The sequence below is a fragment of the Pezoporus occidentalis genome, unplaced genomic scaffold (assembly GCF_034315485.1).
Source record: "Pezoporus occidentalis ecotype Australia unplaced genomic scaffold, CSIRO_AGI_Poc_V1 ctg297, whole genome shotgun sequence".
Lineage (NCBI taxonomy): Eukaryota > Metazoa > Chordata > Aves > Psittaciformes > Psittacidae > Pezoporus > Pezoporus occidentalis.
This window is the reverse complement of record NW_026914907.1, coordinates 40,785-328,071: the sequence shown is the minus strand read 5'-3', so window position 1 is coordinate 328,071 and position 287,287 is coordinate 40,785. Positions and strand designations below refer to the sequence as shown.

General features: G+C 43.5%; 8 protein-coding genes and 2 long non-coding RNA genes across 53 annotated transcripts in view; 4 read left to right on the top strand and 6 right to left on the bottom strand.

Moving 5' to 3' along the window:
• MAPK8IP3 (mitogen-activated protein kinase 8 interacting protein 3) overlaps window positions 1-61,718 on the bottom strand; it is a 78,585-nt gene extending 16,867 nt beyond the window's left edge. For 2 of the 32 annotated variants that reach the window (XM_062626703.1, XM_062626719.1), the window contains exons 1-19: window positions 61,322-61,718; window positions 44,946-45,066; window positions 44,094-44,164; window positions 43,272-43,363; window positions 38,325-38,348; window positions 34,095-34,239; window positions 28,581-28,830; window positions 25,864-25,966; window positions 23,405-23,523; window positions 19,045-19,056; window positions 17,693-17,710; window positions 15,307-15,364; window positions 14,207-14,359; window positions 12,593-12,674; window positions 10,747-10,898; window positions 10,097-10,153; window positions 9,450-9,620; window positions 8,572-8,698; window positions 7,398-7,493 (exon numbers count right to left, since the gene is read on the bottom strand). In XM_062626703.1, coding sequence (XP_062482687.1) covers window positions 7,398-7,493; window positions 8,572-8,698; window positions 9,450-9,620; window positions 10,097-10,153; window positions 10,747-10,898; window positions 12,593-12,674; window positions 14,207-14,359; window positions 15,307-15,364; window positions 17,693-17,710; window positions 19,045-19,056; window positions 23,405-23,523; window positions 25,864-25,966; window positions 28,581-28,830; window positions 34,095-34,239; window positions 38,325-38,348; window positions 43,272-43,363; window positions 44,094-44,164; window positions 44,946-45,066; window positions 61,322-61,639 — 2,169 coding nt within the window. In that variant the 5' untranslated portion in view covers window positions 61,640-61,718. Of the gene's footprint in view, window positions 1-7,397; window positions 7,494-8,571; window positions 8,699-9,449; window positions 9,621-10,096; window positions 10,154-10,746; window positions 10,899-12,592; window positions 12,675-14,206; window positions 14,360-15,306; window positions 15,365-17,692; window positions 17,711-19,044; window positions 19,057-23,404; window positions 23,524-25,863; window positions 25,967-28,580; window positions 28,831-31,270; window positions 31,399-34,094; window positions 34,240-38,324; window positions 38,349-43,271; window positions 43,364-44,093; window positions 44,165-44,945; window positions 45,067-61,321 lie in introns of those variants that run through there. The other 30 variants (XM_062626709.1, XM_062626725.1, XM_062626690.1 and 27 more) reach the window with 29 other exon arrangements.
• An 11,454-nt stretch (window positions 61,719-73,172) lies between these two features.
• On the top strand, window positions 73,173-82,187 carry LOC134167756 (major facilitator superfamily domain-containing protein 1-like). Its single transcript, XM_062626761.1, is given in 10 exon segments — window positions 73,173-73,508; window positions 73,625-73,631; window positions 75,566-75,701; window positions 76,161-76,319; window positions 76,535-76,653; window positions 77,525-77,625; window positions 79,645-79,756; window positions 80,380-80,514; window positions 81,066-81,203; window positions 81,361-82,187. Coding segments are annotated over 10 exon segments (1,134 nt in total). The 5' UTR covers window positions 73,173-73,398; the 3' UTR covers window positions 81,478-82,187.
• Window positions 82,188-83,272: 1,085 nt separating this feature from the next.
• Window positions 83,273-92,434, bottom strand: JPT2 (Jupiter microtubule associated homolog 2). Its single transcript, XM_062626689.1, has 5 exons — window positions 92,276-92,434; window positions 88,458-88,606; window positions 87,826-87,968; window positions 86,378-86,423; window positions 83,273-85,674 (listed from the first exon to the last, which is right to left on the bottom strand). Exons 1-5 carry the CDS (start codon window positions 92,317-92,319, stop codon window positions 85,490-85,492), a joined length of 567 nt encoding a protein of 188 aa, XP_062482673.1. The 5' UTR covers window positions 92,320-92,434; the 3' UTR covers window positions 83,273-85,489.
• A 2,034-nt stretch (window positions 92,435-94,468) lies between these two features.
• CRAMP1 (cramped chromatin regulator homolog 1) lies at window positions 94,469-145,166 on the bottom strand. 5 transcript variants are annotated; one of them, XM_062626687.1, is made up of 21 exons: window positions 144,903-145,166; window positions 142,592-142,938; window positions 129,188-129,381; window positions 127,504-127,657; window positions 125,271-125,354; window positions 123,646-123,694; window positions 121,069-121,154; window positions 120,213-120,336; window positions 119,061-119,142; window positions 117,345-118,610; window positions 114,416-114,593; window positions 109,387-109,577; window positions 108,697-108,771; window positions 106,601-106,682; window positions 105,791-105,895; window positions 104,664-104,839; window positions 104,008-104,088; window positions 102,437-102,671; window positions 101,975-102,139; window positions 101,205-101,350; window positions 94,469-98,999 (listed from the first exon to the last, which is right to left on the bottom strand). In XM_062626687.1, the coding sequence occupies exons 2-21, from the start codon at window positions 142,935-142,937 to the stop codon at window positions 98,844-98,846; spliced, it is 3,975 nt and encodes a 1,324-aa protein (XP_062482671.1). In that variant the 5' UTR covers window position 142,938; window positions 144,903-145,166; the 3' UTR covers window positions 94,469-98,843. The 5 variants fall into 5 exon arrangements, with proteins under 5 accessions (XP_062482671.1, XP_062482668.1, XP_062482667.1 ...); XM_062626684.1 differs by lacking the exon at window positions 144,903-145,166 and adding an exon at window positions 143,375-143,536 and having other exon boundaries at window positions 129,188-129,378; XM_062626683.1 differs by lacking the exon at window positions 144,903-145,166 and adding an exon at window positions 143,375-143,535.
• Window positions 142,412-143,993, top strand: LOC134167745 (uncharacterized). The gene is made up of 2 exons (XR_009966273.1): window positions 142,412-142,536; window positions 143,749-143,993. It is a non-coding gene; the product is annotated as an uncharacterized LOC134167745 (long non-coding RNA).
• A 6,505-nt stretch (window positions 145,167-151,671) lies between the features above and the next one.
• Window positions 151,672-229,590, top strand: IFT140 (intraflagellar transport 140). 3 transcript variants are annotated; one of them, XM_062626677.1, is made up of 31 exons: window positions 151,672-151,747; window positions 154,414-154,589; window positions 155,824-156,045; window positions 160,688-160,809; window positions 161,417-161,559; window positions 165,480-165,655; window positions 166,782-166,873; window positions 168,109-168,215; window positions 168,987-169,132; window positions 171,659-171,862; window positions 172,230-172,302; window positions 173,131-173,222; window positions 174,101-174,228; window positions 175,887-176,004; window positions 176,445-176,572; window positions 178,812-178,959; window positions 180,520-180,651; window positions 181,801-181,833; window positions 182,421-182,617; window positions 220,751-220,928; window positions 223,545-223,735; window positions 224,443-224,538; window positions 224,889-225,021; window positions 225,232-225,375; window positions 225,749-225,877; window positions 226,209-226,391; window positions 227,328-227,534; window positions 227,753-227,965; window positions 228,044-228,210; window positions 228,553-228,694; window positions 229,249-229,590. In XM_062626677.1, exons 2-31 carry the CDS (start codon window positions 154,443-154,445, stop codon window positions 229,450-229,452), a joined length of 4,395 nt encoding a protein of 1,464 aa, XP_062482661.1. In that variant the 5' UTR covers window positions 151,672-151,747; window positions 154,414-154,442; the 3' UTR covers window positions 229,453-229,590. The 3 variants fall into 3 exon arrangements, with proteins under 3 accessions (XP_062482661.1, XP_062482660.1, XP_062482659.1); XM_062626676.1 differs by having other exon boundaries at window positions 151,675-151,751; XM_062626675.1 differs by lacking the exon at window positions 181,801-181,833 and having other exon boundaries at window positions 151,702-152,140.
• TMEM204 (transmembrane protein 204) lies at window positions 182,908-211,780 on the bottom strand. Its single transcript, XM_062626682.1, has 3 exons — window positions 210,820-211,780; window positions 197,858-198,013; window positions 182,908-185,043 (listed from the first exon to the last, which is right to left on the bottom strand). The coding sequence occupies exons 1-3, from the start codon at window positions 211,097-211,099 to the stop codon at window positions 184,799-184,801; spliced, it is 681 nt and encodes a 226-aa protein (XP_062482666.1). The 5' UTR covers window positions 211,100-211,780; the 3' UTR covers window positions 182,908-184,798.
• Window positions 229,591-229,658: 68 nt separating the features above from the next.
• On the bottom strand, window positions 229,659-249,538 carry TELO2 (telomere maintenance 2). Of its 4 annotated transcripts, none has more exons than XM_062626679.1 (20): window positions 249,236-249,538; window positions 248,545-248,822; window positions 247,783-247,851; window positions 247,001-247,148; window positions 246,533-246,635; window positions 245,682-245,750; window positions 244,642-244,783; window positions 243,337-243,473; window positions 242,665-242,753; window positions 241,954-242,064; window positions 240,061-240,146; window positions 239,687-239,778; window positions 238,555-238,675; window positions 237,734-237,801; window positions 237,018-237,188; window positions 236,221-236,312; window positions 235,362-235,461; window positions 234,932-234,996; window positions 234,190-234,305; window positions 229,659-231,157 (listed from the first exon to the last, which is right to left on the bottom strand). In XM_062626679.1, exons 1-20 carry the CDS (start codon window positions 249,520-249,522, stop codon window positions 231,054-231,056), a joined length of 2,448 nt encoding a protein of 815 aa, XP_062482663.1. In that variant the 5' UTR covers window positions 249,523-249,538; the 3' UTR covers window positions 229,659-231,053. The 4 variants fall into 4 exon arrangements, with proteins under 4 accessions (XP_062482663.1, XP_062482662.1, XP_062482664.1 ...); XM_062626678.1 differs by having other exon boundaries at window positions 237,734-237,805; window positions 238,559-238,675; XM_062626680.1 differs by having other exon boundaries at window positions 237,734-237,805; window positions 238,559-238,675; window positions 241,954-242,061.
• A 130-nt stretch (window positions 249,539-249,668) lies between these two features.
• RNPS1 (RNA binding protein with serine rich domain 1) lies at window positions 249,669-259,433 on the bottom strand. 3 transcript variants are annotated; one of them, XM_062626748.1, is made up of 8 exons: window positions 259,301-259,432; window positions 256,132-256,323; window positions 255,621-255,776; window positions 255,140-255,331; window positions 253,820-253,922; window positions 252,901-253,054; window positions 252,236-252,377; window positions 249,669-250,754 (listed from the first exon to the last, which is right to left on the bottom strand). In XM_062626748.1, the coding sequence occupies exons 2-8, from the start codon at window positions 256,200-256,202 to the stop codon at window positions 250,649-250,651; spliced, it is 924 nt and encodes a 307-aa protein (XP_062482732.1). In that variant the 5' UTR covers window positions 256,203-256,323; window positions 259,301-259,432; the 3' UTR covers window positions 249,669-250,648. The 3 variants fall into 3 exon arrangements, with proteins under 3 accessions (XP_062482732.1, XP_062482730.1, XP_062482733.1); XM_062626746.1 differs by lacking the exon at window positions 259,301-259,432 and adding an exon at window positions 258,551-259,037; XM_062626749.1 differs by lacking the exon at window positions 256,132-256,323 and having other exon boundaries at window positions 259,301-259,433.
• Window positions 259,105-277,585, top strand: LOC134167754 (uncharacterized). 2 transcript variants are annotated; one of them, XR_009966278.1, is made up of 4 exons: window positions 259,105-259,404; window positions 269,788-269,895; window positions 271,456-275,096; window positions 276,735-277,585. It is a non-coding gene; the product is annotated as an uncharacterized LOC134167754 (long non-coding RNA). The 2 variants fall into 2 exon arrangements; XR_009966277.1 differs by lacking the exon at window positions 259,105-259,404 and having other exon boundaries at window positions 269,598-269,895.
• Window positions 277,586-287,287: the final 9,702 nt, after the last annotated feature.

Genomic DNA, 287,287 nt, shown 5'->3' with positions numbered 1-287,287 from the left:
TCTGTAAACCAGCAAAAGTCATGTCCTGGGTTTAGCAGTAGCAGTCAATTTTTTCTCCTTCTTAGTAGTTGGTGCAGTGTTGTGTTTTGACTTTCAGCCTGGGAATAGAGCTGATAACACCAATGTTTTTAGTTGTTGCTAAGCCATGCTTACTCTGACCAAGGACTTTTTGAGTCTCATGGTCTGCCAGGGAGGAGGGGAAATTGGGAGGAAGCAGAGACAGGACACCTGACCCAAGCTGCCCAAAGAGGTATTCCATACCACAGCACGTCATGCCCAGGGAGGTAACTGAGAGTTACCTGGAAGGGCACGGGGCACTCTTTTGGGGTTGGACACGTTTCGGCAGGTGGTATCCTATTCTCTTCCCTTGTTATTTCCCTTATTATTATTATTGGTGGTAGCAGCAGTGGTTTGTGTTATACGTTAGTTACTGGACTGTTCTTATCTCAACCCACAGGAGTTACATTCTTTCGATTCTCCTCCCTATCCCTCCGGGAGCAGAGGTGGGGGGAGTTGGGGGAAAAGAAAGAAAGAGGGAGGAAGGGAGGGAGTGAGTAAACAAGCTGTGTGGCTGGATTTAAACCACAATTCCTTCTGGCACCCAACATGGGGCACAAAGGGTTGAGATAACCGGATCTTGAGATCAACAGATCTGACCAGAGAGCGTCTAATCGTATTTGTGATAAGCATTCATTGGTTTAGATTAATAGTCACTCCTCACAATGCTGATTTACTGGCTCTCAAAGTTGTTCCTCTTGATCTCACAGTTTCAGTATATTGTACCTTACTTAAAGCCGGTACTTGCTGTGTTAGTGTTTTTCAAGTGTGGGGCTTGGGCTAAGGTTCTTGTCTCATTGTACTTTATGGTAATGACTTGTAATACAATAGAATCATTGATCATGAAACTAATCTGGCTTATGTTCCCAGTGTGGTCACCACCGTTATACTTTGGGAGTTATATAATAAAAGTGCTTAGCAATTACACAACTTTTTTCTCCTTCTCGGGTGGTCAACCTGTGAAGGAGACGTTCTTTTACCCTCTCAGTCCCCCTCCCCAGACCATTTACAGCATCATTTTAGAGTTTTGAAATTTTTGAATGGCCTTTTAATACCCTTGAGATCTATTTGCAGCTGAGATCACTTCCTAGAGAAGGGGGAATTGACAAAGCAATTGCAAGAGAGAAAAAGCCCCTCAGTCTTTGGAGGTGGCTCTTGGCAGCTGTGAAAGAAAAGTTTCCATACAAGGACAATGTTATGAATTGTTTGGCCAAACAGACTACTTTAGACAAAGGCATCCAGTCTCTGAGGGAATTGGCCATCGTAGAGATGATCTATCACATCAAGCTGAATAATGGGGATATACCCATAGACCCAGATGAAGTCGAATGTACATGACCCATGTGGCAAAAACTTACACGGAATGCACCACCATCATATGCCCATTCATTGGCAACAGTAACCTGGAATGACATAGCACCACTAACAGTGGATGAAATGATTCATAAACTCCGAGAGTTCGAAGACAATCTCACCCCTTCCATCATCTCAGCTGTGGAAAAACTGTCCCAGGATCTCAAACAACCGCGAGACGATCTATCTGATTTATCCAGCTCCTCACATGTACCAACATATGTCTCAGCTATTAACAAAAGGCATCGTATTGTTCGAGAGAGAAGATACAGCAGGTATACACCACAGGCCACCCTATGGTTTTACCTGCAGGATCACTGAGAAGACATGACAAAATGGGATGGAAAACCTACTTCAGCTTTGGAGGAACAGGTGCGTGAATTGAAGAGGGGAGCAAGGGCCAAGACTGATCATCCCATGAGAGCTGCGGCTTCAGCCTCTGGTGAGCAGGTGCTCAGATGGAGTGGAAGAGCTGATTTTACTCCAGCTCCTGTGATAACGAAGAATAATCCCTTTCAACAAGACTTAAGTGTCCAACATTGTGATGACCATTAGAGGGGCCCTGCCTTCAGCCAGGGGGAGGTAGGGGACAATCGGATTTACTGGACTGTGTGGATCAGATGGCCTGGCACATCAGTCCCACAGAAGTATAAGCCTCTAGTAGATACCCATGCACAGTGTACCCTGATGCCATCAAGCTGTCAAGGGGTGGAACCCATCTGTATTTCTGGAGTGACAGGAGGATCCCAAGAATTGACTGTATTGGAGGCTGAAATTAGCCTGACTGGGAGGAAATGGCAAAAGCACCCCACTGTGACTGGTCCAGAGGCTCCATGAATCCTTGGCATAGACTACCTCAGAAGAGGGTACTTCAAAGACCCAAAAGGGTACCAATGGGCTTTTGGTATTGCTGCTTTGGAGACTAAGGAAATTGAGCAGCTGTCCACCTTCCCTGGTCTCTCAGAAGATCATTCTGTTGTGGGGTTGCTGAAAGTCGAAGAACAACAAGTGCCAATTCGACGACAACAGTGCACCGGTGGCAATATCGCACCAACCGAGACTCCCTGATTCCCATCTAGATAGGCTGATCCGTAGACTAGAGAGCCAAGCAGTGATCAGCAGGACCCACTCACCCTTTAATAGCCCCATATGGCCAGTGCAAAAGTCTAACAGAGAGTGGAGACTAACAGCAGACTATCGTGGTCTGAATGAAGTTACACCACCACTGAGTGCTGCCGTACCGAACATGCTAGAACTTCAGTATGAATCAGAGTCAAAGGCAGCCAAGTGGTATGCCATGATTGATATTGCCAATGCATTTTTCTCAATTTCTTTGGCAGCAGAGTATAGGCTACAGCTCGCTTTTACTTGGAGGGGTGTCCAGTGCACTTGGAACAGACTGCCCCAGGGGTGGAAACACAGCCCTACCATCTGCCATAGACTGATCCAGACTGCACTGGAACAGGGAAAAGCTCCAGAACACCTGCAATACATTAATGACATTACAGTGTGGGGCGATACAGCAGAAGAAGTCTTTGAGAAAGGGAGGAAAATAATCCAAATCCTGCTGAAAGCCGGTCTTGCCATAAAACAGAGTAAGGTCAAGGGACCTGCACAGGAGATTCAATTTTGGGGAATAAAATGGCAAGATGGACATCACCAGATACCCACAGATCTGACCAGCAAGATAACAGCAATGTCTCCACCAACTAATAAGAAAGAAACACAAGCTTTCTTGGGTGCTGTGGGGTTCTGGATGGAGAATGCACATCCCAAATTACAGTTCAATTGTAAGCCCTCTCTATCATGTGACCTGGAAGAATGATTTTAAATGGGGCCCTGAGCAACAACAAGCCTTTGAGCAAATTAAACGCGAGACAGTTCACGCAGTAGCCCTTGGACCAGTCTTGACCGGGCCAGATGTAAAAAATGTACTGTACACTGCAGCTGGGGAGAACGGTCCTACCTGGAGCCTCTGGCAGAAAACTCCAGCAAAGACTCAAGGTCAACCGCTCAGCTTTTGGAGTCAGGGATATAAAGGATCTGAGGCCAGCTATACCCCAACTGAGAAAGAGATACTGGCAGCCTGTGAAGGGGTTCCAGCTGCTTTGGAAGTGATTGGCACTGAAACACAGCTCCTCCTGGCAACCCAGCTGCCTGTGATCGGATGGATGTTCAAAGGCAGGGTCTCCTCTAAACATCATACAACTGATGCTACATGGAGTAAATGGGCTGCACTAATTACACAACAAGCTCGAACAAGAAATCCCAGTCATCCAGGCATTCTAGAAGTCATCATGGACTGGGCAGAGGGCAAAGATTTCAGAATGACACCAGAGGAGGAGGTGGTGCATGCTGAAGAGGCCCCACCATATAATAAACTGTCAGAAAGTGACAAACAGTATGTCTTGTTTACTAATGGGTCCTGCCGTATTATGGGAAAGCACTGAAGATTGAAGGCAGGTGCATGGAGTCCTCGATGACAAGTTGCAGAAACTGCTGAAGGAGAGGGTCAATCAAGTCAGTTTGACAAGGTGAAAGCCATCCAGCTGGCCTTGGACATTGCTGAACAAGAAAAGTGACCAGTACTTTACCTCTATACTGACTCATGGATGGTGCCAAATGCCCTGTGGAGGTGGTTGCAGCAATAGAAGCAGAGCAACTGGCAACACAGAGGTAAACCCATGAGGGCTGCTGCACTGTGGAAAGATATCGCTGCCCGGGTGCAGAAACTAGTGGTGAAGGTACACCATGTAGATGCACATGTACCCAAGAGTTGGGCCACTAAGGAACACCAGAACAACCAACAAGTGGATAAAGCAGCTAAGATTGGAGTGGCTCAGATTCACTTAGATTGGCAACATAAAGGTGAATTATTTTTGGCCCAGTGGGCCCGTGACATTTCAGGCCATCAGGGCAGAGATGCAACATATAGATGGGCTCGTGATCAAGGGGTGGACTTAACAATGGACACTATTGCCCAGGTTATTCATGACTGTGAAACATGTGCTTGCAATTAAAAATGCCAAACGGTTAAAGCCTCTTTGGTATGGAGGACGATGGCTTAAGTACAAATATGGGGAGGCCTGGCAGACTGACTCTATCACACTGCCAACAACCCGCCAAGTCAAGTGCCATGTGCTTACCATGGTGGAAGCAACCACCAGGTGGCTGGAAACATATGCTGTGCCCACACTATCCTGGGCCTTGAGAAACAGATTTTTTGCTGACACGGCATCCCAGAGAGAACTGAGTCAGACAATGGGACTCATTTCCGGAACACCCTTATAGACACTTGGGCCAAAGAGCATGGCATTGAGTGGGTATATCACATCCCCTACCATGCACCAGCCTCTGAGAAAATCGAACGGTACAATGGGCTGTTAAAAACTACACTGAGAGCAATGTGTGGGAGAACTTTCAAGCACTGGGATACACACTTACCAAAGGTCACCTGGTTGGTCAACACCAGAGGATCTGCCAACAGCCCAGTCAGAACTTTTATATATTGTAGAGGGGGACAAAGTTCCTGTGGTGCACATAAAGAATTTGCTGGGGAAGACAGTCTGGGTTATTCCTGCTTCAGGTAAAGGCAAACCCACTTGTGGGATTGCTTTTGCTCAGGGACCCAGATATACTTGGTGGGTAATGCGGGAAGATGGGGAAGTCCAATGCATACCTCAAGGGGATTTGATTTTAGGGGAAAACAGCCAATGAACTTAATTGTATGCTGTTGCCTGCTGTGTAATGCTTTTATAGCCCATCAACTAGATGTCTTCAAGTCACCAGCAACTGGCCCTGACTTCCCCCCAACCATCATCCCAACAGAGAATGAACTTTGATAGAACCAGACGAGTTCTGCAGTAAAGGAATGATCAGCATCAGCAGGCAACGATCCAACATTGCACACAGCCTTTCCTGCCCTGAAAGACTGTTACAAGAAATGGAACCTGATAATATGGACCGAATGGACTCAGCAGCATTATAGGGTTTGGTCCATGCACTAAGAAATGATCTCTTTCTCTCTGTCTGTGTGTGTATGTGGATGCATATATACATGTAAGAGCGATGGTATATTGAAAATGTGGGATCTGAGATGTGAATGGTATGGAATAAGGGGTGGATACTGTCCTGGGTTTAGCAGTAGCAGTCATTTTTTCTCCTTCTTAGTAGCTGGTGCAGCACTGTGTTTTTGACTTTCAGCCTGGGAACAGTGCTGATAACACCGATGCTTTTAGTTGCTGCTAAGTCATGCTTACTCTGACCAGGGACTTTCTGAGTCTCATGGTCTGCCAGGGAGGAGGGGAGGCCAGGAGGAAGCAGAGACAGGACGCCTGACCCAAAGTGACCAAAGAGGTATTCCACACCACAGCACGTCATGCCCAGAGAGGTAACCGGGAGTTACCCGGAAGGCCATGGGGCTCTCTCTTAGGGTCGGACTCGTTTCGGCGGGTGGTATCCTATTCTCTTCCCTTGTAATTTTCTCTTATCATTGTTATTACTGGTGGTAGCAGTAGTGATTTGTGTTATACGTTAGTTACTGGACTGTTCTTATCTCAACCCACGGGAGTTACATTCTTTAGATTCTCCTCCCCATCCCTCCGGGAGCAGAGGCGGGGGGAAGGAAAGAAAGAGGGAGGAAGAGGGGGAGTGAGTGAACGAGCTGTGTGGCTGGGTTTAAACCACGACAAGTCAGTTGTTTTTTTTTCTTCAGAGATGCAAATGAAAGATTTAAAGAAAATAAATACAATAAATCAGGTGCCTAAAACCAGGCTCCTCAGTTTTTCTGACTTTGGGGTTCCTAAGCCATTGTAGCAAAGCAAGCAGGGCATGGCAGATGTTACTAGCCTGGGCTACAAGAAAAGCATGACTGCTTAACTACAACTGACAGTGACTGCTTGGCTGAGGAAATATATTCAGGGCAGTCGTGTCCCCCTCCCATCCCTTGCACTCTTCTTGCCTCCTCATAAGGCTTTTGCCCAAAAATCAGTTTGTCGGAGCTGAAAACGCTATTTACAGAACTAAGACAGTAAAAAATGAAACGACAACAAAACAGCATTAAAACCCCAACAAAACAAAACAAGAAACCCAACCACCCACCCCTCCCCCCCAAAAAAGGAAAAGGAGCTGGTTTAGCTCTCTACGTAACTAGTGCAGAGTGAAAGCAGCACACTAAATATTTTCTGAAATCCAATCTAGCTAAACGCCCTGGAGCTACTTCCAGACAGTTTTTTAGGAGAATGCTGGGAAGGAAAGTCCAAAACCAAATATATAATGGAAAGATGCTGAAGAGAGTATTATCCAAAAAGCAAGTCAAACTGCTAGAAACAATTAACAGAGTAAGAATTTTCTTACAACCGAAACATCAGAATGACATCCCAGAATCAGCTCTGAATTAAGTTCACAACAAAGTGCTTATTTCAAAACAAATAGCTATCGCCAATATATGTGCAGAGAGATGACCTATCCTCAACTGCAGTTCTACTCTATTATTGCCATTCTACTCTAGTACTGACAGACGCAGCTTCACAAATACCTGTTCTAGGTAATTTTGGCCTGTTACCAGTGGATCCCTGTCAACAGCGGAATCTGAAGTGTTGAAATGCATTTTTACTTTCACCTAATCATTTTTATTAATTTCTGTTGTTTTGTATTATACCCTAAGAAGTTTTACCAGAAGTCTTATAAGCACAAAATGTCATTGATATTATGTAAGAATTGTCTCAAAAAGCATAAGGTGTAAGACAGAACCATAGGCCCTGGCAACCAAAATCTGCTGAGAATGATGTCCTTGCAGAGATGTACTTTTTTCCCTACATACACTAGAAACCATATTCTAAAAAAGGTAGCAGAAGATTTTGAAATTTCGAATATATAATTTAAGAAAAATACAGACTATTGTAAAAATTGCACGTTTAGTGACTAAAACTCCTTGCTTATTCCATGTCCGCTTTCTGGACCTCGAATGGTATGCAGAGACAATATACCTTCATGGTTGGGTCCTTCTCTACTAATGGGCGACAATATACGGGCACGGGGACGTTTTTCATGCGAGTGTCTTCCTGACCGCCATTGGGACTCAGCTGTGGAGGAAGAGAGGAGGAAAAAGACAGTACAAAGCTGTAAACACCAGGCTATGGTAAGAGAGATCTGTAACCACTACGGCAGAACCAAACTTAATAGTCTATGACGTGGGTACTACTAAGGCTTCATCTCACATCTTGTATGAAACAGAGTCCCTGCAGGGAGGAAGCAGCCTACCCTAGAGTATGCCTCTCTCCCCATGATATTGTGCCCCAGTTACAGTTAACAGAGGACACACTGCACTGCTAGTAGACTGCTAACGGATGGATTGTTAATGGATGCTCCCTGCAAAGAAGTCAGAACACTGGCATTCCTTCCATCATGGCCTGAAACTCACAGAATCATAGAATGGTTTGGCTTGGAAGGGACCTTAAAGATCGCCTAGTTCCAACCCACTATTACGGGCAGGGACACCATTCACTTTCAAACCACACTGCAAGATTCCTTCCTTTCAGATGGTCTTTGACCAGTTAAATGAAATTAGCCTATAGGCTAAGAAATGAGGCTGATGAAATTTGATTTTGTGTTACTGCTGGGAAGAAGTGGGAGCAAACTGCAGTGCATTTGGCTTTTATACTGAATGACTGGTAAAGTTCTCAGAGTGTATACAAAATACATAATGTTAAAGCCCGGTTACAATAACAAAGTAAATAAGGCCAGGTTGGATGGCGCATTGAACAACCTGGTCTAGGGGAAAGTGTCCCTACCTGTGGCAGGTGGTTGGAACTGATGAACTTTAAAGTCCCTTTCAACCCAAATCAGTCTGTGAGTCTATGATCCTGTGGTTCTATGATTAAGTAATGGGGCCTGGACAACACAGTTTAATTACTTTTGGTATAAGGTAGGTTCTTTCAGCACCTTCATGCAGGCAGAGGAATGCTCCCTCCACTGACTTCAGTGGGGATACAGCAAACATTGATTTGATTTGTGCCTACAATTATCATGAAAACATACATGCATATGAAACCTCTAACTGAAATATTTAAGGACTAAGGTTACCAGTGGGAGAGTTAGGTCTCCCCTGGTTTCACTGCGAGGGACAATGTTGCCTCAGCCTACCCAGAGAGAGGTTCCTACCTGCTTGTACTTGGCAGGGAGGCTCCAGCCGCAGGCCTGCAATCGCCCATCATCATTCCGCACATGCTCCCGGACCTGGCGATACTGTTCCCGTTTCTGTTCACGACGTGCTGAGGATGTGCAGTCACTGAGGAGAGAACCAACAGTGTTACTTCTTAGTCTGCGGTTAAAAACAGAAACTGAAGGTTGAGGGAGCGTCACCATAGCAGGAGGAAACACAAAGCAAACTAAATCCATCTTTGAAAACAGATGCAGGACATCAGAGAGAGAAAAACTCTGTTAGGAAGCACAGAGAGGCATCCTGCATCTATAGCTGCAGGCCAAATCTTTGTTATCTCCACTTCAATGCTCAAAAAACCCTTCAGAAACAGGGAATCAACTGGCTCTCAACAGGTTTCTAAAATATCATTCCAAGATTAAAACCAAATATTGTAACCTAAATGTGCTGTTGAGAGAACTTTTGTCTTCACCTGAACTCCCTGTCAATAGGGTCGGGCAAGACATTCCACCCTCCTGTCCCAGTGCTGCCATCACTCTCTACCACAACCACTCTACTTCATTCTATCACAGTCTGCAAACATGAGTGCAGAACCAGGGTTGAGGCCAGCTCAAGTCTACAGTGGTCCCTACTGAGATGAACCATCACAGCCTAGAGCTCCACAGCACTGATATGTTTGAAAGAACGAAGTCTGCCGAGCCCACCACCCATGTGGTAACTGATGAGCGAAAGATCACAGAGATCACCAAAACCACAAGGAACAGAAACATATTAACACCACACAGACCTTTTTTAACACAGAAAACAGATTATTTTAAGAAAAGCTCCTATTTAGGAATGCTGCAGGGGAGCTGGCTTGGCACACAGCGTGAGAACTCACTCTTCAGGGAAGAACTCCAGGGTGCGGCTGCCAGAGGAGATCTGGCACATGGTGTGACTGCGACGCTGGCTGAACCCTGCTGTTGTTGGAGACTTGTAGTGGATGTTCACAGACGGGTAGGTCCTCTTTGCTGGTGGAGGACTTGAGGAAGAGCTGAACAGACGGCTAAAGCTGAGGACACAAGAAGACCCAGAGATAAGAGAAAACATACTGGCAGAGATTACACATCATAGATTCACAACAAGGGAAACGAGGTATGCAATCAGGGGCTGTATGCCCTTCATGAAAACTATCCTATTTCAAACAGAGAGCCAAGTCCTCAGTTTGACTGACATGAGGTTTTAGCTTCCAGAAACAAATACCTTCTGAAAACAGCCCTTTATTAAAACTGATCGTGAGTGTATGTATGTTGCCATTCCAGGATACTCATGATCTTTTTCATTCAGTAAAACAAAACCAGTACAGAGGTTCAGATCTGTTTTTAATTTCACTAAGAACAAAGGAAGCCCTTGAAGGCAAATGGGTTCAGCTAACAACACTTTTAGCTGACATTTCACTAATGCTGAAGTCTACTAAGTTGCTGTCTAAAGCAGAATTGGCAACACTTCCCCTTTTCTCAATGCTATGCAAAACACCAAAGCACTTACAACTGCCAAATGGTGGACTTCTTCTTCTCCTGGACGGATGGGTGTTCACGGGAAGCTCTAATGACAAACACAGCAGAAGCACGTTAATTTCAGCATCTCTTACCCAAGCTTTCGCCAATGAACAGGCCATTTCCATCAAGAAAGCCACGTCAAGATTCAGAATTCATTCTGACATGTTTCAAAACACAGCAGAGGAAGTGAGCACACACAACTATTTTATGTTTCAATGTAGACATGAAGTGACAGTAAGTGTGTTCAACTTAAGAGTTTTATCAACTCCCTGAAATATTATCAGTACTAGGCTGGTAACTATAAACCCCAGCATAATATTCAATTCAAGCCATAGCCTTTAGAATTCAATTAGAAGCAATGTTCTTCCCTACAGCTTCTTCTAGTGTAATTAGCTCACAAAAAACAAACAAGACAAAGAACTGCCCAGTGTCTCCAAAGAAAAATGGCAACTTGAGATTTGCAACCCAGGTTCAGGAATAAGAGGGAAAGAATTTAGCTACTAGGAGAGAAGCATCTACAGTTTGCAGAAACTTTCAACACTTTTCAACCTATCTATTGGTGGAGGTTCCACTGACCACGAGGTCAACCATGGCCAGGTTCTCTCCTAAATAGGAATGTTCACCAATATCCAGTCTCACCTGATCATCTCTGTCCACCTGACAGCCTCCTGGAGCTCCATCAACCTCTCTTTGTATTGATTGCGCTCCATCAGAACCCGGGCCATTTCCACACGGGTGAAGCGGCGACGCTGAGCTATGGGAATGTTGTCCTGCAGAGGGGAGGAGCACTGCTTCAGCCAACAAAAGATGGAATGGGACTGATGTTAGTACAGGGCAAGTCAGGAGTCAGAAAGATAGATTTGTTAGTTCGCTTCCTGCTCTGTTTGATTAGCCCCAGAATTCCCCATTAGGAGGTGCTAATTCTAGACAAGTGAACTCCAAACAACAGCCCATGGACTTTTGGGGTATTCTACCAACCCATGGAAACTGGAATAAAATCCATCACCAAACTGAAAACCCCATGCAGGGACTATTGCCAGCAAGGTGTTTTCATCATCTGCAAGGAATTATGAGAATACACAGTAGTCCATTGATCCAGAAGTCTGGAAATCAAAGTTTTAGTTCATTAGCAAAGCCAGGCATGAGCAGCAGGGAGCTACCACATAATGCTATCCATTTTCTCAACATGACTAGGAAGGAGGCATTCTGTAGTAACACACTGATAAAGGTGCAGGGCACAAGAAATTAAAGGAAAGCCTTTTCCTCTCTGGTGACACAACTTGGCCTTCCAATGAGGGCACATGGCTTAGGAGGCAGCAGGAATGAGATTTGATTTGTCTCCTTTGAGTGGAAAATGAGAGTAACATCACTAAGCTAGGGAAAATATTTGCCAAAAAGGAAATTCTAAAGATTTTGGGAACTCATTACTAGGAAGTGGCACTGGGTTGCCTCTGTATTGGCAATTCCCAAGCTCAGCCTGGCTGGTGAGTACTGGTGGAGCTGGAATAGCACAAATTAACCAAGTCCCTCTCCAGCCTTCCTGGACTTGGAATACACCTGTATGAGCAGTCAAAACAAGAACTGCATAAATTAAAAGGAATTTTACAAGCTTTTTTCTTTTAATTAAAAAAACAGACCTTCTGTCAGCTCACCTTAAAAGAAATTCATCCCTCCTCAGCATTTTACAATAATAACTTGAAAATTTTCTTACTACCTAAATTCTCAACAGAACAAGTTTATCCCAGTTAAATCAAGAAAACTAGGCTCAAACTGAGTCTGCTCCAGTACCTTTCGCAAAGTAAGAACACAGTAATATTGAAGTGTATCTAATTCCCTGTCCTAGCAGTTGACACTGACATGAAAAATCTCTGTTAGTACTTAGGCTTGGGTTGAGTTTTTTTGGCTACAGTTCATCGTTGTTGAAAAACCTCTAGCTTAGCCAGAACAGCTGCAAGAGCTGTCACGCCCATAAGCCTTCTTGGCCTGCACCCTGTAACAGGCACTACTAGCTTGTGTAAAACAAATAACGAGAAAAACAATGCTGCAAGACTGAATTACAGAACTAATACAAGGCAGCTGTTACTGATGCAGAGCTGACTGCATAACCTGAATTTCTCTGCACAATGTCCTCACGGCTTACAGTCTCCTTGCCAAAGTGAAGACAACTGTTTCTGGAGAAGCCTGACTATCACACGACCCTGAGAGAAATCACACTGTACACAAGGCTTTAATTCAAAATTAGGGAGAAGCAGGTAAATGGTGTCAGCTGCTCATCTTTTCAAACCAAACTATGGTTTGAAAGTCATCTGAAGAGGTAATCTCATGGCTAGCAACACCCATCAGCAACAACCCTCAGTTCACCAGATTTAGCTTCACTGTTAACACAGGCAGATCATGCTGCATTTTGGGACTAGTATATACGAACTAATACAGAGTAAGTCTATAAACCCCCTTTCCCCGCAGGCATTTTAGTAATGTAATATACCAATTCTGTACAGAGATAGCTGCTTACATCCTCCACCTCCTCTTTGGGTTCTCGTCGGGCAACAATGGCTTCAGATTTCACTCTAGGAAAGAGGAAGAAAGGCATCCAACTTAGCAAGTGAAACCACAGCTAGCCCTGAGGTTTTAGGAGGAGAACCATCTATGGGATGTTCTGTCTGCATGCATCACAAGGAAACACTTTCGAACTGTGAGCTAACCATACAAACCATGAGATAGCTCTCTGATATTTTTCCCTCTCTCTTGCAGCACATTACTCTGAACAGCTTCACCAACAGTCACCTGATTTATTTGGAACATTTAATGCAAGCACCAAAATACTGACTGCTGAAACAGTCCAGCCAATTTCTATTTCAGAGCCATAGTCTATGTTCAAATGTTTGATGAGATCTTCACCATGGGGAAACTGAGCCATTATCAACAGTAAAAATACTGGCTCAAGGTCTTCTTCTGGGTCGCTTCTGTTTTCAGTGCAGTGAAAAAAGCTTCTAAAGGGAAGGACAGTTTGCCATAATAGTAAAGAAGAGAACAGCACATCCATGTTAATAAAATAACATATTTAACTGAGTGCTTTTAGTTTCTTTAAACTCCATAACAAGGTGCAGTCATACAATCCCATCTGAATTACAAGAACTTTTATTACCAGTATAGACATTGCATAAAAAAAAGCTGTCTCCATCTAAAAAACACACACTTGTCAGTTAGAAGTCCATGTCCCTACAGCATATTTATTATATTATACACATGATATATTTTTATGACTCAGAAGACATTAAAAAAAGAAAAAAAAAAAAATCAGTCGTAATTTCCACTGCTTGTGAGCCTTTCATTTCAGACATTTTGAACACCTAAATGACCAGTCTGTGTTATTCTTGGTCATTCTGTGCTCGGATTACAGAGGCAACCTTCCAGACTCCAGCTGCAAAACAAACATGTCCCCTTCACTGAGATACTGCAGTGCAAGTTAAAACCTAATTGTATTTCTTTGAGCTCCATGTGACATCTTTAGCTTTATGGATGTGAAATCATCACAGGCTTTGCTAGGCATTCAGGCTTCGGTTTCTCTAGATGGAGTGGAAAATAAGAAGTGGGATCACTCCAAATGCTACCTGCATAGGACTTTAAAATCTCTTCTGCCTCTTCTTCTCATTTTATGAACAATGAAACAATTGCCAATACTGGCATTTAAATATTGTTTATGGGAAGCTGTATTAGCTCTTTCATTAACTGAGCATTCATTACCCTCAGAGCTATACTGGCTGCTATGAGGATGAAACTCTTGACAGTTTCCTTCAAAACTGATGGTTTTGAAAGTCCCTTTTTTTTTTTATTGCAAATTGAAACCCTGAACGCTTCGCTCCAGGAAGCCTGGATTTGCTGCAGAATCCTATTCCTGGAGAGGAAAACTGCAGGTTTTCTAAAGTTCAATAATCCAATTCAGCAAAAACAACATAACACTAAAAATATCTCCTAGTCAGCTACCACTAGCCTTGAAGTACTCTGTAAAGGTACCTTGAACTCCATGAGGGGAACACAGTAAAACCAGCAGAGGAAATGGGCTTAACACTCATGTCCTCCCAGCTTCCTTTTCACTCACCTTTTCAGCTCCTCCTCCAGCTCCTTGACTCTGGTTTCCATTTTGGCTTTGGCTTGCTTTGTTGCTTCAAGCTCTCCCTTCAGCACTTCCTGCTCTCCAGACAGCTGGTCCACCTTGGCAATCAAATCATTCTTCACAACATTCAAAGCATTTCTTTAAGGTGTGAAAGGGACAGTAAGCAAAAAATGCCCAAAACCAGTTGACAGTTGAAATGGGTGTATTTAAACAACTTAGACCAGCTCTAATTCATGGAAAAGATTTGGGCAAGAAGGAGATGCAGAAGAACACAGGATCACCATAACTGGTCAGGATGAGGTTTGGCCAGTCCTGAATCCTGACTGACAGACCATCTCCTCAAGAAGATAGGAGAATACTGCAGGAAGCAGGTGTAAGGGTAACCTATCACCTGTATAAGGCTCAAATCTGTTTTTAACATACTGAAGATCTGAAATACAACTTTCATAACTGCTATTATCTGTAATTGTAGATAACTGTGGATGATGCTGATATAAATAAGCACTTCCAATATCTTAAATTGTTAAGTATTTTAAAATCTTTAAAATCAGCATCCTATCATACAAAGTTCTCAAACTCTGCCTTCAGAGTACTCTACCTTCCTCTTCTTGGCTGCTTAGCTTTACTATCTGGTTTGCCAGCCTTTCTCAAAAAATAAGTCCATTACATTGTCTGCTTCTCCACTATCATCTCTTTACTCTTTGAAAAGTCTTCTCAATAGTAAGAAAATTATCTTTCCAAATGGCAAACCTTGCAAATAAAATCAGCAATGTCCTCACAGAGGATCACACCCACACCTAGATTACCACTGAAAATTAAAAGCTTGGCACCGATTTCAGTTGGGATCAGACCCTAACAGCACATGCCTAAGAGACTGCAAGTGCCTCCAGAAAGGAAACAGTTAGGAAACTTGCTCAGAAAAGCAATTCCTCTTCTACAATTGAACAAACAGCAAGTATTCAAGAGAACCTGTTAGACAAACAAGCAAGCCCCTGTGAGGCCAGAGTTTTGTCCAAGACCTACTTCAAGATGACGCGTCATTCGTAACTACTAGGCAGGCCATTCAGAGCATGCAAGTTCCTTACTTGGTTTCCAGTAGCTGCGAATTCTCCAACAGCAGATTCCCCACTTCTTTGCCCATTCCTGTAAAGAAAGGCCAGGAAGTTTTCACCTGCTCCCCTAGAAATGTGAAGCTTGTGTGGCACTGCCTGACTCATGCTTGAGGAAGAGGAATTGCTTTTGTTAGGCTTCTCTAGGCTTTGTATCCTGCTGTGGAGAGTGGAGTATCTCTTGCTGAAAGACCATGCAGCACAAGCAAAGACACCCATGTGTCCTTCTGTAAAGAGCCCAAATGCAGACCTAGCCTCCTACCCCAAACTTTCACAGGCTCCCTTAAGAGGGACAGAGGAAAGCTTCACTAATGCCAATCAGAGGAAGTCAAGTCAGTAACTCCTGCTTCAGCCATGAGCTACTGCAACCACTTTTTATCATCACTCATACAGAAAGAAGGAAGAAGTTCATGGGTTTTTCACAGCGGACAGCAAAACACTGTCAAAATTGCTGGCCAGATCTGCACATCAGTGGTTTTCTTTCCTTCTCAGTATAAGCCAAATTTTCTGTTTCATGGTACTAATTTGGAATCATGACTGTGACCAGTTTCATGCATATGAAAGGCTTCCCATTATCAGCCTTCCATGAGAGCAATTTTAATAAGACTTCATATTGTCTGTTGATCTCTCTACATTTAAAAGTTTTCTCACACGTTTAAAATCTGAAGTCTCAGTCCCATCACTCAAGACCCACACCCAAAACATGTAAATCAGACACACTGCACTTGCACTTGGACATCAACATACAGTGACTGCAATACGCAGACTGGGATGCAAGCGCTTTGAAAAACCTAGGGCTAAGAGTGAAAGTCAAACTCAGTTATTTCACAAAACCAAATGGAAAGGAATTTAAGGACCAAAAGCACATGTGGATTGTTTCCTGCTGCCAGGATCTTGCTGGCTGCCAGCGTCAGCTTCTGTCTTACAATGGGGAATAGAGGCCACCTGAGAACTGAAGGCAAAGAGGCCTCTCCCTGTTGGGGAACAATGCTGAAGGTTGTAGCTCATTTCTCACCACAGATCCCAGAACATGAAGAAGCCTCACAACCATCAGTGTGTGCGCTGACGTGCTCCTTGTCCTACCCTCTGAACTACCACTTCCTTTACAGCAAAAACATCAACAGTTTTCATGAACCATTATTTGATGATTGATTTGTTAATATTTGCAATAAAATAAAAACAACACAAACATGAAGTAAATGGAAGTTAAGAAAAACATGGTACCATACAGGAAGTGAGAACACATCACAACTCTCCTCTTCCCACATTTAAATGGGATGAATTTATGATGGCAAAAGCAAATTCCCAGCAAGAACAAGTAAGAAGCAGCATTTTCAAGTAACTTTTGGAAAATCAGTAGGCAGGTAATTAATCACTTTGATGTTTCAGGCAAAGTGTTCATTGGATGCTGTGTTAGAGAATACTGCAAATAGCAAAAAAGACACTAACTAAGAGTAAATTCAAGTGTGTTTTTGGTTTGGTGAGTGACCTACAGCCCTTTCTTTTGTAGCATGCCATATGTTGATTAGAAGACCAAGAAGTCATCACTTTATTAAATTCTTTTAAATTATGTTCCTTTTTAGTGATTCTACAAATGATCAAATATCCTGCCAGTAAGACATTAAAATGGCACAAGGACATTACAGGTGCTGAGGGACATCAAGGGAAAGAGCTCAGCCCAGTTTTTTTGGACTAAATTTTTTTTATCCTTGAGTCATCTATCCTTCTCTGCAGCTCTTCTGGGGAGAGAAAGGAACTCAGTGAAGAGAGTGAGCTATCATACCATATGACTAAAAGCCATACAGCATCCAAACATCAGCATCCTCAGCACACCTTCTACTTTATTAGTGTGTGACACAGTGCAGCCCAAACCTTTAACCAGTGAGAGGTCTGAAGGGCTAGTCCTGCAACCAAGAAATGGATGAAGCCTCCTAGAGCCACAGAATGTATGGTAGAAGATAACTGCAGGCTGTAATGGGACGGTCCTACTCATGGGAAAAAAACCCAAAACACCATGGAGTGACTAAAAGGAGATCTCTTTACTCCTTTGTGGCATGAAGCAAAGGGAAAAGACATCTGGACAGAGCCCTAAACAGAGCCCATCCTACACTGTCCACCTTCCATAGCCAGGCAAATAGTATGAACCATCAAAGTGGATAATCCACCACAAGAAACAGAGGAGAATCCACAAGTCACTGCTACTGACCAGCTGCATCCTGCTTCTTGGAAAGGTGACACCACCATCACAAAAAAAAAACAAACCAAGGAAATGCAAGACACATGGAGGGATGTTGAGTGAATGGAAGAAGTTTAGGAAAAAAATGCATATTAAAAAAAAGGAAAAAAAAGGCCTTCGCCTTACCAAAGAAATCATCCCGTACTATGAGAGCCATCCCATACGAGAAAGGGAACAGAAAGAGATGGGGACAAAGGGGAAGAAAGGAAGAGAAAAACAAAAGCAGTCATTAAGTACCAGTCTGTAAATAGAAAACAGAGCAGCTCATCAGCATATGTACATCTGTGTGTGGTGCCATTAGAGGTGATGCTCAATAGTAACTGATCTACACTTGTTTTGCTGCAGCCCGGCCTAGGAGAGATTTACACTTCAGATGTCAGGACAAGCTCAAAATGAGTTTCTTCTATCTTCATCATTTTCCCTGCACTAGAGGTATTTGAGTTTCCGATCCTCACAACAAGATGGTTCAACAGACGTTATGAACAAGGAGAGGGAAGGATAAGGGCAGGAAGAAAACAAAAGGAGGGTGGATATCAAAGCTCTCATCTGGACTTTTTGTACAAGCACAAATCAACCTCCCCACTCTGACAAACTCCAACTCAACTTCAGCAGGAGGTTTTCTGAGAAACATCCATGAAAAAGCGGCTCAGAGTAAAAGCAGTTTGAACTAAGAGAAAGGATGATGCCATTCCTTTCCTTTGTAACCCTAAAGCCAACAGCAAGAGGTGCCGGGTAAAGGAATGTGAGAGAGCTCATTACCACACAGTATTATGGTACCGCATCTGCCTTCACTACAAAGAAAACTTCATCCAGTTTTCACTGAAATCAAGAGAGATCCCCCTGACTTCATCTGAAATTCCATCAAGGCCCAAGTGCCTTCTGAGGACAGAGCATAGCCCTAAGGCAGCAAGTCTCCTCCACTAAAACAAGACAGAGCTATCACAAGTTCTGCCAGAAAGGCCAAGCTTCCATGCAAGACAGAGGCTGTACCACTCTAATCCATCAAGCAAGTGTCTTTAATACTACTACAGCTATCCCAGAAGGCCAGTGTGAATCCACTAACCCAGTGACTACCATGGACACAGAGGGATTCCTCACAGCACAGTTCACTGAGAGGACAGTGGGAACCTCACTCAGTTCCATGCCCACCCAAGCTCTGCTCCAACCGTAGCATCCGTCCTGACAGAAAAAAACAGTAGTTTGAGACCCAAGAACTTGAGTGACAGGCCAGTGTAACAAACCTGCATAAAGCCACACAAGAAAAGCTTACTGAAATGCAACGGGCGTGAGCATAGAGTGGGGACATCCTGTTGCCCAGGGACCCACCGCTGCAAGGCAACCAAGCAAGGCAGGAGAAGTCTGCAAAGCCAACCGTGTTTGGACAAGAGCAGGGGAGTATCACACGTGTATACCACACCACTTGACCTCAACAAGGTAAAAAGAAACAAGAAAGGAAACTGAGGAAAGGAGATACACACCTGAGAACTCCCCTACGGGCCATGTCCAGCGAAGCACAGAGAGACAGGGGGGAAAAAAGGAAGTGGAAAAAAAGGGTCAATCAGTGACTGAAACCAACAAAACAAAAAAAATTGTTAAAAAAAAACTTAACAATGATTCAGCCATTTCAATGTCAAAAGGCATGAGATAGTAAGGACAGGACCTGCCATGACTGTAGATGGCATGACTCTACATACAGGACATAAAAAAAAAAATAAATAAATTAAGGGAAGGCAATCTGTGGTGCAACTGCAACCACATTCCTCAGCTACCTCCAGTTTTCCAGACATGAATCTCAGGTAATCACATGTTCCTGGATAAACCTTTATTTTCCCTTTATTTTCTCTTTATTTAGTTGTGTATCACTAAATGCAGAAAAGCTAGTTCCCACTACCTTCTCCTTTCCACTCCCCCTGTGATTTTAGCAACTAAATCTTCTGATAACACATGGCCTCTTCAGTGATACCTCAGCTTGCAAGAGACAATTAGTTGCATTTAAAAATCTGGGGGGGGGGGGGGGGGGGGGGGTTGGGCTTTTTTTTTTTTTTTCACAGTGCAGTGCTGGGACACAGTTTGATAATTCCATTTCAACTACGAAGTATAAACTTACCACTAACATAGCTGAATTTCTGTCTTCACCACAAAATCTTGTTATTTGAAGGTATGTTTTAATCTCCAAAGCAAACACAGTTGGGCATCCTAAAGCTGAAAGAAAGGACCTGCCCATAGTGCATAATCAAACTGCGAGTTCTCCTTCACAGAAACTCTTGGGATAGGGAAAAGCAGGCAGCAGGAGATGGAAGAAGGACAAGATGCCAAGGATCAGGAGGTAAGAACTTGTGATGAGAATCACAGAATCAGGGTTGGAAAAGACTTTAAAGCTCATCCAGTTCCAACCCCCTGCCATGGACGGGGACACCTTCCACTAGACCATATTGCTCCAAGCACCATCCAACACTGTTCACTGCCACGGATGGGGCAGCCACAGCTTCCCTGGGCACCCTGTGCCAGTGCCTCACCACACTCACAGAGAGGAGCTTCTTTCTAAAATCTAACCTGAACTTCCCATTTGAGTTGAAAGCCATTCCCCCTTGTCTTGTCACTACAGTCCCTGATGAAGAGTCCCTCTCTAGTATCTGTATTAACAAGTGAATATGCTGAAAACTAGTGTTCCTAAGGCTGTAGTAAAAAAAAAAAGGGAATTTGATCTACAATTACTACTAGTAAATAAAAGCACTCCGTATTTTTCTCCAGAATACTTCCTATGCAAACTCATGTATATAAAGCAGTATTAGTGGCAGCAGGGGGAACTCACATAAATAGTATTATTTTATATACAACAGCATCTCTTGTGTACCAAGAGATGATGGCTGCTTTGCAGATATCCAGAAAGAATGAGTGAGATTTTCCATTTGAGAAACAAGACTTGCCTGCCAGCTACTGCTCAATGGTAATTTCAGTAAGATCCTTCTACTTTAAAGTTCTCTTCAGTGAGATTTCTCTTCCTTTAAGAAACTGAGTCCAAAAGCAGAGAACAGTCTTCAAAGACTGACTGCTAAATTTTGTGAGACAGCAGAAGTAGTATTAAAATTTTACTTAGGTGGCATAACCTCACCTAATCTTTTAATTTATTGGGAAAAGTCCAAATGACCCAGAAAGAGAATTCTTCTGGCTTGTGGATCTTGTTTCTTACATCACAACCATAAAACACAATTTCCTCTATGGCTCTTCAAACTCAAAGGCAAAGCAGGAAGAGAGAAAAATTACTCTAACAAGAAAGGCAAAAGTTTGAGTAACTTGAGTGGAAGAAGACTTAGTGCCTTCTACTGCACAAAGCCAAAAAACAAGTACAAATCTCACTTCTTGGTGAGAGATACGACCTCTAAGACATCTCTCTGCCTTTCTTTGTACAATCCTGGCAACATATGTGTTCATTAAAATTTCTCACAGAAAACTCACGGAACTACCCAATTTCATCACAGCCCATCTCCCAGGTTTGAAAACGAACCAGGAGAAGCCTTCCTGTTCTGATAACCCACCATGTGATCACTTGCAGGAGTTTTGATGTTCCGTTCAAACCAGAACACTGTCCCAGCACAGAAATGATATCTTCATAAGCTACACACACTATGTGGTCTTCATAAGCCACACTTACACAGGAACTGTTCAACCTAAAATCAATCACTGGCCTTTAAGCAGCCTTATTACTGGAAGAGGTGAAGCACCTTTGACTTCTGCTACTTTAACTGCTACTGTGGTGATGGACCTTACAAAGTTTGGGCAACTAAAATCTTTGGCCCTTCAAAAACAACAGTCTGAATTTGTCACTGATCACTGGGTCAAACTATAGGGTAATCCAAAGGGCAAGTGGACTTCCAGAAGGCAGGTTTCCAGAAGTGGAGAACAGGTAGTCCAAAGCCGTTCAGACACCAAGCAAATCATTTTCTTGATGAGTAACTCTTAGAAGCTGGTGCCCCAGCCATTTGCAGGCGAGAAGGAAAGGAGCAGTTGGCACAGTGACTAGTGGAAGATAGCCATAGAATCAGCTATGCACTGTCCCAGATAAGTATTGATAAGGAAGCACCTGAGGACCAAGATAAAACTGATGGCAATGTCAAGATTGTAATTGGTTTTGATACTTTGATTCTGCTAGAAGAGTTCCTGGTAACATATGAGGGCTGGCTAACCATTATTCATTCAATAATAGACAGATGAAGCTATAACCATCACAGGTAGTTCCTATTGTTATCTGCACTTCAAGCAGTAGTCCCAGTCCTTCTGCAATGACTGCTAGCATCCAGATGATTCTCAACTTGGAAATCTTGCTCTTCCTTCTATATTCTTCATTTTGTAAGTATCTGCACGTGCTGCCTCCAATGGCAGGCAGAGAAAGCCCATGCATTCCTCCCAAATCTTCTGCAGGCTTTTTTCTTCTGTCAGTTTTGAGTTGGAGGTGAAACATTAAATGTTTTAACACTTCAGGCAACGGTCATCAATCCATGCACAAAAGCTCTCCCGCATGTTGCAAGGCTAACACCATGCTTCTAAAAAAAACCAAACCCCAAACCAAACCTACCCATATCAAAAAGGTATTGCAAGCATTCTGGTGATGGTTTGAATCTTGTTCTTAGATTCCAGTTACATTATTACTTACAAGAGTAACATTTTCACAGACACTTTGTTTTAGATAAAGCAAGTAGTATGGTATTAATATCCTTTCTGGAAGTCTTCAGCCCACATCTTCATGGTGAAGTCTCCAGTGAACAGGGCAAAATCTATCCTCTCTGCAGAAACACAACTTTTATAGGGTCCCAATACAAGACTCGTATTCAAAGCTGATACAAGTGTCTTCCTAATTAAATTTCTGCAAAGGTGAACTGCTGCCAATCTGTGACATGATTCAACTTCCTCCTCTTCTGGACACACATTCAGAACCAAACTTACAAGATTTTCCACAAGCAACATCAGTAATCACCAGAAAGGAAACGTACATTTTCAGATCATATCTTTTGCATAAAAGGCATACTTTTGGAGTTCTCATGTCTCCTAAGTCTCCTTAAATCAAGCAGTAAAATGGAAAGTGAGCTACACAGTTATAACTTTGTCAGCTGTCCATGTTATCTGACTATTCATATTGCTCTGATTCAGGAAAACAGTCAGCAGGGACTTAAATTCTGTCACAAATTAAGGTCTAGTAATCAAGAGTCCAACACCAGAAAGTATGCCAAGGGCTCAGATTGCTACCTGAGGCAAAGATGCTTCTCTGCCTGTTTCAAAGTGCAACTCATGAATACAGAATACAACCAGACTTCAGGCATTACAAGCTCCTTCAAAATCAGTCTAAAAAGTGAATTACTACATGTCTTAGACTGACAGTAAAAGGGTAAAAACTGCAGTACAGACCATAATATCTCCATATAATTTAAATTTAAAAAATTTAACAAAAGGAGTTACTTTCTCCCAAATTTCAAACAAAGTCTTTATTCCAAGTGAAATTGCTAATGTGTAAAATTACTTGAAATTTGGAGGAGGAAGCAGAAGGAGCAGATTTTGTCTTTGATTTGTTTGTGTGGGAGAATCCTGTAGAAAAATAACTTATGCATATAAAGACAACCCAAATAAAGGTTACCTAAGTTATTTTCTGCGTAAGCATTACTGTACTGCAGGTACAGGTACATAGTTCAGTCACATAATGTCTCTATTTCCCATGCCATTTTTTTAAATCTAAACATTGAAGTTCTGGAGGAAAAAAAAAAAAAAAAAAAGTTTAAGTGCCTCTAGAAGCTTAACACAGTTGTCATTGTACCAGAGAAAACAGAATGGTTCTGAGCAAGTTTTTACCTAGCAGATCTGCTCCTTCATCAACATCTCCGATAACCTCGGACCCTGCTGTAGAGAGTTCATGATATAGAGAGTCTGTGTTGATGCCAAATGCCTTGTTCACAATCCCCTGTGTTGGGCTGTTGTTGAAAGAGAAAAAATGAAGGACTTTTGTTACTTGGCGATATTGAAGCTAAAACATTTCTGAAATACCAGACCACTGAAATCAAACCCTCAGAGCACATTCCACCCCTTCATCATAAGGTGATTCAGAGAACGTACTGATTAAAGAAAAAATGGTTCATTTGCCATATCAAGAGCAAGTACTCATCATGTACAATGCCAAAGCTCACACACCTGACCTCCTTTAAAGTCATAACAGTTAATGACTATTCAATATTTGACAGAAATATTCAACTCACAGAAGCTCTCAGCTCTGACTTTTCTGCAAGGATTCCCACACTCCTATCAGTTTAGGTGGCAACCTTAGATAGCGAGATCAGATAAAGACTCAAATGCTGAAAAGAGCAATGGTCTTTTTTCCTTCACCAACTAGTAAATGAAATCACCCTGAAGGTTTAGTTTCTTTTTTGGGCAAGTCTATGTACCAAAATGCTTTCACTTGTCAACAAAACTTATTTCATGAAAGGTAAATCAAAGTTAATGTTTTCTAATCATACCTTCTAGGAGCACGTTTCCACCTCTTACTACCATCAAAAGGTACAAATGTTGTTTCAGCTATCTAATTATCTCCTGCATCCGCCTCTAAGAATTGCCCCTACATCCCACATATCCTGCTGGGAGCTCAGCTGTATGTGGTTTTACAGGTGAGAAATGCATCTGTTACTGCTGCTCATACCCTTCTCTAGGAGGGTGCTCAAGAGGGTATATCTAGTCCAGATTCAGACTGTGAGAAAACCTCACCTTCACTTTGTCAGGCTACTGTCTTCTGCATGCCTGTTAAGAGTCAGGATGTGGTTTTGCCACTCTAGTACCAAATTATCCACTAGATGAGGGTAAAAATTAACAAATCCTGTAAAATTAACCTCCTGACCTCAGTAAAAATGAATCAAGGAACCTAGACTAATAATTCTACACTTAACACATGCCACACAGAAATATGGTACCAGTATCAATGGCCTTCAGGGAGCCTCCTATTTAACACAAAGTGGGTAATGGATAGAAACCAGAGCAGCATAGTAGTTCAGTGAAAGTCTGAGAGAACTCTCAAGGTTCTGAGTGCACAGGTGGGTTAAAATTGCTCTGACCAGCTGTATGAGGAACCACACCCACCCACTGCTCCAAGGCCTTCAGTCCTCTGAGCTACATGTAGGTGTAGTGTATTCAGCCCTGTCTCCTGCTCCTCATGGGTAGTACCAGGCCTAATTCCTCCCACTGCCTGGTCTGGGGCTGCTGATTGAGCTCATCATCAGTGCTCTACCCTCTTTGCTCAGAACCTGAGGGACTGGGATTGCTGGGATTACTCCTGCTTGTCTTCTTGTTGGAACAGCCCTGCTCCTGCTTTTGAAAAAAAAATAGAAAAAAACTTGCACTTAAAAAAAAATAGAACTGAAAAAAAGCTTGAGGTTTTGAAACTGGATTCAGAACTGATCTCTCATAAGACATATGCATCTCTGCTCTGGAGAGATGCCCGCCCCCCGCAGTCCTACATCCAGTTCTGGGGCAACAACACAAGAGGGATGTGTTGCTGTTAGAGCGAGTCCAGAGACGGCTACGGAGATGCTGCAAGGGCTGGAGCAGCTCTGCTCTGGAGCCAGGCTGAGAAAGCTGGGCTTGTTCAGCCTGGAGAAGAGAAGGCTCCTTAAGGGGAGACCTTAGAGCAGTTTAGTGTCTAAAGGGTGCTTATCAGAAAGATGGAGAGAGAATTCTTACCAGGGCCTGTACTGACAGGAGAAGGGGTAACAGTTTTAAACTGAGAGAGCATAGATCTAGATTAGATATGAAGAAACAAGTCTTTACCATAAGAGTGGTGAGGCACTGGAACAGGTTACTCACAGAAGTTATGGATTCCCCACTGCTGGAGGTGTTCCAAGACCAGGCTGAATGGGGTTTGGAGCAACCCATTCTAGTGGAAGGTGTCCCTGCCTGTGCCAGGGAGCTGCAAGTAGCTGATCCAAGACAAACTATTCTACGAGTTTATGATCTTTTCCCTCTTCTTGACAGCTTAAGCCCATGTTCACTTTGCGCCTCAAACCTTTTGCTGCTACACCTGTGTCCTCTGATCTAACAAGGCAAACAAGCTCAGTTCTGGGTCAGCTGGACAGGTCTTTGTGCAGGTTATCACGAGACATTTGTAGCCTCCAGAGAACTCAAAGAAAGTCAGAGCCCCTCATATCATACTCAGCAGAACATATGGACTTTCTAAAACACCTGTACTTTAAGCTCAGAGTAAGCCACAGCATCCATTCCTCATTCCTCATAACAAGCAAAACAGCACACAGCGAAAATTCAGTCAATACCTGTTCCCAGTACGTTCTAGGCGGGGGTCTTGACACATATCCAGCTCTGGGGTAGAGTCGATGATGTCCTGAACATCAGACCACTCATCACTGCTGCCCATTCCTAGGTAAGACAGAAGATACGATCTGTAGTATCAGGACTTTCACAGGATGGTGTTCCTTGAAGTGACTGTTACAGCTTCGAATATCAACATTTCAAAACTTTACAGTGTCAAGTCTTAAAATAGGAAGAGAAAGTGGCTGATCATCTGGAGTCATAAATGCACCTGTGCTGGGAAAGTGCCCTCATAATTCCAGAGCAGGAAGACCTCAAGCATCTCCCTCCCAGCCCAGAGTGTCACCAAGGTCACTGGCCCGAATCCTCATTAAAAAGTGATAACCAGCAACATTTCACCCATTAAATGACAAATAAACTTTATTTTTCTGTCAATAAAAACTCTTCAATCACCATGCAGCTTTAACTGAGATTTAAAATTGTACAGCTTCACAGAGAATACTGTAGTTGTGAACTGGCAGTATTTAGTCTCAACAGAAATAAAATTTCAATACAGATTCTCAAGTCTACAACTGCTTTAGATACCCACTACACTGAAATTACTCTTAAAATCTGCTACATTTCTTAATAAATGTTTTAATAAATCTATTTCTACATTTCTTTCTTAAAATCTGTTCTCATTTCTGTATAATCTAGAGCCTGAAGACAGTATCTACCAAACTGTTCCAAAGCCCAGGCTTGCACCTATTCTAAACAAGGGATATGAACACAGTGCCTGTTCACACAAGAAATTCTTGAAGGATTAAAGACCTACTTTGTAAACTGCATTAGTCCCTGTTAGATGTGAAATTTTTGGCATTCCAAACAGCCCCAGAAGCCAAATATCAGAGCCACGGCAACTGGTGTGTTGATTTTATTCTCTTAGGCTGGCATTGTGCTCCAGCTGGCAACAAGTTTCATATTTGAAGACAAAGCATGATATGTATCAGTTGCCAAAGCAGGCATCCATACACCAGTGGCTCTCAAACTCACAGAAACAGGTTTCCTCTTCATTTTTTTCAAGCTGGAAAGCTTTTCTGCAAATACCTGAGTACTTTTTTTGGTACTTCAGCTCTAAGGCATGTATGTGTATCACTGACATAATTATGCATCTATAATTAACCATGTAAGAGGCACAAAATAATCAAAATTCAAGTATCTGTGTTTCTCTTCAGCAAGAAGATCCGATTTTGCATTACATGTGAGAAATAGCTGAAAGTTTGAATATGCAGAGCACACGGGAAAGATACTGCATCTGCCTTGAGCTGGTTCCACAATATGGTAATACCACCAAGAAAAAAGCAGCTTTCACATGAAAATTACTTCACAGTTGCACACACACACAAGAGAAAAAATTTTGATCCGAGAAAGCTATTGATGGTAAAAGAGCGTGTAAAGCAACAGCTGTAAAAATAAGGGTAAGAATTTATGGGCATTCGAACTACTGACATCTGTTCTCAATTTCTCTGATACCTACGCTTATGCTGATTTGCCTTGGCCAAGATCACCGAACAGATCACAGTTCAACAGTTGGCTATGCAGAAGTCACATGCTTTTATGGAGAACTACACTAGTTTCTGGCAGATTGACATCTGCGACCCAGAACACCCTCAGCTGCTAACATAAATGAAGAATGGGATTCAGCCATTGCAATTCCCATTCAAATGCTGCAACAAAAGATGTTACATGTTGGTTTATAGTCTTAATTTGTTGGGAACCAGCCTGGGAATGTTAGCAGAATTTCTGTATTATTCAGGAAAAAAGATCATCATCTGGCTCAGATCCTAACCTTGGAGACCTACACTCATTCATGTGCTCCTGCACAGATTTCCCTTATGATCTTCAGCTAATTTTACAGTTGTTTTGTATATGACCTGTATTACAGGCCATTTCTCATTTCTGAAGGCTGCTGCAAGCCTAAATACAATACATGCTCAGACACAACACTGGCACAGCTATATGAAAAAACAAAGAAAACAGCTTTTATCATTTTCTCTTTATTTAAACAGCCTGGTGCTAAAGTGTTAGGTGAAGGCTTACCTGACAAGAAATCATGAATTCAAGTTACTAAAGGACTCCAGGAAGTGGACAGAAAACAAGCATAACTTCTAAAGATTTCAGGGGGACTAAAAGAAAACAGCTTATTTAGCTAAGAAAAACAGCTGGATATAATTGCTATTTTAAACTCATCAAAGCAGGGGATAAACACACAAAAGGGAAAACAATTACTTAACCTAACTAACAAATTTGGGATATGAAACAATGGAAATAAAATACTTACAAATAAGTCCAGACATAAAACTAAATGGAAGTTTTTAACAATTGTTATTGATGAGGTCCTCAGTTTGCAAAAACATCAGACCAAAAAGGGACTTGACTGCTCATGGAAGAAGTCCTATGACATGGATGAATGCAAGTACAGGGGACTGAACTCAATAACCTATTCACATCCTGTCTATTTTTGAAGCTATTCGTATTACTGATGTTTTAAAAATCTGCTACCCAGAAAACATCCCATCAGCCCTGCCTCGCTTGTATATCTTTCTGAGTAAGATTTCCTCAAATTCTATACTTTTCATACCAATTACCCCTTGGTCTCCTAGCCTCTTCCTGTAACAGAGGGACAAAAGCACTGGGAATTCAATTATTTTAATGATCAAGTACCCAACTCCAACTTCCATACCTATGCTGACATTCCTCATCTCCTGCGTGACCTGGACTTCCATGTTCCGGCTGTTTCGCTTTTCTCGTGCTCTCTTACTGCTCTTGGTTGTGCCACTGTATTCGCTGATGGGCTGAATGATGCTCTCATTCAAGGGTGTGACAGCAGCAGAGGGCACAGATGATGTGGGAGTGTTGGACTTCGTTCCAGTGGTGCTCGGTGTGGCAGCTGCTGAAGACTGCCCAGATTCGGACATTTCATCTTGAGGACACTATGACAATTCCAGGGTGGGGGAAGAACAAAAAGGGAAAAGCATAGCTATACATTTCAATTAATCTCCCATTTGTTGGTGTATGGCTGCTTAAAGCATTAGGGAGAATGAGTCTTCCTCCCTGTACCAGCTACATGTCCAATGCCTGCTGGTGATGCTAGGCACAGCAACCTCAATGAAACAGTGAATTTTCATGCTGAACTCAACAAGCAAATCCCACCTAGGAAAAGAATGATATCCTTCCTCCATTACCACTAAACATTGTTCTTTACAAATCACATCAGTATGTGATCTCTTCATCATGTATCTCAGGAAAAGTGGCTTTATCATAAGTAAAAAGTATTTGTAGCTCATACTGACTGCAGTGGAAGCTGAAAGGCCTTGACACTTGCAGCAAGCTAAACCAGCATTTACCAAGACTGGAAGGCAACATGGATATTGCTTGGGAAGGATCTGAAGTGGCCTCTTAAGAGGTCCTGGATGATGTCATTACTCTAAGTCATCAACAGAACCTGAATGAGATAACAACAAAATGATTTTGACACTAAACTGGAGCAGCAAAGCAGGTACCTAGCTGGGATATTCTGACTGTTGTTAGCTCAGGAGACCTGTGTCTCCAGACCACCTTATTCAAAAGCTAGCCAGGCATGGGTCTAGCTTGACAACACAGTAAAACCCAGCTGGTCTCCCCACTTCCAAATAACAGGATGACAAGACCCAAGAATTAAAAAATGAGAAAATGATAAATCAACAAAGGAGATGGATCCCCAGGGTGAAATGCACACAAATGGCTCTCAGTTTTACAGACATTACAGCCCCATTTCTTGCAATAACACCTCTTGAAAAACATGGGAGGTTTCAAGGCTCGGTCAGGATTTTATACCATGACTCCTGTTTGTCACCACTGCTTCAGTCAACCAATTAATGTCTTGACCAATGCTGTGATAACTCCCAGACCAAAATGAGATCTGCCCATTCCTCATGGCAGTCCACTGTAATCACTGCCTGCAGGTGGATGACAAAATTCATGTTGCAAGTTAGATGTGATAATGAGTTGCAGTTGGGTGCAGTGACATCCAGCACCTACACATACAGACCCTGCTTGAATCTTTACTATTTGCCTTTCCCCTTCTGTGCAAGTACTAGAAGGATCCTGCTCTGAGCCTCCCAACCTTGGAGCTGTGACGCTGTTTCACTTCACCAATTTGGAAGTCTAGTTCTCTTGTTCTAGTAGTAACTGCACAACATGACAAATTCAAAACAGGATGAGAGAGAAGACTGAAGAAAAAGCTGACGTAACCCTTTGCAGCCATGTACACTTTTAATCCGTAATTTTACTAAGATCTTCCTTTAATTAGACTGGCCTCTGTATGCTTATCTTAAAATATCCTGCTGTACACCACACTGTGGAAGTCAAAGGTTTTACACTGCTTCTGTGCATTTATATTGGAAATTAAGACTTTTTAAAACTGTGCTGCCATTAAATACAATCCATATTCTGTATGCAGCTTCTGCATTGTCAGTCCAAACAGCACCCACACTTCTACACTCAATTCATCTCCCTGCACATTTGCTGATCTTAGCATTAAGACTGAGATGGAGAATTTTCAGTTAGGCTGCTGCATGTAATAACCACACTTTTCACCTCTACTTCAAACTCCTGTTTCAGGAGCTACTTTCCGAATTCATAAAGAGACAAAAAAAAAAAAAAAAAAAAAATCAAACAAGGTTTTTGACATATGTTTTGACAATATGATCCAGTAAGCCTTGTACTACCTCAACTGCAGTTTGCCTGCTGTGCTTCCTTATGTACAAAGTGACAAAGAGATTCAAGTGTGAAGTGCAGCCATAAAACCTACTTCCCCAAACAAAACTTCTGTTGGATGAAAGGATTCAGAGATGTTCTTGTACCCACTGTAAGTCTGTAATAATAACCAAACATCACTGCAGGTGTCTGAGCATCCTAGCCCTTCAAAAAGAGACAGCCAGGTGGGTCCACACGTCATCCCTTGAAGCAGATGTCATTCAGAAACCCTGTATCATCAATGTCTATAGGGCACTATCTGTATCAGAAATATGTTCTAATTTCTTATTGACATAATCCAGCCCTCACCCAGCACACAGCAGTGAGTAAAACTACCCTGGTCTTTCACTTACTTTTTGGTTATACATCTGAGTTTTATGTTTACCTAGAAAACGTACTTTATCAGCCTACCAGCCTCCATTGGAGAAATTTGTCTCAGATGTAAATACTAAAAAGGCATTACTCTTCACAGTCCAGAAGCATTATTAATCTTTGCTGGCATCTTCTTCTGTTGTCCTCAGTGCTCTGTTAATGCTAAATATTCCACTAAGTGTACGACTCTCCCTTACAGCTTAGGAGGCATTCTCCATAACCCACAGCTCACCCAAAGAATAACTCTTCACAACCACCACTTACCTACAGCCATACCTGTCAACCTCCTAAACATCAAATGTGTAGTAGTGACCTCCAAAATGCATTGCAAAGGCCCAACATTCATAGCAGTCATATGTCACCATGAGAAGCCATAATTGTATGGTTATAACACTGAAAGCATAGTACATAAAAACAAAAACGTTAAGGACTTTCATCTCCAAAATGGTGTATAAAATAAACATACAACTGAATGTAAAAATAATGACAGCAACTAAAACACAAAATAACAGAAAGCATACAAGGACACTTAAAATGTAGCTACAGTATGGCCCCATGAAGAAGAAAAACTAGTCAGAAGAGTCTGGATACACATATGGAAAGGTGAGCTGTCTGTGCAGCTGATGTCAGCTAAGTGTCTGAGCTGCTGAAGAGATGAGGAATGCACAAGCAGCACTGCTGAGATTTCAGTCATGCAAAATATTTAAGAAAAAACATTCCAATCAGAGAGTGTGCAAGATGCTCGCAGGAAGAAAATCTCCATTTCAAATTGCAAACCTAGTCAGTCAATCACATCCTTTAATCATTCATAGGTTTGCTCCATACTCTTAGGAAATTCTCCATAACACATTACCCTATCCAAGTCTTTCACAGCCCAGAATCTCTAACTCTACCATATCAGGCATCGTCCTTAAACCCAGCACCCCACTTCTGAATTTCCCTAATGATCACCAACAAAAATCCCAGCACTGTCAGGTGTTTCGAGTAGCACACTACTCCTGCCCAAAGCTTTCTTGTAACCAGAAATGGATTTCTTTACGTGACAGAACCACCACCGAATCACTAAGAGATCCAGTCAGAAATCCTTTATTACCTGAACTTGGACATCAAAGCTTCCATTTATCTGGGTTCCTGTTGCATTCTCCTGCAATGCAGATACTGGGCTATCAGTGAGATCCACTAAACTTCTTTCACAAGTTCTGCAATGGTACTGCTTATAGAATTACACCTTAGCAAGTCTGTGAAGAAGGATCTAACCCCAACATCCTCACTGCTCCTCTCCAAAAAATAACCCTTGCTACACACACCTCATGACTAGTGAGCTTAAGGACATGCTCACAGCATAGTGTGCAGCATTGCCTGGAGATACCAAGGGTCCAGAACAAGAAGGAGGTTGGTCTCTGTGCATTTTCGTGGCTGGCTGTGTCCTTGCAGTAGTGTTGTGTTGGCACAGCACTACTCTGAACAAACACATTCATGCTCTATCTTCATCCTTAACTATGTTATTGCACTGTGGCATTGCTATTCCCTAATTCCAGGCAAAGTTTTCCAGAAATGACTGCAGGAAATGACTGGCATTCTGCAAGGTGCTATGTTTCCTGAGCTTCTGTGCTTTTAATACTACAGCAAGGGTTGGGTTCCAAGAACAGTCTCAACCCTATCCAAAGACCTTCCTTTGGTATTTCCAATTTCCATGGAGGCAGAGGGCTGCCCAAGTGCTAAGGTTTGTGCTGTGCTTAGCCTGGCCACTTAACAGAGGCGGTGTTAAAAAAGGTAAGTTGCTGCTTTGTTTGCTGTGTAAATTCTGAATTTGCCTAGATTTCTTTTGCTATGCATCAAGGAGGCCACTCCTACAGTCCCTCATGCCAAAGTACCATTAATGTAACCTGGGAACATGAAGAATAGGTACAAAAATGAGCTGGGTTTTGGTTTTGTTCCTCCTCTTTGCCTTTACTGCCTCAATTTATTTTACAGGTTAGTGATTTCAAACTTCTCAAAAGGAGATCAGTCCTCAGATGTGACATATAAAACACTCGATGTTCCACAAATTCCAGGCAGAGAGAAAGCAAATTTTATCAGACACCTTTAAAGCAGACCAGAAGCTCTGTAAGATACTGGTGCTGGGTAGATGCACCACTGACTTTCAGGCCTGTCACCATGTACTGGGTTGAAACTAGATGATCTTTAAGGTCCCTTCCAACCAAACCATTCTATGATTGAATGATCATTTAAGCAGAGGAATTTGGTGGGATCCTCAGCACAAAGACTTCGAGAGGTCTCTAGGTACAGCTCATCAGAAATGTGGTCACCATGTGTAGTCTAAACTGTAAGGCACTGCAGTGAGCTGTCAGTTGAAACATCTGGGTCTTTGGGCTGGCCACTTGAACGGCAGAGCAGAGCCCCACAAGCAACAGGCAAAACCATGCAGCTGCTTCAGTGCAGCTGTAATGCTGTGAGCAATTTGGCAAGCCCCAATGCAGAAGGCAGTGCACTGAAGGTGACAGGTATACAAATGCAAGTCTAGAGCAATGACTAGAGATATAGGAGGAACTGAAGACCTTTAAGCACAGTGCAAGACTTGGGGATCCAGACAGGATTAGAAGCCCTTCTTCCTGAAGACAGGAATGCCAGAACAAGGATTAGGCAAAAATGACAAACACTGGAGAGCAAGCACAACCCAATGCCTGGTCTCAGCTAAGTACATTATGCATATTGAGGCACTACTCTTATCGAGGGGGAGAGAGGGACCAGGTTCCTCTCCCAAGTAAGTTGCAAAAACAAGTGAAGGATTTATCTTCCCTAAACCCCTAATGCCTCCCCATACATTCCTCTCCTCTTGGAGTCAAGTAAAGGAGATTATCACTGAGACAAAAAGCATAAGGAGCTGCCAAATCCCTCCTGTACCATATACTAGATCTGCACAAGAACATCCTTCCACCTACAGCACAGCTACCAAGGGAGCAGACACACAAAAGGGAGCGGCTGCAAAGGGTTATGGACACAGACTGGTCTCCATCTTAATGAAAACATGGGATGCTGTTGACAGTGTGAGAGTGAGAAGCTCTTGCTCCACGACGATCTGTAAAACCTTGTAGCTGGAGTTGGACTGCAGCTGGCTGAGGTCACTGAGGTGCCAGTGGTCCAGTTTTGGGATGATCTTGGCCCCTATATGCCCACGTACCATGCCGTCCGCAAGGGGGAAGACATTCAGAGAGTTAGGACGTTCCTTCCTGCTAAACAGACAAACAGAGAGGGGAAACCAATCTGTTAGCCATTTACAAGGTTCTGCAGAAAAGAAACAGCACACTAGCTTATATGAACCATGAGTCACTAGAAACTGAATTGCACTCCTGCCCCTCACATAGCAGCTGTATGAACTCCCACTTCCCACACTTCCATGCTGTTGTCTACCCAGACCCATGGTGTCTGCTGCTAGAGCCATGCCTCTTCCTTGTGAGACTCTAAGAGGGAGGAGGCCAAGTGATCACAACAGGCACAACTGCCTTCTCCAACAACACAAAACATTTTGGGGAGATGCAAAAGTGCAGGAACCATCAGTCAATTTAAGTCAGTGTATATTCTGAGAAACAAAGGTACTGTGGGAAAATAGCCCACAGCAAACAACTCTCACAGAAAAATTAAAGCTCCCATAGATCCTAGAGATGCCATCACTGGGTCAAAAAATGGGGCTTTTAAGTAAGAGTCACCTAAAGGGCAGTTCTGTACATTCCATCCCAAATTCTGTTAGCTCTAAGAGCAGAAATCAAAGGGCTCTGGATCACTTTCAGTATTAAGAAAATAATACCTGTATTTTTCGATCCCCTCTTCAAATCCATATTACAATTAACTCAAAATTCAGAAATTGAAGATGTAAATGAATACATCATTTATGTTGACATATGTCTGTCACTATGTTTTTTTCATCCTCTTCTTTCTGGGCAACTGCAGGTAACTAGGTAATTGCAGGTTTGATTCTGAACATAAAAGCTGGCACAAGTGTTGAGACCAAGCTCCAGTGGGAGAAAATCTAGAGCAGGCAGTGGAGGTGGAAAAGGCTGCAGCAGCTTGCTGAAACTAGCAACTGATTTTATGCCAGAGAAGCAGGCCTGCAGGGACAGAGCACACATGTATTTGGGGTTACTCCCAGCAGCCTGCACTCACCAACTCCAGTGGCTCTGCAGAGACAAGCTAAGCTGATCTTCTGTGTGACAAGCACCCATAAAGGGGTTCATTGATGGTACTTCACTTACTCCTGTATAGGGCTTCTGGTTATTGGTGTGGGGAATGATGAAATCCACCCTTCTGTACACCAGTATTAATAACAGCAGACCTTCCTGTGCCTTTCTTCAACAGTCATCAGAACTGCTCTGATGATCAGGCTGGGCTACCACCAAAACCACCTCAGCCATGACCATAGGTGAAACAGCTGCAGTAAAGCGTAAGGACCCCCAGGATATACGCAAACACACTAACACAGGAGATGGTACATGAATCAGCTCATTTATGAAGGAAGGAGGTGGAGTGTCTAGCAGAGGAAACAATGCTTGTGGAATAAGTAACAGACTTTCCCATTCCCAGCACTGTCTGGCCAACACAACATGCTGCACCGCTGTGTCAACATTGCTCATGCTAAGGAATAATCACTTGTGGCCTATCTTGGCTAGACAGAAGGGGCAAAAAGGTGTTTCTAGTGTGGGCCAGCAAGGAGATTTGTGATGCACTTTTCCTAAGACTGCATTAAAATCCCCTCCTGAAGATCCTTAAAGATTCATACATGGAAGTTTCATAGAGAAACCCTCTTACAAAGTGTCATGGTTTAAACCCAGAACCACACAGCCGCTTGCTCACTCTCCTCTTTTTACCCCTCACTCTGTCTGGGTGGGATGGGGAGAAGGATTGAAAGAATGTAAACCCCATGGGTTGAGATAACAAAAGTTTAATAACTAAAGTATAATATAAAACTACTACTAATAATAATAAGGGAAGTAACAAGGGGAGAGAATATAAAACTAAAAAGGGAAGGGGAAAAAAAACAAACACTAACCAGCAGTGCTGCACAATACAATTGTTCAGCACCTGCTGACTGATACCCAGCCTGACCAAGCAGTGATCTGGCCCTTCCAGGTGACTCCTCCCAGTTTATATACTGGGCATGACATGATGTGGTATGGAATACCCCTCTGGCTAGTTCGGGTCAGGTGTCCTGTCTCTGCTTCCTCCTGGCTTCTTGTGCCCCTCCTCACTGGCAGACTTGACAGTCCTTGATCGGGGTAAGCATTACTTAGCAACAACTAAAAACATCGGTGTGCTATCAGTACTGTTCTCAAACTAAAGCCAAAACACAGCACTGCACCAGACGACTAGGAAGGAGAAAAATAACTGTTACAGCTGAACCCAGGACACAAAGGCAGCCCATAAATAGATTTTAGAGGAACACAGATCATTGACACAACCTGATTAACCTTACTTTCTTTCACAGAGAAGATGCAACTATCTTTCAACAGATTTAAAATCAGATTCATACATGACAGGGATTACCAGTTTTCTCGTAGCATTTCCACTCAAAAGGCACCTTGGTGCTTGTTAGTTTTAAATGCTAACAATTGCTGAAGGTTTACAGAAAACATTCCATGTCTGCTTGTCTAAATACCTATTTATGACTTCTATCCTAGTATTTACACCTGTTCTTAATAGGTCATGATACCTTAGTACACTTACTTCTATTCGTCTTCCTGCATTTGCCTCTCTTTATCCTACTTCTATCATTCCAAGACCCTGAAAGTTTCTACTGCTAAGTTTCTAAATAACACACCAAGGGAATTTTTCCCCTAATATGAAATCTTCACCCCAGCACTGCACTGATTTAAGTGCCACAAAAAAGTATAGCCATTTATGTAGAAGAGATTAAGAAGAGATTCAAAACTAGAAATTAGAACTTTATGCCACAAAGACAGAAAATTCCTAGTTTTAAAGAAATAACTCAAGGGTCCAAAGAAAGTCTAATTCAAAAGAATCTTTCTTTTCAAGGGAAAAAAGAAAAAAAAACAAACAAAAAAACCAAGCCATAGTTTCCTATCTTTCCTCTTTTTCAGGTTAGGATGATAGTCTTAAGGGAGTCATGCTTCAAAGCTGGAGAAAATGTCCTGTAGCTGCAAACCATTCCATGCAGAACAAGTGGTGCAGTCAGAACACCTAACAACATGCTACAACAGAAACGCTTTTGTGACTGTGCTGGGATGGCCTGATGTAACTCACTGGCAACACCAGGAAATATGAGCCATCCCAAACATATGCTGAGACATAATACTCCCTCTTTAGGTAATTTCTATCAGATTTCTTTTGGGAAGCCATAGCTTATTTCTACATTCATATACAAACACGCACACATTTAACATGCAAGGAGATACAGCCCCCCACTGAATGTACAGGGAATGTATGAACTTCACAGTCCCTGCTAACCAGAAGACATGGGACAAGATCTCCATAGCGTCAGAAGCTGTAGGATCTCCAGGAAAGCATTTTAACATAGATAGTTAGGAAATTTCCTTGTCGAGTTTCTCTGGAAACACCTTCCAGCCTTTTCTAAATCTCACAGGGAAGGGGAAAGAGCAAACACCACCGAAGAGCTAACTTCAACTTTGCAGTCTTGGAGCTGACTATCAGTCTTCAAAGAAATTTGGAGTACCCTCAGGAATGGCCTAAATTTTGAGTGCTGGAGTAACCTTCATAACACTTGGTTGATTACACCTTACATTACGAGGTAAACAGCAAACTCCTCAATAAAAGTTTGCAGTAACGAAAACCTGGGATTAGGATGCTCTACAGGTAACATCCTAATGCTTATTATACGTAACAAAATTGTGATCTGTTTGCCAGCACTTAAAAGATTAGAACTACTCTTTGCAGGCTCCAGATGCAGAACTTACTCCCCAACCCAGGAGTGCCTTCAGAGGGCCACTAAGAGCAACATGCATTTTCTGCCCACTCAGAACACACACATGCCTCATACTCTATAGTAAAATAGGGGAGAAAAGATGACTTATAAAATATTCTGGGACGTGAAGTATAAATGTCCAATCACAGAGGACTGATCCTGTTATGGGACCCGAGTCTTCTGCATTTGAGTTCACAAGCTTCTTCCTGATGAGAACATCCTTCCAGACACAGCAGCCTGGTTGCTCCCTCTGCCTCATCCGCTGAGCCAGTCTAACCCTAGTGCCAACAGACAGAGGGCAAATTCCCAGCACCACCTGTTGCCAGTCAACAGCAATCTCCCAAACCAGGATTAACAAAGTGAAGATGCAGCAACAGAATTTACCTTTTCCTCCATGACTGGCGATGACTGCCGTGACAAACATAACAGCCAAAACAGAGCAGCAATTGCACAAGAAGTGAGACAAGAAAAGAATCATTAGAGACCAGAGGTCATGCAAACATGCAGTCCTACCAATGGTAAGGAGAATGCATGCACTGTCATCCACCCCACACACAAATGTGTGCTGTGCTCATTACTCCTCCTGGATGGCTGTTGATACAGGCCCCCAACAGTTCTTGCACAAACTTCTCACAAGGGACAAGCAAACATACTTGGTGTCATGTGCAGCATACTACAGTCATATGCACACTACAGTCTTACACACCCCTATGCAGTCTAACACACTCAAGCACACCCACAGATGAAAATAAATAAATACACCCCAATTCATGTGACAGGCTATTAGAAATCATGTCCATGTCCCCCCAGCGCACACCAGTGCATCAGGATACACAAAAGCTGGTGCTCACCCCCACCCAGCTGTGCAGCAACACAAAAACACACATCTGTCCCAAGTGCTTGTCCAGAAGCATATACAGTCAGAGCTACACACACACACCAACAGAGCAAAGGCTGAGATGAAGGAAAAGTCTTATTTCCCATTGGTGGCTCCTACAAACTCAGGTCACTGCCCCATCGGGGACTTTCACAGATCCACAGTGTTTCACTTTTCTTCTCTCAAGACTAGCAATATGACACACTCACAAGGGTAAAAGACTAATTTCTCTAATACAAAGAGGTAGTAATTCTTGATGAAAATTTTTCCCTTTGTCCCAGAGAATGGCAGTCCTGTAGATATAACCAGAAACATTTTATCCATGCATCTCCTTCAAGGAATGATAACATAAACTCACAATTAATGTTAGCTTCTTTGAAAATCAGGGAAGGAAAAGCTCATTAAAATTAACTCCTACCGTGCAGTCCACCAAAATTTGGCAGGTGCATATATAAACCACCCTGTAAAAGACAGAAGCCCTAAAGTATGTTTTTGCCTACGGTACTTTTATATTTTACGGTATAAGTACTTCCACAGATAGATTTTTATTTACAGAAATGTAAGCGGGAAGGGAAACCAGTCTAATACACTTATCCCATTTCAGCTGCCACACTAGGATCAGACCACCTTCTGGGAGCTCACTACAGACTTCCAGACCAGGACAGGGAGAGGAGAAGGAATCAATATAGTTCAGTAAGGGAAATTTTATGAACAGAAGAACATCTGCAAACTACTGGTTCCTTTTACACCACATCTTCTCTTGTGTTCTACACCCATCATACCTGTCTTTTGCCTAAAAAGGCTGCCATTTGTATTTTGATTTTTTTCCCCAAACAGATTTTAAGATACTGAAATTTTAGCCAGATCCCAAATACAGTGTTCTGTAATTATTTTCATTCTCCTAAGCCACTCTCTGCTGTGAGAATAATTTACTGTTTCACAGAAAATACAGCATAGAGATAACTCACTATATAGCACACTACCAACTGCAATAGCCATTAGTTAATCCTCTCTAGAAGCACCGTAAGATATTCTTTCCTGAAAGGACTATTCAACTGGCAGAAGAACAAGGGTAAACAGGCCCTCTTGATTCACATATAAATGTATTTTTCCCTCCTCTAGGTAAGGCTCTAGTAGCCTTACAAATGAGAGTATATCAATCTTATCATAGAATCGTAGAAGCACAGAACGGTTAGGGTTGGAAAGGACTTTAAGATCACCTAGTTCTAACCCCCCTGCCATGGGCAGGGTCGCCTCACACTAAACCATCTCACCCAAGGCTCTGTCCAACCTGGCCTTGAACACTGCCAGGGACATTTACCACTTCTTTGGGCAGTCTGTGCCAGCGCTTCACCACCCTCAGAGTAAAGAACTTCTTCCTTGTTACCTAACCTGAATTTCCTCTGTTTTAGTCTGAACCCATTGTCCTTTGTCCTACTGCTACAGTCCCTGATGAAGAGGCCCTCTCCAGCACCCTTGTAGGCCCCATTCAGATACTGGAAGGCTGCTATGAGGTCTCCACACAGCCTCTCTTCTCCAGGCTCAACAGCCACAATTTTCTCAGCCTGTCTTCATATGGGAGGTGCTCCAGCACTTGATTATCCTCGAGGCCTCCTCTGGACTTGCACCAACAGCTCCATGTCCCTCTTATGTTGAGGACACCAGAACTGCCCACAATACTCCAAGTGAGTCTCACAAGGTCAGAGTAGACGGGCAGGATCACCTCCTTCGACCTGCTGGTCACGCTCCTTTTGATGCAGCCCAGGATACGGTTGGTTTCTGGGCTGCAAGCACACACTGAAGCCGGCTCATGTTCAGTTTCTCACTGACCAACACCCCCAAGTCCTTCTCCACAGGGCTGCTCTGAATCTCTTCTCTGCCCAACCTGTAGCTATGCCCGGGATTGCCCCAACCCAGGTGTAGGACCTTGAATTTGGCATGGTTGAACTTTATGAGGCTGGCATTGGCCCACTTCCCAAGCATGTCCAGGTCCCTCTGGATCCTATCCCTTCCCCCCAGTGTACCAACCAAATTACACAGCTTAGTGTCGTCAGCAAATTTGCTGAGGGTGCCTCAATCCTACTGTCCATGTTGCCAAAGATGTTGAGTAGGATCAATCTCAACACCAATCCCTGAGGGACACCACTCATTACCAATCCCCAGCTGAACACTGAGCCATCGACCATAACTCTCTGCATGCAGCCATCCAGCCAATTCTTTATCCACCAAGTGGTCCATGCATCAAATTGATGTCTCGCCAGTTTAGAGACAAGTATGCCATGTGGGACAGTGTCGAGCGCTTTGCACAACTCCAGGTAGGTGATGTCAACCACTTTGCCCCTATCCATCTGTTATCAACTGATTCAGAATAAATAAAGGATCTTTCTTTGAGATACCAGTATCTTCCAACTGCAAGTTATCCTCCTAGCCTACAGAAGTATCTTTAATTATTATGGGAGGTAATGAAATAGCAAACAGATAGTATTAGAAAAAATTCTTCACAGAGAGGGCAGTCAAGCATTGGTCATGCCTCGAAGCTGTCAGTGTTCCACAAGTGCTTGGACAATGCTCCTAGATATATGGTTGTTTTGTGTGGGGTCAGGAGTTGGACTTCATGATCCACACGTGGGTCCCTTCCAGCTCAGGATATTGCCTGGCTCTAAGGCTGAAGGGAATTCGGCTGGAGTCATTGAAGTTTCTGAAGATTCCTGTCTTTTACTGCTTGACAAGGTGGGATTGGGTCTTCCTTTTTCTTTCCTACAATACACGTCTAACCTTGGCAGTTCAAAGCCTGTCTTTTCCAGAGCAGTCCAACCCAGCAACAGAGAACCACAGCAGACAGAGGGCATTCGTGCGTCCTGTGCCAAGACCTGAAATTTGCTTTCTATTACATTAACCCAAAACCAACTGACATTCTATTTAAGTGTTACAAACCTAAATACAAGTTTCTAAATTACCCTAATTCTTCCTTTATTATTCATACTTTCCTTCAGTCTTAATTTCAAATAATTTTGCTCAATGCTCCTCTTTTGCATTTCATCATCCCTACCACATGGTATTTCACAAAGCTTCATGGCTTTCCACTGATTTGTTTTCCCAGCATTTTCATGTCTGTGTTTCTGCCCATGCTGCCCTTTGTGTGTAGTGTGACACACCATCCCAATCCTTTTCACAGCCTAATGCTTCCTAAAGATTTTGTTTACGGGTGAAGTCCAGCTGAAGTTCACAGATAATAACCAAGAACAGTCAGACATATTTTGTAAGAGACAAGGGAGGACACATGCAGCAGGCACTCTTGTCCAAGTATTCTCATGCAATTCGTACTGTCTCTGTCTGGTTTTCAGACCAGCAGCTGCCATGGCTTGTAGTCAGCATATGTATAAAACCTCTTAACATTCCTCAAGGCCAGAGGAAATTAAAGATGGGAAGGATAGCAAAAAGATTTAATCTCCTGCAGCCTATTACTTTGTCAACACTGCTCACCTGGAAAACACTGCTTTAGTTTAAAACTTCCTGGGTTAGACAGTCTCATTACAGTGTTAATCACTGCATTAGCACGCACTGATTAACACAAACAGCAATCTGCCACACATAAAAACTGCCACAGAAAAAACCTTTTTAATGGCTGACTTAATTTACTTCGATTAAGTAGAATCTATTATGTGTTATATGATCTATTACTTTTCTAACCAGTATTTATGGAACATCACTTCTGCTTGCCACCCTGTGAGCAATGTTACTGGTATACAGTACCATCAGAGAGAAAGCATTTGATTCCTTCACACACCACTTAAAACTAGATGTATCTGGACTGAATCAATGAACTTAACTTCTGTTGTAAGACTACAACAGACTAGTTCTATATATTGAACTTCTTTCCTACCACTGCCTTATTTAAGCAAAGGCTGATTTTTTACCAGTTTGGTGCTCTAAAAATGGGGGAGAGGACACCAATTTCTTGGGCATAAGTAAGCCTATTGACTGACTGACTGACAGATATCTTCCTTTTCTGTAAAGAAGGAATGGTGTGGGAGGGAAATCCATAATAGCTAACAAATTTAATTGCTGTGTTTTTTCTGGCTATCACATACAGCCACAAAGAAAGACACACACACACACACACACAAATACTTTATACAACACCTTCACCCATTTTATAGATAAACCTTTTACATGTTACCTGAGAATATAAATGTGTTTTTCCAGAGGCCCCTCATCAACAGGAGCATGACAAAGCTGAAGCTTTGTAACATAACACATAAAGCTCCTTGTCATCAAGCCTCAGAAAATATCCCCATAACTCACCCAAAACTCATTGCAAAAAAAAAAACTCCAACTTTAATCCATGCCCACAAGGAAAGATCCTACTTTTGGTTTCTCTCTCTCAGATATGCACACACTCAGTCTGTGCGTTCCCAGGCAGCATACATTACATGGAAAGGTTATGGCCCTACCTTCTCCCAGGTAGACTGCCCTCAGTTTGATTATTTCCCCCAACTTGCTGCATCTTGGATCGCTCAATGTGTTCCACATAGGTCTGGATCATCTGTGAAGAGGGAAAAAATCATGAGCCAAACAGAGGACAAGAGATTCATTTTCTGCTTTTGTTTAATCCCCTCCAGATTCCATTTCCAATTCCTTTTTTTTTTTTTTTCCTGCACATCTCGCCTTTGCTCTTGTCTTCTAAGCTGATGATGTAAGTGAATGGACTAATCTGGCAGAAAATCTCAGAACAAACAGTGCTGGAAATTACTTAAAATTAATCTCAGAAGAGCCATGAAAGAGCACATCCAAAAATAATTTACGTCTCTTGGAGTCTCTCACCAGCAGTGGGAGGTGAGAGAGTGGGGCACTGTTCACAGAATCACGGAACAGTTGAGGATGGAAAGAACCTCCTGGGGTCCATCAGATCAAATGTTCCTGCTCAAACAGGGTTGCCTACCATGTCCAGCTGGCTTTTGAGCATAGAGACTCTACCACACTTCTGGGCAACACGTGTCAGAGCTCATCATCTTCACAGTAAAGAAGTTTTTATTCATGTCCAGAGGGAGCGTTCTGTGTTCAAGTTTGTGCCAGTTGCCTCTGGTCTTGTCACTGGGCACCACTGAAAAGAACCTGGCTCCAGCCTCTTAACACCCTCCATTCAGATATTTCTGATACTCCCAAAGTTCAGAAGCTGTAGTCATCGCTAGTAGGGGAAAAGCTGAACTCTTTGACATGACTTCATATGTAGGCAAGAAGTTTATTTATTCAGAAATTATGAGATGACATCCTACCTCTGTGTGACGCTGATGTAGAGCGTTATACTCTTTCTTCATTTCTGATTCACGTTCCTCCAGTCGTGAAACTACCAAGAGAAGATTCCAACCATCAACTAGCACACACCAGACTCTCAATAGAAACTTGAAGTCTCAAAGCCTATTTTGTTACAAATTAATTTATACCTACTGAACAAAACAAACAGAAATAGAGTAATGCACATTGTGGGATCTGGTCTTAATTACAAACTCAATCCAAGGGTACCTCCCAAAATAAGGAGTCCAAATAGTGCAACAAGACCACAGAAGCAGAGTTCTTCAGCATTATCCTGACGCCCTCCAAGTGTCCTAGTTTGACAACGATTTAAATTACCCTCTGGGATGGGCTATTTGAGGAGCCACCAGCATTATCCTCTGGCTATGTAAGGAACAGGAGTACTGGACAAAACTCCAACGAATTCTGAGGGGATCCAACAAAACATGGCTGCACACGTCAAGGCAGTATTTGTAATAAATAAACAAATGAATGTAATAGTTTACATGAGAAAAAATAAATGGGAGGTTCTATTCACGGACAAGGAGAAAATGGAAACTAGGTTCCGGAGCTTTATCAATGGCTCAGATCTTGTATTTGCAGAGACTGATCATGCCCCACACAAAAAAGTAATGACGCCTTTATTAAATGAGCTTGGATACATTCCATCCTTTAGAAGGCTCTGAATTTTATAACAAAGCAAGGCATAACCAGACATTTCAGGTTTTGCATAAATTACATTACATACAAAAAGTATGAAAAATATATTCAGAGCAGCATTACCTATGTGTGGAAGGCAAACTTTATAAACACATCTGGTGTACAACTTTGCTTACTCTGATCTGCATAGTTTTTGGCCTTCAGCTCCAGCTGTCGAGTCTGAAATTCAAGGTGTTCCACTTGGATTTGTAGTTCTTTCTTCTCCTGCTCCAGTGCATCTTCAAACTCTATAAACTTCTGAACACAGAAGAAGCAGAGAAAGCACAGATGAGGAACAAATGTAAAATGTGTTTGCCCTTTATGAGTTTTACACTCCTTGAAAAAAAAAAAAAAACCTATATAAAATATGAAATAAGAATTTTTAAGTGCTCTAGTTAGTATAACAGCATCTAATCAAGCTGATGATACTATTTTATTTGAGAAAGTATTAGCTATCTTTAATGTATTAATTAATACATAAACTATTGTCCAACATGAGTTTACAAACGAGCACAATTCTGCTATCTTCTGCCACACTGCTCTTCCTCATGAGAGGCTGAATTTTTATTCTTGTTAATTTGATGTCAGAGAATACATCTGTTTCTATGGTCATATATTTACAAATACGTGTAAATACTTCAGACCAATTCTTCTATTTGTGCCATTTTCACAAAATCCCAGACTGGTCTGGGTTGGAAGGGACCTTAAAGCTCATCCAGTTCCAACCCCCTGCCATGGACAGGGACACCTTCCACTAGACCACGTTGCTCCAAGACCTGTCCAGCCTGGCCCTGAACACTGCCAGGGATGGGGCAGCCACAGCTTCTCTGGGCAACCTGTGTCAGCACCTCACCACCCTCACATGGAAGAACTTCTGCCTAAGAGCTCATCTCAGTCTCCCCTCTGTCAGGTTAAAGCCACTCCCCCTTGTCTATCCCCTACAGACTCTTGTAAAAAGCTTCACCTATAATTCACTTGGAGGGTAAGCTTTGCAGGAACGTGTAAGTCTTTTGGAAAAAATAAGTCACAATTCCAGGCAGCTGAGAGAAACTTCTGCATCCAGAGATGGTGACAGCGAACTCCAGAAGGGCTGTGTGGCACACGGGAGCCTAGCAAGGGAGAGAAGCAGGCGGAGGAGGTTCTCACAGCAGAATTTAAGAGATTTATACCTAGCAAGAAGAATTTCTGCTAGCTGCTCTTGGCAATGGAGGGAGGGAAGGGATCATCGCTGCTAACTCTCATTAAAAAACAACTAAGTGGTAGCTGTGCACAGAGCAGTGTGAACTCCTGCACAAAATACTGGGTGGAAGGGAAGATTTTTACAGATACTTCACAATGAAAACAACAGAAAAATATGTAATTTCAGGTTATTATTTCTGTAAGATGTCACTTTTGACCTGGGAGCTTTAGTCATTCTCTACACTGCATACTAGCATCCAGTAGCAAAGGAAATATTCAGTTTAGCTCCACTGTAATGAACTGATATTACACTAACTCTTGACAAGAGCTGCAGTCACAACTGATTTCATGATATAAACAGCTTCAGGAAAAGTCCTATCCTGGCCTTACAAACCCCAAAATTCAAGTCTCCTTACATTATTCCCAAACTGCTATATCCACAGCAGCTACAAGCACAAAGCAGCCTCAACCAGCCAGTCTAGTAATTAAACACAAACCTGTCAGCTGAGCAGCAAGAGTGAGACTGAGGCCAGGAACAACCCTGGATTAGAACTGTGGAGGAGAAAATAAAGCCATGATGGCTTTAATCTCCCTTAGAGATGTTTATAGAACCACATTTAACTTTCAATTACATTTTAAGATTGTATAAAGTTTTAGATTTTCCTCTGAGATGTTAATTCAACCTTGAAACCCTTTAATCACTTGCAAATATCCAGCAATCTCTTTTATGGAATTTGAGAAATTTACCAAGCAATCTGCTTTGTAAATTTTCAGGTTTGTTCTTGAAACATTTTCCAGGATAACAATATCATTTCAGTAAAATCCTGACACAGGTGCACTGAATATGAGACAGAGAGAAGCAGCAGTTAAACTTGCTCCATTTGGAGCACCAGATTTCTCAACAATAAATTATGAAGCAAAAGAAGGCACAGGCTCAATTTTATTCCCACTATGTACGTCATGTTTAACACGATCCCTAGATTTGCTACGGCTCTTTTGGCTTAATTCAGAGGAAACTGATTGAAAGATTAAGTCTTCTACAAGTAAGGTTCATTCTTCTTCAGTCCCATCTGATTTGCAACCTAAGAGTAATAAAAGAACAGAAAACTAGGAATCAATCATTTGGAGAAGAAAGAGACATGGACACAGCAATATTAAAATTTCGTATTACACTATTCTCAGACAGCATTTCAGATAAAGGCAGTACAGTATATCCTGTCCTGCTGGTGAAGAGATTGAATGACTACATTGTGAGCACGGACCAAAGGGCTCTTCATTCTCCTTGTCTCTGAAACACCTTTTAGCTGCTCCTGCATCAGAAGCCATCTCACCTGAGGCTCTTCCTGTGCAATGCAAGGCCTGAAGGGCTGAGAGCAAAAAAAAAGATCCAGAGAAGAAATCACGGCTGCAGCAGTGGGATGAGGAAGAAAGGTTTCATTGTCAGGGCCGTTCCCAAGGAAAGCACACTCCAACTGAGGACATGGCTTAGCACACACTGTCACTGCCGCCCATCCTGCCTGGCACAAGTGAGTTCTCACTGGGTCACCAGGTAGGCTTTATTTTTTTCCAGTAAGCATTTCATACAGCACCCAGGGAAGAGCCTTACCAGCCACTAAAGGCAGCAGAGATTGAAATGACCTTGCTCAGGAATATGACATCCACAAGCACAAGTAAGCAGTGCAAGGAGTCAGAGAACAGGCACTTCAGGTATATTTGTAGTACTTTTGTGAACAACCACCTCCAGAAAGTGAGACAGCAGAAGCAGCACCTCATGTTCAGCATGCTCTGGTCCTCAATCTACAGTTCATGGACCATACCATATGGCTATGAATGACCCAGCTGAGCAGCATCCCTGGGCCAGCTACGGTCCTTCTCCTGCCCTAACCCAATCCATCACACAACAAATCCCCTTCCACATGCCCTCTGCACCAAACCTGCTAGAAACTCATACCAGGGCAGAAGAAAGAGAGAACACTAACTGAATAAAGTGGTTTTGGTTTTTGGGTTGTTGGAGGTTGTTTTTTTTTCATTAACCAAACTCACAGAGGCAGTTACACTTTAAAACCCCAAACTCACAGAGGCAGTTACACTTTAAAACCAAGGACCTACTATTGAATGAATGCAGCTCAGCAAATAAAACACCACAGGCATTTCACATTTTGTATTTCTTTCAGAGAAGCGGGGTACAAACATAACCCTGCTGAAGCTCTGGGAATATTCTCAGCCATTTGAAGAGCATGAAGATTTCACTCCAACCTTTAAGTATCCTAAAAACAAACAAGCAGAGAGGACACTAACTTGAAAGTCACCTTCCCATCTGAACATCTTATGCCTGCAGTACTTACAAAAAGCACCAAAAGCAGTTACAATAGAAAAAGAATCCCTCTGGCTTACTCTTGTTCCTTGTGTCTTTCATTTCAGTTTGTGCCCAGCCAATCCTATTGACATGCTGCCCAAATCCTCCGCACAAAAAGGAAGGCCCATGTCTCTGTGGGTGCTGATTAAAGTCAGCCATTCATCAAAGGGGAAAAGAATATTCACATGAATCAAATTCATACTTCTGGTCTCAAAAAATACTACAAATTCCTATGACTTAGGGAAAGCAGATACTGCAGGTATTATTCTTGCTTCATTATAAACTCAAATATTTAACAGCATAAGAGTGGGCAAAAAAAAAAGTCAACAAAACAAACCTAAACAGCACAGCCTTACGGTCTTTTTAAAGACATCTTAACTGAGACACACTATTTATAAAAAAATCTGCCATTAATTAAAGTGCCCAGGGTATGAAGTTTAAAACCTGAAATGCACATCTGCTGACTGCATTCTTTCATATGGTACTGGTGAAGAATCATGGGCCCAACTCGGTGCCAGGAGCTGCCCCTGATTTAAGGTGTTTCTCAGAGCCAGGTCCTGCTTTTAGCACAGCAGCAGAGCTCAGTTCAGACCAACATCTCAGTGATCTCACTGCTTCCTGCTCCATCTTTATGAAGCTCTACCAAAGACATTTAGAAAAGAGAAATAAAAAGAAATAATTCCACTGAGGGTTAAGAAAAAGTATTTTGTATCCCATTATGATAAAGTAGATGGGTGTACAAGAACAACAACTAGCCCACACTTCCAACAGCAAGGCTGCCTCCAGTTAATGGAATTAACTCTATTAATTCCAGTTAATATTTTCAATATCTTTTCTCATTTTCACATTTTTTTCCAAAGCCTCTAGACTTGCTTTCAAAGATTAATTTCTGAATATGGGCAGTTAAACAGTTAATCACTTCAGTAAAACAGCTGATCACTTCAGTGATCTAAGACAACTGGAGTATAAAACTGTTATATATAAAAATCAGTCACATGGATTGTTTACTGTTAGGTTCTATCCCCAGACTTCAAGCAGGGTAACTGGTCTGCAATAACCCAGCATTATGATGAACAACAATGGCTCACACACTAGTCTGTGCATGGAAAATACCCAGCACAAAATCATCCGAAGGCGCCTGGCTTCCTGCTTTACTGCCTTTCGCAAAGGAAGAAAGAGGCTAAAAACAGTAGCACATAATCAGAAATCATCACATCATATCAGTGATGAATCAAGCAGAGAGCCAGAGATGCACATAGATGCAGAAATCTCATTACATGGCCTTAATTCATGGTGGCTGGTAGTGTCTGCAATGTTAGTGCACACCAAAGGGAGCACAGGAGGTTCAGCACTAGACCCATCCCCTCAGCCCTTTCCTGGGAAGAGACTGCAGCGCTGTGTGTGCAAGGCCAGGTTGGACAGGGCTTTGAGCAACCTGGTCTAGCGGGAGGTGTCCCTGCCCATGGCAGGGGGCTGGAAATGGATGAGCTCTAAGTACCCTCTTCTAATAAAGGTTGCTTCTCAGGAAGAAGCAAGGAACATACTCCTGGCAGACATCTGCTGGAGACACAGAGGTCTGCTGCTGAAGTGGGGTGGGCTCATACTGTGCACGATGGAGCCAGGGAGGTCACCACACCTGCAGGGAGCACACAGATGAAGGAAGCAACACAGATTGTGTCATCCACCTCACAGCTTCTCAGCAGCACATTGTGAGGTTTGCAACTTGGAGTTGCGCTGACAGTATTTTGTCTTAGAAAGCCACAACAGAGGCCAACTCCCAGCTACTTAAATCTGACCTGTTCAACACCAAGTCTCCACTCTTGTTATCTGGTGAGTTTCAGACACTACTGATGAAGTTTATTGATGAAGTTCCCCCAAAACAAGGGGAAGACCTTGTTTTGCCCTCTTAACGGAGCCATTTCACCCAACAGCAACTTTAGGAAGAGAGTTTAACTTCCTTACGAAGCAGATGTCTACACAAAGTATTTGACACTTGAAACAGCAAGTCATACTTTCTTAGTGTAACTCCTGTACAGGCAATGGCAATAGTCGGACACCAGCAATGCCAGAGCTTCATCTTTTCACTTCTGCAATCAGAAAAAGGATCCTTCAATTAAGCCACTTCTCAGAATTGCAGTGGTCAAGGTATGACCACACATTTTAATATAATTAATGTCATTAAAACATTCCCAGTTTCTATCAGGAAGAGAGGCAGTAGACGTATGTAGTATTTCCCTTGTAAAAACAAAGGGTTTGCAAACATTTACAGGGGTTCTCCCTTGCTGGTCTCAAGAGCTGAAATGCACCCACACACAAATAGAAAAATAGAGCCATCAGCTCCCACACAATGCCTGAATTTCTAATGTATTGTATCTAACACACATCAGTTTTAGAAACATTTTTGCTCCTTGAGAGCACAGTTACTCTAACATGTAAAAAGGGACTCCTTGAATTTCATCTGATAATCACTGACCTCGCTCTTCAATGCCCCAGGTGACAGACCCATGGGTGTGAGAAGGTGCTCCAAGCAATGCTCACCTCCTCTTCTGGAACGCCCTTGCCTTCATAAGACCCTTCTCCAGCTGACACAGGTCAAACACGGGACCTGAAGGTTGAACCCTGGGTCCCCAAGGATCCCCCAGCAGACTGGATCTCCCCAGCAGCACTGACATGTAGTGAAACCACAATATATCTGTAATCCTTATAAAAGAGACCTCGAATAGCAACTGTACCAGAAGAAAATATGCAACCAATATGTGTAAATTCTAATAATAGAATCTCTATAATAGAATAATATAATCTCTATAATAGAGTAATCTCTAATAAACAATATCTTCTCCATCTCAGAAGGTTTAGCTATCCAAATAAGAAGATGCCACCTCCAGTACTAGTTTTATAAGACAGAGTTCAAAAGACCCGACTGTAACATATCCACAAGCACATAAACAGCAGAAAGTACACAACCTGAAACAAGTTCAGCTGCAACTTTGAAATGAGGCAATCAACAATTTAAACTGCTTGGCTATACCACATCTTTTAGAACTCTCAGATACTTAATTAACCATCTCAAATGTCATGATTGTTCAAAATCTTTATCTTGCACTTACTACAAAACTGGTGCAAAAATTATGCAGTCCATAGGGATCAAGTACTGGACATGCTGCCACCTCCTGCCGCTCCATGACACACACAGTGCACTGGACTGTGCCAACAAAGGTCAGATACATCTTACTACCAGGACCTTGCAAATGGCAGTGTGACACTGGGACACTCAGGACAGTATTCACAGCACTGTACGAAGCACTGGTAAGATGTACCTGGAAAACCACCCACTATTCCTCCTGCCTCTCAAGGAGGATCAACCCAAGCATCAGATGTGGCTGCTGCTCAAGGAAGAAGGGGATGAGGGAATCTATAACACAAGAGCAGGCTGGCCCAGCAACACACAGGCACCTCCATGCAGGCAGGATACACAGCACAGGACAGCTCACTCACCGCCTTTGGCCTGGCTCCAGCGCCTTGCAAACAGGGATGAGGTGAGGGCAGGACCAGTTTCCATTAACACAGCAAACTTGTAAATACTTGATAAAGTAAAAACTTACCGATAGCAAAGGACAACTCTAGGAACAAACCAGTAAAACCAGGCCATGAATAAAAACCAAAACAATTCCACTGCAGTTTAGAAGAAGGTAAGAGACAGGAGATTTAACTAATGGTCTTAAGACAAAGCTTGGTATATTTACGAAACTGATTATACAATGCAATTGCCTGAAATGCCCAGGGACCAGACACGCTGACTCCTGCTTCCCATGCTGCTTCCAGAACAGGCTGTACTATGAAAGCTGGACACTGGGACAGAGGGATTGTCAGTAAAATTATATGGTAAGTACTAGTTGAAGATAATTTATCACATAACCGCCCACAGCAGGGGGTTGAAGCTAGATGATCTTAAGGTCCTTTCCAACCCAGAACATTCTATGATTCTATGATTTCAAGAGCGTAGATATTAATTTTCTCCCAAATTATAGAGATCATCATCCACAAATACAGCAAGTAGAGAACACCTAACAACCACTATCTAAACTCCTGCTTCCATGATTTTTCTTTCTTTCTAAATTTTGTCATGTATGACATTCCACTATTGAAGTCATGGGTGGCTGCTTCCCGCATAGCTTAGCACAAGCCTCCACTCAGGGAAATAAAAGATACTGATGCACTGTTTTTAAATGCTAAACAGACACAGAGCATGGATGACAATGAAACAAATATTAATGGAGCAAACATTTAGGGGGCAGAGGGGAGGATAAAAATTATGCAAGCTAGTAATGTAAACTTTTCTTCCTTCATGAGGACCAAAATGTATTGCACGTATTTTTGTATCTGGAATTATGGTGCAAATTATGTGGCAATTTCAATCCAACTCAGGCTGCACACTACAAAAGCCACCCAGGTGAAGGAACAGAAAGGTGAGACTAACACAGAGCTGGTGAAATAGTGTTTCAAATAGCAGGAACTTTGATGCAATTGCATTTAATGCTGCTACAAAAGGTGGTGTGATGAAAAATTGTGTTTAAGCACATAACTATCCTGAGAGGTGCTTAAACCATTATGTTACAGACTTAAAATATTCTAACAGAGTGAGCAGAAGATTTGTGAATGGTTGCAAGTGAGCCACAGAGCAGTCACAGAGAATCCAGCAGGACAAGTCGCAGGCTGGTGGGAAGGGCAAGGTCTGCTGCCTGCAAGCCCATGGCAGGGCCTCAGAACAGAGTTACAGCCCCCGCTGAAGCCACAACCACTAAGAAAGGAAGCTGATAGCCATCACCAGATGGACAACCTCAACACCATAGCCATGATCAATGTGGCAGTCAACAGAGCCTGTGATGTCCCTGAAGCTGAATATGGCAAGTGTTCTGCTGCACTGGGACCTCCAGAGAGAGAGCAACTAATGAAACCAGAGACCCTGCACAGCCATGGTAGGTGCCTGCAGCCAGGCCTCCATAAGCTCTATTTCCCCTGCAAAAGTCAAGGCACTGTGCTGGGAATCACAGACTGGTTTGGAAGGGACCTGAAAGGTCATCCAGTTCCAACACCCTGCCACAGGCAGGAGCACCTTCCACTAGACCAGGTTGCTCCAAGCCCCATCCAATCTGGCCTTGAATGCTGCCAGGGATGGAGCAGACACAGCTTTAGTGGGCAACCTCTGCCAGCGCCTCACCACCCTCACAGAAAAGAACTTTTGCCTAAGATCTCAGTCTCCCCTCTGGCAGGTTAAAACCATTCCCTCTTGTCCTGTCCCTACAGGCCCTTGCCCAAAGCCCTTCTCCAGGTTTCTTGTAGCCCCTTTAAGCACTGGAAGCCCTAAGGTCTCCCCAGACCCTTCTCTTCTCCAGCCTGAACAAGCCCAGCTCTCTAAACCTGGCTCCAGAGCAGAGCTGCTCCAGCCCTTGCAGCATGTTTGTGGCCTCCTATGGACTCGCTCCAACAGCTCCACATCCCTCTTATGTTGGGAGCATCAGAGAAGCCCCTTCAAATCAGACATCTCCAGTTATGCTAGTAAGTAGAGGATATTTCTGGAGGCAAAAAGTAATACAATGTGCATACAAATCAATCGATAAAAATAACAGTTTAAATTGAATGTGCTTTTAAACATAAATGCTCAGAGACTGAATGTGAAAGTATGGCAGTATCTGATGAGCACTATTATTTCAAATCACAGTATTATTTCCCTAACAGATCTTTCACCATTTTCTAGTAAAACAAAAATACAGTAAGAAGTGACTAATAAAATTTCTTACGCATACATGTATACTGTACCTCCTTATTTTATGTATAGATAGAGCCAAATTGCATCAAACCAGTCAGAAACTACTTGTATTCAAAAGACTACAGAAAAGCAAAAAGTGATAAAACAAAACCAAACCAATTGCTTAGAGTGGAAAATCCCTATTAAAATAATTAAAATCAGTTACTGGAGCTTATTTGCAGACAATCTGGTGTACTAAGGATAAAACTGATACCAAACCCAATCTGTTACATGTAACAAGCTTTAAAAGTAAAGCTGTGTGTTCAAAGCTAACAAACCACACACTCTTCATGTAGCTGTAACAGTGGAGAAGACAAATTCCTTATGCAAGAAGAGCCTACCAAGCGCCACACAAAGCCAAGAGGCCAGCTGCTGTGGCCATCCTGCTAGCTTTCTCTCAATACATTTTTCATCCTATTCCCTCGGATTACAATATGACTTATGCAGATAACCCTGTTGAGGGGAACCTGGCCATCACCCCAGATCATCATCATCAACTAGCATCCAGAATACTATCTTGAATTGCTCTTTAAATAAAGAAACAGCTCACAGCACTCACTCAGATTAATTTTACTTTCAAGGTAATTTTTATACCACACACTGGTATTTATGAATATTAATAAGTTCCATAAGCTTGAGTGACACAAAGAGGATCTGTGTTTGGATATAGATTTTTTTTTCCTTCAAGATCAGTGAGAATAAAGTATGGCTACCAGATGGCAAGGACTGATGGGTATTATGTTTGGAAAGCCTGATTCCTCATGAAGAAGTGATTTAGAAATATGTATCACATGGTCATTTTTATTGCCTGACACAAATGTCTTTTGTGAGCTTTGTTTAAATTAATAAAATTTGTAAACTGAAGAGTTTCCAAATTTATTTTATCTGATCAGTGTAGACTTCATACTATTTATCAGAAAAATTTAGAGTAACTAATCCAGCATTTTTAGAGAGTGGCTTTCCAACACCTGCTTGTCCTATAACACCACCTCTAATGCGCTAAACAAATCTACAGCTTTTACATAAAAAAAAAGCATTCTGCACACCCACGTTTTATGGGGACAAGATCACTGTTACCTGCATAAACACTGATCCTAGTCCTGTACCAGAAGACATGCAATTGGATGTTAAACCTTTGGCTTACAATCCTATTTAGTTTACTGCTACCATTTTCTGTAAGGAAAGGTGTCTCTCGAACACAAAGACTGCCACCTTCACATCGCAGGCTTGCTCATCATAAGCCAAAGCAGTGACAAGGCTGTCACTATTGGTAAGGATGGCTAGTAAGTTTATTTAACCACTTAAGAGGGAAAGGAGAGAATTAGAATTGTTATAACTAACACTGCCTACTTAGACATAAATCTGAAACACAGGTGTCTCCAGAAATATTTTCTGTTGCTGCTTGTGTTTTAAATCTCATTTCAGTTGCTGAGTTTCAATCATAATCTCAATACTGTGATCAATTCCAAATCACATCCAAGTGATATCACTGACAAAAGACATAGGAGAAAAATGAGAAAATATTATTAATATCCCCCATGATTTAAGGTTTGTCTCACCCAGAAGACATAAGATCACTTTACAGACACTCACATTTGGGTCACTTTTTACATCTGAATAACTAAATGTATGTATTTTGGAAACCTATAACTAGTAAGGACATAAATCAAGACAATAGCAAAAGTTAAAAAACTTTAGGTAAACTGGAAGAACCCTCTAAGACACAGATTCTGCTACTCATTCTGTTGGTGAAATCTGCCCAGACTCCAGGAATGGACAAAGAGGGGTCTGCAGAACAAGAGACAGATCTCATACACAGACGGCTGTGCCATAGGTCTGCATTCCACTCTTGCCAGTTACTTCAATGGCATGCAGCGGAAAGAATCCACATGGTAAGCAGAGCCTTTCTTTTTTCTAGGTATCCGCTATTCCCAAATGCTTTCCTCCTTCAATCCTATGAGGTCACCATCAAGCTGCAGAAACTCCCATTTATCAGCTATAAACCTGACCTCACGTCAGGTTTCAGGCTGCAGAAACAGCAACTACAGTACATGCCTCTCCCAAAGGACCATTTCTTCCCAAAATCCCTGCCCAAACAAAACACCAGACGTATCTTATTATATAAAAATAAAACACTGATAGGTGAACACGTTTACCATGTAAAATAACAATGCAAACAGCACACTGCAATGAGCCATACATGGCCACATCAGCTGTAAGATGGAGATGTTGCTTTTTTTGGAAGTGGGAAAGGATGACACCTGCACACAAGCACCACAGTGGCAATACCAGCAAAGGGTTTTCACAGTTCACACCCTTTACAGGTCCTGCACCTGGAAGCACAGGCCCAGGCACACCCCCCCCCGGCTGGAGCCACCCAGCTGGAAAGCAGCTTGGAAGAAAACTGGGGGTCTGGGTGGACACCAAGCTGAACATAAGCCAGCAATGTGCCTTGCAATAAGGTAGATGAATGGTGTCCTCAGCTACTGCCTTGCAGGTAGAGGAGGTGATCCTTCCCCTTTATTCAATGCTGGTGAATGAATTAGGGAAAGGAATTTATTCATCCCTGGAGTGCTGTGTCCAGTGCTGGATTCTCCAGCACAAGAGAGACAGTGACACACTGGAAAAAGTCCAGTGAAGGCCAACAAGGATAATGAAGCGACTGGAGCACCTGGAGAAGAGAGGGCTCAGGGGGATCTCATCAATGTATACAAAAACCCGAAGGGAAGGTGCAAAGAGGACAGCCCCAGGCTCTTTCCAGTGGTGCCCAGTGACAGGACAAGAGATGATGGGCACAAACTGGAAACACAGGAGGTTTCCTCTTAACAACAGGAAATGTTTCACTGTAAGGGTGACTGAGCACTGACACAGGTTGCCCAGAGGTGGTGGACTCTCCATTCTTGGAAATACTCAAATGCTGCTTGGACATGGTCCTTGGCAGCCTGCTCTGGGTGACCTTGCTTAGTAGGGTGGCTGGACCACGTGCCCTAGAGAGATCCTTTTCAACCTCAACCAGTCTGTGACTCTGTGAAAAATACCCAGAGCACATATACACCCATGGCAAAGCCCAGAAGATGACAAGTCAAGACAGCCCTCTAGGAATGTCACACGACAGCACACACTGCTTCAAGAGGTCCCTACTCTGCCAAAGCTCGTATCAGGCAGCTCAGAGCAGCGCTCCCCCTTCTCAGTCAGGTCCAACAGCAAAATAACAAGCCTTTGAAAACCACAGCCTGGAAGGTTCTGCCACATGGTTGCAGGCCAGCTCTGGACTCCCAGAGTCAAGCAAAGGCCCACGCACGCTGTCCTAGACCTCCAACGCCTGCAGCCTGCAAACATACCTACCACCATAGGAAAAGTTGTCATTTAGAAACAACAGCCACATCTACTGAGACAGAGGTTTCCTTAACCACTTTCCAGTGGAGATTGCTTGTGTGTGCTGGATTGTCACAGTGCAGAACACAAGCTATAAAAGCCTTTCAGGAGGGGCTCAGACGTCCTAACCAGCACCAGGTACTTACCTCTACACTATACTTACCTGCATGTTAAATGAGCATCCGTTTTAAAAATTCTAATGAGCATTAACTGATACTACAAATCAACTGACCAAGATCTTACTGTGCCATTAACATAAGTATGGAGGACAGCCACCTCCGTTGCCATGTATGAAATTTCACTGGAAACAGTTTTCATGCAAGGAGAGGTCAGAAGGCCATCTCCACGCCTGGCAGAGATCTGCCTTGCTTTTCTGACCTCTAAGACGTGATGCTAACGCACGTAAACCATCCCTGTGCTTCTGTGCTTCCTATACGTGAAGGCTTTTACACACATTTGTATGTGTAGGCTCATCTTGGAACTAGTGCCCAAGCATGACTGACAGTCTCTGCTGAAAGCAGCATTTAAGGCATGTGGTGGTCTTCTTCAAGAGAAGAAGACTCCAGAACATTAGGAAAGCAGCCTGAATGAAACAAAATATCTCATTAAGAGTGGACCTAATAAAGCGTGTTTTCCCTGGGGATTTTTGCTGGTGTCCCCCAACCTTTCAGCATCCCAACTCTACCCTCATGTGACTTATGAGTGGACACCAAGAAGAGACACTATTTGCATGTAGGACCCACCTGTCTCACACCCACATGCTGAGTGTGCTGCTGCCTGGTGCTGACCAGCACGGCGACAACCTCTGCCTGTCTGTCCCTCAGGCAGGACCTCCTCTTGGCCTTTCTCCCTTTCACTTTCACAAGTATGGCTGAAAGCAGCCATGAGCTTCCTACACTGGGGCCAACTGCCTGACAGAGCAATCACATAAGCATCATTTCCTGAAGAAAGCAAGCTAAAGACAATACTTAGCCAATAAAAATAAATAAATACTATGTGCTAGTATACAGCACCATGAACACCAGGGCCACAAAGGAGGTAAAAGGGCTGAAGCATCTTCCCTTGGAGGAAGGGCTGAGGAAGCCAGAGCTACTCAGCCTGGAGGAGACTCAAGGAGACCTCCCTGGAGTCATGAGACCTGCTGGATGGTATGAGGACAGAGAAGCCAGGCTCTGCTCTGGATGAGGAGCAACAGGCACAAATCACACCACACAAGATTCCACCTGAACACAAGCAAGCACTTCTTTACTGTAAGGGACATCAAACACCAGGACAGGCTGTAGAGTGTCCATCTGTGGAGATGCTCAAGATCTGACCAGACACAGTCCTGGACAACCTGCTTCAGCTTACCCTGTTTGAGCAGAGGGTGTTGGACCAGATGAGCTCAGGATGTCCCTGCCACACTAAACAATGCTGTTAATGCCACAGAACACTGTACCATGCAAGCAGTAATTACTTTGTGTTCATACATAATATGAAGCAGATGGGAGAAAACAAAACCACGAAAAAAATCTGGTGCAATCCCACATCTTCAATAGCTTAGACGTTACAGAATACTGAGACGTTGTCTACTAAGCCCTGTAATCAGACTGACAGCACTCCCTCCTTTCAAGAAACTGCTGTTTCAGTCCACGTGCCTAGGCGCTTCTGCTGTCCTATTTTAGAACAAGTAGAAAATATGGAATGACTCTGCAGCCCAGGTGTTTGGAAAATGAAGAAATAATTTGCTTTTAGCAAAGATTGTTTTAAAATATAATACATGGAATCATCTTAAGAGTAAGTCACAGCAGAGTACTAGGATGGAAAACTTTCCTTTACGGCGTTTAGTGAGAGTGAAATCAGAATTGCTAGCCCTAATTTAACAAGACATACCAATTACAATTATCTGGTGGACAGCAGAATTCTCTGTAATACATGGATATTCACCTCGGTAACATGGAAAGTACTGTATAATATGCAGCATCTGGCAAGGTGCAAATAAATAATGAAGGTTTGCTTATATGCACAGGGAAGTAACAGCCACATATTCCATATTATGACCTTGTAACAGGGATGATATAGAGACAGAATACTCATCTGTTCTCATAAAAAGCAGTATTATTTACTCCTTTTTGGTAGCAAGTCTCCTTGCAGACGCTTTTCTCCCCCACTTGCATTGAGCTGTACCCAAGAATGAGAGAGCATCATCATCATGGGTTCCTGTGCTTCCTTGCAGGGAATGCTGTCATGCATGTAATGCTCTCACTATGTTTGCTTCCAAAAAACACATCCCGTATCTATTAAGTCAAGAACAAAAATCCCTCCCAGTCCAAAGATGCATGATCATTCCAACTGGACTCTTCCATTCCCCATCTGTACCCTCTTTGTTGTTTTGTGGGGGTTTTTTTCCCCCCATCATAGCATACTTACTTTAAAAAAAAAAAACGATTATTTCTCAGAAGCTGCAAAATTCTGTCTCTGTGCAACTTTAAGTATTTCTCAGGTACTCAGAATCATTTCCAATCCCAACATGAATTTTAAAGAATCTTAAAAGATTTTCTATTAGTCAATTAATACATAATTAGAACACAATAAAAAATAAAAACTTTGGCTGGCTCTCACTTGCAGTGTTAGTAACAGACCACAACTGTCCTTCTCCTCAAATCAGCAAGATTCTTGCATATGATTATTAAGCAACAAGAATACATCTGTAAAAACACTGCTCAGTCCTTTAAGCTGTTCTCCAGCCCAAAAGCTATTTCATTAATTACCCCTTATTAAATCAGAACCTGACACCTAGTAAGACTACTAAACTTGCAACGTTCAACTCTTTCTTAGTCTGACAGGGAAAAAAAACCACTTTGTGTGCAGTTGTGTTGAGAAACAAGGTCGACACAGTGGTGATGGGTTTTTTCCACCACTACTGCTTTGTCCCAGCTCACAGATTATCACTTCAAGAGGCTGAGCAGCAAACCCTACTCATAGTCCTCATTTATGGCTGAAAAGATGCTCATGACTTCAGCAGGGACAGGCGCACACACAGAAGACAGAGTGCAAGTCATCCCCTCTCTCTGTTCTGCCTACATCTTTGTAACCCAAGAATCTTCGCTCCCTTCCATCAGAGGGGTTTGTTCTCCTCATGACACAGAAGTAGTACAGAATACTACAGATGCCAACTTGGGAAATTATTTTAGGCTTGAGATGTAGTTTTGGTAAACACGAGTTTCAAAACCAGATGATACACCCTAAAGATAACTTCTTCCGTTAACCAAACAGCTTACTGCTAACATTAAGAAAGCCGGCTGCACAGAAATTATTCACTTTAAAAAGTGGCTTTTAACCCACAAATCAGCAAATCCTCTACGTGTTGTTGGCATCGCAAAGTGAATTCGTCAACCCTACTGGCTTGTGGCTGGCTTTTAGCGGGGCCTTTTTTCTCTCCCATTTTCACCGGGGCGCTTCAGCCGCAGAGGCACAGGCCCAAGGTGCCGGGAGAAGCCAGGGGGAGCGGACTCAGGACAGGGAATCCCGCCGGGAGAACACACGCGTACCGCAGTCCCCGGCCCCAAGCTCCCCTTCTAGAAGGTACTGCCGGCCACTGCCGCGGGCCCGCCCCATCACAACGGCCGGGAAGGAGGGGGCCGCCGCGGTGGCCGATGGAAAACACGGAGCCGAGGCCTACGGTGAGCCACCACAGGCCCGAGCCAGCCCCTCCGCCTACCCCTCCCAGGCCTGTCCACCTATCGGCCGCAGAGGAACCGCGGCGCGGGCCCCCGCCCGGCGGGTGGCCAAGATGGTGGCGGGGCGGCGCCGCTTACCTCCTCGGCCTGTTTACGCAGTGCCTTCTCCCGCTCGTACTGTGTGAGGAGCTGCTCGTTGTCCTCCCGCAGCAGCTCCAGCTCCACCTCGTGCTCCTGGTTGTCGGTGAGCACCGAGTCCAGGTTCTCCAGCACCGTCACCACCAGCGGCATCAGTTCCTTCACCACCTCTTCGTCATAGCAGTGTATCAGTCGCTCAAATTCGCGGTAAATGCTGTTGGCTAGGCCGGAGACGCGCTCCGACATCACCGACCCCGAGCAATAATCGTCGCCCGGGTATCCCCCGACGCCGCCATCATCTAGCTGAATCTCCAGCATCCTGCCAGCCACTCTCCCTTCCGCCCCTGCCACAGCTCCACAGACCGTCGGCCACCACCGGGCTCTGCCCCGCCCCCGTCGCGTCACGAGCACCGGGGAGCGCCAGGGGCGGAGCGCCAGGGCTCTGACGCGGCCGACAGCGGGCAGTAGGAGCCGATCCCACGGCTTGGCCCCGACAGCGGCGAGGCCCGGCCAGGGACCTTGGGGTGCATCGAGGCCAGACCCGCGCCAGACCCGCTTCCAAAAGCCCGCGGGCCCGAGGAGGGGTGGCGCAGGGGCAGCAGCACACAGGAGCTCCGTGCCACACGCGAGACCTCCACAGAACCACAGAGTCACGGTCTGGTTCTGGTTGGAAGGGACCTTAAAGCTCATCCAGTCCCAGCCCTTTGCCAATGGTAAGGACACCTCCACTAGACCAGGTTTCTCCAAGCCGCATCCAACCTGGCCTTGAACACTGCCAGGGATGGGGCAGCCACAGCTTCTCTGGGAAACCTGTGCCAGCACCTCACCATCCTCACAAAGAACTTCTTTCTTACATCTAACCTTAACTTTCCCTGTGTAAGTTTGAACCCATCACCCCATGTTCTATCATTACAAGCTGTGATGAAGCATCCTTGTAAGCCCCATTCAGATACTGGAAGGCTGCTGTGAGGTCTCCACACAGCTTCTCTTCTCCAGGCTCAACAGCCACAATTTTCTCAGCCTCTCGTCATATGGGAGATGCTCCAGCACTTGATTACCCTTGAGGCTTATGTCGAGGACACCAGAACTGTACACAGTGCTGCAAGTGGGGTCTCATGAAAGCAGAGTAGAGGGGCAGGATCACCTTCTTCGACCTGCTGGTCACGCTCCTTTCGATGCAGCCCAGGATACAATTGGTTTCTGGGCTGCAAGCGCACACTGAAGCCAGCTCATGTTCGGTTTCTCACTGACCAACACCCCCAAGTCCTTCTCCCCAGGGCTGCTCTGTATCTCTTCTCTTCCCAACCTAGAACTGTGCCTGGGGTTGCCACAACCCAGGTGTAGGACCTTGCACTTGGCATTGCTGAACTTCATAAGGTTGGCATTGGGCACCTTACAAGCATGTCAAGGTCCCTCTGGATCTTATCCTTTCCTGCCAGCATATCAACCAAACCACACAGCTTGGTGTCTTCAGCAAACTTGCTGAGGGCACCTCAATCCCATTGTCCATGTTGCCAACAAAGATGTTGACCAGAGTCGGTTCCAACACCGATCCTTGAGGGACACCACTCATTACCCGTCTCCAGCTGTACATTGAGCCATTGACTGCAACTCTCTGCATGCAGCCATCCGGCCAATTCTTTATCCACTGATGGTCCACCCATCAAATTGATGTCTCTCCAGTTTAGAGACTAGGATGTTGTGCGGGACAGTGTCAAACGCTTTGCACAAGTCCAGGTAGATGATGTCAACTGCTCTATCCCTGTCCATCAGTTCTGTAGACCCATCATAAAACGCCACCAAATTGGTCAGGCAGGATTCCCCCCTTAGTGAAGCCATGCTGGCTGTCACCAAGCACCTTGTTGTTTTTCATGTGCCCTATCACGATTTCCAGGAGAATCTGCTCCAAGATTTTGCCAGGCACAGAGATAAGACTGACTGGTCTACAGTTGACTGGGTCTTCAACTTTTCCCTTTTTGAAAATGGGGGTTATATATCTCTTCTTGTAGTCATTGGGAACTTCACCTGACTGCTGTGATCTTTCAAACACAATGGATAGTGCCTATCAGATAAATTCAAGTGTTTTTTCAGATTGGTGTTGGGTGTCAGATGTAGCAGTGAGATACGTACTATTTTCAAATAGGTCCTCATTTAAAATTATATGATAGTGTAATTCAGATCTCAAACTTCTTGAAAAAAATAAATGAGAAATTGCACAAATTTTATTGTGGTTTTGTAAACAGTGTAAAAAGTTAACATTGTTTTATGTGGATGGAAGTGCTCCTTTCATCAGAATTTCTAGATAAACCTGTTGAGTTAGCATGGAGGGGGGAAGCGAAATGAAAGATTAAAGTGAATTGTTTTCTTTCACAGAAGAGAAGCAAGATCATCCTGGTTGTAATGTAATCAAAGAATTGGCTGCAGTTTAACTGGAAAAGGTTTCCCTAGCCAAAGCAAACTAAACAGAGCTTAAGGTGGATGAAACTCTCACCACCTAAAAGGAGTCATTTTTATATCATTAATAGTAAATAAGGTAGCACCTAAAACTCCAAGTAATTTCTCAGCTGTGGTAATATGTCGTGACTTGGCCAGAGAATGCATGTTACAGAGAGATCTAGCCTTCTATTTTTAAACAGGCAGTCTACTCTTGGGAATCCTTACTGGTATTTCCAGCTTGAAAACCTTCATTTTTAATTTAATATACTTTCTACAAGATTCAGGAGCTGTCTCGAACCAGACGTCATTTCTTGGTAAGTACTTACAGACCACAGACCCTTGTATTTGTTTGTTCAGTTCTCTTCTGACTGAAGAAAACTGCATGTGGTTTTCTACATTATTGCACAGTTTCCATTAATTAAATGGACTGTAAAAGGAAAAAATAAAAGGTAGATAACACTATGTGTTGGATTCCTTCACAACCACAAAATGTTTGTCTAGAGCAGCTATACGTCTGCTCACCCCGCCAAGCTCTCCAGCATTGCTATGGAAATAATACTCTCATTTAGTCAAAATTTATTGAACTGCTTTGATGCAGCACTTTGCTCTCTTTAACCAGTGGAGGAACAGGCACACCAGTTCATCCTCTCTAATCTTCTACATTTCTACAGCAGTGTAAATGGCACTGATATAAATATGCACAACAAGCAAACAAACAAAACAGCATTTTCAGCCAAAAAGCAGTAGGCAAGGTAGTGCCAATACCAAACAAGATCTCACACGGTGGTTAGGGACCATATAATGCAATCCATTCCCTATCTGATCCTACTGGCTAATCAAGGAGGCATCTTAAGTAACCAAGGTTCTGACAGAACTGTAACCAGAGCTTTAGTCTTCAGAGGATGGTGAAAAGCAGAGGAGAAAGTTACGCCTTGTAGGAAGGTACAGTTTTTGTTTAGCGTTAAAAAACATTAGTAAAAGCAACTTTCATTCTGGGTGAAATCTTAGAGATCCACAAACACAAATTTTTGCATCCCTGAAGGCAGCTCCCTGTCTTTTTTTTTTTAAATCTATTTTATTTGAGTTCTTTAAAATTGTCATGGTTTAAGTCCAGCTGGTAACTCAGAACCACGCGGCCACTTGCTCACATCTCCCCCCTGACCTTCTTCCTCCCCCTACCCACGGAGGGATGGAGAGGAGAATCTAAAGAATGTAACTCCCATGGGCTGAGATAAGAACAGTCCAGCAGCTAAGGTATAACACAAAACCAATAATAATAATGATAAAGGAAATAACAAGGGAAGAGAATACAACTGCTCACCACCCGCCAACAGATACCCAGCCTGACCCAAACAGTGATCTAGCCCTTCTGGGTAACTGCCCCCAGTTCATATACTGGGCATGACGTGCTGTGGTATGGAATACCCCTTTGGCTAGTTTGAGTCAGGTGTCCTGTCTCTGCTTCCTCCTGGCTTCCCCTCCTCCCTGGCAGAGCATGAGACCACCATGAGTCCTTGGTCGGAGTAAACAAGACTTAGCAACAACTAAAAACACCGGTGTTATCAGCGCTGTTCCCAGGCTGAAAGTCAAAACACAGCACTGCACCAGCTACCGAGAAGGAGAAAAATGACTGCTACTGCTGAACCCAGGACAGGGCCCAAGGTCTTCATTCTCACAGTCCCTGCACCTACCTTCCAAGACTCGGGTGGTGCAGTCAGAGCCTTTGCCATTGAAGACCAAGGCAAAGAAGTCATTCAGAACCTCAGTCTTCTCCAAATCCGGTGTAGCTTGGTCACTTCTGTCTTTTATAAAGGGATTAGTCTTCTTTGTCACAGGAGCTGGAGTAAAATCAGTTATTCCACTCCATCTGGGAACCTGCTCACCAGAGACTGAAGCCACAGCTTTCATGGGATGATCATCCTTGGCCTTTTTTCTCCTCTTCAATTCACGCACCTGTTCCTCCAGAACTGAGGTAGGTTTTCCATCCCACTTTCTCATGTCTTTTCTGTGATCCTGCAGGTAAAACCATAGGGTGGCCTGTGGCGTGTACCTCCTGTATCATCATCTAACCCTAGACAAGACCCAAACCCGACTCTACTTAAGTTTCAAGATCAGACGAAATGGTTGTGGATAAAACATACTCTGTATGTGTGCCAACATGATGATCCCCATCACAATCAGCAGGCAGGTCTCAAGGGTATCTAAAGGCCATTCAAAACTGTCAGAACTCTCAAATGATGCTGTAAATAGTCTGGTGGGAGAGCTGGGAATGTAAGGGAATGTCTCCTTCATAGGTTGACCACCCAAGGAGGGAAAAAAAGATGCGTAATTGCTTAACACTTCTGTTATACACCTCCCAAAGTATAGAGGTGATGACCACACTAGGAATGCAAGCCAAATCAGTTTTGTGATCAATGAGTCTATTGTATTACAAGTCATTACCATAAAGTACAGCGAAACAATAACCTTAGCCCAAGCGCCCCAGCCAATAAACACTAAACCAGCAAATACCAGCTGTAAGTAAGGTAGGACATGCTGAAACTCTGAGATCAAGAACAACTTTGAGAGACAATAAATCAGCATTGTGACAAGTGACTATTAATCCGAAACAATGAGTGCTTATCACAAATACGATTAGACACACTCTGGTCAGATCTGTCGTTATCTAAACCCTTCATGCCCAACATTGGACACCACAAAGAACTGTCATGGTTTAAGCCCAGCTGGTAACTCAGAACCATGCAGCCACTCGCTCACTCCTCCAACCTTCTTTCTCCTTCTGTTCCCAGAGGGATGGGGAGGAGAATTGAAAGAATGTAACTCCCAGGGGCTGAGATAAGAACAGTCCAGTAACTAAGGTATAACACAAAACCACTACCGGTACCACCAATAATAATAATGATAAGGGAAATAACAAGGGGAGAGAATACAACCACTCACCACCCACCACTGGATACCCAGCCTGACCCCAGCAGTGATCTTGCCCTTCTGGGTAGCTTGCCCCCAGTTTATATACTGGGCATGATGTGCTGTGGTATGGAATAACCATTTGGTTACTTTGGGTCAAGTGTCCTGTCTCTGCTTCCTCCCAGCTTCCTGTCCTCCCTGGCACAGCATGAGACTCAGAAAGTCCTTGGTCGGAGTAAACATTACTTAGAAACAGCTAGAAACATCGGTGTTATCAGCGTTGTTCCCAGGCTGAAAGTCAAAACCACAGCACTGCACCAGCTACTAAGAAGGAGAAAATTGCTACTGCTGAACCCAAGACAAAAATATGTATAGAAGCAGAGATGAATTCACTATTAGGACTGTGATTCTGTCTTTGAAAGGCTTCATTCAAGTGATAGTATTTTTTGTCCGTATTTTGATTAAAACACAGACTTATAAAAATCTGGTCTAATTTTCTTTATTTGTTTGCTGAGTTTTAAAGTGCACTACTCAGTGCTGTGATAATATGGTTTAGCAACAGGGAAGTTAATTTGCACTCTATCTCTCTCCAGTATACTTAAGAAGCGTTTTTTTGGGACATGGTTTTAAAAAATGGCATCTTTACCTAAAGTAAATATCTTTTTGACAGGGTTCTCCAAAGGTATAGTATACCCAGTGGCTATGTACCTTTTGATGTGTCACAATAAAATACTTAACTTGTGCATTAACTAGCTTGACCCCAGTACTCACTGCTGAAATTCACTTGAGAGCTCTGTAATCCATCAGGAAAGGATATGCAAATGGTATAGCATCGTCTTAAGAGGGTTTTGTGCTAATTAGCAAACCACTTATTTGCAGTGGTGATCTGCCCCAAGGATCTGTAGGATCAGAGTTCTGTCTTCCATCTCTCTATTTTATTAATTCTTATTGCTTTATTATTGATATCCAAGTGTGCTTTTCAGGGGAGATGGAAATTAGATTCATGGTGAATATTAACACCAAAAATGCATAGGAAGTGTCAGTTCATGGTTGGGTTTTTATACTAACTTGCATGTGGACTTTATTAATTTTTTTCTTACATATTAAATTGTGGCATAGACCTTGAACTTTATTAATTTTTTTCTTACATATTAAATTGTGGCATAGACCTTGAACTGAAAGCAAAAAAAAAAAAATTCCTGAATGAGGCCAGTATGGCTAATCTCAGACCCTTTACTCCCTGTCCTATATAGTATAGAGAGGAAAAAAAAAAAAACCAAACCTCCAAAAATTAAACACCAAGCAAACTATATTACATGGCACCCATGGCCACTGCACAGAAGGGTATCTCATGGTAAACTAAGGAAGAGTAGAAATGTAGTAAAATGTGCAAAACTCAAGATATTTTTAGAAACATTGGCTGCTGTGAAATATTTTATAGTACCCCTTCTGCAACTGATATCCTTCCATGCCAGTGAGAGACAGAGAAGAACATGAAGGGAGTAGGATGGGAAATTTCAGATGTCATTTTGGACACACATATTGTGTACCAGCACACTTTCTTCCTGTGTAACCAACCTTAACCCCAGCCCCATTTTACTCCCATGCTTTCAGCTGACGGACTGCAAGAGCAGGGACATCCTTAGCCAAGGACTACCTTCTCAAGCAGAACAGGGCAGCTGAACACACCTTAGTGCCCAGAAGGTTTACACCAACTCCCCAATTTCTTTCCATTTGCTTTGTATAAAGTAAGAGAGAGACTCCTGCAGAACCTCTAGAAACCTAAGCTACATTTAAAAGATGCCCTCAGTACAAATTTAAGGTGACAGACAGATGCTCAACCATAGCAACAAGGGATGCAGTGCAAGTACCAGAAGAGTCGGGTTGCCTTTATTTAGCAGCTCAGCAAAGAGGGAAAATTCTGACTGAGATCTTGCTGATGAAAAATCCACATAAACAAGAGGAAAAACATAGCAAAAGACATTGACTGTTTTAAGGCAGAAAATTGAAGCTATAAAATCAGAAAAACTGGCAGAAGGACTTCAAGGGCTTGATACTACTTTTAGTAAGTGTTCTGTAAAACTTAATTACAATTAGCTGTGCAGGCTTTAACCAGGACTTCTGAGAGCTCCAGGATATAAAAAAAGCTCTACAGTTGTGGAATAGATGTACAGTTAAGTCAAAGTATTATGAGGATTTATGGAATGTGTAGGAACCAGGGAATCACTCAAATAGAAATCAGAATGACTGAACACCTACGAATTCAAGTAAAGATGAATGGAATTTGACCTAATAGCCAGGAGACAATATTAAAATATCAGATAAAACCTTATGCAAGCTTTACACCAACCAACAGCCCAAAGCTATGCTTCAGAACTTACAAAGCTATCATTGGTCCTCTACATAAAAAGTTCTCTTCAAGGAAGGTTTCATTGGATGATGTTCAGAATCTCAGTCTTACTTGTCTGCTAATTGATTTTTCATATCAAATACCAATTCTCTTCCTTAAAGCAGTAATAAAAAAGGAGCTCCTTCTTTCCTCTGTGTGAACTGGTCTAGTTCTTCCTCCAGAAGTGTTGTAAGTAGTTTCTGACCCATTGCTGCTTCTTTGGTTTTAAATTTTTTGGATCTTTCTAACTTTGTGACACAAGCCCACACCTCTTCTACTAAATAAAGATTCTTACTGTATAGAAGATGGAAATAACAAGAGTCTTCAGGTTCAGTGTTCCCAAGTGCTCACAGATTTTTAATCAGTCATGTCTATTAGTTCTGATTCTCTTGTAGAAGTTCTGTGCAGCAGCTGAGACACCAGAGCTGCTGACATACAGATTTAGCAAGGAAGTATTTCACCTGGCCATAATCAGCAAGTTATCTTTAACTGAAAAGACACCTGAAGTATTTTATGTATGTCCCTTTCCTCCCTAAAGACACCCTAAAGTTTCCTCTAGACATGCAGTAACTTGAACCTGGACAAACATTCATGCCACCATTACATTACAGCTAGTTTTGTGATTACTGAGGCATCCAACTGTGCCAAAGGTGAAAAGTACATCGTGAGGAAGACTGCTTACTTCATCGTGAAGCCCCCTGCCCACGATCACAGGAGGGCAGTGCACAAGCACCAAGAGGAGGAGATTTATGGTAATGCGTTCCCAGAACTAATTGTAATTGCCCTGCTGCTCTCTTGGGAATCTAATGAGTATGCATGTTTGTGTGTAATAAATATCTGCTCGCTTAATCCCTCGGTGTGCAAATTAGGAGGAGCAATCCCCTTTGCACCCGGCTCCATAATAAACATACCTCCTTGAGTTGTAGTCTGATCCCACGCATCTATAGGGGAGAACTGCCTAAGATCTCATCTCAATATCCTCTTTGTCCTATCACCCTTGTAAAAAGTCCCTCTACAGCTTTCTTGTCTGGATTTCCAAACCCTACTGCTTCCTGTGAAGGACAGCCATGCCCCAGAGCCTTACTCATTTCTTTATTAAGCCCTATTTTCACATCAGGAAAGGCACAGGCCCTCACTGTTGCTACTATGAAACTTATTTGATGGCTCTTTGTGCCTTGTTTGGGTAGAAAACATTATTCAAATGGAAAAAAAAAAATACCCTTTCAATCACATAGAGGCTTTGGTGGTTTGTGGGGTTTGGTTTTTTTTTTGTTTTGTTTTTCTTTTTTTTTTGAGGGGGTGGGGGGTGTCTGTTTGTGGGTTGGGTTTTTTTTTCCTCTTCTTTCCTTCATTACCAGGACCCTGCTCTTGTAGTAACTCAAAACCTCTTAATTTGTGCTCAGATGGTTCCTATCTATCTATCTATCTATCTATCTATCTACCTATTCTCACGCAGTACCTTCTACTAGCTTAAAAAAATACCTTCTTTCCGCATTTCTTACATGAGACACTTCTATTGACACTCCTAAAAGGCCCCAAAGTATCACATTTTGTACTCCAGTTTATGTTGATCCAGTTTCTGCCTTTTCTATGCACCAGTTTTAATTCTCTTTACTAAATTTCCTCTTTCGGCCGAGGACGATCTCTCAACTTTATCATGCCGCTTTCCTAATCGGATCCCTTTACGCGCCTTTCAACCCCGCCCAGCCCTGGCTCAGTCTAGCGGGGGAGGTCCCGGTACAGGCCTCCGCGGGAGGCGAGGGTTTGCAGTATGGAAGTGGCGGCGGAGCGAGGTGAGCGCTGTCGGGTAGGGAGGAGAGGAGGCCCGGGACGTGTGGTGCGGGCCCTGCGGAAGGTCCGCCGTTGTCCCACCCGGGCCGGGCTGAGCTCGCCGCCGGGTCTTGGCGTAGCCTGAGGGAGGGGAGGGCCGGGCCGTGAGGAGAGGTGAGGAGGGAGGTGAAGGCTGAGGTAGGTGCTCTCTGCCGCGAAGCCGCGTACAGGTTCGTGGTGCTTCCTCTTCAACTGCCTCCTCACCTTTGGCTGCTACTTCTGCTTCGACATCCCCGGTGTTCTGCAGGAGCTGTTTCAGGGGGTAAGTGTGAGGTGTTTGCCTGGGCTTCACGCTGGCAACACAGAGGGTGGGAATGGGCAGAACTCAGCCCTTGGTCCCCGGTGGTTTCAAAACCTTTTCTTACGGTGTCGATAGAGGAGTTGTGCTCCAAGATCTTACATTCCCGATGCTGGGGGTGAGGGGTTGTTTTGCTGTGAAGACACACAAAGCCAGGACAAGCTGTGAGGGGTTAGAACAGGTTATGCAGAGAAGCCGTGGCTGCCCCATCCATGGCTGTGTTCAAAGCCAGGTTGGACGGGGCTTGGAGCAACCTGGTCTAGTGGAAGGTGTCCCTGCCCATGGCAGGGGGTTGGAACTGGATGAGCTTTAAGGTCCTTTCCAACTCTCAAATCAGTCTGGGATCCTCTGAAAAACTAGTTACGTTCTCAAATGCTAGTAAAATGCGTTGTTTAGGGTTCAGAGTGATGTTTTGGGTGATTTCAGGGGTTTCTCCAGGAATGCTAGAGTCCCAAAGTTCTTACCTTAATTCCTGACTACTTGACACATTCTTACTTGACTCATTTAGCTCGTTATCGCGTTTGTTTCACGTCTTGATGATTCTACTCACGTGTGCCCTCTGTTGGCACAGCTGCTGTCCTGTACTTTGCTTCCGCAGTAGGAGCATGTCCTGGGTGCAGCAGCAGCAGTCATTTTTCTCCTTAGTAGCTGATGCAGCGTTGTGTTTTGACTTTCAGCCTGGGAATAGAGCTGATAACACCAGTGTTTTTAGTTATTGCTAAGTCGTGTTTACTCTGACCAAGGACTTTGTGAGTTTCATGCTGTGCCAGGGAGGAGGGGAAGCCGGGAGGAAGCAGACAGGACACCTGACCCAAATTAGCCAAAGAGGTATTCCATACCAGAGCATGTCATGCCCAGGATGTAACTGAGAGCTACCCGCAAGGGCTTATCATTATTATTATTGGTGGTAGCAGCAGTGGTTTGTGTTATACCTTAGTTACTGGACTGTTCTTATCTCAATCCGTGGGAGTTACCTTCTTTCGATTCTTCTCCCTGTTCATCGGGGGGGGGGGGGGGGGGGGGATAGGACAGAAAGGGGGACAGTGAGCGAGCAGGCTGCATGGGTTACTGACTGTACTTAAACCATGACATATACTTGACTTAACCATGAAATGTATTTAGCATGCCATTAACCCGTTAGATTTAGACAGTGAACGCCAGGCTAAATTTGGTGCAGTTTGTCATTGCAAACAGGAGTAAAAAGAGTAAAGTAGGTCAGCATTTATTCCTTGACCTTCCACAACTTCTGTAGGTCTGGATCTGTGGGAGGAGTCATGTGGGAGAGGAGTAAATGAAAGGTTCTTTCGTATTTTGTTACCTAGTTAACTGGATAGCATAGTGCAACCAAGCCATATTTTTCTGTGCTAGGAACTGGGCAAACAGTGGTTTTAGCTGTTGGCATGCTCATATTTTAACACTGGCCAATTTAGCCTCCACCTGCTACACAAGTGGTACAGTGGTAGTCAGAGCATCCATGACAGTGCTTGCAGTGAAGACACTTGGTTCTAGAGAACCATTTCCCCACAGCCTCAGATGTTTCTACAACAGCACATCTGAGGGGTTTGTAGATATAATGGCTGTATGAAAGTCATGTGGTCAGTGTCATGTTGTCGTGCTTATTCACAATGTGAAGCTTGTGCCTGCTGCTGTAGAAGACCTGCTGTCCATTTCCTAATGCAGGTAGATTTTTAGTAGTGGAAGATCTGGGGTTTTTTTCCTGATGTTGCTTTTCAGTAGCAAACTCGATGTTACTAAGCCATGCCACAATTACCAGTTTCCTGCTGTCCAGCAGATGCTTTATAGATGCAAATTAATATGAGATACTGCTAAGTTTCATATTTACACACTGCTTAAGATGTTAGAGTACATAATGAAGAGTCAGATCAAGCTAAGCTATAGCCAAGAAACTAAAGGATCAGGTAAACCTCATGGTGCAGCCTCGTGGCTTGTCTTGTGGACTGGAGTGTGTCTGAAACTGCTGAGTTGTGTTGCCACAAGAAGGGGAAGGGAAAATGTGTGGTGCTGGTGGCTGGTCGTTTCTCGTTTGGTAAGGGCTGGCTGCCTGGAAGAGGACACAAGTCCTCTAGCTCCTGGTTGTGGAAGTGGGAACTGAGTAGGAGAAGTAGAAATCTAGTAGGCAAGAATTTAACTTGATTTTTAAAGGGACGCTGGGTTTTCATCTGTGTCTGCTGCCTACCAAAGGCTCTGTGACTTGTTATGCAGAGCTTGACCTGCCACAGTGGAACTCATGGTAACAGCACTGGGCATAAGAGCATGCTTGGCTGCATCAAAGGCTTGGGAGTGACAGCTGCACAATACAACTTGTTGTATGCAATTTGTGCTTGGACATAAGTCACTTTTCTCTTGCTTTGAGGGGTGGGGTAGTTTACCAGTTGCTTCCCAGCAGCAAGACATCAATGTTCATGTTTTTGTTTTCTCCTAGAAATGCAGTAGTGGTTATTCTGGCTGGATTCCTGATTGATAAACTAGGAAATTGCTGTAAGTTCTGTGCACTAAGTAATTTATTCTCGTACTGAAGTGGGATTTCAGGCTGTTCTTTCAGTTCAAAGGGGTAATCAAAGGTTCCACTTCAGTAAGGTCACAGAGGGATGGGAGAGGAGGGACAGCTCTGTGTGTGGAGCATGTGACGGTTAGTTGAGCAGCTCTGCTGAGGCAACCGAGACATTTTCACCATTTGACCACTGACTTACCTGAATTTACACAGCAGTGTAGTAAATGTGCTTTCCTCTGACACGCACATTACCAGGGAATAGCATTATCAGTTTTCTATGGGACAAACTGATAAAGCAGTCTCCCACGGCATCCTCACAGCTAAATTGAGGAAGTGTGGACTGGGTGATCAGGTAGTGAGGTGGACTGTGAACTGGCTGAAGGAGAGAAGCCAGAGAGTTGTAGTCTATGGGGCTGAGTCTAGTTGGAGGCCTGTAACTAGTGGAGTGCCTCGGGGGTCAGTACTGGGACCAGTATTATTTAATATATTCATCAACGATTTAGATGAGGGAATTGAGTGTACTATCAGCAAGTTTGCTGATGACACTAAGCTGGGAGGAGTGGCTGACACGCCAGAAGGCTGTGCTGCCATCCAGCGAGACCTGGACAGGCTGGAGAGTTGGGCAGGGAATAACTTGATGAAATATAACAAGGGAAAGTGTAGAGTCCTGCATCTGGGCAGGAACAACCCCAGGTTCCAGTATAGGTTGGGAAACGACCTGTTAGAGGGCAGTGTAGGGGAGAGGGACCTGGGGGTCCTAGTGGACGACAGGGTGACCATGAGCCAACACTGTGCCCTTGTGGCCAAGAAGGCCAATGGCATCCTGGGGTGTATTAGAAGTGGGGTGGTTAGTAGGTCGAGAGAGGTCCTCCTTCCCCTCTACTCTGCCCTGGTGAGACCGCATCTAGAATATTGTGTCCAGTTCTGGGCCCCTCAGTTCAAGAAGGACAGGGACCTGCTGGAGAGAGTCCAGCGCAGGGCAACGAAGATGATTAAGGGAGTGGAGCATCTCCCTTATGAGGAAAGACTGAGGGAGCTGGGTCTCTATAGTTTGGAGAAGGGGAGACTGAGGGGTGACCTTATAAGTGTCTGTAAATATATAAAGGGGGAGTGTCACGAGGAGGGAGCCAGGCTCTACTCAGTGGCAAACAATGATAGGACAAGGGGTAATGGGTACAAACTGGAACACAAGAGGTTCCACTTAAACTTGAGAAGAAACTTCTTCTCAGTGAGGGTGACAGAACACTGGAACAGGCTGCCCAGGGAGGTTGTGGAGTCTCCTTCCCTGGAGACATTCAAAACCCGCCTGGACACATTCCTGTGTAACATTATCTAGGTGTTCCTGCTCCGGCAGGGGGATTGGACTAGATGATCTTTCGAGGTCCCTTCCAATCTCTAGCATACTGTGATACTGTGTGATACTGTATTCTGTTCCCTGCTCTGACATTTGTTCTGACATGTGCCATAAGTCTCAGTCCCAGCAAATGCAGTTGTGCTCCATCTCTCTGTCACTGAGGTAATCATCCTACAGATGAGGAGATAGAGGCACAGGGAAGGAGATGGCTTGCTCTAGGCCATGGTCTGTAGTAGAAATCAAGACAGGAACAGGGACTCCAGAGTGTTCGGAGCCCTCTGTCTTACCCTGACGCTCTAACCTTCCACCATGATAACAACATCAGTATTTTGAGGATTCTCAGGTAATTTCATAAAGAGACCAGTCTTTACAAAATTAAAATAATGAGGGTAAACTGATGGAAGCCCACACGTACTCTGGTGTGTTTTGAGGTTACTCTTTTGTACAGACTGCTTTTGTCCTTATCTCAGCATGTCTGTTGAGGTTTGTGTATTTTTTTTCCTGCTGTTTCTCCCTAGTGGCTGTCCTTGTTTTCTCCTGTGTTGGGATCATCAGTCTTTGCTTTAGGTGCACATTTCAAGGGGTCATCATACCTCCTGCCAGTGATGCTGACAGGAAGACTGCTCTTTGGCTCTGGAGATGGGTCACTTACTAGTAAGGAATTCACATTTCTTAATTACACCTCACTGAAAGGTGGTCATGATACATTTGTATTTTGCCTCCTAAACCACTGTGCTACCAGTCAGCTTCACCTGCTCTGCAGCAGGAACCTGCATTGCAAACAGAACACTGTTTCTTGAAGGGCTGCATGGATTTAATGTGTGCTGAAATTTTGAAAGTCTTCCCCTCTAATAAGTTTGTCCTTCTCCAAGAGATGGTGACTGAAAGGATTGCTATGCCTTTGAGGTTGTTTTTTGCTTGCCTTGTTTGAGGGGTAAGTTCACCTCCCATGTCCCAGCATGATTTAAAATGGACTGTGAAGTTGACAAGTAATGCCTCCACTTGGGATGTGCTCAAGTCAAGCACTCTGACTTGAGAGGGTGTTTGTTGTTCCTGTGCAATGTTTTTAGCCACTTCTGTCTGTACATAAGAGAAAATCCTGTCTTCTCCAAGTTGTGCAGAATTGTATCACAGCCTTCTTGTTCAAGGGGAAGGAACTGGCACTGGCATTTGGACTGACTTTGTCTTTCTCCCGACTTGAGAGTGTCCTCAACTTCTTCTCCACCCAGCAGTTTGAGGCAAAATTTGGAATACAGTGGACACTGTGGGGAGGTGAGTTTCTCTGGTGCTTTGGCCTTTTGTTTTTTTGACTTAAGTCTAGCCTATTCCATCCACTTATGAGAGGTTCCTGGAAAGGATGGTGAAGTTAACAGGACAAACATTATTTCCTAGTTTTTCCTGTTGCATTCTGTATGCAATGGAGAGATGTTTTCTTCATTGGTGCCTCCACAATGAGGAATTTCTAACACCTCTTGTGTTTTATCCAGGTACCCTGCTCTGTGTGCTTGGTTATGTTGTTTCAGCCCTCACAGTCAGTGTACTAGATAAAGTGGGCATAAAGTAGCAGGGCTTGGATGGGATTATACAGCAGGAATCCAAATACGTGGTACATGGTGCACAGACAGCTTTTCCATCTCCATCTGTGAAAGCCTGGGGTGGGGGAGCGCTGCTTTTGCAGTGCAGGGAAAGCTGCAGTGGATCTGCTCCTGGCCAGAAGAGAGCATTTACACTGGTTAAACCTTGCAGAGCAGTTCTTCAGGTAAAGCTGAGGTTATTGCAACTGCAAGCTACCAAACAAGTGTCAGTTTTCTGTTTGGAGTTTGTGTATTTGCAGTCTTCGGAGACTCTAAATGGCATTACTTTTCTGAGCCAGTCACTTCTTGACTGTAGGTGGCTCAGAAGAGGATTTTATACATAAAACTAGAGAGCAGCTTCCCTCTGGAACTGCTTTCTGGCACACAGGATCCATGATAGAAAATAGCTGATATGGTCACTGCTGAACTGTCTTTTGCTAGCCCTTATCTCCCATCCCTCATTGCATTCTTCTGTCTAGCAACAAGCATTACGGGCAATAGGTTGCAATCTTTATGGCACTTAGATCTCTTAGCTTCCTCCTCATGATACAGTTCTTAATGGTTTGTGTAACTTAGGGTTGTGATTTGTGTTTGTCCTGTATCTTTCAACTATGTTTCACTGAAGCTTTTGCAGTCAGCTGTTTAGAACAGTCTCTTGCAGCCATAACCTTTATAAAACTAAGAAGAAAGGTTTTGTTTTGCTTACTTGAGTATTGTTATCTAAGGAGTGCTTTGGAGTCAGCACATGCTAAATTTCACTCAGATGTTAGTGAGCTTTCAATTCCCTTTTACCTGCTGTTACTTCTTGCATTTTTTGTGACCTTCAATGGCTTGCAGAAAGTGACATTAGTGTGAGGCTGAAGGTTGTTTCCTGGTGAGTGAGGGCACATCTTCTCTTTGCAGTGGATTCAGGGCATCAAGCAACTTTGCCTCTGCTACTGGCTGCTGGTCCTCACCATCATGTTCTGCTATAATAGAATCTTTCCTTTTGTGGCAGATGCCAGGTATTGCTTGGTCCCACTGACTGATACAGCCCCATCAGAGCCTTTGCAGGCCCTTGATTTTTCACTGACTGGGAAATACGGGGATAATATGTTTGTTCCTTGCAGTCATGAAGCACAGAGAAAGATGACTTCAACACCTAGTCAAAGACTGGAGGGTGCTTTGGCCTTCAAAGATGAGGGAGGCTTCTGAAGGAAAGCAAAAATAACTTAAAGGGAAATGATTCACCCAATGTTTAAAGCTTGGAACACTGTCAAAGGAGGCTTAGAGCATTTTGGAGGAGGGGAAGAAATCCTTTATTTAAAACACAGCCTGTAGATATATCACCTTTCTGATAGTCCAAGGAAGTGGCTGTCTTTGGAGCAGAGTGGGGGTGTTTGCTTCACAGGCCTAGGGCCATTCTGTCCTGGAGTTCTTGCATATTCTCTGCTGTGTTTGGAACAAAGTTAAGTTGGCATCAGCCAGGGTTTACAGGTGAGGAAGCCTTTGTGTCCTAGTGCAAGGTTTTCACACTTCCTTTTGTATGCCTTCATTTGCTTAAAACAAAGTGCCGACCTGCCGAACTAAACTGGGACTCCAGCTTCTGTCCTGTGGCTCTTCCATGGGCTTGTTATTTTGCTGCTTTTCTCCTGTTTGTGGATGATGCAGCATCCACCCCATAATGAACATGAACTTTTAGCAAAGGCCCACCATAAAAAAAAAAGAACATTATTTTGGTAGTATTTCATGAGTGATGTATAGCAAGCCACAGTGAAATTAGGAGTGAAGAAATGTCATCATCATTGTCATAATACACGTACAAGTGACCTCTTACCAGTAAGATAAGATAAAGACATCAGAGATGGCAAAAATACCCAGGCCTGAGGAGACAGCTGCCCTCTCACTGTCACTGTGAACTGTCTCCATTCATGAGAGTCCACATTTCTGCAATTCTGCCAGCCTGCAGAGTTGGACTTTTTCCTCCCTGTGGAGCAAAGTTCAGGCACCAGGAGTCACATTTAACACACCCTGTCTGGCAAGAAATGCTGTGGTGCTTCCCAGGTGGGAAAATAATGGTCCCAAGGCCATGGGTGTGGCGACTTCTGCTGCAGTAAACCTTCAGGGAACAGTGTCTTGTTTTATAAACTTCGCTGCCAGCAGAGGTCCAGAGTCTCACTGGTATGAAGGGTAAGCATCCATGCAAGTGGCCAAACCAGGTTTAAGTAGCTACAAGATTGCTAAATAAACTAGTGTCCTGGGCTCAGCTGTAAGTTATTTTTCTCCCCTAGTCATCTGGTGCAGTGCTGTGTTTTCAATTTTAGTCTGAGAGCAACACTGATAATCGATGTTTTTAGTTGTTGCTAAGTAATGCTTACTCTGATCTTTCTAAGCTGTTGCAACTGTATGACTCTAAGTTCTGTAAAGTATTACAGAAACTTTTAACACCATTTTTGCACACCCTTAAAGAAGGTGAAAGGCTGACTTGTGACAATGAAAACACAATTTGTTTTGGATGCTCTCGGCTCTAAACAGGTCTCCTTAAAGATGCCAAGGTGGGGGGAATCCTCCTACTTCTGAAGTGCAGGTGTTCAATTTAAATGCTGATCTTTGCTGTTGGGTTATTTTTAACTCTTTTCCCTGCCCCTCAGCATTCTCACGCCTGGATTGATAATGATTTCTGCCTCTTCAGAGAGAATGTACAAAATCCATCCGTGTGTTTTGGACAGGTGACAGCAAATCGCTGCTCCTGAGCTGTGCTCATGTAATTGAGTATGTGCCCAGCTTTAACCTGCAGTTCTACTCTGCACTTGAAGAAGCATCTTGAAAAGGGCCATTTAAGCACCAGCTTTACTGGTGTACACCAGAAAACTGAACAACAAAGGCTTGGCATTACAAACCGGATGGAATCAAGCTTGTTTACAAGTCTCCTCACATTAAAACCCTTCTTTTCCCTATGTTTGTGCTCAGACTGACTTCGACAAAATAACCAGATCAAGAATCCTAATTATGTAATTTCTCCCTCCCCTTCATTTCATTTTTAGCAAGTTTATCCAGGATAAATACTCTAGTTACAGCCAGCAGGCAGCCACTTAGATTGCTGGGGCAGTGTATGACAGCTCCCTTGTTCTGTCTGCAGCAGCTGGCATGTTAATTGTGAGTATCCAGACCCAGAAGTGCTTGCTGGTAACTTTTTCCTGACTTTCTGAAATGTCTTTGTTACAAACCGCTTAACCAGAATTTAGCCTGTTGTTGCTGAACATGCAGGCCTTTAATTCCTTGCAAACTGCAAGAGGTACTTTATTCTGAATTAGTTTACAAGAAATAATGTTAACATATTTTTCCCTCTGTCCCTAATCGTGCTATGGTAGCATCAAACCATGGGAAGTGCGGTATGTTTTGGGAAGTCTGAGACTGGAACAGAGGGGATCAGGATAAGCTTTGCAAGTAGATGGGAAGGGACTACCTGCATGTCATCAGTCCCTGTTCTGTCAAACTCTTCCTTATTTCCCTAATTGTCAGGGCATAATGGTGGGGATTTCTTCCCCCTTTATTAAAACTGCCATTTCACATGAATAGTGGACACTGATTCTGACAAGTATTTCAGCCTCAGTTCAGGAGGACACAAGAGGAACTAGTATATACGCCTGCTATAATATTGACAGCTAGGAAGTGATGTCACTGCAAGTCACCTCAGTGCACTCTGCACAGCCACTCCTGTCACCAGGGCCTGTGGGAGGCTGGGATCCCTTGTAAGAGGCCTCTGTTTCCTTTACCAGGACTGTGTTGGACTGAGAGGTGTCTTTGCTGTCAGCTGTGCTGCACTGACTCTGCCAGTCTTCGCTCTCCTGGCATTTACGTTTGTTCCTCCATTAGTCTCCACTGTCTGGTTGGTGATTACTTACTCCTTTGCTGCTGGAAGTTCACAACTCTTCTGCTGCAGTTGGGTGTTTTGGGAATGTGCTCCTCCGTCCTGGGTGGCCTGTGTCACTGCCCTGGTGTCTGGATGTGCAGGTTTAGCAGCCACAGTTTGAAGTCACTGGCTCCCCCGTCCTGCAGACTGGTTAGTAACAAATAACCCCAAAGAATATAGGACAAAATACAAAGCAGAGTAAGGGACCGTTTGGTACAGCATGAAACATTAATCTGCATGTGCTTTTCTTTGTGCTTTTTTACCTTCACTGTAATACCTGAATCTCCTTTGAGTCTTATGAGTTTATCTCCCCTTCAGCAATTTGGAGTCCGGTTATTCCACTTTCAAATAGCATTTGTTGTCTATACTGTCTTAAGCTGTTTGAAAAATTGGGGAACAGTCTAGAACCAGGCAATAGGTTGGGAGGTATAAATACCAGAGGCTTTGAAGAGAAAGTATACATGTTTATTTAGTGGGAATAATGCCTTTTTAAACCAACAACCATCTAACAGCTTTAAATAAGGCTGTGATTCCTCTTCTCATTCCTCCCAGCAGGCTAGCATGTGGCCATCCATACCTCTTGTGGTCCCCCAAGCAACCTTAGTGATGGCAGTGGGGCTTGCAACTTCCACACAAATGGTTGGAGTTGGCCTTTTGAATCTGATCATGGGACGCATTCTAGGAACACAGTCCAGATGGGAAAGCTGCTGCTTATTTTTCAAGAAAAGACATCAACCAATAATGCTTGAGCGGAGTGAACAGAAATCAGAATATTTGCAACCTGATGCTGCAAGAAGCTATAGAGGGGCCTTCAGGTGACTGGCTGTTCTATCCTGTTTTGGCCTTTTCTAGCGAATTAAAGACCCCTGTGTGGCACTGGCAACAGGTGATGATCTTTATGTTGTCAAACACTGTAGCATGCACTGCTGCCTCCATGAGCCTCAATGTTGTGGACAAGAGATAAGTTAAGTGTGGTAAGAGGTAAAGAATAGCCTGGCATCACCAAGTTGCTTTTATTGATGTAATAGGTGTTGGGTGTGTATTCCAGCAGTTCCCCTGACATAAAAATGGGACTGTATAAAAAGAGAACTCTCAGCTATACTACTGCTGCAGTGTGTAGTGGTCTTACCTACTTTTGAGCTGTTGGTGGCTGTGGTTTTTGGCAAAAAGGTGAGGGGCAGGGCCAAGACACAGTGTAGCAGTACATGTGTACAAGAAGAACTCTCTCCTTCTGGTCACTAATTGCTGCTTTGAATTTCTAGGGTGGAACACTGAACAGAACAAGAAAGGGTACGCATGTGGAGCAGGACAGAGGCCCTGCAGGTGCAGCACCACTCTTTGGTGATGGAACAGGGGATGAGGGCTCTGTCAGCTGAACCTTGGCTGTATTAGAACAGTGACAGCTGCCAGGCACAGCACTGATCACTTCCACTTCGAAGTAGATTTTTATTCTGTGTATTTTAAATGTCTTTGAAGGGAACTGTCCACAGAAAATTAACATTTCCACTTTGTTATGCCTGGCACATATACAGGAGGTGTTTACTGCATGGTTCTTGGGTATTCTCTGACACACAGAAACCTGCGTTGGGTAGCACTTCAAGAGCAACACTACAGTGAATACAGTGGACCTGGCTGAAGCTTGTTCATAAGGCACTGGAGAGCTGCTTCTCAATCCTTCACTGGGAGCTGTGATGGAGATCAGTAGCAAAGCAGGCAGGCATAAGAACCCTGTACATCAGCCCTTGGTAACCCCCAGACTGGGGTTCCAGTTACTCTTCCAGCTGAGGGTGCAGCTCTCACTAAGAGAAAGAACAGCTCTGCTCAAGTTGCATTTCATATAAACACTGTAGATTGAAAGCAACTGAGGCAAGGGCAGCATCCAGTGATGAACTGATTCACTGGAGAGAATGTGCTCAGAGAGCAAGGTTTTCCAATCTTTAAGTTAGGCTGTGAGTTCATTTCACAGCACAGACAATTAAAAACTCCTTGTTGGAGTCTGGTGCAGCAGAAATTTGGGGGGGGGGGGTGAGAGTCACATAATTGCAAAATCAGACTCCTTTAGTGTGGTGGCAACATCCTGAGCTCATCTGGTCCAGCACCTTCTGCTCAAGCAGGATCAGCTGCAGCAGGTTGTCCAGGACTGTGTCTGGTTGGAGCTTGAGCATCTCCACAGATGGACACTCTACACCCTATCCTGGTGACCTCCCTCACAGTAAAAAAGAGCTTGCTTGTGTTCAGGTGGAATCTTGTGTGGTGTGATTTGTGCCTGTTGCTCCTCATCAAGAGCAGAGCCTGGCTCCCCTGTCCTCACACTCTCCAGCAAGACTCAGCACCCCAGGGAGGTCTCCCTGAGTCTTCTCTTCCCCAGGCTGAGCAACCCCAGCTCCCTCAGACCCTCCTCCAAGGAAAGAGGCTCTAGCCCTTTTACCTCCTTTGTAGCCCAAGACAGAACTCCCTCCCCAAGCCACATCTCTCACAGTAGGGAAGCTCAAAATGACTCCAGTACACCTGGAATGGTGCCCACAAAAAGGCACCGACCTGAACTGCCTGCCCACACTACCATCCCCTCTGAGCCCTTTGTAGGGATCAGAGGTGCTTGTCCTATGAGCAGAATACCCTATCTCCAAAGCACACTCCCAGTGCGGAGGCCAGAAGATATTTGTGCAGTCTCCCAATTAGGCATAACAAAACTCACTGGTGTATCTATACTGACGTAGGAACCGACTGATGTATAAAAGCAGACATCTGCAGCACAACAGTGAAGTACCAAAATACAGAGGTTTATTGACAATAGCATTCATCATTTGATTTCCAAACTACCTCCATCCTGGAAAAATGCTCTTATCAATCCTATTTGATGAGTTAAAAACATGGTTTACATTCCAAAGAAAGAAATCCAAGAAAATCAACCTAGATTAACTAATTTAAGGCCTAGTTGGAAGTTTCTGTTTAAGACAGGCACTGCAGCCAATGCACAGGAGGTGCAAGAAGATGTCCACCATAAGCTCAGTGCTACAGACAATGTCAATTACACCAGCCCCTTCAGTGCAGAAAGGAGCCTCTGGTTGACTTTTCCACGTGGTGGCTTCCTAAACCCTGTCAAGTACTGGATGCAGGAACTGAAATTGATGGCTCAGACTCAGCCAGAGTCTAGCCAGCACAGACTCGAGCATTGCTGCTAGGAAAGACATTTGGAACTAACAGAAGTCTGTTTCAGGGTTGCAGTTAGAACCACTCTTTTCCTCCTGTTTTCCCAGAAGGGCAAATGACAGAGTTCCAAACCTATCTGAAAGGTACAAAGACATGGAAATCCCAACTTTTCACAGCTATTTCTACCCTTAGTGCAGCCCTATGTATTTCACTTCCACTATCTGGAAAGGGAACTAAGTCTTCATCCACCATGGCTGACTTCACTGGACTGAACCCTTGACTAAGCACCATCATCACAGGGTATTTTAGCCCCTGTCGCAGAGCCAGTCCCAGGAAACCTGGGCTAGAACAGCAGCAGATGGAGGCAGGTAAGGCCACTTTTTCTTTGGTGAACTTGAACAACTCCTGTTTCGATATGTCAAGTGTAAAAAGTCACTATGAAATCCATTGAATAGTAAGCACCTCATGTTAACAGTCACAGCTCATACCTCTGGATATGATCAGAAAGTCCACGCAGAGAACAAATGATGGGAGCTACCCTCCCCAACATGTGTTTGCTCAGAACATGTACATCTTCCAAACATGATTTAAGAGCCAGCACAACCAAAAGTTTGGTATCGCTAGTCTTTGTTTCTCCAACTAGGATAGTCTACAGCATGTCTCACAACAACTACAGTGCTTGGTTTGGGAGAATCCATGTACTCCTCCCAACCTTACCAACAAAAATCTGAGGCAGTTGAAGGCAAAAGTAAGGCTGACCAAAGACAAGAGAGTCACTAACAGAGTCAGCACAGACAAACAAATGCACTGTGGTAAAGCCAGCAGAACCAGTCCTGGTTTCTGCAGGGTACAAAGGAAAAACTTGTGCAGAAGCTGAGGCAATTCTACACTGGTTGAGTCAGAGCTAGTGACTGGACACTATCGGATACTCTCTGTGGTAACTGTACATTTTAAGTAGCTTCTGTTCAAAGAGCACCATAAAGCTATTTTTTGCAGCCACATCTTTACCAGAAATTGTGCAAGCACTCAACCAGGATACTTGGAATAAAAGTCTTCTAGAAGCACCTTCATGGAGCAGTGTGTTAGACTGATGCTATCACTGTTCAAGAGCTAGCTGTAGTAATCAGATTACTGAAAGCATCAGAAAGGCCTGAATACTCTGGGGAAGGGAAGACCACTATATTCATTAACCTATGATGGTTCATGAGTATGAAAGAAACTGTCAGCATGTGTTGGCTTTGTATCAGCAATCACGTGCTGCAAGGCAAGAAAGGAGAAAAAGAACCAAAGATGGGAGACACTCAAACCCATAGCACCATAGTTCCAGTAGAACGTATTCACATTCAAGTGACTGCTACCAGCTCCTGTGTGAGGCTGCATCCTGTGCCTCAGAGGGAGACACAGCCTGCCTGCCTCCTGCAGAAGCTGTCTGGGGTGGTCTCTTGGTCCTCACCATTCACCATGTTTTACATGTTGACTGTATGGATGCGCCAGACCCCACGAGAGCATTCTGAGACACCGGCTAGCTGAGAACCTCAGTCTGATGAACTCTCCACAAGTAGCACTGTTCTTCCACAAAGTTACACTAATGTTCCCCTCTGCTACCCACCCAGGCAGGCCAACGCTCCCATCTCCCACCAGGGACCCTTTCCCTCCCCAACCCTCTTTCCCCATATTATCAGGTTAATCACCCTTACACACTTACTTAAGCATGAACCTCAATCACCTGCCTAATGACCTATCCACAAACAGCAGTCCATAAACAGACCTCGCAACCACAGACAAGCATTTCTGTGCAGACTCTGTTAGTGACAGGGAACAGATGACTAATAAAACGCAATACTGGACTTTCCCCCTGGCGGATTGAGGACCTTGTTGTGCGAGCGCGGCCTTGGCCCTAATCGGGGCTCGTGATTGTCTATCTTGGGCTCTGGCTCCAAGTGTCGCTCCTCTTTGCCCACATCTTCTTTCTCGCCTCCATCTTCCAGCTGTGGTTTGATATTTTCTGTAGCTGAATAAAAAGAAAAGGAATTAGATCAACTGGCTGTTGCTATTCTGCAGTGCACAAAGTGCACCTCTCTGACAGGCTGCACTATTCCCCATGTCTCCCATCCATAGCACACCAATGTTTCTACATCTGTTTATTTTTCTTGCAGAAAACAGGTGCTGAGGAAGAATTTAACTTTTCATAACAATTCCTCTCTTCCTTCAGCCATCTTTCTAACAAGGATACATCAGCTGAGTAATGCACCTGCAGAACTATTCTGGCAGCTTCACACAATTAAGAGATGCAAAGCAGCAATTCATCTTTTCATGCTGACCTTGAAAGCTACATTCCCATCATTCTTTAATAATCATCAGCTAAGCAATAATACATTTTTTCAGTCAGCTATTTGTTCTTTACAACTACAGTCAGCCAAGATTGCACACTTGAAGGAGACGGCAAGGGAGAAGGAAGCAATCCGATAGGTTGTTTTTTAATGTATCTGTGGATTCCACGTGTAACTACACACATGGCATCAATCAAAGTATATTCTCAATGGAGGAGAATCATTTCCCTGAGAGAAGAATTAAATTTCTGTCTAACAGAAAGAAACTTCCTCAGTTTATATTAACCTAAGCACCAGCATTAGTCTCATGTTTTTAAGAGGAAGCATAAGAAACTATTCCTCAGAGCTTAACTTCTTCAAGAGACAGGAATTTATCTTGCTGACCTTCAGGCTTCTTTGGTGTTTCATCTTCTTTCAAGACAATGTGATCCTGCAAAGCAAGCAAGAACTATCCTAGAACATTACTGTTTTCAAACAGTGTCTTCCACAAAATCCTTCACAAAGTTTTGCTTTGTTTCTGATCTAAGTTTACACCTTTAGCATGGTAAAAGCCAGCAGCTGCAGTCACTATGTGCTGCCCTTCGTCCCCTCCGCAGCTACATAAGCCCAAAAGTAGTGGTAGACAATAACTCCTGCCAAGGTGCACATCCCACACAATTCACTGAAACACAGATGAAGACATTACATTAGTTCATCAGGAGTTTAAAGTTTTGTCTCTAATAAACAGTTCAGTCCAAAGGTCTGGAATTACCATTTGTGTCAAGCACCCATTAGCACCCAGGAAAAGCTGGTGTTCACTGCAGCACAGGCAGCCCTTGAGCACCCAATGTACATGCAGCAGTTACTGTCTTCAGCGAGTGTCCACAGCACCCAACAGCCAAGTCATATCCCTGACAACCCCAACTGATTGTTGGGATTTCTACCCAGCAATGCTTCAGAAAAGCTTGCATGTTTTCCCACCCATGAAATACACTGTCTCCTTTCCATCCCAGTATTTCCCTCAATTCCCATGCTCTAATTAAAGACAGGAATTTCCAAAGTGTTGTCTTCCATTTAGTCAGGAATTCACAGGAATAAAAGTCACTTTTTAAAAAGTGACTAAAAAAAACCCCAGAGACCAGCCCAAAGAAGAGACGCAGAGGAACAAAGCAAAGCCCCTTCCACACCACCAGCACTACCCCTGACAAAATCCACCTCCCAGTCTTTTAGTCTGTCTTTTCCCCTCCTCCTTTCTTATGACCCAAATCCACCCAAATCTACTCCAGAGTGTGCAGCTTTTCTTCTAAAGGCTCCAGGACAAGTGAGGCTGCTGCTAGTTGTTCAGCAGTGAGCTGCGTTTCATGGGATGTTCAGTTTCCATGCTGACATGTCAAAACCATTGCCGACATAGTAGCTACTCACTTACTAGTATCTACTTAGAGTAAGACAGCAGGTTGTAAATCTGAATATAGAGCATTTAAATAAATTAATTGGCAAGTATTTGCAATGTGTCCTCCTTTTCTAGAAACCAGATTTGGTCATAACTACAAGCCTCTACAACTATTACATATCTCATCTTAAAATCCATGTGAAGATTTATGACTGCAGCTCACTGGTATGAACACACATCCACAGTTTAATGAATAGTTTCATTGCAAACTGCAGAGCATGCTGAGATCTGATGCACCAAAGACAACAAGCTATCAAAGAGTCTTTGTGAGTAACTGCATAACTTGACATTACCCTATGTTATAGTTCAGGTCTGTCAACTTAAACTGAATACAGGCACTGCACTGTGACAGGGCTGTGGGGCGAGCTCCTTGGTTTGACAGCAAAAGAAGCAGCACAAGTACCTTGGGCTTGTTTGGATGTGCTCGCACAACAGCGGTAGACACAGGAGACCCAAAGATATCACTTGTCTTCCCACCAGGTGGATTCATGCGTGGACGTGGCTGAGCAGAACTAGAATCCTCGAAAATACCACTTTCTTTTCCTCCTGCAAGGCAGTTGTTGGATTATTTTTTCCTAGATGACTTAGTTTTACCACACTATATTAAAAAAAGATACAAGAATTTAAGACTTCTAGAACCCTACAGCCTGGACACTTACTTCTGCTTTCCTGAAGATACTACCTGAAATCATTCGTTACAAGAATTCACTAGCAGATTCCAGATTCACAGTGAGTGCTCACTGCAGCTAACTGATGACACAGCTCTAGAATAGAAACAGCTTCCTTTCATCAGTTCCTAGACCTCAACTCTGAAAAAATTAGATTGGATGATGTGCTAAGAAGTCTATGAACATGCAGATGACTGATATATTCAGATTTCTGAAAATCTGAATAGATTCATTGCTCAAGCCCACTCAGTTTGTAAAAATTCAACATAAAAAGGCAGACAGATCAGCGTTCCACTTTAGGAATACAAAACCAGTTCCGTGATGCCATTCAGAGCCCAACTGTGCTGAAGGAGGTTGCAGCTCTTACCTGGAGGGTTTGTTCTTTTTGGAATGTTTTGAGGCTGTTCTGATGCTGCAAAGATACTGGACGCCATTCGGTGTGGCCTGCTTGAAGAAGAAACTTCCTCCGTAGTCCCGAAGAGGTTACTACACCCTCCTCCTGGGGGCTTCAATACCCTATGGTGCAGAATGACAGAAGCAAGTGACAGAAGCTTGCTTGGAATTTCCAGCAGTTAAAATATTTCATGTCCACATTCTCCCCTGTAGTTATAAGTAACTATTCTGATTTGAATTTGCTTCACGTCATTTGGCTACATCCATGAAGAATCCACTTGTCAAGAGCTGTTCTAATAAAATATACTCAAGTTCAGCACAAACACTGCCAGCCTCCTAGTCAGTCAACTTGATCATTGTACGTTGTCTACAGTGACTTGGAATAGTCATCACAGTGCCACTAGAAGCAGTGACCTGTGGTGTTTAGAAGGAATGGATTAAGAAAAGACGTGCCTATTACAGAACCTGACTTTCTGCTAAGCTGCACATACCAACTGTGCATCTGTGCTACAAGTCAAACCCATCAACTTCTAAATAAAAGCAGATCATTTTACAGCTACTAAAAAATTGTATTTTAGTAGCTATGCTCAACCTTGCTCAGTTGTCATATTAGCTGCTGTAGAGTTTACAGTGGAAAGGTGGGATGCCAAAGAGCCAATTTTTTTGTGGTAAAGATGCAAATCTATTACAACCAAAGCTCCTCAAAGCCTGTTGAGTTATATTCAACAGACACTCACAGACATTGAAGGTTACAACAGAAATGGGCTGACTTCTCGAAAATAGTCATGCTTGTCCTCAAGTAGAAAGCACACAGTTAATACCTATTCCTTGTTCAACATACTTCAGGTCCTGCCCTGAAAAGAAACCGAACCACTACCTGGAAGTAGAATCAGTGGAATTAACTGGAAAAATAACAGAAAAAGCCTGGGAAAGTGCTGAATACCTCCGTATCAAAAATAACCTTTACAGTTACGTCTACTTGACCCATTACCCACAATCTTAGGAGCTGTGCAAAAGCAACAGTCAAATCATACCTCTTATAATCTGAATGCTTGATCTGTGCCCTAAACTAACCTTTACTTTTACACAAAGAAATCAGTTCTACACTGCAAGATCTCTATCCCATTCTACCAAACAGAATTCAAATGTCAGTGAATTAATACAACACATCTCTCCATAGGTCTGTGACAGAAGTAAGCCTTTTCAGGTAGACATCTGCCAGCATAAGGAGAGTTTCCTCTAGGAGACAAGATCTGCTCCAGTTTAAGATTTAATTTCCCAAAAGCAGAAATATTTGGCTGCCCTGTCAGAAAATGAGCTTTGTCAGCATTTCAGATCTCAGGATGCAAAAAGCAGTTCTATTGTCTCTGTGAGGAAGGAGAAAAAAAATTTCACTTTCAGTCTGGGAGTAGTTTATAAAGACAGAACCAGCCTCAGGGACTGTTTTTACTGGCCCATTTCACTATTTTAATCCTTAGTACGAGTGTGCATTTAAGGAACCTCTTTAGCTTGAGGGAGTAGCTATTTATTTACAGTTTTGTGTCCAAGAGGCTACAGATCGACTATACTATCTGCTTTCTTGAGAAGCCAGTGTTAGCTGCCTCAACAGAGTACCAGTACAGCCATTTTAGTTTATACTGGTATTATGCCCGGTTACATAAATATTTTTGTCTTGTAGCCAGATAAATTAGCTCTTTCTTCCTTTGGGAGGAGAGGGAAAAGGGAAGGTGTTGTTTTGTTCTTTTAAACAGTACTGAAAAAAAACCTTAGTTTTCTAGGCAATCAAAATCTGCCTCTTCTCCTTCTCTCCTCCAGTAGACCAGAAGTCTGTCAATTCACCTGGAGTAGCTGAATTAAGAACCCTCCCCAGTACGTTTAAAAGCTTCTACTAATTGCTTTGTTCTCTTCTGGCAGGCTTGAGGAATTTTAATTAGTTCTTGTCTTTTTTTTTTTTTTTCCCTACATTCTAACACACTTTCTTTGAATGCCCTTTTGTTATTAAACCTTTCAGGTGACCTATGGAAGAGATGCTAAGACCTATCCATTACTTCAAGACACTGGCTATATAAACAAACACATCTGTAGCCATATTTTTAAGATGGCTACATGTAACATTTTCAGCCCCACCAAGTAGTTGTGAAATTGCTCATATACTAGATGAGCTGAGGATACATAAAAGCAATTCATCTTTACAGTGTGCAACAACAGTAGAAAGGCAGAATTCTGTCCTGCTTTGCTTTTGGAGCAACAGGAGCTCGCAACATGCAATTCCTCATTTTATTTTGGAAAAGCAAGACTTCCTTAACAATAGAAAGCATCATTATTAAAATTTAATAAAACTAGGCAGTTGATTCAGCAAGCCAGTTTTATCTCTAGTGATCCAGTTAATGGTGATACAGGGAGCAATCATTTAAGTGGAAGCTTTAATTTAAAACATTTTTAGCATCATTTACTTCTAGCAGTAATACTCCTGTATTATGGAGCTCTCAAAATGCAAAGCATTTGTTTGCAATTGCCTCACAAAGATTTTCAGATTAGGAGAAGTTATTTTTCCCTACTTCCTCAGCTGCTGGCAGTTGCTGCAGGGATTTTGAGTTGGACGTAGTTTTAACTAATGAAACTTCTATACATCATTGAAAGCTGCATGAGGATTTACATTATTACCAAATGAAGTTTTCATTAGGGAATAAACAAACCCTGGGAAAAGCATCCTTAAACAGAATACTTTCTGGTTTTGCTAGCACAGGCCGTGTGTCAAGAGTGACCATCTCAGAGACCCCTGTATGGAGCCAGTAAACACACTGTGCTGCAGGATGCGCTGTGCCGGACCTGTAGATGCTGCTGCCTGCACTGCTGGAGCTTGTCCACAGCCACAGTGCCAGAGAACAAGCTGGAACAAGACCACCTTTGCTTGCTGTCAACTAAAAGGTTCTCATGGTCTGCAGTCTAGACTCTATCCCGAAACCCAATTTATGAGTAATATGTGGTTTCAGAATTGCCATGAGAATAGAAGCTTCTCAGAGACTATAGTAAGGGCAGAGCATCTTCAGAAGCGTTTTAAAACCAGGTCACAGCTCAGAGCGACTGGAGTAAAGACAGACTTAAAACACCCTTTCACGATTTTGAAATACTTCCTTCCTTCCCCGCCGAGCACACAATTACCTATCGAATCACTCCAGCTCCACGTTGTTAAGATAGGTGCCCTCGTCCAAGTGTAACAACAGATCTCAGCTTCATACGGCTAAAACAAGCTCATATCTGCTCATGCTCTAGATCCTCGCAAAGCTTCACAGAGGGGGTGACCAGACCCCACTCCTTCCCCGAGAAGGTACAACCTGGCACGGAACCCCTCAGGATCCAGAGCCCCGCCCAGCACGACCCAGCCCCACTCCCTACGGGCCGGGCTGGGCGCCGAGCGCCGCAGCCCCACGGAACCGGCCCTGCCGCTCCTCTGCCTGCCCCACGCGTGGCCCCGAGCCCAGGGCAGTGGCGTCGTCATCCCCGCTCGGCCCCAAGCCAGTGAACCGAGGCACAGCGCGGCACCCGGGCAGGAAGCTGCGCTAGCCCCCAGCTACCGGCGATGGGGGAGACGGGGAGAACGTGCCGACCCAACGCAGCAACAATACCCTCAGCAGAGACCTGCTCCCGCAGCCCCTCAGCGCCGCGCCCCCGCCCCCAGCACCGCGCCTCAGCCGAAGCCGCCGAGCGCCACGAACAAAGCCTCGCGCTGCCGCGGGGCTCTTTCCGCTCCTCCCGTCACTCTGCGCGGCTGGCGCTGTCCCGCTGCAGCACCTGGAGCTCGGCTTCGCCGGATCGGCCTCAGAGGCCTGAAACATGACGACAGGATCAAACTCAACCCCGTGCGCGGCACTGCCCTCGGACTGCAGGTAGCGCCGGCGGGCCCGCCCTGCCCTACCATTGGCTTTCCCCACCCGCCCATCACGTCGAACAGCCTATCGCGTGCAGTCCGTCCTCTCGATATCCCGCCTGTCCGGTGAGCCCCAAAGAGGAAGGGAAGCTTGAAAAGGGATCGCGCCGTCGTTTCTCCTGTCCGCTTCCCATTGGCTACGCCTGGCGTAACACACGGAATTGCAGAGCCATTGGCTGGGAGAAGGCAAAAGGCGAGCAGCGGGACGGGATTTAAAGGAGCTGGTAGGACAACGGTGAGTGAGGCTGAGTTCGGCTGCAGGGTTTTATCAGCTGAGGGGTGCCCAGTCCGGTCCGTACCTGAGCGGCGCAGCCGGGGCTCGCGGGCAGAGCCGAAACCGGAAGGAAGAGCGTCGTGAGGGATAACCCCGGAGATAACTCTAAGCAGATGGCTTCAGCACCGTGAGTGCAGGGAGCCCCTGGCCCGCACCAGCGCTGTCTGAGCAGAGAGTGGCCCATCTCAGCCTCAAAATCCATCGCTGCAGTCCCTGTCCCGGGAGATGCTGTCCATGAACTGCCAGCTGTCAAACAGCCCAAGCGGGGAGGCGCTGCTGCAGTCACGCTGCACTGTCTGCGCAACCAAACGGTGTTCAGTGACAGGGACATAACAAGTGAACGTTTACAGCTGAAGGGTTTAATTATGGCTCCACAGCTTTCCATAGTTCAAGTACTGAAGGATAAAAAAAAAAAAAAAAAAAGATCCCCCAAAACTACCCAAGGCAACACACCAAAAATAGGTACTTTAACTGCAACTTCTTGCTTTGTTTCATGTATATGCCCAGGCAGCCAAGATGGCCAGCAGCATCCTGACCTGTATCAGCAATAGTGTGGCTAAGCAGGGCCAGGGCAAGGGCTGCACCTCGAATCCTGTGTTCAGTTCTGGGCCCCTCAGTACAAGAGAGACATTGAGGTGCTGGAGTGCATCCAGAGAAGGGCAATGGAGCTGGTGAGGGTCTGGAGCACAAGTGTGATGAGGAATGGCTGAGGGAACTGGGGGGTTTAGTCTGGAGAAGAGAAGGATCAGGGGAGGGGTCTTCCTGGCCTCTACAAGTACCTGAAAGGAGGATGGAGCCAGGAGGTGGCTGGTCTCTTCTCCCAAGGCACAAGGGATAGGGCAAGAGGTAACTGCACCAGGAGAACTTTAGACTGGAAATCAGGAACAATTCCTTCCCCAAAGGGCGTGGCCAGGCTGCCCAGCATGGTGGGGGTGAGAAGCTGCACAGAAAGAGCTCAGGCTTGGTCCTACAGTGCTGTTTTTCTCAGTACCCAGGTGGTAGAGATGAGTCCTCATTCTTGGGAGGGAAAAGGAAGTATTGCAGAATGTTAAAAGGTTTTGAGATGTTAAAAATCCTTTTAATTTCTTACCTAGTTTACAAATGCTCTTGCACTTCTTCAATGCAAAACTGAACTAAAGTTGCCACTGGATAGTGCAGAGATGAAAATCCTAAATGTGTACAAAAAAAGAATTGGTTAATGACATAGATCACAGGATAATTCAGCTTGGAAGGAAACCTGGGCCTTGAGTCTGAGCAGGGTTATATGATAGTGGTTATACACAGCATGATGGCCTGAATACTGCCTGCTTATCCGAAGCTGTGAAGGAAAAAAAAATGCTAGAATAAAAACAAAAAAACCAACCCCAAAATGTACAATACCATTTTTATTGTACCTTTTTGATTGGTAGTGTATGTTTTTATTTTTTTTTCTTCCTTCCCCTTGTTCATCCTGGTGGCCATAGATGAAGACAGGACAGGCAGCCCTCTGGTTTGATCCATTTGTGATAGTCAGCAGACACTACTGGGGGGGGGGAAGGCAAAAAAAAAGCCAAACATCCCTCCCACCCCCCTTCTCTCACCATGGTAAAAAGCAGGATGGGATGGGAGATGCCAATGGAAGTCCGATTTCACTGAAACCACACTCTCACCTTGGGAGGCTTAGCCTTATGGAAAAACTTTTAGCACCCTCCTCTTCCTGGCCATTAATATTTAAATAAAGTTTAAATAAAAACAAACAAACATCTGAGAGGGCATAAACAGCAAGTACCACACTGGATGCAAGTTAGATCAAGTATTAGTATGTATTTATGCACAAGAATAAAAACAGCTTTACAAGTTGAATTGGAAATTTAAACAGAGGAAGTTTAACAGCTTTTGTATATTATATTAAATAACAAAACCACCTTTTTCCAAAATTGGTAAAGAATAAATAATATAATTTACAATATGGTACAAAAAATAATCAGTAAGGACAGGCATTCTGCTTTATACATACACTATATAGGTATATTTATAATCTATAAAACAAATTCACATCTCAAGCCAGAAACCTTAGATGATATGGCTTAACTATTATTAAAAGAAACAGCATTAAATTTTGCTGCCAGAACCATAAGCTCTAAAGCAGTTATCATGTTTCAGTAATTAATGATAACTTATTGCTGTAGTGCTTGCAAAAGTTTCACTTAGTCAACATTTACAAACTGCTGTGGAATTAAGAGATCCAAAGGTTTGAAAAGGTTAAAAAAAAAAAGTGCAGTACTTTTGTTATAAATGCATCCAAAGTATGATTGTTAAAAACAAAATACAACTCAATTTCCACTCTGGGACCTGTGAAGTCAGTAAATGAGATGTCTTTATGGGTTAAATTTGATCCAATCCACTTAATTTCATTTCAAAATAGAGAGGGGTATCAAAAAAAGGCTTAACAAGGCTGTATTAAAAAGTTAGTATTCCTATGCTTAGCAGCTTTAATGATAAAGGATAAAATGAATTGTGGGGGTAATCAGTATGCAACACCCAGCAGAAAACTCATCGTACACACGGGCAGCTCTAGTACCTAGGATGTAGTGCTGCTTGTCACCCAGACCATGATGGCAACAAACTCTGCATTTTCCACCATTCACTTTCCTAAATGACTCAGAACTTCCTTATTATACATAGTCACACGGGGAGATCTTGGAACAATTGATAATGGAAGCTGTTAGTGTCCATTTGTCTTCTCTAACCACCCTACAGTGCCCCAAGGAGCTGTTAAGCTGACAAAGTCACATTTACATCAAAACCCATTGCATGTGGGTCCATGTAACCTGCCAGAATGTGTGTGCAGGATGGGCTGGCATTGTTACACAAAGGGATCTTACTGCTTCTGTTGGGGAGGTTGAGTAAGTAAAAATGAGTAAGTTCTGTGTTTTACAGAAAATAAATATACACACACAAGCATGCATATATATGTGTGTGTGTATACACACCCCAACCCACTAATTTTTCACTTAGCAGCTTTAGGCATGAACTGTTTAAAGCACATCCACCTAAAATCTAGAGCTGGTGCATTCAGAGGTGTGTTCAAGTGACCTTTCACGTAATAGGGACAACAAATTCTGCATTGATTCAATATCACCACAATGATCTATGTTATTTTCAATTTTTTTTCCCCTGGTAAGCCTTGTCCTGAAAGGGCTCTGTGACTGAACTGGAGCTTACGAAGTGTTACAGCTCTGAAATCAAATTTTGTTTCATAATGACAACTTTCAAGAGGCTGATGCCAAACATTTCTAACCACAAAATTATGAGTGCTGAACTGACCTCTGTCATTTCCACTTTGTTATTACTTGGTGGTCCAAGTCTACTTCCAAACATTCAGAATATTATAGTTTCCTGCTCTCATGGCACCATTAGAATAGTCATTCTGCTGACTTCATTCTGCTATTCTATTATTCCCCTATGGGAATGGAATGGGCTGAGGAAGTGCAGCATGACAGGTCCCTGTTACGTCAAGATGTCACGGGTCCTGGGTGCTCTGCCATGTCAGTGCAGCAACACTGGCACTTGTTCTAGGCAACCAAGGAGTCAAACCTAGCATCACATCCACTCCATTACCAGCAGGGGTAAACATAAAACGTTTGTCAAGCCATCTAAACACACCGGAAACCATCAGGCTGCTCTTTCCATGTTTAGAAGTTTAAGAGTTCAGGTTTGTTCTTTTATACAGTACTTGATTAGAATGTATCACATATCCTGCATGTCCTGTAATCCACAGCCACGGCAGGAGCCCTCTGCTTTTGTCCTGCAAATCCAAAGGATTTTTGGAGGTACAGCATATAGAATAATCAGCATTACTCATGCAAGAAGTCAAACCCAAGAGGAAACTATCTGGGAAAGACCACACCAAAATACAGCTCAACTCAAAGTAAAACTTAAAAGTTTTAGAGGGAGTGACTCCTGAGACCCACGGGTATCCTCTCCATACCAAGGGTCAATGCTCAGAACGACACCATCCCCAGCATTCATTTTTCTGACAGCCTTCAACCTTTTATATTTTAAGTTTACATGATTTCCTGATAATTTCATCAGAATTCTCTAACAAGGCTCTGAAAGAATAACGAAAGAGAAATAATGCCAGGACTTAATGTAACACATGACGTGGTCAGAATAAGAAGTTAGCCCACAGGTAGGAAACTCTCCATTCTTCTAGTCATGATTGTTTTGTTGCTAGTAATACAAGCTTGCCTCCCTGCTGGGCACATTCAGTTGTTCTAATGCTTGTTTTGCACATCTGTATGGTTCCTACGTCAAAGAGCTGCAACCTGACACATGGCATCCTGGAATGTCATCCAAATGTCACTACTTTTTGAGTGAAATCAGGAAGGTTGTTCTGGGCCACAAAAAAAGGTGCATCAAAAAGCGTGTTACATTTTCTCTTAGTGACAGAAAGCATAAGGTAAACTATAGAGTGGTTAAAAATAGACATAAAGCAGGATGAAGTGACTGGGAAAACAGCAAATACAATCAGTGCATCATGACCAGGGTTACAAGAAGAAACGCCCTGTCAAATGCCTTGTAAAAGTAGCTAAAGGCAGGTAGAGCTACATACACCAAGTACAGTGCAAGTTGGGAAAATGAACTCCTGGTAATAGCCTACAAGATGGAGAAGTTTTGTTTATTTATTAATAATAGAAAGTTGAGGTTTATATATGACTAGCCCCTTGGATCAGTTCAGAGCTACTTAAAATAGCCAAAGAATATCCTCTTACTGGAGAAGCAGACAAGTGCTTAAAAAGGGGGTGCAATAAAAGTATTACATCTCATGACTGATAGGAAAGGAAACAGGGAAAGTCTCCTGAGTTGTCAAGGTAGAACTGATGGAAAACTAGCTCTCAAGAAAGTAACTTCACATTCCTTTGAACTGACTGGTATCAGGATCTGGGTCTTTCCAATATTAAAACCTTGAATGCATAGGGATTCAGTAGAGGGAGTACCATATCCACTAGTGCCTGAGAGTGACTATAGTGAAAAATGATGCCCTGAGGTACTACAGAGCATCTGGAATTCACAGAACAAGGAGGAAGTAAGGAAGTACTAAGGGATTAAGCTTGGACTAACACCTCTCCTCTTCAAGACACAAACGGTTCTCAAGAACTTTAGTGTTAACATGTTATGTGTTTCTACATATTATAATATTCTCTCCTATTTCCTCTCCCAAGTAAATCCTCAGTTTTTGTGAAGATGGCAATATATAAAGATTTCCAGCAAAGCCAAGACTAATTGCGACAAGCCTTTCATAGTGATTCCAGTAGGCTCTTTTGCAGTATTTCCTGATTGAAAAAGCAACCATTCTTCAGAGAAAGCAAGAAAGCACTCCCCCACTCATGGGATGAACTGTGCAATGGGATGAAGAATCTCAAAGATGGAAAACACGAGTGCAGTCAGGATGATGAAAATGACGACTGTGCCATGCGATGGGGTTTAAAAATAGAGGTAATTCCCCAAGGATCCATGCAGTCTGGGAGAAGGGTGAACCAGAACTCCCCTACAAACCAAGAAAGCAGCTATGTGCCCTGCTGAAATGGTCAACAACAAAACACAGCCAAAGAAACAGACTGCTCTATAAAAAAGAAGCACTGTAGAGTCACAGCTCCTTTGAAGAGAATGCAAGGAACTTCAGTTTGATTGACTGACAAAAAGAGTGCCAACCAGGACATGTCAAAATGCAAAATGTTTCCCATCCCCAACCCCATCGTTCATCTTCCACAGCTTCAAATGTGGATCCCAAATCATGGTATTCTGATTACAACACAAAAAATAATTCATGTAGTGGAGCTTCTGGCAATGCTATTTCCTCCTTGAGCTTCTTGCTTAGGCCATTCTGAAGTACAAGTCCAGGACTGTCCCAGAAAGCTGCCATATCACTGATGCAGGGGACACACCATTTCCTGTAATACTGTTCCATGTTTTGTTGTTCCCAGTATATTGCACATTCTAGGACTTGAAAATACTTCTTCACACCTCTGAAGACAATGCTTCTGTTTGCAAGAAGCGCACAGGACAGGAACAACTGAACCTCAGTTGCTTCTCTACAACCTGCCCTTGCCATGATCCAGCGCTGCAAGTTCTGACATTAGAGGAACAGTCTACACCAGCCTGCTGGTCTTACACACTCACTGTGAGAGATCACCAATTGGGGCACCACCATCAAACAGAATTTCCCTGCGAGTTGGCTCAGGTATTGAGAGTTCCTGGGCAAGGTCATTAAAACGAGATATGTAATCTATGCTGTTCTCATTCATCATGCAAGCCAGCTGGGAATCCACCACCTACAAGAGACATGAGAGAAAACAAGAGCTACATGTCAGTAGAAATTTCATAGCACCACAGCACTATTTTCAGTTAGAAGGGACATCTTGAGATCATTTTGTCCAACCATTCTGCTCATGTAGGGTCAGCCAGAACAGGTTGCCGTGGACCTTGTCCATTCAGGTGCTGAATTATCTCCATGAATGGAGATTCTAAAACCTCTCTGGGCAACCTGTTTTCATGTTTGACATGCTCACATTAATAAAGTTTTCTTGTTTTCAAATGGAATTTCATGTTTCAATCTGTGACTGCTGTTGTCCTGAGTGTGGCTTCCTCACCTTCATTCTCAGCCTCTCCTCATATGAAAGATACACTTTTATCTCACTTTATCTGAGTTAAGAGAATAGCTCTTGTCCATGAACAACTGAAAGCCTCTAAAAAAAACCCAATCTACAGTCTCAGTGGGCCTTACCTGCTTATCCTTAATCCAGCATTAAGGTGCACTTTATAGATACTACCTCTATTACTTTATAGATATAACCTCTAAGGATTTGTAAATAAAACCTGATTCTCTGCAAGACACTTACTAAAAGGCCTTTCAAAATGCTCCCATCATTAAAGCCATTTTTAGGTTACACTTGTTTCCTCTGAAGACTCCTATGCAATCCTACATCTGCCACAACAGCTGCTTTGGTGTGCCTAAAATGGTGGCTTAACCCATTTTCTTCTGAAGGCAGATTGTAAGGCTGTGATGTCACATCAAATCCATACCAAATAAATTATCATATATTCATTTAATTAGCACACTCCTTGACAGAGTCTCACCGCCAAGTAAGTAAGCATAATCTCTGTATTTAGGCCAGGAGGTGGAGCTGTGTGCAGAGTCTGAAGCTCCCAAGGGCACATTAAAACAGCATGGGCTTGCTGCAGCTTCTGCTTACAAGGTCTGTACAGAACCTCCTTATCCAAACACAAAAAGCCATGGAGGAATGACGTTTTCCTTCCATCAGGGGAAGCCCCCCAAAGCTACAATGTACATAACACTACACTGAGTCAACAACTGTAAACTGTGGGGTAATTAAGACTGGAAGGGACCTGAAGAGGTCTCTAGTTCAACCTCCTGCTCAAAGCAAGGTCACCCAAGGTCCTGTCACCCAGAAGGACAGACAAGCTAACTCAGGGCTTTACTGATGTTAGCCTTGAAGAGCTCTGAAGACAGACACTGCTCAGCACTTCTTGGCAACCTCTTCCCCTGTCTGGCGGTCCTCAGGGTGAAAAGGCTTTTCTTTATACATACTCAGAATCTTTTTCAACTCAGCTTTTGCTTGTTCCTCCCACATGGCACCACTACTCTGAAGGGCCTGTATACTTCTTCTTGATGATTTCCACACAAGCACTGTCAGGCAGCCAGGCCCCTACTGCCCTGAAGCCTTCTCCAGGCTGAACAAGCTCAGTATCAGCTGCCTTTCCTATCAGACAGGTGCTTCAGCCCCCTGCTTGTCTTGGTGGCCCTCTAATGAGCTTACTTCAGCTTACCAATGTCTTCCCTGTATCAGGTGCTCAAAACTGGTCACAATATTCTAGACATGGTCTCTCAGCTGTTGAGTAAAGCGGGATTATCATTACTTCAATCTACTGGCTATGCTCCTGTTAGAACAACCGACAACACTGTTGGTCTTTCTAGCTGTCACAGAACATCCTGGCTCATACTCAGCTTGCTGTCTATCAAGATGTTCATGCACTTAGCAGAGCTGTTTCTTAAACAGTCAGTCTCCAGCCTATACTGCTATTGGGGTTACTCCTTTTGCATGTGTCTCTGCTGAATGCCATTATGTTCCTGCAGCTTATTTCTCCAGTCTGTCCCTTTGAAAGGGAGTTCTGTCCTCAAGCGTATCAAAGCCTTAACAACTGCTGATCTTCACTCTACCCCTTCAAAAGATTTCAGAACAGGAGGATAATTCCACCATCAGAGAAAATAACCCAGCAGCACAGGATCTTCTGCCATACTCTCAGGTAAACTGGTATTGGCCATTTCCTGCTTCTTCCTTCTGGACCTACTGCACCAAGTAATTTTACATCTTTCCATTAGACTGTCACCTTGTTTTACTGAGCTTAAGTGCAGATGTCAAAGCATCTTTGCCTTGTCAGGAAGGAATGATGAATGATACACAATAACACTGCACTAAAAAAGGAAGCAGACAGCTGCCTGTAATTAGATGACATACCTCTGCTACATCTGCTAGAGACCGTGACACAAAAGAGTCCCGTGAGTTTCCATCCAGAAGGCTGGGTCCCAGTAAGGAGGTGCCACTGGCAGTCCCAACAGGGGTTGGCAACATTTTTCGTCCCTTCTCAGGGGAGATGAAACTCGCTATAAGGAACAGGCATGTCATTAAGTCACTGCACCCAATGTTTGCAATTTGCAGGATAAAGAGGATGACAGGGAAGTAGAAAATGGGAGGACAGAGATCTATTTCTTCTATCTCTTAAAAAGCATGTTACCAACATGAACACCATCAGTGTGCTGCTAAGAGTACAGAGACACATTAAATATTAATTAACAAAACACACCAACCAAACTCCAAACAAACCCAGTGATCATGTCTTTGAGATTATGCTCACCAAGCACAGAACAAAGCCTATTTTTCCAATAGCAAAGCCAATGGCATCTTTTCATTCTGCCAGAACAACCAAAATGTCTCAACCTAACTGATGAGTCAGGCTCCAAAAAGACTACGAATGTCAAGGAGTTATTTGTCTCAAGGTATGGGCCCCAATCTAGCAACAGGATCTTTCAGGAACAGACTTGTAAAGAGGAAGAAAATGTATTCAAGGCAACACTGTTGAAATGAAAGCAAAAAGTAAGGGAAGAGTTCTACTAACATCCTAAAGGGTTTACAGTTTTCCAAAGGATCCACTTCTAATGAGCAATGACATACATTTTTTTTTAAGGGAAGAGCTGTTTTGTTGCAGTTCTCTGCACACTGACACTTACAAAACAAGCTGCTGAGAGAGGAATCTGTGGAGTCATTGGGGTACCACTGGGGATCATGGCTGGGGGACGCAATCCAGTTCTGCTGAGGACTACTTGATGGGGACGGAAGACTTTTGGAGCTGTCACTGCCATTCAGCTTTGCAGGAGAGAGAGAAACACCTTCACCTGTAAGCCAGTATCAGGAATCACTGATTCAGTCAATGTGGTGAAATTACAGGACACTGCATCAATTTCTGTTCAGAAATGAAAAAAACAACAACCAACCCAAAAACTCCACAACAACAAGAAAACCACCTATATATGCTACAAACCAAAAGCTAGGCACGTAATTTTATTTCTAACAGATATTAAAAAAAAACAACCCAAACCAAAAAAAACAAACAACCCCAACTGCTTCCTGAAAAAGTTTATGCTGACATGGGAATTATTTAATAGGAAGACTTTAGCTGAGTTCAGACTTACTGTATTGACCAGAGCTGATAGCTATTTCAATGATAGAGTCACTGATTTGAGTGGCAGGTTCTCCTTGAGAAAGCACATCTTCAGGTGGTCCAGGCAGAGAAATATCCAAAAGAGCAGAAACATTGGGAGGAGAGAGCCGGGTACTGGAAGCCTCTGATGAGGGAAGTGGAGGGGTGGAAAGACCATTCTGGAGGGAAGTCTTGGACAGTTCTGACAGAGAAAGGACTGATGTGCCCTGTTACAAGCAACAGAGTTAACTGTTCGTAAATCTATGAAGGACTTGGAAATCCACCTGAAAATCAACAGTTTAGCTCCTAAACATCAAATTATAATCTGACTTTTAGGAGGGCGGAAGGAGAAGACTAATAATCCAGCAGACAATCCTAAAATTTTAGGAATATATTATTCGTATGATAAATTTGAATTATTTTAATGAAAAATATCTATAAGCTTAAACAAATATGCTTCATCCCATATTCTGCCAAATAATTGGAAAAAACAAGGGTCTGTATTGTTCCAAAGAATTTTTAATACAGCCTACATAACAGAAACAAGTGTAATAATATGAACATGGTTTTGATGAACCTACAAGATAGTTCTGGAGAATTAAGTACTAGTTTGCCTTTGTATAGGCAAAAAACCTGTAACTGACTGAAGAGTATATAAGTATTTTGAACAGCCAGATCACTCCTCTTTACAGCCTTCCCAAAGCTCAACTGACATTTTTTAATGAGTCTCGTTATTAGTACATCACCACAGAACTGCTTGATTCTCTTCTGATGCAGTATATACAAAGCCATCCTGAGAGCAAGAATCAGAACCTAAGGCCCCATTACCAACAAATAAATGTTGATTCATGTCCTAGCATCTGTACTATATCAAAATGTAATTAAAATCTTCCTCTGCTTTATACTCTCAAATCAAATTAATTGGGCCTTTTTCACATGTACTTGTCACAAGAAGGGTGAAGAGTGCTTCCACTGAAAAAATAGAGAAGCCCATATTCTGAGGCTTAAGTATCTAATACAAGGTCCTAGACCCCAACAGAGAAGGAATTGGCAAAAGGATGACAACACCTGCAACTTAGGTGCTGCCACAGTTACTTTAAGTATCTATGCCTTATGGATCCAGCATAAAAAAAAAAGTGAAATTCTGATGAGGATCACACAATCGTACTTTTAGTCTTAATGTTCCTCCTTCAGCAACATACAAGCAGGAGGATTTCTACCTGCAGAAAACTTTCTTTGTGATGTAGAAAATACCTATGTACAATACAGCAGGGCAATTACACCACTGTATAAGGACATATATAAAACCTGCTTGACCTTCAAAAGGACAAGGACTGTCAGCTTTGCTTTGCTTTTTTAGAGAACAGTAGCCACATGAATTTAAGCAGCTTTCCAAAATTTCTTTCTTCAAATTTCTTCAGGTGCTGAAGATTTCAAATCCCACAAAACAGTACCAATGGTATATACCATTACCTCCGAACCAGGGGTTTTAGCTACCCATACCAGTGGTGTCTTCAGAACATTACCCGTTTCACACGACTGTTCTTTCAACACATACTCTACCTGGAAGCCATCAGGAACTGCCTCCTGCTCCTGCCGTGCAGGGAGGCTGATGAATGGAACCCGACACCCGGGGCCTGAGCCCTGGAAGCACAACAGAAAACATGTGAGTGACACTCATTTACATAAAATGCTGCAAATATAGCTGGGGAGGTGAGAGACACATGCCTATCACTGTTTCTGCGTGCTCTTTTAACATACTGTGCCTTTCAAAACTATCCAGCAACTCCCTGAGAAAATGACGATGGACCAACATGTATCTGGGTCTCAGAATGGGCAAGGAGAAATCAGAGTTTACATTCCTAGTACACACCTGGAAGTCCAGGTTTTCCCCAAAATTCCCTCCTGAATTACTGTCTACTGAAATGCTATTCTTTCTTTTCAAACCCACGTTTCTGGATGGACAATTTCAACAGTCTCACAGCTGAAAGCCACTGGGTCAGACAGAAATCTGTTCAATGTTGTTCAATGTTCAATTTGTTCCCTCAACCCCAAAATACACATTATACAATTTGGGTTGGCTTTGCTATGATCCAAGTGTCTAACAGCAAGCTCCAGGAGAAAGCTCACTGAACAGTCATTCATTAGTAACATGGCTTTTTTTTGTTTTACACAATGGAAGACACTGAACTACTGTAAAAAGCACACTTGAGACTGACCTCCACTGTGGTGATGGAGCCTCTGTTCTGCTGCACTGCTGACTCCTGCGCTGTTACCACTGTGGTCACTCTGTCTGATGACAGCGGAGACACACCTGACAAACCATCCGCATCCAGGACAGGCACAGGGCTCCCAGGAATAATACCAGCACTTTTAGCTGCCAAGTCAATAGCACCTTTTGTGAAACAAAAAAGCAAAAATCCCATTACAAGGCTTTTCTTCAGGCAATGACTCTGTTGTGACTCAGAGTCAAAAAACTTAACATATGCAAAAAGCTAAAATGGTCATTATTTGACCAGTAGTACCAGTTGTAACTCTTCAAAGTGTAGTATTTCTTCCACCTAAAGTTAATTCTTCTGCCCCATTCCATCACCACAATTACCAGGTACTTCAGACCAGTTCAGAGAAACATCCCAGTTGTCAACCCCTGCCCTTTCCTGCAATTTTTTTCTTTGACTGCAAAGTACCTGGTTATGCAATTTCTAGAAATTTCCTACAGTTTACTAGGGGGCTCTAACCCCAACACAGCCTTATTTTGGTACTCGCCTCTAGCAACTGTTTAGACTCAATGTAAAAAACTTACCTTGTTGAAGGATCAACCTCACTCAGATCTTTTAAAAAGCCACTTAAAGGCCCTGAATGCTTTCCCATCACAGGGAATCCTCTAAGTAAAACACAGAGGCAGTCACTGCTTTCACCTCACTAATTATCCTAATTGGGGGACCCATTCTTTTGCTGCCAGACATTTGCTTGGGGTACATAAAGAGGTTTTTTTTCTTCTAGAATTCATAATCCCATATTAGCAGATTAGCAGTTTGTAAGTTTCTTTCAAATATGTCACAACCCCTTTTCTTACAACAAAACATCACAAAAGAGCTCAACTCTGGTCACAAACGCTGAGCGCATGCTTTGCCTGCACCTCAGACACAGCAGAGGAGCAGAGTTCAGACTGCCTCACCACCAACTGCTCCTTTCCTGCAGTCACACAAAGCCACAAGAGGCAAGATCTCATTAACACAGCCCTCTTCTGGTAACTCCCAAAGGCACTGATTTTACCTAGGCTACAGAAAACACTACACAGCTCTCAACAGACCATTGACTCTTGTCTTGTCCAGAAATGACTTACTGGACAGATGACTGGTGGCCTGTGTTGGAAGAACTTTGGGCACGATTGGACGGGAAACAGCAGCTTTCGTCAGTGAGGACTGGATTGGCCGAAATGAACCTCTCCCTAGGGTGAAGAATTAAATACCTCTCAAGCAAATGAAATCCAACATCTTTAAAGCAGAGTACAACACAGTTCAATGAAAGCAAACAAATTCCAAGCAGTAGCAAGTTCCGGGAAGGCAAGTAGCGGAGATAAGGAAACAGACTTGAAATAGTAATGGAAGCTAACCAGCTACACTCCTTATGTACAATGAAGACAACCTTTAAAGACTCATGTTGACTTTGAGATTTAAGCTGAGATCACCCATACTACCATTGTACTCAAGAGTGTATAAGCAGGAAAGGACAAATGGGCAGTGTATTAGTTACACAGTCTGAAACTTAAATGGTATCCTCAGGTATTAGAAAAAGGTCATTATAAAATCTAGACAAATCATCACACCCTACAGGAAAAAAAAAAACCCTGAACAACTTATCTAATGAATTTATTCCAAAATTTTGCCTCTTTGTAAAGAACTCCTTACTATTCCCTACTTTCAATACTGGGAAAAGAAAGAAAAAAATTTCCATCATAATCATGACTTGCTTTAGAATCATCCAAGAGAACAATCCCACCATCCAGGAAGTGACTCAAACACTGGTAAATGACTGTGGTTTTGAAAGGATATTGTTCTCTTTTCAGAAGTTATTCCTTTATGCAGTTTTAAGAAACACTTACAGGCCAGCTCTTGAGAGCATAAAATTTGAGAGGAGATATGCAGAGACTCACCTGTAATGGATGAGTTGGATAAGATCGAAAAGGAACAGACATGCTGGGACGGATTTCCAGATGGCCTGGGCAGCAGCGTTCTCTGCATGAGAGAAACAATACACCAGAATGCATTTAAACGCAGAGCAGAGGGTAAAGCTCATCTTCTAAAGCACAAAAGCTCATGATACCTTCCAGAATAAGCAGACTATTTACATGGCATGACTATCGCGTAACAGACACAACAATAAGGTCTGTGTAATCTTGAGAAAGAAATTAGATAGGAGTCATGCATTTTCCCTGTAAACTACTGTAAGAAAAATATTCCACATGGCCAATTCTTAGAGAAATGCTTAACAGAACCATGCTCCTTTCTGTTTATACTTGCAGTAATTTTCAAATCCCTTGCAGAACTACAGCAGTGATCTTAAGGATGGGATCCAGCCTGTGTGCAAACTGATCTTCCATTACAATTGTTGGCTTGGCTTCGCGAGTGAAGATTTGGGAAGGGCTTTAACCACGCTTACTACAAGCACGATGACCAAGGGCAAGTGGGATATCAAATCTGACTGGAAAAAAGGCTGCTTAGGCAATCAGGAAGTGTCCAACCACGACTGTCAACTCCTGAGCCAATTCGAGCTACCCATGCGCTGGTCCACCCACATGCAGCGTTGGATCTACAGCTTCCTATGCACCTTGTCATACCGTTTAGACCCTCGCCTGTCCATACAGACAAGTGAGAGTAAGCCCTTCCAGGCTGCGCAGTGGATTTTTTAGGTGAAGCACAGATTGTGCAGAACTGGCCCCACCCTTTAAACCTGAAGTTTAACTGCCATGGCCTAGTTAGCTAGGACGGTGACAGCAAAGTCCACAGGTCATAGGTTTTGTAAGAGTCTCCTTCTCTTTGATGGAAGACCATACAAGGCTAGACAAACTCCAGCAGCCCGGGTCTGAAGATTGGAATTCTCCTTGTCCTGTGAGGAAGGCCTGACTTTGCTAACGAAGATTCGGAAAGCCCTTTACCCATGCATTCTGAACAAGACTGTCATCTCCTGAGTCAATCACGAGCGACCGATGATGCAATAGCACAACAAGTGTCTAGGCGGGCTCTTAGAAGCATTCAGTCATAAGCCCGCAGATGGTAGCCTCGCGCCAGTGGTTCCTCAGCCAAGCACACGCATCAGGGGTCTGAACCTGCGGTTCCTCTCGTACTGAGCAGGATTACTATTGCAACAACACATCATCAGTAGGGTAAAACTAACCTGTCTCACGACAGTCTAAGTGTAAATTAACACGGCAGCTGTGTGTACTTGGGACTCCTAAAGCAGATGGAATTGCATAGCCCAGAATGTCTCAGAACCAAAAACCCAGTACGTATGTCATTTCTAGGCCTGCTACTATCACACAGAGCAGAAAAGGCAACAGGGCATACTGACATTTGGTAACTTTGTTTCCCTCAAACAAGTTTCCATTATTTTGGTTTTAGATTTCTTGTATGCTCTCCACCTGCCTGTGGTTTCTCTACAGCATGTGCCTTTTCACTGGGTTATCAGAGCAGTCTTAAAGGAGGTTAACACCTGCCTAACAAAGTTCCATGACACCAGGCTATTTCTTCCACACATCATCTTGCAAGTCCCATTTTTGTTGCAGAAATCACTGTTCTTTCAAATAGTGTTGTGCTTTATTTCACTACAGAGGTTTATATCCACCCCAGTTAACAGCCACCAGTGAGCAGGAAAAGCTATCTCAGGGAAGATCTTGTTGGGATAGCCCCAACTGGCAGCTCGAGATGAACACACTGCTTGTGCACCAGGACCAGGCCCAAACAGCAGAACCTGCCTTCACAGGAGGGGATTTTTTTATTTTTAACAAACTGCTTCATGCACTGGACTACTACTGTTGTTGACATTCCTCACATAGGGAATATAACACACCCGGTTAACAATACAGGCATGTACTGTTAACTGAACTGCTTTATATGTTCAGCTTCACTTTTCCAGTGCATGCATGACAGAAGGTCAGGTTTTTTATTGCAGTTAGATGCAAATCATTATAGCCTTAATGATACCTCTTCAGAAAGCAAACCAGGTATTTCACACATTGCAAACTGCTCTGACCTGTACTACTAATGGCTTCCGCAAGTGTCTGTTCCGTAATTTCCTTGGCTTTGGCAAGAAGAAGTCTGACTGCATCTGGACAAGAAAAGGAGATGCATTAGAAAATATTTTAAGCACACAGACCCCAAACTCTGTTTTTCAATAATGTCATAACTATTTATTAAAATACTCTGCTTTGGTTTAGACAGAATATTCCTTCTGCTAGGGAAAGTTTTCCACAAAGAATATATGTTTTATTTCTTATGGAGATTAAAGTTTTCTCCCCAAAAAGTCATTTCAACCATTTAACTACTGCAGCTTGCTACGAAACTATTACTGAGATTGTATATATAAAACTAAAATTAGAATTGGAATTAAATGCAGCTGTGAGGCTGTATTAAAACCAGCTGCACGGGAAGAAGGATATCAGTTTTGCTAAAGCTGGCACACCTGTTTGCTGGAGCAACTTAATTAGAGAGTGAACCAGCCATGTGATGGCATTCAGACTGGGGTCTCAACAGGTGATGTCACTGCAAGGAACAGTCAGATAGTCAAATTCTGGCTAATCTCAGCTAATACAATGTTATGCTAGAGCATAACTAGCAGCACTGCTTCATAAGAAACCCATACCTCCTGATGAACCAACACCATCCTGTCATACCTACTGGAAGCAGGCTCAGGCACAACATACTGCTTTGTTCATGCGATCACCTCACTCACACTGATTGTGTCCAAGTGCTGCCGGAAGGTCAGTTCTGCTTCTTTGCTGGGCAGGAACAGTTTCCCATGGCGGCTGTTGGGTGGCAGAGTCGTAGGAACTGCAAAGAGTCCACCGTCTGCATCAGTGCTTCCAGAACTTGAAGAACCAGCCACCAAGAGATGTCTGGGGAGGTTTCTCAAACCTGCAAGTGTTGAACAGCAATTTAAATGAAGCAAAACCAAAAACAAAGTAACTAGTAACTGAAGGCTCAGAGTGAGCAGAGATTTATGGATTCTGGATCTGTCACCATCTGCATGGTCCCAAATCATGCAACTCTCAGTACTTCTTTTTTCCCACCTGCAAATTCACAGTTTTTAACTGCTTCACAAGGCTACTGCAAACATTCACTTGCTTTGAAATCTTCAGAAGAAAGTGACTAAATGTGATTTTACACTACTAAAGAAACTAGAATTTAAGCCCCACACAGACTCTGTTAACCAGTTTATCTGTTCAGCTTGTAGAAAAATACTTGAAGGCCCATTCCACTGAACACATTATATACCCACTATCCTTTTTGTAAGGGAAGACAATATCACAGTATCACAGTATGCCAGAGATTGGAAGGGACCTCCGAAGATCATCTAGTCCAATCCCCCTGCCGGAGCAGGAACACCTAGATAATGTTACACAGGAATGTGTCCAGGCGGGTTTTGAATGTCTCCAGGGAAGGAGACTCCACAACCTCCCTGGGCAGCCTGTTCCAGTGTTCTGTCATCCTCACTGAGAAGAAGTTTCTTCTCAAGTTTAAGTGGAACCTCTTGTGTTCCAGTTTGTACCCATTACCCCTTGTCCTATCATTGTTTGCCACTGAGTGGAGCCTGGCTCCATCTTCATGACACTCCCCCTTTATATATTTATATACACTAATAAGGTCACCCCTCAGTCTCCTCCAAACTATAGAGACCCAGCTCCCTCAGTCTTTCCTCATAAGGGAGATGCTCCACTCCCTTAATCATCTTCGTTGCCCTGCGCTGGACTCTCTCCAGCAGGTCCCTGTCCTTCTTGAACTGAGAGGCCCAGAACTGGACACAATATTCCAGATGCGGTCTCACCAGGGCAGAGTAGAGGGGAAGGAGGACCTCTCTCGACCTACTAACCACCCCACTTCTAATACACCCCAGGATGCCATTGGCCTTCTTGGCCACAAGGGCACAGTGTTGGCTCATGGTCATCCTGTCGTCCACTAGGACCCCCAGGTCCCTCTCCCCTACATTGCTCTCTAACAGGTCGTTCCCCAACCTATACTGGAACCTGGGGTTGTTCCTGCCCAGATGCAGGACTCTACACTTTCCCGTGTTATACAGACAAGCTCATTCGACAACCTGCTGATGCTTCATTTACAGTCCACACTTCTCACCTCTTCCCCATAGCAATCCAAAGTGCAACCACAATAAAAGTATTCTGGTGGCAGAGAAATGACACAGCAGGGATCAGTTTACCAAAGTATCTTTGAAAAGATGGACTGTCTTAGGAATACATAAAACACACTGAAATAACAGCACCTGCTCCAAGTAGAACTTTCTGTTTACACTTCTCTTTACTGTGGGCTCCTCACTGCTGTGCCCACTCTGCAGGGATCTTGCTAGGGTGAAAATGCAGGTTGGAAAAAACCTTTAAGCAACCTGTGCTAGTGGAAGGTGCCCCTGAATGTGGCAAGGGGTTGGAACTGGGTGAGCTTTAAGGTCCCTTCCAACCTAATCATTCTATGATTTGACCTACTCAGTAGAAAATAAAGCTTAGAAGATAACCTGCACCCACTCTAGAAGTACTAAAAGCACTGGCAAACACTGACAGCTCCACAAAAGGCACACTGATACCTGAAGACCTAAAAAAGAAGATAAAAAGGATAAAAAGGCCTTGTTGAACTTCATGATGTTCACACAGCCTCACTTCTGCATCCTGTCCAGGTCCCTCTGGATCCCATCTCCTCCTCCTCCCTCCAGTATACTGACTGAACTACACAGATTGGTGTCATCAGCAAACTTGCTGAGGGTGCTCAGTCCACGTCACTGAGAAAGATGCTGAACAGGATCAGTCCCGACACCAACCCCTCATTATTGATATCCACAGAGATATTGAGCTGTTGACCCCAGCTCTCTGCGAGCAGCCATCCAGCCAATTCCTCATCCACTGAGGATCCACCCCCATACATCATATTCATGCCTCTCTAGTTTACAGACAAGGATGCTGTACAGGACAGTGCACCTTGCACACGTCCAAGTAGATGACGTCAGTCACTCCTCCCTTAACCACCAATGCTGTGGCCCATCAAAAAGGCAACCAAATTTGTCAAGCACTATTTGCACTGACTGAAGCCATGTTGGCTGTCACCAATCACCTTCTTATTTCCCATGTGCCTTAGCATAGTTTTTCCAGGAGGATCCACTCCATGATCTTGCTAGCACTGAGGTGAGGTCTGTAGCTCCTTGGGTCCTCCCTTTTTCCCCTTTTTAAATATGGGGGCTATTTTTCCCCTCTTTCAGTTAGAGGAACTTCAGACTACCACAACTTCTCCAGTGTGATGGATAATGGCTTGGCAACTTCATCTGCCAGTTCCACTAGGACTTGCAGCTCCATCTCATTGGGTCCCAAGGACCTGTACACCTTCAGGTTCCTTAGATGATCTCAAACCTGATCTTCTCCTACAGCAGGTGGTTCTTCATTCTCCAGTCCCTGATTTTGCCTTCTATGACTTGGGTGGTGTGGCTGGAGCTCTTGCCAGTGAAGACAGAGGCAAAAAAGTCATTGAGTACCTCAGCCTTCTCCGTGTCCCAGGTGACCAGGTCTCCCTTTTCCTTCCAGAGGGCCCCCATTTTCCCATGTCTTCCTTTTACCCCTGACGTACATATAGAAGTATATAGCACTTAGATGGACTCGGGACCAAATTCTACGAGGGAACGCACCTAGAAGGATCATGACCAAAAGTAAGCGGGCAGCTTCCTTTCTGATAGCCACATTACTGCAATAATTTAGTAGCGCTGTATTTGAGGAGGCAAAGCAGCACCATAATTATTGTATACAAAAGGTTGAAATCCAGATCACAAACAATCCTAGTTTAGATCCAGAAGACTTTTATCAGGGGTGGTAAATGAGATTCAGTTTGTCTACCAAAACAACCTGCTTGGGTATCCGTTGGACATGCTGGAATGCCGCTGCCTGCGGCCTCACCCCAAGCAGAGCTGCTGAGGAGCTGAACCAGGTAGAATGTTGTACTGCACACACTTCTACTCCTCTGTTCCAGCCAAACAGCTCAGCTGAAGCCAACTTGTCTCTTCAGTACCATACAAAAGCAGGGATACACAGGCTGTATTTTTCACTTCCTGACTCTGTGTTACATTACAGCATGTCAAACCACAAGGCCTCACAACCCAACTGGAACTCGGCAAAGAGAATCAAAGACAAACATGGACAAATAGATTTCTTTTTGAATCAGTGAATGTCTGTCTAATAGAACAGCTGCCTGTTCCTAGGGTATCAGATATAAAGTACTGTGATCTTGCTATTCTAGAAAGAATTTTTAAGGCATTATGGAAGCATTAAGAACTATCTCATAAAAAAGAATATCACAAGCTAAGGAAGTCTGATTTGAAAAGATGTGTCCTTCAAGCCTGTGTATCTCATTGAAATACAACAACTTGTTTGAGCTATTAAATTACTGGCTTTCTACTAGCTATTTAAGCAAGTACATCTTTGTCTGAAGGTACGCACAATGCAGTTTTAGCCAAAGATTAAATTACTGTAACTCCATTTTAAAATTAAAACCACAGAGTGCCCAAAGTGCTTTGCAGTATCAGTTAAACTGCTCATAGTCCACTGCTTCTTACAGCAGGGTGTGAAAAGGACAGGCCAAGAATCTCAGTTGTTCCCAGTAAACCTGGCACCTTCACGAGCTTTTCTGAAGTCAAACATTTGCTGGCCATTGCAACTGGACTGAATAGAACCAAAATTCTTTGTCTGCAGGACTGGGGCTTGCAAGATCTAGAATACGTAGCTTCTACTAAAAGGTAATTCATAATCATTCTGTATTCTATAATGGCAGAAGAGCACAGAAAAGTTTCATGAATTATTTTATCAACAAACTTAACACACTCGCGCTCTGTAAACCTTCACTCTTTCAGATCCCATACACTGTTATCTGTCAGCTTGTGCTGGTTCTGGCTGGGATACAGTTAACTTTCTTCATAGGAGCTAGTATGGGCTGCGTTTTGGATTTGTGCTGGAAATGGCTTTGATCACACAGGGACGTTTCAGTTACTGCTAAGCAGTGCTTATACAGCACCAAGGGCTGTTCTGCTCCTAAACCACCAGTGGCTAAGGGTCCACAAGGACTAGGGAGGAGACACAGCCAGGACAGCCAACCTCAGCTGACCCAAGGAATATTCCAGACCATGTCATGCTCAGCCCATAAAGCTGGTGGAAGAAAAGAAGGAGGGGGACATTGGAAATGATGGCATTTGTCTTCAGAAGTCACTGTTACACAGGATGGAAGCATGCTCTCTTGGATGATCGCTGGCTGCGATAAGAAGTGGTGAAGGAATTCCTTGTTTTGCTTTGCTTGTGCATGTGGCTTTTGCTTTACCCATTAAACTGCCTTTATCCACCCCACGAGTTTTCTCACTTTTACTCTGGCAATTCTCTCCCCCATTCAGCTATGGGGAGTGAGCGGTTTTGAGGGGCTGAGCTGTGTCTGCGGGTTAAACTACAGCACATGCCAGTGTCTTTTGCCAGTGCCTGATACTAACGTCTCAGAGTTCTTCTGGACTGTAAACTGCAGTATTGACATACATTGTTCTCCAAGACTCAAAGTACTAATGAATTTACAGTAACTCTAAAGAAATTAACACATATCAATGTTCTTAAACAGTTAAATTCACAAGTGGAAGTACCTCATTCCCCTGGTGTTACATTACTTGAGCGTACTCATCAAGGCTGAGGTACTAATGGTGTGACCTCTTGAAATGCATTTTCATGAACACTCACCTGAGGAGCTGGAAGCAGCACCAGGAGAAAAAGTCTTGTTGTTGCGAAGGCCAGATTGATTTCGTGCACAACTGGGACTCCTGGTGCTGATGGCAATCACCTTCCCTGGAGGAGTTAGTGACTGCTCATCCTGAGCAGGCTTTATAGGTGATGTGGCAATGGAACTCATCTCGGGCATCTGAAAATTCACACACATGACATGAATACTATGTGCTGCTGCAATAAATACACCATTAAACTCATTCTACTCAGAAAGCTAAAAAAAAAACGAACCATAATCTGACAAACTATGGTATCTTTAAGCACTCTAACCAGTACTTCCAGGTGTGTGCAGCGGGCAGCTGAAATTCCCTTCCTGTGCATTTAGCAGTGTTAAACGAGATTGGTTTAGCATCATTAATTTAGGTTACAAGGGGATAACATTCAACAAGCTTCACACAGTGCTTGAAAATGTGGATAAAAAAAAGGTAAAGATACAGATATGTCAGTAATCCATTACTGACACCTTTTCCAAAAGGTGTTAGATTTAGTCCAGTGGAAAAATGATTTTCATAACCATCACCATCCAGAGGGCTCCTCTGGGCAGAAGAAGACCTGGACAAAGACAATTTGTTCTTAATTCTAGTCAAGCAGAGACCAATAGTTTTGATTTTTTTTTCCATCCCTTCTCCTACTCAGACTGTAATACAGCAATAACAAGAGACACATGGCAAGGTGCTTTACTAATTTTCCAGGCTATCCAGTTATTTCATTAAATTGTTCAAGCGCTTTTCTAGAAAATGTTCCCCTTGTAATGAATCTGTGTGCAATTACAGGCACAAAATCACCACCCACATCTGATTGCAGCACCATTTGCTACAGTTTGTTGTAATGTTCACTTAAAGAATGAACCTCAACACACCTAGCCATTTTGGCTTTGCTAGGTATTGAGAAAATAGCAGGGCTGTGGACAATCAACCCTTCTCTGATGTCATATAGTGAGTATGACATGGTGTCTGACAAATCAAACGTTACACTACCTTTTTCTTACTGGAATGCACAATATGGTATGTAGCTGAGAGAGCCCCTGCATTTTTCAGTAGCACTATGATACTTTAAGATGCTAAGAGCACTGAAAGGACAGCAAAACACTTGCAAACAAGAACTGGTGGGTTTTCCTCTTCTCCTATCCCTCTCCCTGCTCAGTCTAAAGAGATGACCTTCTTTCTGGTTTGCGATTGTCAAATCATGTCACCCCTGGCTGTCACATGTCACCAGAAGTAAAGTACATGCCAAAAGAGAAGACATTGTCACAGATCTATGAGATGTCAGACCAAAGGGCACATAATGACAGGACATGGGGGGATGGCTTTAACCTGACAGAGGGGAGACCAAGACAAGATCTTAGGTGGAAGATCTCCCCTGTAAGAGTGGTGAAGCCCTGGCACAGGTTGCCCAGAGAAGCTGTGGCTGCCCCATCCCTGGCAGTGTTCAAGGCCAGGTTGGATGGGGCTTAGAGCAACCTGGTCTAGTGGAAGATGTCCCTGCCTGTGGCAGGGGATTGAAACTGGATGAGCTTTAAGGCTCCTTCCAATCCAAACCATTCCATAAGTCTATGAAAAGTCTTTACAGTTTAAACAAGTCTGTATCTGAGCAAAGATGGTTCTGAATTGTCATCACCATCATTATTATACTTTATTTCAATTATTAATCTGTTCTTATCTGAACCCACAGCTTTTTACCTTAATTTTTCCCCTGATTCTCCTTCCCACCACAGCTGGAACAAGGTGGGTGGGAGCAGCTGGGGTTAAACCACAACAACCAACAAAGGAAGATCAAAGAACTAGGCGTGCCTGGTAGTAGTACATTTCCATCCTCTTCTAGAATAGGATGCAAATGGAATCTTTCACTCATCACACCTCCATCACAGACATTCAGCCAGGTACGTTGAACTTCCACTAGACCACCCTGCTCCAAGCCCCGTCCAACCTGGCCTTGAACACTGCCAGGGATGGGGCAGCCACAGCTTCTCTGGGCAACCTGTGCCAGCGCCTCAGCACCCTCACAGGGAAGAACTTCTGCCTAAGAGCTCATCTCAATCTCTCCTTTGGCAGGTTAAAGCCATTCCCCCTTGTCCTGTCCCTACAGGCCCTTGTCCAAAGCCCCTCTCCTGGTTTCCTGAAGCCCCTTTAGGCACTGGAAGCTGCTCTGAAGTCTCCCCAGAGCCTTCTTTTCTCCAGACCTTAAACACTGGTTACAACACACAAGGAGGTAAAGAAGTTTCTTCCCAGTTGTCTGTCTGAGGAAGAAGATACTTTTCCGGGTCTGATAAGTAACTATCCTAGAGTCACGGAACTTTTACAAAAGCTGCTGTGGCAGGCATAGTTATAATTGCTATGCTAGCCCAAATAAATAAATTCTTTTTACACACCCAGTGTAACTTGAACTACATAAACAGTGAAAATTAAGACCTGCAGTTTTCACGTGGGATATTAATCTGATCAAGGCTCTCTTTGTCATCTAGGATCCATTTCCCACAAAAGCTTGGACCAGATTATCTTCAAAGGTTCCTTCCATCCTGGGCTATCCTGTGGCTCTATGAACCTGAGAGAGAATAGAAAGCCCCTACCTCATGATTGATCTTTCCAGGAGTCACACCAAATGTTCATTGTAATACCAGTGAGATTCAGAGGAAACCAGAAACTAAAAGGTCATGTAAAAAGCAAATGCAGCATATTGAGCAAAAGTCCACTCTGTAGTAAGTGGGCTGTGGTCTGGTTGGGTTTTTTGTTTTGGTTGGGTTTCTTTGTGTTAGTTTGTTTTTTTTTCAAAAACAGGAATCTTCAAAGATCTTGACAAGACTCATCACTGACTCACCATGAAAACATGACTGGGCAACTGTTCCCAGGTAAATTAAGAGTTTAGTAACTCGTGGATGAATGTTACTTACTGGTTTGGGATTGACTTCAGTAGAGATGAGTTTTAAAAGGCAGTTCAGGAGTCTCTGCTTGTGAAAGGTTGGACATGCAGGAGCAGCACTTGATTCAGATGTTTGCTCCCTAGCATCCTGGGTTTCTGGCTCCAAGACAGCCAACCAGTCATATTCCAGCTGCAATTTGTTTGGTTTGCCCATCATGAGGTAGACTTCAGCCAGTGTAAGGCTCTCAGAAGTTCTTAGACTCCATCCTTCTTCTCTAACCTGTTGAGAGAGCCGGCTTGGGTCATCCTTGAGAGACTTTGCACTAGATTGTCCCTGAGGTGGAGGTGGAAACGAGGATCCCAGCTTCTCTTGAGAATCCTCCATGACTGTATCTGTTATATCCTTGGTACAAGCATCAAGCTGCTGGCCCTGGCTGCGGCTAGCTTGAGTTTCGTATCTGGATGGGCCACTGCTGGGTGAAGCCACACCACCTCCTGGGAGCTGTGAACAGGAGTCAGATATCTCTGTGCTCCTCCCGCCTGGAAAAGCCCCAGTAGAAGTATCACCAGCTGCTGGAGTAGAGTCTTTCCCATGCAGTCTGTCTGTGCAAGAACATTTCTCTGGGACAATCAGGTCCTGACAGGACTTCATGTATCGTGGGAACGGATCAAGCAGAGAGAGTTCCTCCACATCAGGAATCTTACTGCAAGCACAAGCTGTACTGCACGACGGTAGCATAGTTGCTTGGTCACTCGCCAGGGCCTCCCTGCCCTCCACACAGAAGGCCACTGAGCTCAGCTTTTCGTGCTTCCCTCCTGGATCTTGAAGTCCAGAAGGCATTTTTTGGAGGGAATTAGTGGTGCCAAGATTTGAGGTTGTTTCTTCCACCAGGCCAGGCTCTGGGGCACCATCTTCAGTGCTTGCAGAAAGTTCAGCTATGGTCTGAGAGGTTCTGCTTGACTCTATAGTACTCTCTGCCCTTCCAACACCCTTACCTTCTGTTCCCCGTGGGTATTTTAGCTGTCCCCTTGCTGTCCCCTGACCACTTTGTATGCCTAGGATTTGGGCAGGGGGGAGTAAGTGAGAATCTTTCGTGTTTTGTTTGCATTTGCCAGTTTCCTGCCAATGCACTGTGCAGAAAGCCTTGGAGTGGACCACTCTGGCTACCCCAGGCAGCGGAGTGAGTGTACAATTCTCTCCTGGAAAGAGATGGAGCATCACTTTCTCTTCTGAGAAGCTGCCCCTTGTTTCTGAGTCTCTGGAGTCTTGAAACTGCCGTTCTTCTAGTGTTTTACGCTAAATGAGATGTGTCAAAGAATAGAACAATCACCTGCCCTCTCCAAACAAGCACGTGGGCACCTATTTTGCAAGTTTAAAAAGTGAAAAAAAAAATAGTAGCTGCTCAGTGACATGTTCTCTATCCAGCATAGCTATCAAGACTCTCTGATCAAAAATTAAGTCCTTTTGTTGTGATAAAGACTACAATGAAGACTTGATACAAGCACAAACTAAATCTCTGTTACAGACAAAATTACTTCAGACATCATTGTAATTAAAAAAAAAAAAATCTTATTCCACTATTGAGCCCAAACAGAACCAAGCAGAAAACCCCAGTGTCACTGCACAGCAAACCAGACTCCCCTCCTGTGCAGTAACCTCTGTCTGACACATCTGACACTGTTCTAAGTTTGAAGGGCTACACGGGTACTTCTTCCAGCCTCACAAATTAAAAAACAGAAAGGATACAATACGCACTTCATGGAGAGCCCACTTCTGCTTCAGGAACTCAATAAGGCTGGACACTTTCCGATGTAACTCCACAATCATCCTGCATGCAAGATTAACAAAGCAAGGGAACAGAAGAAATGTCAGCCGAAGTTCAAATGACAGCCTTGATGCTAGAATGGGAATTCAGGAAAGAAACTGACATTCTGGAATACAAGCCCAGAGAACACACTCACCACTTCCAAACTCCACAAAAAAAATCCAAGAAAAAAAAGAAAACAACAAAAAAACACATTTTATCCCACAGCGTTAAAATCTGGGTAACTCACAACTGAGAAAGTTCTAAAAGCCTATCAGATAAATCTGATTGCCATGATTCAAGATACTAATTTCTCCAGATGGAAGAAGACAGGAAAAGATGGTGAGATTTAGTTGAACTGCAGAGGTGCAAGCAAGGCACAAAGCTACCACATGGAGTACAGAAAAAAAGAGAGAAAGGGGCACCAAAACGCCCCAAACGTTTAATATTGGCTCTCAAAGCAATTTACAAAGTAAACCTAATGCTAACAACTTTCATTCTCCTCTCTGTGTGATCTTTGCTCTTTACACTGAAGTCCTCAATCAACATCACAGAGGCCTCATGTTTTCTGCTCTCAGTTTTGGACAAGATGTAAGTACAAGATGAGCATTCATCAATGACAAACAACAGCACCAACTACATTTTGCAGGGTAGAGATTACACAACAAATACTTCGCTTTCTGCTAGTCTCAACTGAACCACTGAGTCTTGGTGTAGGCACCTCTATCGTTTTACTTTCCTGTGTCTTTGTCTCATGGAACATTCAATACAAATTTTGGCAGAATTAGTGCTGCTTTTCTCCAGTTCACTTGCACTCTGCTCTGGCAACTGAGTGTAAGTAGCACAAAGTAAATTCATCTCCTACACTAATTACTCAGAAAATACAAAGAACAGTGGCAATATGATTTGCAAGTCTGTTTATAACAATTGTGTATTCTGGTTGCAAAAACCTTCAGGACAACTACATTTAGGCAAACTGCATTCTCAAAGTTGAACTGCCCCGTTGGCAAAGAGAACCCTGAAGAGAGAGGAAGAAGCTACAATGCTGCTCATATGTTTCCCTATTCTGAGCACCACCATCAGTTCCTCATTACCTAAGCCGTGGATTCTGGGCAAGACTCTGTACTCGTGCCCATGCATGATTATTTCGTGGCTGCAACTCCACAGGGACCTTGAGGGGCAGACGTACTGGCTTCTGGTCCTCTTCATCACTAACACCTGAGGGAGATGAAGCACAAAGAGCATGGATCTAAGCAAGGACAACACAGAAAGCATCACAGACATCAGCATCGCCTCCAGACAACCAAGGCAGCTCAGATCCACCAGCGGAGCCTGCCTCCTTAGACTGCCTCCTGTTCCAGTACGATTTTTTTTTCCCTGGACACTGCAGAGGACTCCACTACCACTGCAATACACTGGTACTGGAGCTTCCAGTTGAACAAGCAGTGTGAAAATCAGGTGACTGGAAAGTTTGCACAAGTACACCATTTCAGACTTTAAAACTGCACTGATTCTTCCTACTGGGGGGAAGGAAGGAAAAAATAAAAATTTCACATATAGTTGAACTGGAGAAGGTAAAACAAAAAAGTAAAAAATGCTCAATGCTAAAAAACATACTACTGCTTATTCACTGGCACAGGGGACTAAACTTTACACATAGCAAAAGCACAACTGGTAGACCAGTAGCAATCTCATCTGGTGTAACTACTTCCTTTTTAGTTTAGCTAGTGACATACTCCAAGACTAAAGAGCTGGGTGGGTCCTAAAGTTATTGGGATTATACAAGCAAACAGGATAAGTAGGACAAGAGGGACACATCCCTACCACAAATGGGAAATAGCTCAAATCCCCCCTGCCAGTGCTGGACACATAAGAGTAGCCCTACACTCTCTCTCATTTTCTTCTGCTCATCTGTTAAAACCGTTTCATGTCCCAGCATCTCTTACTCACCATCTGGATCACAGAGTTTCTTCAAAGCCCTGCACATTGGAGCTTTGATACGAAGGTTTCTGCCTTTGTAACGAACAGTCGTAGCCCTGAATATATTGAAAGAGAAGTACTTACAAGCACCGTTAATGAAAGTTTGTGAATACAAACATGACAGGGACACAGAGCCAAATATGATCACAGCTATATGAATAACCAAACAAACGGAAGGGTTTGCAGTGCAGCTTCACAAGAGCATTCAACCTTTTCTATCATCTTCCTTTTAATTCTAGAAATGCTACTCTTGTGACCCTCCTCTTACAGGCTTTCAAGAAACACAGGGCTGCCTGGTCAGAAAGGAGACCAGAAAGCAGACCAAAGAATTATGTTAGTTTTCAGCAGTACCCTTAGAGACAGCTTCCTCCTAAAAGACAAGTGGGTTTGCTTTAGTCTTCTCTTTATACTCCAAACTCTTTATTATGGGAAGAAAAAGTCTAAAGTTTCTGAAGAGTTTTCCACTCTGGAATACTAACACCACATCCATTGCAAAAATTAGGACTAAGAGCTTGTGCTGGAATCTGAACAAAGTAACTTCTACAGTACGATTTCACTGGCTTTTAGCCTCGATACCACATAATTAGCTATAAAATACCCTTAAAAGCAAGAGGACATTTTTTGTATTTGCACAGTGGAACTATTTGATTTCTTCACTCACTCAACCCTGTCTTCTTTTTAGAGACTTAGAAGGCAGACATTGAGACCAAAGTCACTGATGGCTGTATTCACTACCTAATACTTCAAGCAATAAGAATCAGCATAGAATCAACAGGATTGAACATAAGTCCTTGCAAGTAAAATGAAAGAAATTATGGGAGATATTCCTACAGCAGGATCTTACTTTTTTTCCTATGCTGTAAGGAAGACAACATCACGCAGAAAGAGCACTTGTCTATACTGCTAACAGGAAAATTCACAAAAGGACAGCAGAAGTGAACCCAGACCTAAGACTGAGATGACCACACTTGAAAAATGTGCTAGGTATTGGAAAAAGAACTGTTTACAGAGAGGGGGATCACAGAACTGTAACATCCCTGAGCAAAGTGGAAAGTTCAATCTAGTGGGATATATGTGACATGATTGCTTGTATGAGCTGTGAGGCTGCCCTCCTTGTGCTAGGGGATTAATTCAGAGGGTGTAGACATCCAGGTGGCAACACAGATGTAAACTGCCTCCCTGCAGAGTTTGCTCCTCTTGGACTGACAAGGTTTACCCACCAAATGGGGTAAAGATGCAAGAGAAAAAGGGAAGCAGAGATGTGTCTCCCACCTGGAAGACAAAAAGCTTATGCAAGAGTTTTGAACTGCCAAAGAATGTTAATAATACGTACACTGTCATTCTTGGTTAGAAGATGAGCATTAATATTTTCATATGCAAAGACAACTGCTTTCAAAATGATTTGTTACAAGACTAGCTTCAGAATAAACACATAGACTTCACAGACATTAACTTCATTAGTCCTTGTTAACAATTAATTAGAAGTAAGGCCTTAATCATGCCAAGGGCTAGACTGATGCTACAGCTAGCTACAAGTCATCAGCCTCATTAATTATGGTTTAATCTATTTGGATGACACAGTATTAGAAAGGCTCTCCAGTACAACACAGAGAACAATGACTGCTCATATATGAATCCAGAGATGCTCAGGACACAGGGGAAAAAAGGTCATCCTGAGCCCATTTTAAGTGGTAACTCCAATTTAAAGAGGTAATTTGCTTTAAGAATCATTTCTTTATATGGAAAGACTTACTGCTAAGATTGCACACATTAAAGTGTACAAAACCCAAGCCAAATGGAAATTTCTCTTGTAATTCAAAACTAACAGAAAAACAAACAAGTGATTTCATAAATAATCATACCCAAGCTCTGCACGACAGAAGCACACTGTGCAAAATGAATCTCCCAGGAGAGGAAAGGTTAATAAACTGTATGGAACTCATTTGGAAACTCAGTTTCTGAACAACAGAAAGGCGCAATAGCAACTCTCCATTTTATATAAGGTGAAGGCAAAACATCAGCAACTGCTGAGTGGGCAAACTCCTTCTCCTGTTGACAATAAACTTCACCAATAATGTGTCTGCTACAATGAAACAGCGTGAAAGCACAAATGCTAAAAGTAAAAAAGGGTCTGTAGAAGACAGAAAATAGTACTATTTTCAAATTGCTTTTCAAGACACGCTTAGGACAAACCAATGTCTGCTGAGTGATGCCTGACTAATGGTCACACCACTTCAAACAGTATTCTTTCAAAGAGATTTCACACAAGTTACGATAGTACAGCAACTTCTAGCCCCTTCCATATTCCCGAAGTACACTGCCAAGACTGAACCCTGCAATCCCATAATTCTTTCTTGAAGAGAATACTCTTAGGGAGGAGTATTTACATGGTAAAGAGAGAAAAAACAGCATATAAAACAAAGAATGGAAAAGGTCAAACTGTAGCTCTAAAGTAAGAAATGTCTCCTAGACTCTGGATGACCAACTCAACAGTCAAGCTGATGAACAACCTGGTTTTAAGAGTTTCAGGAATAAGTTCTTACTTACCCAGCTTGAATGAGCTCGTTGAGTTTTACTGCATTCTTGTCATCCATACCTTGAGACAACACAGTGAATTAGGATTTGAAGTGATAAAGTCACGGCCTTTTTAGTGCTCAGATCAGTTTTCAAGCTATTACATTTTATGCTCACATAGGATTAATGTGCATAAATACGCTATAACACACACATGCTGAAAAGTTTCTATTTTCATAATGTGCAAGCTTTACATGATCCTTGCCACAAAAACTGCATTTTACTCATGGATTAAATAACCCTAGCTTGGGTGCTGGACATTAATACAGCATATTACATAATACAGTCATCTTGGGTTGCTGGGCATTAATCTGACACCACAATATTAAAAAGCTTCCTCATCTTCCTGCTCAATCACTGTTGCTAAGGCAGCTCAGTGTACTGAAAGAGCATCGAGTCCTCAGTGTTGAATGTGATAAAATGAACAAAAAGAATAAAAAAAACGTGTAATTCTTTTACAGTTTTACTTTTTTAAATGGACATAATGGGAACTTGATTTATAGTTCCTATTACAGTCAGGCCAAATCTGCTTACCGAACAATTAACCTCCCTCTAGCAATGCTGAAAGTATTCACGATACACTTGTATGTCTCGGCAGCTCTTATGTAGGTTATCTCAATATCTGGGAAGATGGAATTAGGTGAATATCACAAGAGGAAGGGGGAAGAGAAGAGGCGGGAGAGGGGAACAAACCACTTTCAGCAACTGCATCTCTGCTCTGGAGACAGGCTGAGAGAGCTGGGCTTGTTCAGCCTAAAGAGAAGGCTCCTTAAGCGGAGACCTTACAGGAGCTTCCAGTGCCTAAAGGGGCTACAAGAAACCTAGAGAGGGGCTTTGGACAAGGGTCTGGAGAGACAGGACAACAGGGAATGGATTTAACCTGACAGAGGGGAGATTGAGATGAGCTCTTAGGTAGAAGCTCTTCCCTGTGAGGGTGGTGAAGCCCTGGCACAGGGTGCCCAGAGAAGCTGTGGCTGCCCCATCCCTGCTTTAGTTCAAGGCCAGGCTGGATGGGGCTTGGAGCAACCTGGTCTAGTGGAAGGTGTCCCTGCCCATGGCAGGGGGTTGGAACTGGATGAGCTTTAAGGTCCCTTCCAACCCAAAACATTCTATGATTCTATGATAAAAGATGCCTTCCATTCTTTCCTTTTCTCCTACTATTTTCTAATATTTCATCTGCTTTCTGTAAATCATTTGCTTCTGTAAACCCTTTTCCAGTGATTTCTAACATTTGATTTGCTTTTTTATCTGCCACCAAGTTCTGGGATCATTTACACATTTAATTGCTTTGTTTTCAAGACTAAAACAGAGAACCTGAGCTGCACACATTTTTATCTGTCATCTGCAGGTATTACATGCAGTGTATCCCACAGATAGCAAAAGCTAATGGAATCTTTTAAAGAAAAAAAGAGACTGATTCAACAGACTAAGAAGGTCTTTAAAAATACAAATACATTTAATGAAAAGATACAACAAATCACAGCAATAGAATGCACTGACCACAAACTCTGAGTAACTCAAGATAGACACTGTCAGCTTCAAGGGTAGTCACTTCTGATTCTACCATATAATAACAATTTTAAGTCATTCATACTCACATCCCCCAATCTTTTTCCTCAGTTCCCCATAGCAGATTAAGCCATAAAGCTCCAAGGAGGATTTTTTCAGCCCTTGAGAAAACACTGGAAAGCAGAAAAAGTGGAAGTGAGATGCAGACTGCAGGTACCCCTACACAGTTACTACACTGCAGATACCCATTTCAACACTGAAAATGAGATTATTTGTATTTTCAATGAGACAAACATCTCATGGAAGATCAGACTGAGTTCTGTTTCAAGAAACACCATAATGAGACAAGTTCACCGATTTCCTTTTGGTGACTTAAATATCTGGGAAATACAACATTTTTTAGATTACAGGAAAGAAAAAGCTGCTTCTCTAGGATTTAAACAAATATGCAACAATTCAATATGGAAGATAAAGCTAATTCATAATAAAGCTAACTCTGGCATTACTTAACTGTTTATGATTTTTAAAGGAGATGCCCAGATGCTCCCAGAAAAATGCATACAGAATTCTTTCTTCTATGAAAATTAAGAAGCAGGTGTGAATTTTCCAGAAAACAAAAAATATTTCTGTGCACAAGTTCACTTTAGAGATTTAATGCAAGTTCTAGATTCTAAGATTTTATATGAAGAATTGCACACATTTCATTCAGCCTTCCAAGGTTTCTTCCTCCTTTCTCACCAACACAGATGACATGGACATTATTATTGCTAATAGATCTAAATATCTATGACAGCGTGGAAAGACAGTCTCATCGTTTACAAAACAGGTTAGAATAGTCATTCTTATCTGTTCATCGAGAACTCAGTTCTCTGACTTGCAGACTCATTTAACCTCAAAACCCAGGTACACATATTACTACTAATACTAAGGCTAACCAAGTTCTTGTACTAATTCTTAAATTCCTTCAGCCAATGACATCTCAGACCTTACAGGTATAGATATAGAACTTCACATTATCCAGAAAACAGACTAAGTTTCCTCATGACATTCTTTTTTTTTTAAAGTTCTTTCATACTGTGTTTGCTGTAACATTTGTTTTTAAACAAAATGCTAATGGCTTCTTTCATTTTAAAATACTGCCTTGCTTTAAAAAAGAACTCCAAAATTCATGTTCTGACAGGTGTTTTACGTGTGTAAGTACTCCTTTACATCGCAGTCCATCTATATCTCAGGAACAGACAAAACCGTTTCATTAAAGAGACTATATCATACACTATCTTTCCACTCCTTCAGATTTTTTCAAGCCATCTCCATCTCTCATTAATGAGTTTAACTGGAGAGGCTCTGGCAACAAATCACAGATGAATTTACTACCCCAACTTTGGCTGATGTTAGAGCGTTGTATCAGGATCAGAAAATTCAACCACCATGAAACTGCCATTATTTATGCAACTTGGAACAGAGCATCAGAAATATTGGAAAGCCCTGGAGACCTTTACTTGGTCAACAAGCTAACAAGAAAACTGACATTCTCCATACCTTAAAAATGAAAAGAACTGGATCTCAGTAAAATCTGTTCACTCTGAAATAAATTTCTTTAACCCATTATTCAGATGAGGCTACCCACAAACTGACTTGACTTCTCACTGCCCATTACTGAATAGGACAAATTTGATAAAAATCCATTATCAGCGATCATACATTAGTATCATTTTTACAAAACACCATTAGCAGTACTTGTGACTTCCAGATTTTGTTTTTCTGGGGAAGAATAGAAGAGGGGAATATGGCAGTGGGAATCCTAAATTACTGAACCAATCATACAGTTTAAGGCTTATTTAAAGTGTGAGCAAATATTTCACCATTTACACTTGTATCAGACATTTTTATTTTTTTTAACTTCTACTGTCCCTCAAGAAGTGCAAAGTAGGGCTGAAGTCAATTTGCACAATGAAGTCATGCCTGACTAGCATTTAGGCAGCTGTCCTCAAAGGTGGGTTCCTGAGGGGAAAAAAACCCTGTATTCCCTTGAACCTGGCTTGTCTCCAGTATTAATGGTAGGATCAGTGTTTATTGTGCTGTGGTGTATTCATATAAAAGCAGCGATACAAATACCAGTTTTTGCAAAGCATTTTCCAAAGCCCATGAAGTATGGCCACACTGATGAAAACAACATGAACACAGCACGTTCACAGACATTCTGTACAGTAATCATTTTCTGATCTCCAGCATTCCTACTCTCCATGATAGCACTATAAAGCAGGACTCTAACCCTCACGAGGCTGTGAGCTCTATGCTAAACCCATGTCATTCCATACTCACCATTATCAAAGTCAATGTACTTGGAGATCTTGTGCCAGGTGCGGTAGTAGAAGTGGCGGACCTGTTCCTTATTCTTCACCATGCTTGCTGGTTTGCCCTTCTTCTTGTACTTCAGAGCAATGTTGTTCTGGATAGCCTCAAAGTCCTTCCCATGCTAAATAATAAATAAAACAAATACAGTTACTCAAAACCAAACTTGTGTCTTGTCATAAGATAACACAAACAATGACTCTGGGGGTTCTTCTTGGGAAATTAGATTTTCAAGGTCATCGACAAAATCTCAGGTAACAAAACTCAACAGCAACAGAATGACAGTGATATACTTTATTTTATATAAAGTGCATTTCAGATGCCAAATTAATAATTTTCCAATTTCTTGCACTGTTTCAAAATAAAAACTGTACGTTGTTAGCAAACTTTAAAAACAAACAAAACAACCCAAACAACTTTACTCAGAAATGTGCTGAGCAGCAGGACTGAAAATCTCAACTCTCTCCCTCAGACTTCTTTACTTTCCTCTGCATTTTCCCTCCTACCTCCATTTCTAACTAGGATGAATGAAAAGCCTGTAATATATAACAGCTCAACTTTTATCTACAGTAAATTTCATGTTCCAATCATTAGAAATGTAAAATTTGAGTTTCAAATAATGCAGTAAAAAATTCTAACAGAAAACACAATTTTACACTGTAGGTCAGTCCAAAGTTTATTCTCAGGGTAAAACCAAGACACTTAAGTGTCCCTTTAAAATTAATTAACTCCTGTAAAATCACTGGAGTTCAAAAGAGGAAAATTTTATTTTATATATAGTATCACAGACCTCCTGCTATCACAAAATTTCTTCGTATTCAAAAGAGGTTGGAATTGATTCAAATACAGAGTGTGAGAACCTCTTTTAAAAGGCAGCAACACAAAATAATTGGGAATGGGGGACCAAATTTTGGGATGGAGTCCCAAATCCACCTTAGGGAAAAAAGTTGTAAGTTTTGAGTGATGAAGTGATTTAAAGATTACATGATTACCAGGAACATCACTGCAAGTTAGAGGAGGTAAAGAAATAAAACAGTGGTTTAAAAGTGTTCACTTTTTCCACACAACACGTTATGTGTGAATCATGCCCACCACTAAAAAATGTAGTTGTAAGAAGATCCACACATGCAGAAAAAACCCTCACCAGCATTGCATTTGTTTTCCCGTTTAGTATGTATTTTCATAACAGAAGTGCTCTTACAGTAATCCTAAACCAGGAATACATCGTACATGTCATACGAAATAAAAGATGATTTAACTTTTCCTTGTCTCTCAGACTTACTACTGTGAACTGGTTCAAACCCTTCTGTGACCAAAGTCCAAGTACAGTGCTGACTGTTCTTATTAGAACAGGACTTACTTTCCTGTTTGAGAATACTACAGAATAAATGTGTTGCTTTTGAAAGTTGGGATGGGGACACTATGCTATGTTTTTATTCTTCATTTGAAACAGAGCTGATCTGAAAAATAACTGAAATTATTATAAACATTTATGAATAAAACAAGAATATTTCACAAAAAGAGCTTTTATTGTCAGCTGGTTTATAGCCAGTTGTACAAAAACGTGTGATTTCATCATGAAAATCTCAAATGCATCAACCTCCTCTAGGAATACTCAGATACTACACGAAGCCATCTAAGTGTGTTATTGTACCTCATACAGTCCCTCGAAGAAAGTATTTTTGTCCTCTGTGCTCCACGATTCCCACTGCCTCCTGACCTTCTTTCCTTCCTCCTTCTCTCCAGCTGAGGAGCCCAGGTTCCTTGCTGCTGACTTGGAATTCCCAGCAGGATTGCTGGGAGGAATTCCTGATGTACCACCAGATGCAGTCGCTCCATTATCTACTGCTGCAAAAAAAGCATGACCAGAATGACTATTAAACCAAGAGGATGGCTCATGGGTAGAGGCAAGTGAGGAATTCGGAATTTTGAGGAACTCAGAATTTCCTCCTTCTTCATCACTCCCTTCTGTACCAGGTTTTATTTCAAGATATTTCACCTGAAACACAATTTTTGTATAACAAGATTTGTGTTAAAGAAATAAAATCTCAAAGAGTGAAAAACAAGGGGAAGGCTTCAATGGCAGATATAAGACAGATAAGCAGGAATACACCAAAGCAACCTCTAAAAGACAACATATACTTCGATGCTTATACACTGATGTGCTCAAAGTTGCCCTTTTGCAGCTGAGGAGAACTTCTGAGTGATGCTGAACATGCATGTGACAATAAAGCAAACTAATGACCAGGAGAAAACAGATGGAAGTCCACACCCTTGTCTTTGGTCTTGATCCTACTGCCTCCAAAGTAACTGTGGTAACTAAAGGACTGAAACATGTCCACTGAAGTTCATCACATCACAATGGATCAGCAATCTCAAGAGCCTGATCCTCAGTGTGAAGAGCACCACCTCAGACACTGAGCTCATCTAGGATGGCTAAAGGTATTCCAGAGAAAGGGATACCTTGAGCTGTCCCCAACTCCTTCTCCTTCCCTTGAGCTTCTCCAAACTCTCAACCCCTTTTTCCACAAATCGTTCTGGCAGTTTTGAAAAAAAGGCACAGAAGAGTCATCTTGATTATACCTTTGTCGGTTATCAGCACGCCAAGGAACAGAGATCACAAAAAAAACAAATCCCAAAGATCAGAAATCCTGGAATGAGAATAAAGTCTGACAGAACCAAGAGAATCTGCTGTTCATGTAAGTAGGGCAGATGGAAGAAAATGAGATGGAGAAACTGCAGGAAGGCGAGAACTACATCTACTGCTGGAAGATGCCATTCTCTCACCTTGATTCAGAAGAATAATCCTTTTTATTTTTTTTGTTTAATTACCTGTGAAACTATTAGTCTTTGAAAGACATTTTGATCAGTAAAAATATTAGCAACTAACCTTAAACCTGTGATCTATTGACAACAGAAATGAAACCAAACATTGTGCTTGGCTGACACTGTAAAAGATTATCAGAATGTTAATTCCAGTTACAGACCTTTATAAAAGAGAAAACATAAACTCAGGCCAGTCAATTATTTGCTTATAAATCCAGCTTGCACAATACAGTGGTCCCAACTAGTTTTCCATTTTTACACACTGTCACAGTTCCATCATATTTAGGCTTAAAATGTTATTTTTCAAAATCGTTCAAGTTCTGTAAAGCAGCTTGTTTACCTAACAAAGTCAGTAGTTTTATATCTATACATACATATAGATCTCATTCAAGTCTCAGAATATCCAAGTTTGATAATCCTAGTATTATTCAAACAAAGAATATCAGAAGAATCAACTGTTACAGGCTTACTATGCTTTAGAGATTTAAAAGGCTTGTATGTAAATCTGAACTGTAACTATTCAGTTGCAATTTGAAAGTAACTCCATTGGGTGACAAAACCATATTTCTCCTAATCCTAAAAATCTGCTTGTTCAAGTGATGAAGAACATTTGAAACCAAACCTGGAATGCAGTAAGATGTGTGTGAAGAAATTTTTTTCCTGCACACAATAAATATTTACTCGACAACAAATAAGATATTGCAACAATTTTAAGGTTAATGTTTCTTTATTTCTATGAAATGACTATTTGATCCTTTTGAAGAAAATGACTGTCACCTAGGGATGCATGGGAGGCAAAACATGAGAAAGAACTGGACATCTTGGAGAAATCCAACTTCTCAAACACCTTCTCTATTTCCTAAAGTTTTCATCAGCCACTGATACAGTGCCAGAATTAAAATGCTTAACTTTCAATTACTGTGAAGGTAAAAAAAAGAATCCTTAAAATAAAAAGGAAACCATCACAAACCCTGAGCACTTCAACAAATGGCTGAGGAGAAACCCAACAACTTTAAAGACATAGAATTGCTTCTTTGTTTGGCAAGTGTGGGACTGGAATACCACAGCGTTCATGATACAGAAATACAAATATTAATATTTAAAGTCTTTGGTTGAGAAAGGGGAATTGAAACACACAAGTGCTTGACTTCAATCTACATTCTCCTGGCGCAGCAAGCTCCCAATGAAAAAGATGTCCTATCCAGGTAATTGTTTAGAGTACTGTAGATGAAGATCTAAAAATTCCAATATACTGTCACCTCAACAGAGATCTTATATGCCATTAAATTCTTCCAGGAATTAAGTACTTTGCTCTATCAGTCCTTCACATAAACTTTCTTACTATGGAGCATGGCACTGCTTCTCACTGGGTTACCACAATCCACCCTAGAGTTCACTGGATCTCAGTAAGGTAGCAGATTGAAGTATACCCTAAAACATAGTATTATAAACCAATTGAGGGTAATAGGTTGAAGAAAAAGTAGTCATACATCATTGAATCACATCCCATAAATTCATTCTTTCAATCTTACTGTATGGGATTCTTGTAACACACAGAACAGCTAACAAGTCTTCATACTCTCACAAATGATAGATGAGGATGATCATTAGTTCCCAACAATAGACTATTTAAAACTTTAAGAGTGCATTAAAACAACAGGGTCTGCAGAGGGCAGCCAGACCCTTACTGCTGCAGAGCTCCATGGGAGAGGAAGGGGCCTTGCTCTAACCATCTACATAGGTGCTTGGTCTAAGGAAAATCGTTTCTATAAGCAGAATGCTGCAGATGTGACAAGGACAAGACCGCCATTCCACTCAGCCACTGGACTGTACATCCAGACAATTACAGCTATAACTATATATCAACTATACGAACTATAACCCCCCAAAAAGTCATGGCTTAGAACACCAGTGTTTCAGAGGAAGTTATTCATTCCTTTCATCCAATTTTATCTACCCGCCTGTATGCCCCATTATTAGAACTTCATCTATCTGTGAACACCATGACATCATCTCAAGCTCTGTTTTCTGTAGAAAAAGCTGTTGTCTTTGTATTTCTAAACAAAACACAAACACTTGCAAAAATTTATATAATGTGATTTAAAGACTGCTATTAAAAGAAAACTGATATGAAGATAACACTGCATGGAATCAAATAATCATGTCACTGACAGCATCAGTGTCTAATCATGGCTATAGCCACAAGTTCTTCCTTCCAGGCTCTACCTCATCTTAGGGTTTGCTTTTCAGCTTTCCACTGGCAGCTCTTACATGGCAGCCGGTTCCTATCCATGACAGATTCTACATCCACAGTAGCTGGAATCCCCAGAGTAAATCCTAGAATAGAATCATAGAATAGTTGAGGTTGGAAAGGACCTTAAGACCATCTAATTCCAACCACCCTGCCATGGGCAAGGGCACCTCACACTAGACCATGTCACACAAGGCTCTGTCCAACCTGGCCTTGAAAACTGCCAGGGATGGAGCATTTACCACTTCTTTTGGCAACCCGTTCCAGTGCCTCACCACCCTCACAGGGAAGAACTTCTTCCTTATATCTAACCTGAACTTCCCCTGTGTCCTGGGTTCAGCAGCAGTCATTTTTCTCCTTCTTAGTGGCTGGTGCAGTGCTGTGGTTTTGACTTCCAGCCTGGGAACAACGCTGGTAACACCGGTGTTTTTAGTTGTTGCTAAGCAATGTTTACTCCGACCAGGACTTTCCTGAGTATCATGCTCTTCCAGGGAGGAGGGGGAGTCAGAAGGAAGCAGAGACAGGACACCTGACCCAAACTAGCCAAAGAGGTATTCCATACCACAGCATGTCATACCCAGTATATAAACCAGGGGCAGTTACCCGGAAGGGCTACATCACTGCTTGGGTCAGGCTGGGTATCCATCAGCAGGTGGTGAGCGGTTGTATTCTCTTCCCTTGTTACTTCCCTTAGTATTATTATTGGTGGCAGCAGCAGTGGTTTGTGTTATACCTTAGTTACTGGACTGTTCTTATCTCAACCCATGTGAGTTACATTCTTTCGATTCTCCTCCCCATCCATCCAGGAACGGCGGGAGGGAGAGCGCGAGCGAGTGGCTGTGTGGTTCTCAGTTGTCCGCTGGGCTCAAACCACGACACTTCTTTGTAGTGCCCAATGTGGGGCACAAAGGGTTGAGATAACAACAGACCTGACTGGAGTGCATCTAACCGTATTTGTGGTAAGCATTCATTGTTTCACTATTAAGTAACTCGTCACAATGCTGATTTATTGCCTTTCAAAGTTGTTGCTCTTGATCTCAGAGTTTCAGCATGTTGTACCTCACTTATAGCCGGTATTTGCTGTTTTAGTGTTTATCAGCTGGGGGGCCTGAGCTAGGGTTATTGTTTCACTGTACTTCATGGCAATGACTTGTAATACAATCGACTCATTGATCATGAATCGGGGGTGGTAGGTGTTCCCAGTGTGGTCATCACTTCTGTACTTTGGGAGGTATATAATAGGACTGTTTAGCAATTACACATCTTTTCTTCCCTCCTCGGGTGGTCAACCTATGAAGGAGGCATTCCCTCCCCAGGCTATTTAAAGTGGGAGCAGATTCTGGAAGATTTAAAGATCCTGAATATCCTTTCAATGCCCTTGAAAGCACCCTGCTCCTCTTACTGGGAACGAGCTTGTTGCTGCACATGCTCGCTATGTTTTGCCTATGGCGTGACCACCCTGAGAACACTCAATCTTGTCCAATCGTGGAAGCTAAGCAGGGTCCGGCTCAAGTCTTGTCTAGGATTAGATAACAATATAGGAGGACCACCAAGATATTTTCCCAAGGATGGACAGCCATGAGTGGCAGGGTATGTGGGACAGTATGGGCAAATATCTAGTCCAGTGAGTCCCTCCAGTGCTTTGGAAGTGTCAGAGATTGAAGGCAGGTGCATGGAGCTCCTGACGACAAGGTGCAGAAACTGCTGAAGGAGAGGGTGAATTGAGTCAGTTTGACAAGGTGAAAGCCATCCAGCTGGCCTTGGACATTGCTGAACAAGAAAAGTGGCCGGTACTTTATCTCTATACTGACTCATGGATGGTGGCAAATGCCCTGTGGAAGTGGTTGCAGCAATGGAAGCAGAGCAACTGGCAACACAGAGGTAAACCCATGAGGGCTGCTGCACTGTGGAAAGATATCACTGCCCAGGTGCAAAACTGGTGGTGAAGGTACGCCATGTAGATGCTCATGTACCCAAGAGCTGGGCCACTGAGGAACACCAGAACAACCAACAAGTGGATAAAGCTGCTAAGATTGAAATGGCTCAGATTCACTTAGATTGGCAACATAAGGGTGAATTATTTTTGGCCCGGTGGGCCCGTGACATTTCAGGCCATCAGGGCAGAGATACAACATATAGATGGGCTTGTGATCGAGGGGTGGACTTAACAATGGACACTATTGCCCAGGTTATTCATGACTGTGAAACATGTGCTGCAATTAAGCAAGCCAAACAGTTAAAACCTCTTTGGCATGGAGGACGATATGGGGAGGGCTTCAGATTGAGATTATCACTCTCCCACCAACCCGCCAAGGCAAGCGCCATGTGCATACCATGGTGGAAGCAACCACCAGGTGGCTGGAAACATATGCTGTGCCCCACACCACTGCCCAAACACTATCCTGGGCCTTGAGAAACAAATTTTGTGGCGACACGGCATCCCAGAGAGAACTGAGTCAGACAACGGGACTCATTTCTGGAATAACCTTATAGATATTTGGGCCAAAGAGCATGGCATTGAGTGGGTATATCACATCCCCTACCATGCACCAGCCTCTGGGAAAATCGAACGGTACAATGGGCTGTTAAAAACTACACTGAGAGCAATGCATGGGGGAACTTTCAAGCACTGGAATACATACTTACCAAAGGCCACCAGAGGATCTGCCAACAGGGCTGGCCCAGCCCAGTCAGAAATTTTATATATTGTAGAGGGGTACAAAGTTCCTGTGGTGCACATAAAGAATTTGCTGGGGAAGACAGTCTGGGTTATTCCTGCTTCAGGTAAAGGCAAACCCACTTGTGGGATTGCTTTTGCTCAGGGACCCAGATATACTTGGTGGGTAATGCGGGAAGATGGCAAGTCCGATGTGTACCTCAAGGAGATCTGATTTTAGGGGAAAACAGCCAATGAACTCAATTATATGGTGTTGCCTGCTACGTAGCACTTTTACAGCCCACCAACTAGATGTCTTCAGGTCACCAGTGACTGGCCCTGACTTCCCTCCAGCCATCATCCCAACAAAGACCACTTTGATGGAACCAGTAAAGCTCAGCAGTTACCAGATGAGTTCCGCGGTGTCATCAGCAGGCAACAATCCAACACCACACACTGTCTCTCCTACTCTGAAAGACTGCTACAAGAGATGGAGCCCAACATCATGGACTAGATGAACTCAGCAGCTTTATAAGGATTGGTCCATGCACTAAAGGAATGTTATCTGTGTGTGTGTGGATATATGTGTATGTGTATATATATATATATATGTATATGAGACGAGGGATGGTATATTGAAAAATGTGGGATCTGAGCATGACCTGAATGGTATGGAATAAGGGGCAGATACTGTCCTGGGTTCAGCAGTAGCAGTCACTTTTCTTCTTCTTAGTAGCTGGTGCAGTGCTGTGGTTTTGACTTTCAGCCTGGGAACAGCACTGATAACACCGGTGTTTTCAGCTGCGGCTAAGTAATGCTTACTCTGACCAACGACTTTCCTGAGTATCATGCTCTGCCAGGGAGGAGGGGAAGCTGGGAGGAAGCAGAAACAGGACATCTGACCCAAACTAGCCAACTGGGTAATCCATACCACAGCATGTCATGCCCAGTATATAAACTGGCGGCAGTCACCCAGAAGGAGTAGATCTCTGCTTGGGTTGGGTATCCATCAGTAAGTGGTGAGTAGTTGTATTCTCTTCCTTTGTTAATTCCCTTATCATTATTATTATTGGTGGTACCAGTGGTGGTTTGTGTTACACCTTAGTTACTGGACTGTTCTTATCTCAACCTGCGGGAGTTATACTCTTTTGATTTTCCTCTCCGTCCTGCCGGGAGAGGGGGGACGAAGGGGGAAGAGTGAGCAAGTAGCTGTGTGGTTCTGGGTTACCAGCCGGGCTTAAACCACAACACCCTGTTTCAATTTGAACCCATTACCCCTTCTCTTATTGCTACAGTCCCTGCTGAAGAGTCCCTCTCCATTATCCTTGTAGGCCCTTTCAGATACCAGAAGGCTGGTCTGACGTCTCCACACAGCTTCTCTTCTCCAGGCTGAACAGTCCCAACTTTCTCAGCCTGTCTTCATGCTGGAGGCGCTCCAGCCCCCAGTCATCCTCACAGATCTCCTCTGGACTTGCTCCAACAATTCCATGTCCTTCTTACATTGAGGACACCAGAACCGTACACAGTACTTTAAGTGGAGTCTCACAAGAGCAGAGTAGTGGGGCAGGATCACCTCCTTCGACCTGCTGGTCATGTTCCTTTTTATGCAGCCCAGGATACGGTTGGCTTTCTGGGCTGCAAGTCCACACTGCCGGCTCATGCTTAGCTTCTCATCGTCTAACACCCCCAAGTCCTCCACAGGGCTGCTGAATCACTTCTCCTTCCAAAATGTAGCCGTGCTTGGGACTGCCCTGACCCATTTGTAGGACCCTCCACTTTTCATTGTTGAACTTCATGGGTTGGCATGTATCTCAATATGCAGGCTGGTTTCTCCCATTGGTGTTCTACAGGCTTAGCTTGCAAAATCTCAGCTTCTTCAGGAGTCACCAGTCAACTGCAGGTGGAACATCCATGAGGGAATGCTTTATAAACAAGACAGTACTTTCCCATGCTCTTGCATGCCCCAGCACAAATGCTGAGTGTCAGAACACTGAACTCATTCCCCAAATCGTAGGATGCGAATGCCAACGTGTAATGTGCCAGGAAGTTTCTTTCAGAACATTCTTTCTTCTGTCTTATACAGGAGCCAATGGCAAGGCTAAACTATACAAGATCCCCTTCAAAAGTGGTTTCACCAAGATTCCCATTTAGAAGGCCCTAACAGAAAGCACCTTCAACAACCTTTTTATTTCTACAAATCTGCATTACTGCTCAGCAGTCTCATGAAATGTACATCAAAGCATCTGTTGCCAACAGAGCTGGGTAAGCTTCCATCATCTGTACTTTCCAGAAAGCTTCACAAGCATTTACTCAACTGTAATGAAAAAGCAATCAAAGATAAACGTCTAAACTTTCTTTCTGACTGCCTGGTAAACAAGCCCCATTTCTAGCCACGTATCTTTCTAATGGCAGATACTATATCATCTGCTTCAGTGAAGACATGAATTAGGTGATCCCACAGAAACTGTGTGCATTAGGAATTTAAGAGAAGCCACTTGCTCTGTGTAAGCACAACCCAACAAAGCTGCAGGCTGGATACAATTTACTTTTGTCGCCAAGAAATGTAGCTGAGAATAGCATGAGAGAATAACAGATGAGAGAAGGAGACACACAGATACATCCCCTGCAAGTCCACACTTCACTCTGAGTACCAATATCGTAACTGGAAAAAAAGTTTCTACCTCATGGGCCACCTCAGTAAATAGTTCACCTAAGAAGGGTAAGTCCAGGACAGCTTATACCATATGGCATGGTTATACCAGATAGTGCTCTTGTTATGAATCAACATCCTGTCATGTTTTAAACGCAACAGGTAACTGTCATACAAGGATACAGACACCCCAGCTTTTTCCTTCTCTTATTTAGAAGACTTGCACAACCAAGATGTTGTTGAGTATGTTTAAACAAACACACCACCAGTTCTTAACTGGAGTCTACAACAAAACTCAACCCAAGACTTGCTTTTCTACAGGCAGTATATATTTAATATATGATATACCAAACACAGCACTACCTGAGCTAACCATGCAGAGCTGTAAAAAATAAACATGGTTTATTATAAATTTGGTTATTCCTGCATCTCCAGTAAATCATTATTCTCTCATGCTTCCATTAAAAAACACCCATAAAGCCTCATACGAGGTTCCACCTAAACCAACCCTGTGGGCAGCCACCTTTTGAAGCTCAGTAGCTACTGCACAGGGCACACGGAAGAATTCTCCTCTTGTGGTCTGGGATGAGATACTGCGGAATTTTGGTCCTGAGCCACTTTCAAAGGGAGGGAAGGAAAACTGGGGTACATGGGAAGACAAAGAATGAAAGAAAAACGTGCCAGGATGGGATGGAAGGACAAGTACCTACTGTAAATGAGACAGACAGAATGAAGGAGAATATTAGAACAGGGGACCATGCCAGTAGTTTTTGGACATTCTTGCCCTAGAGAAATAATGCTGGAGGAATGGCATTTCAAATGAAGGTTGCAAAATGTTCTGCAGCATACAAATCTGGCAAGACACAGAAAAATTGTATTGTAAGTATATCTATTAGGTACCATGGTATATGCATTCTTTCCACAGGGGAGGACAGTACCCGATTTAATTCACATGGTACACGACATGCAACTTCAGTGCACTGAAACAAACTGGACTGGTGTCTGGCAAGTTTTCTGCAATGCCAGAAGAGAGAATGTTTTAATTCAATTAATTCTTTCAGCTGAATAACTCTTTTTTTCAAGAAAGAGCTGCTTATTACTGCAAAACAGATCCAAATACTTGTTTAGGCCGTTCTGCACGTTTTATGAATAAATCCAGAGCAACGACATGAAAGACATCTTCAAGCTTCAGCTCACCACCATTAGATTTTGTTACTATTTCCTCCTGACTTCACCCTGCATTAAGAAAATGGATAAAAACGTGGAAATGGGAACACTCTAGTTCAAACTAAATCTATGGCATATGATGGTAATGTATCCCATATTTGCTTTTACCAAGGTGGGCAAAACATACACATGCATAGTCCAACCACCTGATTAATGGAAAAAGCCCCAGAACACACCTCAAACCCTGGGCTCCACAGCTCTGGGGTGTATTTGTATTTGAGAAGTTCTCAAAAATCCCTCTTCTTCATCTTTAGACTGGTTTGCTTCCTCTCCCTCAATGAACCTCCCTGCTTTTGAACTCTCATAATAAGCTGTCTTCACTCACTATTCCTTCAAGTTACTCTGATTTCATGCAAGTCACTTTAAGACTTACTTCCAGGCATTCATACTTGAAAAGGTGTGCATTAGTTGGGGTGGAAGCTACAAACTTGAAAATACAATAAAAAGATGACCAACATTTTAAAATAAGGTAATAACCATTCTAAAAATAATGCACAGATTTACACATTTGTGCAGGAAATTTGATAAAACTTTCAGCAATTCAAAACTAAATGGCTGTTTGAAGTAAAATAGTTTTCAAAGCTTATTTTACAATGCTACTTTCTATGGCATTCTTGCCTTTAACTTGAAAGTGCAACTCAGTAGACAAATAGCAAGAGAAAATCCAAACACTCGATTAAAAAATTATGTCAGCGTAATCTGAAAATTAGCAGTACATTTGTACATTCTACTAGGCAGAACTAGAGAACTGCTATCAACAGTCTTCCCTGAACCATACTAAAATTGCCTCTGAGCAGGCAAACTCTTCCTGCCCTTTACAGTGAGGTTTACTTCATCAATACTTTACTACAATGAAGCACCCTGAAAGGACAAATGCCAAAAGAAAAAAGGGATCCGTAACAGACAGAAAATAACAGCATTTTTAAATAGCTTTTAAAGACATGTCTACAACAAGCCAATGTCTACTGAGTAACTACAGTTCGAAAGAAATTAAGTTTTTTTTAATTACACTCCTTAGGAATAGCCTTTGACAGAGTTTTCATTTTAGAATACACAGACTCTAAAGCCAGGACCACTTAAATAAAATTTTAGGGGTTAATAAAATTTTAAGGGTTACAATAGCAATACTGACAGACTATGGTAAAACCAAGTCTCTGGTATCACTGGACCAAGGAGAAGTGTGGTCTAGCCACTCTGACTGGCCAATGTCAAAAATGACCTTTGCAGCCATCACCTTGACTGTGACATGCAAAATGGAAAAGCTGCCAGTTTTCAGAGCTGATCGAAAGCATAGGCATTTGAACTTTTTACTATTTTGGTACTTACAAGGGGAGGAGAAAGTTGATGGAAGGACTTAAGTCCAATATTTATGAGAAATCTTCGCCCTTCTGTTAGCTCCCTATGGAAGCTAACTCTGTGAGGCATTTTATTCAGCCCTATCAATTCTGATCACAAGACATTTCATTAGGGGGAATTCAGACAAGCCTGGAAAACCTCTCAGTATGCATCCCTGAATATAAAGAACTCAGATTAGAATGGATTCCACTCTGTGGCCCTGTTCTCCAAGATCTGACAGAATCTCAACAGTATCAGAGAAGTCAACCTTAGTGCATTCACACCAAAACTAGCCAGGCAGAGCTGTAGCTGGTCTTACAACTCAAAAAGTGAAATCACAACCATAGTTCTATCACTGGCTGTCACTTCTGGGGATTTAAGAAGCTTCTCCAAACCTGACACCACAGTCAAGTACAGTGATTACAAACATGATCTGTGACCAGTTACTGAAATAACATTTTCTGTTCTGTATATAATTTTAATAGGATTATTTTGGAATCTGAATTGCAAAATAAACAAAGTTTGCCTTACAATTGTGTCAATACACCTAGTTAATTGTTCGAAAACTGGACCTGCTCTAAAACTAAGATGCTCTAAAAACTGACACTGAATGTTTATGTACAAATATACAGACATGAATATACACATGCACAAAGATAATGTGTTTTCTTCACACACGTGTACACTTCCAGAGCAATGGAATAATTTCAAATGCATATATTCAACTTGTCAATCACAGACAACATGTACCCCAAAGAAAGACCTCCTCGAATTTAATTCTACTTGCAACCCTTGAAATAATGATCTGTAGTTAAGTGCTCCTGGGCATGCCATCTGCTTATTTGGTTTAATGCAACCAGGAGAAAAACTAAGTACACCTTTCAGTTCTGCCCTCTAACATTACACACAGGAGTTCCTTACTTAAAACAAAAAGTTTAAGAGATTAAAGAGGACTTACTAAAATACTAAAAAAAAAAAAAAAAAATACTTTAGTCAATTACATACACTAACCATCAAGGAACCAAGTTCAATAATTTTGTGTTGATATGGCAATAACTAAAATACCACAACTGGGACTGCTTTAAAACCATCACAATCCACTAGGTTGACCTCATGTGCAGGCCACTGCAATGGACCAAGGAGCAAGAAAATTTCCAAGGCACATGGAGATTCCATTTTAGCAGACAAGAGTAAATGTTATTTCAAATGTTGAAGAAATCTCAAGGAGTTGTTTTCCTTAAAACTTATCAGACAATAACACCCAAGTATGTTTGCAGGAGGTATCCAAAAAATCAGTCTCAGGCATAGCTCAATACAGTGCCAGATGTCATCCAGTAACTGCTGAGCACACACAATAGCACCAAGACATTCAAACATCCTTCTGGTTTTGAGCTAGAAACAAGAGTTGAAAAACCCACAAATTCTTATCTGCAATGCTAAAGTGACAAAGCATGCGTGTATGTATGTACATGACATTCAGATGTGTGCAAAATAACCTTAATAAAATTTCAAATTCCATGGAAATGCCCAAACTGTTCTAAAACAGTAATGCAGAACTCACAAAACCTTATAAACAAACATGTCAATATGTGTATTTCCTAGCTGCTTCCAATATAATTCTTTAGTAAAACCGTCATAAAAAGAAATAATTGGAGAAAATCAACAACGTCTTGGGGGTTGGGCTTTTTCCCCTTTTTTAACTAGTACCCAATATTTTGTTGTTATCCTAGAACAGAATTCGGAGCGCAGCCACCTGATGACACAGCTAGCTACAGTCTAATTTCCTAACCAAAATACAGCAATTTCCTAAAACTCAAGAGGTGAAATGCAGGAATTAATGGTCTGCTTCAATAATATAGATTTTTTTTTTTTCCTGCTTCACAAACACATTCAACCCCCCTGCTGTTTCTGGAAGTGCAAAGAGGATAGTGGGCAGCAGAAAAGCTGAAGCCTTGGGACACAAAGAAGACTTCAGCTAGTGCGAGAAACAAGCCCCAAAACACCTTCCACCAAACCAGACAAAAGATGGAGGAGAATGACAACCCCCCAAGCCCATAGGTGACCGCCCCTCAACCCCTTCCCTGTGTGCTTTAAGGGTGCCAATACACTGTACCTTTGCTTTTTGCAGCAGCACTGCTGCCAACTGAGGAGGATGCCTGGGAATCCTTCTTCAGCCTCTTGCTCTGAGGTCTGACGCTGGACCTAAGAAAATGATGCTGGTCCTGACTGTGAGCGGGCTGAAGGGAGGTCGGGGCCTGTGACAAGCTGGGGCTCGGTGCGGGGCTGCTGTGAGTGCTGTTGTTAATAATCTTATCTTCTTTCTTTGTGCTGCTGCTGCCTGGAGCTGCCTCTCCTCCTCCTGCCCCTTCTTCTTCCAGGGACTCCTCATCTCCTCCTACTCTCTTGCCCAGCTTTTTCACCCCTTCCTCCCTGCCGCTCTCTCCCAGTTTCACTGTCATCCTGTTGGGGAGGAGAGAGAGAACAGAGGGGGACACAGAGTGAGGACAGGGAGCAACCCAGAGAAGGGGAGAAATCCCTGGTCTGCGAGGGGAGAAGTTTAGCTGCAGAAATTCCTCTCAACATGGCCGCCGTTGTTTGTTACTAAATCCCCTTTCGTTTGCTGTCCCGACCCAACAACCTGTGCCGAGGGCGGGAGGGGGAATGCCCCGCCGGAACCCCCCCCAAACCGCCCCAAAAGACAGCCGGGCTCCCCCGGCAGCCCTCAGCCACCCTCCCGAAGGGCTTCTGGGCGCCTTTGGCGGAAAAATCGCCCGGCCAAACTCGGGCGTGGGGAAGCGCTCGACAGCCGCCAAGAGGAAAGGCGAAAGCAGCCGCCGAGACCGGCAGAGCGGAGCGGGACAACGTGGCCGAGCCGGCGCCTAGCCCCCCATCCTACCCCTTCCGCGGCTCCTCGGGCTCCGGGGGGTTCTTCTTCCTCCTCACCATGGAGCCGAGCCGATCCGGCCCGCCGCGGGGGGGGGGGGTCATGTTCCGAGGCGCTGCGGCTTCTCCTCCTCCGTGCGTGTGTGGCTGTCTCTGGGGCTGGGACTGGAGGAGGCTAGCTAAAAGCTCCAGCCGCCCCCCCCCCCCCAGCACCTCTCCGCCTCTCCCCGAGGGGCTGCCCCGCGCCCTGCCACCTCCTCGGCCGACAGCACCGCGCCGCGGCCCGGGCGCCTGTCCCCGCGTCCTCGAGGCGGCATCCCCGGAGGCTCGGGCTCGAGGGCTCGTCATGTTATTGACGCGAACCCCATTTATTTTCTTTAATTTCAGGGGCGACAAACTCCGCAGGCATCTGCTGCGGCTTCTTCTCCCTCACCTCGATGGAGCCAAGCAGAAAAGTTGTTTTAAACCATCATGTGCTGGAGGACCACTGCTGGACCAGCAGAGAGGCATCACCTGAATCACATCCACCATCGGAACTTGACCACTCACCCTGTGCTTCACTTCATACATCCCCTCAGTTCCACAGTTTGGGGTTTTTTGAATGCTTGGAACAAAACACCAGACACACACACTAAATTATATTAGGTGCTAAAACCCAACAACTGGTTGTTGGGCTTTTTACACTTAAAAGAGTGAAAATATTACACCGTATCTGCAAGAAGTCAATGTCCAAGAAGGAAACCACTCACAGCAAATCAGCAAGGAGCAGCTGCCTTGTCACCAGAGCAAGAGCCACAGCCCATCTTTAACAGAGGGGGAAAAAGGTAAAAACGAACAAAAGAAGGAAATGCTGAGTATCACAAAGGCTGGGATTGCTATGGATGAGCCTGACACAAAAACAGCATTGTTTTGAATAAGCAAGATGCATCAGCTTTGCACGGTGTGAAAATTGGTGAAATCTCGGTTTATGGGTTGTATTTCTACCATTAAAATATTGCTTTTCCCTCTAATGATTTTCAACTAAATCGATTCAGAACTGGAATGGGCAATGCTCCATTATTTGCAAACACTCAGTAGACCGATTTGAACTATGGCTCTAAACTTGTATTAACACTCACTTAACTATCGAGATGACAAGTCCCTAATTACAGACACAAACTTGTTCTCCACACCACAAAAAACCTTGCAGTGATTTCAGTTACACTGAGGACAAAAATCTTCCCACTTTGACAGTCTATGCTCAAAACCTTCACTTAAATAAGGCTTAAATCTTCTTGATTTTAAGTTTAGCTTTGGTCCCCTAGACCTCTACTCGGCCGCCGTACCCTACGGCGCTCAGCTCCCCTCAGGCAGGACGCTTTCCCCGCAGGCCCCGGGGCCGCCGCTCCCGGTTGATTAATGGCCTAGACAGGAGAGCCAGGCCTGGCCAGGCCAGTGCCCCCGGGACACGGCAGACCCCACGGGGCCCAGGGCGCCGTTTCCGCATCGTTCCCAACCCGCTCCACCCCACAGGAGGCCCCGTCCCTCACTCCGGGCCTCACCTGCCGCATCAACGCCGCCGTGCAGCCTCCGCGCTCCAGCTCCCACGCCGGCGGCTGGCTCAGGTCTTCGGGCACCCGCAGCCCCAAGCACCCCCAGGCTGCGCCCCAGACCCGCCAGCGCGGGAGGGGGCCAGCACGACCTGCAGCCACCGCGGGCCCCAGAGACCCTCCCAGCTTTGCTGGCAGCGGCAGCCCCGCTCCCGGCCGCGGAGGCGATCTCTCTTCCCCACGCTCCTCCGAAGCCGCAGTCCTGGCACCGCCGGCTCCCCCCTCGGCCTGAAAACCCTGCCCCCCACACCCGCTGCTCTCTGGCGCCCGGGACTGGGCCGCAGTGAGCTCCAGGATCGCGCCGCACTCAGGCTGCGGCGACTCCGCTTCCCCGTCACCCTGCACCAGGCCGCGGGGCGGGACAGGACGCAGCCCGCGAGCCCAGCTGAGCGCGCCGGCGCTCTCCACCCCGCACCCCAAACAAGGCGCCCCATTGGTTGGCAGCAAGCGGGAGCGATTCGGGAGGCGGGGCCGGGGCCCTCCCGCAAGCCAAACAAAGCGCGGCGCGGGTGGGGAGATGGCCGCTGAGCGCAAAGGGAGAGGCAGCGGCGGAGGCGAATCCCAACAGCTGGCTGATTGGCTGAAAGAAAAACCAATTGAGGGTCGTATGGCTGGGGCCTTGGCTGCTGTCGGGGCTGCCATTGGTCAGACTCCGATAAATCACTAGCTGCCTGACCAATGGTAGTTCGGATCACGGCATGTGGCGTTGCTTGTACTGCTTGTCGGGAAAGCGGGCCTTCTGCGGTACGGAGGAGGGCAGCTGAGCTTCCCAGGGCCTTGCAGCTGGTGCTGGTGCTGGGGCTTAGCCTGGCTATGCAGGTGATGCGGCGCTCCGCTAGCCCAGAGAGATCCGCTGGCCCAGGCGAAGCTGGGTTGCGGTGCAGGGCCCGTGGTTGCGCTCCCCAGGGCTGTCTATGCTCTCCTTGGAGCCAGCAGGGATAGTGCCACGGTGCCCACCGGAGAGGCGCGAGGCTTGGTACAGAGCATCATGCCGCAGCGTGCTCTTGGCGGCTCCATGGTGTTGGTTGAAGAACCGATTGCTTCTCGTTGCTGTTGTAGGAGAGGAGCGATACCGCTGAGGCCGCGCCTCACAGCGCGCTTCTTGATGGATATCGGTGTTAATTAGAGATGTTAATAAGCTCTTTGTGGTTCGTAGAGGTTACAAATAACACCTGAAATGATAAAGGCGACATCTCCTGGGAAGGCTGTGTGTGTGCACAGTCCCGGCCCTTCCGCAAAGTTTGCACATCTGCAGTTGCCCTTCACTGGGATCTGGGTTTTCAGTCAACTGTCTACCAGGTTACGAAGCTTCAGTCAGTAATGGACTGAATTAAAGGGTGAATTTTGTTTGCTGACCTAACATTTTGGGTTTTGGCCTGTTTTCCAGTCACTGCCCTCTGATACCTTGATGTGGTGACTTCATGTTAACTGTCAGAATGATTTCAAAAAAAATCTACAACTGCATGAGATTTTATTTCCTTAATAAATCCCTTGTGGGAAGAACGTTAGATGATTTTTAAATGTTGTGCCTGTCACAGCAGGGAAAGAATGCCATAGTCCCCTTCTGAGGACCTGCATGGGTACAAAATGCATATTGTCTTTCAGTGTTTGTTGGCAGGGTTTTCTAGACTAGGCAAGAAGGTTAACCTGGATTTGTTGCACATCCTATGTATTTTAAGGTATGAATAAGAAATTGCCTTTTAATAGAAATAGAGCACACAATGCAGAACATCCATCAGAAGGACAAAGTTAATACTTTTGGTTTATATTGAGGTGTTTTTACTTTTGCATCTAATGTGCATGATCATTACATTCATTATAACGTGAAAATGCTTTTCCAAAGCTCTTAGTTGTCAGAAGCCAATATAGCAGATGTTGTCCTGCATTTTCCTTTTAGGTTACTTAGAAGCCACTACATTCCATTCATAACTCATTTGTTCCTAAAAGGCAAGTTGTTCAATCTGGCAAGTGATAATGGATGATCTTCATTTTACTAAGAAGTTCTTTCACATTCAGGTAAGAGGATTTAAACTGAAGGTCAGACTTTTGTTGTTGATCCTTTATGACTTACTAAATAGGAAGCACCTAACCATGCAACTTTATTTTTTTTTTCTCAGCATGTAAGGTCAAGCCCTTAGAGGAAGGGATGAAATTCAGTGTGTATGACTACACTACTGCTGCCTGCTCTTAGCCTGTCCTGGAACTTCCGGGACTCAGAGCTGTTAGACATCTTTTACAAGTGCAGAAGGGAAGATGTTAGGGTGCCCTGTTCATTTGTCTAATTGGGATAGTATTCTTTTACAACACGGCTTCTCTGTTGAATATTGGAGGGCAGGAAACTTTAATTTCCAGCTAAGCCTGCACAAGTAGGGTTATGTTGTTTACTTACTGGGCAAAATTTTGTGTAACATTGAACCAGGCAATTATGAAAGCTGTAAAAATGGTCACTTGACTAGAAGCAGTTTGGGGGATTTTTAGATTATTTTTCTTCCAGCCAAGAAAGGGATGATGGACTAGACAATGGCTTAAGGCTCCTACTGGCCAGGTAGTTCTGACTTGATTGTACTGTGTGCAATTGTACTTGATTGTACTGTGACTCTATGCAGTTACAGTAGTTTTCTCATTAGCCTGGTTGTCTGAGAAAACAAGACATTTTCATATATGGTCTGCTCAAAGACTCAGGTATGATGATATCAAAAATACAACGGGCACAGGGCAAACAGTAAGCTGGACAGAGCCAAGAAGTGAATTACTGACTGGACTGTGGGAGTGCCGCCTGAGTCAGCTAATGTTGGCATTACATGTCCAGGAATCCACCAAGAAGAGATGCCATGAATGACTTTGTTAGAGCTGATGCCTCATAAGGGAAAAAATGGAAAGCTGCTGGAAACAGGACTTTGTCAGTTCTGCTGCTCAGCAAATAATTTGTTCTAGAGCAAATCACTGATTTAGTGGTAAGAAGGTGCGAAGCCAGTGTTTTGTCTCTCTGGATAAAGCCTATCACTAAGATCTGGAAGAGACACAGTGTATTTTAATGTAGTTTACCTCCCACCATTTTTTTTTTTTTTCCTACTTGCTAAAAAAACTGATCTTTTATTTTTTTTTTTTTGGTCAGAAGTATTCAGGTAATTCCTGTATCCTTGGCAAAGAGAAATGGTGTGAAAAAAACACATGAATTACTATGTCACACTTGGATGGAGTCAACATAAGTAGTGCAAGCAGAAACTGTTGGTCACAGCTGTGCCAGAGGTTTGGCAGCTTCGCATCTGTGTAGTAGTGTTGTGACATCAGAGGAATTGCAAATGATTGTGGAGGCGACAGCGGAATGAGGATTGAGTCTTGAATTCTTTCTGTTGAAAATATGTTGGGTACAGGTGGCTGCTAAGGCTGAATGCAAAGGTGGGGAGTGTGTGTGAAGGAATAGAAGAGAAGTGAGGTCTAGTTCTAATTTTCCTTCTCCCTACTTACGCCTCCTTCTCTATTTTAAGAATATTCCTTTATTAACCGTTAATCCTTTAGACTACTTTAATCCTACATAACAGGAGATAAAAGAACAGTGATTGTTGACAACTTTTTGCAATGCTTTTGATTATGCTAAGAAACAGGAAACACTTGATGGGTCTTAAAAGAGCTCAAGATTTTGGATGGGAATGATGGAATAACCTGTTTCTCAAGGCAGAAATTTTTAGGGGAAATTAATAATAGAAAAAAAATCTAATTTACTTGACTTAGCTGTATATTTTTCAACTTGTGTATATGATCACAGTCCATCAGCTATCATGAGTGAGGAGTATTTATAACTTTGGAGGAAGAGAACCATGTTAATTCTGATCATTCTAAGTCCTACCTGCACTTCTGAAGGTATCTCCTGCACACTCAAAGGCAGTAACTTGCTTTGTGTTCCGGAATACTACAGCATCCTAAAACCATCAAAAAAGGAAAAGGATATACACAATCAGTTTCTTTTGAATCATACAGGAATTCATGCATAACAGAGCCAGACCTTCCACACAATCACCACCATTTACTAGTACCCCTCTATCTTGGGTTGGAAGGCTTCTGGTAATCCAGAAGTTCTCTGGTCAGTGCCTAGGGAATTACTAAGTCACTATGCTGTATGAAAAATCAGCTCCACCACAGCATCATTGCTACTATCATAATAAGACTTCCATAACATAATAAACTGAATATCAAAGAGAGGTTATATTAAAGACTTATAAAATTGGTCTCCATACACTTAACTAGGCAATTGATCAAGCAAATGAATAAAAACCCAAAACAATTAACCTCAGTAGCGAAGATTCCATTAACATTCATATCAACATGAAGATTGTGTGTGGTTCCTCTGCTGATGCTGGTTACGTTAAATAGGCTGGGAGACACCTGTACAATGGCTACTTGCTGGTGAAAATGAGACAACATGGCCTGCTCACTGAGGATCACCACAGAGCTGGTGGTGTTCACAGCCAGCAGGTTTCTCCGAGAGCCCCACTGCACAGAATGGGAAGAGAAAAAAACAACACACAATTTCATCTAATGCACAAATGATGGCTTCTGCAATCTTCAGTATTAATAATTTGTGAAAGAGGAATGGTAGCTAAGAATTGGTACAATTTGGAGCAGAATATAGATTTCAGAAAACTGTGCATAGGGAGGTCTTAATTGCTTAGAAACACTCCAACACTACACCACACACACTAAATACATCTTTCCTACATTAATTTCACACGCAAATGGAATAGTTTCATTCTAAGAGCACTGACAACAGTACTGGGTGACTTGGCAACTACAGCTCGTATCAACATTTTAAAAGCCATTAAGCTTTTGTTAAATTGCCATGGCTTGACTTTGCGAATGAAGATTTGGGAAGGGCTTTACCCACACTTACTACAAGGGCGCTGATGACTAAAAAGGCCAATGTGGGACAGGCAAATCTGGTTGCAAAAAGCACAGTGAAAGGTCTCCTTGGGTGGTATAGGCGGGGCGCGATTCTTTCTAGGTTGTCTTCTCCTTGAGACTAATTCTGCGTGAGTTCTCAAAGGAGGCAATGGCCTTATGGAGCAACCAATCTCCTGAACTGTCTGCATGCAGGGTTGGGTCTGTGACTTCCAGTACATCTTCGTCCCTCGCCTGTTGCTACAGGCCTTTGCAAGTGTGGGTAAACCCTTCAGGCCTGTGCAGTGGATTTTTTAGGTGAGGCACAGCGTGCACCGAACTGGCCCCACCCTTTACACCTGAGGTTTATCTGCCAGGGCCTAGGGAGCTTGGATGGTGACAGCAAAGTCCTCACGTAGTAGGTTTGATTAGAGTATCATTTTCTTAGATGGATGGTGTTACAGAGCTAAACGAGCTCCATCTGCCTGGGTTTGAGTTGTCCTTCTAGGATGGTTGCCTGAAGGCTAGTAAGCCCATCCTGCCCATGGACACACTTTGTCTGACCCTTCAGTTGAGACCTGTCTGGCATGGGAGACCCTACCACATGCATATGCCACCACCAGCATAGCTCCTAACCTCACAAAAGCATGTAAGCTCTTTCCCCACGACAAGGGGGTGTCCATGAAAGAGTGTTCAATTGTAATACTGTGTAAATCATGCACAGGCCTACCCAGTGAAAAAAAAACTCGAACTAGCACAGAGTTTACAAATGTCATTACAGAAATCACCCAGCTCTCAGCCTGTCTCCACATCAGAGCTGCTCCAGCGCTTGCAGCATCTCAGTGGCCTCCTCTGGACTTGCTCCAACAGCTCCATGTCCCTCTTGTGTTGTTGCCCCAGAGCTGGATGCAGGACTGCGGGGGGGGGGGGTGGGGTGGGGGGGGTGTGTGTCTTCCCAGACCACAGCAGAGGGGAGAATCCCCTCACTCGACCTGCTGCTCATGCTCTGGGGATGCAGCCCAGCATACAGGGGGTTCTGGGCACAAGCTCTCACTGAAGTCTGGTGATGGGGAGCTGCTCATTGACTAGTATCTCCAAGTCCTTCTCCTCAGGGCTGCTCTCAATTCAGTATGTCACTAGATGTTACTAGAAAAATTTGGCCACTATCGTAAAAAGTTACCCAATTCCTCTTCCCACAAAAGCTCTGGAGAAGCTGATATACTCTGGGCTGTGCAATCACGCACGGTTCTGAGTTGTGTTTGTATTTCACCAAGTCCCGGATGGATCAGTGTGTCGCATTGGGGCTTGGTGTGTTTGTGATGGAATCTCCGCTTCCAGGAGCTCGTGATTTGGAGAAAACTCCAGAAACAAACTCGCCAACAGAGTTTCAAGTTGACAAGCAAGTATTCTTCATTGCGGCGCCGGGAGACACGGGGGTAGCTCCTCCTAACGTGTGTCCCCAAATTGCTATACAGGTCATCCTTATATGGTCACTGAGCATATTACATCATTTTCCAAAAAGTTTCCGGCATGCATACAAAAATGTGGTGGTCTTTAAGGGTCGTTTACTTTTCCCAACAAGCTTAATTAACATTACAGACATAGCAATCATCCTGGCCTTCTACTTATCAGTTAGTTTAACTGCTCTCATCATGGACATCTGCTATTCCTGGATACTCCCCATCCCAGGTCCTGTCCTTCTATTCTGCTTTTCTCACACCTTTTGTACTTTTGTGCCTCCTTGTCTCACTCGGCACTTTCCGTCTGTCTCAGCTGTGCCAGGGGACGGCTTCGGTTGTTTCCGTGACTCTTCGGCCCAGGTCGGCAGTTTCCGTGCCGAGCTCTCTCCGTTGTCAGGGGTAACGCAAAGCATCTCGGAGCGACTGCGGCCTTCGGCGCCTGGCCGCGCTCCGGGCCTGCCGGTGGGTAAGAGCTGCTGGGGGGGGCGGCTGGCCCGCTGGGGCCGGCCTGAGCGGAGGCGCTGGGAGCCCTCCGCGGCTTGGCCGGCTTCTTCCCGGTCGGTGCGGGTCTGGTCTACGGGCGCGGGGTCGGTCGCGATCAGCCTGAGACTCCGAGGCGTCCGGGCCATGGATGGCAGGCGCTGTAACGGGAGAGGCCGGGCCTGCCGGCAGGCGGGACCCGCGTGTTTGCGGCCTCGGAACTGCTGTGACTGTGACGGGTTCTCGGAGCCCATCGTCCTTCCATGCGGTGGCGACCGCAGCTCGGCCGGGGACACGGCGGGGCTTGTGTCGTGGGCCGGGCCTGTCCCCGCGCCGTCCCTGCTCCATCTTCTTACCAGCGCTCTCAGGATTCAGGCAGGCTTTTACTGTTTACTCCTCCTACCTGGCTAGTTAGAGAAAGCGCTATTTAGTCGTTAGGCATCGTTTTGTAGCGTAACTCAGTTTTATATTTGATTTTTTTTCTGGGGCTAGCTATTTTAGAATTTTAATTGCATTTATTATGGGTAGGGGTTATAAGACGAAAAAATATTTTTTTTTTCATACAAAACTGTCAAGTCTTGTCAGGAAAACCACCCGCTATTAGTGTCGTATGACCTGTGAACTGATAAACCCAGAAATAAGGCTTGATTTCCCCAAAGGATCTGATATCCCAAGCACAGGCCACAATGGTATGGTGTATGATGTCTGGACTAGAGCCCGCTCGTGTCTGGCCAGTTAAGAATAGGGACAGAGAAAGACTTTGAACCTCTCTTTTCTCTGTGGGCAGTTCGCCTCATGAAGTTCAATAAGGCCAAGTGCAAGGTCCTGCACCTGGGTCAGGGCAGTGACTAGTATTGGTACAGGCTGGGGGATGAATGGATTGAGAGCAGCCCTGTGCAGAAGGAAAAGAGATACTGCTGTATGAAAAACTGGATGTGAGCTCGTAGTGTGTGCTCACAGCCCAGAAAGCCAAGGGCATCCTGCCTCTCTGTTCGCTCTGGTGAGACTCGCCTGGGGTAAGTGTTCATCCAGCTTTGGGGTCCTCAGTGCAAGAAAGACATAGACCTATTAGATCAGGTCCAGAGGATGGCATGAATATGCTCCAAGGGCCGGAGCAGCTGTGCTCTGGAGACAGGCTGAGAGAGCTGGGCTTGTTCAGCCTGGAGAAGAGAGGGCTTCTTAAGGGGAGACCTTAGAGCAGTTTCCAGTGCCTGAAGGGGCTACAAGAAACCTGGAGAGGGCCTGTAGGGACAGAACAAGGGGGAATGGCTTTAACCTGACAGAGCAGAGATTGAGATGAAACCTTAGGCAGAAGCTCTTCCCTGTCAGGGTGGTGAGGTGCTGGCACAGGTTGCCCAGAGAAGCTGAGGCTGCCCCATCCCTGGCAGTGTTCAAACCCAGGTTGGACAGGGCTTGGAGCAATGTGGTCTAATGGATAGTGTCCCTGCCCATGGCAGGTAGTTGGAACTGGATAAGCTTTAAGATCCCTTCCAACCCAGAGCCACAGCTTCTCTGGGCAATCTGTGCTAGTGCCTCACTACCCTCACAGGGAAGAGCAACTTCCTAATGTCTATTTAAAAATGTTCCCCACCTTTCTAACCAGGCTAATCAAAGGTGCTGAATCAGATTTAATTTTTCTTTTATTTTGGGAAGACAGACTTCTTAAAGCAAAATATTTACTTTAAGCACTGATAGCATATTTGAAGGAAAGAGACTTTAAAACAAGAGTCTGTGTCCATTTTACATTCTGCTTCAGGTTCCAGCTGGTGACAGCCGAATAGAACTGCAGGTCTGGCTGCAGAAGAAAAAGTGTCTTCCCCTGAAATGTCAAGGGAGTCTTAAACTTTTCACAGTTTTTTTGTGTGTATGTTTTTTCACTGTGTCTTGGCATTATTTGCTAATAACTGGAGGTGGTTTTCTCAGTCTATTTTGCTACTGAAACCCAGCCACTCAAATCACGCAACAGAAATCCCGAAGACCATCTCCATGTGTTATGGAGTGACTATCTCCATTTTTGACACACAACTCTGACAAGAGCACTGCTTTCAGGTTTTCCTTGGAATGTCAGCACTTACTGAGTGTTTTCATTCAAATGTAAGTAACAGTTCAAATGTAGGTAACAGACAGTATGAGTTAAACTAATCTTGTGTAATTTCAGCAGTACAAGCTCCAAGGTGGTGACAGCTGTTAAAACTTACTTTGAAAGCCCTGATATGAGACTATGAGACTTTACAACATAAAATTGCTTTGAATGTACATTAGTTGACACCTTTGGATATGAAGAATTGTAAGTAGCTTTCTGGTAAATTCTGAGTTATTTCAGAGTCCTCTGAAATAAGTCCTCTGAAATATTTTCAGAGTCCTCTGAAATAAGCCAGCACAAGCCACTGGTAAGAGGTTGGTACCATTCTGTGTGCACGATGAGGCTACAGCCTACAAGGCTCAGTGTTCCTCTGTGTTTTTAAAACTACCACTATAACCTTTTTCATGTCTCTGTCGTGTGTATTAACATGATGATGCTGCAGCTTTATTTCCCCCCCATTTTTAAGTATACTTATTATTATATATACTATATATATTACATATAGCTATAATATAGAATAACTATGTATGTTATATAGTTAAGCATGTGTGTTTTCCTTGTACAGGCTTGCAGCCTGTGACAAACTCTGTTGTCATGGCTGTGTATGTGGATCACCAAATACAAGCTCCAGATTCAGTTACATCCACTTCTCACATAGCGTGGCACCCCCTGCACCCGCTCCTGGCAGTGGCTTCTGTCAGCACAGCATCTGGGGGCTGTGTGGATATCTACCTGGAGCAGGTAACTCAGCAGCAGCTTTACTTTTGGGCTTAATATCATTTTGCTGGTTTGAAACTTCATGTTTTTAATTCCAGCCTTACTTGTGCTCTTTGAATCCTTCTTTCTGGATTTTACTTATTACTCATGTCCCATGCTATATAGGACTTGTCAGATGAATTGGCTACTGATTAAATGTATTTTATTAAAAAGTCTTCATAAATTGATCTTTCTATTGAAATTTAATTTTTGCAGACTTTAGGTCTTGTTTTTGATAGTTACCAATTTGCTTTTTACTTCTCACAGTATGAGAATTTCAGGCTTACAAGTAAAATGGTCACAAGCTTTGTTTCGTTTGTTTGTTTATTTTAAAGAGAAAATCTGTGAATAAAATGTACTAAGAAGTTAAAAAAAGAAAATAATTCTTCCACCTGAAGACTGAGGTGATGTGCTAGACTCAGCTTGTTCCATTTGAGTAGGTAGCTTCCTAGTATGATTTTTGACTAAACAAATATTTCCTTTGCCTACTCTAAACTTTACACAAGAGGCTTGTGTAGGACTTTGGCTTGCATAATTTTCAGGCAAAAAGTGATATTAGGGAACTGGCACTACAAGCTATCCAGCAGCAGATGTAATGGATATGTTTCAGTCTGTAATAGAAGTAGCCTGTAAAATATACACTTTTCAATGGGTATTATGAAAAATTGTCACCCAAATTTCACAAATGGAAAAATAAATGCACAGAGAGGTTAAATGATTTGCCTGAAATTTTATTGCAGACTATGCACATAGGAGGGTCTACTTTTAAAAGCTGCTTAAGCATTAGATTATTCTGTGTCCTCTTTGAAGTGCTTTATTCTTCTTCAAAAGTTTGTTTGTTTTTTCCTTGAAATGTACTCAAAGCCTCTTACCCATCATATAGGAGTAAAAGCTTGATATTCAGCGAGAGGTGCTCCTGGGTGCTGTGACGGAAGAACAGCCTGGAAAAGCAGAGGGAGGCCATCACTTAACACTGCTGTGTTTTCATTAACGGTTTTCAAGTGGATGTACTACATATTGTAGCACAATTTTATGCATGTGAAACAGCTGCAAAGAGAATTTGTGTAGCCACTTCATATCTCTTTCAGAAGGCTCTATTACATGCCAGTCGCTTATCATAGAAAAATATCTTGTTGACTGGGAAGTGAATCTGAAGGTTTAGCAGGACCCTCGTACTGAGTTTCCACTGCACTGAGCTTGCACTTATTTTCATTTGCAGGGAGAACATGTGTCTGATACACATGTTGAGAGAAGCTTTCAGGTCACATCACTTTCCTGGCATCCTTCCAGACCCATTCTTGCAGCAGGCTGGGAGACGGGAGAAGTCATGATACTTAACAAACAAGACAAGGAGCACCATGCTGTGCCACCACATCATAATGCCACCATCACAGTCCTGAACTGGAGCACAAATGGTACCCGCCTTGTGTCTGGTGACAAGGTGAGTGATTGAAATTCCAAATCTGTGTTTGAACGCAGTGTTGCAAACCCTGGGATGGGAAGGGGTTAGGATCATAGAATTGCTAGGGTTGGAAAGGATCTTAAGATCATTTAGTTCCAACCCCCCTGCCATGGGCTGGGTCAATACACACTAAATCATGTCACCCAAGAGTCTCTCCAACCTGGCCTTGAACACTGCCTGGGATAGAGCATTTACAGCTTCCTTGGGCAACCCATTCCAGTGCCTCACCACCCTCACAGTAAAGCATTTCTTCCTTATATCTAACCTAAACTTCTGTTTAAGTTTGAACCTGTTACCCCTTGTCCTATCACTACAGTCCCTAATGAAGAGTCCATGGATTATGGAATGGATTGTTACGAGAAGGGATAGTTGTGGTGGAGATAGATTTCCTTACTTTAGGTACAAATATAAACTGTTAGGGAGTAAAATAAAATCCCAACGTTTTAACTTTTTCTGCAGTACTTATTGCTGTTTTATCCATTTATCTTTAAGTAAAAGCATATCTAATCTCAGTATATGCTGAGCAGTAGATAAGGGCTTAGGCTACTTAATGGATGGGGTAGCTGAGGCCTTATTTATATGGAGATAACGCATTAATGTAGCCACAGCTTACATTAACCCTATATTTATAAGCGAACTTCTTTTTCAGATTAATTTAATTGGTGTAAGATCACAGTAATGAAGTCATCTTAAAACAGATATAGCTGTTCTTACAGGGAAATATAACATTTTATTGACTTATCCTAACTGCTCCTCTGATGAGAGTATTAACGGCAAATAAGCAGTGGTTTTAAACGAGTACCTTAACATGACAAAACAAAGCCAGTGCATCTGTTGGCATGAATGGTTTTCAATTTTATGTAGTTTCAATTGCTGTAGTTGGAACTACTAAACTCAACAGATGGAAGAGCAGCACAGCTGAACCCAGAAAGTTCATTATTGCAAAATAGCTGTGTTACCCTCAAAAAAACATTGAAACACACAGCTGAGCACAGCTCAAGGTACTCTGGTGTCCATGGTCCTTAAAAGCCTACAGCTGTGTGTGGTGTGACCAGCTTGAGCTAATTAGGCTTGCTCAGAACCAGGCATGTGAGGCATAGCACATAGCTGGTTCAGCAGCCCATGCCTAGTTGTAAGATGATCCCTCTGCCCATCCCTTGTGTGGCCCACTCAGTGTTCTGCCATGGTCTGGTGTGCGGCTGTGCTTCATTTCCTGTGTAAAAACAATAGCTTGTAATTTTAAAGTATTTCCCATGAAGGTTGATATTCAGGAAGTTTCCATTAGGTGTGTACTGCTGGGATCATATCCTGCTCATATTAGAGGTATAGGCTTAGAAAGAAGATCAATATTTGGGCCCTGATTTGGTTTCTGTTTGATCTTCACTGGGACTTCGTAACTGCAAGTGCTCAGCTGAGAATATTGAGTCATCATAAATCCTGAGTTGCAAGAAAATTATCTTGAAATAACTCCTTGAAGTTGGAAAATCAGAAGCTCTTGTATTCTAAGTAACAAATAACATGGATGACTTCCAGGTTTCAGTCACACAAAAGGATCCTAAGGATCTGAGAGCTTTCTATAGTGAAAGTCTATTTAGAAGGTAAATAACAAGAAGCTAAAGCTTTGGGTTGTTAAGAATGACTGGGAAGATATAGGACAGAATCACATAATACCTCAAGTTGGAATGAACTCATAGAGGGTGAGGTCAATGTTCTTTGTCCTTTTGAAAAAATACCATTTGAAAACAGACCAGTTCGGCATCTTTTCTATAACCTGTCACACTCAGAAGAGATAACGAGCTTCTTTATTCCCAATCTCAAGTGCTTTAAACTCAGAATTGAGTTTGCAGCTAGGCTAATCTAGATACAGGATGGGACATCTAGAATGGAATGGAAAGAAGGTCACAGAATCATAGAATCATGGAATGGCTTGGATTGGAAGGGACCTTCAAAGGTCATGTAGTGCAATCTGCCTGCAATGAGCAGGGACATCTTCATCTAGATCAGGTTGCCCAGAGCCACATCCAGCCCGACCTTGAAGGTCTTCAAGGATGGTGCATCCACCACTTCCTGGGGCAACCTGTGCCAGTGTTTTACCACCCTCGTTGTAAAAACTTTCTTATTCAGCCTATTCCCTCTTCTAGTTTAAAACCATCAGCCCTCATCTTGTCACAACAGGTCCTGCTCAAAAGTGTCTCCCCATTTTTCTTATGGGCCTCTTTTAAGAACTGCAAGGTTAAAAGACCCAATTCTATCAACCCTTCCTCAGAGGAGAGGTGCTCCATCCCTCTGATCACTTTGTGGCTCTTCTCTGGACACTTTCCAACAGATTCATGTCTTTCCTGTACTGAGGACTCCAGAGCTGGATGCACTACTCCAGGTGGGGGCTCATCAGGGCAGAATAGAGGGGCAGCATCACCTCGCTTGACCTGCTGGCCGTGCTCCTTTGGATGCAGGCCAAGATATGAGAGATGGCTAGGCATGGCTGCCAAGCCATATCTCTGTGCCCCCAGCTCCAGTGGCTATGTGTCTTCTATGAGAGCTCTCACACCCAAGCCCCAGCAGACACCCCCAGGGGACAGATGGAATAGACGATGCCCCCATTTACCAGAGTTGTTCTAGGTAGCTCTGTTGGAGCTAGGCACTTGTCCTCATTCCAGCACGGATCTGGGACATGATTCCATTTCTATTCCCACCATGCTGCTGCAGGGCTTTACTCTCCTGCAGTGGCCTTTCCCAAGGTACCCAGGCACACCTCAGGCCACTGCCAGTCTCTATGTGTGAGGGAGCTTGCAAGCCCCCAGTGTGCCCTGGCAGAGCATTGTGGTAGAGGGCTGGAGAAGGAATGGGAGAGGAAAAGCTACAGAGGTGAAGAGCAGCACAGGAATTGCAGAGATACAGAAGAGGCAAGTGAGGACAGGAATTAATACACAGGAGGCAGATGGGTGACAGCAGTTTTATAAAGCTACAGGCTTTTCCTACAGCTTATAAATGGTGCAGGTGTTCTTCGCTGGGGTCCCTGGAATTTGGTGACATTTAAAGCTGAGGGAAAAGTGAGAGGAGGAGCCAACAGGCCATGAACTTTCAGAGCCCCTAACCACCTTTCCCAGGGCTCTATAGTCCTTGATGCTTTCCAGGCTACTGCTGTCTGTATCACTAGCACCCACATGGACCACTAGAAGTGAGTAATAGTCAGGAGGGCTTACTAGACCAGGCAGCCTCTCAGCAACATTCCTGATTTGAGTCCCTGGTAGACAACACACCTCCCCTGAGATTGGGTCAGGCCAACAGATGGGTACCTCTGTGCCTTTCAAAGTAGAGTCACCTACCACTATGACCCACTGTTTTTTCTGAATGGACATTCTTTAAATTGTAAGAAACAGCACTGCACTTAATAAAAAGTTTTGAGTGGTATAAATATTATCATCTCACTGCTGAAAAGAAATTAGAATTTGATTCTTAGGCAAAGGAAATGTTACCTTGGAAGGCCTCAGCTGCACCTCATGTGGCTTCTAGTTAGGATGACGAAGAGTGCTTAGAGTGTACCACTGCTACTAGTGCTTCACTTCTAGAAGGACTATACTGAAAACAATAAAGAAAAATAGAACAAATTATAATACCTCTTTACTGTTACCTATCTTAATGAAATAAAATGAGATTGAACTTGATGGTGCAAATTGTTACTGCTTTTTTCATGAAATGCTTGCACAGAGGGCCTCCAAAAAGCAATTTCCTAAGCACTAATTCCCTAAGCACTAACATAATAGCAAGATAAATAATTATCTTAAAATTGCAGCTGTGAGGCTGTAACATAAATCACTTTTGGAATGGTTCCTGTGTATGTCATGGTGAACTGTCTTTTTGCTTCTCTGCGTTCTCCATTCTCTTCAGTCACCAGGGGTTTGGTGCTCTGATCTGGACCTGCAAAATGAGTGCTCAGAACATGTGCCAGGCTCTGAGCACCAGCTTCTATTGCCTGCTGTTGAGTCAGTTAGCTAACCTATCTCCCTTTCTTTGGCATCCATGATTTTTCTGGTTGCTGAGTTCTGTTTCTAAAAATTAATTCTTGTTGTACTTTAATGTCTACTCTGAAAGAACTGGAAGCTCCAGAAATTCTGAAATTCTTCCCTTCGGTTATCTGCATCCTGTGACTTCACATGTGTATGGTCATACACCCATGCTCATCTCTCTCAGTATTATATGCACTTAGGGATGCAAATCTTATGCTTTACTACCCTTTCTCTCAATATATTTTGTTTTAGCAATCAGATTACTTGCAAAGAAAAAGTGGGAAGACAGTTACCTAAACAAATATTTGCATATGCTGCTTACAGAGGAAAACCAAGGCTGTTTCATTTAATTGTTCTGGCTGTGTTGTTTTATTAAGAATGGGTATAACCAACCAGCTTTTTGATATAACTTGATTTTAAATAAGCAAATAATATAATGTTAAAGGTATTTTTTATTCTTTGTAGCTTAGTTTTAAGTAGGAGATGTGTCAACTAAATGAGAGTAAAGGTGTATCCTGTCAATAAAATGTTGGTTTGTATGTGCACTGGGTAGCTGGAATCTGGATTCTCATTTGTTTACAAAGTGTAATGAATTAATTGTTGTCTTTTTCTAGGACGGCATCTTGGTTCTCTGGAGAATGGACCAGCGAGGAAGAGTACATGGTCCTTCCCTGCTGAAACAGGAGTATGGAAAATCTCTGTGTCATTATGTCTTCCGACCACCCCCTCCAGGCGAGTAAGTCAGACAAACCTTTGTATAAATATATATATAAAACGTTCTTCTCCTGACTGTCATTTATTTTCAGGTTCTTCTCCTTCTCTAGTAGTTAGCTATTTGTGTCATGTATGCAGGAACAGATCTTCCTTTTGTTCATGCCTTTCTCTCTTTTGCTGTTGTCTTCTCTTCCTTTAGTTTTTCTGATTAAAACTGTCACTGATCGTGAAAAGCAGAAAGCACATTGAAACACAATTATCCATTAAATCTTTGGCAAGAATAATTAATTTTAAAGTTACTTCTTAAATAATATTATTTATTTCCTCTCCAAGCAAGAAATAGGAAACAGCTCCATAGAAAAATGTATTTTTTCTTGTCTGCACCACTTCTGTTTCATATCCCTGTAAAAATAAGGATGCTTGTGGAAAAAAAAAGGTGAAACAATTCAAATGAAAATTAGTATAAAAGTTTTGCTTTGTATCTTTCTGAGTATTTTTTCTTTTTCCAATCAGTGTATGAAACATCCTTATTCTCTCTTTACAATATGTTTTATTAATTACTCATTCATTCTTTGAGATGGAAAGTATTCTGTCATGTAAGAAAATGGAAATCAAGTATCTGTTTGCAGAGACTTTGTACAGCTGGCAAAAGCAGCTGTGAGTGGTGATGAGAAGGCTTTGGATATGTTTAACTGGAGAAAAGCTGGAGCAGGAGCACCTCTGAAAATGGGACTCCAGGAAGGACTGTCCTTCTTTATTGCCTTGTCAGATGGTAAGAGCAAAACTACTTCTCCAGTCTGCTGGAAATTTGTTCTCTTAATGCTTCAAAATAGCCTAGTGCACAATAGTCCTGTTTCCATATGTCCAAGATCTATAATATGCCTATATATCCATCATATCCATCTATCCAAAAGAGTATTCACAGGAGTTGAAGAATATTTGTAAGAAGAAATTGCTAAATTTAACATTTTAGCATCTTCATGATGAGTCCTTTCCAAAAGGACACCATAGGTATTGGATTACTCATGTTCCTGAAGAAAAGTGATCTCTAAGTATAAATAAAATTAGAGCTTGTCAGCATTTTGTGCAAAGCTTCAAAATAATGCATGTGTTGTGGTGTTTTCTAGAAATAGCCAAATGCTGCTAGAACATACCTTTGAAAAGAAATTATTACTTTACTTTTTCATTTTTTTCTCATGCCTGGAAATGATGCTTCAGTCTAAGGGAGCAAAATAATCCGAGTATCTGTTTTGTTAGCTTTCTTCCTAATACTTTTTCTTCCCTGGCATTTGTCTTGTCCTTTTACTGTTCAGGTTACTAGTTTGCTCTGAGCTCATTTGCATCCTACCCCAGTTTTTCTCATTATGCCTTCCTTTTCTCTAACCTGCCAACTCTTTGAACCCAAACCAGAATGTGTGTGACAAGTATTGTAATGAGTATGTGTCTAATAGATGATTAGAGTATGTAATCCTCTCGATTCAAGTGTTAACTACTCTAAAAAACGTTTAAGTTATGCTGTTTCTGCAGTTCTGTTACAGTTTGATTCGGTGTTTACATTTTCAAGAATGAGACCCAGCATTTACACCAGAATAGCTTCTGAATGATTTCAGGGGTGAGGTTGTCCTGCTTTGCTACAGACATTAGGCTGTACCTTCATTGGATTCGTGAGGTACAAGCCTCTTTCTAGGTATTAACCATTTAAATGAAAAAGGGGTACAGGGTACTTAAGCTTGCAAAGAGAGAAAATGCCTGGCTGTGCCCGTCACTTTGACAGCAACCGTTGTGGTGGCACACAGCTCCATCTAGGGACAGACTCTGCATCCTGCAAGGGGCTGTCCTTCACGGCCTGGTTCTTGGGCTTCCTATGCAAACTTTCCAGTTAGATGACGCTGACCTTCTTCGGAGCAGCCTCACTGCCGAGGTTGATTTGGGCATATGTATGTTGGACCCAGTTCTCAGTCTGGTTAATCATCATTCATAACTCCAGGATCAGTTAATGTTTTTGTAGGGTGTAAAGCTGACATGTAAATTCCCTCCAAGGTACAGATTCTCAGCTCAAACTTGTTTAATAAAAACAAACAAAAAAGACTTTTATTACATGCTTTTAAAATCTCAAAAGAGATTTGACTAATGTCAATAAAACATCTTTTAAAGCAAAACTAAACAATGAAGCGCCTCAAAAAAGCTCAGAGCAAAATTAAACCCTCTAAGTTGCAAGTATTTAGATATGTTTTGGTGCTTCCAAAACACTGATTGTTGCAGTAAAACAGTAGTTGCAGTTCAGGTAATGTGTTGCATGAGATGCTTTTCTGAAGAGAGGATCCCTGAACTGATAACAATTTTGGAGGTTGTTTCATAACACTTTCCATGAGCATAAAGAATCATCTTCATTACCGAGCACCTGAGATGGTTGGTACAGGTTTTGGGACCTAACTAGAACAGTGGAAATCATCCTGATATTTTTACTGAATGCACCTTTGTTTGTTGAACACAATGTTTTATGTGAGTAGTAATTTTCTTTGGTCCCCTTTTTATTTCCTAAGCAGCATACACTTTTTGCAGCTTTTTGTCTTCTGAATGTCAGAGTTGTTTGCTCTACTTAATTAGCTCAGATTTGTTAACTTTTGAGATCAGTTTCTTGTATGATAATAGTGTGAAGACTTCCTTAAAGTTACTCAGAAAGCTATAACCTTCTCCCTACCTGCCTAAGTAGCTTCAAAATAGTGGTTAGCATTATCTGTGTGATTCCTGATACTTTGTATGGTAATATCCAAGTACAGAAGGTTAATTTAACTTATGAAACAATTTCAAATGGCAAATAAAATCACTGCTTCTTGTAAAAGATCACATAAAACTGCGATTCAATAGATAATCAGTTACTGCTGAGTATTACTACATTAAACAGATAGCTGTGTGTTAGAAAATTAAAAACTATTCCAACAATCCCAAGTAGAGGCTGGGGAATTAAAGGATTGAGAGCAGTCCTGTGGAGAAGAAATTGAATGTACTGGTGGATGAGAAGCTCCAGTGACCCGACTTCATTGTGTGCTTGAGCCCAGAACCCACTGTGTGCTGGGCTGCCTCCCCAGAGCATGAGCTGCAGGTTGAGGGAGGGGATTCGCCCTCTCTGCTGCACGCTGGGGAGACCCCCCCTGCAGTCCTGCATCCAGCTCTGCGGCAACAACACAAGAGGGAGATGGAGCTGTTGGAGCAAGTCCAGAGGAGGCCATGGAGATGCTGCAAGCGCTGGAGCAGCTCTGCTCTGGAGACAGGCTGAGAGAGCTGGGATGGTTCAGTCTGGAGAAGAGAAGGCTCCAGGGAGACCTCAGAGCAGCTTCCAATGCCTAAAGGGACTATAAGAAACCTGGAGAGGAGCTTTTGACAAGGGCCTGTAGGGACAGAACAAAGGGGAATGGCTTTAATCTGACAGAGGGAAGATTGAGATGAGCTCTTAGGCAGAAGTTCTTCCCTGTGAGGGTGCTGAGGTGCTGGCACAGGTTGCCCAGAGAAGCTGCGGCTGCCCCATCCCTGGCAGCATTCAAGGCCAGGTTGGATGGGCTTGGAGCAGCGGGGTCTAGTGGAAGGTGTCCTGCCCATGGCAGGGGTTGAAACTGGACGAGCTTTAAGGTCCCTCCCAGCCCAAACCATCGACAAGAGAGAAGCTACATGTTCAGTGTTTTATTTCAGGGAGGAAATGAAGCAGTGTGGAAAGAGGTGGGAGAGGAGTTTGAATTTTTTTATTTAAATATGTGGAACGTGGAGGATGGTAATATATTGTAAGAGTTTTGGAAAAACATTCTTTTTATTAGATACATCATATTGCCTCTTGTGTGCAACATTTTAGCATGGATCCTTAATGTTCATTCTTAAGCATTTGTGTTTTCTACTTCAGCCTTTTTTGGAAAATATTGGTTCATTTCATAAGGTTTTTTGATTTGCACTGGTTTGAAATATTATATTTATGTAATATAAAATAATACATTTATGCAATACCATGATTTGCTAAGAAATTATGTGTGTGGGGCAAAAGATCTGTCAAATTTTGATAACTTAATTTGTTTGGGTGATTTCTGTAATGCCATTTGTAAACTCTGTGTTCGTTCAAGGTTTTTTTCGCTGGGTAGACCTGTGCATGATTTACACAGTATTAGAATTTAACAAAAGCTTAATGGCTTTTAAAATGTTGATACGAGCTGTAGTTGCCAAGTCACCCAGTACTGTTGTCAGTGCTCTTAGAATGACACTATTCCATTTGCATGTGAAATTAATGTAGGAAAGATGTATTTAGTGTGTGTGGTGTAGTGTTGGAGTGTTTCTAAGCAATTAAGACCTCCCTATGCACAGTTTTCTGAAATCTATATTCTGCTGCAAATCATACCAATTCTTAGCTACCATTCCTCTTTCACAAATTATTATTAATACTGAAGATTTCAGAAGCCATCATTTGTGCACATGTATGCAGAAAGTTTACTTGTAGTTTAAAATTATTTAAGTGACTCCCCTCTGGATTTCCTAGGCAGGAAAAAAGTGAGTAAGTTTCGGATTATTGCTCTGGTGAACCAGGCAAAAGAATGATGATTATTTTTACCTTTTCAGCACTTGCAGAATATTTTAAGGTAGGAAGCAGCAACTTTGAGTTTTGTAGCTAAAAACTGCTGACTAAAAGCTGTACCTCGTTTACATATACTGCAGGTTCTGTGCATTATGTGAATGAGAAAGGAAAGACAAGGCATGTATTGTCCACAGACAGTCTGGTCCAAAAACTTCTGTTCATGGAGGAAAGAGAGGTTTTAGTAGTGATAACAGAGAACCTGCAATTGTCCTTGCATGCAATTACTCCTGAGGGAGAGGCAGAAGAGCTCATGAAGGTAAGAGACTGCAGGGAAAAGTTGCAATGTTTCATCTTTGTGTTTGTTAGGGTTTTTTGATTATTACTTTTTCCTTAGAAATGAATCAACTCTCATTTTTATTTCTTGGATGATACCTTGATGAGCAAATACAGCCTCATTTGTATCCACATTAAAAGTGGAAGAGAGCAATGTGTTACTGAACTTGGAAAGGTAGTTTTCATCTTGCCTTCCTGTTTTTTCTTGTTTTTTTTTTTTTTTTATTCTGACCCTATGTTAATCCTTTTGCCCTGCATTTACCTTGTCTAAATGAATTAGAGAAGAATTTAAAATTCCAGTATAATCAAATATTCATTAAATTTGGATAAATAGTTGATAATCTGTGTCCTTGGTTTTATTATCATCAGTTGCTCAGAGCTGTTTTGCCTTTCAGATCAGTAGAAGTAGCATCTTCTCTTGGTGATACTGCCTTTGCAAATCTGGCAGATGGTTTAGTTCTCACGTTGTTGAAGGGTTCTTCATAGCTGCAAAGGCAAGGAGGCTTTTAAAAAGTTGCAACCTGCAAGTCACAGAATCACAAATAATACTGTAGTGACCCAAAAATTATTGTGTAGGGATAAAAACCAAACTGACCTCATCCAGAACTTGTAATCACCTTGGCTCAAATAAAACACTGTACTGTTAGAGAATACTGCTTGGGGAGATGGCAGTCAAATCTTCACCCTTCTAAGACTTTTTTTTCTTTTCATCTCAGATGGAGAAGACTGGGGACTTCTGTATTTCAGGAGTGTCCACTTCTTATAAATCACTACTTATTTTTGACTAGAAATAAGATTTGGTGCTTCATATTTTAAGGCAATCTTTATAAAGGTCTAAGAGAAAATGTAGTACAAGAGAAAAATCCCTGCTCCTTACCTACTTCTTTAACCCACTATGAGGTTTCTTTTATTAAATTTATACATCATAGAATTGATGCATTTAGTGGTGATCACTGCCTAAGAGGAACTGTTGGTCTGCCTGAACTAACAGCTGTAGTTATTCTTTGTATTTTAACTTTTTAGCCAAGCTAGGCAATTCAGCTGCTTACTCTCTTTCAGAGTGTTTCTCCTGCCTTCTGTAAATTTATTTATTTGCTTATGGTTGGCAGGTGAAGTTGAGTGGGAAGACAGGTCATTCTGCAGACATCATTTTGATAGACCACAGCCTTATTGTTACAGCACTAGGTGAGACAGTCATCAGGTAAGAATCCTGTTTTAAAACTGTTCTGGCTGCCCATTAGAAATGTCATCTAAAAGGTTTGTGGTCTGCAATGCACTGAGTATTTTTATTGAACTGCTTTGTGGGTTTGTTTTTTGTTTATTTTTGGTTTTCTTTGGTTTTTTACCAGTTAAGAAAAACTTCCAATATCTTCTCATTTTGTTTCTCAAAGTAAATAAATGAAATGAAAAATCTGTGTCCTTGCAGACAAAAACTAATTCTGTATATTTTCCTCTCTAGTTACTTCATTTTGTCAGGGAGTACTACCCAAATCTATCTCTTTCTCAAGCGCTGTTACTGATTTCTTCTGAAAATACACCCATTTGTGTTCTTGCATGAGAAAGATAATGACTTTGCTGTTCTTCCCATTGTTACTATCTTAGGATTCTTAGGATAGTCACAGCATCAGCAACAGGAAAAAAAGTGCTTGCTTTTAAGAATGTGTTTGTGTTGCTGTAATATAAGACAAGAATTTGTTACTTCTATACCTAATGATTTAAACTAAGTAAGTAAGTTAGTTTGCCATGCTTCTATGTTACCGTGTTTGTTCTGTGGATTTTATATTGTTTCATCTTAAAAAAAAACAAACCAACAAAACACAAAACAACCCCCTAAATCTTTTTCTTCCCTGTCTTTACTAAGACTTGTTCTACCTGTTTCCTCTAACTTTTGTTGGGGGGTTGGGGTGTTCAGTAGTTCACTTTCTTGAGCCTCTATCAGCTGCTATCAGAAAAAATCATCTGTTAATTTTGTGAGATTGTGATAAAGACCAAGTATCAAGAAGAAATATGTTTGATGACAATATTCAGTGCTAGAAAATAAACCTAAAGGATTTAAGTAGTCTGAAGGGTTAATGGTTAATCAAGGAATATTCTTAAAATAGAGAAAGAGGTGTAAGTAGGGAGAAGGAAAATTAGAACTAGACCTCACTTCGTTTCTATTCTATTTTTCTTGAAGTTTGGTTTGCTTCTTACTTCTTTCTTCATAGGAAAATATCACAAAACATGCTGCAGGTTAAAAAGTCAAAGGGAAAGGAGGGAGATTGTTAAGAAATTCACATTCCAGAGGCAGCTGTTGGCAATTTAATTTTAAAGATTGAATGATCTGGGCATTATGGAAGTAGCAAATTAATGCCATCTACAGTATCCCATTATTGATTGTGTTTAGCATGACACCTGTAAGGAAAAGCATTGTTAACACTCTTGTTTTGTTCTTAGGTTCTGGGATTTGGACCGAGACGAGAACTATGTGCTCTCTCCAGATGTGCAATTTGGCTTTGAGGGAGGGGAATGTATTAACTGTGTTTCTTACTGCAGTGCTAAAGGTGAGAAATAACATGTCAGCTGTGATCTCTGGATCCTAAACCTTGTCTTCAGTGCCCTGCATTCAATGCAGTATGTTCATCTTGTTACTGAGGGTTTCGGAAACAGCATGTGATGTAGAAATGTTTTAGTTCAGATCAGGAGTGTGCTTTTGAAGGTACAATGACATCATTTGATACTCAGTGTCTCAGTGCAGAGTTATCTCCTGGCACACAAGCTGAATTCCCTGTGATGACACTGAACTGGTCCAGGTACTCCTGTGGTCCACCTAATGCACTCCAGTATGTTGTGGTCATTCAGTCTAGAAGCCCACACTAGAGCTAATGTGAAGCGGAACTCACCAAACATGTATGGCATGAATGTCAGGTCCTTCAAACTGATGTTTTCTACAGAGCTACTTCTGTGCATCACCTTGTTTGCCAGTGTAGGCATAGCTTGTGTCTGCTAGAATGGTTTTCAATGATGACCTACAAAATGGAGCCTACAAAACCAACTATTCAAAAATAAATCATTAAAATTAAATCTGATATATTTAAAAGATAACTTCAGCTGGTAGCTTAGAAAATGGGCCTTGCCTTGTGAAACTTCTCCCATTTTGTCTCCAGTTCGGGACTAAGATGCTGGTTTGCAGTAAGGCAAAGAAATAGATGCTGCTAGAAAAAGGCTTCTCAGTACTGTATAAGCAGAGCTAGGCTGCTTGCTGCTTCCTATAATGTGGGTTTGTTTTTTGGAAGTTTAATGTACGAAATGGCTAAAAGGTTTGTGAATGGCAGGTCTCTTGGCAGCTGGTACTAACAAAGGGAGAATAGCTATGTGGAGGAAAGCCGCAGGGTCTGATCAGGGCACACAGGCTTCGGAGGGCAAGAAGTGGAAGCTCCAGGCACCTACAGAACTTGAAGGAAGTGTCACTCAGATAAAGGTAAGACAGGAAGGTGTCTTCTTCACAAGCATTAAATGAATAGATCATCTTTGTGCAATAGATCAGTATGATCACTGTCATGCAGATGTGTGCACCAGCAGAGGCTGGTTCTCCTTCAGAAGAAGGATGAAAAACCCACATGGTCAGTAACTTTGAAAATTGAAACAGTCAGATATGTTACCTGTTTGTAGCTATTCTGTTACAGGCAGGGTTGAAATGCTCAGTATAACACACTGAAATGCAAATACATCACTCTGTCTGGGAGAATTAGCAGTCATGGCATCCTTAAATCCAAACATCTTTTTTTTTTGTCTTATTGACAAACCCTTTGGATTCAGCACCCTGAAATGTTTTTCTGAAAAAAAGACAGATTGCCAGAAATGTCAAATTTACAGAAATTTATTAAAATAGAAAGGAAGGAAATCTGAATAAATGAATTATTTTATTTGTAGATAATTTTCTTTTTTAGTGACTTTCTCAACATAAAATTTGCTCTTACTGGTGGTTGCAGAAATAAAAAGATGCATTTATAACCAAATATTTTTTTTGTGGGAAGATGCACAATCTGAAAGGGAACGCTGTATTAGTACACACAAAATGATGTTTTCAGCTGTTTTTTTCTCAGAAAAGGTTTCTTTACTAGTTAAGTTTTTAGGTGTGACAGACTAGATGTGAATGATAAGTTTTCTCTTGCAAATATGCAAAACTTTACTTTAAAACACTTCTGCTATTTATAATATTTGTAATGCTGAAGGCTATTCCAATAGATAGCACTATAATATATTTTTTTTAACCCATTCTCTGTTAACTGTCAGGGTGCAGCATTTTAGTTTATTTGAAATATTTACCTTTGTCACAGGCAGCTTAAATGCTGACATTATATAGTTATTAGGATCTCAATACATGAAGAAGAGAAATGCTGAACATTAGAATTGTAAATTTAAATAGTTTTACACTAAGTAGCAGTTAACTTCTTTGACCACCACCTTTTTGCTAAAAGGCAAAGTTTGTTATTTTAGGTTCTCCAGCGTTTTTTGGTTGGTTTGTTTTTTATACACTATTACTAAGCTTTTTGGGGGATTTTAGTGATTCTTTTCTAACTTAGATTATTCTATTGCTTTGCTTTATGCGTGAGAACATATCTGTTAGTTTTTGGAAGGTGCCTTTCAAGAGAAAGTAATTTTATGTTTTCTTCTATTCTGTATTCACATAAAAATGGAAAGTATTTAAAAAGCAATGGCATTTGTTTGTCCTGTGTTGGCATATACTGAGTAACGAAAGGTCCAGGATATAGGAAATAGCATGTGCCATTAGTATATCATACATCTGCTAATACGTTGGGGGAAGGGAAGAGATATAGGTGCTTATGTCAGCATGAGCATTCAAGCATTCTCCGGATCACAAGATATGGGATGCTGTCCAGAAATAGCACCTTGTTCCCAATGTTTGTTAGCATAAACAAAAGCATTGCAAAAAGTTGTCAACGATCACTGTGCTTTTATCTCCTGTTATGAAGCTGGCCTTAATTATGGAAGCCCTAGATTATTTTTTATTGTAATCCCTGCATTCAAAAAAATATTTTGTAAAAGATTTTCAAAACTTTGTAAACTGGGGGGGTTTAGTCTGGAGAAGGGAAGGCTCAGGGGGCATCCGTCACTCTACATCTACCCAAAAGAAGGATGGAGCCAGGAGGTCACTGGTCTCTTCTCCCAAGTAGCTAGCAATAGGGTGAGAGGAAAGAGCCTCAAGCTGCACCAGAGGAGGCTTAGACTGGATATTGAGAAAAATTTATTTCCTCAGAAGCATGGTCAGGCGTTGGAACAGCAGCCCAAGGCAGTGGTGGAGTCACTGTTCCTGGAAGTGTTCACAAACCATGTAGATGAGGCCCTTAGTGCCATGGTTTAGTGGTGGCCTTGGCAAATGGTTGGACATGATAATCTTGAGGGCCTTTCCCAATCTAAACAATTCTGTGATTCTTTAATCTTCATAGAACTCACTGGAGGAGTTAGCTGGAACATGGAGATTCTTTCAGGAGAAGGGGAGCAGTGTACTTTTGGACCCCTTTGTTGATGCATGTGATTTAGCAGGCTTTGCTAGGCAGGGAGCTTGAACTGACTGAAAACCTTATCAAAACTGCAGAAAAGAATATGGCAATCAAAAAGAAACTATGCATGCAACTGGCTTTTACAGATTGCAGAGTTATTAATCCCTTTAAATATTTGATGCTATCTTGCAGGAATAAGTGTAAGGTGGTACCATAATATTTCAGGAAAGAAAAGTGGTTTTGATTGAAAAAACCAGCTTCTGTACTTAGTCAAAGGCAGTCTGCATAGCTGGGTAAGAGCATAACAGCTTTAAAAGGTAACAATTTCTAGTCATTTACTAGTTGCATTTAGAGAGTAGGACTTCGTATATGTATAAAAATGTTTATCCTACCCCTTGCCATCTGACATGGGACATTGCTGTGACTGTTCAAGATCTTAGATGAAATTGTGTGTTGTTTTTTTCTCTTCCCATTCTGTGCAGTGGGGCTCTCGGAGAAACCTGCTGGCTGTGAACACCACCAGCTCTGTGGTGATCCTCAGTGAGCAGGCCATGTTGTCTCATTTTCACCAGCAAGTAGCCATTGTACAGGTGTCTCCCAGCCTATTTAACGTAACCAGCTTCAGCAGAGGAACCACACACAATCTTCGTGTTGATATGAATGTTAATGGAATCTTCGCTACTGAGGTTAATTGTTTTGGGTTTTTATTCATTTGCTTGATCAATTGCCTAGTTAAGTGTATGGAGACCAATTTTATAAGTCTTTAATATAACCTCTCTTTGATATTCAGTTTATTATGTTATGGAAGTCTTATTATGATAGTAGCAATGATGCTGTGGTGGAGCTGATTTTTCATACAGCATAGTGACTTAGTAATTCTCTAGGCACTGACCAGGGAACTTCTAGATTACCAGAAGCCTTCCAACCCAAGATACAGGGGTACTAGTAAATGGTGGTGATTGTGTGGAAGGTCTGGCTCTGTTATGCATGAATTCCTGTATGATTCAAAAGAAACTGATTGTGTATATCCTTTTCCTTTTTTGATGGTTTTAGGATGCTGTAGTATTCCGGAACACAAAGCAAGTTACTGTCTTTGAGTGTGCAGGAGATACCTTCAGAAGTGCAGGTAGGACTTAGAATGATCAGAATTAGCGTGGTTCTCTTCCTCCAAAGTTATAAATACTCCTCACTCATGATAGCTGATGGACTGTGATCATATACACAAGTTGAAAAATATACAGCTAAGTCAAGTAAATTAGATTTTTTTTCTATTATTAATTTCCCCTAAAAATTTCTGCCTTGAGAAACAGGTTATTCCATCATTCCCATCCAAAATCTTGAGCTCTTTTAAGACCCATCAAGTGTTTCCTGTTTCTTCTTGTCTATATTTACTCATTTATTTTAGGACTTTCCCATGCTGAATAAACATACTAGTGCCACCTAGGTTTCACTAGTCTCTAACACTCATGAAATAATTTAAAAGCCACTCTTCTGACAGAAATTCCTTTATCATTCTTCAGTTGTAGTTCAGTGAATGAAGGAATGAATTCTCCTAACAAAACCTCACATTGCACTTGTCTCTTTCCCTTCCTTCCTCCCTCCCTCCTCCTTCCTTCCTTCCTTCCTTCCTTCCTTCCCCCCCCCCCTTCCTTCCTTCCCCCCCTCCCTCCCTCTTCCCGTATCAAATCTTTCCCCTTCCTCTCCACTTCTTCTCATGGGCAGAGTGTACAAAGTTCTTGTTTTCAGTAGGAGTCCCAGCTTTTGATTGTAGTGGAAGAATGGCTGCAACACCAAAGAGTTTAAGAATCAGTAGAGACTGATGGATTGACAGCTGTATTTGGTGCAAGATAGTGAAAATTTAATGCTTTAAGTCAAAATTCCATTTCCCCCCTGCCCCTCTGCCCTTTTTAAAAATCTGTTTATTGCAATGATGGCTTTATTACGACTGTTCCAGGCTCTTTCCCTTGTGACTCTCCAGTTCTGTCTGTGCATGGAGAAAACCTGTACACAGTTGAGCCATATCAGGTCCAGGTCCGTACGTGGCAGGTAAGGGCTGATGAAACCATGAACTGACAAATAAACTCTTGTTTTCAGAGATTGCTTTTGCAGCTTAAAAGTTAAGTGCATGTTCTATGAATCTATTAACTATCTGTCTTAGAAAAAATATTTTATTTCAGCAGAAATATTTTTGATATTTTGTGTTCTTTAAAAAGTCTGTCACTTTAAACACTGTAACTGAGAAGAATCAGAATTCTGTAAGAAAGAATTCTGTAAGGAATGGACTTTAAGAGGATCAAAATCGCAAGCAGGTTGAATATTTATATTACTGACAGGAAGATGAACATACCGAATATGCTTATAAGATAATGAAAAATATCCTATGCACATTCTGTGCCTTCTTGCAAAATCTTTTGCTTAGCCTTTGTAGCCTCTGCTAGTCAGGGAGAACCAAAAAGAGAAATCTAATTGTTAGAGTTCTGTGATAATTTTATTTAGGAAATTTATATATTAGGAATATATAAATTCATATATATAAATATATAATAGGAAATGTTATAATCAAGGATGTGTTGGATTTATCACAATAAGGACTGATTTCATTCATATATTTATTTTTGCAGCTGTGTACTAAAGGACCTTCAAGTACTTTTATTTCTGTATCCCTCTTGATTGGAAAAAGTTGTATTATTAAAGTAGAGATTGTTGCAGGATACCTCTAAATGTTAATTTTTTGGGGGGCTCTTCATTCAGTTTTCAACCTGAAACACAGGTTGCATTTATAGAGACGATGTCTGTAGCTCCTCTCACTTTGCTGGCAGTGATTTGTCTAACACTGAAGTTCAGCCTGGTGAACTTGGTGACAAAGTAAGTCCCTTCTCCTTTGACTCTGAACACACAAACCTGTGTTACATGTTTTTTCTCAGGGGACAGTTAAACAGCTGCTGGTGTTCTCTGAAGCAGAAGGGAATCCATGCCTCTTGGATGTCTGTGGAAATTTCCTGGCTGTGGGAACTGATCTGTCGCACTTTAAAATCTTTGATCTCTCTCACAGGTATTAATAAGCCTTTTAGAAACATCTGTTTGTAACTGAGCATGCATTTTGTGGGGAAGGGGAAATCTTTGGTTGGTTTTGGTCTGATGAAAAGTGATAACTCCTTTGAATCTTGAGATTCAACATGTGCAGCCTATGTGAACTGATGGCCTATCCCTAAAGCAAGGGAAGAGACAATTATTACATAAATCATGGTATGAGTAATAGTAGTAATGGTAATAATAATAATAATATTTAAGGATATTGTGAGGGATATGTGATGTGTGCATTTGAAAGTATGTGGAGATTTTATGGAAGATGAAGACAAGAATGTCACATGTTTCTTCTGATAACTTGTATAAGACTTATCTCAGAAGAGTTGAAATAAAAAAACAACAAAAAAACAGGTCTTTTATCTCCTCATAAACCAACAACCTTGACTCAGTGTATCAATGGAGGAAGTGACCCTAGAATTGTGGACACTCAGTTCTTCCTCCTGTTTAGTTTAAGAGTGAACTTGACTTTGTTAAAACTTTTCTGTGTGTTCCCATGCTGACAAACTCCTGTGGCATAAAAAAATCCAAGACTGACATGATCTTCAGTTTGGTAATTTACCTGCTAATGTAATTTTGAAAACCCGAAAAACCTCAGGAGTCCAGTGAATTATGTTCTTAACATATTGTCACCAGAGGAATGCTGAAGGCTAGTTACTTGCCCACTTGGAAACTCATTACCTGTGTTGAGGTCACACAGATTCTGCATGGGGCACAATGTGAAGGTTACTGGATTTGGGAAGATTGTAATTAGCACAAATATTGGATTATGATGTTTGATAGTGAAGAAAAAGTAGCTCAAATCCTGCACATGATGTTCAATTTTTTATGGCTAGTAATGAAAACCAAATGGTGACACTATAGTGCTCTTTAATTTCAAAGCACGCATAGTTGGTGTAGAATAAATGAGAGGTCTAAACATGCAACCCAAGAATGTTATTTTTACGGACTCAAAGTGGGTTTTTTTCAAGGGGCTGTATTGTGGGTTTAAATTAGTGTCACTTCTTTCTGTCATATTCTTTTGGCTCATGAGATTTGTCCTCTGTGGCTCAGTGATCGCTGGGTTTGTGTCTATACCAGCAGTGAGATTCTTTTGAGATAATATAAGCTGTAGGCACATGAGGGTGGGGAAGGGTGGGTGTTAAGCATGTGAATGATACAGTCTTCTGAACTTATGTACAGAGGGAAAGTCACCCACTAATATGACATAAATAGAAGCCCCCAGTGATATTTCTTTATTTCTGCTCCACAGTGTGTTCTCCATACAAAGAACTTTTATGTGTGGTCTGTATTCAACATTCATGGTACTGTTCAACTTACTAATGTAGGAAAAACAGACCTCAAAATTCTGCTAGGATGTTCTTGCTGGATAGCCCTGTTTGGGGAATTCTGTAGGAGCATTGACGTTTATTCTTGCTTGTTCATTGAAGAACAAGTGTGTCATTAACTTTTTCCTGAAAGAAAGGCAGTTGCAGCAGTTCTCTGGAGAGGGAGATGGAGTCTGGGGCAGGGGTGTCATAAGGTAGAAATAGTTTGTTTTTAAAAGTCTTACCCATCATGTGAAAATCTTTTGGCTCATGTATTGCCAGTTGCTTGTCACTGATTTAAGTTTATGCCTTTCCACAGAGAGGCAAAAGTACATTGCAGTAGCAAGAATTTCTCCAAGCTGTTTCCTGGCCTGGGAGGTATCGCATCTGTCAAGTGCAATGCTAATGGCAATAAAGTCAGCATCCTTGTTAGCAAGGTGAGGCAAAGCTCTTCACTTACTACCCTAGGACCTGACCATCAGTTAAAAGACTGGTGCAGTTCCAAAAGATTACTGAAGACCCAAGATTAGCTTCTCTGAAATAAACCTACATGTTCCGTGCAGTGTATTCGGACTTGAAATGTCATGTCCAAGCTTCTAACTAATCGGTAAAATTAAGGTATGTTATGTGAGAAGAACAACCCCTCAGAAAAGGAAGGAATATTTTAGGTACAAAAGCTCTTTGTAGCATTTCAAAGAAATCAAAGGCTAACTTGCTAGCATAGGAGAACAGCAAGAAATTTTTTAATTATTTCTTCCAAAGAATATTCTTGTGTGATTACCAGTAAACAAAACTGAGAGCATGAATCACATGAGATAAACAGTCCTCTTCTTCTTTTTGACTGCATGCTTCAGCAATTTGTTTTCCCTTCTTGTAGGCGGATGGGAACATTGACTCCAAGATCTGTTTCTATGATGTTGAAATGGACAAAGTCACACTCTTTGATTTGAAGGCTGAACAGGGAAATGGTAGAAAGAAACTTTCTTCTGGACAAGGGATTGACAAGTAAGAAGCTTTTATTTCAAGAAGTATTACTTGTAGATTTAAGATAGGAATCTGCCCTATGAAGATAAGCAGCACCTTAAACTGACATTCCTCTGTCTTTGTGTAGGTACTTGTACAAACGTAATTATTTTATTTCTAAAGAATTAATTAAAACTGGTGCATTGTATGTCAATCAGCCTGCATCCCTGTCTCTTCCAATATATGAACTAGGAGGTGTCAAATGAAGGTATTGAAAGCAAGCTCAAAATATGCAGGACAAGGCAATTCTTCAGACAACACACAGCTGAGCTAAGGGATTCCTTGCCAAAGGAAGATACAGACTGTGAAGGAGGGTTCATGGAGGTTTTGGACAATCCACAGAAGAGAAGTGCAGTGGGAGTTGTTAGATATGTGGAAGACATAGCTGGCTCAAAGGTCTCACATGAGGAGGATTGGGTGTCGAGGGGGTATGTGTAGAGTTATTATAGGACCGGAATAAGGATCCAGATCTTAAAATAAAAATCTTGGAAAGCTACTCTTCCATGAAGAGTTTACGGGGTCAGAACTAAAAAGAAGCATGTAGAAGCCCCATCTAGGAAAAAGTTATTTTTGAAGTCCAATACAGGATGTTTTTGTATGGATAAAAACCTCAGAAAATGTCTATTCAGAACTGACAGCTTTGTTTTCATACAAGCTGTTCTGTGGCAAATACGTTAGAATTCCTAGTATCAAGGCTTCAAAATGCAGTGAACTAGGAATTCTTATGGAAGTACAGTGGAACGCTGGAACACAAATTCCTTCTGTTTTTACAGTATTTTTTCTGACTGTATTAAGAAAAAAAGTAGTGTTAGACTAGAAGCTGGTTTGATTTTTTAGGAACTGTCTTCTTTAGGTCTTGAAAGAAAAAAAAAAGGATTTACTTTCCTTAGCATCGAAAGTCAGAAGAAACTACCCAGCTCATCAAAAGCTAAGAACACTGCCTTATGTCTTGGTCAGTCATGCAAATAGTGAAATAATGAGTAGTGAGGAAGTTGTTTTCAAGTGTAGTATCCTGTGTAGCCCAACAGAGGCCACCAGGAGCTAGTGATGCTTTTTCACAGATACTTGAATGCTGGATGGTGCTGGTATGAGTAATCCATTTATCTGTGCTTCATTTTAGAGTATCTTGAAATTGGAGTACACTCAGCAGAAAATAATAATAATCTACACTTCTTCCCCTGCTCTCTCTCTCCTGAAGCAGAATCTAAACACTCCCTATTTTTTTTACGCAAATCCTGTTTTTCAGTTTGCAAGTAATTTAGTTTGAATTCATGGCATGGAAATGACATGGTATATTTCTGCATCCCTTTGGATCTTTTCCTTAATTTGTCTTCCAGCCCTACTTCAGTCCTCTCCACAAAGTCCACCCTTCAGTGGTGACAGCAAATAAGAAAAATATTATGTCTTTATTTTTAAAATTTGACACCTATTTATAGTCTGTATTTTGTCATAAGGATTCTAAGCCATTGTTAAAACAGTCTGGTTCTGTATAGAACTCTGGAGTTCCCCTCCACACTGCGAAGTTCAGCAGTTCAAAGCATCGATTGTGCTGCATGCCCAGATCTCTTTGCTGAGCTCTCAGAGCGAGCTCTGTTGCCTGCAAATATACTTTTTTCCCCTGTCAATTTAATTACAGTTGTCTAGTTGTGACCTCTTATAACCAGTGTTTAACTGGATATGAATGTGACAAATCCCATGTGAACATACCAGAAACTCTACTGGTTATCTAAATGCACATCAGTGTATTCAAGCTCTCTTTTAATGCCTGGCTGGGCATTTCTAGCAGTGCTGGCAATAAGCACTCTAAAACCCAGAAGAAGACAGAGCTGAGGTAGTCCTCATGTTACAGTACCTACACCAGTAACAGTCACTCAGATAGATTGTTTGAAGGATGTTCAAGTATTTCTGTAGGACACGTAGTTTCAGTGGAGGCAGATTTTGAGTGTCTATTTGTATTTGTGGTAGTGCCATCTTTTTTCTACTGAAATGCTTTATGTTATATAGTCATGGTTAATCTATACAGAACAAATTAAAAGAAGCATTGACATGTATAAAATGTAACGAGTCAGGAAGATATATATGGTTAATGTTACAATGCAGAGGTAACTGATGGTCATCTGAAAAATTATCCTTTGGTTAGTCCTTTATTTACATTCATGCACTGAATGGGCTGGAATTATTTCGCTTTCTCACTTTCTACATTTTTTTCATCTTTTGATAGGTCTGTTGTGGAGTATCCAGAGTTGCACAATCACATCCCTGCTTGCCATTTCTGGGACCAGAGTGAATCAAGACTTTTCGTATGTGAAGCAATTCTTGAAACAGGCCTAGAGTCTCCAGAGCAGAAGAAAAAACAGACAGAAAGCACAGTATGGTCTTTTTGTTTTTTTGTTTGACCTTGCTTTACATGGAGTTCTCCCTGTCCGAGTAATAAGTCATTGGTCCTTCATTAAGGGTGTGGGAGTACATAGTATACATTATATTGTACAAAAAAGAGCAGTGAAACTATGTGTTTGGTGTCTGTGGCTTCAGGCACAGCTTTCTGTACCTCAGCTCTCTGATTTAACCCTAGCTTGCATGCAAAGAAAAGGAGGTGATTTTGAGAATGATCATAAATGCAAGACTCTATCAGGCCTACAGTTTTTCAGGTGACATTTTTGGTGAGTTAATTATCTAGAGGTTTGATACTTACTCTCTTTTTTTTTTTTAAATAATGCATATTTTAGCAGCAATAATTAATTTAGTAGAGTAACAGGGACTCTACCATTCAGGTGAACAGTGAAGTACACTTTTCCCACCCAGTTCTTACCATCTTCTGCTTTTCTGGACAGACATTGTACATTTTTATGGTAGTTTCCAAATTTCCTTTACAGTCTTTTTTACATTAGAAAAAAGATTTAATTTTTATTGATCACAAATGATCTTATCAATTATTTCTTTCATAAGACCAACAATTCTTGCCCATGTTCCCTGCTAACATGCTTGCAGTGGTCCTTACCATTTTATCTGAAGAGAACTGCCTGTTCTTCATAAATACTCTGTTGATTTGAGACATCCATGTTGATACAAAGTTTTCTGATTCATGCATGATTTTAGTTAAACCTCCTCCAATTGGAAAGAGAAAGCTCTTTGTTTCTTTTGTTGGTTGAAATGACCTTAGAAAAATCATGGGAAGATCAATGTAGAAAGGAGGAATGGAATAGGGATGTCCTTAAAGGCTTTGCTAAGATATTCCAGAAAGAAAAGAACACTTCAGCCCAATAATCTTAATATAAGCAAGAAAAAATATTTGGCTTCTACATAAAATTGAAAAATAAAATTATATGAAAAGAGTGTAACTTACTTTTTGGCTTTATTCAAAGGGACTTTTAACTGTGTGTTTATCCTTTAAGAAATGAGAACCTCATCTGGAAGTAAATACTTCATTTTGACTTGAGTCAGGTCAACATTTAAGCTGTTAAAGAAACTTTTTTGAATGGCTGGTATATTCCCTGGAAACTTAAACCAGTCAGTGAACTGCTAAAATTATGATAGAAATAACATAGTATTAATTAAAAAACAAAAAAAAAATGTTGAAAGCAATTGGGACTATTTCTTTGCCCTGAGTCAGATCTGTCAGAGAGACTTCTAAAGCAGCAGCCCGTGGGCAGGGATTTCCCTCTTCATAGTGGTGAAGTTGGTTCCTGAAAGGCAGAGATGGAGGTCCCTTTGCAGTAGGAACACAGTCTGTATTGTACAATGAGTCATTAGCTACTTACTCTGGAGAGGAAGTGTGTAGCTCTGCCCTCTCCAGCCTATGTGTGTGTGTGAATGTATATGTCATATTATTTTCAAGAGGAGGTTCTGCCAAGTGAATATGGAAAATAAAAACAAATTGAAAAAGGATATTGCAGCATAAAAACAAAACAAGGCTTTGCTTCCTTTTCCAGATGGATGTTTGGATTTTATCATTCTTCAGTACTGAAGAGCATGGCTTTTTGCTTCAGGACAGTTTCCTGTTGCCTTCATCCTACCAGGTTCTTCTGGGCGTAGAGGTGCCCCATTATTACTTTGCAAAAAAGGTGAGGAAATCTTTCACAATTCCTGCCCTTCCCATAAGTGCAGACTTCACAGGGATCAAACTTAACCAAATGGAGTCTGGGATAAGTAGAGCAACTACAATGGCAGTTCCTGCATCACCTGTAGAAATGACATAAAGATACCTCTAATGTGGGCGTACTTTGCAGTATTGTGGAAGTTGCACTGAATTGGCTTTTCATGGGTATTGCAAACTGGATGTGATGAACAAGCACAGGAGACACAGTAATTACCAAGAAATGTAACGGAAAAAGGGATGTGAAACAATTCTCTTCTACTCTGTATAGTCACCGTGCCTCTTGCAAGGGGTGTGTGTGTGTGTGTGAACTTTACGTAGGCAGGAGGGGGCATTTCCTACTGGCTTTAGCAGAAGCAACCCATTTCCTTTTTGGAATGGAGCTTAACCCCCACAGAATACCAGAGAGAGCAAGAATACTCATTTTGCTCTATCACCAAATGCCTACAGCATTTGCTCTAGCACCAAATGTGCTACAAATACCAGGAATGCATGCTTTAACTTCTTAAACTTGAATATGAATCCAAAATTGTTTGCAACTTATGTAAATAATGCCATGCTTAATTCCATGGATACTGGAAGAAATGAAGCCTACAAATTGGGTTTCTGGTTAAGATCTGATCTGAGTTTATTCGTGCCTGTTAAGATGATGATTTTCACTGCTCCCTTCTAGTAGGGGGAGCTTACCAGGGCATTTATTTTTGTTAGATCAGCAGGAACTTAATATTAACAAGACTTCTAATCCTCTGTATCTCCTGAATAAGACAGACCGATATGATCATATCAATCTAATTTCATGTAGTTTAAGAGCAGTGTTAAACAGGGAGAATATGTCTAGATGTTTATCTGCTTAATATATCTAGATTCAGAGCAGTACTGTGCAATTTAGCCCCCTTCCAAAGAACTGACTCTTGTCATTCTTCCTGTGCAGATCTAGCTTTTAGAGTTGCACTACATTTTACTTTCCTTTTTCTCTTAATTTAAAAAGTCAAAGGTGATCTGCTACATTTTCTATTCTTTTAATGCTTCCCCCCCATCATGTCTCATGCCATTTTTCTTCAATATTATGACTCTTTTTTTTTTTTTTAAACTCTGCGTGGATTATTGATGCTGGTAGTTGTTTTTTCGGAGGGGATGTATTTATAAACCTGTAATTATCTGCATTATTTTGATCCTTAATTCTCTGCTTTTCTGTTTCCATTTTCTTCCCTCATTAGGTTCCTGTGTCTTAGTGGCTAAAGTACTTGTTATAAATAACTCATTTTGGAAACATGATTTAGTATATGAACAGAGTCTGATTTAAATACAGCAAATCGAGTTGACACAACCAGTTCTTTTGACCAAGTTTCATTCCAGGGTTTCTCCTTATTCATTATAATGTCTCTTCTGGGAATTTAAAATAATAGGTGCTATTGTGTTAATAATAATCATACATGGGAAAAAAATATAATTATGACTATAATAATAGGAGGCTGTCTCTCCCGTGGTATTTTACCAGTCTGCAAACTATCCCTGAAATACTGTGATTGTTATGATGCACCATTCTCTTTTATGACACTCAATATTTTGGGTCATTTTCTAGGAAGTTCTGAAACATTGGAACTGTTGTCACTATTGATCATGGTCCTGCAGAAATATAAAACTTGGACTTTAGTGGAAATCATGTAATTTATGACATTACAAAAAGGAGTAACTTTCAACCTACTTGATATCTAAATGATAACATTCTCATTTTAGCTGGGAGAAGCTGAGAAAGGACAAGCAGAGTCTGGATCAATAGAGGTCTCTCAGATGGTTGCAAGAAGACCCATGAGAGATTTCATTGGATTAGGAGATTGTGATAAACCCACCCGGGATGCCATGCTAAACTTCAGTTTCTATCTGACTGCTGGTGACATGGATGAAGCCTTCAAATCCATCAAGCTGATAAAAAGGTATAAATATTTGTGTGTATGGGTGCAATTTATTTTTGTTAAGCATTTGTAGGAAGTTTTGATCCTCCTAAATTCTTATATTTTTTCTTTCTGACTTCATTCTCCCTTTTGTTTCTAAGAAGATGAAGCCTCTTTATCTTACACCATTTTAATATATTTTCTGATGATTCTTTGCCTAAAAGATGTTGCAAGTTCTATGGGTGCTTTTTTCCTAAACAGGAAAAAACGCTTGATAATTAGCAGCCACCTTTCTGTGTCTCTGCAAAAATCCCGTTATCACTAGAAGAAACTAAACATTCACGACTTTATTTATACACCTAACATAATCACAGTAATACCGAGTATTACAATTTACCAACCACATAGCTGATTTTTAAAATTAAATGTACATTATTATAATATGATATTGCAATATTAGAAGAAATAATATATTGTCTTTTAAATACTCCATTATTTTATTTTTCAAAAACCCTGCAATTAATCGTAGCATATTATTTCTAGAAAATATTTTCCAGAGAGTAATGCAGGCAAATGAATACAAATCTTAGTTGGTTTTTACAAACCTACTGCTAGAAGAAACTCTTGTCAGCTTTGTGGCATTCTGCCCCAATAGACTAAAACATTGCTCCAGAGCATCAGTCTCTGCAGAGTGTTGCTCACTTTGAACATGGTGCAGAGCAGAAGTTGGGGTTGAGTTTCTTATTACATCAGAACTGAGTGCAGAACAGAACTCAAGAGCCAGCTTGATGATCACATTTGACAAAGTGTGGAAAAGTATTGTGGAAATAAAGATAAGGGAGAAAAGCAGCATACTCAGCTGGGAGTGACACAGCAGTCCTAAAGAATGTGTAGCATTCACAGCTCGTGGTCTTTCAAACCTCTCTGTAACTGCTCAGAGTAGCATCCTTAGAGTTTTTAAACATCTGTCATTGTGTCTTGTTGCTGTATCCTAAGTACTTCTGCACAATAAGTTTTGTCCTGTTTTGGTTTTTTTTGTTTTTTTTTTTCACTCCCTGAAAGTTACATGCACATGACTGCTGTGAGCCCATGTGCAGGGTCAGGCTGATAAACATTAAGCCTAATTCCATAGGTATTAATTATTCTCATTTCATTCCTGTATTAAGTTACCAGGCAGGTCCGTCTTAAATCTGATGCTTAATCCTGTATGTGTGTCTTAGTCTCCAATTTGGGTTCCTGGGAGGCAGTTACATCCTCCAGTGTTACGCAGGCAAAGTTAGGTGTCCTGACATAGCACTCTAATCTGAAAACGTCACAGCAAATGTTAAAGCTAGCTGAGAAGAAAATAAATCAATTTGGGGTGAAATATCTGTTCTTAATAATCATTTACAATAATTCAAGTTAATAGTATCTGTGATTATTAGAGAGTCCTTCTTCTGTAGATATTTAGCCTTGTAACACTGAAGTAGACATTTCAGTAACGTGTATGGCCAGTCCTAGCTGTGTATCCTCTTCATTTTTAATGGCATGTCTGTTTACATAGAGGAGAAACTCAAATCTTTGTATCAGGATACAAAAGTAATGTCTGAAAAACTGCAACTTATTTCTTCTGCGTTCTTTGCAATTAGCATGGTTAGAGTTGCTTTTGCTTCTTACTGTCTGGGCTACGCTATGGCTGCAGAGCAGGTGCTGCAGCTGATGAGAAGTTCCTTGAAGAGAGGTGGATGGAAGGACTGAAGATTCATGAAACTTAAATAGCTGTTAAAATCATCGCTTATTCTATAGTGAGTTTTCTGCTTTCTTAGATTGCCAAAGCTGTTGTCACTGGTCTCCTATAGGCTTTTTCATATTATTAGGATAACTTTATGCAGACAGAGAAAACATGTTTGGTTGCCTCTTTTCTGTATTCTCATTTCTTACACTATACATCTGCTACAGCTGACCCTGATGACATGTAGCTGTGCTGCTCTGTCAGGATTCTGACAATCCAGCATTCTGTGCTGTATAGCAGAGGGAGAGGGCAATATAATATATATAAAATTATGTGTTTTATACATATGTATATAGATGGAGCCCATCCAAGTAATAATTGAGGGCCTCTGCTCACAAGAGAGAGCTTTGTGATGTCTTTCAACCCTTAATTTTAAATTATAGCATATATTTATAGAAGACAACTTCAGTGCAGATCTCCTTGGAGATCTTTCCCCTTTCAAGTCCATGCTTTCAGCACGGGGACTCAACATAGTCATTTTCCATCCCACGGCGAAACCGTGCTGTCAGGGTACGGCTGATGACAATGACCCGGGGTGCCATGCAGTCCTCACGCCTGTGAAGGATGTTCCAAATGAGAATGGCAGCTGCCAGCGTGGCCAAAAGGCAGGCTACAATGTTCAGATAGCAAGACCAAGAGAGGTTGGTGTATGGTCCAATGCGGTAGAAAGTCACTAGTCCGATGACCAGAACAAAACCTGCAGGGAGAATGTGAGAATTACTTTTAGTGAGTTATTCTCTTGAATTTCTATAGTGGCAAGAGACCACAGGCCAACAATTCTGAGTCTGTAAAGCCTTTCCATCCCTACTGTGATGTGTGTATGTATTCTCCTGAAGGCATATGTGGGCATGATACATATATGATATATGCAAAGGCTGGGTGCCTAAATGGAGTCTCAATGTCAGGTTTAAATCTGTTCTCTCTGATTTAAATTTCTTACACCCACTTAGCTGTATTTCATGTGGTGTTTTTTTTTCCCCATCCTCTTGTCTCACACAGATGTCCTTATTTCTGTTGCCAGCACAGAAAACTGGTATATTAATAATATTAATAATGAAAATCTTTTATTCAGAATATGGTACACTTATTCTGAAATTTAAAAATGTTTATATAAGGCAGGCTGCTATTGTAAACTGCGAAAATGATGAATAGCTAATTATCTTACAGAAATAATAAAAGAAATGTACAGAGGCTTAAAAAAGTGGAAGGTGAAATAAATGGGACTTTATGGTCCTACTTTTTCTATGCCAGAAAATACTGTTATGGGCCAGGAGCAATATTATTCCTCCAGAAGCTGCCAAAGGCAAGGTTTACATTCCCTCCCTAACCTTAAGCACAGTAGTACCCTAAAAGGTAAGTAATATGAGAGTGATAATACTGCACTTGAGACTTCTGGCTGGAGATGATAGGCAATGAGATTTGCAAAAAAAAACCCTGAAAAAAATATTTTCCACATTCTTTTTGGTAGACAACACTGGTAAATAGTGTTATTTCAGAGATGAGGTGGGGGAGGTGGGCCATGCAGGAGGCCCATATTAGAACAAGGGGCAGAATCTGTATCTCTGACTCCTTTTTATGTTACTAAGACTGCCCTTTCCCTGAAGAATGCGCTGATAAGCACACAATTACTTTTCTGCCCTTTACTGGATTAGTGCCTTCCTGTGCCTCTTCTCAAATAAAACTACTTTCAGCTTTTCAAGAGAAGTAATTTATACATGTGATTAGATTGAAACAAACATACAAGGACGCAAATGTGCTTCTATAGCTGACAAAAGGTTCTCTCTCTTTTCTCCTACACACTTCCTTAACCACCACCATCACATAAGAAACAGCACTGATCAAAGGACCCCTTCATGAAGGAAGACTAGAATAAATGAAGACCCATAAACAGCCAGAAGATTTCTATATACCATCTTCTTAATTTCATGGGCAAGGACTGGCAAGAGCAAGTAGGTCCCAGTGGCTGCATGCTGTCCTCTCAGCTAGCCACGCTGCCTGCACTGTTCCCACAGATCTGTGTCTTTAACATGGTGCAGCACCTGGCTCTGGTCCTTGATTTTCCATAAAAGAGCACATCCTGAGTATGCATTGTATCAGGTTTCTTTCTAAAAAGAGTATTAGCAATACAGTGAAAATGGAAAAGGAATTAATTATATACAGATAAAAAAAAATAGAGGAGGAAAATGAAATACAAATAGGATGAAAAAAATCACTACGTAAGTAGGCACGACATTTTTACTATTCTCTTAGTTAAAAATGTGAGGGCTGAATCCCCCTCCTAATGAAACAAGCAACAACTGAGTATTCATTCCGCAGACATCTGGCATCCTCAGCTCTCTTGGTTCTACTTAGAAGGTGGTTTGTAGCTCAGTTGCTTGCTACACCTTTTCCTCCTGAGGCAACACTGTTCCACAGATGCCATGGACCAAAGCGGGTTTGAAGTGAGGCATTTCTTCCTAAGGATATATAAAGAGGAAATAGGTTCTCACTGGAGGAGTAGCTTTTTCCTGCAGTTAACCACTCTGCAGTAGCCTTTGCTGGGAAAAGTCTAACATAGGTTTTAGGCTGTCAACTCAATTGTAAAAACAGCAGTTAATAACACCTTGATTTCGTCAGTGAAGTCTAGTAGTTATTTAATGGTTCAGCTTAGTTTTAAATGAGCAAGTTTCATCCGGGGAAAATGTAGTGACATGGAGCACACTGACTTAATTGAGTTGCAGAGATCACTGATCTAGCACTCACAAATTCAGTCTGCAGGATTACTTCCAATGTTAATTAGTTATTTCTAATGTTAACCAGGTTGGAGATGAGTTCCCAATACACAGGTGGTCATCTAGCATTATTTCAGAGTATACAGGTTTGAAAGTTGTTTCTTGACCCCTGTTCAAAAATATACTGAGTATAGCAAATTGTAGAAGATATGCTTTTGACCAATTAAGCTTGAATCTTCACTCATTTTTTTTCAGTAATCACTGCTGAATGACAGTATGGCATAAGGTACATATCAGACTATGCATACCTTTTAAAATCCTGATCTCTTGGAGCCAGACAATGTTATCTACATTCTTGGATAGACTGTTGAAAGCAAGTGATCTTCTTCAAAGGAGTTATTTTTTCTGTATAGTCATATGCTTAGCTCATTACCATGTGAAAGTGGGAATGTTCTTATGCATTCACAATCCTCAGTGAAGTTTGCACATGTTTTTTCAGCATTCAGAGAACTCTACTTTTGTCCTCAAAGCCACAGTAAATTATGCTCTTCCTTTTCTATGATGTTTCCTTGAATTGCTTTTAAATTCTCATGACTTTCCTGATTGGTGTTATCTGGGTCTTTTATGACTTTAATGTATTTCTTTATTGTTAGTGGTAATGGCATACAAGAAGATTGCAGCAGAGCTCAGAAAGAAAATAGTTTTCCCTCACTTCCAGTGTCATTCTCAAAGTTCAGTTTGTCCTAAGGCATATGGTAGAGAAGAGAGGGGGAGATCAGATACTGTATAATGGAATACATCAGCATTTTTTAAACTCTCTTCTGAGATGGCTTGGTTCCCATCTGTGGAACCAAAATGATAAAACTTCTGTGCTCTGTTTTGCATTTCAGAGCTCTGGGAGCAGAGCGTGCGAGTTGTAATGCGCTTATAGGGAGAATATATATGTCTACATCTATGTTTGAGGTCTTTAGATCTTGTAATACAGATAAATACTATAGTGCTTTGCTGTTCCACAGGTTGCAGTCTACTTTTCAAAGGGTGATAAATACCAATTTTCTTATAAAGTATGAAACAGGGAAAAGAAGATTACTTGCACCTCCTACAGCCGAGTTGTTGACCTGTTTCTTTTTCTTACGGTTTAAAATTTGCAAGAAGGAGGGTATTCTGGTACAAATCAAGAGACCCATCTTCCTGATGAGTCTGGCACCTGACAAAACTGTGTGTGATCAGTTTTCCTTTCAGAATTCTTTTCCAGTTCACATACACTTTCTCAGAGAATCTGAAAAGCATTAAATAAGAATAAACCAGATGATCTTTAAGGTCATTTCCAAATCTAACCATTCTATGCTTCTGTGAAATTTTATTTTTCTTTTTTAAGTATGATGCAAATCACAAAACCTTTAAGCAGGAGAAGCTTTGAACTAAGCTGTTTGTACCAGTGACCACTTACAGGTACCTCTATACCTGTAATAGAAATATTAACAAAGGTCCACTTTATCTTGCATTATATATTTGAGGCTTTCTTGACAGAAGAAGCTAGGTTCAGGAACACCAGTTATGCAGAGTAACCCTAATACAGGTATGTCTTGCAGCTCAATTTCCAGGTATGGAATTGTGGTTGGTGCTTTACCACTGCAGGTTTACAGCTGTTTATAATTATCTCTGCCTTAGGGAAGTATGAATAGTTAGCACTTTTAGTTTAAACTGAAAGCCAGGTCTGCTTGTGCAAACCTGCTGGGAAAAGCTGGTTTGCACAAGTGTGAGAGAGTTGTGCTCCTTAGACATCAGTTTTGCCCCATTCTTTGTTTGTTTAGCTAAGGCAAGCAGCAGTGGTCTATATACATTTCTTTATGGCACAGTACAAGCTAATAAACACCATAGGAACTTTTCCATTATTTAAACTGTTTTTTCCTCAAATTACTCAGCTTTTTCTTTCTTGCTTACTTATCACTTACAGCTGATTACTGTCCTAAATGGCTACACATTTCCATGCTAGGCCATCCATCTTAGAATCTTAGAATAGGTAGGGTTGGGAAGGATCTTAAGATCATCTAGTTCCAACCGCCCTGCCGTGGGCAGGGACACCTTACACTAAATCATATCACCCAAGGCCTCGTCCAACCTGGTCTTGAACACTGCCAGGGATAGAGCATTCACAACCTGCCTGGGCAGCCCATTCCAGTGCCTCACCACCCTAACAGGAAAGAATTTCCTCCTTATATCCAATCTAAACTTCCCCTGTTTAAGTTTTAACCTGTTACCCCTTGTCCTGTCACTACAGTCCCTAAAGAAGAGTCCCTCCCCAGCATCCCTATAGGCCCCCTTCAGATACTGGAAGGCTGCTATGAGGTCTCCACACAGCCTTCTCTTCTCCAGGCTGAACAGCCCCAACTTCCTCAGCCTGTCTTCATACGGGAGGTGCTCCAGTACCCTGATCATCCTCGTGGCCCTCCTCTGGACTTGTTCCAACAGTTCCGTGTCCTTTTAATGTTGAGGACACCAGAACTGTACACAATACTCCAGGTGAGGTCTCACAAGAGCAGAGTAGAGGGGCAGGATCACCTCCTTCAACCTGCTGGTCACGCTCCTTTTGATGCAGCCCAGGATATGGTTGGCTTTCTGGGCTGCCAGCGCACACTGAAGCCGGCTCATGTTCATTTTCTCATCGACCAGCACCCCCAAAGTCCTTCTCCGCAGGGCTGCTCTCAATCTCTTCTCTGCCCAACCTGTAGCTGTGCCTGGGATTGCTCCGACCCAGGTGCAGGACCTTGCACTTGGCATGGTTAAACTTCATGAGGTTGGCATCAGCCCACCTCACAAGCATGTCGAAGTCCCTCTGGATGGCATTCCTTCCCTCCAGCATATCAACCAAACCACACAGCTTGGTGTCATCAGCAAACTTGCTGAGGGCACACTCAATCCCACTGTCTGCGTCACCAGCAAAGTCCCCAAATAAAACTATGCTAGCGAGACTGTTTCCCTTCACAGGCCCTTTGCCTGAAGCCTGGTCAGATGAGCAGCCAGTTGTGCAAGAGGCTTTCTGTCCTTTTGCAGTTCAGTGCCACTGCCTGAGCAGGGGGGAACAGGAAGATAATGGGTTTGCAAGCTCCTGGCTTGGCAGGTAGCAGGATTGAGTCACTGGAGCTCTTGAGTGAAGAATGTATTATCTGTTCAGAATACTTTGCTGCAGGCTGAAGAGAAACTGACATTTTAGAAGAGAGAAAAACATGATGGAGGGGGGAGAGTTGGAAGCATATTACTGTACCGAGTTTCCACCATTAGTTTTACAGTTGTGCCAGTGTACATGAGTTCCAGAACAAAAATGCCACTGTGAACATCATTTTCCAGCATTCTTATTTCATATTAGCATGACCTGATACTGGATATATGAATGTAGGAACTAAAGGGCAAAGGGTGAAGAAATCATTGATGCAAAAAGACTGCATTTGCATATACAATGATACTTAAATTTTACTGAAATTGTGTGCAACCCCCCAGAGAGGGATTTTGTCTGTAACAACTTCAGCAAAATCAGATTTCTTGAAGCAAAGTGTTCCACTGTGCTACTTAATTTTTTCTTGCCCTTCCAGTGGTGGTGTTCAGCAGCTAGGAATTGAGATGAAACATCTAGCAGCAAGTCTGCTCTCTGAATGACTGGGCAAACACTAAATGCTCTAGTTGTGCCAGCCTAGCCCTTCTTTACAGTTTCTTCTTTCTTAGGAAAAGTAGATTTTTATTTTTTTTTTTTTTTTTAATTCATTTGTTATATGGATGTGGAGTGTATGGAGGAGTGGTGTCTTCCTAGTTTGGATGGAACCTTACGGAAAACTATGTGTGTACCACTGGGTTCAGACCCCTGTGCTTTGATTCAGGAATACTCAGTTGCTCTAAGGAAAGAGAATGAAACCGAAGTTTGACTAATATTTTCTTTTTACTAAGAAGATAGGTAAAGCAGAGCATTTTCATGATATTGGTATCTCCAGTTTTGCTTACTGCTTTCACTGTGTTATCTTTGACAACATTTTAATTTGGTGCCTTTGAATACTGTTGAATATTCAATTAGTTTATCACTTTTATGAGCATTTAAGAAAAATGGTGCTGGAATTCTACTCCTATTGATGCTTGTGTAATATGTGTTTGACTCAGTTTTAATGTAAATATACCAGTGCAGAACTTGGCTTCGGATGGTATGCAGACCAATTAGAAGCACCTATAAAAATTAACCTTGTATTAAGAATAGCTTCTGTCTCCATGACTAAAACTTACTGTGGTGACTTTTCACTTTTTAAAAGACATTTGTGACATTGAATTTAGTTTCAGTATTCCAATAAAATACCTGAAGGGAGACAGTTAGCTTTCCAGACTATTTCCCGTGGGTAACTCTCCTAAAAATAACCAGAAAATTCTTCTGCTTGCCATCAGTCTTCTCGATCTCTTAATTTATGATACAGTTTGAAAAGGTCTGCAATGGGAAATATTTCCTTAAATTTAGTTATGAAAATATTAAAGATTTTCATCTGGTTTGCTTTCATTTCTGTTTTGTAACAATGACAAGACTTTCAGATGCATAGCTGAATTTCCTTGAATTAATTTAATTATGTACATCAGTCAATTCCAGATCATTTTATTGTGTATTGTCTGGAGTCTGGGCAGAGGCCACATCTTTACTAAAAATCCTGATGGTATTACTTAAAGTACTTTATTTTCCCATAGAGCTGCTGTTTATCTCTAGTTGTTTCCCATCTGTAGCAAAATAAGTCTGGCTGGGGGGCCTTTCTCATTGGGGAAAGAAACAGATAATGAATTCACTAGGAAGACTTTTGATTGGGACAGCATTGACTGTGAATGAGGGTGGGTTGGGAAAATGTTACTTTTTGAACTTACGTTTCAGATCTGTATACTGAATTTCCTGTTTGACTATAGCTGGCTGTAAGCCATGTACAGATTTTTACCATTTTAAAAGAACTCTCATAGGCACTTTTTTACTTCTGTGATAGTTTTGTTTGGATTGTTTTCTTTTTAGATACCCCTTGATTCAAATTCCTCCTTTTTATTAATACATTGATAGTGCAGTTGAAATCTACACTATGGTTTTTTTTTTTCTAGGTTGGTAGAGAGTCTATATTGGAAGTTATAAATCTCCTCTTTACAGCTTGTCCTCTAGGATGACTTTTGCTGCCAGGAAGAGGGAGAAGAAGGAAAACAGAGCAGCCAGACTGCTGGGAGTTGACAACCCATGCCTTTGCAGCAGAACTGCAAACAGGAAGGAGAAATTTTTCACCCCCTTTCTACATACCCCCTAAACATTTATAGGGAATGATTTAGCTGCAGTGAACCACAAGCCTGAATAAGCTGCTTGTAGGAACTCAACTCATTCTCACAGTGAGATAGATTCCCAAAGTGCGATTGCTATAGGACTTATGTAAATGATTACTCAATTAACACCTTTTCCTGTGTCATCTTGACACAAAAAAGAGTTGCTACAGTGTGAGGCAAATGTGGAGCTTCTGTAATCATAAAATCACAGAATCCCAGACTGGTTTGGGCTGGAACAGACCTTAAAAGCTCATCCAGTTCCAACCCCCTGCTACAGGCAGGGACACTTTCCACTAGGCTAGGTTACTCCAAGCCCCGTCCAACCTGGCCTTGAACACTGCCAGGGATGGGGCAGCCACAAATTCAGTGGGCAACCTGTGCCCAGCACTTCACCACCCTCACAGGGAAGAGCTTCTGCCTAAGATCTCATATCAGTCTCCCCTCTCTTAGGTTAAAGCCATTCCCCCTTGTCCTGTCCCTACAAGCCATTGTCCAAAGCCCTTTTCCGGGTTTCTTGTAGGGCCCCTACAGTTGTGTAGTAGTTGTGATCTCTTAGTTGTAGTACTAGGCTGAAGCTGCAGAAATGTGCTGGCTTGGTTTAAATGCTGTGGAGGCTTGAGTGGCCTTTGAGTTTTCAGTGGTACATTGTTGAGTACAATAAAAATTTCCTTCCAAATATTTTGGTAGAACATAACATCTCTTAGAATGCAGAAAGAGGTGTGTGAAATGACAAGTTCTTCAACTCAAATATTCACTTAATTGCTTATGAACATGCATATTACATAGACCAGCCTTCTCAGGGGCAGTATGACCCTCTTGTCTTTCACTTTTCACCACTGAATTACAATGGCTTTCCACTTTTGTCTTTAGCCTGATAAGTTGTGAAATTTAGTCAGTGTAAGGCAGTGGGTTCTACTTTATGTTAGTTGGAAATCTTCAAAGGGAGTTGTAGGGCACTATTTAACAAGTCTACTGACAGTGAACTTGCTTTTGTTACCTTTTAGAGGTTGACTTAGAAATTATGGCAGTCCTTGAACTGAAGGCTGAAACGGATTCCCTGTGCATAAGGCATAATTCTTGGTGGGCAGCTGTTTACATAAGGATAAATGTGCAGACTTTCACCCAGAAAATCAGCAGCAAACATCACTTAGCACCTCGATTCAGCTGGAGTCAAAGCAAGCTCTGCTTTTGGTGGCAGTAAACTCTATTAGACAGAGGTAAGAGCTCTAGTCATCCTGAGAAAAAACAGCTTGTGCTGACAAGTGAGCCTCCTGGATGCTTCAGTGGTCATCTACTTCTGTTTTTCAAGTGCTGTGTCCATCTCCTGATGCATCAAAGAGTTGTGTACCTGGGGATCTAGCTAGGAGACACCTCCGTGTATGTGTAATATGCATGTTTGTAAGCAATGAAGTGAATATTTGAGTTGAAGAACTTTTCATTTCACGCATTTCTATGCGCATAACTCCACTATTTCTAATGCTGTGTCTGTCATAAAAGATGTTCCCTGTACTTGCACATCCAAATGATATTTATCAGGGGATATATTTGTTACCATATTTCTCATTAGAATATGTTCCCTTGACATTGAGATACCACAACAAATCACCTGCTACTCATGTATCAATATTCAGGCATGAAGAATATACACAGGTCAGTTGTGTTCAATGTACTCTTTGAGCTACCACCCATGCAGTTTGTTGGTTCAGCTGCTCACCTCAACAATTTCAGTCAATACAGGTGGGATAGGCTTTTGTATTTTAAGATCTTTGCAAATGTGTGAAAAAAAAATCACTTTATTGTTAGGTTTGCATTCCACATAAAGAACAAGCAAGTTTGGCACTGAGGTGAAATAAAAATGAGAATTAATGAAAACATTTAGTACAAATTAAGCAGTTAAGTTCTCTCTCTTTGATATGATTTTTAGGTTATTTACAGTATCTCATTTATTTGCTTCATTTTCAGGAAGTATTAGGTTTACAGCTCCATAGATTCCATCTTGGAACAGATCTGGCTTGAGGGTGTTGTGAAGGAAAGAGGTGGAAGGAAGTAATACAGAAATCAAAATCACACTGCTACCATGGATATCTTCAGCTGTATTTTCCAAATGGCTGCTTTGCTGGTCTATCTGCATTGAGATTTTCTGGAAGTCAACCAATCTAAAGTTGTAGTACCCAGAAAGAAGTTAAATAGCCTAACAATTGTTTGATTTCAGTTTAGTAGCACAGAAATGAGAGTATGGGTAAATTCCAATTTCCTGTAACCTGTTGGGGTCTGGAGTGAAACACACTGTCAGCAGAAAAACACAGTGGGAAAAGCTGGAATGCAATGCTTGAAACTCAGGAGAGGTGAGATTGTAATTTATTTGGCTGTAAATTACAAGCTCGGTAGGAATACAGAACTTTTTAAGCTTTATGATCTGATGTACTGAAGTAATTTAATGCTGAATATGGATTTGCAAGAATATTAATAATGATGATTTAGGTTTGTTCCAGTCTTGGACTTTCAGAAACTTGGGTGAGATCTAATGTAAGGGATATTGTATCCTGGATTTTCCCCATTATGTTTCAAACATTTCACCCTAAAGTCTGTGATAATCACCATTGTACAAGGTTGGAGACTTGGCTGGAGTCCCTTCAGGTCTGATACAGTCTGGCAGGTTACTGCTTGTAGTAGTTCAGTTTTCTCTGAAGTGCTCTTTCTTCCCTACCCTGTTAGTATGAACTTCCCTTTCCAGCTGATCTTCTGTCAGCTTTGTTATTCATTGTATATTCAACACATAGAGGCTGTAACAATTCCTTGGAGAAAAAAAAAAAAAAAGAAAAAAAGAAACAAAGCAAAAAACAAAACACACACACAAAAACCCAAACACAACAACAACAAAAAATCAAAACTCCAGAAAACCCAAAACCCGCTGGAGGGATATTTCTGAGCATTGACACAAAATTCCAGATAAAACACTGGTTCCATTTTCACCACATGCCTTTTCCAAAGCAAACAGCTCGCTTTCCTGTTAATGGGGAGGTGTGAGGTTGTAGAGCTATGTGAATCCCATTGCTGTCTCTGGAGCAGTGCTGTTTCCTCTCTTCTTTCCTTCCTCTTTGCTTTCTGGGGCTTTGTTTTCTGTCAGAGGTCCATCCTTTCTGAATGACTGTCAAATGCTTTTGCAGGTGGCTGGAGTGAAAAGCAGAGGAGCCTGGAATCATTGCAGGCTCCAGTGGGGTCAGGGGTGATTCCAACTTGTGGTAGGGCTCAAAGAGAATACTTGATACACTTAGTTTTCTAAAACAAAAAGGACTTTTGTTCAGACATTGGGAAACTGTGATGAAACCCATACGTAATGTTTCAATAGGTAACCTCTGACTGAAAATAAGAAAATTGTGAGTTGACTTTGTGATTATGAGCCATGTACTCAAGCCTTCATGCACAATAATAGATTTCATTCTACAGGTGACTGGTTCTCTCTTTTGTTGGCATATTCCAGTATGAAAGATAGGCCCTTGATTACCCAAGTAGCCAGCAGCTAATGTAACACTGAAAAACTAAGGAGGTCTCCAAAAAGTCTATTTTATATTGGATAATGGCAGACGTGATGACTCCTTCCCTTTTTTTTTGAAAGTATACATTCCAGAAGACTTCAGCTGGTTGTTCTGGCTAACAGGAAGAAATTTGTTTAAAATAAAAACTTCATTAAGATAATGAGATGGAAAATGAGTATCATGTTACTGATTGCAAGGCAGAAAACCATCTGATGATGGTTGAAGGAAAATATGGCATTAACTACAGAGGAGGATGGAGGGCAGGGGCAGGGATAGCCACCAGAGTCACTGCATTATTTCTGCAGTTGGGAGACCTCTGATTCATACAGCACAATGTCTGTCTCTGTAACTGTCATGTGCTGCCAGATCCATCTCTTCACACCTTTTGAACACAGACAGGCAGATGAACTCCTTGGTTCAACAGCCTCTTCAGCCATTCTCGTTAGTGTTTTGTTAATCATTCTGACTCTGGCTTCCCTCCCCTCTACCCTCACAGCACTGGGGATTTCAAGGTTCAGCTTGCATAACAGGTAATAGCAGGCATTTCCTTCTCCTGTGTCGGGATATCCTGGCGTCCTTCAGTCTCTCTCTGACTGTGTTTAAAACAGACTCCAGCACAGGAAAAACAAAAAAAAAAAAAGGAAAAAAATCCCAGTCTAAAATTAGCAGCTCTGATAGAAGAAAAGCCCAGGGCTGTCCCCTGTGCTGTTTGTCAATGAAACAACACAGCTAAACAGGGCCAGAATGCATTTCCGCTCTGGGAAAAACAAACATGTCAAGTTCTGGGGAGAAGGGGAGGGAGTAAGAATTGAGCAGGCATCACACCGATCATCAGGGAGAACTAAGGTATCCAGAGTTGCAAACACCATGGTGTACATGAAGAGGCTGTACGGAATCTTGTTATGGCAAGGTTGTATCTGTCTGTTGATAGCACTGAATTCTGCTTGAGGGTCTCTGCTCCTTGAGGCTGGATCAGATGCTTTGAGACTCCTCTTCTTGTTTGGCTGTCATGTTCATCATCCTTAATGGGTGTTCACTGCTGAGCACCCTATTTCAATGCCTAGATTCTGATCATGCAGCAGTATAAACCTGAGGTCTCAGCAGATTTACACCATTCTAAATTGTCTGAGTTTTTAAAGTTGAATTTAAAATTTACAGAAAAATAACCTGTGCTTTACATTAATAACAGTATATGGCTTTAAGCTGATCTTGTAAGCAGCTTGGATGTTCTACTCCGTTAATGACAGTTTCATGCATGGGTATTTTAAATGATTGGACTCTGCTGTAATGAGTGACTTATGTAGTAAAGAAAGGCATTATTGCAAAAAGTTTACAGTTCATTGTCACTGCTGTCAACATCGAATTGTGATAAAACCATTTCCTCATTCATTTCTGTATGTGGTCTGTGTCCATGAAAACTACTGTGGGAATTTTATTTATAGCAGTTAATATTATGAATTGACTCCAGCTTTCTTTGCTAGATTGCAGATGTGTCTGTCTATCAAAATCCATCTGACGGTCCTTGAATACAATTTAGTTAGCTAAAAGCAAATAATCATATTTCAGCAAGACATCAAAACTTTCCTCAGCTGTTCTGCTCTGTTTTCAGATATGCCAAGCCTTTGGTATATTTTGTCCTGCTAAACTGGGGGATTACTTTGCATCCTGTGAATTTCTTTCATGTTTGCCTTCCTGGTTTCATAGGAAAAAATAAAGGCTTGTTTTTCTTGGTTGGCTGAAGACTTGATATATCCAAGATAAAAGCTTCTATTTATGTACTGCAGAATCTGTTGGGGAAAGCTTTTAAGAGACAATGAGCTTACTTTTAGGTTTAGGCCGCTTTGCCTATTCTTTGTCACTTGAAAGATTTATAAAATAAGAAACTCTTTATGACCTGGATTTAGTAAAGACAAACTATTTTTCTATCAGTAAAAAGAAGTGGACTTACTGGCAAGTTGAAACACGGCAGCTATAGCCTCCTCCCACCACTGGGTATCCTGGGAAATGATAGGCAGCTCCATTAGGGCCAGGACAAAGACGAGCTGGCCAGCAGTCAGAGCAACAGTGGCGATGAGGTTGCAAGCACGCATCATATCAAATTGCACTAGGGAAACATAAGTAGGCATAACGTTAAAATGATACAAAATGGGGAATAAGAAAATCCTGGCTGACTGGCTAAGTAAAATGTGTCAGTCCACAGAAAATGATTCTGACACTATACATAATCCAGCAGCCTCCTGCTGTAGCGCATTCCCTGTGGTCTGCTTAAGAAAAGATTTTCTTTAAGATGTGTATTGAATCTTCCCTGTAGTTACACAGCATCCCATAAGTATTGCTTCAGTGCAAAACAGTCTTGTATGAAACAAGCAGCAAATTTCCATGGATGGCCCTGGAGGTGCTTGGCTTTTGCCTTATTCTACCTGTAATTAGTGGCACAGTTTTCTGGGGCAGGAATGGTGTGTGTTTGGCATCACAAATAGGGATGTAGACAAAGCAGAGACATTTAACGCCTTCTTCACCTCTGTCTTTTAACATCGATGATGAGCCCTGGGACCCCTGGAACCCTGTGTTGGAGGGCCATGACTGTAGGATGATAAACTCCCAGCCAACGCGAACTTGTTCAAGACTTGCTGCTCCAGCTACATGTGGGGTCCAATGGGATTTATCTCAAGGTACTGAAAGAACTGGCTGATGGGACCTCTATCATTTTACATTGGTCTTGGGAGTCTGGAGAGGTTCCATGTGACTTGAAGCTGGCAAATGTTGTCCCAGTTTTTAGGAAGGGTAAGAAGGAAGGTCCTGGTAATTACAGGCCTGTCAGTCTCACTTCAGTGCCTGGTAAAATTATAGAGGAGGTTATTCCGGAAGTTACCAAAAAGCAGTTGAGAGACAACACAGTCATTGTTCACAATCAGCACAGGTTCATGAGGGAAAAGTCCTGCTTAACCAGCTTAATTTCCATTTATGACAAGGTCTGCCATTGAGTTGACCAAGGGAAGTCAATAGATGTGATGGGTTTGGATTTCAGCAAAGCTTTTTGATGCTGTCTCTCACAGTATCCTTCTGGATAAACTTTCCAGCACATGCCTAGACCAGTTCATCATACAATGGGTGAGGAATTGGCTGACAGGTTGGGCTCAGAGTTATAGTCAATAGGGTGACATCAGGCTGGTGCCCAGCCACTCGTGGGGTTCCCCAGGGCTCAGTTTTGGGGCCAGTGCTCTTTTATGATTTTATAAATGGTCTGTATGCAGGAATCGAAGGTACATGAAATAAGTTTGCTGACAATACTAAAGTAGGAGGAGTTGTGGACTCCTTTGAGGGTAGAGAGGCCTTACACAATGATCTGGGTAGGCTGGAGAGCTGGGCAGTCACAAACAGTATGAAATTCAAGAAGAGCGAGTGCCTGATTCTCTGCCTGGAATGGGGTAATCCTGGCTATGGGTACAAATTGTAGGATGAGAGGCTGGAGAGCTGCTTGACAGAGATCTGGGGGGTTGGGCTGATGGCAAGTTGAATATGAGTCAACAGCATGCCTTGGCAGCCGAAAGGGCCAAGCATGTCTCGGGGTGCATCAAGCACAGCACAGTCAAGAGAGGTGACTGTCCCACTCTGCAACACACTGTGTGGCCCCACCTCGAGTCTTGGGTGCAGTTCTGACACCTCAATACAAGAAAGATATCAGACTAAGAGGGTGCCCAGGGGAGAGCGACCAAGATGGTGAAAGGTCTCAAGGGCAAGACTCGAGCAGAGTCTTGAGGAGCAGCTGAGGTCACTTACAGAAGAGAAGACTGAGGGAAGACCTCATTGCTGAAGGGGGACCTCATCACAGTCAACTGCCTTCCTACATCACTGCCTTCATCAGGGCAGGCAGCAGAGGGGAGGCACTGATCTCTCTCCAATGACCAGTGATAGGACACAAAGAAATGGAATGAAGCTCCATCAGGGGAAGTTCAAGTTGGAAGTTAGGAAAACGTTCTTCACTGAGAGGCTGGTTGGTCACTGGAACAGGCCTCCAAGGTAGTGGTCCCAGAACTAAGACTGTCAAGACTTCAAGGAGTGTCTGGATGATGGTCTTAGTCATATGGTTTAGTTTTAGGTAGTTTTGCAAGGATCAGGGAGTTGGACAAGTTGGATTCTGTAATCCTTATGGCTCCCTTCCAACTTGAGATACTCTGTGACTGTATGATTCTGTGGTTCGATATTAAATATAAAAAACATGCAGAAATAATTACAGACATAGATATCTGGAATCTTGAGCAGAAACCTGATTAAATGTGTCTCCCAGCTGGCTACTGAATGGAATACATTCATTGCAAAGTTGAGTACTTTTAGTCAGGCTTTTTTCCTACTTTTCCTGTTAACCTGATGTATGTCCTGTTTTCATCCTTTTCCTTCCTCTCTAGCAAAAGGTGGGATTTCTAAATATCATTGTGCCAGTTCAATGTTTCTTGCTAACATGTTGTTGCTATTCTGAAATGGAAGCAGCTCAGTGTTTAGGTTTGTCATATGTGAATATTCCCCAGATTTTCAAAAGTAATTTAACTGGTTATAAGTTTAGTAGGTGTACACAATTTGATTCCTGATCTTCCAAGGAGACAGCTAGGAAGTGCAGAATACAAAACTTGATATCAACAAGCATTGTGGTCATCATTGAGTCTGGTCTGCTTTTTTGAGTTGTAAAAATGAGTTTACCCTTTATTTTCCCCTCGTTCATCTTTAGCTTCCAGTGTTCTAAGTAACAACTCATGGTTTAATTAAAATTTAATAAAATATGGTATTGTATCTGAAAGTTAGTTAAGAACCATAGTCCATTAAACTTTTTCACATTGAATGAAATGTTAAGAAGATAACATACTAAGTATTTTTTGGTTTTCCTAGTGAGTTCATCTCTCACCAGAGAGGAAATTTATTTCACTCAAGAAAATAGTTTGCTCAAAGATTTTGTGTTTAACTTTCAAAACTGTCTTGTCTAGCATTGGGAGCATTTAGATCTTTTGCCACGTTGAATGCTTACAGGTCACAGAGCATGTTGGTTGATAACAGAATTGTATTCAGATGGCTGAGCTTTGTAAGTATCAGTAAAACTTTGAGCATTTGGAGTGTTCTGTTTTTCCACTTAAACAGACTTCTCCAATACCTTGAAATCAATGCTTGTTGAAGAGTTAGTAACACCTTTCAAAGGAGAAATGTCCTAAGTAAAGAGCAGGCTTGCTGCCATTAGTATTAAAATACTTTGATTTGTCAACAGAGCCATCTGTAGTGTCAAACTAGAAAAATAGTTGGTTTACAGCCATAAGGAATTCCATTGCTTTGTCTGGATATAATATGCATGAGCTTAAAAAAAAAAACCAACAGCTTCTGTTATTTTATACCCTCTAAATGTCTGAAGCTTAGCCCATACAAACAAGCACCAAATGTTTCCCTTCACTGTTATTTATGACTTCTTTTAAACACTTAACGGTATTGTAAATTCTTTTGGCCTTGCCATAGATACTATATCTAGAATGCTTACACCAGTAAATTTATAACTGTGACTCAGTTGAATTCCAACAAAATTTGTAATAATTTAGTCTTTAAATAATGGTTCTATCATCACTGTCCTCTTGCAATTGGACAGTGCAGTGGCATTGGATGTGTAACACTGATTACTGCTGTTTGGAAGAACTGCAGGTTTACAGGTGTGTATTTGCCTGATACACTACACTGTCCAGAGAGATGTGAAAATGCAATTACTATTTTGCATAGCTGCTTCTTTTAACCAGAAAGAGGGTTGCACGGAATGTCTCCAAAACTTTCCTCTAAGTGGCCGTTGTTCATCAATATGAACAATACCAGTCACTAATTTCTTCTTTCTGGAAGCCCATCTTGATGCCAGTTTATTCCGAGAAGTAGTGAGTTCATGGACAGGATATCCATCTGGTTCTCATGTAGAGCTTTGGATACTGGCTAATGAATTCTGCTTTGTTTAAAACAGTGATCAGTCAAGGGTCAAAACCCAAACTCCAGGGATGAGACCAATTCAAATACCTTGTTGTTTTGCTTACATCCTAGACCATATGTATCCACCTGGATTAGAAATGTTAATTTGATTTTGTTATTTGCAAGCAGTAATTTTGTTTTGTTAATTTCCATGATAGCCTGTGGACTATTTGTGTTTTGCAGAAGTAGGTTGATCATACTGGAGAGTAATTTGCAGTGTTTTGGGTTAATGAGGAAGGATGATCTCACTGAAGAACCAAATTATGCTAACGGCTTAAAATGTGATGTTTTCTTCCTCTTTTCTGTCTGCATAGAGGGAAAAAACAATCATAGGTGGGGATTCATGCTTTTTACCGATGAAAGTACAGAGTGTGTATGAAGGAAACTACATGGTCCAAGATACTGTGATATTTGTCTAAAACTCCCCGTGAGAAATATCAGTTTTGGTGAGCAAAAATTGTAATGCACACTTAAGTCCAGCTTCTGTAACTAAGTTTCCAGCCCTGGGAAGGAGTTTAGTGATGGCATGTTTATCCCTAGATAGAAATAGCACCAACTCTGAACTGTGTAGCTTCACAATTCCTGCCTGTCCTCTAAGCTGCAGGAGCTGCCTGTGAGCATGCTGTTACTGTATCCCCACTGTAGGGCATGAAAAGTGCTGTTTAAAACTTTGGGATTCGATGGGCAGGAATTGGTTCTGCTGAGCTGAAGGAGAGAACCATTTTAGGCTGCTGCTAATTTGATTACATCAGTCAGTTTATCCATACTCTAAATCTCCCAAGGAATTTTGCTTCCTTGTTTTCTATTGATTCTTTTGGTGTTAACCACTTTAGCTGTGTTCAACTTTACTATTCTTTTAAGCAAAAGTTACACTTTTAGGTATTGGTTTAAAAATTATTCCAACCATGTTTGGTGTGTAATAGCTTTTCATCATTAGCTTGCTCTTTAAACATTACTCAGTTGTTAACCTTTTTTCAATGTCCATATAAAAAGGCAGACATCATAGGAGTAATTCAATGGCTGCTATGTTTGCAATGGAAGGAATGAAAACCCCAAGTATTCTGTCGGTGCTCTCTCCTTTTTATGGTTCTTGGCTTTATTTATTGATTACTTATTCAGTGAATTATTGAGTATGCAGCCTGTGATATGCCTGACTGTCTTCATAAATGCTTAGTGTTCATACATGGCTTTATCCTGGAGAGGAGGATGAACTGTTGCATTTCTGAAATAACAATTTCTAAATAATTATGGATAGAACTGGTAATACTTCTTATGCTGAAGTTGCTTCACTTATTTTTGTAAGAATTGGGTTTCAGTTGCTGGTAACTTTGCTAGATTTCATCTCTTGGGCTGGATGTCTGCAGGCTGAGATCATGTTATGCTGTAAAAATTTAATCCAACTAGGTCAATAATTAGATTTTTCTGTAATACAATCAAGAGATTGAAACTGAGTACACGTTTTTCCTCTGGAACTTGACATTTTGCTGTGGTGTTACACTGAGATAAGGGTTGTGTCTCCTGCTATTCTGTTAATTTTCACTCCAGTAAGTAGTTTAGTAGTTTGGTGTTAGCATACTCTGCCCTGACAGAACCATAGCTGGCAACTAAATTCTTGGAACGCCGAGCCCTGCTAGGCATGATCATCACATCATGCCTCCATTGTCCTGGAGCAGTGTGGTTGACACAATACTGACTACAGTCTGCATGTGTTCATCCAGCCATTCAAGAGCAGAGAGCAAAGAGCTCATTCTATCCAAGCTCTGAGCAGTCACTGCACAGCTCCTGTGAGCTCCACTCGTCATTCCTGCGCACGTTACTAAGTCATTTGGAAAATAAGTAATAGTCATGCGTGTCATTAACTGAGAGGGTTGAAGCCTGCCCAGGCTTTAGCACATGGTTTTGTGTAGCAGAGTTCTACTTTTTCAGCTTTTTTGGAGTATTTGTTAAAATCCACATTATAGGGACTTCAGAAATGCAAAACCAAGCATGCAAGCATTGGGAAAAGCCAGAACAGTACACTTTTACCTAACTGGGTGTTATCACCCAACACCTGAAATAGTGCTTTGCAAAAACGCTGAACTGGTGCTGTTTAGGCTAGTTGTCTGTTTAATTTCATTCTCACTCTTACTCGTGGTCTTGCTTGTAATGAAGTTGAGTTCCAACATGGAGAAAACTGAATTCCATATTAATAAATAATTTTAGAATAAGCCCTTTTTTATAGTTCTAAAAACATCCACTTTATTCCAACTTTTGGCAACCAAGTGTGTGTTCCTCTTGTTTTGGATATCAGTATTTTCAGCACAGATCAGACGTGCAGAAAAGATGTCAGCAGGTGACATGGAAATCAGCTGGGCCTGTGTCTTGAATGTCTCTGTAATTATTTATTGACAGTCAGCATCATGCTGTGCCTCCCAAACTTGTACTCTATTTATGAAGCCTTTGGAGATTTCTTCTGTTGATTTAAGTTTGTGGTATTAATGTTGAGCTGGTTTTTGGAATATGAATTAGGAAATATATTGAAACACTTTAAAGGTATTTGTGAAACAAACTAAACCAAATGCTGGCAGTATCTAAGTGCACCTTTGCATGACTATCTAACTGAGACTAAGAAGGTTTAATATAGCACTGTCTTTTTGATACAGATATATTTTGTTGGTCTGTATAGACACTAATTTCTTAAAAGTGAAAGACATCTGAACTAATTTTTCTTCATCGGTTTGTAGTTTTTGCACATGATGATGTTTTTTCCATATCTTATTGTAAGGACAGGACTTGATACTGAAAAGGAAAGTCTCTCCCTTTGTATTTTAAAATCTTCATAAGCATCCATATAGCTTTCAGCTCCAAGGAGTCCTCAGTGTGTTCTAGTGCTGGATGGATATCTTAAAAATTATAACAGTCACTTATTTTGCTTAGCTTCATCTCTTGCTGAAGTATGCAATTTCTGCTTTTTCACTTAATATTAAAGAAAGGGGGAGAGAAACCATTCCATTTCAGTACAATTAAAAGAATGTTCTGGGGTGACAGACTGGTGAAATCATCCCTTTAGATATTTCGAAACTTGATTGAACTCATCTGAGTGTGAAACTTCAAATGTGAATATTGAGTTTGAAAGGCACACGGATCTTGTTTGGGGAAAGAAGATTGTGCTTGATTGGGGTTTGGTTGGCTGGTTTTAGTTACTTTGCAATGAAGACATAGCCACATCAACTATTTTCAAGATGAACAAGTACTAATGATTAAGGGAATGTTAAGCAAACTCAGCATTGAGAATGCTTCTATACATTTATCAACAGATAGGGCTCTGATCTAGCAGATCAGAGCTCTAACAGATCTAGCTTATACAGTTTATAAGCATCAGTAGGGTATTCTCTATTGGTGGCTGTAATAAATGTATTTAAGCTGAAATGGTCAAAAGCTCCATTTTTACTCTTAATCCTTAAATTGAATTCAAAGTCCTGATAGTGAGAGAAACCAAACATTGATTGCTCTGATAATATTTCTGTATGTGAAGCTACTGTATTGAAACACATATTAGGTTAATTTTCTTATCCTGAAAAAGCTTTGAACTTTTTCATATACACAGCATAGTAAAATACACATTAAAATGAGCTTTCATGTTAATTTGAAGAGCCAGACATCTTACAATATGCCTTCACTGGCATTTACCATTAATCTAGTCATTTCAGTTATTTAGGTATTGATCATAATGCATGTGTTGGGAGGGGAAATCACAAGCTCAAGTTGTCACTGCCTCCATCTATGTGCAAGAGCCTGAGCAGTTTACCAGGTAACCATATGTATGATAAGGTTTTGGGCGTACTTTAATCTATTGGTCATTCCTGTCTTCTCAAAATGCAGTGGACTTCCTTTATTGATATGCATATATTGAAATAGTAACAGAAGCCTGCAACATGCTCAGCTGCTTGGCTCAGCCTGGCTCCCACCCAGCCAAATTTCACAGATATGTGTGGACATTGGGTATTTGTGGACGTACAGTGAGCATGGACACTCCAGTGAAGTGTTGCTTCTGCAAGCCAAGGCAAGCTCTTCGCTCCCACACTGCGCAGCATCCTGCAACATCCTGCCTTTGCCGCCATGTTTCATGGTGTTTGCATAAATCATACATTTAGGCTGTACAGGTGTTTATGTTTGGTCCTTGTGGCAGTCACGTAGATGCTCATGACACTGTGCCTCTCCCTGGCACCGGTTACACTCCCTTGTAAGAACTACAATTGACCAGAGCTATCTTGCTCCAGGCATCTGTAGCTGATAAAAGCTTCCCACTATTGGGACTTCCGTTATGTCTTATGGAGCCCTGAAGAACTGAGCAAGGTTTTAATATTTTTTCAAACCCCCCCTATTCCTGCATTTCCACACTGTTCATGATGTTCTTTAGACAAAAAAGGGACAGACTGTGACCTTATGTAATGAATAAATCAGCTCCATCTGTCCACCCACCCAGCCTTGCAGCACAGTAGGAATTCAAGGTGTGGGGTTCAAGTGGAATTCAAGTACCGTGCAGTGTGGTTAAAAATATCTAGGCTGATTCCAAGTAATCTGGTGTGCTCACACAGTGCAACACAGTTATTTCTGGCCTGGTACTGGGCTAGGACATAGGAAACAGTAGAGGGACATTTGACAAGGGCCTGTAGGGACAGGACAAGGGGGAATGGCTTTAACGTGCCAGAGGGGAGACTGGGATGAGCTCTTAGGCAGAAGTTCTTCCCTGTGAGGGTGCTGAGGCACTGGCACAAGGTGTCCAGAGAAGCTGTGGCTGCCCCATCCCTGGCAGTGTTCAAGGCCAGGTTGGATGGGGCTTGGAGCAACCTGGTCTAGTGGAAGGTGTCCCTGCCCATGTAGGGGGTTGGAACTGGGTAAGCTTTAAGGTCCCTCCAGCCCAAACCAGTCTGGGATTCTATGATTCTAATAACAGTGGCTTTGAGTAGGTTTGGTTTACACTTGAGAGGGCATCACTGGTGGTGTAGCTTCATGTCCTCACTGTTCGAGGTAGCTTGTGTGTCCTTGCATGATGATGTGTTGCTCAGTATAATGTGTTTGCTGATGCATTAAATGGGCCCAAAGCTGAGTATTGAGGACTCAAGACACATTGTCTCACCCAAGATGTTACTAAGTGCACGCTTCTACTACCTGTGGTATTTTTTTAAGGGTTAAGGGATGCAGACAAGTGCATAATCTTCTGAAGTTTTTCAACAGCTCTGAAACGGCATCTTTGCAAGTTTCTTTGCCCTCACTCAGGTGACAAGAGAGTTAGGTGACCTGGCTAGGTTTCCTTGAAGTGTTTGAAGAGGGGATGTACCATCTGAGTTCTTGATGAAGCCTTTTGAGTTTGTCATTTGGGTTTGTCCATGTCAGAAAAACTTTGATTGGTATTTTCATAACTGGGCTCTGCTTCTCAGCAAAAGTAAATATTTCAGATCTGGTAGTTTGTTGCCACTTTGAGGAGCTATCACACACTAACATCACTCAGCTTGAGCTAGAAGCAGGACTTGTTGGACTCCTGGTACCAGCACTTAATCCAACAAAAAATAACCACACAAAAAAACCATTTCATCACCACACCCCAGACATTCCACCTGTTTTTTATTCTTACTGTTAGTCATTTGAACTGTCTCACAGAAGCTTTTGGCATCACAGATGGTTACAAGAAGGGTGGAGGGTAAGGAGAGAAAGAAGTGGATAAAGAAGATTGAAAACCAGAGTTGAGGTACTTTCCCCTACTACCAGAGTCATCCATGTTTCTTGCATTGTTCTTTGCTGAAATGGTTGACAATGAGACACTTTGTTTCCATATAATTTTTTTAATATCATTTACTTCTATCCTTGGATTTCTTTTTTCTGCATTTCTCACCTTTTATTTCTCATGGTGCCTCTGCTGCAGCATCTGTAAACTCCCCCGGTCTTTTGTATCACTTGGCATTTATACCAGTAGTCTTTTACTGACACTTAAATATCCCTGATGCAGTGTTTACATCATAAAATATGAATGTGAAACACCTTCATTTCCTCTAGATCCAGTGATTTGTGTTATGGTGAAATAATTCACACAGATGTCCTGTTACCAGGGAACTGGATCGGAGAGGTGTTTCATACAGAATGTGACTTTGCCTTTTCAGACAGGCTTTTGGCCAACATGCTCCATCACAGTGACTTTTGTAGTTCATTCCCTGTGCAATCTTTTGACAGATCATTTGCTGTGATCTGTCATACACAAAAAAATGTGCTAAACTTCAATTATGATTAGTTTCAATTTGCTGTAGGTAATTTTCACTTTAAGCACATGCAATCCTGACACAATGAGCTACTTCCACAATTTTTCTTGCAGTCATTTTGCGTGAGCTGTGTACATGATGATGGGGGGAAAACCCACCCCAGCTGTGTTGTGTCCTCTGAGAAGGAGCATTGGCTATGATTTCAGTGGGAGAAAGAGCAGGCAGTAAGAATCAGTGAAAAATAGAAGTTTTAAGAATGCACTTCTCTCTGCCAGTGAGTGAGCCTGCTTGTAGTAGTGCATTTAGTTGGCTATTACTTCCATACTACTTGTACTAAGCCATCAGTAAAAGCAAATTCTCAAAGGTTTTACTTTTTTCCTTTTAACTGTGATATAAATAACTTGGCCCCCCATATGTATGTGTGTGTATACATAATCTTTTTTTTTTAATATGAGTAAGATTGTGGCTTCTATTGCATTGCTGTTGGAAGAACATGTTTTCTGTTTATTGTTTGACAAATGGAATCCAAAATACTGCATTTTAACTCTTACCATTGACGAAGGAACTTCTTTGTTCAGAAAGTTTTTATATGTATGTATAAACATACACGTACATGTTTGTGATTTATCTGTAACTGACAGATGAGGATTGCCATGTATATATTTCTAAAATAAGGTATGATTTCTCATTAGAGGAATGACAAAACTGCGGATGCAGAATCAGGTCCGTATTGACTGTATGTACAATCCTTGAAAACATGTCTGTCAACAGATTTGTTTCCTGCTTAGTTTGTCATGGCACAGCTGTGGAGATTTTGTTCTAAATGCAGAACTGGCCTTTTGCTTACTATTTACTTCCAGATTAAATAGTTAATGGATGTGTTATTCCTATACAAATTGTGTCACTGGACTTCAAAGTCCTCCTTTAAATTAGAAATTTTAAGAGTGTTTGTTAGAGGATTCTTCTGGGGACTTGACCATACTGTGATTATTACTCTGAAATTTTGCTTTTATTTAATGTAAAAAATTGCTGCCCAAACAACTCTGCTATGAAACTGGCGTATCTGCACCCATCTTTTTTCTCACCACCCATGTTCTGACTTGAAATACAAGTTGGTGGGTTTAAAGTGCTGCAGGTGTCAAATTCCAATATGCAGCTCTTTCGAGCTGTTGATTAACAGAATGTGTACTTTTAACATTCATGACTGGTGTGCATGTTTTTCAAGTTAGAAATGGCTTATAAATATTAATTGGGACAGTGATTCTAGTGAAGAAATTGGTGATACATATCAAGGAGCTTTTCAACAGTCTAATCCTTTTTATTTGTCATTACGAAAGTTCTTTCGGTTAAAAAAGAATTGCAAGTTAGGTTTAGGGCTTTACAACAGTTTGGAAGTTTTCTGTTTGTGCTTTATGCAGGTTTAATATTAGCAAATGTGAAGGAAACATTACTGCACAATTGTGTTGGAAAATATTGTGTGGAATGGGTCCACATTAAAACAGGTTTTTAAAGAAGTCCCCCTCATACTTCTGAGTTTTCATCTTCAGAGACTGTGAGGAGGAGCAGAGCATTTTTCTCTTTCTCCACATCTCAAACCATGAAAAAAAAAATCTCTGAAATCACTTCTGTTATTACTAATGGCACCAAGGTAGCAGAGCTGTTTATGAGCACCCTTAAAACCTCTGGAAAGATCTTAGTGTCTGTCAACGCATAAGCTTCACAGGCATTTGTTCTGTTAAATTCAGTTCCTTGAAGGATGTGGGTTGGAACTGAATGATCTTTTAAGGTACCTTCCAACCCAAACCATTGCATGGTTCTCTGAAGGCAGAGCAGTGATGTGGGGGACACATTTCCCTGACTGTTACCAGTCGCTTGTGGCCTGCTTTGAGTGGCCACAGCTACTCCAGGCACAGCTCTGCTCTAGAGCTGAGCGACAGCAGGGGTGTTAACACGAGGACTGTGAGAAGTAAAGTGAACATTTTTATTATTCAGCTTTATATTTCTCAACAGGTTACAGGTTTCATCTCATCCAAAACTTGTAACTAGCTCAGGTTATGCCACAGGCATCTGTCAGATCCCACAGGTCTGTGAATTTGCAAAATTAGGAACACACCATGCTTCATGGCATTCATGTTCCCCAACCAGGATACCAATTGCTGTATGTAGTTGCATACATTAAGGCCTGTCTCAGTTTTACATGTTTTTACCAAAAGTATTTCTGTCTTTTCCGCTTCTGGCACTTCCCACAAATGTAAGCAGAAGGCAAAATATCTTCATGAGGCATCTGAATGCTTACTTTGTTTTTTTAATTTTATGGTATTCAGAGCAACTGGGGCTGGGGTTAAACGTATTGAGCAGCAAGGGACATGCTGGTAGCAGGGACCCAGGAGGCAAAAGCAGGCAGCAGATTTCTCAGAGCTTTGGACTTGCATTTATATAGTTGTATGTACTGTGTAAAACAACACAGTATAAATTATTGCTTTTGTGGAGTGGGAGGAGGAGGAGTTTAGTTCATCACTGCTGAATGTCATTATTTTTTTCCCAAATTAATTTATTTGAGGATGAATGTTAAGTGATGTTTAGAATCAGACGGTCATCAACAATTTTGGGATTAGGTTATAAATCTCCTGGGGACCAGGTACACTGTGTCAGTTACAGCATAGCAAAAGCAGAGCAGACAAGAGATGGGACTTACGTTTGACAGTGCTGCGGGATTCCTGGAACCCAGCTGACTCCGAACCCCAGCCCAGGGCTTCACACTCGCGCTCCTCCCCTTGCCCATGCCTGGCATTCGTGCTTGCACCTCCTCTGCTCTTCTCTGCCAGCCAGCACATCCTCCAGAGCCCCACGCTGCGCTTACGCCCGTCCTCCAGGGTCTGGTACACCCAGTTGGAAGTAAAGGCAGCAGCATTGTTGAGAACAAGTGAGACCAGGGCTACCAACACAGCTGTGGCTACCAGCTTCTGGACAGTCATATCTGACTGTCAGCTTGCTGCCAGTCCCTATTTGCAGAAGACACGAGGTCTCAGTCAGCTGCAGCACATTGAAATTGGACTTGAAACAGGCAGTTTTGCAAGGATGTCATGAAGGGCTAGAGGACATCACCGTTCATTCTCAAAGTAATCTCCAGAGATGTTTCTGATCAAGGAAATGAGAATTTTGAGAGGTAGATTGGAGAATTCCATAAAATAAGAACAAAGAGAGCTTTTTTAGGTGCTTCCCAGCTTTGGCTTATCCACCTTCTTGCACTTTGATAAGTAATGCCAGTCGCGTGATAAACTGAACAACAGGGAGGTCCATTCCTTGCGAGATGCAGCAAATCCTGACAGAATCCAGTCTCGAAGCAGGAGGTTGAAGCTGCTGCCAGGGCTGAGGCTGGGATGCTGGCCAGCAGTGTGCCAAGCACCCGGTCCTCTGACTCAACCAGCACTGCTCCAAAAGCCTTGGTTTTGGGTGCAAGCTTCAGAATATCCCGCAAACTGTGACAAATGTCATTCTCTCAAAGACAAGCCAAACTGGAGGGGAGTGCTGTCATCTCACAGAGCACTGCGAGTTCGGAGAATCTCCAGGGCTTTGCTCTGCCGTGTCCCTCGCTGAAGACCCAAGCTGCGAGTGCAGGGGCCGAAGAACAGCCAGTGCTGTGGGGAAAGAGCCACCACCCCCCACCACCCCCCCACCCCCACCCCTCCGCGGAGAGGAAATGGTTGTTTTTGTGGCTGTTTTCGGTGAGCCTCAGGGCGTAGTCCACTGCAACAAACAGAGCCACTGCCACGGCAGTCGAAAATTAACAGGATGTGTTTCCTGAAAGGAAAAGACTATGATGACTTCTAAAGTTGTCCCTCCTCCCCTCGGAGAGACCCCCCTCCCCGTTCCACTCCTCCTACTCGCCCAGCCAGGGCTGCGCATCCTAGCGGAGATGGGGAGCAGCCCAGAGGTCCTCTAAGGAAGGGGAAAAAAAAAAAACAAACAGTATCAGCCTTCGGAGCATCGGGTCTGCAGGAACAGATTGAGGAGACGGATTCTGAAATACTTTTTACTGAAAGCAAAACAATAGGGAGGTTGACTGCTTAACAGCATGGTGAATGCAGTGTATGTGTGCCCACTGATGTCCCCCATCCTCTCTGCAAGACTAGAAGGAAGCATGACAGATAAATAGAAAATATGAAATCTCGAGAGTCTCCACCTGATAAACAAACAGATTTGGGGGTGTCTGAAAAGTCAGTTGCAAGTGTTCATGATGTGGATGAAGTTGGCTCTCACTGGTATAGCCCTGAGCCGCAAATCCCACTTTGCTGTAAGCACTGGTGGCCCTGCAGAGCCCCTGGGAGGCTGGTCACCCCCCTTTGGTGCTCAGAGCATGGGAAAGCCACTGCAAGTTGCTTAATACAATCCAGTACAAAATAGACACCCATACCAGGTCTGTGGCACTGATGCTGCAAAAGCTGCAAAGAAAGCAGCTCTGATAAGCAAATTAAGAAGGAGTTGTTGAAGCCATTATTTCACACTGTCCCTGAACACAGATATTTCCGGAGGGGTCTTGCGGAGGCTGGCTTTCCACGTGGTAGTTTGATGTGCCCTGCTCAGGCCTGAGGGAGAGGGCAGAGGTCACAGTGGGTAATACCCTGCTGCAGCCACTAGCATCCCCTGCCCCTGCCTGGGATTCTGCTCTTTGGTCTGGGCCTGTCAAAGTCCTACTGTACGGAGTGTATTAAATAGTATATGGTGAGGTGAAGGTGTGACATTTTTGTCCTTAGCCTGGAGAGGGAGCAGAAGCCATGATTCAGTGCTGGCATCACCAGCAGCAGCTGCACCAGCCACACCGGAGATGCTGGCACGAGAGTTCACATCAGTGTAATTAATAAAATAGATTAGAAACTGATTTGATTTTGTAGCAGCTCTGTCTTAGCAGCTAAGTTACTTTGCCCTAATTGACAGATCTGTGCTGACTCTTTATACCTAGACAAACTCGTTGGGAATTTTTTTGACAGGCAACATTTCATTTTCCAAGACTTGTTGCTGAGAGTAGTGGACAGTATTCCAATGAAGTTCATTTGCCTCTATAATTAGTTTTCAGCTATTGGAATTGAATGTACAAATCTGGCTATGAATTCAGCCCTCCTCTGTGTGCTTGGTTCATTTTAATCCTTAAATGGATTAAGATGTAGGTACTTTGAGCATCTTCATCCTCTGACAGCAGTACAGAAACTTTGGTTTCTTTTTTTTTTCCTGTGTTTGGTGATGTTTCTGTACATCTCTTGAGTTTAGAAGTTTCAATCTATATAACACAGTGGTTGGTGTCTGCCATTCTTCAAAGAAACTTCCTAACAACAGTGACCATATTTCCATATTTTATAAGCCATTGATTACTTGTTTTATTCCCCAGCAAGGCAGATGCTCATATACAGATAATGCCAGGAGAGTTTTACCTCTGGGGAAAAATCCCATCTACCCATCACCCTACCTGCTTCTGCCCGCTTCTGTCTTTGGCTTTTATGATTTGTGGAAGTATGAGCATGTATTTTCAGAAGGCACAAACTTTCTTTGCATGTTACATGTAAAATTTATTTTACAAAAGTTGAACAAATCAGTCTAATAATTTAAAATTTAGTCAAATCTCTTCCTCTTTTGACACCAATTATTTGGTATGAGAATATTCAACCTCTTTTTTTAATTCCTTCAAAATTAAAAATAAATCGTATTCTTCCTAGGTTGTACTTGCCTTTGAGCATCAAAGGGACCAGGTGATCATGGCATTAGTTTGTGGTTTGAGATTTATGATACTTGAGAAATTCTTCATGTTATATATACAAATCCATGCAAGTCAATGAGCTTGTATTTCAGGCAGTTTTCCCAGAGGAAAACAGTGGATGTTTGTCCCAGATTGCCTCTTGGTGTGGATGCAGATGGATGGGTGGGTACAGAGTGGGTTGCAGCTGGGATGGGGATGAGACAAGTGGATCTATTTGCCATCTTATAAAAACATAGGAGCTGGTGATGGGACTGGGGACAGCGCTGGCCTTGGATGAGATGCTTCATCCCTCTAGCTGCAGTGAGGTGGTCACTGCCGAAGGCTGGAGGATTTTAAGTGCATACAGTCTGTGTTGATGGGTACTACCACAGCACAAATGATTTGGGACTTTTTGTGATGATGGAAATGTTTCTGGGAATGCTGATTGCAGAGCAGAAAGGACAGCAGCACTGCAGTCTGCAATGGTTTGAAGATCAGTGTCCTTTTTATAGATGTGTTGAAAATTCTACATAGTACTTCTGAATGATCAGCTTCTCATCCCTTCTGACCTTCAGTGTCACACAGTTTTTCTCATTTGAGCATGTCCAAGCCATCTGTAGCCATGGGCCACAGCATCACTTGTGTGTAAAGTTGATCACAAATGAATTACTTGTTCAGAATGCCCCACTGTTGTACATTTAAGCCTGATGACATTATTCTCACATGTTTTTTCAGGGATCAGAAGGTGCAACTTTAAGTTACTGGTGTCCAGGCAAATTATTGACATTTGAAAAATACTACTGAATATGGTTAATTTTCCATAGGAAGCAGCACCTGCTTTGGCCCAGCCTTTCGCTTTGCTCCCAGCACAAGAAGGATGTGGAACTGTTGGAGCAAGTCCAGGGGAGGGCACAAAGATGCTGCAAGGGCTGGAGCAGCTCTGCTCTGGAGCCAGGCTGAGAGAGCTGGGCTTGTTCAGCCTGCAGAAGAGAAGGCTCCTTATGGGGAGACTTAGAGGAGGTCCCAGTGCCTAAAGGGGCTACAAGAAACCTGGAGAAGGGCTTTGAACAAGGGCCTGTAGGGACAGGACAAGGGGGAATGGCTTTAAGCTGACAGAGGGGAGACTGAGATGAGCTCTTAGGCAGAAGCTCTTCCCTGTGAGGGTGCTGAGGCGCTGGCACAGGTTGCCCAGAGAAGCTGTGGCTGCCCCATCCCTGGCAGTGTTCAAGGCCGGGTTGGATGGGGCTTGGAGCAACCTGGTCTAGTGGAAGGTGTCCCTGCCGGTGGCAGGGGGTTGTGACTGGATGAGCTTTAAGGTCCCTTCCAGCCCAAACCATTCCATCATTCTATGATGAAACCCCACCCTCAGCAGCACGTAGGCTGGGGTGGTGGCTGCGGAAGGCTGGTACCCAGTGCCCTGCAGCAGTGTCCAGATCCTGGTTGCACCGGGGTAAATCTCATGGCAAACACATCGTGACCACTATGGTTCCAGCTGCCTGTGCTGCTGAGCTGAATTTCTTATGTGGTTTATTTTGTGATGGGGAAGTGGAGTCCTTGTCCCCACCACTGGACTGGGTCTGGAGCTCCCCAGCTTGCTGGATTTATTTCCATTTTTGCCAGCCCAGGCTGCGGCTGAGGCACAGAGGGATACCCTCCCACTCCAGGAAGATGTACGCATTAGGGATGTGATCACATATTAGAATATATTATCTATAATATAATGTTATAAGGATGCAGTAACAGGTTGTTCTATATAATACAGTGTTATAACAGTTATATCTGATGTTAGTGTTAAAAACATTGTGTTAGTGTTTCCCTTTGCATTAAGCTGTAGTCTTTTAAAGCAGAATGCTCAGGATCCAGTTCAGTGAAGTGGGGTACAGATTGGAAAGAGTCTTTGTTTTCTCCTGATCAAGATATTTGGAGGCAAGAGATGGAACATATGTTCCTTTTCTAAATATACACACCCCCCCCCCCATTAAATGGAAAGAAATTTTGTAGTGAGATTTCTCTGACAAACAAATCTCCAGCACTTCTAAATAATACTCCCTTTACCAGATTTTTTCTTTAACATTTCAGGCAAAAGGTGCAATGAAAAATACATAGTAACAGGAGGGTTTATAAAATCACACAGTTGGATGCTATAAACAGTTTCATAGAATAACAGATACAAAACATCAGATACAAAGGAGGAAAAACTTTTATATCAAATACATGGTAAAACTTGTGTCCAGTCTTAAGAGGCATCAAAGTTTGCTGCTGTGGCCTGAATCCTGGGGAGTTCAGGCTTCGTGGAGGTACTGCATGGGGAGGGTGCTCCCAGAGCCCATTCCTGTGGCTCTGCTCATACTGTTGCTGCATCTGGTCTTCATTAAGTTTCTAGCTTCAGCTGGTGAAGTACGGTGAAGTACAGATGCGAGTGGCTTTCCAGGGGGGAGTAAAATAAGAGGAGGGGAAGAACAGGAAATTCCCAGAGCATGAGCTGGTGGCTGGGTAAAACATTACTTGGCATTTTATATGTGACGGTGATGCTGGGCCTGGAAAGAAGAGTTGCTGCCTTGTAGGAATGTGGGGACAGAGTTGTTGTTCTCCCTATACTAACAACTGTGGATAGCTAAACCGTGGGTTTGACTGTCCTGCGCCTCCTGGTTCTTCTTCCTAACCCAGACCTGCATTAATTTGCTCCCATTCCAGTGGGCAGCAAAGCTGATGAACAGAGATCTGGTGCTGGAGATGTCTGCCTGCCAGAGAAGTTGTGCCATCCCAAGGCCAAGGCCAAGGCTGGTCTGCTTGAAACACAGGGAAATGTGGAAGTGTGTTGCTGATGCTTCCCAGATGATTCTCTTCTCTAAACCCATCCCTCCCCTGTGGGCTTGCCTGCTCCTAGCAGCGAACCTTGTGGATACCTTGACCTGAGGAGTTTGCAAGCTCAAAAGAGATGTATGTATATAATATATGTATTTATAGTACATATATTGTTATATATTATTTTTCATAATATATAATATTTTATATAGGTGATATAGAAAGTGTCTGTTTGCTCTGCTGAGCCGTGGTGTGGAGAGGCTGGAGGTGTCTTTTCAGGGTGAAGGTAAAACTGAGGTTCTGGCTGAAGGTCCTCAGGTCTTCCTCCAGGAGCTGGGTGCATCAGTCCAAGCGTCCTGGCTGTGGCTCAGGTCTGGGAGTGCACATCTGTGGTGTTACCTCCCAGGGTTTTGGTGAGACATGGCCCGTGCTGCTGCCCAGCCAAGGTGTGGTGCAGTGGTCTGTGTGGTAACAGCTCTGGGGTTAGGGCCTCTGTTAGACAGTGAGACCTTCTGGGTTCTGACTGGTAGTTTAGTACTTTGAATCTTTTGATTTCACACAGTTGTGTTACTCTGGTACCATTCTGGTTTTTAAATAAGATATAATCACAGAATCCCAGACTGGGTTTTGTTGGAAGGCACCTTAAAGCTCATCCAGTTCCAACCCCCTGCCACAGACAGGGACACCTTTCACTAGATCAGGTTGCTCCAAGCTCCATCCAACCTGGCCTTGAACACTGCCAGGGATAGGGCAGCCACAGCTTCTCTGGGCACCCTGTGCCAGTGCCTCAGCACCCTCACAGGGAAGAGCTTCTGCCTAAGAGCTCATCTCAGTCTCCCCTCTGTCAGGTTAAAATTATTCCCCTTATAATAATATATTAAAATAATAAATGCAAACAAATATAAGTATATAATAGATGCACATGAAGATGGTCTTTGCAAGCAAACAGTATGTTGCTGGGTCAGAAATATTTGCATACCTTAGCAGCAGCATGTGCAGCATGGTGCTAAAATGAATGGTCTCTCAAAGTGGAAACAGGTTTCTAATATTTTGCTGGAGGAATAAAATTAAAATATCACATGCATGTGCCTTCTTGTGAGGGACATGTCTGCTGGAGATAACCAGCCTCTGCTGCAACTCCACATGGACCAAGGGAGAAGGTTTAGCTGTGCAGCTCCTAACAAAACAATCCTTAGCTCCAGTGGGAGAATGGGACCTCCTCTTCAGAACAGGGCTGGGTTTGTTAGATGAAACATTCCTTTAAGCACTCCTGGAGGGCAGAGGCAGGGTTGATGGAAGCAATGTTTTTATGTGTCACAGGTACTTGTGCTGCTGAGCTGCTCTTGGCCTGTCTCTTGCTTCAGGCTTTGTGCTAAGTCTGCGCATGCACTGCTGTACCCTAAATACTTCCCCAGTCTGTCTGTGGTCTGGTGTGACCACAGTGGTGAGCTCTGGAGTATACTCCCCCTCTGTTGGAAGGCAGAGCTTGCAAAAAGATTACTAAGCACAGGGCATATTAATTGGAGATGTTTCTTCCTCTACATTTTTTGCACTAAAGTGGTACTATGCTGCCAGAGCCCCTCAACTTAGTTTATCAAGCAGCTTGAAGTAGAGGAGGGAGAGGTGGGATGTCAGAGCTCCAGCTCCTGAGGAAGTCATCTGGATGGCCCACGGCACACAGCTGGGTTGATGCCGGGGTGGCTCATGATGTGCATGGGGCAAGAGCTCCCAAAGGAAACCTGGGGCAGCAGCTCCCACCAGGATCTGAAGTTGGCAAGGAGCCATTGCTGTTCAAGAAAGAGTAATGCAGCTGATAGGTGGTGAGTAACATCTCTCTACAACTACCTGAAAGGAGGATGGAGCCAAGAGGTGGCTGGTCTCTTCTCCCAAGGATCAAATCATAGTAAAAGAGGAAATGGCTTCAAGCTGCACCGTGGGAGGTTGAGACTTCCCCAGAGGGTGTTCAGGCATTGGAACAGGCTGCTCAGGGCAGTAGTGAAGTCACCATCCCTGGAAGTATTCACAAACTGTGTAGACTAAGTCTTTAGTGCCATGGGTTAGTGGTGGCCTTGGCAGTGCTGGGGAATGGTTGGACTTGATGATGTTGATGGTCTTTTTCAGTCTAGTAGATTGATTGATCCTAAGTCCTGCTGTGTGTCTCTGCATGCTTATCTTTTAACTATGTACTTTAAAATACCCTGTTTGGTCTGTTTCCTTTCAGAAGTTTCCACTCCCTCCAGTCTAAATAAGATTTCTCATCCACTCATCTGCTCAAGCCCACTCTCATCTTGCACTGAGGGAATTGTGAGCTGTCAAAGCTCTGAAAAATAAAGGATTTGTTTCCTTTCAGAAACTTGCTATTGGTCAGTTTGACAGTGCAGCACCTGAGTGCATTCCTTTACCAGAATGACATGGCTTTTGGCAGCTTCTGGCATGCAGACAGGAAAGCATGCTTCTTTCCCATATAGTGAAGCACAGCCATGCCCACACACCCAAGATTGGGTATCTGCTAATGACACAACTCCCTGTCCTTGTTGATCAAAGCCAGGTGACCATGTCTAACATGACCTAAATGTTCTTTAAAGGTATTTTTCCTACATTTTCCAGTTCCAGATACAGGCGATGGCTGGAATGAAAGAGAAACCAGTTCCAACTTTTCAGAAATTAGGAAGGTCACATCTGCTGCTAAGTCAGCATTTCTGTGTTGAGTGGCAATGCATGGACTTGCACTCAGCTTGATCTAGCACTGATGTTTTGGTAAGACCCTTCCAGCTCTGTGCTCTCTTTCAATGATCCTATTGGTTTCCTAGACTGGGGGACATGGACGTGTCAGAGCAGAGCATGGGAGGAGGCTGCGTTTGAAGCACATGCAGCGTGGACATTCAGATGGAAGGAATTCAGTAAAATATTCAGACGTGTTCTTCCTTTTCTAAACAAGCAGAACTTCTGAACTATCTGAAATTTGCCCCTTATCTATCACTTCTGATCGTATGTCATTTTCTCTGTACATTTGTGCCACATATTTAGGTTGATTACTACCTGAAAACTTTATACCAGTTGTAGCTGCAGTCTGTGATTCTATGATAATTGTAAATTAGGAAATGCATTTTTTCTCTGCCTTTCTTCATGTATGTGTCTGACAGCATGTTGTGTCTCATTTGCTTTACTGCTTCCCAGTTAGTCACTTTTCCCCTGTTTGTACAGGGCTTTCCCACAGCAACTGGGAAGCGTAAAACATTTTAGTAATAGTAAAACAGGAAGGTGATTTGCATGTAGATGCAGGACCTGAAGTGTTATTCAGTTCTTTTTTTTTTAATTTTTTTTTTTTTTTTCCTGCTTTTGTCATTTAGATAATTATTTTGTGCTGTGCTGGTGTCAAGAACTGTATGGACCATACCTCTGCTGAGGTTCACACACTGAAAAAAACATGTTTTTAACACTTACTGCTTCTATTAGTCAAACATGCTGCACTTTATTCTGAAGAGTCTCAGATGTAAATAGAATCTATAAAAATCTTTGCTTGTCACCCCATGTAATGGTCAACTGTACCGCGGTCCTGTTGAGTGATGCTGCCTGAGGAGACCTGACGTTCCTGCATGGGAGTGCAACCCTAAGGCTCCTAAGAGCTGTTCCATGTTTGACCTATGCAGGACAGTAGCAGGATGTTTCCAGTGTAAAGTTTATGTATTTAAGACTTTTCTCATAGTTTTTCTTTTGAATTCTGAACATCAATGTGGGAATAACTGTCTATACAGCAAGAACCACAGTGATGCATGATAAATGTTTATATATGTGCAAATGTAACTGCTTTTGTTTAGATACTGATGTAAAATAAACCCACAGTATTTCCTCAGGACTCTGGCATTCAGCTCCAGCACTAACCTTTATATCTGATGCCTCTTTCTGCGCCTCTGCGCCTCTTCAGTCTTTCTTTGCACAGCAACTGGAGTCTTTTTGTTACATCCAGAAATTGTCTGATGTACTACTGGTTTATCTTTTCATGCTCTCCTCTTCCCTTGCATCTTACCTGCATAGTACTCCGGCCTTGAAAGTGACACCATAAGAGCTCTCCTTTTTTTCCCCTTTCTCACAGTGAGGCTGTCTGGGAGAACATGGCTCGCATGTGCGTCAAGACTCAGAGTCTCAATGTTGCCAAAATTTGCCTTGGAAACATGGGTCATGCAAGAGGAGCCAAGGCACTGAGGGAGGCTGAGCAAGAACCAGAGCAGGAGGCCCGGGTGGCTGTGCTGGCCATTCATCTGGGCATGCTGGTAAACCCACCAACCATACAAGGGAATATTCACCTGCTTCACTAGGGACAAAAATGAGAAACTGGTGCAAAACCTTGGAAGGGCAAAAAGCCTGTTGCCAGGTTTTCAAGGAGTGATGAAGAATAATTCTGACAATTATTTTCTTGACGTTGAGCTTTTATCCCAGGGAAATAAGCATCTCCTTCAGCATGATCTCTCTGTTGACACTGGCCAGGGGCTTTCCCTGAGCTCCAGCAGCTCAAGAGTCTCCAAACCCTTTGATGTTTCTTAGAGGGTTGGTGATAACAAGTATGGCAGAATCTGATGCCTGGAAATGTGAATACCAGGAGGCATTGCTGCCTAAGGGGCTAGCAAATTAATCACAGAATCCCAGACTGGTTGGGGTTGGGAAGGACTTCAGAGCTCATCCAATTCCAACCCCCTGCCACAAGCAGGGACACCTTGCTCCAAGTCCCGTCCAACCTGGCCTTGAACACTGCAGCCATCTGTTTCTTCTCTGTATCTGTTTTTTTAACTGCGATACAGAATTTATATGGAGCTTTACTCCCATATGAAGAATTGCTGAATGAAGGAAAGTGCTGAACAAAAGAAACATCTTTTAAGGATAGTTTATGTGTGAAACATTAAATAGAAAAACTTTTCTTGGGACATCATTCTACCAAGCTTAATCATTCTAGTTTTGACCGGATTGAAAAAGTATTCAAGTTTCAAAGTATTCCAACTAAAATGTTTCATCAAACCTATTTCAAGGCTCAGTATGGAAAATGTAAGTTCCATTTTGATATGCTTTTGGAGTGAAAGGCTAAAGCTCTGTTCTGCCAGACAGTGAGAGCTGCCTTAAGGTGTTTCAGGAGTTTAGGCAAAATGGAGGTTTCCTGCACGGATGGAGAGCTCTGGTGAGTCACATCCGCTGCTGGTGCCATCCCAGGGAGCCGTGCTTGACTGTTGCATCCTGGCTTCTCCCACTGCCTGAGCAATAACTTGCCCAGATCGAGCAGAGTCAGAGGGCATGGTCATGCTGTTGTTCTCCCTGTAGTTTGGTGCATGGGGTGACAGTCCCTACGGCCTGTACCTGGCAGCAAATACCTATCAAAATGGATCTTGTTTTCCCCATGGGTCTTTATCGTAGTCTGAACCCACTCCCCTGATCACCATTAGACATGAGATCTAAAATGGGTTCAAGACCAGATGAAAACTGGGAAAAGCACTGCTGAGATAATGAATGATAAGAGCATGTATTCCACTCATTTTGCCTTTATTTAATGTCTTCCTCAATGATCTGTAAGAAAAGCAGAGATTTCTAGTTTGGGAACCATAAAAGATCCAGGCATATGATCTGTGAGAGGGAAAAACTGGGAAAGGAGAATTGATATACCCCACAGTTCATAGGAATTCACCAATTAGATAAAAAATGGTGAGGTGCTATAATAGCGAAAATCCATGTGGGACTGATTTGAGGAGATACCATATCCTGGGGCTCTGATTTGATGACTTCTTTGTACTTGTTGCAGCTACAGCTGGAACACTGACTTTCACCCTGAAGTATCTCCTTACCAGAAAAAAAAAGTTGATGGAAGAAGTTCAGAGAAAAATTAGTGCAAGTTATTAAGCTCTTGGAAAGATTTCACAGACAAGGAAATCTTTAAAATAGCAGATTAGAATTTGGCTTAAAAAAGTGTTTAGCAACCTACAACAATTTTAAGAGTATAACTGGTAGAGAGTAGCTATTCTGAGTTAAAGTGAAGAAGTAAAGGAAAATTCAAACTACATGTTTGGAAAAACTTCCTGGCAGAGAAAGCTGTGGGGCTGAAAAGTGTCAACATTCTTTTTGGATAATTAGGTCTGTTTGGAGAGGTGGAGGGAAACTGCATCAAAACAGATGCAGTTCTGTTGCTTTTTCTGCATCTCCTGCAGACTCATAGAGCAGGCATCTTCCTTCTCTACTCTCTATGTTTTTTTGAATTTAAAACAATAAGAGACGGAAACTATTTTTCAGTCTTGGACAGATAATCCCAATTTACTAAGTATAGTGTTCAGCTGGACAGCCACTGGGTGGAGCAGGAAAATGTGTCTTCCACAGGAGTACCTCTCAAAGCGTAAAAACAATAGTTCCAATTTGCTCGCCCTTGCATCAGCATCAGCAGAATTCTCCTGTTCTAATTCTGTCTTAAATGAATAGCGGTTATTCCCATGAATGGATCTCAGTTATCCACGATAGATGTTGCTGCCCCTGAGGCATGCTCAGAGGTCCCACGGAGTGCAGGCAGACCCACGTGAGCAGATCTCCCCTTTCTGCAGTGGTTTATGCTCCTGATGACAGTGATTAATTGCTGATGGCTCACTCCTGTCGTGTGTCGTGTCCCGTTCCCCCCCCCCCTCCCCCCCCCCCCAAGTTGATACCGTACAGTAAATGCCAGGATCTGAGTGCTTTCTTTATTTTCACATAAACATCCTGTTTCCCACTGATGTGCTATTCCAAGGCTTGGTTAACCCCCCTGCCTGGATTATTATTACTTTACAATGACCAGTACTGATGAACTACACTGAAGTGCAGTGATTGCAGCAGGGGACACCAAGGAACCAGGGTTAGCAGGAGTTTGTGTGCTCTCTTCCCAGGAGGATGCCGAGCGGCTCTACAAGGCTTGCAAACGCTATGACCTCCTGAACAAGTTCTATCAGGCCTCAAACCAGTGGCAGAAAGCCATCGAAACGGCAGAAGCTCATGATCGGGTTCACCTCCGCACCACTTACTACAGCTATGCCAAGTACCTGGAGGCAACCGGCGAGCAGAGCCTGGCCCTCACCCAGTAAGCACCAGCCAGGAGCACCTGAAGGGTTGGAGCCTTGTTCTCCTGTGAGGGCTTGGGGTAGGCAAAGGGGGATTGCTGATAATGACCAGTAATAATGAGTTAAAGTCTTTTCCTGTTTCTGGTGGTTTCTGTCTCATGGAGTGACAGCATTGTTAAATAAACTTCCCAGCATCCTCCCAGGATAGGGTACACAGCTTAGTGCCAGAAAGGTTAAGTGTCTTGTCAGGGCCAGCGGTTGAACCTCACTAATATCCAATCCTGTACTTTGGCTCTGGAAAACCACTGCCCTCTTTTCCTTCCTTTTCCATGACAAAACCCACTTGTTTACTTCTCCAGAGCATCCCAGACACAACTGCTGTGGCAGAATTTAGTTGGACCTGGGTGCTTCTGGTGCCTGATCCTCTCCCAGAACTGATGAGTCCCTAGAGAAGTTAGTGGAAGTGATTTTTAATGTATTTGGTGTTTGAAATCTTGGGTTTCTAGTTTGCCATATGAAGCCTAATAATAACAATAACGATAATATTAATAATAACACCACCACCACTTTTTTTTTTTTTTGATGGTGCTGGCAGACTGCAGCTGGTCTTACAGTGAACATACAGTTTTGTCACTGTATGGCTGTCAAACAACATTAATAGATTTTTTTACACAGGAATTGGGCTAAGGTTGTCATTTCACATCTAACATGTTCTTCTCTGCTACAGCTATGAGAAGTCAGACACGCATAGGTTTGAGATACCACGAATGCTTTCTGAAGACTTACAAGCCCTGGAGAGCTACATCAACAAGATGAAAGACAAGTCAGTGCTATGCTTATTCCTTCTCCATAAGTTCAGGCCTTTCACGTCTGAAATACAACTTGTGAAGACAGCAGGGAAGGAGGAGTATGAATCCCTTCAGCCACAAGTTCAACCCCTGCCTTACCCATATGATCCTCCTCAGCTTTTCAGGATTTTGCCACATCTTGCTCAAGAAAGAACCTTACCTAGCTAGGTTGACCTCCCTTATGGTGAATGTCACTCTTGAGGTGGGGTAAAGCCTTGTCTACATGCTATAAAATGTACCTAGTCTTGAGTTCAAGATCTCCAGGAGTGACAAAAGCAGTCTCCAGTGATTCTTGTTACTGCAGTTAATATTGTTGCTTTTCTAGGAACCTGTGGAAATGGTGGGCACAGTATCTGGAGAGCCAGTCAGAGATGGAGTCTGCGCTAAAATACTATGCACTGGCTCAGGATTATTTTTCCCTAGTCCGTGTCCACTGCTTTCAGGGCAACATTCAGAAGGTGAGGCATAGAATCACAGAATCCCAGACTGGTTTGGGTTGGAAGGGACCTTAAAGCTCATCCAGTTCCAACTCCCACCACGGGCAGGGACACCTTCCACTAGACCAGGTTGCCCTGTCCAACCTGGCCTGCTCCCATCTGCTTCTGGAGAGTGCTCATTCCTGGGGAGACTATGAGCACAAATTAATGCTATTACAATTTCCTTTTCAGGCTGCTGAAATAGCAAATGAAACGAGGAATTGGGCAGCCTCGTATCACCTGGCCCGCCAGTATGAGAGCCAGGATGAAATCAAGCAGGCTGTACATTTCTACACCAGGGCCCAGGCATTCAACAATGCTATCCGCTTGTGTAAGGTGTGTAATGACGTACATTTCTATCCCAAAGCAAAGTAGGATTCTACCCTTAGGCAGCAGAATTAAAGCAGTACTAGTTGTTTGTTCCCATTTCCTCTTGTGAGACTGCTTGCTCACACACAGCCCACAACAAAGATGCTCCTAGTTTCTGCCTGCTTGGTTGCATGGGATACTGTTTTCTTTTATATGTTAACAGAAAACTGCCTGAAACAAATTATCATTGCAGCCCAAAGTTACTTGGGTTGGTATGGGTTTTACACAAAAGAGGGTTGATGGGCTTTTATGTGACAGCATAAAGCTGCAGGCTTGCCAGAAGACAGAATTAATGAAATGTTTGTAGCATTCCTAGAGCCAAATTTTTGCTTTTGAATAGGAGCACAATTTAGATGACCAGCTGATGAACCTGGCTCTTCTGAGCTCTCCGGAAGACATGATAGAGGCAGCCTGCTATTATGAGGAAAAGAGAGAGCAAATGGACCGAGCTGTCATGTTATACCACAAGGTAAATACCTTTTTAGTAAAAAATATCAAACTTTAAACTGAAGTAGTTCCTGCAGCAGAAGAATCAACTGTATCACAGAATCCCAGACTGTTTTGGGTCAGAAGGGACCTTAAACTCATTCAGTTCCAACCCTCCTGCCAAGGGCTGGGGCACCTTGCAGTAGACAAGGTTGTTCCAAGCCCTGTCCTACCTGGCCTTGAACACTAGTTTTTACTATATATACTGTTTATTAGTCATTTATGCTTTATTAATCCATTCTAGAGTATCCTGTAACCTGATCCGCCGTGCTTATTCTAGTCTCTAAAGCATTCAAGTATTCTTAACTTTGCAGGCAGGACATTTCTCCAAAGCACTGGAGCTAGCCTTTGCCACACAGCAGTTTGGGGCCCTACAGCTGATTGCTGAAGACCTGGATGAGAGGTCAGACCCAACCCTGCTGGCTCGCTGCTCCGATTTCTTCATTGAACACGCACAGTATGAGAAGGCAATGGAGCTGCTGCTCACAGCCAAAAAGGTAAGCTCCAGCCTCACTGGGCCCTCCCTGCATGGGGAAAGAGGAGCACAAGAAGTGCCTAAGTGCACACACATGCACTGATCTTTGCTGGTAAACAGACGTGGAGGCACGTATGAGGTTTGAAGCTTCTTCTCAGGCCAGAGTGATGGTAGCCCAATTGGCTCAACATTAGAAATGGGTTCCTAACTTTTGGTCTTATTTCTTGCTTAAAACCTGCAGATTTTGCAATCTTGGGAAAAGAACAACTCCTATTCTCAAAACTAACATATTTGTAGACAAGGAAATTAGAACATCATCAAAAAACCCATAATGTCCCTCTTGTGTTAGTTAAGGTGCTTCATTCCTCTCCTAAATTTTTACACATTCTACTGTGCTGAAGCTCAGCCTTACCAGAGCAGTCCCGCACCTACTCCTCTTCAGTGAGCTCCAGTCTTACTTTCTTCTACATTTTACATGGGTAGGGTAGCCTTTTTCTGGTCTAAAAGCTATTATTTGTCCCCCTCAGAATTTGTTCCTATATGGGAAGTAGCAAATATTTAACAAAAACTTTCAAATGCCTATATTTATTTTATTTGTATCTGCTGAAAACCTTCATACGATCAATCATGCCTAAGACATTTGTGTGACTTGTGTGCCTCTGAGAATGTCCTGTTCAAAGAGATGAAATGGATGAATCTTTAGTGTCCACACTAGTGTCCTCTGAGAAAACAGGTAAGAATCAGTGGTCTTCATGGAAGAACAAATGTGTTCTTAGCAAACAAAATGAGATGGGGTGTGCTTGAACTGGTGTGGATGCTGGGATGCTTGACTGCACAAGTGTTCTCATAGAGCATTCACAGCTGCTAGTGTTTGTGCCTTCATATAGCTAATTTTACAAGCAGTATGAAGTATCAGCATAGTGTCTGCAATATCCCATTGCTTTCTCACTCCCATTAGTACCATGAAGCTCTGCAACTCTGCCTGAAGCAGAACCTGACCATTACAGAGGAGATGGCTGAGAAGATGACTGTCTCTAAGGACTCCAAGGACCTCTCTGAGGAGTCCCGGAGAGAGCTGCTGGAGCAGATTGCCAATTGCTGCATGAGACAAGGCAATTACCACCTGGCCACCAAGAAATACACACAAGCAGGAAACAAGTTAAAGGTCAGCCTGGATATTTAGGGAGAAAAGCTGAGGAGGCTGAGCCTGTTACCTTCCTAAGATTCCTCAAAACAAGGGTGTTTTGAGAAGTGTATCTTGGAACAGACTTCATACAGTAGAGAGGCTTCTAATCCATCTTCACATAGCTTGTGGGTTCACATTCACAATGATATTTCCCCCCCCCCCCCCCTCTTCCCCCATGTGCCCCTTTCCATTGCTAGGCTATGAGGGCACTGCTGAAATCTGGAGATACTGAGAAAATTGTCTTCTTTGCGGGAGTTTCCAAACAAAGAGAGATTTATATCATGGCAGCCAACTATCTACAATCCCTGGATTGGCGTAAGGACCCAGAGATTATGAAGAACATCATCCGTTTCTACACCAAAGGGCGGGCCCTGGACCTCCTGGCAGGTTTCTATGATGCATGTGCTCAGGTACATCCCCTTCTGTGACTTGCTAAAGGTGCTTGGTTTATTATCTCTGGAGCAAAACATCTCATTTCTCCTCTGCAGGTAGAAATTGATGAGTATCAGAACTATGAGAAAGCACAAGGAGCCCTGACAGAAGCCTGTAAGTGCCTTTCAAAGGCAAAGACTAGAAGCCCTCCGGAACAGGAAAGCAAACTAGCACATCTGCAAAGCAAGCTGACCCTGATTAAGCGTTTCATCCATGCTCGGAGGTGAGCTGCAGGAGTCAGAGCATGTGAACTAATGACAGAAATATCAGACAAGAAGTTCTACAAATACCTGCAGTTTAATAGACAATTTGCAGACTCACCTCTAACAGCTGCTGTTACATTTTTCTAGCAAGGAAACCATTATGTGCTTTTTATAAGTGCTGTTGACATCAAAGATGAAAAGATAACCTGAAATATTAGCAAGTGTATTGACCCAAGAAAGTGTAGTCAGAAGGGCGATTATGAAACATGGCACAGTAAAAATAAACCTTCCCTGGTTTTCCCATACAGGCTGAATGCTCTCCCCTGTCTGATTGTTACCAGTTTCCTTTTGCTCTCTACTAGAGTTTACTGTGAGGATTCCAAAGAAGCAGTCCGACAGTGTGAACTTCTCCTAGCTGAACAAGATTATGACACTATCATCCGTCACGGTGACATTTTGGGATTTCTGGTTGAACATTATGCACAAGTGGAGGAATTCCATATGGTAAGTTAATTCTTCCAGTCTACAGAGCCTGTACTTTACACATACCAGTGCAGCTTGGTATCGCTTGGTTCTCCTAGAGGAAGACATTCCATAGTAGAGGCTCATTTAGAGGAACCAAACTGCTCAGCAAGGTGTGACAGACCACAGGAACTACATCCATATTAGCATGGTATTGGGTGACAAGTTCACTATGACTTGGCTCTGTGACAGGACTGGCTTTAATGCTGCTATTATGAAACACAGGGATGCCAAGCACAAGTTTCTCCAGCTGTGCTCATTAACCTTTTATTTACCACATTGTTTTGACACTGCTTCAGCTGTCAGGAGAATATAAAAACAGGCTTGGAGATCCCTTATTTGTTAAACTGAACAAGACAGAATTGACACAAGTCACTAGGAAAGGTTGCTGTGTCAGCCAAGGCTGCAGGCTCCTGGCCTCACGCTAGTATTCCTTGACACTGAGCTCCTCTCAAGGCCTCAGCTGTGTGTCATGGGGGGCTGCTGGAACTCACGTAGCACAACAGCCCTGTAACAAGCTCTGTGCATTGCTTTAGGCTTACCAGTACCTGGTGGAGATGCAGAAAAGAATTCCAGTCACTAACCTGAGCTACTATGTGACGCAGCAGACCCTTGAGGCAGTCCACCGAGGAACAGGCATTCCTGTCAGCCAAACCCCGGTTCCACAGCCTGTTCTCCACAGCAGTATGGAGAACAAGGAGATGGGACAAGAAGTGGCTGATGATGTAGAGGAACCTTGACAATTTACACTTACCAAAGGCAAAGCAGACTCTAATACCAGGTCATTTATTCTGTCTGTGTTAGGACCGTATGTCACGATGGCTGCGAGGAGGCTTTTTGATTATTAACAAGAAATTTATTTTTCCTATTCAACTGTATATGCAACAGTATTGAAGTTACTCTCTTATCTCAAACACTACATACAAATATTTATGTCAATATCCTGTTATGAAGCTGGTTTTAGTATTTTAATGAATTTGAGGGGGAAATAAACCCAACAAGGACTGTATATTGTAACTTCAGGTCTTTTTCCAAGTACAGAAAAGAGCTGAGTAACTGAGGTGAAAGCTCCTGAGGTGACAAAAGTTTTCAAGTCCAGCTTTGATCTGCTGAGGTGCAAACTGACTGGTCATTCCCTGGAAGTCACAACTTCTGAAAACAATCCCTATCTTGCTTGGGTAGGAGCTTGGCTAAAAGTCCAGTCAAACTCCAGCAGAATGGAGGAGCCTTCCTCCAAAGCAAAGTTTTTGTGTTTAAATATATTACAGGGTCACACAGGCTAGAGCCACTTACAGAAATCTGACTGAACCTTAGACTCACAGAATGGTTTGGGTGGAAGGGACCCCTTGAGGTCACATCTGCTCTAATCCCATGGCTCAAGCTGTTTCACTTTGAAGTTTCTTTTCCAAACATCAGTTATGTCAAGCTGCACTGTACTAATCAGGCTTTAGGCTGCAAATTTCTTCCCAGGCATGGGAAGAAGCTGGGCTTCACATGAGAAGTGAACCCCAGCGTAAGCAACCAAGACTTTGCTCACCTTTAAGCCTGTCATCCTGCCCATGAAGGTCTCTCTCATACATTTCATACTACCTGCCAGCCCTTCTGCTGAGAAGGGATTTTCTTTTTCCTGTTTTGTGACTTGCTTCAAAACTTGGGGTGAATGTGAAGTTTCTGAACTGTATGCTTTCAGGAAAGAAGGGGAGGGACAGATTTTAAGGTCAAAAATCTGAGTGTTAGCTGTCCTTTAATAGAAACTTATTTCTGTACTAAGATGATACAAAAAGAATTCCTGCTATGTTCTCCCCTAACCACTGTGCAGCTTTAGCTCAAGCCTTTAAGGCTTGGCACATGTTCAGAACTTCAGCTGTCCAGTTTGCATCTCACCAGCAGTGGCATTCTGTATACCCCTCCAACAGCAGACCAGGAACTACTGGACCAAATGCTAACAGCTGGAAGACATGGGAGCCTTAGCCCTGGAGGTGCGTGGCCCCCTCCACCCTCTCTTTTTCTGACAAGAAGCCTGCTATGAGATCTTCCCTGTATTTTTAGAAGAGCACTCAAACCTGCCAAGGTTATAAATAACAGGGGTGGGGGTGGGTGGAGGATGGCAGCACTTGCCTACCTTCCTGCATCTGTACACGCTGTACCGGATAGCAGTAGCTCACTAAGTTGGCCTCCACTACAAAGTCCAGATGTCAAGTCAGGTTTGCTAGTTCACAGCTCTGCACCCTTCCCCTTTCTTCCCCTCCTCCAGCCAGATGACTGCTGGAGGCCCAGGCAGCGCCTACACACATCCAGCTGGCAGGAGCACAAGAAAAAGGTCATTTCTTTTATCCTCCAGCTAGGAAGGGGCAGTTTGGAGTTTCTTTTTCAGGTTCTCCATGAACAGCAAGTTCTGCAAAGCCAGTCTCCTGCAGTCCCCATCAGGATCTTTCTCCACCACATCTGTAAAAGAAGCAGCCACCATGAGCTGGAAAATGGGAAAAACTGTCCTTTACCTGACACTTCGTCACCTAATCTCACTTAGCAGTATTGCTCTTTCACTGACCACTCCAGAACAGCACAAGACACACCAGCATATGCAGCAACACCCGGGTTGGACATCGACATTTGCAAGAATTACGTTAGACCAAAAATGCTCAACCTTGATCACATTCAGCAGTATGAGTTTAGCTAAACTCTGTCACATGTGACAATGCTCAGTTCATTCTTGTGGCAGAAATAAACAGTTGGGTTGACTGCCTGACCCTGCATTCCATGGTATAACCTTCTTGCCCAATTCGACTTGTGCCCTTGAGCTATACATCACCTGTCCACAGCTGATCTTCTAGCATGAATGCTATTTGTAACTAGAATCCACTTATTCAAAAGCCTGAAGTCTCCATTCTGCCAGTTCCTGTGATCTAGACACATGCTCAGTGCTCCCTCCTGAAACTTGTGCTGCCCTTCAAATGGGGGAAAGAAAGAGGTAGGACCCAAGTTCAACACATTTTCCATACTGAGCAATTAGTCTTCTGATAATCCAGTAAGTTCTTTCCCACTTTATGCAGTGTTTAAGGGAGGGCATGAAGCTGCTTCCAGCAGCTGTTATTTCAGGGGCCCTTAATCGGCCTGCAAAGTAAAAACCAGGATGCACACAGGATGTCTGAACAGGGGGAGCCTGGAAGAGCAGAGAGCCTGTGTGAGGATATCCTGTACGCAAAAGCAGTGTGCTCAGAGCCCAGCTCATCAGTCCAAACACATGACTCATTCAGAGTGGGGCTATTTATCCTGCAGGGAGAGCTTTCACGATGGTGTTTCTGTGCTCTCTCTACAGAAGGCAGCAAGGGGGAGATTACAACATGAGCATAAGTTCAGAAGCTAAGATGTTGGCAGTGCTTCCAATTGCCATGAGCACAGACCTTGAACTGCTGCGACTAAAAGGGAGCCACAGGGCACCAGAGTATCATTCAGGTCCTCACATAAAACAAACTTATCTATGACACAGCTCTACAGCACTGGCAAGAGGTGGGGAACTCCCTCAAAGGCAGCTGCTGAGAAATTAAAGGAACTGTTTCCTAGAAATGTTTAGGTATTCCCTCCCTCCCCCGGGAAAGATCAGGCTACTACATTAGGTCCAGCATGGCACTAATGAAAGGCAGGACAAGGTGGACCCCAGCCTCTCTCTCCACCTGAAATGGCACAGAACATCCACTAATGGATAGTACTGTGACAGTGACTGAAGTAGTTCCTTCCACCACACTGGAAATGTTTTCTAATAGGGAACAGTTCTGTTGAAGGGCAGGAACAGTCAGTCACATTCACACGATGAACTACAGCAGTCTGCAGAGACATGACAGAGAAACAAACTGCAGCAGATTCATAGACTTGACTGAATGGTCACGGATAATATTTTCTAGCCCACTACTTCTCATTGTGCTTTTGCCACAGCAGGAGAAATGCAGATGCTTCAAGCTGACATCAAAAAATATGACTTCTGGCCATTAGGTATGGCAGTAGGCTTGCATGCTTGACAGCTTGTCATTTTTCCAAGCTATAACAGTAGGTCTAATACATGACACGGCTTGCACATCTTTTCTGGAAGAGTCATGAAGCAGCAGCAAGTGCACAAGCTCAAAGCAATGATCCAGTCATAAAGCAGATCTCTAGTGACCAATTTCACCAGCTGCAGCAGTGAGGAGGAGCCTGGTGCCTCCCAGCAGTCCTAAAATGACAAGTAAAGGGACAGCACAAGAAGCTTCTTGTTTCAGGAAGCAGCTTTGGCAGCCCTTTTAAACTGTACTGGCACTGTATGTGACCAGATGTGGAGCTGGGTAGTACTTTTTAAGGTTTCTGAATGGATCCTGTAACAATTTTCCCTTCTCTACCACACACACAACTGTGATCTTTACGTGACCCACCAGGATCTACCATGCAATTTTCATGCCAAAGCACTACATGTAAAGAAATGGCTATTACACTACCTACAGGCACAAAAAGAAGCTGCTAGCATTGTCATCATCCTCCTTCCAAAAATAACTCATTAAAAACAGATTACACAGACCCTCATGCTGAAAATACATTTAACACATTCCTGGGAAGGCTGTACTTGGTAACAGCAGTGTTAACTGCAGAGACAAGCAGATTCGCCAGAACACACCATGTCATGGGAAAAGTAAAGTTTTCAGCCCCACAAGGCACAGCTCCTCCTTTCCGAGGTTAGAGTTCCACAGCCTGCAAGAATCCCAGCCCAGCTGTGTCAGCATTGCTTCCTGCCTGCTCCCTGTGGGAAGCCAACTCACTAAGAGTGAGAATGGTGAAGGAAACCAATCCAGGGAGTCACACAAGGTCCCCCCAGAATACAGGGAAGGCTTCAGAGCTACAAAGCACACAACATTATTTCCTCTTGTATTTCTGATACACTGTGATACCTGACCCCCAACTTGTGCGATTCCAGTCTACCAGAACCCACAAGCAGCCTGTGTGGATGGAGGGTGCGCTGGGCACAGCACAATCATCTGCTGTCTTTCATAGGCTGTTCTTTCCATCAGCAGTAGGAGATGGGGCCATGCTCCACTTCCTTGTATCTTAAGTAATAACGAAACCCATGTTCTGTGCACATGGTGTAAACGGGATGTACAAGCTTTGTATGTTATTACTAGTGTAATATGCAACATGACAATACTTTCTGCAGCTTCGTGAAGTGGATCACTGGATGCTTAGGCAGAGAAGGAGGACACATAATGTATTTGGGGACTTTTTTGACTGGCCTGTGAGGAGTCAACTTCGAAATGCATAGCTCTCAGCTTATACTTATATACTTTGGTAATACAGTGTGAGACCACTGAAACCTAAACTAGCAAGCAATAAATACATGTACTGTGCAAATCTCTGGTGTATGACACTAGGACATGCCTGCTGCCATCACAATCAGAGATGCTGCACAAAGACTGCACCATGAACCAGAAAAAACACTGGTGTACACTACTGTCTCTTACCTCCCAGCCAAGACCGAGTCTCCAAAAGCTCTTCTGTCATGTCTTCCAGAAGACACTCTGCAGGGACACTGAAGAGCAAGGAGGCGATACAGGACAAAAGGCCCTGGCGCACGTACCTGTTGGAGAAAGGCTGTTTGGAGCCTGCAGCTTTGTGCTCTACCTTGATTTCCTCACCTCAAGGGTTCTCCAGTTTCAAATATTTGTGATTAGGATGAGTTTTGCCATATTCCTACTGATCAGAAGTGGAATTACGCAACAGCTGGCACAGTGCTCACATCCAGAGCCCCTGCCATGGGGTAGGGCAGGAAGTCTAGTGTAGTTCAGAGTCCTGGGCAAGTCTGAGACCAAACCAGAAACTGGATGTTTACAGCATTTTCGCTATATGTCTTAATTTCTTCCCAGCATTGCATACTGGAATTGAATTGAAACTTCCATGAGCTCCCCAGATAAAGAGATGAAACTATCCCATGGATAGTTAATCAAGAAATTTGTTGTGTTTTCCATAGTTAATGACTGTACCTCCACACTAGGAGAGAGTAGCCAGGTTCATACGTTGGCCTGACATTAAAGCAATGCCTTCATTTCATAGTCTTGCAATACTTAGGATGGAAGAGAGCATACAGTTAATGTATTAAGTCACTGACATTCTTACTCTGATGCTACCCTTGGACAAAGAGAAACCATGGCTGGAGACTGGCTGGCAGCTGATCTTTAAAAAATAAAGCACACAACCAGAACTCACGAGTCAGTGTGGAAGCGCAGAGCCCAAACAAACTCCAGCAGTGCCTTTCCCATTGCAGCAACTGCCTGCAAAACAGGATGATGACAGAAACACTGAACACCTTCACATTGACACCGCCCTACAGAACTGCACCTTGAGATGCTCTGCTGTGAACATCAGGGTTATGATTAACATTATTTTACAGATGAGGAAACTTAGGTAGCAAAATGATGAGCCCAACCTCCCACCCAATTTGATAGTTTTTCTACCAGGGTCAGCACAGGATTGTGCAGGGCTCCCTTGCCTCTTCTCTGACCATTTTTTTCCCAGCTCTTTTCTCAACTCTCAGCACACGTGACTCAAACTTGCTGCCAGTCTCAGCATGACAGGCCCAGGGTTCCTAGGCTGGAAGCCTCCCCTGCTCTCTGCAAGCTCACACAGCCTTTCTTACCACAGTGTTGACAGCCAAATACATCAAGACTGCTAAAGTGTGGACCAGTCTTGCAAGAACAAAGTGATCTTCCCCCAGGAGATCAAATGTTGTCAGAGGCCTGCAAATGCAAGACACACAGTCCTGTAGCAGTGAGAAGGCTGATCAGTGCATCTTTGGAGCAGTCACAGTGGTTATGCAGGGCAAACTCCCCCACAAGTCTGAATCCCTATGACATAGTCATTAAAGTTAATCCCAGTTTAACACAAGCCACAGCTGTTTGCTCTCATCATTGCTCCCAGACCAATGATACTCTCTACTCCTACAGCAGGTATCATTTATTCTAACAGACTTTACTACTGAAAGCATTACTGCCATACTAGAGATAAAGCATTAAGACTGGTATGCCAAGAATCTTGATTCTCATGGAATCAATTATTCAGCCATCTTTAGGTAAGCAAAGACCTAAGTGATTAACAATGAACCACATCCTATAATGTGGTCTCAAGGACCAGTCCAGGTGACAGGCCCAAAGCTGAAACAGAGTTAGATTTGGCTAAGACTGCAATCTCCCCAAGAAGGAGGGTCAGCCAAGACAACGGGTTTAGTATTGCCAAAATCATCATCCTCTGTACCTGCTGACAGGTTATTCTTCATAATAGACCTTCTCTTCTGCAGGATCTCACATACTCTTACCCAACAAGACTTCATAGGCTAAGTCCGAGAGACCACAAACCCCTCCTCTCTAAGCTTTATGCATGAGCCAGGCATCAGTGTGGTGTCACTGGACTTCCACACAGCTTCTGGGTTTTAGGCTGCTTCTCTGAGGCAAGTTCACTCAGACACTGCCATGCCCATGACCCAGTATGCTCACACTCACCTGTCAAAGTGCTGAATCAATGGAAAAAAGAAGTGTCCAGCAACAGAATTGAACTCATTTGGGCTGGAAGCCAGTTCCACTTGAGACTGACCCTGTCCAAGAGAAAAATGAAGTCTAGACACAAGATGCAGCATCTGACACTTCACACCACTGTTGAAACTACAGGTTCCTTGCAGCCATCCTGCTGTCAGTCACTGCCTGTTCGTACTTCTACAGCTACTAGTTTCCAGATTGGATGGATCACTTCCCACCTTGAGATCCTTTCACACATCTAAGTATTTCAGTACAATATAACTCAGTATTGCTGGGTTAGAGACAAGAAACAAGAACATGCAAAGGATAATGGAGTTTTTTGGCAAGCAGGTTTTCCAGGAAGAACCACAGGGGAGTTCTGGGAACTAGGAAACTGGAATCCATTTATCTTACTAAAAATAGGAAGGCTAAGACAGCCCAGGTCCAGAGGCAGCTAGGCTGATGGAGGAGACTCTGATATCTGTAAGGTGCAGCCACAGCTCCCTGCAGTGGCCAGACAAGCTCAGAACAACCATGGAACAGCAGCAACTATCCCTCAATACAAGGCAAGCAGTTCAAGGTTTATTTTCCTCTCCCTGCTGAAGGAGTTGGTATTTTGCACTGGTTCAGCCAGATACCAAGATCATTTTGTATTTGAAATTACACAGTATTTTCTTTGGACCAATCTCACAGGTATTGTGCTCTTTCCAGATAAAACTACAGCAGCTCCCAGCATCCCTGTTTCTGCTGGATTTCACATTGGTTTTTGTGTGCCCTGGCCTCACCGTAGCAAATCTCCGAGTCTTGTTTTTGATTCTCTCATCAACAATTCTTCTCCAGTCCTTAGAGCTGTCACTTTCAGGAAGGAGCTGGATACAAGGTTTTGGGGCACCAGAATGCTTGGTCTTCCAATGGGATTTGGGATGGGACAGCTCCTGAGCTGACAAAACCAATACCTAGATGAAAAAGATGGAGGTTCTGTTAAAAAAGGGTGTACTAGAGAACAGTAACAGTTACTTGCACCCAAACTGCTAGGAATAGCAAGGCAGAAAGCACAGCAGGTTTTGAATGCAGAATAGCAAGGTGAGTGACCCCAGATAGCCAGCTGGCTTCAAGGTACTGATCAAGCACTCAGACCCTTAGCCCTGAAACAGAACAGGGGCTCCTTCTTCAGACACAGCAAGTAAAATGATGCAGGAATCCAGGCATATTGCTGTCTTTCAGAAAGTGAAGTTTGACAGACCAAGGACATGTTAGGAAACAGTGGCTTCTCCTGGGCAAACAACCATCCCATGTTTTTCATTGTGTGAGGAAGAATCACTGTATTACGGTAGTGTAGCAGTGTTACAAATGAGAGGGGAATGCCAGGCACAAATAAGAGATTTCCATGGCTCTGCCTCCTCTTCCAAGGAATAAAAGATAACCCCATTACCTCTCAGGAAAACAGCACTGGTGCAACAAAGACACAAGTGAAGTGGGAAGTGAAAAGAAGAGCACTTACATCAAGAATGTCCATGCGCTGATTAAGACTGTAGTTCAGAGAATAGAATTGGGATGTCAAGTACTTTGCTACCTGTAGAGAAAAATCACAGCACAATGAGCAAAAATCCAGTCTGGAAACAGCCTTCCCACTAATTCTAAACGCACTCCATTGCAGGAGAAGTCTTGCTTCCTGTTAGTCAACAGCAAGCCTCCAAGAAAAATGAAGAGATATGCTGTGCAAACAGAGGAAATTTAGACACTTCTACTTCTAGATTCTCCCAAAGGAAGTAAATGACAAATGGGACTTTGCCATCCTTCTCTCCTTCCTAGGCAGAGGTACCTAATAAATGCCACAGCAGCTTTGGCACTTCGAAGGAGACCTTTCTGCAGCCTTTTAATGCTTAAAGGGGCTTCTATGAAAGATGTAGACAGACTTATCAGGGCCTGTACTGACAGAACAAGGGGTAATGGTTTTAAACTGACAGATCTAGCTTAGACATAAGTCTTTTTTTAGAGAAGCCATTTGCGCCTTAGCTTTCCTCTATGCAAAACAATCTCTCCTTCAGTGCAATACGTCCTTATTTAATTTGCTTTGTCAGATATACTAACAGCCTCCAAACAGTTCCTCCAGTCTGTTATAGCTCTGACAGAATTTCCTCATTACTGCTGTTTCAGTCATCCATTGCAGATTCTTCATTGCATTGACCATAAATGCTGCTAGACAGAGATTAGTATTCTACCACACCCTGGTAGCTGCTTCTATCAAGCTAGCAAGAGACTTCAGCTCCTTAAATTTTTAGCTGTGCCTCAACTGGAAAAATGAAAGCAGTTAAGAGGAACTCACAGGTATTGGATCTGTGGTTAAAACAGCTACTTGAGCTCTCTGTCGGAGCTCCACAAAGCCTTCAATACAGGTTTTCTCCTGCAGATGCAGCAGTATCTTTGCCAGCTCCACGCTAACCTGTTAAAAACATGCAAAAAGAAATCAAAACACTGCAGGTGTTTGGTTTTCTCACAGGATTTACACACTATTCCTAATGTTTAAGCAAAGATAGTGAGTGTATGGAATAGAGGCAACATGTCAATTACTTAGGAGGGAGAGAAAACACACTAAAATAAATGCCATCAAGTTTTCTCAAAACACTGAACAAAACCCTAAGCCAACTTCTGTGTCCATGTTCATTTTGGCTTTATGGACAAGTGGTGGCATCATTATATAGGAGGACTTGTCACTGTAACTGATGGGTTAAAGGGTACATCTGAAGCCCATACAGCTCAATAGCAAGTCTGATAAGCAGCAGCTGACTGTGTGCTGTTTACCAGACTACACCAATTCCTCTTCTCAGGTGGCAGAGATGGTTTCTTAGCTGCCTTCAAGTGCTCACAAGTGGTGGTGAGCACACATCACACTGGTGACCTTGTCCCAGGTTCCTCTCACCTCAGCTTTTCATCTTCACCAGTAGAATCCAACTGCTCCCTCCAGAAGATATTATGCTTGTAAAAGCAAATAGGAGAAGTCCGTTTGATTTTATCTCCCTTTTGTTGGGGAGTAACAAATGCAATTTCCATTCAAAATCAATTCAATCCAAAATTAAAATCAATTGGTTTGAGGAATTTGTGGCTGCTCTGTGCTGCATTTCTCATGGATTTTTCTGCACAGCACAAAGCATGGAGCTTCCTCTGCTTCTTCACATTGCTGGCAAGCTTTACCTGCAATGCATTTCATTTGCAGCACTGGAGCTGCTAAATGCCACACTGTTGCTTGAACCTCTGCCTGCTGCTTTGTCCCTTTGTGCTCTGTAGCCTCACCTCCAAAGAGGCTATTTCCTTCTATTTCCTTTCCCAATTTGAAAGCTTTAAATCCAGGTACACATTAGCCTGGCCTCCTGCTCTGTTGCATATTTAGTCTCATGAGGACAAAGGGATAATCCTGTACTGCAGCCCACTGGGAATTCAGCTCATACTACTTCACCTCTCTTGTTGCCTCTGGATTCTTTCGAACCAAGCTCTCAAGAGCCTTGATTGCAGCTTCCCATTTGTCCATATCTTCACATCCTGTCAAGACTGAAGGTAAAAGACAAACAAAAGCTATTAACAGAATGGCTGTGATTGGGTATATACCCCCAGCTTTCTTCTGCCATTAGCGTGTCATTACAGGCAGAGATCACTGACCCAGTGCACAACCAGCATTAGGAACTTACGTGAAATTACTCACAATTAGTTGAGCCCAGATTACTGAAATCCTACAGCTTCTTCAAATTAGCTCAGAAAAAAAAAAGCCTACACAGGGATCGCTCTGCTACAACCAGTGAAAAGCAGATAAAGACTCAGCCCAAAATCTTTTACCTTCAATACAGTCTCGGATATACATAGGAGCCTTAATCTTTACTTCTTTATCCTCTGACATGTCATAAGGGATGAGGTCATCATCACTATATGAGAAATGAAGGCAGGAGTTAGTCTATGGGGTACAGATATTCTTCCTTTGTCCAGCTAGCCACAGAAAAGGGAAGGAACCAGCACATACATTGTCGTAACACTGTCACCGCTTGCATCATCCTGCAGCACTGCTGAAACCTAGCCTGAAAGGGTTCCTTAGGCAGTCCTATGAGTTACACCAAAGCTCAGTGAAAGAGCAGTTCTGTGACCAGATCTGGAACTGAATCTCCTGGTAAACTGCAGGCACAAGGCAGGTGACCAAAAGACCAGAAGTTGATTCTTGAGATTTCTTCATATATTGGTAAAGTGAAAGAATAAGGCACGACCACTATTAGAATGGGTAAATATGTCCATAATTCCAGAAAATGTAGTAGATATACCTGACCAATTTGGTGGCCTTTTATGATGGGGCTATGAAACTGATGGACAGAGGTACAGCAGTTGAAGTCATCTACCTGGACTTGTGCAAAGCATTTGACACTGTCCCGCATGACATCCTTGTCTCTAAATTGGAGAGACATCAATTTGATAGATGGACCACTCGGTGGATAAAGAACTGGCTGGATGGCCGCACACAAAGAGTTGTGGTCAGTGGCTCAATGTCCACCTGGAGACCAGTAACGAGTGGTGTCCCTCAGGGATCGGTGTTGGGACCGGTCTTGTTCAACATCTTTGTCAGTGACATGGACAGTGGGATTGAGTGCGCCCTCAGCAAGTTTGCTGATGGCACCAAGCTGTGTGGTTCGGTTGATAGGCTGGAGGGAAGGAATGCCATCCAGAGGGACCCTGACACACTTGTGAGGTGGGCTGATGCCAGCCTCATGAAGTTTAACCATGCCAAGTGCAAGGTCCTACAGCTGGGTTGGAGCAATCCCAGGCACAGCTACAGGTTGGAAGAAGAAGTGATTCAGAACAGCCCTGCAGAGAAGGACTTGGGGGTATTGGTTGATGAGAAAATGAACATGAGCAGGCAGTGTGTGCTCACAGCCCAGAAAGCAAACCGTATCCTGGGCTGCATCAGAAGAAGCGTGACCAGCAGGTTGAAGGAGGTGATCCTGCCCCTCTACTCTGCTCTCGTGAGACCTCACCTGGAGTATTGTGTGCAGTTCTGGCGTCCTCAACATAAAAAGGACATGGAACTGTTGGAACAAGTCCAGAGGAGGGCCACAAGGATGATCAGGGGGCTGGAGTGCCTCCCTTAGGAAGACAGGCTGAGAAAGTTTGGGCTGTTCAGCCTGGAGAAGAGAAGGCTGCGTGGAGACCTCATAGCAGCTTTCCAGTATCTGAAGGAGGCTATAGGGATGCTGAGGAGGGACTCTTTATTAGGGACCATAGCAACAGGACAAGGGGTAACGGGTTCAAACTTAAACAGGGGAAGTTTAGACTGGCTATAAGGAAGAAATTCTTTACTGTAAGGATGGTGAGGCACTGGAATGGGTTGCCCAGGGAAGTTGTGAATGCTCCATCCCTGGCAGTGTTCAAGACCAGGTTGGACAAAGCCTTGGGTGAGATGGTTTAGTGTGAGTTGTCCCTACCCATGGCAGGGGGGTTGGAACTAGATGATCTTAAGGTCCTTTCCAACCCTAACGATTCTATGATTCTATGAAATCAATAGAATGGTTGTACATAAGTGGGCTATGCGAAAAGTATTGACTTGTGTGTAATTTCCTACACAAAGTCCTGCTGCGCTGCATGCCACAAGGTCAGCACAAGATTTCCCAAGAGATGCAACTACCAATAGCTCCCTTCTCCCCATGTCTGCTCTTGTTTTCCATTTCCTAGCAGTTTCTTGCCCCATACCTGTCAATCTCAGTGTCCAGCTCCTCATCCGGCATCACAGGGGCTGCTGTATGTGATTTGTCATTACTTTCCAATACCACTGGTAGTGCAGTGTCTGCTTTCTCATTCCTGCTGTGAGGAACAAGAAATATTAAAACCAATACAGCAACAGTCCTTACGAGCAAGAAACTACCCACACCATTAACCCTTGCTGCCTGAAGAGAATGGCAAATAATTACTTCTGCTGCAGTCTCCCACCTAGCTTGGCTAACACAAGGAGCAAAGTCCTGGGAAGGAGAATTGGGTGAGGGAGAAGAAAAGCAGAATATCTTAAGAGAAGAGCAATAGGTAACAAAAATTTGCTGTGCTCCCCTGCAGTAACCTGGCGTGCCCCATATTTAAAGCTGTGAATGAAACTGAACAAATGGGGAATAAACATATTTAGTAGAGTGAATACAATAGGTAAGAACAGAAAGGCCCATCTGATTCTACCCAGGAGCACAAGGACCCCTGGAGCATGGTTTCACCACATTCAGCTATCCAACAAGCAATTTTAATACATATTACCATTCTGGTTATGAATTTAACATAACTGCTACACTGCATTGTAAGAATAAGGTGCATTATAATGCTTAAGAATATATATGACATCTTGCATACTCTATAAGTTCTAGCATGTGACACGGAGAGGACAAACAAATAGCAGGGAGATGAACAGTAACAATGTCTTACTCATCACGTGGAAGGCTGGGGACAGCACAGAATGGTGGAGTCTGCACCAGGAGGGACTTCAGCTCTCTTGCTTCATCATCTTCTTCATACTGGACAGTCAGAGCAACTGTTACTGAACTCTAATTGCAATATGCCCAGTATTCAACATTTCACCCTTCTGCTTCTTGCCAGTGAAGACTGAATCAAGAGCATATGAACCCAAATAAATCCCACTTGTTTCCATCACTCTGCTGCCAGCAGTAATGTATTTATGCGGTAAAGCAATCTGTGCCACATATAATCTTTGTCCCTATCTAACAGTGGCACCTGATCAGACCTTGCCTGAATACTATTACAGTTTTTAAAACACTTAATAAATAGCAATGTGACATCAGGGATGATGCAGAGTTTTAAAGAATTAATGTGATTTAATTACATAATTCTTATAAACTCTCCTGGAAACAGCAAAGTGTATTTCCCCTTGTCAGTCTTGAAAATCTCAAGTCAGAGGCTATTTGCTATAGAGTTGGTTTTTGTAAACAGATCTCCTCTCTTTTTCAGAGTGTTGCCGCCTCTCCTTATTTCTAAAGGGTAAGTGTTAGAACTTGCCAGAATGTCCTGAATCACCTAGCTTAAAGCTTTTATCTCCTCTACACCCTACACACCAGACATAAATTTCATTGTAACTTTCACCTGAAACTTCAGGACGGGCCCATCAGTGTTTATTTTTGCACTAATGCTCTCTGCCACAATCATGCCCAGACGCCGTATTTGTGGCAGGCTGCTGTCCAAGTGGCATTTCACACCCTCCATCATGCTTGTGAGAAGCTCTGAAAACAAAACCAACAAACTGTGCATGAAATGGTGACAGAGAAAAATCCACCTTTATACTTCCTGAGAGGGCATCCTTAGCTGCTCACCACCCAGTCATTGGAAGGAAGACAGTAAAGGCCCGTGCAACTGTGACTTCTCTTTCTGCAGTGGCTGTTTTGTTCTTCTGCCCCAATACAGTAAACCCATGCTTTTTCATGAAGTCAACAAAACATTACAATAGAGTCTAAATTTGGAGTATTTCAGTTTTCACTGAAACAAAAAAGGGTCATAAGTCAAGTCAATCTTTAGCTTTGTTTTGGAATGCTTCAAGGCCACTAAAGTCATGTTTTGAGGAAGCTACAAATTCTGACCAGTACAACAATCATGAATGAGAAATTTCCCACAGTGCCTAGGTAAGTTGAAACAGGCAAGTAACAGTGGTATTTCTCAGCCCACACAGAAAGATGGTTGCCAGCTTTACCAAGCAGGCTTACTGTGTTAGAAAGACATCCTTCAACTCAGAAAAGCTAACTTTTCAACAGCTGTGAGATAAAAAACTGATTATAAAACTACACTACTGTTAGTGGATAATAGGTCACTTATTCACCTAAAGAATTAAGTTTTAAATGAAGCAGATTAACAGGTCTTGTAAGTCAATCTGCTTCCCCCAAAAAGCCACACACAGAAGTAACTCTAAACACTGAACAGTTTGGTTTTTTTTTTATTGCAATAAAAACATAAATTTCAGAGCAGGACCCCAGTGTGCTGCACAGTGTACAATAAACTGGAGGTCCTTGGGCACATGGCTAGTCAGAGACCAACCAAACAGCTTTTTATCCCGACTTTCCCCTGTACCCTCATGCTCCAACACTAAGCATATAAACTGCAGATCATGCCGCTCCTCTAACTAGTCCCAGAGTTAATTCTCCTTTTCCTGCAACAAAACTGAAGGGTTCCTAAACCATATTTAGGTTTGATCTCAGGTCAGAGATGCTTCTGCAATCCCATAATTTCAAGCTATGCACTTGGTAATATATGGGTGCTAAAGAGGATTCCAGCAGGCTACCCTGTTTGCCAAAATGAAAATGGGACCATTTTGTTTATCCACACAGCAAAACAAGATGTTTTTCTACTCACAGACCTTCTGCTAAATAAATCTCATCCCCACTTTTCCCATTGCCTGACCTTGTCTGCAGCTCTCGATTTCAGTCTCCTTCAGGTGGGAGAGGCAGATAAGTATGGCCTTGCTGATATACTGCTGCTGCTCAGGTGGCGAGTGTCTCACAGCACTGCTGCTGCTCCATGTCTCCAATAGTTCTTGCAGCACCTAGAGCAAAGCACTCAAGCTGGTCTGAAATGGACCTTCTGTACATGTAAAAGTAATCTTCTTTTTGACACACATTTTGGTATGTACTTTCATAAAACACGCTGTATATTCTGATTGCCCTTTGGTCTTCATGTTTCCCGGTGAACCTTACGCTAACATTGTATTTCAGGGCCCAAAACATACTGTGTTTCACCAACTGAGACCTCCATGCCACCTTCATTTGATATATTATTAAATATATAGATTTTTAAAGTGGTAAATACACTTACTTTTCATAAATAAATAGTCTATATAAAGCAATACATATTATTGTCAAAAAACGATGTGATATGACAGGAATTTAGTCCAATCTTATACAATATCCCCTTAGAATTTTAGAACATGTAACCAGTGGAGAGAAAAAAAATAAAAATGGTAGATGTTTACAGAGACACAGATTTCCTAGAAGCTCCATCACACTGCTGACTTGGAAAGGGAAAATATCTGCATCCCCACTGAGGAAAAGGTACATGAGAGATTCTGAAGCATCAACCATTTGGCGCACAGACAGCTCTCAACCAACTTCATCACTTGCTGCCATCTGCCCAGCCATGCAAGCAGGGGATGACAGAGGAAGCTGAGAAAGATGGAGGACAGGGGACATCTACTAGAATCCAAGCCTCCTTAGGTTTGCTACCTGGCAGGGAATTTAGCAATTAATTATGAAAAACTAACGTTTCAGCAGTGCAGAAAGTCTTTGATTTGTAAATCACAATTTACTTGAGGCAGGGTTTCCCTCACACTCACAGACAGGAACAGAAGTGTCTCAGAGAAGTACCAAAACTGTGCACCCCCCCCCCCCCCGCCAGCAGAGCGTTTTGCCATCTGGTACCTCACCAACAATGTTACTACAGCTTACTTTGATCAACAAGGCACGCCGAAGGCTATCCACAGCCAGGTAGCCAAGGAGGTTCTGTAGCACTGCAGTCTGCAACAAAAACCACAGGACTTGCTTTAACTGGGCATAAAGTGACAACAAGGACACGTGTGCACTTCTACTACATTAAACTTTTCATTCTGAGGGACTGGTTTACAACATTCAGAAACAGGAAAGTGAGTAAATTAAAAAAAGAACCCAACCAACCAACCAAACCCACACACATGCAGTTGCTGACAAAATACATGGAAAAACAGGACAGAAACACAGAGCAGTATTTTTACCATCAAAACCACATCAGCACAGTCCCAAACAAACATGGGACACAAAATCTAGAGAACATCTCTCTCAACAATATCACAAACCACAGAATATGTCTTAACACCCTGTGCCAAAGTTAGGTGCACAGGAAAAAGCCAAACCAAACAGTCCTTGTCTTATCTCTTTAACCTATTTCTTATCCCTGAGGGTGGGTCATGGCTTCTTCAGTGTCTTCTTTCAGATTCTAAATTAACTAGGTCTCCCCAGAACACTGAAATTATGTGCAAATAACCACTTGGTTCCAGAAAGAGAGTACAGTAATTCTTCTCACCATCAACCCTGACAGTAAATGAATCCTGTGATTTCAAAGCAACTGCTTTGAACCTCTCCCTCTTCATTACCTTCAGCTGAGGGGATGTAAGTGAACACAGCTCAGGTATGTGTGGAGAGACTGATTTCAGAGCGAAGAGTTAAATTTTACCCATGAAGACCTGCAGCTCAGCTAAAAAACACACTGGCACGTGGGGAAAGAAAAGGCATTCCCACATTGCTGTTCAAGGCAGAGTTCTCACCGTGTGGCCATACTGCAAGAGCACCACCTTTTGTGTCACCACAAACTGAGCTTTCTTGTTCTTCACAACCAAGTTTCCCAGCAACCTAGACAGGACATCTGCCCTAGCAAATCAAGAGCAAAACATTAGGAATCCATGGAATTACTATCATGCTGCAACTCATCCTAGGAAATTCTGTGAGTAGCTATTTGCAACAGTCTCTAGAACACTGCTAAACTTCAAGAGTAAGTCAGCAATTGCAAGAAATGTTTGCACTTGGTTTTTCACTGTAAGTCACAACACAGATCTTTAAGGAATGGCGGGTGTTCTACATGAGAGGTGACAATCAACTACTTTATAACCCCGGTCTCTCAGGAACTGGGAGCCTGCACAAACACATCCCAGCATCTTTCAGACACTGATTCTGTGAGTATTCATGGAAAACTTCCAGCCTTTACTCCAGATCAGGGAGGAAAGCAGAGTTCTTACCCAGGTGTTTGCTGCACAAAACCAAGGACCACCGCCTCCATCCAGCGGTCTGGCACACATTCAACCAGTCGCCAGCAAATTCTTTGCCAGATGCAGTCTGACTTGGTGAGCTCCATCAGGCCGGGCACCAGAATGCCCAGGATTTCCTCTGAAGAAGAAACAGGTAAATACACCAGATGGCCAGAACAGAACTGGTGCAACAGTACTCAAGGTCAACATCCTTACAAGATGAAGAAATACAATGTACAGACTGTAGTTCTAAATCGCTCCTGTGGCAGAAACTAACATAAGCAGGCTAAGGAACTTTCAAGTATTCCTCATGACACTAAACAGCTAGAAAACCTTTCCTGTTCTTCCCCAGCCCTGTTCACTGCTTCTGCGTTCAGTGGCTTCAAAGTCCTAAGCAAAGCCAGACTGAAGGCTACTCCCATAGGAGTGATTTCTGCTGGTATTTACAAGGCACTTTCAGAGCACTGGGTGAAAAGCCCTAAAAGAGCATTTAATAGTTTTGCCCCAAATGGGAGGATGAGGCAGCTCATCACCTTATCAGTCTTTGAGAGGAGAACAGATCACATTGACAGGAGCTGACAGAAAAGCATCAACATCTATCAGATATGTAGCTGACTAGCCTCAGAAAGTAGAGAGCAGCCTGTACATCCGAACTCATGAAACTCCCAAAGGTCAGTCTCCCACTTCCTTTGCCAATCATCACTGCCATCCTTCTGCACTAATATGGTAAAACAGACCTTCCCCTCCCCAGAACAGGATAGTGAAACACTCACTTTGTCTTCCATGAGTGCATACCTTCCCCACGACATGCGAAACAAAAGAGATTGAGCAATCCAAGCCACCTGGGATAAAACAGACACAAGCTTAACAAGCACATTACCAGCACCCTTCAAACAACCTTAAGGAGGTTCTGAAAGTGCTGAAGACTGAAAACACAGTCTCTTCAAGCATCATCTCTTCCTCCACCACCTGCCTTCAGGCACAAACCACTGAGAGTCAGAGGACTAAAGTAGTTCAGTCCCTCTTTAACACAATGGTTAACAGCCACAGTGTCACAAATTTTCCATACGACTCCTTCAGCACAGACCAAATGACCACAGTTAAGCTCTGTCAACAAATCACAGAATCCCAGACTGGTTTGGGTTGGAAGGAACCGTAAAGCTCATCCAGTTCTAACCCTCTGCTGGGGATGGGACAGCCACAGCTTCTCTGGGCAATCTATGCCAGCACCTCACAACCTTTACAGTGAAGAGTTTCCTCCTAAGATCCCATCTCAATCTCCCCTCTGTCAGGTTAATGCCATTCCCCCTTGTCCTAATACATGACTTGTAGGATTGCAGCTTTCAGTGGGATTTTAAAAAACCTTGGCCATCTTCCTCATCCCTAGTACCTTATGCTTTTAAGCACAATGAACTTCAGCCTGAAGGATGAACCTGAAGCTCTGCAATACCTGTTAGCATCAGCCAACGGGGTCCATGCATAAAACACCTCTTCAAAAGTGCCATCTCCATAGCACAGTCCTCCTGCAATCTTACCTCTTAGAGAATCAGAGATCTTCTGCAGCACCTGGATAATTGTACCACCCAAGAGAGGGAAGTAGTTCTGGGGGAAGAACACTGGTGGGTTTTTCCCCTCCAGTTTATTGCTCACGTGGCTGGGCAAACACACAATCCTGTTGAGCAGGGCCTCTTGCGGCTCCTGGGAGCCAGCCTGGACTGGCTGCTGACAGACCTCCCACAGCAGAGCCAACATCCGTCCCTCCTGCAGGAACTGCTCCAGAACCTCCACCACCTCTCTCGGATGTAAGCTAGGGCTGGAAGAGAGTAACAGCAGTAAGCCCCTACCCCTCTTAACTGATAGAGACGTGCATACTCTTTGTGGTCTCACCACAACATTGCTGCTGTAACAGAATTTTAATCAAAATAATATTAAAATCAAATGGATTTTAATTTCTTTGATCTTCAACCTCCTCAGCCCCTAATGTCTCAGGACACCCGGCCAGCACTGCTAAACACAGGCTGGTGACCTCTGCGAGCAGCACCAGTACTGCATATGGTTTGAAACGAAGAAACCCGAGGGCACAGCAGGGCCTCCCACCTGCTGTCGCCTGCACATTTATGCCCTCGTTGTGCACAGGCGGGAGACACCCTCGCCCTTCCCTCCTGCGCTGCGGAGAACGAGCCCCGGGCAGCCCCCGAGGGACATCCGCCCGCACCGGACACTGACCGTGGGCAGCCGAGGGTCTCCAGCAGGACGCAGAACACGGGCACGGGCGGCCCTTCCAGGAAGCAGCGTTGCCACACGCCCTCGGGCCGCGCAGCGCGGGGCGCCCCGGCCAGGCTCCGCAAAAAGGCTCCAAAGAGTGCCCGCTCTCGCTTCCCGAGGGCTGCCGCGCCCCCCGCCGCCGCCAGCGCAGTCCGCACTGCTCCCAGCGCTGCCGCCGCCTCCTCCCCGACCCGCTCCGGCCCCGCCGCAGCCTCCCGTAGGGCCCGCTCCAGCCCCGCCGCAGCCATGACGCAGACGAGAGAGACGCCGCGGTCCCACTTCCGCCCGCCCTCTGCTACAGCCAATCAGCGGTGCCTGCCCGCGTAACGCCAGAAAAAGGTGCCGCCCGGTCTTTAAAGAGACAGGCACAGGCAGGAACGAGGCAGGCCAGATCTTCTCAGCCTACTGCTTTATTCAAGAGTCTTACACAAGTACAAACACAACACGGCCCAAAAGGCTACAAAGTTTTACAAAACAAACTAAAGTATCTGTATAGCACTGACTGTACAAAGGGCAGTGAATCCTCTGCACTTCCCGAGGGAAGCCCAGCTAAATCCAGCCAGCACCCCCCCACTCAGCAGCCTCCAGGGATTCACACCCAGTCAATTTGGGATGTGTAAAAGCAGAAGCACTGTTCCACCCGGGGCTGGGGGGAAGGTTTTACCAAAACCCGTTAAGAAAACGTGAAAGAAATCGATTTACAGGGGCAGCTACAAACCAGTTCTTAAGACTTCTGGCTTCTTTTCTAAACCATGACGTTTTGTGGGCTGGACTGTTGCTTCTGGTCTATGCGTTACAGAAGAGCTTCACCTGCAGAAGAGCTCGCTGGTAGAAACTAACCAGCTCTTTGGGAGCTGGGATAAAGCAACAGCTTGGTGTTTAAGTCTCAGCAAATCTGGGCTCCAGCTGCTCTGAGAAGTTCTGTGCTGGAACCCCAAGCTCAGGTTAAATGCCTTCCTGTCTTATCACACAGGGTTTCTGAAGTAGCTCAAGATTTACATGCTGGTCTGTAACAGCGTGCTAAGCATTTAAAAATCACCAAGCAGCAGCCTGCTAACTGGAGAAAGAGAGGCTGCACCAAATTCTGCTTTCATTTAGCAGAAAAAGATTTCGCAGCCTTTAGAAATCAAAGCCATTTTAAAATCATTTCGATTCAATGTCAGGAAACTTGAAGCCTACATCACAGGTGATACACTGGCCAGGGGCTGTTGCTCTCTCCTTTTAGGTTGGCTTCACTGCCAGGATTATCTCTCTCTCACACTCCTCCTCACCCAGACCCATTATATAAAAAAAAAAAAATTAAAAAAAAAAAAGTACAATATTTAGTCTGATGGGATTTAAGTTAAAAATTAAAAGTTGTCCAGTCCTTTTGCTTTATCGTGAGGAGTTTGAGCTGGAGCGGCTCCGATGGCGCCTTCGTCCAGGAGATCTAGATCTTGATCGTCGGCGAACAGGGGATCTGCGCCTTGGAGAACGGGACCTGGCAGAGAGGAAGGAGAAACCTTTAGCTACAAGACAAGAGCAACAGGTTCCAGCCATTTGGCAGTGCTCAAGGCCAGGTTGGACGAGGCCTTGGGTGATATGATTTAGCGTAAGGTGTCCCTGCCCACGGCAGGGGGGTTGGAACTAGATGATTTTAAGGTCCTTTCCAACCCTAACGATTCTATGATTTGTCAGCTTTTCAAACACACTCCCTCCAACCCCACCTCACACATCATGATGTGAGTATTTCACTCCAGCTCGAGAGAGGAAAAAGCCAATTCAACCACTGACTACACAGCAGGGATATTCTGGCTACTCTCCCTCTGCTCCAGAAGTGGAATGAATGTTTAATACCCACAGAACAAACAACAATCTCATCTTCTTCCTCAAGCAAAACAAGCCCAAGTTGATTCTATATCAGATTGTCACCTGAAAAGTCAGCTTTGACTCCTGAAGTACAGTGGTATTCAGGAAAAGGATTCCTATAAACCCTTCCAAACCACAGCGATGTTTCTTAGAGGAAGTCTAACTTTAAAGAAGCAGTTACGCTTCAAGCCCTTCAGTACTACAACCAATCTGTACAGCCACCAGCACGACTCTGAGGCTTCAGGCACAGAGTATTAACAGATCCTGAGCAGGGTACCAGATGTTGACCAGGGAAGAATACAAACAAGGAGGAGGGGATGTCAAACCTACCACCTGCCAGGCCTCAGTAAAAGGCATGTTCATAGGAGGACCAACAGGCAGTGGTGGATCTCGTGCCACATTAAGTTCTCATTTTTAAACCTGTAGCTCATAAACTGTTCAGCAAGTGCCTCAAACTGGAGACACTTTTACTAGCAACCAGAGTTTACGCCCATTTCCAAGACCGAGCAGCCAACAGCAGAATCCCAGACTGGTTTGGGCTGGAAGGGACCTTAAAGCTCATCTGGTTCCAACCACCTGCCACAAGCAAGGACCATTAAGATGCTGACGGAGACTCCAGGAGACTTATTATCAGAGCATGTTCAGACAGCCCTGAGTCACAGAACAGGCGCAGCCACAGAGGGTCACATCTTGGGATCAAGATGCTTTTCAGCCATGTGCCCATTCACAGAAATAATGGAGGGAGGTGCAAGGGCAGCAGAAAAGTGAGCGGCTGAAGCAGGCTGCCAAACGCATTCTGCCAAACGCATTCTGCCAGCTACAAGTCCCTTCCCGCTCCACCTTGAAGCATTTATGCAGAAGGGACTCCAGGGAACAAGCTGAAAGGCACCTGACATTTCCAAGAGCCTGCATTTGGGGTGTAGGCCAGAGCAGGCCATCCTCAAGTGACCAACTTCCGAAGTACAATCCAGGTTCAACTGACACCCAAAAGGTGCTCCTGCTGTTTGGAGAGGAAAGTCAAGTCCAACAGGACGAAACTGTTGCCCAGACAAGTCTTTCAGCGATAACCTATTGTTACACTGAGAAGGAAATACAAGTTGTCACAGCTCTCACCTTCTCCTCATGCGAGGGGGGGACCGGCGCCACATTGGTGGTGGCGGCAGCATCCTCCTGGGTGGGCTGAAGCGCCTGGGAGGTGGCCTGGGTCGTGGTGCTAGCACGGCTGTGGCAGTGATCTCCTGACCATCAATCTGGCCTTTTTAGGGAACCACAGGAAGAAGTAAGTATTTTCCAACACTAATGTCTACACATCACATTACTGCAACTCACAGCTTTGTCACCAGCAGCTGAATCGTGAATCAGCCAACAGTGCCATTCCCACCACCCACTCGGGGACTGTTCTGACAAAGTCCACGTACATGCTAGACTTCATAAGCTGACATCCTATCACACTGCAGTTCAGATGTTAATTGGGAAAGGTTTTCACAGAAAATTAAAGAAATTTATTACTGTTCTGGAAAAAAACAAACAAAAAACCAAACATACCAAACAAAACAAAACACACCACCACAAAAACCCAACCCCAACCCTCAAGTTTTAGTAGCTCTGTTATGTTTTGGATCTATCCTGAAGCACACAAAAGCCAAACACCTTTGGGCCGAGATCAGTTCCCCAAAGAGTCCCAAATCCCTATCATCTCTAACTCATCTTCAGATCAAACTCATCTGCTGCGAAGACTTTTAAAAGCACCCAGCCTCCTTGCAGCATTTGATACCTACCTCCATCCATGTGTTTCAGGGCTTTCTCAGCATCATCTGGGTTCTCAAACTCCACATAAGCATAACCTTTAGACAGGTGTGGATTTAGCCTATCAACTGGCATGTCAATCATTTTAATCTTTCCATAAGTGGAAAAAATTTCCATGATGTGATCCTGCAGAGAAAGAGGAACTCTTAAGGACACAGACCACACTTACTGACCAGATGTGGCTCATGCACAGCAGTAAATCCATAGCACTAGATTAGCTTTGGATGAATCCCACCATGAGGAAGACAAACTTCATTGGCCAGATGTGGGAGGATTACCACTGCTTTTTCTGCTGATGTTCAGCTCCTCCTCAGACTGTTCCAAACCTTAAGCTCCAGCAGCATTACTGCTGCGTGTCAACATTGGCTACAAAAATACAATTAGTGTAAAAATCTTCTTGGGGACCTGTAAATGGAGCTTATGCCCCCAGCTGAAAATTCTTAAGGTGCAACTGTAATAGTTCTTAAAACGCATCTTTTTTTCAGCACCAAAGCCCTTTACCTCTGAAGACCGTTGAGCTACATTCTAACAAAGACAACTCAAACCAGGCCAGCTTTCTTCAGATCCTTTATCAAGAATCTCTATACATCATTAATGCCTCCGAGGTTATTTCAGCAGTAAGTTCTACAGCTTTCTTCCTAGGAAGGTAGGATACAGGGCCTGAAACACTAACAAAGCAGACAGACCTCTCCAGCACTACAGCTGCAAAAGCCTGCACTGTATTTGACTAAGATCCTACCAAAAATTTCCTCACTGATCATTTGGACAAAAAGCAAGAATTTCTAAAAGCAACACCTTAGCAGCAACAAAGTCTTGAGAGCTTCAAAAGAGCCACTCACATGTCCTCACAAATGATATATGAGCCTGCCATGACAGGGAGCATGGCATTACCTTGGTCACATTTCTAGTGAGCCTTCCAACATGCACTTTTGTAGGTCTGGGTGATGGGCTCCGCCTCTTTCGCTCCTTTTCATCTCTTTTGGGTGGCTTGGACCTGATTTTGACAGCAGAAAATACTTACAATTTTCAGGGAACAAGCAAGACCAAACCAAGAGGCTGGTCATTAACACATGATTAAGAAGTACCACCTCTCCTGGGAAGGCATCTTTATTCTTAAGAAGTTAAGAAAGTTAGGGTTAGGAAGTGCTGGGGTTGTGCTGAGAGCATTTCACTTGGAAACTCTCAAGACCTGCATTTGTCCTGTCTGCTTCTGCTTTAGAACCTTCTGGAATTTGAGAGCCTTTTTTTGTGAGTTTTCAATTTTACTGCAAGAAGGATAACAAACATGAAGTTTAGCGAACTTTTCTATAAAGTTGTTGGCCATAGTTTAAGAATTTTCCAGTTGTTCAGACAAAAAGCATTCTTTGCCTCAACAATTAGAGAGGCAAAATGAGGACATAAGCACCAAAGCATACCACAACCAGGCAGTTAATGGATCCAATGATTTGTGTCTCTGTACCTGCAGTTCACTACAGAGATCCAAACATGCCACAGTTAAGTAGCTGCGTATCATGTCTTCGACAGTGTAAAAACTGCAAAAGTCTGGAATGTAACTTTAATTCAGTAAAAAAAAAAAATCAGGATGCAGAAAATATGGATTTATGCTTCTTTCTAATCTTACTCTCCATAAATGGAGTGATATAAAAAACCAAAACCAAAATCCCAACCAAAACCCCCACACTGGCTTATAATATTTCAGTAGATTTTATCAGCCTTCAGTACCCTACCTACAGAATTGCCCAGAAGAAAAACTATATGAACATTAGCAGAGCTTGATTTCAATCCTTAGAGGAAAATGCATCCCTTGCTCCCATCCCCTCGCCTTTCCATTTTTTTTTTATACATAAGAACACACACCATTTTCAACCCTGATGTTTCTGTTAAGTCTTGGCTGTAACTTACAGGAAATAAAGAGCTTTACTCTTATCCAGTGCCTGTTCAGAGTCATACTATTGGGTAAACATTGATTAAAAGTGCCTCTACAAAGTTTAAGATTACTCATCTTAAAATGAGTGATTCTAACCTCTTTCCCTACAGAGAGTATGTTTCTATCATAAGCAAAAGGAGCACACCCATCCTAACAAAATTCAGATCTCTAGCTTGCGAAGAAAGCAACCGGTCTTCAGAAAACAATCTGTTCTGACCACAAGCCTGCAATCTATGTGAAAGAACCTGCCACCTGGTAATTCCGAAAAAGCAAATAAAATTTACTTGGAGCGGGAGCGCCTCCTGTTGTCATGTCTCCGTCGAGATGGACTTGGAGATCCCGAGGAGCTGCTGGAACTGGAACTGCGTGAGGTGCTGGAGCTCCCAGAGCGGCTTGAAGCAGAAGAGGAGCTGGAGCCACTGCTTGAACCAGTGCTGGAACTGGACCCAGAACTGGAAGTTGAGCTGGAACGGGATCTGGAGCATGGGGTGGATTAAAGATGAGTGGAATACCCAGAAAAAGAGTGGCTGAAAAACTTCAGATAATTCCAGAGAGAGAAGCTGTGAGCTGGAACAATGCAAACTGCTGCTGCACAGCTCACTAGACAGCCAAAGGAAACTCACACCTAAACCATCCCAACCCCTTCAGTTAGACGCACCTGCACCATGCCTAACACGGCACCAGCCTTCAACAGAAACATACTGGAAATCAAACTGGTGGTTTCTGAAAACACCGTAATTTCTTACTGCCTGGAGGAGTAACTACCTAGTGCTGCTGCTCCCACTAGAAGCACTGCGTCTCTTGCGTGTCTTGTCTCGACCACGATCCTTTTCACCCGATTCCTTAGTGGCTGCTTTGTCCTTGGACCGGTCCTTTGATTTCTCTTCAGACCTATCCTTGCGTTTGGTTGGTGAAGGAGCCCTTCAAGAACAAATTGCAGAAGACATTTACAATATAGAGAAACACAAACAACAAAATACCCCATGCCCGAAGAACAGAACAGCAACACAAAACATTGAACTTCAATTCTAACTCAAGGTCACTGTAACTGCAGAGTTAATGCATCAGACAAGTTTGGACTTCTCAGAAAAAGGAAAATACTTTACATTGCAGAGCAGCTTTGAGGAAGACAGCTATAGCACACAGAAATTCTCAAATACAGAAACTCACACAGGAAGAGGGGCATTTCCAATTCCTCACCCTCACTGGGACAGCCCTGGCACCCTGTAACACCCCCAGGTTCATTACACCTAGAAAATTCGGACAGAATTATTACCTAGTGTTGGATTTTTTATTATTTTCTTTGAGTCCTAGCAAACTCTTCTTTTTCAATCCTGATAACTCCATTTTCCCTTCGGAGGTGTCCAAAGCAGCACCGAATGGGCCTCACTTATCTCAAATCTCACTTCTAACTCCTTGATTCTGAGAACCGATCCCTAATCGAGTGCAATAAACTCCAAAGAACAGCCTAGTGACAAGATAAAAGGGTTTAGAAACAAGAAATTAACAGATAGGTACAAACCAACAAACCTACTTTGCAACAACAGCAGCACACTGGGCATCAACTGACTCTCGCAGTGTACTTCAGTCACACTGTCACACCACTGTTGACAGGCGGGCTCTGTGCCCCTTGCATGGCATCCTGTGCTTAGTGTAGCAGTCTCCACCTCATATGACATTCACAGAGGTACAAAGAACCTTAATTATCCAAAGAACGGCAGACAGAGAACAGCCATTTTCTTGGCAAGATGCACATGCAGCTCATGCATCTTTGTAACAGCCTTGTCTCCAGAGAAGTAAACACTGGTTTTCTCCAAAGACAATTTGTGCCGTACATCATATGCTTGTCAGGAAGAAAGGGTTGTTCAGAACAACCCCCCCACTGGATTATGTCTGCTTTCAGTGTCAACTTGCTGCTCCCAAAGCTCTGTCAGCCCTGGAAAGAGTAGGTTAAAGGGCCCAGTTTGCTGTACTGCTGCAATAGCAGATCCCACTTTAACTTCTTAGCAGAAAGGCTGACCTGGATGCTGGCCTATCTACCCCAAATCAGTTCCCTCTTTAGCTCCAAAAGGAGACAAACTTAACACCCCACTATTTAACACTGAAATACTGAGCGTTAGTTGAATATTTCTCATTAGAAGGCTGCATCCACCACATATTCTGCAATATCTAAACAGGCTGTTGCATTTTGACCATTCCACATGGATTGTTTAACACTGGATTACATGGCTGCCTCCAACCTGTGTTAATAAACACATAATGAGGGTAGCAGATTTGATCTGCTGTGACACCCTTTAGCTACTACGAATGGAACATGCAGGAAACGGAAGAGCAGGCACAAGCATGTCTGAACTGCCAGGCCCATCTGAAGTGGCACTGAATATTCACAATACTGCAAGATGTTGGAAACATCTGTACCTCCACATGCATCACAGGCAAAATTAATTAACAAGAAAAAAAAACCAAAACAACCCTCTCCAGTCCACTGCATCCAACAGTCTTGTTGCTTCTACACTTCTGGTGTCAGGTTCTGGGAAGCAATTACTTCATTCTCTAAACTACAATCAAATTCATGTTTGTTCATTCCTCAACAGCTGAACTCACTTTCCTGATTTTCAGCTTCACAGCTTTCCATAACACAACAACTCCAAAAAGCAATACAAATATTCACAAATCTAGCTCCCCACAAATCCAGAAGCCAAGAAAAACCCATGCCTTTTTGCATGAAGAACAGAAAACCCACAACACAAATGTGACACCACAAGGCCTGCTGGGAGAGGAAAGGTCTTCCCTAACACCAGTGGTGATAAGAAGGCAGTCCACAGACTGCTCTGTATGTGTTGTACAGGTGACTAAAAAAGCAAACCTGTGTACATCATTCAGCTTCACAACATCTCTAACCAGCTCGATGCCTCTACACTGAAGTTAAAAACTGAAAGCCACTGCATGAGACTCACCGACTTCCTTGGAAGAACAGACCAGACATGTTTCTGGACTCATAAGACCAAAAAACCTGATCGCTTCCTTTCTCTTTCTAAATATATCATAGCCAGGTTTGTGTTATATCTTCCTCCACACCAACTTACCTTGCACCTGTGGATATCACAGGGCTGATTACTATCAGCTCAGCCATGCAAAACTATCTCATATTACCTGATAGCTAGCTTGTTTCAGCCCTAATGGGAGGGGGAGAGAGGGCCCAAGGGAAGACCAGCACATGCTTTGCTACTGCAGCAGTAGGAAATACTTCAGTTAAACAGCTACAGCTCTGGTGCCACTCCTCAGATCAGATGAATTAGCCAAATAATGTCTGCATGGTCAGCAAATCTCCATATGGTGGTACTTTCAGCATTTAATCCACCTCCAAACTAAACAGCATTTCTCTCCATCAAAATATATGTACCTATGTCAAGAATGCCATTTGCCAGCTTACTTCACCTGCAAACCTGAGCCCAAGAGACACAGCCTGTGAGACTGTCACCTGCACGTGTTCAGACTTCACGGAATGATAGGGAAAGCACAAAACTATGGTCTTCACACGGAGGTGTATAACAAACTCATTTCTAAGCTACACGCTGCCTTCTTACAATCCAAAATCCTCTCCATCCATAGCCAGTCAATGTTCTTGCAGCACTCACCCCAAACAAGTCTAAGAGCAATCTCACAGGCCAAACATTCATTTCATACACACACACCTCTCTGCTTTAAAAAGCTGATTTGCACTCTTAAGAGAGCTGCAATTCTGTGGCAAAGGAAGCAAACTCAGCTCTCCCAGGACTTCCTGCCTGACTACAGACAAGCCCTTTAATGGCATTCTGCTTCAGGTCCTCATTTGCAAAACAGGGTAAAGATTTCCTCATGTGACGGGAGGGTTCAATGCTCAGCAGTTCTTTGCAAAGTTACGGCCGACCCGCACAAACTAACTACAGCGCGCAGGGCCGCAGGAGCGCAGGGCAGCCAGCTCCACGTCCCGGTTCGCACGCCATGGGGTACGTTACGGCGCCAGGCGGACCAAGGGCTTGTCGCTGCTGACCGCACCGTACGTGTTGCCATACTACGAGCGAAGCCAAAGCGCGGGCTGAGGAACAGGGAGAGAAAAAGCACAGACCAAGCACACAGTCGGTTCAGAAAAAATCCCGCACCCCGGGACCCGCGCCGCCCGCCCCCGGCTCCGCACAGCGCTCCTCCAGCCGCCCCCTTGCTGGGCCCGGCTCCCATCCAGGCCCCGCCCCCCTCCCGCCTCCCCCCGCGTCCTCCCTTCCCGCCCCCGGGAGCGGTAGGCCGCAGCGCTGAGGCGCCATCGCTGATCCTGGACACGCTATCTCCTCCTCGGCAGCTCCGGCGCGCTACCCTCAGCATCCCCGCGCAGCGACGGGTCCGCTCCGCGCCGCGGCCGAGCTGGATGGACGCCGATGGGCCCTAGCCCCTGCCCCAACCCCACTCACATCCTCGGCGCCCGCCACAACCGCCAATACGAGATCGTCACACGCAATCAACGCACCGCGCACGAAAAGGGGCGCGGCGCACGCTGATATCGTCACGCACCGGGGTAGGGAGCAGGGCGGGCTTAAAGGGACAGTGCCGGAGCGGTGGGGGAATGGTGATGGTGGCAGCGGTCAACCAGCAGTCTTTGGGAGTAGGAGTGGAAGGAGACGGAAAAGGCCCGTGCGTTCCTGCAGGGAGACCTCAGTTGCTCATCAAGGATCTCCAGAGCTGACGGGCTGTGGTCATGTCCAAGGACACTGGCTGGCAGGACAAGGTCTGCCCTGGAGAAGTCACTCACATCCACTGGAGCACCCAGTGTTCCCCCGGCTGGAGGTGCCTAGCTCAGTGTGTCCAGCCCCATTCACGCAGGGATCTTTGACCTGCCAAGCCCCACGGAATCACAGAACTATGAAATGGTTTAGCTTGGGAAGGACCCTAATCCAGTCCCAACCCCCTGCCACAGGCAGGGACACCTTCCACTAGACCAGGTTGCTCCAAGCCCCGTCCAACCTGTCCTTGAACACTGCCAGGGATGGGGCAGCCACAGCTTCTCTGGGCAACCTGTGCCAGCACCTCACCACCTGCACAGGGAAGAGCTTCTCCCTAATGTCTAGTCTACATCTCCCCTCAAGTCGTTGTCATCATTGTCACCATCATCATAATCATCATAGCAGTCAGGGCTTCAACTCTTGACTCTTCCTAAGTTCAGCAAACTGTTGGCCTTCCCTGGTAGGTGGATGCTGTGCCCAGTGTCATGTCCAGGTTGCAGATTCAAATCTCAGTTGAGTCAATCTCAGCTCAAATCTGTAACTGGAGGTGGTGGCAGTCATGTCCCCTCAGGAGACCCGGAGCAGAAAGGGACAGCACCCTCAAGAGGGAACTCACCTGCTGCCTGGCCTGCACAAGTGCAAGAAGAATGTGAAGAGACAAGCGAAAGACTTAACATGGAGCACCATCCAGTGGTATTCTATAAATCCAAAGATTTATATGGGATTTTCTCTTTTCCTGTCCCCCCTACCTCTTCTCCCCTTTCCCCACCAAAATGTGTGCTGTTTACAGGGAAATTTGCCACTGGAGGTAGTGGTCTTCTGACCCATCACGCTGCGTTCCAGCTGTACTGGCTGCCTTACTTTTTCTGACTTCAAAGGAACAAAGCCAGGAGTGTGCTTTGACCCCATTCCTAATGCAGGGCCCTAAACATGACAAACCCTTCTGAGGAGCAGGTGTGCTTGTCAGCTGTGAAGAGAAGACAGGTCCGCCTCCTGAATACAGAGTAGGAACATGGCCTGTGTAACTCCATCACAGAATGTGAGTGAGAATAGGTCTGGTGTCTGTAAGATCTTGTGTGGAAAGGAGAATTGATTTCTGCTGCAAGAGCAAGGAGGTATTACACCTGCCGTGGGCAGGCTCAGAAAAACACAAAAGGAGGTTGTTCTTCACATAACCATTTGGTAAAGGGCAGGTTTTCCTGCCATAGGATGTGGTAGCCTACTAAAAGTTTTTATGGGTTCAACGAGAAACTGCGCTATGTCTATTGAAGACTATCAGCAGACTGTCACAATGGCCTTAGAATCATAAAATAGTTTAGGTTCGGAAAGGCTTTTAAGTCCACGACTCAACCATGGCCCCAAGCACCACATCTACACATCCTTTAACACCTACAGGGATGGTGACTCCACCACTGCCCTGGGCAGCCTGTTCCAATGCCTGGCAATCCTTTTGGGGAAGAAATTGTTCCTAATATCCAGTCTAAACTTCCCCTGGCGCAGCTTGAGGCTGTTTCTCTTCTCCTACCCTTTGTTACTTGGGAAAAGAGACCAGCCACCTCCTGGCTCCGTCTTCCTTTCAGGTAGTTGTAAAGAGTGATAAGGTCCCCCCTGAGCCTTTTCTTCTCCAGACTAACCCCCCCAGTTCCTTCAGGTGTTCCTCATCATACTTGTGCTCCAGGCCTCTTCTGTAGTACATTCTAGCTGCTAATCTGAAAACACTTTATGGAAGATGGCAAGTGCCACCACTTGGATTCAGTAAATGGCAATATGGGCTTGTCGTGGTTTAAACCCAGTCAGGTAACTTGTTCACTCACTCCCAGTGAGTGATGCCGAGCTGACAACAATCGAGGTCCGTCGTCGTCCCCCCCCCCCCCCCCCCTGCACCGGGGCTCTCCCCTTCCCCACTCCCGGAGGAACGGGGAGGAGGATCGAAAGAGTACAACTCCTACGGGTTGAGACAAGAACAGTCCAGCAACCAATGTACAACACAAATCACCACCGCTACTATCAACTACAACAATGATAAGGGAAAATAACAAGGGAAGAGAATACGATACCACCGGCCAAGAAAACGAGTTCCACCCGGAAGCCCGTGTCCTTCCGGGTCACTCCCAGTTACACCTCACCCCGGGCATGACGTGCTGTGGTATGGAATACCTCCCTGGCTAGCCCGGGTCAGGCGCCCCATCTTTGCTTCCTCACAGCTTCCCCTCTTCCCTGGCAGAGCATGAGCCTCACAAAGTCCTTGGTCAGGGTAAACATCACTTAGCAACAACTGAAAACATCGGCTTCACCAACACTGTTCTCAGGCTGGAAGTCAAAACACAGCACTGCACCAGCTACCACAAAGGAAAAAACATGACTGCTACTGCTGAACCCAGGACAGGGCTAAAGATTAGGCCTCACAAAGACAAGGCAGATGTTTCAGCCTGCCTTACCCACAGGACCTGTGGCTTTCAGCAGGTTGTACTGTTTAGTGACAGCCTTTTAGTGCTCAGTTGCAATCTAACCTGCGGCAGAGAAAAGGACTCACAGGAGAGACTGTGCTTCCTTGGGCTGGGATGATGGACACCAGGCTTGGGCCCACTTACTCTGCTGACTGCTGTTATCCTTAGAGCATGATATTTAAATTTTTCTCCTCTTTCATCTGTAGCAAAGCCATACTGGCTGGCTGGTTCCAAGGCCATGCACACCCTTATTCTCACATAATGGCTCTCATCTCTCCAAGGGTGGTCAGGTGAATTCACTGAACCAACAGAAAAATAATGCTACTGTGGAAAAAAAAAAAGAAGTATATTTTGTAATATTTGTCTCCCTGAAGCAGCTCCCCATAGAGCTGTAAGCAGCAGGACCATCCCCAGGACAGTGGTGGCAGGGTGCCAGGGGTCTGACCTCCTCTCAGTAGCTGCTGAACAGTCAGCAGGACTAAGCCTTAATGCCAAGCCTGAGCAAAAAGAGATATTTGAACATCTCATCTAGGAGAACAGGTCAGACACAGCATGTGTCCAGTGAACAGCACCACCGTGGCCTTCTGGAGATCTTCTGTAGATGCCAGCAGCTCAGCCCATGGTCGCTACTGCAGTCCTGTGCAAGGTCTGGATGGGACCTCTTGGGACAGCATTGCTGCCTCCTGCAGGGCTTATCCTCCATCATCTGACACAGGGCTGGTGGGAGATGGGATGGATGGCAGGTCAGCACTCTGAGCATGCAAAGGTGATGTCACTCCTCGTGGTCCTGAAGCAATGCTGCCCTGAAAGAGTTAAGAGAGGGGTCCTCCCTCCCGGTATATAAGTCTCCTCTTGGGTGACCTTCCCGGCAGCCTTTGCTGGCTCTGCCTCAACAAAACAAAGAGGGTAGTAGCTTTTCAAACAGCAGCCCCCCAAAAAATTGGCTGCTGAAGAGCTGTGCTGTGTTGGGACCTTGGGCTGGGCTGGCCACAGCTGCGGGAGCATGCAGCTGTGGCAGCAAGTTGGTGCCATCTCCTAGGAGGATCCTGGTACTCCCCTTTTGTCCCTGTAGGTGGATTTCTGCCTGATTTCTTCTGTGCATTCAGCTGGTTTGGGTGCTGGGAGAGTGATGGGGAAAGATGAAGAGAAACTTCTGGCAGTGGTAGTTCAAAGGGGTGTGAGCAGCAGAGGGGGGTGGCCAGAGGCCAGTGTCTTTGGGGTTCTGTGGCCTTTGGCAGAGCACTGCTGGGTGGAGGTGACCACTGCTGCCGAGCATGCAGACTGGTGATGTGCTTGAGTAGGGATGCAGAGATCTGGCTCCTGGAGGTTCAGTGGATGCCAAGGTTCAGTGTCAGGGTGGGAGTGGTGTGTCCCATCTGAAATGCTGTCCCCAGCTGCTTCTTGAACCCAGCAGCCTGCTCAGCAATTTTTCAGCAGAGGTGCACACCCTCTTTAGAAACTGCCCCTGTGTCAGTAGACTGCTGGGTGGTGAATTTAAGGCAGCAGACAACCACAAAGCTGCTCCAGCCAAGACATTGTAGATGAGCAGGAGAGGAAGGAAGAGAGCACCATGAGTGCTGTTGGGTCTTGCCTCTGTATTTTTCTATCCCTTCCCTCCTGCACTTCAAGGCTGTTTATGAGAACAGTGCTATTTACTGCCACTGCTGCAGATGAACTGCTCCGCTTGTGGTGGCAGATGGTGGTTAGGACTAATTAGTCACTGTGTCTGCATACCACCTGAGGCTCAATGTGCTTGTCCTATGTTTTGCACTGTCTTGCAACTGGGTGCTCTGTTTCTCCTTCCCATTCACTGGCTCTGTGTTTGGAGCCACTGTGGCATGGTGGAGTGGCTGCAGAGAGCTCTCCTTGACCCCCAGGAGGTCCAGGCAATTGGTGGGTTATTCTGCCAACAGCAGCACTAAACTGCTGGTAGTCATTTTTCATGGTGAGGTGCAAGGTGCCCTGCACCAGGCATTGCTTTATGCTTGTAAGGGTTGAACTGCAGCACTGTCTCAGCCCACAGCATCTTAATGCTGGTGTTTTCCCTGTGCTGTAAGAGCTTGGGTCATCTCCCTGTTCAGTCTGTCACTCCCTCTGCAGCCGTATGAGAGTGGGGTTAGGTGTGTGTCTGCCTTTCAAGAATATAGTCTGTGTGGCTTTGTTAGAGGAGTTACAGGATGTGGGATTTATCTTCTGAAGGCTTGGAAATATTTCATCCTAATGTGTAGTTAACAGCCTTGGGTATCTCTGCAGAGTTGAGATGAGCCTGAATTTCCAATGACTGCACTGTTGAGTACCTGTATAGGTTTGGAACAGCAGAAAAAATAGATTTCTGGGTTTTCTCTGTTTTCTGCAGAAGGAGGTGAATGTAGCAGTTTAGCTGAAACACTTGAATGAAATCTTCAGCAGCAGTCTGAACATCTAGCCTGCCCTCTCTTGAAGTCTGAGGCTTGCAGTCTACACCAGCAGCTAGGCTGTGGACAAGCTCAACACTTAAGGACTATCTGCACCCGAATGTGCCTGTGCACACATTTGTATTTCATGTCTTTTAGCCAACAAACTGCTACGATGCACTTTTTCTCTGTTTTCCTGCAACACTTAGAAAGCATGCCTTGACCCTGCAGGAATATGCCTGCTCAGTGTTAACCTTCCTCAAACCTCCTTGCACCACAAGGAACAAATACCATGCAGTGATTTATTTGCTTCCTATTCACCCACGTGAAAGACAGTAGAAAATGAAGGTGTATTTGTGGTTTAGCCTTTGCAACTCTGCTGGAAGGGCTGTATCTTTGGAGAGTAGACACTTAAGACTGTGTAACACATTAAAGAGAGGCTAATGTTGACTGTACAGGTGAAGGCAGGGCAGGGAGATACTGGCAGTATTTGTTCTTGTCCAAATACTTAAGCTCAGCCTGACAAATTTGTTGAGTTCCAGAGCAGAGATGGATTTATAAACCTGGATGTGAAATCCAGCTGTTCCTCTCCCCTAGGTCTGTGAAAGCCTCTTTTTCCGTCAAGCTGTGGTTCCACAGGCCTTCATATCAGGTTTGGATGCTCCAAATAATTTCTTTATACAAACTTGACCTTTATCAGGTACAGGCACAGAATCACAACCATGCTCAATGTGTTAGCCCTTGTGATATGGTGTTGATGTTGGCTCACAGTTTTGAGCTGTAGGAGAGCTGACACAATGCAAAGCTTTTTTGTACAAATCTATCCATCAGCATGATTTTATACAGTGTCACTGCTTTGTGCTGCATGGCTTGGGACCTTCTGACCATCAGGGAGGATTTTCCTGTATTCCTGAAACTGTTCCTTTCCTTCCTTCCCCTCAATCATGAGGAAACAGTACTATGTTTACACTGGCTTTACCCTGTGCCCTGTACAATCCTAATACTGTTTACATGTGCACACTGCTATTTATCCTGTCACCTTCTCTTTATGCCCTATTCCCCAGTTAGCACCAGGCTGTAGAGGCATTGTCTGGGTCAAAAGCAAGCTATACGCATCTTGTTTATTTTATCCTATTTATTTTCAATGTCTGTTTCCCAAACCTGTATTAAAAAACAAAAACAAAAGCAAAATGAAAACCAAACAAAAAACAGCTCACCCCAACCCCCCCCCAGCAAAAACCAAACCCCAAACTTCACTAATCAATTATATAGTATGCTATCTTAGCATAGAGAAGTATTTTCACAGAATTCAGTAATGACTCTTCAGTTCAATGCATGAACTTAAAAAAAACCTCAAACCAAAAACCAACCAAAAAAAATCCTCAAACTAAACCTCCCTATGCTCATGAATGTATTCCAGCATTACTTGAAAATAAGAGTAAAAAAGTGTATATAGGTACCCACAAAACTAAATCTTATTTTTGAAAACCATTGCTCACAAGTCTAATCTCAGATCTTGCCGTTCTCACCAGTCATGCAGTCACGGCAAAGCATAAGTACATATCGTTAGTTCTTAAATGGGTGGGTACATATTCAATGAAATTCACAGTGAATATAACCAATTTAAATACACACAAAACACGTATGCATGAAAGGTGCTGAAATACTCATTTGCTGATTATTTGCTGAGCAGTAAGACATGAAGCATTAGCAGACAGCCCCTTTGTTCTGGATGTGCTTCTAAGTTTGTCCCATGGCAAGGAAAAATCTTCAAGTGCTTTATGTTCAGATGGTTTTCAAGTGGTTCATGTTACATGAGAGTTAGCAAGGTGTTTTAAAAAGGGTATGAAAATAACTCTAGAAAGCCCAATTATTGTGAGTCACTGTTGACACAATGTGCATTGATCTGGCTGAAGAAGGAACAGAAGGGGAAAAAAACAGTAATTCTTTTACAGAAGGACTAGTTTTCTTCTTCCCAGTCCTTGTCTAAGTTGCCTGCTTACAGGTGGAAGATAAGCGATGACTGCCATTTCCTTTAACCAGCACATGGCAGAGACTTAAATAAGTGGAGAATTAACTCTTTGTTTTGTTTCTTATAAGCTGCGCAATATATAGTTGGATTGTTACATTTCATCAAGATAATACACAGCATTAGTAGATTTTATGTCTAAGAGTACTTACCTGTAAGCTTAACAATGACTTTGTGTCTATGCTCCATCTATACTTTGTGAATGCTCCATCCCTGGCGGTGTTCAAGGCCAGGTTGGACAGAGCCTTGGGTGGCATGGTTTAGTGGGAGGTGTACCTGCCCATGGCAGGGGGGTTGGAACTTGATGATCTTAAGGTCCTTTCCAACCCAAACCATTCTATGATTCTATGTGTGTGACCCTACTTGCAGTTTGTTTTGCAACCCCCCAAACTGTTAATTAAAGAAACCTTGCAGGAACCCAACTTTCTTCAATATGCACATACTGTAAACCTTAAAATAGAATCTTAAAGTTTTGTATTTTCCATTTGAGGATCTGATTTTTAAAGTGTGTCCTGTCAGTGGGTAGCTCCTCTACTGCTCTGAAAGCAGAGCCAGGAGGAATTGGTCAGTTGTCAAAGGTGGTAGAGCAAACCTAGGTCTGGGCTCTGAACAGCTCACTTTTAAATCCTGGGCAGATATACAAACCCTTCTCTGCTGTTCTGATGGCTAAAGTACAAGTTAATGAAAAAGCTTCTTGTGTGGTTATTCCTGCAGAGGGGCAGCCAGCATGGTTCAGGTAACAGCAGCACCATCTAAATTCAATTGGCACATCTCCTTTCAATAAAATCTGTAACAGAGCTGCTCCTTCACCAGTTTTGTGAAGAGTATCAGGGCTGTGTAACATGGGCTACAGCAGTCCATATGGCTGATATACGTCAATGTTGTTAGATAAGGTTACTGCTTCCATGAGGCTTGACAGATTGCACAAAGCAGCAACACTGGGTAAAACTGCATTCTGGGAGAAACAGCCATTCTTCTCTGGCATGGATCTTCATGCTTTGGCAACAGTTCAGCACAGGGCACCTAATATTGTTCACCCAATATTCCACCACGCTAAGTACCATTAAACCACATTGCCAGTTCTCTCTGAGTACTTTTCTCCAGGGAGCTAAGACTTCCCAGCCTGTTTGTACAGCAGAGATACTGTTATCTAAGTGAAGAGCTAAGAACTATCCATGTCCCTTCAAAGCTGAGCTGAAAGGCTCTGAAATGGGACCCTGAGGGCAGGAAACCAAGTGGAGCATTCCTGTGTATCTCTGCAAATCAAGAAGGAATCTAGTGTTCCCCCATCAGACTAAACCCTTCCACAGCATCTTTGCCTTCTTTGCTCTACTTGAAATGTTTCTTGCTTTCTTTTCTTTCCATATCTGAGTGTAAACCATCATTGTCCTTCTGCTTCTGGAGGATGTTTTTAGTATTTTTTAATTCCTCTGAGCTGCTGCAGAGTCAAAAAGGACTCACCCTGCCAGCTTCTGCAATAGCTATTTAGAATACTACTGGAAAACAATAACCCAGATAAGGATGGATCAGTGTCCTTCCCCAGCTGCTTGCAGCTGCTCCATCTCCTCAAAGGTATGCTGGGAATCTGAGAGGGAGGGCTGGAAATCAGAGTTAGAGAGAAGGGCGGGCAAGAAGGGATCAAGCTGCTACCAGCCACAAGGCCTGGAGTGAAGGGAAGTCTGGCAGACGGGGCTTGTTGCAGCCTGGCCTTGAACACTGCCAGGGATGGGGCAGCCACAGCTTCTCTGGGCAGCCTGTGACAGCGCCTCAGCACCCTCACAGGGAAGAACTTCTGCCTAAGAGCTCATCTCAGTCTCCCCTCTGTCAGGTTAAAGCCACTCCTCCTTTGCCTCTCCCTACCGGCCCTTGCAAAGATGAAGGAAGATAATAGGAATTGGAAAAGCCCTTCAGTGTAGTTGAATACACACATAAATGTTTATGTATTGAGACAAGGAGGCACAAACTCACAAAATTAAATATAAACCTTTGTAAATAAGTAGAATCAGTTTTAAGTAATGTTAAGTTTGATAGCTTTGTAACAGTAGCAATGGAAAATAACTGAGGTGCATGATTCACAGACAAAAACAGTAGAGCGTGGCTAGAGAACATACTGAGAATTCTTGTGATGCGTGGATTGACTCCACAACTCGTTAAAGTTGTAAAGTAGGTATGCTTTTTATTCAGTGCTGAGACGCACGGGGATAATTCCTCAAAGTCATGCGTACCTCAGTGTTGTTTCCCTCTACATTTATTCTCTAAAGTTATATATATTCATAAGGTTGCACAACACGCCTATACATATTCATGTCCTATCCCCGCTTCATATCATAATGAGCCAGAAGGTCCTCTGCGCCTGCGCAGTGCCCTCTCTGGTCATGGGCAGGGGTCTCAAGATGAAGTAAATGAGTCTTCCTCCTCTGGGTAGGGGTCTTCAAGATGAAGTAAATGAGTCTTCCTCTTCTTGCACTTTTCACCTTTTTTAGTCTTTACGTGTGGTCTTAGAGTTTGGTCAGTGTCCCAGCCGTAAATCCTCTGCTTCTCCCCTTTATCAGTAGATTCAGGCGTCTGCTTATCAACAGGACTGGAGGTCTCTGTTCTGCTTAGCAGGCATTTACAACAGATAGTCCTTTTGTTTAAGCAAGCAAATTCCTCTAACCCCCTTGTATAACCCCCCTGTACAACCCCCTTGTACAACCCCCCTGTACTACCCCCCTGTACATTGGTCAACCCTCTGTATCACTTGTATAAGATAAACCGTTGCAGCTGACAGAGTTTTAGGTCCTTATGACCTTAGTACAAAATAAGTGTAAGAAAAACAGGACAGAAAAACAGGCCATGGGGATGGGGAGTATCTGGAACTAGCAGATGTCCAGGATGGGCTGCAGCTAAACTAACTGATCAGTAGGACAGGATGATTGCTATTTTGTAGTGTTACTTGAACCAATTAAGCTGGCGTAAACATCTACTGTGCATGCTTCAAAGGCTGCCAGAAGTCATGAAGATTGTTGGAAGAAGTAAACGACCCTCAGAGACCACCGCATTTTTGTACTCGTGCGGGGAAACTTTCTGGAAAATTAAGTAATTCATACGTAGCCTCATGAATATGCATATATGCCCAGTGACTATATAAGGGCGGCTTGTGTAGCAATACGTGGACACACGCTAGGTGGAGCTATCCCCTGTGTCTCCCGGCGCTGTCGTAAAGAATACCTGCTTGTCAACTTGAAAACTTTGTTGGCAAGTTTGTTCCTGGAGTTTTCTCCGAATCAATTTGGCACCCCAGATGGGACCTGCTCTGCTCAGCTGCAGGACCCGCTGAGGACAGGGCTTCCTAGGGCCCTCGGGAGTTCTTCCCGGAGGGACCCTTTTCCTCATTCAGATCACTGTGGGAGCTGACAAGGACCATCTTCATAAAAGGTATTCTTCTCTTTTATATAGTCTGTAAGGTACTAAATTGGGTTGGTTTGGTAAGTGTACGCAAGGTTAGGAAGCCTTCCGCAAATCGAGATATGAAATCTGTTAGGTAAAGGCATATACCCGGCTGCTAGCGTCCGTTTGCTATACACCCACGAGAAGCAGGGGGCATCTTGTGATTTGGGTCCTACAAGACACAGGGGGTGTCTTGTGGAAATGGTTTGGGATCTTATTGATATTCGACTTATTTTGCGGCTTTTTACAGTGATGATTTTGGTCTTGTGATTTTAGTATTGGTGACAGGATGTTATAACTGTGTTATTGTTGGTTGTTTGATAGAATTTTAGTCTCTGTCTCAAGTGTTGTAACTGTGTGGAGCGTGTCTGTGGGAATCCTAGTGTGTGTGTGAATGTGAGACTGACAATGGGAAACCAGCAGAGTGGAGAGATCTTGAAAAAGAGTCCCTTAGGGTGCATTTTGGCACATTGGAAAGAACCGGGGTGGGGGGTGCGGTGTGTCTCCTGGGGGCTCAGTAAATAAGAAAATGTTGGTAAAATATTGTAACCAATGGTGGCTGTTGTATACTCTGGAGGATCAGGAGAAATGGCCTAAAAATGGAACTCTGAATTGTAATACATTGTTACAATTAATGTTGTTTTTGAGGTCACAGGGAAAATGGGATGAAGTAATGTATGCAGATATATTTTTTCACGTTGCAAAACCACCCGGAATGGCAGAAAGAATGTGGAATTAATATAGCACCTTCAGATCCTTTAATTTTAGCTTCAGAAAAAGAAAGGAAGCAGGCTGGGAATAGATTGGAAAAATCTTGTTCTGGTTGTGATACTGGGGAAATGTGTTTGAAACTTAAGAGCTGAGGATAACATGGTTGAGGATAGAATGGAGGATTATGTTTCCCCAAAGGTACTGGATCAGAGATCACCTCTGTTTCAGATGAAGAGCAAGAACAAAGTGTAGAGAAAATTCCCTCCACTCCTGTTGCCACCCATGTCCGTAATAAAACTAAGACTGTCCTGCAAGCCCCTCTTAGGGAAGCAATGGGATCGGAGGGGCGTACCAGGATAAAAGTGAATTTATCTTTAGGAGATTTGGGTAATTGGAAGCAGATTGCAAAAAACTATCAAAATGACCCCATAGGGGTAGCTAAGAAATTTGAGATACTGGTAAAAAGACAGGATCCTGATTGGAAGGATATAGATGTAATATTGGATGCATTAACAGAGACAGAAAAACAACTGGTTATAAAAACTGCTTGTACTCAGGTAAATGCTTAGATTACTGCAGGGGCGACAGCTGGGACGGTTGAAGATCATATTCCCCTTACAGCTCCATCTTGGGATTATAATGATGCTGGAGATTATGCATCTCTAAAGAGATATCAACATTGGAATAAATAGGGGCTTGAAAATGCTATACCTAAAGCAGTAAACTGGTCAGTGCTGTTTGAAATAAGACGGGCAAAGGAGTTGCTGACAGAGTTTCTGGACAAGCTCGGAGAAACTATGTGAAAATGCACCACAATGGGTCCTTCCTCAGAGGAAGGAAATCGGGAAGTCCAATTCACCCAAAGTAGAAGAAATCCTCAATCAGGTATACCCAGGAGTTTGGGCATCTGAAATCCCAGGATATGAAATAACAGGAGGACAGAGAGAACTTGGAACCGCTAGAAAAGAAGCCAGTTTTCAAACTCCATGACCATCGACCGTCAAGGAGCTCCAGACATTCTTGGGAATGACTGGATGGTGCAGACTTTGAATCCATGATTATGGTGTTCTGCATCCTTTTTGCAGGAACAATTGACAGAACCACTAACACACGACTGCTTGGCCACTATAGAGACTGTATGTTTGAGCCAACCAGATTTGAAAGAAAAACCTCTGGAAGATGCTGATTCTGGGTTTACTGATGGTAGTAGCTTCATGAAAAATGGTGAATGAAAGGCAGGATATGCCGTTACCACCACTTCACAGGAGATTCTCTACAGGAGAGTGGAGCGGACCGCACTAGATATTATTGACCACCTTTACAGTAGTGAAGAAAAAGGAACAACCTGCTTGGATACATTATTCAAGAATAAAGAAAGCACCAGAGCCAGAGAAGACATGGTGGATCGAACCTTCAGGACCCTTACATATGAAACTGCATCAGTCAGAATTTGGATTTATATGATAACTGGCATACAAGCTTGGGACCAAAACTTGTTACTAAAATGTTACCAAATGTTACTAAATTTTTTAATCGTAGTGACTGTTGGGTGTGTGCACAGTTGCCTAAATCAGGAGAAAATCCAGACCTTCCATTAATTGGCATTTCAATTCCCAACACTATCTCATGGAGAAATTTGTGAGTGAACACTAGTAATCTACATCCGAGGGAAAGGTTAAAATTTGGGGTAGTTAATCCTAATCCAAGTAAAAAATCTTATACCTGTGTACAAAGATGTATTACACCGGGAACCAGAGTAGGAGATCATGTTTGTTTAAATGCCACACATGTAGGTCACTATTCAAATTCCAATCACACTATTAATACAGATGGTATCGTAGTTCAGTGGTGGCCTTTTCTTGAAGAGAAAGGACGGTATTGGTTATGTGAAGAAAATGTTTATAAGACTACCCCGCAGCTGGAAGGGGGCATGCACCTTAGGTGCTGTGATACCCAATCTTACTATTATTGACATGTATCCTTCTGGAACCTGGATTAGAAGTTTTGCGAAACAGATTAAGCAAGGGTTTAACCCTATTGCTGAATGGAGCACCACATTTCATAGTTTTGTGAGATGGCTAATTCTATCTTTGGGAGTAAGTGAATTAGAGAAGGCAATCGTAAATATCCCAGCAACCATAGAGGAAATAGAAAGTAAAACTATTGATATAATCCAAGTGGAACAAAAAGAGATAACCAGCCTGTCTAAAGTGGTATTACAAAACTGAATGGCTCTAGACATGTTACTGGTTTCACAAGGAGGGGTTTGTTCCATAATCAATGAAAGTTGCTGTTTCTACATAGATCAAAGTGGCAGAATTGAAACAGATCTGGAGGAAATTTGGAAACAAACTGAAGTATTTCATGAAATGGGCAAGGAGAATTATCCTCCTGGGATGATCATCCTCTGTCAATCCCCATGTCTCCTGGGGTTTTGAAGAAATATGGAAAAAGTTAACTTCATGGTTAGCTAATCTGTCCTGGTTGAGGCAACTAGTTGCAGGAATATTGTTTTAATATCGATTACTTGTGGTATGGTACAATGTTCCTTCTGGTATTGTAAACGATCTATGATAAATTATGAAGATTGGAAGAGAAATGAAATCAAGCATCAAGTAGAAACAGGCAATTATTTCAAAAAGTCTCTAGATGATAATGGTAGTAAAGGATTTGCAAAAGGATTTGCGAAAGGACAGAAAAATGGGGGATTTGAGACAAAAAGGCACAAAATCACAAAATGAAATATAAATCTTTGTAAATAAGTAGAATCAATTCTAAGTAACATTAAGTTTGATGGCTTTGTAACAGTAGCAATTCAAAATAACTGAGGTGCATGACTCAAAGACACAACTTCAAGCACTGCATATCCTGACCCGCCCCTGCCATAACACCTGCAGCAAGGAAATGGGCTGGTCCTACCATGGTGCTTGGCTCTGAGATGCAACCCAGAGGAGACAAACATGCAGGGACCACACCAGCAGCACCATCCCTGCTACACCACACATGCATGCACCATGAGTGTGACACCTCCTGAGCCATCAGCCAGGGCTGTGCCCATGGGGAGGACAGGGAGGCATGGGAGGTACTGTCATTACACTTACACTTGTGCCATCTTTACAACTGGTGTATAAGTGGTTGCTTTTATTTCTCCCAAAGGTACAAGACAGTGTCCTCTTCAAACGCAAAGTGCAGGCTCTGCAGCCCAAGGAGTTCCCATGGAGAAGTTGTCACCATGGGCCTCCCAGGTTCTGCTTGGTCCCCTTCCAGACCACCAAGGAGATGTGAAGCTCTGTTAGGAACCTTCCAGCCTCGTGCACTGAACCACCATTTGCCAGGGCTCACACTGAGCTTCCTAGGATACTGAGCTGCTGCTGATTCCACTCCTGATTCCTCCCTGTGCTGCTGTCAGTGCAGAATTGATGTCCAGTTTGGGACACAGGGCACAGCCAAGTCTGTTACCATTCTCTGTGCCTTTAGCAGACAGAGGGACCAGGCTGGACCCCCAGCTCCAAGGGGACTCTGTGTGAGCTAGGGACAGGGTTTGGACTGTCCCTAGTAGCTCTGGTGGGAAGAGCTAGCTCCTTCCTCCTCTCTGGCTGGGAACTGGGTCACTGCTAAAAGCTGGGGATGGCACCCTGTGGATCCACAGCCAGGGCCATTAGCCCAGCAGCAGAGTACTAGCAGAGTCTGAGCACCACCGTGGGGCTTGGTGCTGTTAGGGTGCTGCTGCTGTCACCACAAGGGGGATGTAGGTGCTGGCTAGGAGAGGTCCTGGGAGCGATGGGCCAGCTGGATGACTGTGCTAAGAGAAGGATCGTGGAGCTGCACAGGGCTGGGCTGAGTTTCCACAAGATCAAGTAGGTGCTGGAGCTGGATGGCATCCACATGATGCCACAGGCAGTGTACCTCTTCCTCAAGTAGAAGAGCGTGGAGCCAGGGCTGGTGGCAGCTGCCTGGGACACGGACCAGCCGTAGCCTCCACTGCAAAGACAAGAGCCTAAGCTGCCCAAGCTGGCAGGTCCCTGTTCCCCTGCAGTGCCTGGCGGGGACCCACTGGTCAGCCAGGGCCCCGCAGCTGGCCCCGACACCAAGGAGGGCAACCAGAGTGTCAGCCCAACCTCACTGTGCTGGGGCAGTGGGCAGAGCAGCGAGGCCTTCCCCATGGGCCTGCCCCCCAGGAATGGTAAGGCCTGGCTCCCCAGAGGGGTCACTGCCATGGCACCCTCAGCAATGCTGGATCAGGGAAAGGGCTCCCAGCCCTGTGCTGGGTTGCCCCGGATTCTCCTTTCAAGGTGTTTCTCTCGCTGTCCCTTGCAGGCGATGGCAGCTCCACAGGTGCCCTCTTGGCTCCAGGGATCATGGTCAGCACCCACCAGCCCCTCCCCAGCCAAGAGTGGCCGAGTGCACCCCTGGCCAGGAACCCAGCCCTCATGGTGAAGAAGCAGCTCGTGGACAGGACGATCATCCTGCAGTAAAAGGTAGGCTGCTGGGCAGCACCGTGGGGTGAGAGAGCCTGTCTGCGCGAGGCAGGAGCTGCGGTGGTGCTGCCCACAGGACACCCTGCACAGCACCCTGCTGTATCCACTCCATGCAGATGGATGGGGCAGGCTGCTGGTGGCAAAACACTCTTGAAATACCTCCCAGCCTCTGCTACCTGCACTCTACAGCAATGCTCAATCCTGGCACTTTGGGAGCTTGCCTGGGAAGCCCCTCTGTTCTCTAGGGCCGTGGGGCATGCTGCCCACACAGCTGCTGTTCTTAGGTGATGCTGGCCATGGATAGGTCAGTTTTTGCTAGCATTGGCCTCCAACCTGCAGCTCACAAACCCCCTCTTTAAGGCTTGGTTTCAGTACCAGCTCAGGAGCTTCCCCAGCCCACCACAGGGACACTAGCAGCTGCATGACTTGGTGCTGTACCAGGAGATGAAGTGCTGTGGCAGGCCACAGTAGGCTGACACAGCTAGGACAGTGTCGTGGTTTAAACCCAGTCAGGTAACTCGTTCACTCACCCCCCCCCCCCCTTCTTTCCCTCCCCCTACTCCCGGAGGGACGGAGAGGAGAATCGAAAAGAATGCAACTCCCACAGGTTGAGATAAGAACAGTTTAGTAACTAAGGTATGACACAAATCACTACTGCTACCACCAGTAATAACAATGATAAAGGAAATAACAAGGGAAGAGAATACAACACCTCACCACCAGCTGACCGATAACTTGACCCCCCCCCAGCCCCGACCAAGCACCGACCGATACCTCCTCCAACCCTGGAGTCTCCCAACCCTTCTGGCTAACTCCCAGTTACATCCTGGGCATGACGTGCTGTGGTATGGAATACCTCTTTGGTCAGTTTGGGTCAGGTGTCCTGTCTCTGCTTCCTCCCGGCTTCCCCTCCTCCCTGGCAGAGCATGAGGCTCACAAAGTCCTTGGCCAAACCAAAACATCGCTATCAGCTCTGTTCCCAGGCTGAAAGTCAAAACACAGCACTGCACCAGCTACCAAGAAGGAGGAAAATGACTGCTACTGCTGAACCCAGGACAGACAGCCACCCCTGGGACATATCCAACTGCTGTAATCCCCATTGTGTACCCCCCTGCCTTGCCATGCCATGAGACCCCCAGGCTGTGTCCATGCATACATTGTCCCATAAGTGATTGTCAAGAGCCCTTCCAGCTGCTTGAGAGGACACAGGTTGTTCAACACCCTTTCCAGAAGAAAAGCTCCCGTGGGGCTCAAAACCACATGTGGTCCTCCTCAGTGAGCAGAACAGTCGTTGCTTCAGGATACAATACAAGACATAGAGGGACTGTAAAGAAAACCCCAGGATGTGTTATTTCTGTCCCTGCAGAGAGCAAACGTGTGTCTGGCATTGGGACAGGAACAGCATCCACCAGTGGATGTCTAAACACATGCTACCAGCATGCAGAGCATGTGGAGCTCTTGCAGAGCAGCAGCGGAGGGGCTGGGTGGGGATGAAGTCTAGAGGTCCCCAGCAAAGTGATGGCTTTCTCTCACACCTTGTAGTTAAGCACAGAATAAATCTTCCTTTTGCCAAATGTCATTGAAGGAGCAGCTGGCAATGTTTCACCCTCCCTTCTCTTCTGCTTCCCATTATTGCAGGTCAAAGATGACAGCACTCAGATGGTCCTGCCGAACCCTATGAGCCCTGGAAATCCAAGCCTTGCTTGGGGCAGTTCAGTACTTCCCGTTGCTCCCAGTTCCCATGCCATTGCTGAAAAGCTGGATGCTGTACAGACAGAGATCCCAAAGCGGAGCCAGGCCCTGCACATGCTGCTGCAGAGGCAGAGCCAGCTGGAGTGGCAGCAAGAGCACCAGCAGTGGCTGCAGCAGGAGGTGCTGGTGAGGCTGCAGCAGCTCAGCTCCACAGTGAGTCACATCACAGTGCCGGCCAACCAGCCCTGCATCCCCTTCAGCAACACAACCGAGCCCTCACTCACCATGCCAAGCTTCAGCCAGTTCAAGATGGAGCTCATCTGACCTACTGTGATGCGAGCAACACTCTAGCAGTGCTATGCTGATGGTAGGATGAAGCTGTGGAGAAGAACCACCTCCCACAGGCTGTGGCTTAAGGACTATGGGGCATCAAGCAGAGAAGGTCACTGGTGGCTCTTGTCCTCAGGCCTGTTGGTTGAAAGGGGCTGCCTGGCACAAGAGGCATGGTAGTGGAAAGCTGAGGCCCCACTTTGTGCTGCCTATCCTGGCTGAGGCTGGCTGGAGGCCCATGGACTACGTGGGACTTTATGGACTTCAGCAGCACAGACAGGAGGCCGACAAGGAGATGATGCAACTAAGAGAGAAACAGCAGGGTCTCAAAGAAGATGCAAGGCTTCCTGTCATGAGGGTCAGTACCAGGATGATCAATCAAGGACGCTTTGTGCTCTCCCGCTGTGGGGCCTTGTTCAGTAAAAATGTACATATACCACAGTTCAGAAACAGTGTGGGATCTCTCTTCATTTTGCAAGATGTGCAGGGGGTGGCCTTGGTTCATCACCCAGCAGTGAATCTCGAGAGGAGGCAGAATGTGTCCTTTCTGTGCATCAGCCAAGCAGGCTTATTGCTTTCTGGTCACGACACTTAGTACAAGCTTTGTGTAGAAGGGCCTAGCCCATTTCTTTGAACTCCTTGAGGCTGGGGTCAAAGTTTGTAAGTGTAAAAATAATCCACGTGTTTGCGCACACACGCACACACAGAGCGGTACTCACATCCTACCCACCCCACCCCACCCCCCCACCCCCCCCCCCCAGGTGTTTTCCAGGTCCCTGCAGCAGTCCCGGTCACAGTGACCCTCCCAGACACATGGCTGTCCCATTGCTGCGCTGGCAGCATTAGAATTCTGCTACCATCTTCCCGCGGTCACTCATTTCAATGTTGGTGTAGTTCTGGGGGTGTCTGAAAAGCAAAAGACAAAGGGAAATGTGAAATCTGTCACTCTGCTCTTTTGCACAACTAACCTGCATTTTCCTTGGCACTTGAAATGAAGAGGCTGGATCTGCCTTCAGCAGGCACACAGTTTCCTAAGGTCTTTGTTAATGTTTTGGGGAAAACCAAAAGCAGAATTCCTGCCATCACCTGGCATGTGTACATCTACTTAAACCCACGCTAGTTTCTGAAACAGCTTCCCTAAACCTGACTTATGGTATTTCTAAAATGTCTTTAAAAAGTTACTCACAGTTTTCTATTCCCGAGATGGATTTTAAGGACTTTCTTCCTTTCTAACTCTTGTACATCAGATTAGTAAAAATGAATGGTAACAAATCACTTGGGATAGTTAAATAAACCATCCACCATAGCATTCATTTCAAACATACAGCCTGGTAAGCTGCATATTGCCTGCTGACATTAGGGAACGTCAAGTAATTATTTACAGTGCTGCCATGTTGTAATGTGGAAGCTGTTTCCCACCAAGGTAATCAATCCTAAACTGCCTGTTGCTTCCACCCTGCTCTAAAGGAAGAGCTCTTCCCTGCAGCCAAAGTAGTATCTCTCACTGCCTTTGTGTGCCACAAGCCTTCAGCTTTCTGCTCTCTCACCACATGCTCTAAGTAAGATTGATGGTCTTTATGCTGTGCATTGTGCATGTTTTCACTCATGCTTACTTTAACCTCCTGCAGAACCAGAAGCAAAGGGACTTCGCTGCAAAAAAATTAAGAGCAACATATTGGAGTGTCTGGATGAAGAATGTAGGTGATCACGTGAGAGAAGGAGCAGGTCACTGCATAGCAATTAGAAAGGAAGCACTGGGGAAAGAGAGAGTGAGAAATGCAAGGCAGATAGAAAGATGATTTCTCACATTTTGATGAAGTAAAATGCCAGGCCAACCAACAAAAACATGAGCGGGAGAGATCCCACGAGAAACAGGGCAATTTCCCATTCCTGGAAGGAAGCTGAGAGTGCAAAGGCAGAGACAGAGCATTGTAGCCAGGATCTCTCCCAGCACAGAGCGCCACTAAGAGGTCACAGAATCAGTCACAGAATGGGTTGGCTTGGGCTGGACTGGATTGGATGGGACCTTTAAACATGATCTGGTTCAACCCTCTGTCAGTTTAAAGCCATTCCCTCTTGTCTGGTCCCTTGTTGGTTGTCTTGTCCAAGCTGGCCCTGAACACTTCCAATGATGGGGGCACACACAGCTTCAGTGGGTGACAAGAGGTTGGGCTGTACCAGCCTCCTGATGTGGAAAGCCCCTCTTCCACCCCTCGGTTGCACCCCTGCAGTGTGCTGGCTCTGGTGAGCTCCAGCCTAGGTCTCAGCTCCTGCTCTTGAGCAACTGGGCTTCTAAGCTGTTTGTCCAAGAGCTCCAAAAGCAAGGAGCTAGCTGGTGAAGCCCAGTCTGGTGGCTTGCCCTGCACTGCCCCTCTCACGTGGGGACGTATCCTGACCCTGGTCCCAGCCCTGCTTTCTGTGCTGGAAGCAGATCACCATGCTCAGCTTTGCCTCCTGCTCACCAGCACTGTGCGACACGGACAGGGTGGCTTTGGGGGCAATGCACTCGAGGCTGGTTTTCAGCACACTGCCATCCACTGAGAAGGGGTCAGGGTTGGCCCAGAAGCCCCAGCACCATGTCTCGATGGAGCGCTGCTGCTCTGACAGCTGAGCCCACGCCTGGTCCCAGACCTTTGCCAGGAAGCCCATGCACGTCAGGTTCAGTTCTGCAGAGGAGCAACAGAGGTGGTCAGAAACCCTCTGGATGTTTGGGAACATATTGTTCCCATGACCTCCTGCCCTGCTCCAGTAAAACCCTCCTGCTCCCACCTCCCAGCTTTTCTCCCTCAGAAATTATGTTGCCATGCTTTACAGCGGGTAACTTGATCACATGCCCAACCTTTGGTGACAAAAGGGACTTGGAACCCAGTAGAATACTTTGTACTACACTTTGTAACTTCAAGATCTCTACCCAGTAGTGAGAGTTGTCTGAAATGGTTCAAAGGGTCAAAAAGGCGAGAGAGACAAAACAATGGCTGTGAAGCCTTCACTTCATAGAATCATGGATTGGTTTGGGTGGGAAGGGACCTTAAAGCTCATACAGTTCCAAAGCTCTGACACGGGCAGGGACACCTTCCACTATACCAGGTTGCTCCAAGTCCCATCCAACCTTGGCCTTTTGTAACTTCCTTACAAAACCAGACAGAAAATAGGAAATGTTTCTATCCATCCTTCAAACACTATAGGTCACTTCCAGAAGTGACTTTTTGGTCCAGGTATTTCAAGTATGTATAAGACACTGAAGGAGTGCAAGCCTGCAAGTTTGGCTTAAGAAGGGACCATCCTGATGATGAGCAGTGTGGATGAGGGAGGGAGGAGGGCATTGCAAACTGGGTGAGAGGAGTGGGACACCAACCTTGCAGATAGAGCTCAGAGATGCCACAGGAGCACTTTTCTAGGGAGCTCACCAAGACCCTTTTCAAGCTTTCCAGCATCCTCCTGCAGTGCAGGGTCCATGTGGAAGGAGACATGGTTTTCTGGGTACACCTTGGGGCTGTTAATAAGCTCCCAGCTGCATACCCCTTCCAAAACACTTGGCTTCATGCCTGATTTCAGGAGCAGAGATTCTCCAGAGCCCATATCCCATCCTCCTTCTGCCTTCCCTGCAGGGTGAGTCTTCACTTGTAGCCTTCTACCACCATGTACACCAGCTTCTCTCCTTCACCATCCTCACAGGGGAGTAGGGAAGAGGCATGCCCCACCACACAGTTGAGTACAGAGTGGTCTCTCATGCTGGGAGAGGAGGGAGAGGTCCACTGCCTGCCCCTCTCTGGAGGCTGGAGTTGGAGGAGGAACCTCTGTTTCATTTTACCCAGGTCTTGACTGCCCCAACCTGATCCAAGTGTGACTTTGCAGGAGCTGGAAACACCCTTGTACCTTTGCTTGTGGAGTAAGGACTGAGCCATACTGCTTGGATCCAAAAAGATCAAGGTTCCTCTGAGGCACAGAGCTCACTGATGCAGTCAGCAGGAGGGACCAGCACTGAGGACCTGCTGCACAAGTTCTCCTGCAGTGGCATCACCACAGTCACCTGCGGGGAGACACAAAAGATGCAGCCACCGCTGCTTTCCACTGTAGAGTGGCTCACTGCGTCACCTTTCCCTTGTGCATCCTACAGCTCCCTCCTGAGGCATAAGGAGGACGTGGTGGTTCTGCCTCACACCAGCTGCTCCTCACCTCACCATCTGCTCAAGGGTTGTCCTGACCATGGCGTCCCATCACCATGCATTCCCATCCCTGACTTTTGCTCCCACCCTTATGGCTAGGAACAATTGTCTTTCCCTACTGTTGGGAGCACTTCGTAGAATGACAGAATCCGACTGGTTTGGGCTGGAAGGGATCTTGAAGCTCATCCAGTTCCAACCCTCTGCCATGGGCACGGATACTTTCCACTAGACCAGGTTGCTCCAAGCCCCATCCAGCCTGGCCTTGAACACTGCCAGGGATGGGGCAGCCACAGCTTCTCTGGGCAACCTGTGCCAGCACCTCAGCACCCGCACAAGGAAGAACTTCTCCCTAACGTCTAATCTAAATCTCCCCTCTTTGAGTTTAAAAGCTTCTTTGTGGTCCCCCTCCCACTGCAAATGCAGACCTCCTCTGCTTCTAGAGTTTCATTGCCCCAGTTTTGGATCTGAGCAAACGTCTGCACTGGCCTTATCCCAGCAGGCATCAGCAGTGGAGCAGCAAAGCCCTCCCTTACCCAGCTTTGTACAGAGAAAGCATCCATATTCCTTCTAGGGGACTATCTGAAACTAGATATTCTGAAATTAAAAGGAACAGTTCAGATGTATTTTAACATGAATCCATCACACCAGTGGTCAAGGCATGTCCTTCACACATTGGCCCTGCAGGAAGCTGGTTTCAGGGATGTGATGTGCTGTGCTACACATCCAAAAGCTGGTACCAGATAAGCAGGGTTGCGGAGGTGGCTCCACATCTGGCTTAGGGTAAGTTGAAAGTCCAGGATGCTGCTCAGAAGCAGGCTCCCTCATTCTGGCACTGGTGGCATGTGAGCTGTCTTGAGGGAACTCCTGGTTCCGAGCCATGCTGCACATGGCAGGGAGCTCTCACCTGGCCGTCAACAGGCAGGTGAATGGGGCAGGGAGGTGAGGCCTGGTGAGAGCACCAGCAGATGGCATGAGGTAGATGTGGCACACAAGAATGCCCCACTTTCCCAAATAAAGGGCATACTGAAAACACAATTGCTGCCCTCCTGTGACTATGGATGGAGAAAGGACATCTGCTGGAAGCTGCTCTGGAGTTTAGTGCTCAGGTTGTGGCAGCGGCTCAGAGACTCATCCTCAGTGCTATGAGAACTCTTTTTGTAGAGGATGCTCTGCCCTGGCACCAGCACTGCGAGCAGCTGGGTTGCCTTCTCCAGCATTTGGGATGTGTAAACCACTGTGATCACCAGCCCCCCCACAGTCACAGCCATGTTTACCTTGTCGAGGGTGGTGTTGCTGTAGTAGAGAGCCACAGTGTCTGCCCCATTCTGGGTGGTGTTGGGGGGCAGCTTGACCATGAGTGCTGGGCTGATGGTGCTGCTACCCACCAAGAAGTAACCCAGCTCATCTGTGTGGTGTCCAGACAGGTCCAACACCCAGTAGGCCTGGCTATTTTTACTATTGTAGAGGACCAACCAGTATCCCTGGAGGTCAGGTTGTATCCATCCAGTGTAGAAGAGTTCAATGTACTCTGCATCCTCCCCTCCCCCTGGGTTGTCTGAGTTCATATCATTGATGAATAGCTTGGGCACTTGCACAGAAGGCTCTTCAGTCCCTTCTAGTATCTCCAATGGAAAGCCACAAATACAGGAAACAACACAAGATTGCACACTATTCTGCTAGGGGGAGACCACTTTCAGCAGAGTACTTAGGATGCTGACTCCAATTTTTATCATCTGTGTGTTCTATACTCCTTAGAAGAGCCCTGGCCACACTCTGGATAATACCAGCTCTAACAACAGAGCTTGCTGTTATCCCAGATAATGAGCAACATGGGCTCTAGTAACTGGATGCAATGGAATTGGAAAGGATCTTTGCCAGAGTTGGGGAATGGAGGGAGGGACAACTCCCTCCTCTTGGAGAGGTGGATGCACATGTCCACCTTCAAACACATTATATCCCCTGACCTGTAAGAATGATGACTGGTACCTGGAGACAAGTCTGGCACATCAATATCCTTGAAGAAGGAGCTTTCTGCTGTGATGTTCCTTCTGCCAAAACTCACAAGTCTGTGTGTCTCTAGGAAGGTCCTGAATGCCAGCAGCAGGGCGTTCAGCTGGTCCTCTGACCTAACTGCTAACAGCAGACTGGACAAACATTGAGAGTTGTCCAGTGTCTGTGGTTAATAGTTATTTCCCTGAATCCAACCAAAGGAATTAACACAAAACAGCACTAAAGAAGATAGTAACAACCTTCTCCATCAAGGTGAGGGTGGGGAAGAGAGGACAAATCGGTTTGGCTGGGTTCTTGTCACATGCATGACAGGGCAGCTCTGCTGAGCCCCACAGTGACCAACCCACCCAGCCTGCTGCAGCACCAGCAGATGCAGAGCACATGTGGGGAGGAACTGGAGATACGAGGTGTTTGGAAAAAGAGAAACAAAAAGTTAAATTTGTTTTCCCATTTTCAGAGATATTTCCAGAAGCAGCCATACCATCACCTGCTGGGTTCATATGGTCTCCTTGCAACCTTTGGCCAGCTGAGAGCAGACAGGAGGTTTCCAACCTGTGCATGACTACCAGCACAGATGCCAGAGACCCATCTCCTGCCTGCCACATCCATGTGGGGCTGATGGATAACACCCAATCCTCCAGCTGGTTAAAATCACATCTGAAGATCACAGCAGCTCGAAAGGGTGAAGTTCCAGCTACAGTGGGACTGCAGCATGACAACCTATAACTACAGACACAAACACCCAGGCCTGTGAGAGAGCTAGTGTGGTCCTGTTTAATCATGACCACCTGAGCTACTGCTAGTGTCTCCTCACAAACAGGAGGAAATCATAGGCCTACAGATGGATTTGGGTTGGAAGGGACCTTAAAGCTCATCCAGTTCCAACCCCTTGCCATGGGCAGGGACACCTTCCACTAGACCAGGTTTCTCCAAGCCCCGTCCAACCTGGCCTTGAGCACTGCCAGGGATGGGGCAGCCACAGCTTCTCTGGGCAACCTGTGCCAGCACCTCAGCACCCTCACAGGGAAGAACTTCTGCCTAAGAGCTCACCCCAATCTCCCCTCTGTCAGGTTAAAGCCATTCCCCCTTGTCCTGTCCCTACAGGCTTTTGTCCAAAGCCCCTCTCCAAAGCTTTCTTGTAGCCCCTTTAGGCACTGGAGCTGCTCTAAGGTCTCCCCTTAAGGAAGGAGCCTTCTCTTCTCCAGGCTGAACCAGCCCAGCTCTCTCAGCCTGGCTCCAGAGCAGAGCTGCTCCAGCCCTCGCAGCATCTCCGTGGATTCCTCTGGACTCACTCCAACAGCTCCACATCCCTCTTGTGTTGTTGCCCCAGAGCTGGGCACAGGACTCCAGGTATTGCAGAAACTGCAGCATCGCCAAAGCATGAAGCTGACGGCAACTGCACAAAAGAACAGACTCCGGTGGAGAAACGACCCTGAGTCCCCAGACACCTTCCCCTCCCTGCACTTGAAGTTCCTCCACTGTCAGGCTGCAGAAGATGCGGGAGCACACACACCCCTCACACCTCCGCTGTGCAGTATCGGGCCGGCGCTGCTCTCTTCTGTTAAATGGTCACTATCAAACAGGTCTCTGCTCCCTTTCTGGCACAATTCATCCCCAAAATCACTATCAACGCCACCCACCTCACCCCCCCGCCCCACGGCAGACTCTTGCACTTGCCCCGCCTCCAAAGAAGAAAGAACTGCACCAGCTTCTGCTCCTCATCCCGAGGTGCTTAATTCCCACAGGCTTCGCCCACTTCAGCGGGAGGTAGGAGAAAGGAGCAGGAAGACGGAGGGGGGGGAGGTTCCTGCCCAGAAGCGTGCGCAGGCCGGGAGGAGACCCCCAGAACTGGAAAGAACTGCGGGAAAACCACACGGACACATGTGCTCCCCGGGGCCGCGGCTCCCGGCACCCTCCCCTCCGGGCCCGGTTTGCGGGATTCCGGCACAGAGCAGCCCCAAGCGGCCCCGCCGCCCCCAGCACTCACCGCTGGCTGCCGCCCCCCGCCGGGACCGTGCCGAGGAGGGCGGGGCGGAGAAAGAGAAGGGCCCCGCCCTAACCTGCGTTCAGTTGGCCCCGTGCCCGAGATGCTTCTCTGGCTCTGCCCGGATCTTCTTCAAGGCGAGATGGAGGAAGGGAGGGATGGGACAAGTCCAGAGGAAGCCACGGAGATGCTGCGAGGGCTGGAGCAGCTCTGCTCTGGAGCCAGGCTGAGAGAGCTGGGCTGGTTCAGCCTGGAGAAGAGAAGGCTCCTTAAGGGGAGACCTTAGAGCAGCCCTTCAATAATTAAACTGGGCTTAAAAGAAAGATACAGACTTTAGTAGGGTCTGTTAAAGGACAGACAAGGGGTGATAGTTTAATCTAAAAGACAGAAGATTTAGACTAAATGCAAAAAAGGAAGTTCTTCCCTGTGAGGGTGCTGAGGCGCTGGCACAGGTTGCCCAGAGAAGCTGTGGCTGCCCCATCCCTGGCAGTGTTCAAGGTCAGGTTGGATGGGGCTTGGAGCAACCTGGTCTAGTGGAAGGCGTCCCTGCCCATGGCAGGGGATTGTGACTGGATGAGCTTTAAGGTCCCTTCTGACTCGAACCAGTCTGGGATTCTGTGATTTTTGATAAATGAGCACACAGACAGATGGGTGTTTACCAATTGGTTGTATCCATCCCTCCCAGGCCCCAGGCTCCCCAGACAGGATGAGCAGCAGGGCCATGCTGAAGGACATTGTGTCTTTCCTTGCACTGTCTGCAGTGGTTGAACTGGGAGCTGCAGGGCTGTGCGGTGCTGGGGCTTTCCTGTGGGACTGTTCCCTGAAGCCTCCACGAGGTGCTGTGCTGTGCTTCTGCTGTGTAGGATCCAGCACCCAGCCTGTCCAGATGCCAGGGAAGAGCAAATCCCAGTGTGCGTTCCCCAGCACACCTAGTCTGGGCAGCTTTAAGCCCCCACCATGTTGCACTAGGACCCTACTCCCGGGGCAGTCTGGAAGAAGCAGGCCTAGCCTTCCTCTTTCTCCTCATCAACTCCTAGTTTCTGCTGCTCCAGACCTGCTCATGGCACTGCCCAGTGCCCCTTCCCTGGATCTCCCCACAAGCAGACATGTGTGGTTACAGACACAGGGACTCAGAAGGAGGAGGAGGTCTCAGAGATCCTGATCTGGGCTGGACTCAGTGCCAAATGCCCATTTACCAAAGCAACTGCTCCCACAGCTGCACCAGATGTGTGCTGCTGCATGTGCTTCGGCAGCCTGGTGTGTTCCACTCTCTAGTAACACAGCGGGGGCGGGGGGGGGGGGGGGGAATGCTCTGCCGGAGGGGCCTGTTCTCCTGCAGCCCCCACATCTTCATGGAATCCATGGTTATTCCTGGAGGAGAGGCTGCGCTGTGAGGGGTAGGTACAGCCCCAAGTGTCAAACAGTTTAAAGTGTCAAACAGTGCAAGGGCATTGGTACCCATGGATGGGAGGAATGGTCTCGGCAGTGTGAGTTTCCCACCTTTCCCAGTGACTCAGTGCAGGCTCCAGCGGTGTGCACCTCTGGAGCAGCATCGGTGCTGTTCCTACCCCAGGCTTGAGCAAGATGAACTCGTGAGCACACAGAGCTGAGTGCTGGGCTGAGAGCCCCGCACGGGGCTCAGTGCTGGGCAGCAGAGCCCATATTCCTCTTGACACAGATTATTCAGCTGAGCTATCACATCTTGGAAATGCTCTGCTGATGCAATCACAAGGCCCTGGAATGACAAAGGGAGGTAGGGAGCTGCTGGGGAAACACCCTTGCCCAGCAGAGCCCTGACTTGTCCCTTGCTGGGAACTGCATTGCACAATCAGGACTTCAGCAACTCCCAGTCAAGCCTGCAATGGGTCTGCTCCAGACCCCCAGAAAGCTCCTTCCTCCCATCTGTGCCTTCTCCAGCCACACCGGAGCCCACCAGCCTGTGGGGAGGCAGAGCAAGGGGCGATCTGGGGACAGAAGACCCGATGTTGTGCCACGAGATGATGGGATGT

Bases quoted from the DNA above. Each gene is read 5' to 3' on its own strand.
- JPT2 (XM_062626689.1), bottom strand. From the start codon at position 92,319: ATGTTTCAGGCCTCTGAGGCCGATCCGGCGAAGCCGAGCTCCAG. The intron at 87,969-88,457 runs GTAAGAGCTGCA...ACTGCCTTGCAG, and splicing joins AAAAAGAACAAACCCTCCAG to GAGGAAAAGAAAGTGGTATT. The intron at 85,675-86,377 runs GTCAGCAAGATA...CTTTTTATTCAG, and splicing joins AACACCAAAGAAGCCTGAAG to CTACAGAAAATATCAAACCA.
- CRAMP1 (XM_062626683.1), bottom strand. From the start codon at position 143,466: ATGACCCCCCCCCCCCGCGGCGGGCCGGATCGGCTCGGCTCCATGGTG. The intron at 123,695-125,270 runs GTGAGTATGAAT...TGTTGTCTCAAG, and splicing joins GAGGAAAAAGATTGGGGGAT to GTATGGATGACAAGAATGCA. The intron at 108,772-109,386 runs GTGATCGCATGA...TTTCTTGTCCAG, and splicing joins ACACAATCAGTGTGAGTGAG to ATGCAGTCAGACTTCTTCTT.
- IFT140 (XM_062626675.1), top strand. From the start codon at position 152,029: ATGCGGTGGCGACCGCAGCTCGGCCGGGGACACGGCGGGGCTTGTGTC. The intron at 160,810-161,416 runs GTAAGTCAGACA...ATCTGTTTGCAG, and splicing joins CGACCACCCCCTCCAGGCGA to AGACTTTGTACAGCTGGCAA. The intron at 220,929-223,544 runs GTAAACCCACCA...CTCTCTTCCCAG, and splicing joins CCATTCATCTGGGCATGCTG to GAGGATGCCGAGCGGCTCTA.
- TMEM204 (XM_062626682.1), bottom strand. From the start codon at position 211,099: ATGACTGTCCAGAAGCTGGTAGCCACAGCTGTGTTGGTAGCCCTGGTC. The intron at 198,014-210,819 runs GTAAGTCCCATC...ATGTTTCCCTAG, and splicing joins ATCCCGCAGCACTGTCAAAC to TGCAATTTGATATGATGCGT. The intron at 185,044-197,857 runs GTAAGTCCACTT...TTCTCCCTGCAG, and splicing joins TGCCGTGTTTCAACTTGCCA to GTTTTGTTCTGGTCATCGGA.
- TELO2 (XM_062626679.1), bottom strand. From the start codon at position 249,522: ATGGCTGCGGCGGGGCTGGAGCGGGCCCTACGGGAGGCTGCGGCGGGG. The intron at 247,149-247,782 runs GTGAGTGTTTCA...TTTCTTCTTCAG, and splicing joins ATGCACTCATGGAAGACAAA to AGGAAATCCTGGGCATTCTG. The intron at 237,189-237,733 runs GTAAGTGCTCTT...TTTTTCATCTAG, and splicing joins AGCGCATGGACATTCTTGAT to GTATTGGTTTTGTCAGCTCA.
- RNPS1 (XM_062626748.1), bottom strand. From the start codon at position 256,202: ATGGAGTTATCAGGATTGAAAAAGAAGAGTTTGCTAGGACTCAAAGAA. The intron at 255,777-256,131 runs GTAATAATTCTG...TTGTTCTTGAAG, and splicing joins AATAAAAAATCCAACACTAG to GGCTCCTTCACCAACCAAAC. The intron at 253,055-253,819 runs GTAATGCCATGC...CTTTCTCTGCAG, and splicing joins TCACTAGAAATGTGACCAAG to GATCACATCATGGAAATTTT.